The sequence below is a fragment of the Zalophus californianus genome, chromosome 12 (genome assembly GCF_009762305.2).
Source record: "Zalophus californianus isolate mZalCal1 chromosome 12, mZalCal1.pri.v2, whole genome shotgun sequence".
NCBI lineage: Eukaryota > Metazoa > Chordata > Mammalia > Carnivora > Otariidae > Zalophus > Zalophus californianus.
The window spans coordinates 72,702,381-72,955,051 of NC_045606.1; the positions used below are offsets into that span (position 1 = coordinate 72,702,381).

General features: G+C 35.4%; 1 protein-coding gene across 5 annotated transcripts; it reads right to left on the reverse strand.

The window, feature by feature from the left end:
- Positions 1-48,885: 48,885 nt before the first annotated feature.
- On the reverse strand, positions 48,886-221,578 carry TFEC (transcription factor EC). Of its 5 annotated transcripts, XM_027574808.1 has the most exons (10): positions 221,486-221,578; positions 170,810-170,857; positions 169,612-169,864; positions 87,221-87,472; positions 78,143-78,229; positions 59,851-59,965; positions 57,782-57,838; positions 54,614-54,689; positions 50,149-50,296; positions 48,886-49,269 (listed from the first exon to the last, which is right to left on the reverse strand). In XM_027574808.1, the coding sequence occupies exons 3-10, from the start codon at positions 169,807-169,809 to the stop codon at positions 48,889-48,891; spliced, it is 1,314 nt and encodes a 437-aa protein (XP_027430609.1). In that variant the 5' UTR covers positions 169,810-169,864; positions 170,810-170,857; positions 221,486-221,578; the 3' UTR covers positions 48,886-48,888. The 5 variants fall into 5 exon arrangements, with proteins under 5 accessions (XP_027430609.1, XP_027430611.1, XP_027430610.1 ...); XM_027574810.1 differs by lacking the exon at positions 78,143-78,229; XM_027574809.2 differs by lacking the exon at positions 221,486-221,578 and having other exon boundaries at positions 169,612-169,832; positions 170,810-170,852.
- Positions 221,579-252,671: the final 31,093 nt, after the last annotated feature.

Here is a 252,671-nt window from a genome sequence, read left to right on the forward strand (position 1 = left end):
CAGCTGTCATACGGGGTGGGGAGAAATATATCTATGATTCAGGAAATCCTCTAGGACACATCCTGGCGCTGCATGTCCAACTATAAAACTTAATGGAGGGCCACCTGGGTGCCTCAGTCAGTTAAGTGTCTGACTTCAGCTCAGGGTGTGATCTCAGGGTCCTGGGATCAAGCCCCATGTTGGGCTCCCCTCTCAGCAGAGAGTCTGCTTGTCCCTCTGCCCCACCCCCCATTTGTGTGCCCTCTCTCTCTTAAAAAAATAGAATCTTTTACAAGAAATCTTAATGGAATATCATGCAGGATCAGTAAAGTCTCAGAAACCTCACATGTGATGGTTTGGGTCATTCACCAGGTAAAAATCCCAGCCCATTTGGCGTGTTGCCCAAGGAGAAAAAGACCTGAGGAAGGGTTTTGGAAGGAAGTTGCAAATAATAATCACATCATGATACTCATTGTCTTCCTGTGTGTTTATATTTATAGAATTTTTATTAAGCAATTTTATATTCCTCATTTCTCCTGTCATTTTACATGAGGCATGTTGGTATTGGTTTACTTTGTAATTGAGTCCATAAGTTAAAGCATATAAAAAATGAATATCACCAACTTGTGGATGTGGTGACTAATGGAGTTTTAGACCTCCTTTTTTAGAAAGAAGTTAAAAGCATTGTCATTTGCACATTGAAAGCTGCATTATTGCAGGATGTATTTTGCTGCTCTATTGCTTGCTGTCATCTGGAAGGTTAAAGTTGGAAAGAAGGATTTGTTCAAAGTTGAGTATCCAGAGCAGTAAACTGAGGTAGATAGCGTGGCTCATTACTCAACATCTGGCAAACTTCCTCTTAAGGTAGCTTCTGATAAAGCAGATGCTAGAAAACTAAAACCACATTTTTTCTTTCCAGATCCCATTCCAGCTAAGTTTCTGGATGTGATAAGGTTCCACCCCTTATACACCCTAATGAGATTTGGAAGGCAGAAGTGAAATAAAAGAGTTCTCTATTTCTACTGGTAATCATGGTCAAAGCGGTGTGTGCTTTGGTTTTTGTTGTTGTTGTTGTTGTTTTTCTATTGTACCATTAACAGAGGTCACAGTGCCTGGTCACTGGAGTTGTGGATGTCAGAGCAGATGTGTAGCATTTATTCTGATGTACAGATTATAACATGGATAGTATTGGTTTGAAGCTGGTATCAAGGCGACTTCTTGATAGTGGTGCCTGACCGATTGACCACAGTGGCATCTGGTTTGTTGGAGTGGCAGTAATGTTCTGGAGCTGTGGCAGCCATGTTGCCCATTGGAAGAAGACAGCTTTCTGATCGAAGAATCAAAGAGGAAGTATCATCTCCCATGGTGACCAGGTTCTTCAGTGTGGCTGTAGGAGTCATTCCTGAAATCTCAACCTACAATTTGTTTCTTCAGCTATTCTGGCAATTCTGTAAGCGATGGATGCAATGCATCCATTTTGACTCAAGATAGGTAAAGTGGATTCTGTTTTCTCTGACAGAAGCCTTAACATTCAAAAGGCTTGACCAGGGAGGTGGACATGAGAAGTAAGGAGGCATAAAAATAGGCTGAAAATAGACATGTAGAGGACATTAGGATTGCAAGGTTAAAAATTTAAAATTTTCATTGATGCAGGAAAAATTAGAACAGGCACTCCAGGAAAGTGAATAGGGATGTGACAAACTTAAGAAGCCCTCCTGAAAACAGCGAAAAGACCAAGACATGAAAACAATAAAACAATGTAGTAGACATGGTTGTCAGGAGATATTAAATGCATGGATATTAGATATTACATAAAGAGAAATCATAACCAAAGAGAGGCAGTGATTATTGTTAAAGGGATGAGGGGGCAAACAAACAAAAAAGCATATTTAATTCAGAAAACTATGGACCTGGGTAGAGAGAACACCAAGTCTTTTCCAGAGGTTCAGGTAAATTTCCTGATGACAATTTTGAATTTAAAGATGAAAAAACATTATGCAAACATCCTAACTCAAACACTACCAATCTTCCAGACACAACAAAAAGGAAAAAACACTAGTTCACATAAGAAGATGGAAAAAAAGTCTTTTGCTCTAAAATATCCAGTAATAACACATGAAGAAATAATGTGTATAAAACTGATGGGAAGGTTTTTATGAGCTAAAGACTATATACCTACCTAATTTTAGTGAAGTCAATAAAAGGAGCTTGTGATATGCAAGAACGCAGGGAGTATACCACCCACAGACCCTTCCTGAAAGCAATTTTTCAATAACCAATGACAATCAACCAAGATGAGTCAAAATAAATAAATGAAGACTATGGTAGGTGTAATACAAAAAGATGGGTAGTGACCATCAAAACCCTGACTGCAAAAGATAAATTAAAGTTGTAAAGTCTTCTTGAAAGTAAAGATAAATTTTGTAAAATTATGGTTTAATTTTAATAAATTTGGCTTTTATGTGTCTGCAGAGTATTTTTTTAAATGGATTGTATAAGCATATAAAGTTTGGTTCAATATGTTCCAAAAAACAGCCTTTATTAGACCACATCGCCATAATAAAAAACTAAGTACTTTGATGTGAAAAGTGGGAAAAACACTCTTAAATAACTACTTGTACAGAGAAAAAAATTAAGACTTCAATCATATAATATTCAGGAAAAAGATGAAAACATTGCAAACTAAAACATATGTGGTCAATAACATGAATAGAGGTAAATGCATCACTTTGAAAGGTTTAATTATTTAGCAAGAAAAATAAACTAAATAAACTGAAATATTTTTCCAGAGATTTAATGAAATGTAATCAAAGCTAAAGAAAACACAAAAATTGAGTTAAAAAGCATAAAAAAACAGTTTCAAAGTCACAATGAGAAAACAGAATTGTTATCCATAAGTTGGCTCTAAAAATAATATACATACAATAAAATGTTTATTGTAATCAAATAAGATGACACAATAGAAGACTAGGAATGTGTGAATCACAGGTCTAGAGATTGGAAAAATAAAAACCTAAGATAATACAAAGTATAATCCTATTCTAACAAATGTAGAAATTTCTAAGTGAATGATTTTCAAGAAAAGAACCTCCCCCCCAAATGGACACCAAAGAATATCTGAACAAGTAAATAGTTGTGAAAGAGTAAAAAATAATTTTAAAACCTCTAGAAATGTGGACATAAATCTATATGGCTGAATTTTCCGTAATTTTCAGGGGACTGACAAAAAAATCTAAAATTGCATTAATTTAAAAAAAAAACCACTTTGAAATGGAAACATACCAATTTACTGACCAATCTAGCATACTCTTGATACCAAGACCTGAGATAGTGCATATAACAAAAACCATAGACTAACCTAATTGTGGATAGAAACATATAAATTCTAGTAGAATTAAGCAGTGCATTATCAAGCATTTCATCACTTTTATCATGTACTTATCAAATAGTATTTATTGATTCTCACTTATTATCTTTCTATATGTTTGTGTAAAATATAAATACATTCTTCTGTGAAGATTCTTCATAGAATCTTTTCTATGATCAAAATGTACAGGTTTTATTTTAAAAATAATACATTTAAAGAGCAATGTTAAAATATTTTTTATTTCATCTATTTTTTTAGAGATTTTTATTTATTTATTTGAGAGAGAGAGCAAAAGTGGGGGGAGAGGGGCAGAGGGAGAAGCAGACTCCCTATTGATCAGGGAGCCTGATGTGGGGCTCAATTGTGGAGACCGATCCCAAGACCCGGAGATCATGACCTGAGCTTAACGGATGGCAGATGTTTAATGGACTGAGCCACCCAGGTGCCCCTTATCTAATCTCTTTTAAAAAGCAATCACTAACCACCACACTAACACTAAAGTAAAATTGTGAAGATACATGAAATGTGACAAAAAATTTTTGAGCTCTAATAAATTGTATTTTAAAAGATTGTGATAAATGGAAAGATAAACCATATTTCTTGGTAGAGAGACACACAATTGGAAAAACTATAATTTAGTTAATTAATTTAGTTTAATTAAAAACAAAATATCATTTTTATGTGTATGTATATTTTCTTTCTCAAGATTGTTTTGGCTGTTTGGGGTCTTTTGTGGTTCCATTTAAATTTTAGTATTATTTATTCTACACATAACATATATTACAGGTAAAAGAAAAGCATTTTATAAAACCAAGCATTAAGTGAGTGGAGAAATAAATATTAGCATATACTGAATAGGACTGTGAACTGGTAGAACATTTTTGAGGACTATTTAGTAAAAATATTTATTTAAAAATTACATATCGTATTTATTTCAGAAATTCTATGCCGAGAAATTTTCTTAATGGAATATTTTATAATTATACCAATACATGTGATATACAAAGTTGGTCATTACTCTGTCATTAGCAATGGCAAAATTATAAGAAAATAAGTAACATAAAGTAAATATAAGTAAAATACAAGGGAAATAAATAACATAAAATAAATTTGTAGGGAACTGTTTAAAGAAATTTTAATTTATTCACACAAAGGAGTATAATATAGCCATGTAAAAAATGAAGCTGAACTATCCGTGCTAAGAAAAAATCTTTAATATATATTATGAAGTTGATAACAGCAAAGTTCAGAACAGTATTTTAGAGTGCTTCCATGTGTACATTAAAAAACAATATATATTATAACTATTATAAAGTGGCATAGGCATGAAAATGTATTAGCGTGAGACAATTCTAAGTCTTTATATTTTATACCTCTTGAGTGGGCTATAACCGAAGTTACTATCTGATATTTTCAATGTGTGTCTGTGTTGCATTTATTAAAAAGTTTTAAATAACACCTTTATGTAAATATTATGAAACTTTGATTTTCAAAATAGTGTTTTACATGTATTAAAGAAATAGAGATTAATACACATACTAGAACACGCAGACACAGATAACTTTTACTAGATCAGGTATTCTCAAATATTCTTGGTGAGAATAGCAAGGCTTTCTGGAGTGCAATTTGGCAGAATGAATCCAAAGCCTAAGAAATGTCTATACACTTTTGTCCAGTAAATTTAATACAAGAAATGAAATTTGGTAAATGATTAGATATTTGTACAATATTTGTGCGAATAAGTATTCATTTCAGTGTTACTCAAAAAAACTGAGAAATGAAAACAACTAAAATGTGCAATTAATTAAATTATGGAATATATCTATACTATTAATAATATAAGAAAACACTCCTCATATAGTATTTTTAACAGTTTTATTGACACAAAATTCACATACCATAAAATTCACTCTTTTAAAATGTTCAACGGTTTTAGTATATTCACCGAGTTGTGCAACCATCACCACAGTCTCATTTGACATTATGTCACCTCAAAAAGAAGTCTGTATCCATTAGCAATCATTCCCTACTCCAAGTCACCCATAGTACTAAAAAACCACTAAGTTACTTTGTCTCTATAGATTTGACTATTTTGGACATTTCATATTGATTAAATAATACCATTTGTGACCCTTGTGTCTGGCTTCTTTCACTTAGCATCATAGTCTCACAATTGATCCATTTTGTAGCATGTATCAGTACTTTATTCCTTTCCATCACTGAATCATCTTCCACTGTGTGGACAGACCACTTTTCATTTGCTCATTCATCCACTGATAGACATTTGGGTTTTTCTACCTTTTTGCTATTATGAATAAACCTTCGTGCACAAGTTTTTGTGTAGAAATATATTTTCACTTCTGTTGGGTTTATCCCTAGGAGCAAAATTTCTGGGTCATACGCTAACTCTGTATTCCAAGTTTTCCATATCCTTGCCAATATTTGTTTTCCTTCTCATGCTGCTCCTCCCCCTTCTTCTACCCCCCCTTCTTCCTTCTTTCTTCTTCTTCTCCTTCTCTATCATTTAGTACCCCTCCCTCTTCCTCTCCTTCTCCTTCTTTTTTTTTTTTATCATCATCCTATTGGGTGTGAAGTGAATCTCACTGTGGTTTTGATTTGCATTTCTTTAATGAACTAATGATTGTTAAGCATATTTTCATGTGGTTATTGATCATATATACGTCTTCTTTGGAGAAATGACTGTTCAGGCCCTTTGCCCATTTTTAAATTGCGTTGTCTTTTTTATTATTTAGTTTTAACAGTTTTTATACATTTTGGATATGAGCCTCCTTTCAGATATATGATTTTGCAGATATATTCTCCCATTCTGTGGACTCTTCTTACTCTCTTAATGGTATCATTTGCAGCACAGTTTTTAATTTTGATGATATCCAGTTTACTTTCCTTTGTCACTTATGCTTTAGATATCATGTCTAAGAAACCATTGCCTAATCTAAGGTCAGAAAGAGTTACTCCTACGTTTTCTTCTAGGAGTTTTATAATTTTAGCTCTTACACTTAGATCTATGATCTAGTTTAAAGAATTTGGTATATGCCTTGAAAAAGAGATTCAACTTTGTACTTTTGCGTGTGGATATCCAGATGTACTGGCACTATTTGTTGAAAAGACTTTTTTTCTCCATTTTACTGTCTTGGTATCCTTGCCAAATATCAATTAGCCATAAATATCATGGTTTATTTCTGGACCCTCAATTCTATTATGTTGATCTGTATGTCAATCCTGGGACAGGTTCCACATTGTCTTGATTTTTGTGACTTTGCAGTAAGTTTGGAAATTGGGAAGTATAAATCCTCTAACGTTATTCTTCTTCTTCATGATTTTTTTGGTCATTCTATGTCTCCTGCATTTCCATATCAATTTTAAGATTAGCTTCTGAATTTCCACCATAAAAGCCACCTAGAATTTTATAGAAATTGTGTTGAATTTGTAGACGTATTTGGAAAGCTCTTTGCCATCTTAATAATGTCAATGTTCGGTTCCATGAACATGGGGTATATTTCCATTATTTAGAGCTTTAATTTCTTCCAACAATGTTTTGAAGGTTTCTGTGTATCAGTGTTACACTATATTGTTAAATTTATTCCTAAAATTGTATTCTCATGGATATTATTATAAATGGAACTGTTTTCTTTTTTTTTTTTAAGATTTTATTTATTTGAAAGAGTGAGTGAGCAAGAAAGTACAAGCAGGGGGAGAGGCAAAAGGAAGAGGGAGAACCAGACTCCCCGCTGAGCAGGGAGCCCAATGCGGGGCTCAATCCCAGGACCCTGAGATCATGACCTGAGCCCAAGGCAGAAGCTTAACCAACTGACCCACCCAGGCGCTGCTGGAATTGTTTTTCTTAATTTCATTTTGGGGTTGTTCATTACTGATTTTTGTAACTACAATTGATTTTACAAATTAATCTTACATTCCACAAAGTTGCTCAACTTACCATTAGTTTTAATAGTTTGTGTGTGTGTGTGTGTGTGTGTGTGTGTGTGTGTGTGTGTATTCTTTAGGATTTTTAATATACAAGATCATGTCGTCAGCAAATAGAAATACTGTGACTTCTTCTTTTCCAATCTTGATGTCATTTTTAATTCTTTTTCTTGCTGAATTGTCCTGGCTAGAGCCATCAGTACAATGTGGAATAGAAGTGGGAAGAGCAGACAGCATTGTTTTTAACCATTAACTATGGGGTTTTTGTAGATGGTCTTGAGGAAGATCCCTTCCACTTCTAGTTTGTTGTGTGTTTTTATCATGAAAGGGTATTGAATTTTGTCAAATGCTCTACTCTGCACTCACTGAGTTGACCTTGTCTTTTCTCCTTTATTCTACTAAAACAGTGCATTACATAAATTGATTTCCAGATGTTAAATCAACTGGGCATTGCTTGGATAAATTCCACATAGTCAGAGTAAATAATACATTTTTGTATATTGCTGGACTCAATTTGCTAGTATGTTGTTAATTTTTTAATCCATATTCATAAGATATGTTGGTCAGTAGTTTTATTTTTGTCTTATGCCCATGTATTATTTTGGTATCAGAATAATACAATCCCTTCTGTTATATATTTTTGTAGAAGAGTTTGTGAATGATTAGAACTAATTATTTAAATATTTGGTAGAATTTTAAAGGGAAGCCCTCTGGACCTGGTCCCAATTGCTTGTTTTAAGTAATTCAGATTTTCCTATTTTTTCTTGAGTCAGTTTTGAATCAATAGTTTGTGTCTTTTTCGGAATTTATCCATTTTAGCTAATCTTCCTAATTTGGAGGACATTTGTTTATTGTATTCCCTTAATACAATTTTTTTTTTATTTCTGTAAAGTCGGTAGAGATGACTCATGCCTCTTTCACTTAAGATTTTAGTAATTTGAGTAATTCAAGTCTTCTATTGTTCTTCATCAGTCTAGTCAAGGATTTGTCAATTTTTTAAATCTTTTTTAAAGAACCAACACTTGGTTTCATTGATTTCATCTACTGTTTATCTATTTCTATTCTATATTTCATTTATATCTAATGTTTATTATTTCCTTTCTTCTATTTGCTTTGAGTTTAATTTGTTCTTTTTCTCTTTTTAAAAATAGAAAGTAAGATATATTTTTATTTGAGATCTTTCTTCTTTAATATAGGCTTTTCCAGTTTTAAAGTTCCTTCTAAGCATGGCCTTAGCTATATCCCAAATATTTTGGTAGGATATGTTTTCATTTCTTTCATCTCAATATGTTTTCAAATTTTCCTTTTGATTTCTTCTTTGATCCATCAATGATTTAGGAGCATGTTGTTTAATTTTTACATATTTGTGAAATTCTCAATTTTCCTTGTGTTATTGATTTCTGACTTAATTCCATTACTTTCTGAGAACATGCCTCTTATGAATGTCATCCTTTTAAATTTATTGAGGCTTGTGTATGACCTAACATATGGTCCACTATGGAGAATGTCCCATGTGTGCTTGAGAAGAATGTGTATTTTACTCTACTTGAATGGAGTGTTCAATAGATGTCTGTTAGGTCTAGTTGGTTGATAATGTTTTTCATGTGTACTCTATTCTTACTGATTTTCTACCTATTTGTTCCATCTGTAATTTAAAAAGGAGTACTGAAGTCTTCAACTATTACTGTTGAGTTGTCTCTTTTTCCTTTCTGTTCTGTCTGTCTTAGCTTCATGTATTTGGGGCTCTGTCATCCAGTGCATATATGTGTATAAGTCTTATGGCTTCCTGATAGATTGAGACTTTTATCACTGTGAATTACTCCTATTTCTCTCTATTAACATTAATTTTGGTTGTAAAGTCATTTTGTCTGATACTAGTGTAGCCACCTCAGCTCTGTTATGGTTGTTTTTTGTATGGTATATATGTTTTTTCGTCCTTTTACATTCACTCCACTTGTATTTTTGAAGTTAGTATGTCTCATGGAGAGAGAATGTAGTTAAATGATGTTTTTGTTTTTTAATCCACTTCTGCCTTTTGACTGGATTGTTTAATGCATTTAATGCTATTGTACTTATGAATAAGATAATTTGGAATAAAATGTGTCAAAATGTCAATCACTGTTAATAACAATCTCAAGGTCTTTTTAATCACACCTATTTTACTTTAATGTTTTTTTTCTAATTTCTATAAAATGAATATACATTATTTTATAATAAATAAGTGTGCTTTAACATACAGATTTAAGGTGGGGCATTCTTTTTCTTAAATGCCTTCTAAGTTTTCTCTGCATATTTCATTCTACTTACTTAACTTCAGGAATATTGGTAGAAGCTGCAATGTCTCTGGACCATAGCGGAATGTGCACAGGACACCACAAAAATGTCATCATTTGTAATCATCCCAGTCAAAGAATTTACTTTCCTAAAAGAGAACTGCTGCATCTTGTCAAGAAGAAAATGTTCTCCAAAGAATGTGATAATGAGAGAACAATCTCAATTGGATTAAGACACCCTCTCATAGAAGGAGAATTTTGAAAATTTTTTCTTTTCAGCCTTGAATTTTTAGTCATAAGGAGGGCTTGTTCATATAAAACAAAAATCAAAACATGTTGTGACAGTTGAGCTGGCATTCCCGTGGGTAAATGCCTAAAGTAATGCTAAGGAAACTGACCCAAACCACTTCACTGTGCCGCCCTAAGAGGCTCCCTTACTTCTCCTCCTAGGAAGACGAATAAATGCAACTGAACATCATACCCTAATAGGGGATAGAAGTATTTGAACTCCTCTATGTCCAATTTATTTTTTGAGTGACAACTTAGACCTTTACCTTTCATTCAACTTCCTTTCTTTGAGGTTCCGGTACATTTTTATCTATACTGTTTTGATGTACTCTAAGGGCTTTTAAACAGGTCTTATTTGTGGATGAAATTTAACTCATCATGTTTTCATTCATTTCTTAAATACATTGCTGTAGTTGTGCTTCAACAAAAACAGGTTAATAACAATCAACTGCTTTAGTTATATTTCTTCCCTTTCTTGGTGTTTAATATGCAAAATCAGCTAAATAATAAACTAACCACGATACTTAGACTTCAAAATGAGAGCACTGTTAAGAGAGAGGCTAATATATGGTATAGTAACAATAGGGGAACTATTTAAGATGACATAAGCATATACTCAATTTTGGGCTCTTTTTTTAAGAAAAAGGACCTTGGTAGAAAAAAAACAGAATTTCTATTCAGACCTCAAGGAAAAATAGGCACCTCTAAAAAGAGAGTAAATGGAGGAAAAGCTAAGCATTTCACTTTCCAAAATATTAATTTGGCAATAGGTAATAACTTTATTGCTCTCTGATTATTGGCAAAGGCAAGATGTACATGTTCTCCTTTTGAGCACTGTATTAATGAAATTGAAGGTTGTGTGCTTTATGCAATGTATGTTCTGCAACATTTTGAAAGCTTAGCTGGGAATCCCTGTGGTGCTGACTGAAGGAAAAAAGGAAGCAAAGTCTTCTCCAGTTTTTAAAAACCAGAAGTATTTTTCAGAAGTCGTGTATGAAATAAACTGCTTATGAGAAAATGACTGTAATGCTGCCTCAGTTTTCAGTGATAGAGGGATCTGTTTAAAACACTCTGACATAAAAAATAAATCAGCTTTAACTTCAATTATTAAGTGCTAAAGTAGCATTCTTTGATAGAAGGGGGTGGGTTTCTGGCATTTCGATGATAAATATGTATGAAAAGAGTTGTGTCACCATGGAAACCAAAACCTCGCCATATTTTTTTAGACAAGGCAAATAGTATAATAGAAACTCGGGATCTCTAAAAACAACGTTGATGACCAGTCACCATTAGGGTAATTTTTTGTATTCTAAAGTTTTAGCATTCCTTAGTTTTTAGCCCTTCTGAAGAATACTTTGAAATTTTTATCGTTTTTGAAATCTCAAGGATTTTAGTGAATACTTCTAAATAAGCACTGAGGCAACTATCTTTTTGGTTACATTATTAACTGTGTTGTACAAACTTTGAACAGCATCCCTCTGAAAGAATCAAATGTGTATTTTTTTTTTTTTTCGGAGTAACACAGCTTCTCTTCTAGGCATTTAGGCAGATGTCCTTTATTTCTCTCTCTTGTTTTTTTTTTTGTTTCTTATGAGTGAATTCTGGACTAGAAGTGATAAAGATACTATCTGAATCTAGTGGTGTTTTTCCTGTGACAAATTTTACAAATACTTTCTGGAGTTTCTGATAGAGTAGCCCCTGGCTCTTTCACTTGGGACAACCTCCTGCTAGGAGCCAATACATTTCATATTCCCTCTTTCCCTAAAAGTACAAAGTTCAATTATTTTTAATGACTTAATTTTAAGTATATATATATATTTAAATGAAGGTGATGGTAGGCAATTCAAATACACCTTCTGATGTAAAAGGCACTATTGGTGACAGAAAAGAGTACTTGTCCAAGATATCCAGATGTCTAACCCTAGTTCTATTTTTTAAATAGCAATCTAGCCTTGGAAAGGTCATTTCATCTTTCTGAGCCTCGATTTCCATGTTCATAAAATGAGACCTGTTATATATGCACACAACCATGATTATTTTGAGGATCATAGTTTTCTTGAAAAATTCTTTAGGAACCATACATTATATTTCCAACACAAGGTGAAAGTAAGTTTTATTGCACCTAAGAAAGAACCTAGGCTAAATCTTGCATAATACTAATATATGATAAACTAAGTTAAGGGTTTTTTTTTTAAAGATTTATTTATTTGAGAGAGAGAGAGCTAGCACAAGTGGGAGGGGCAGAGGGAGAGAGAGAAACTCCAGCAGACTCTGTACTGAGCACAGAACACAACGTGGGGCTTGATCTCACAACCCTGAGATTATGACCTGAGCCAAAACCAAGAGTCGGACGCTTAATGGACTGTGCCACCCAGGCACCCCCTAACTGAGGTTTATAACTCACACACTATGTCTAATCTTTGCTTAGGCTACACCAAAATATCCGACTCAAAATGAAAATTCATCTAAGCTATATTTTCAAATAAAATTTCACCTGCTTACTTGTTTTCCATATTTAATCTGTCAGCCATCAGAATTATTAGTAATTATATAGCTATCAGAGTGGTTCAGTAGACAAGTTTCAAAATTAAAATTATTGTGGTAAGCTCTTACCACAAGAGACATTGTCAGCTTTGATATGTTTACCTGCCTGGGAATGATGCTTCTTCAGTGAGCAATAAGAAATATGTGATACAGCAGGACACTGAATTTTTTAAACATATACATGAATTGCAATATCAGTGACAATGAACAACAAATATTCCAATCTTTTGCATATCACTCTCCCAATGGGTTTCTCCCAAAGAGGATCCCCCCCTTCTCCAACATTATCTTCATTCTCTGAAATCCCATAGTCCAGACTGCTGCACGCACAGGACCCCCAGAGTTGGTGCCACATAGGTGCTTCCCTGCCCAGGACTGTTTTGTAAGTTACCTGACTTCTTGTGCAAGGATGCAAAGCCTCCCCAGCTTGAGGTGAACCCTTATATTCCAGAGGCACATGTCAGGGCTTTTCACACACCCCCATGGTGTTAGGAATGCCATCAGACTTCCATTCTTAATGACACGGTGAAGGACAGCACCAGACAATACATTGTTTACCTATTATGGCAACTGATTCTTCTTTTTTTTTCTTCATGAGGAAATTTTTCCCTACATAGCATTCAAAATAATTCCCTTATTATCACAGTACTAATTCTGAGTACTTGAAAGCCTCAGTGTTAACATAGTTCAGAAAGACTAATTAGATTGGTTCACAATCTTAATGACCACTAGAAAAATACTTGTGGAACAGACTGTGACAAGGACTATGCCCATCGCCAAATGGAATAACTAATATTAGTAAAGTCATTTTTCATTTGCTCTTATTTATTGTAATGGGGAGTATATATTTAGTGATTTCCTTTTATTTGAAAGATTTATGCTTTTAAGTTCCTTACATCTTTAAATAAGTCACAAAACTTCTGGTTTCATAGATATAACATATTTTCTGGAAAATGGACATTTATTTTCAAAATAAATTTTCCTCTATGTTTCCTAGGATCAGCACCTATTATAAGCAAAGCTGTGCATTATTAGAAATACTTGAAAACAAGAACTGATATAGGAAATTTCCTATGGAACAAACACATTGAGTTTTAAAAATTTATATCTATAACTATACATTTATACCTTTAAATATTGTCCCTTATTATAAAAATTTAAATCTCAGCCATTTTTATGGCAAAAAATAAGGAGCTGTTTGAGAACATTCATCCATTTTTACTATAACAGACTGAAATATTATGGTCGATTTACAGTATACACCAAAGTAAACATTCAGATAAAATAAAACCAAATCAACATCATTTCCAAATCCAGATTATTTCCTACGTAATGCCTTACATCTTGAAATTTCTAATTATCAAGCCCCCCCTTTTTTACTGATATCATCAAGTATCATATAGATATAACAGTTTCTTAGTTATTTCCTACAAAAAGTATCACTATCCAGTACTGCTCCCCTCACTTCTATAAATTAATATCCTACTGGGCAGGAAAGAGATCTATTTCTGCTTTTCTCCCCCTATAAGTACAGATGCTAAGGCTTTCTTTAAAAAAGTTACATGAAAATCTTTGGAGTCATATTATTATGGACAAAAAAAGCACTAACATTTTAGGTTTTAACAGACTGAAATATCAGAAAGTAAGAAAGGGTTAAGAGCCAAAGTTCTTAAAGTTCACAGAAACCTATTTACTGACATTTTTTAGGTGGTAACAAGTAGTGTGGGACAGAGAAAATAGGAAGTCTTTTTTAAAGGAAAAACTGTTGGGCGCCTGGGTGGCTCAGTTGGTTAAGTGACTCCCTTCAGCTCAGGTCATGATCCTAGAGTCCCAGGATCGAGTCCCAGGATCGAGTCCCAGGATCGAGTCCCAGGATGGAGTCCCACATCAGGCTCCCTGCTCAGCAGAGAGTCTGCTTCTCCCTCTGACTCTCTTCCCTCTCATGCTCTCTCTCTCTCATTCTCTGTCTCTCAAATAAATAAAATCTTTAAAAAAAATAAAGGAAAAACTGTTTTAGGTAAGTTGTTAAACTAAAAAGAAAACCTCATATACATATGATAAAAATCCAATTAAGTATTTTACCACAAAATGCCCTGATCCCCATCTCTTCCATTTAGCTATATCTTGTGTGTGCACAATTTATCACGAGGTAAAAGATAATAAATAGTGACTCAGTGAAAATCTATCACAAGTAAAATTCTTTTCTTCTAAGAAAAAAAGATACTCAAAATATACTATAACATTTTGTAACCTAAGTATGTCAACTACCTATAATCATTAATAGAAGTAAAAGGGACTTGAATTCTATTATTACTTATTTATCAGTTATCAGCTCTTTCTCTCAAAGTTGCATTTACCATACTACTTATCATTATTGTTGATTACTTAAGAAACTTGGAATCCGATTACCCAAATAGAGGTCTAGCTTCTGTACCGTATTTATTTGAAGAAAAACCCTGCAGAGTGAAATGAAAGCCAAACTAGTGTCAGGCAAATTATCTGGGGTATGAATTTAGAAACACAAGATAGGTAAAATTTTTCTAAAGTGTCAATGATACAGCTTTGTCTCATTTTATTTAACCATTTAATAGCCATTAAAATGCTTTGAGAACAAGGTGGAAAGAGTAGCAGGTGGGGAATAATTATGTAAAGAGGGAAAGAAAACATAAGAACACTTAGGGCTTAAAGTTCAGAGGAAGGTATAGAAGAAGAATCTGAGGTCCTTGAAAATAAAGTTTTGCTCATTCCAAGGGCTTTCTAGATTTGACTGTCTCCTTCCTTCTCCTTTAAGTATCCAATTACCTGTCTTGACATTGCACATACCCGTTTACCTTCAACAAACATGGCCTATCTCAACATGCGTTGAATACACAACCACAGGCGTACTCTCTTACACGGGTCCATCGTCAACCAATCATGCTGTGGCATTCTGACTTGAAAACTGGAAAAAAGACGACTAATCAAAAAGTGACTCTCTGATGCCAGATCCACAGTGACCCAGGAAGAGAGGATCAGTATAAACAATAACACAATTTTAATGAAAACTTTTTTTATGAGAATTGAGCTATATATAGCTACCTTTGTGGTGAACATAGCACAATGTATAAACTTGTCAAATCACTGTGTTGGATACCTGAAACTAATGTAATATTGTGTATCTGGTATATTAAAAAAAAAAGGATTGAGCTATAAAACTCTCTGACTGTTTGGTAACGTCTACTGAATACCATGCTTGCGATTTTTAAAAATTATTATTTGCATATTTGAAACCAACATGTTACATTCCATTTTTTTAGTTTTTTTTTTCAGATATCTTTTTCCTCATTTATAAAACTTTCTAGGACACAAAATGCAACTTGTAAATGATTCTGGCCTGGCAAGTCCTCCTCTGCCCTCCCAGATGACATACTGTTCTGATTAGGCACCATAACATGCTACTCAGTATGTAGACGTGTTTCAACTCATGAGGGCAGCTGATACACAATCCACTGTGCTGAGTTCAATATTCATATTTATTTATGTCAAAATTTTGTTGTAAACAAAGCCAATCGAAATGATATATCAGATGGCTACTGACAAAGACGTTTTAAAAACTACTCACTTGTACTTTAAAGGAAAAACAATCACATAAATATGTCAAAGTCCTATGAAAATAAAGTAGGCCCATTTAAAAGCAAAATCAAGCCAATGACATTCCAGTAAGTGTCTCCTGTACGTTTCAGTTATCTGCCAAAACGAAAGAACTATCAACAACATGGTTTGAACATTTGCTTCAGAGAAGTAATCTTTCTCCATTAAGGAAAACTCCTTTAAAGAAAGAAAAGCCGATCGTTTTTTAAGTTCACCCAAGTCAGAGCTCAATCTGAGTGCCCTGTTGCTCTTTCAGGCACAACCTTGTGCATGATCTAATCGGTGAGCAGCCATTGCACAGGTAGGGAAATGTGCTATTTTACCTTAACAACCAGCTGTAAAACACTCCATCTAGGGAAACACTTGTTAAAAGCTTAATGGTCAGAGAAAAAAAACAACATGCAAATCTCCAAGAGGAAAACAAGAGCCTATTTCAGGGTTTGTCTCATAAATTGTGCCCACACCCTGCTTGGCCACACAGGGAGAAGGCTCAGCTTTTGCTTAGACAATAAACCCAATCTTCTCAGTGGAAGGAGAACACACTTGATCCCTATCATCTTGGCATTTTTATCTCTGACTGGGGATTACTACAATCTATAATTTAATGCTGGGAGGGGATACCTGAATAGTTTTATTCCCATGGTGGACCAAAAAAAAAAAAAAAAAAGGAAAAACTAATCTATATATATACATATGAATTAAGAAGCATATTTAAAAAAAAATCACTAAAACAAATTTACATTGTCTTCCCCAAATGGTTTTCACTGACCTCAGGAAATGCATCCAGGGTTGAAAGTGGATGTGGGAACAAAAACTAAGCAAATAACTTTCTAAAATGTCACTGGAAATAGAAAGGAGAAAAAGGGTTTTTACAAAAAGGATTAAAAGACAGAGGGAGAACTAATGAAAGGGGGAAAAATGAGAAAAACTTTTTGGGGGTTCTGGGTTGTTTCCCCCTCGTTCCAAAATATATTAAAAGTAAAGCCTTCTAGGTATTAAGACTGCACACAAGTCTGAACCAATCTGACTCAAACATATTGCATTCCTTTATAATTCCCTGGTAACTAATAGAATAAACACATTATTTTTTACCTAAAGGGTTACTAAGAAAGAAGGCGTAATGACTTTTTGAAGTATGGAAACTGTATAGAATACTTTTTTTCCAGAATATGCTCAACATCAGAATGTCAATAATTTGTCTGAATAAAGGTGATGTGATAAACACACAGAATCGTAGTTATCAACTACCCTGTTTACGTAAGTATGTAGGAAAAAGATCTCATGAAGATGCAATATTACATTTTTTTCAAGGAAAAGCCAGATTTGTTCCTTATCTCTAATTTCCCTTGTAGAGAATTTTAGTTTCTATATTTTAATGACATTTTGCCATCCTTTTTTCAAAAGTGTACTTTGAAATGCACAAGTTTGACTATGGACTAATTTCAGCAACCTACTGCCTTAGAAAGAAAGGAAGAAAAAAAACCTACCACTTAACCAAAACCTTTATTCATTGCTCTCATTTGGATGATTTTGTTGTGGCTCCAATTGGGTATGGCTGACTGGGTCAATCTACCCTCTTATTAATTAGAATATTCCAGATTAAATAAAAAATAATAAGAACTGCCTGAAACCAGAGATAATAGTTCATAACTTAGGAACAGAAACATGAAGGAAACATACCTTTAGGGGCATAGTGTCCTCTGATAGATAAAAAAAAAAACCTCCTGCACTGAATGCCTATCCTGAAAAACCATCTTTCTTAAAGATAGTGCTTATTTTACATTCCACTAAAATAAGCCAATTAATATTCAAAAAATATGGTTTTTTTCCCATAATAACACACTGTTAACGTGTCCTTAACTCTCAAAGCTGTTAAGAGTCTATATATCACTGGGGTATATTCAACTGTCTAGGATGCTACCAAGCTGCTGTTTGTTTTAAACAATTGGGTCTCTTTCTCGACCATATTCTCAAAACAACCCAGTTGTCTGGGGTCCGACGGTAGTCACTAACCTCCTTGAACAGTCTCTTCAACTGTAAAGTGAAAAAACGGGTCTCTTCGACTCCTTCCAGGACGGAAATCCCAGGAGTCTGTCAGGTCTGTGCGGTCATTCCTGCCATGTGAACAGCCCAGCCAGTTCCTGGCATGTGCTTTCTCCGCGGTGGGGGGCCCCGTTGGGGGGTGCCGGTCAATCATGCACACGGGCCCCAAAACTCTGTCAAAATGCCTGCTTCTTCTAGTCGCTCGAGTTTAAAAATGTGCCAGTCTAGTATTTAATTCCATGGCTGGGTGGTGGTGGTGGTTGTTACTTGGCCAGTAATTCAGGACAGTCGAAGCGGCTGCAGGTGGGGATTTAGCCTCTGTCACCAAATACACGGATATGGTATGTTTGAATTGGTGTCGAAAGAAAGCAGGTACCTAACTGCTTAATAAATTACGGTTGGAGGAAGAGGTATTGGGGTAAACCCTTTGGGTGGCAGACTACAATTTCAATAATGTAAATAATGCATTATCTATTTTCTGCTTCTGTTCTAGGACAGTTTCTGATTCTCAAAACTGTTGTCTGACAGGTCTGTGTTCTCCTGGCCAGGTGGTGGTACATTTTTCAGCTTGTCAAACTTCCTTGCGCCCTTTTTCATTATACAGTATTGCTCTGTGCTTAGCCACTGTATCCGTTCGTGCAGACATACTCTACCTTCAGTATAACACTAAAATTGATTTGCAAGGCGCTCCTTTGCCTCTTCACATTTCACATCTTCCCACTGAATTTTTTGTGTCAGGAGCACAGCACTGTCTTTCTACTTCCAGCCTCAGAAATCTGCACACTCTTTGGGTTTGCTGAATATTTAAATGGCTTTGTGACTGATGTCAGTGTGTTTTTTTATTCTATAGTTCTTTGTTCAATGCAATTTTCCTTGAGAGTAGTCAGTGCTTGTTTTCATTTCAGATTCCTTTCTGTTTGAACATTATTGAAACTTACTGGTCTTTTTGCATTAGTTAATGGTAGGGGACTTTTTTGGTAAAATTGTAGTTCCTAATTAGTATTTCCCCAGAAAACATCTTTTAAAAACAACAAAAACCTCCATAATATGGATTTTTTGAAGTTAATCGCTTATTTTCTGTAAAAAGAATATACAAGGAATCAGCAAAAATTAAATATCCCTACACAAATAAGAAAGCATGCTTTTTTTTTTCGTGCCGAAGTGGAAGTAATGAATGTAAAATGATTTCAGGCTTGCGATTTTATGATCTAACCTGGCACCAGATCTTACATGTTCTTAGGAGAATTCCAAACCTGACTGTTTAGTGCTCATTGATAAGGCATATTTACTGTAGCATATTGTTTTAACCGGTCAAATTTTGAGACTTCTGGAGGCATAAGTGAAAGTTCCAACTTTTTTACTAAAGTGTAGCCAATTGTGTAATAAAATACCCAAGATGATTCATTCAGTCAACCTAATATCTACCCATCAAGGAAGAGAACAAGCTAAGGAGATATTATATCTTTCTCTAGCATAACATGTTAAGTGCAGCATTCCAATCTAAAAGGTAGAATTGTTCCTTTGAGTAAAATAATGATTCCCAACACAAGGAAAGCTGTTACGAGAGAGACCTCTAGTGGAAAAAAATGCAAATGCCTTGGAGAAGGGTTTTATTGTTTTTGCTTCATCTGAAAAAAACGCGGAACTTGGATCTGCTGTTCAAGGCAGTGCCCACAAAACAGCAAACTGCTTTCCTCTTTAAGGCTTAGGATCTGCGATCTGTTCGAGCAAATAATACCTTTCAGAGTGGAGCAAGCAGTGATTGAGGGAGACTTAACTTCTTAGACCTAAGATTTTGAAAAACAACTTACAGGTATCTGCAGAAAGACAAGATTTGTGAGTGGGCAACCAGAATTTGGAGACATTGCAGAATCTAGGAACTGTGGCTTTATTTGTTTGCTTGATTCATACTTTATTTGTAAGTAATATTTTGACATATAAAAAATATCAAAGCACTTTTCTATGCATGGAGGGCGAGGCGGGGATTGGGGGATTTTCCAGTTTTTCACAAATCATAACTTTCAACAATAAATAACTGAAAGTTAGTTTTTAGGAAAAAGTCAAAGGTCAGTCATATGCAGAGTAGGGAGGCACCCAAGTGCTGGTTATTTGAAGAAAATAGTTGCCTCTAGAGTATCTCATTCAACTAATTTAATGCTCCTTACTCTTAAGATTATTTTCCTCTGTTCTCCACACAATTGCACTTAATTCACCCTCTGATGTAAAACTAATTTGACTACTTACAAAAATGTTCCATTTTAAACAATATTAATGATAAATATAAAAATTAGATTGTCTTTTCTGCTTAGAGATACAGCATTAAATTCCAGAAAAGTTTGGGTCTACTCACTGTGGTTACCAACAGGGTGGTAATAGAACTTCTAATTTAAATTGGGACATCCTCTTTAGTTCAGGGAGACACTTTGACCCAGAGCTACAGAATTTAAGAAAGTGCTCCAAGAATAAGGGAGAAAGTGAAAGAAGTTGATAATCCAATGGTGTAGTTTTAACTCAGCACTGAAATATTGTCACAGTTTTTAAAAAAAGTATTATAGCTGTGGAAACCAGTTGCATACAGTAACAATTTCTTGAAATTCTCTTCCATGGTGATAATTGTTGCATATACCTTTTAAAAAAATTAACCACAATAGAGATTTAGTTTTTATTATTGTTCAGATGTTCATCCAAATTGGTTAGGAGTATTTCATGTGTCAGCTCCTAGCTTTCCTCGCCAGCTTTAATTCTGCTTGTTGTCTTTAATAAAACCCTCTTCAATTTTTTCTCAGGACGATGAAATTTTAGAGCCTGTTTTTGAGGCAGGTAATTCACAGCCCTTATAGTCCTCATACTAACACATCTCAGTTAATATTGAAGAGGATCTATCTTCCCATTCTTACCAAAGTCTGAACATCCCATAAAACAGGACATCATAATTCCGAGGAATCGTGGGCCATGAATCTCTTCAAATTTGGGTTGGTGGCTGGCAGCCAGCTAAATGAAAATCGGTAGTGGTGTGGGATAGGGGGGGGACGAGGGAGGGTGTTGCTAGAGAGTGTCACACAAATGTTATTTCCCTGACTTTGTTTCCAGTTTAGAATGGAGCTTGAAAGAAAAATAGCATCAGAATTGGGAGGCTTTGAGTGAGATTTTTTTTTTGTTTATATTTAAAAATCATTCTAATGGCTAAAAGAAAAATTTGAAAGATAGAAAAGCATAAAGCAACATATTTATTATATGGCCTCCTTTCAGATTCTTCTTTAAAATAAAAGGAACCACATTCTTAGGTTTTCATGTCTTCTTTAAATAAAACGTGCACATTTCAGTTTGTAACTATTTCCCCTAACAATGTTGAACCCTGTCTCTAGAGGCATATGCACTTCTTAAATCGTTTCCTTGCACTCTTTCTGCTCTTCATAGGTCTCCCCATTCATGCTCTACAAAAAATTAATTTCCGTAAGCATCTTAGGATGTTTTGAGAAAGAGTTAGATGGAAACGAAAGTCTTCAGAGTGGGCCAGAATTCTCAGTGGAAAAGTCACAACTGGGTCTGACCAAAAGGCTGAAATGCAAACAGCGTCCCACTCACCACCTTGTGCACACACGCACACACACGTACACACAGCAAGAGGAAAGAACTCTGCAAATATAATTTCATTCCTATTTTAGGTATGTTGCAGACCCCTGTCTTAATTGTTGAACGTCTATACATCGACTACCACCCATTTTGCTTCTCTTTAGCATGACAATCATGGGGATAAAATAATGAGGAAATAAAGAAAGGGAAGAAGAAAGAGAATAAGTACTTTTCTGCACTAAATGTGTGCATTATTTTTAATTTCACTTCTAGTTTGGGGCTGTGTTTTTAAATACTCTTCTTTCAGGCTGCAAGAAATTAATTCAAAATTTATCATTTCCTACCATTCGGTGTCATCCTCACTCTTACTCCCATTCCAACAGCATGAACCACCAAATCGGCACAAGATGTGCTATTAGGAAAAGCATTCTGGCAAAAAACCAAACATGCACCAGTGGACCAGTGAGTGTTCTTAATTTCTGCAACACTGGATTATTGTCTCTGCTCTGCCAGTAAATAGGTCACCTTAGTAGATCCCTAACTCTGTTGTGCTTTGTTTTCTCTACCTGCAACATGTAGATATCACTATTTCCCTGTCCAAATGTTGCTATAAAGATGAAATGCTTTAAAGAAATACAAAGTAACATTATGCATAGGAAAATGAAGCCAGTATCTGTAGGATACCATTAGAAGAATTCTGCTTAACAGATTTGATGACCATACTTGAAATCCCCCTCACTTCAATCCAGCATTCATTGTTTTGAGATCTTACTATAGCCAAAAGGATGACGTAAATTATGGGTGAGTAAATTATGGGTGAGAATAAGCCCAACTTTGAATTGACCTGTGGTGTTTCCTTCCCTTTGGCAATAAAGCAGCTGTGGCCAATTAGTGTTCAACACTATCTTCCAGCCGATAAGCGATTTCAGGTTCCAGGTGCAAGTGCACCAAAGAGGGCTAGAGTGGCTAAGCCCTGGTTGTTCTAGGCTTTTCATCCTCATGGAATTTCAGAGGGGAAAAAGGGCATGTAAGGTCATCTGGTCCCATCCTTACAAACAGGAATTATTTGAGCACTTACTAAGTAAGCAGAGCTTTCTCTGGTTAGTCAACAAAAACATTTCTGGTAGGAAATATCCTTGAGATGTAAGTTATTATAACAAACATCTTAATTCAACATTTTTTCACTAGAGTGAAACATTAGGCTTACTTTCCCTTCCTCATGAGAAATCACCAAGTTCAGTCATCATGGATTTTCTGGAAGTCCACTGTTCCTACATCAAATATAGGGGAATAGGAAATGGGTGTGTTCACCTATCATCTCTAAAAGGGCATCTGTATAATTTGGGTTTATTTTCCTCATTAGGTATGTTATCTAAAGTACCTTTCCGAAATCTAAAAACTCTGGTTTTATTTTTCTTTGTTCATACAGTAAAATTCACAGGAATTTAAAAGTAGCATCTATCAGTGAGAGCTTGAATTTGTTCTTGCATATTGCTCTACAGATGTTTGCACACAAAAAGAAGGAACAGAGAAATTACCAGATCGCTGATCACCCTCATGCTGCTAAGGTTGTATGGGTATAATTTTAAATTGTGTCAGAGTATATGGCACATACATCTTTCTCCTCTCCTAAATTTTAAGTTTTCGGAGGACAGGGATTATATTAATCCTTGTAGCTCTAGTATCCTGAACCAATTCATTTGTAGATACATTCAACGTTTATTGAGCACCTGCTACGTGCCAGGACTAGTGTTCAGTATAGAAATTTTTATGAAAATGATCCTAGCACTACCACAGCTCACCTTCTAAGGGAAATAAATTATATGATTTTTAGTAACGATACAGATTGAAAAACACATCTACTTCTGTGAAATCCTTTGAACCTAACAACCACGTGAGGTTGGTATAATTAGCTTCATTTTTACAGATGAGGAAAGTGAGTTTCACAGAGGTTAATTGTGTTGCTTCAGGTCACTCAGCTAATCAATGGCCAATCATGGGCTCCAGGCTTCTTATTCCAAATCCTATGAGTGCTTGATAAATACTACTAATAATCCAACACTATAAGCTTGTATTAATTGCATTAATATCGTTGGATTACGAGTTGTCTTGCTTCTTCTGATCGAGTGAAAATATTTATAAAACATCTTCCTAAACATCTGTCTCAAATCCATTCCATAAATAAATTACATGGAATCAAAACTGAAACTCCTCATCTGACCAGATGAATTGTGAACATAGAATCCTTCAAAATAAATCAAAATATTCACATACCCTTAAAAATTTAGTACCGCAAGTCTGATTCAGTCCATTTCAATGGCCAAAAAACTGCTTTTGTGCATAAGGCATTGCATGCAATAGAAGGATACGTTCGTACTTGCCTTCACGGTTCCAGTTCAAAGAATTACGGTGCCAGGAGTTGTTTCCTCTGTTACTCTGTTATGGGTCCAGGAAAATCTGATTCTTGTTAGTATCACTTCCTATGCACAGGAAAAGTAGGAGAATACTACTTTGACTCAATCCAGTGTATACATAGCACTGTGCTTGCCAGCCTGGATTTGTATTTAAAAGAGAAAAAAGAAGAATATGTTACTCAAAAAAAAAAAAGCTTCTGTGTTGCAAACAGAGAGGTAGTGGGGTGGGGGAGGGTGGGTAGGTGATGATGGCATCCTGTGTATACTAAAGAAATGTTATAAAGAATCATTTAAGACAATCAGACCGTATGATACCCATGTTAGGGTAAACACAGATCAAACCAAATAAACGTTGCAAGAGGAATTATCAATTAGGGAATCATTTAAACAATGTTAAATATTGTAAATGTCAGTATGACACGTCTTGGGGCACTGGGGTGGCTCAGTTGGTGAAGCATCTGCCTTCAGCTCGGGGTCCTGGGATCGAGCCTCACATCGGGCTCCTTGTTCAGTGGGGAAACTGCTTCTCCCTTTCATCCCCGCCCATGGTCTCTCCTGCTATCTCTGTCTCTCTCTCTCAAATAAATAAATAAAATCTTTAAAAAAATATGACATGTCTTGATTGGTAATAGATGTAGAAAGTTCTGTGGATCTCATCTTGACTTTGGGTCTATTTTATTCTCAAGTATAACCACACAGTAAACAGGAGCTCCTCTGGCCCATGTTTGAATCATAAGCTTCCCCTTCTGCTTTTTTCTTTTAAATTTTCCCAAACCAAGATTTGGGATAAAATAGTATTTAAGATGATTGAAAACACTGTGTCATGGGAGTGTTTCAGTATCTCAGAATGAAGACTAACTAGCTGAAGATCACAAGGCAAATATAAATCTGCTGCTATGTATTCTATTCATTCATTCATCCATTCTATTTTTTTTTAATTTAACACTTACCCTGGGGTTCTAAAAATGATGAAGCCTAACTCTTTCCCTGTAGAAATACACATCTTAGTGAGGTAAGAAAGACAAATGAAATGATCTCTTTCAGTGAAAGTGTATCAGTTAATATTGAAGAGAGTCAAAATGAAGAAGGTCAAGTCACTGGAGGAGGGTACAATGCTAAGATGATTATCAGGCCTTTGACGAAGATGCTCCATGGCTCATCTTCATGCCTTGCAGTGTCTAGAAGAGTTGCTGATACATGGAAGACAATAAATGTTGAATGATAAGTGAATGAATGAATGAATGAGTGAGTGAAATAAAAATTACAGGTCAAATTCTCAAAGAATCCTAAAAAGTGAGTTTTCTTGGCTCCAGTGAATAAATAAATGTTAAGCTACTGGTGAAGGAATGATATTAATACTGCAGGTCTGATACTCGAAATATCTAGAAGAGGCCCGTTTTCTTGGCTCCATAGCTGGACCCCACAGTGCATTGCTTTTTCCACCCAACAACCTAATCATTTCATACGATGGACTGGGTGAGAAAGGAGATAAGTTGACCATGTGACAGGTTAAGGCATGCCTTGCTTTTCACAGAGGCCTAGCCTCCCCAGTACAGTCCACCTAGTGTCAAAGTAGTGTTTTGGTTTTAGGGGTCCTAGTGAGCTCTGAGGGTTTTTTTTCATCCATATACTGAAAACATCATCTGTTTTAGTGTTCTGCATATGACATCACTCTGACATACTGTAAACATGATAGCATATTTTATGGCACTGGAAAAATAAGCAAGAAAAGGAAATATCCTTTCTCCATGCTTTGGTTAAACCTATTTTATAGTTAACTAAACTTAGCACACATACGGTTTCCAGAAATGTTTAGAAATGAATTTACTTCTTTGAGTAAATTTGACTAATGAATGCAACTATTCATAGAAAAACTTAGAGATTCCTTGAAAATGTATTATTTCCTGTTTCAAAGATATATTAGCTCCTCTACAAAAATGTCTTCACTAGAATTCTAGTTCTAGGTCACTAAATACTGGAAGACTGTGGCTCACTTTCAAGCTCTCTGAATGCAAATGAAGGACTGAATTCTGAAGGTTTCAGCTGATTTTTAAGTTGTTTTTTTTTTTTTCCTCCCCTCCCCTAGCATAATCACGGCCATGGACTTTGTCTCATTTTCAATGAACAGCCATTAGGAAGAGAAGTGAGAATAGCATGGAAGGAATTAAATTCAAGTAGAGGACATATAGAGAAAAGAGGAATAAGAATCAAACAGAACCAAAACACTGAAAATGGGTCAGCTGTCAGCTTCTCTAGCAGAAGGTCAAAGGTCCTATTGGGTCCAAGCTCCTAATACTGTCCTGATGGTTTTGGAGGCAGACTTTACACTTGATATTTGAAAGTGCAGCAGGGCAGGGGGCTTATCATATAGGTTATTCAAAATTATACAGAAAAGTAGTATTTAGTCATTTCCTCAAGTATTTTTCAAAAGTCCAGATTACAACATTCGAGTTTTGCTTCAAATTATTTCCTGACTTTCAGTTTCCCTGAAAACAGGCAATTGAAAACATTCACTGATATGTGTGGCTTAAATACAGAGCCCCAACTTATCCTGTTAATGTAAGTCATCTCAACAGTAAAGATGAAGAATGAAAATTGTTTTTCATTAGGTTTTTAATTTGTGATTCATTGTAGATATGTTAAAAGGATAAGCATTTGGTTGACTTATTTTTTAAAAGTTAAGGAAAAGAGAATATATAATTAAGTTCAACTAGTCCAGTATTCCTGAAAGATTTTAAAAATCAAGGTCATATATTGACAAGTTAAAAAGTGACATAAGAGAAAAAAAATTCTACTGCCTAGGAAAGTTTTCCTTTTTGTTTTGTTTTGTTCTAGCACTGACTCAGGATGTTTAAAATAATCTTGAGCTACTTTGGCAGCTATTTATCGATGCATTTTATGCCTTTTGTTAGCTATAATCTTAGTCATTTTAGTACATGGAGCCCAATCTTCAAGTCTGTTGGTCCCATTTTGCATTACAAATCATTTGTAGTTTTATAACTGTCATTTCCAAGGACATCTGGAAAAGATGGATTTATGAAAGGTTACCATGCATTCTAAGAAGGCCGAGAATTAGCATGACTTTGTAAAGGCTCTTATAAATTGAGCAGCCCCCATCACTGGCAATAAGGTGTTTTTTTGCTTTTGTCAAGTATCTTTATTTAAATATTAAGGAAGAGGTATGACCTTTGGCCTAGGAGATCCCTGTGACAGGGCAATGGTCCAACGTATTAGCTGTCAGTGGAGTGCTGTGTCCTGACTCTCTCAAGGCCCTCTATTTGTGGACAGTGTTATAATAACCCTTCCATTAGGCATCCCCAAGGCAAATAACCTTAGCGTTAACAGAGTCAGTTTAAAATTCCTTAGAGTAACATTAAGACACTATCTGGTTTGTGTCAGTTTAAGATCAACTACTCCCTGCGTAGGTTCAATTCTGGAAATTTTAAGTAGCCACAGTTATTTAAGAACTATTTCATACATTAGACACACAGAATGTAGAAGTAACCTCATCTACTTCTTTGATTTCTTAACCAGCTTCTTCAGAGATTAACTGAATCCAAATGGGCTTGAGAATCTATTTTTTAAATGACTCTTGTTCATCTATATATGTGTCTTTTGTTGATAGAATTTCAGAGTTGCTGGTTATGGTTTAAACAGGATCTAGAGACATCAAGTCACAAATGGAAGAGACAAGATAGATTCATTTGGAAGCAGGAATACCTCCCCATATATGTGCAAGGGTAAGTAATGGTTATAGATGAAAAGTGTGTTTGTTTGGTTTTGGTTTTGGTTTCTGCCTTTTCACTTGGATTTTGTCTGCCTCTTACACTATTTTACTCCCAGGTAAATGAATATGGTTATGCTCAGATGAAATGCTTGCATTTTAATCACAAATTATTACTGTTTTTATCTCTAACTACTTATTACTAGGCTCAGATTTTGTGGGGAAATCTGAGGTCAAAAGACATCTTTTTCTGCAAAAATTCAAGGTCAAGCTACCCTAAAGTGCTTTAAAAAAACCACAGTTGTCATCATAAGTCTTAAAATAAATCAGTAAAGATGATATGAAACTTCAAGTATTTAGGCCATGAAATGAATTCAGTGTCTCTTCCGAATCCAACTTTTGTGTTTGGTATACTGTGGCTTCACTTGTTAAAAAAGATCATCTAAATTAAAAAATAAACAAACTTATTGGTGACTGTAGATGGGTTCTCAAGTGCAACTTTCATTGTTTTATATTATCAGTTACATACAAATTAATAAATTTAACTTGTAAATTTCATTTTTTTATAATTAATGGAAATGTCAACAAATGTTTGTAGAGTGGCTAACAATGTATACATAAGCATTGGGATAAGCATGCACCCCTTTCAATATTCTTTCCATTCTTAAAAATCCAGTCAATTTTTAAAATAAGAGAGTAATTTTAGGAGGATTAATTATATGGTTAGTATTTGCCTTTACTTATCGATGCCAAAGACGTTAAAGTATATATAACTGTTGGTTGAATTAGGTTTTTGTCCCACATTAGGTTAACTGCCATAGGAAAGGAAAAAAAAAAGGTGAAATGATATCATGTCTAAAACCCCAGTGCTCATAAACAACACTTAGCTTTTGATTTACAGTGAAGTCACAATTCTCCATTTCTTGTTCTCTCCGTCTCTGACATTGCATGTGAGACCATAGGGCAATACATGCCCTACGACACAATAGTTAAATTAAAGGATGTAATTTAAAGGGTTCTATTGACAGTGTAAATCACAAGTAGTTCCGCTGAAGCAGTTTATGAGTGGCAGTAAAACACTAAGACTGGATTATATCATTAGAATTATGTACCACATACAGGTATTATTATTTGTAATTGGGGATAAAGCATTACAAAACACGTATATGGAAATGTTGTTTTTCGTGGTATTTACCAGTTTCTTTTACACAAGATAAGCTTTTGGATAAAATAAAAAACCCAAAGCTGTAGAATATCTGTCATTCTGGAGAAAGCATTTGTTCACTGTCAGAGTAGGCCATAATAGTTAGAACATATTCTGACAGGTCATACATAACCCAACTGCTAGAAGCACAAAAGACCAGAAAACTTGATAAGGTTCATTAGTACACAATCAAAGAGACATAACACCACAATGACCATGACAGGGTGATGCTCCAGGAATGAAGTGAAGAGTCTAAAAGTTCTGTTAGGGCTCTCTATAAGAAAATTACAGTTATGATGGACTTATTTTTTTCATTGAACTGACTGGTTTTGGTAGACACATAGTTGTTGTCAGCCCCCAAATGATCTATATTTAAAAGTTTATTTTCTGGGAAGATAGAAGGACAATGGCATTTCTTCAAATATTCTGGGCACATTTTTTTTATAATTTAAAATACATATTCTTTTTTCTTTTTCTTTTTCCATGCAGAACGTGCCCTCTTTAATACCCATCACCAGGCTAACCCATCCCCCCACCCCCTCCCCTCTAGAACCCTCAGTTTGTTTTTCAGTGTCCATAGTCTCTCACGGTTCGTCTCCCCCTCTGATCTCCCCTGCCTTCATTCTTCCCCTCCTGCTATCTTCTTCTTCTTCTTCTTCTTTTTTTAACATATAATGTATAATTTGCTTCAAATGTACAGATCTGTGATTCAACAGTCTTGTACACTTCACAGTGCTCACCATAGCACATACCTTCCCCAATGTCTATCACCCAGCCACCCCATCCCTCCCACCCACCCCCACTTCAGCAACCCTCAGTTTGTTTCCTGAGATTAAGAATTCCTCATATCAGTGAGGTCATATGATACATGTCTTTCTCTGATTGACTTATTTTGCTCAGCATAATACCCTCCAGTTCCATCCACGTCATTGCAAATGGCAAGATTTCATTCTTTTTGATGGCTGCATAATATTCCATTTTGTGTGTGTGTGTGTGTGTGTGTGTGTGTGTGTGTGTGTGTGTGTGTGTGTACACACACACACACACACACCACATCTTCTTTATCCATTCATCTGTTGATGGACATCTTGGCTCTTTCCACAGTTTGGCTATTGTGGACATTGCTGCTATAAACATCGGGATGCACGTACCCCTTCGGATCCGTACATTTGTATCTTTGGGGTAAATACCCAGTAGTGCAATTGCTGGATCGTATGGTAGCTCTATTTTCAACTTTTTGAAGAACCTCCACACTGTTTTCCAGAGTGGCTGCACCAGCTTGCATTCTCTGGGCACATCTTTGATGATGAGGAGGAATTCCAGTCTTCTATCCTGTTTAGGTGTATCCTTCTGTTATTATGAGTAAATTGTCCTAGTGGATGTGTCTCTGTGGCTAAACCAGATGGCGTGGATGGATGCCAAACAATTCTTCCATCTGCTATTTTAATTTTTTTTCCTCAAAGAAACTAAAATAATATATAGTGGGATATCATAAGTAATTTTAGAATATTCTAGATAGGTCTTTGGGTTCTTCAGATTACTTTCCCCAAATGGGGTCAATCCGAAGCAATATTCTAAAATAGATTAAGACTCAAGTATTTCCTACCTTTCTTACCCAGGAATCGATCAGCATGGCCATCAACCCCCAAGTTTACCCCAAGTTTCCCAAGAATCAAATAGGGCACTTCTGAATTCTTCATCTGGATTATCACCTGTCAGAGTTTTGTCCCATCATTTTAGACTTGTTCCTGCCATATTTCCCTTTCCACAAAAATAAATTTATTCTAACCTTATTCCTTTAGGACAAAGTTAATAATTAATTGTCTATTGAACTATCTGCATTCATTTGTAAAGGCAGAGAATGCTGTGTATAGATTATTTTCAAGTGACTTTCTGGGACAAACTCAAGTCAATTAATCCAAGGATTAAATATAAAGGCAAGTAGAATGGGCAACTGATATTGTGGCAAGCCAGGGTTAGCACTTAATTTGAATTGGTTGGGCATTGAGGTATATTCATCCTGTGTGTGTACACACACACACACACACACACACACACACACACACATCCATACAAATACAAATAAACGTGTATATGTATATAATTTATCCACAAATCTTAATGCCACTCAGATGAAAGGATTTTCATAACCACTGCTTTGCAGAGGCATGCAACATATCAGAAGACTTAATGAAAATCCAGAACACTGTAATATGACTAAAGAGCAAGTTTTTGTGAATCAGACTACCTGGGTTCCAATCCTTACTAGCCGTATGACTTTGGTCAAGTTTCTTAGCATCTCCATGTCTAAATATCCTCATAGGGTAATTAAGAAGATTTAGTAATTTAATTTATATTAAATACCCACAGCAATGACTAACCAGTGAAAAGCATAATATATTTGTCATTAATACAGTAAATTGTTCTTGAAGAAAGGGCTTATTTAGCTACATCCTCAAATATGTACACAAATGTTTACATAGTAAATTCTGAATTATTGAAATGTTGGTTTTGATCGTTATCCATTTTTTATAAATGTATTCATTCAACAGATTTTTTAAACACCCACATGCTATGCATTAAGCTAGATGCTGTGAAATATGCAAAAAGTTTTAAAAGATTCTTTTTCTCAACAAACTTAAATTCTGTTACCCATTGAATCATAATATATACATAAGTAGTTATAATCGAAGATGGAAAGTGAGAAGTCCATAAAGAAGGTAGAGATAATGTGCTATGACACTTCAGACATGGTAAAAATAACTCCCAGCTACAGGTTCTATGGAAAGTTTCTGGGAGAAGATAAAATTTGAACTGATCCATGAAGATTAATCAGCATGCAGAGATAAAAATGATGACCATTCTGGAGGCGCTTATTCAAGGCGCAAGGGCAGGAAAGTGAGAAATTCTGAGTATATGAAAGAGACGTATGAGACAATAACTGTGGGAATGTTGGGAAATACTGAAGCATGTATACAAGAAAATAATAATTTTGAATGATAGTTTTGCAGCCAAAAATAATAAATTATTATTGTATATTTTCTAGTTGTTTTATGCATATAATTTTAATTGAGCAAGTACCATATATATGACACATATGATTACATGTTATTACATACATATATGCATGTGTGTGTATATATATCATATACATATATGATTACATATATTATTTTTAAATAATTAAATTAATATTTAAATGACTGCATGCTTTTTCAGAAGGGTGAATAATTAATCATTCAACTTCATAAGAAATATGTATGCTCCTGACACTTCGGTATTGTTAATAAGGTTAGAATAAACACACTTACATAGAAATCTTTGCCTATACTTGAAATTTTGTTCTTAAGATATATTCCTAGAAATACAATTAGTATCAAATATGTTAAGGATTTTAAGCTTTCTGATATATAATGTCATGTTGCTTGAGTATATACAATTTAAACCCTCCAAGTAGTAATAAAGTGTTATATTGATACTTATTTTTTCTTAATTTAATAGGTACAAAATTGTATTTCATTTATCCTTAAATTTGCAATTTAAGAAGCATAATGCATTATTTAACTTTATTTATGAAGTTTCGCCTTTTTATTTCCTTACACTGATCTCTCACAAGGCCATTCATTTACTTATGAGAATGTTACAATTGTTACCACAGAAATTAAAAGAGAAACAATAGTTTTTAAGTAGCTTCTAAATCCAAAATAGGATTTTTTTTTTTTGCAAAGTAAAAATATTTGGAAAATGAATTCATTTTTGAAGTAATTTCCTGCTAAATCCCAAATCTGGATTATCCCTGGACTTGCTCTTGTTAACTTAAAAACAAAAAACTGTCAAGGTGCCTGGGTGGCTAATGTTAGTTAAACATCTGCCTTTGGCTCAGGTCATGATCCCAGGGTCCTGGGGTCGAGCCCCACGGCAGGCTCTCTGCTCAGTGGGAGCCTGCTTCTCCCTCTCCCTGCTGCTCCCCCTGCTTGTACTTTCTCTCTCTCTGTCAAATAAATAAATAAAATCTTTAAAAGAAAACAAGAACAAAACAAAAAAATTGTCGTTTATCAGTATCAGTAACCTTTTCCTGCTTCTTCACATGTCTAGTGATATTATTATATTACATTCTAAGCATTGTAAAATTATAGTAAAGAAACTCTGGATTATGTTATTTTCCTCTAGAGGGTGTAAAATTTTCTTTTGGCAAAATGTTAAGTTACTGGAGGGTGCATTGCAGCTGTCAAGACTCAGTTTTAGGCTTTGTTAAAGTGAATATGATTTCTGTAAGTGTGTATCATACTCATCATAGAGTTTTGCTGTTACTCCAAGGGCAGATTCATTACTCTTAGGGCATAATCCTTATTCTAGAGCATAGACTTTCTCACCTAAAAGCCTACGATGTTTACCAAGGACTCTCCATTTTAATGGGGTCTGAATTTTAATTTCTTTATGGTGCTTTCTGCCTTCTGAAACAGATTAGAAAAAACTCATTTGCCACAGGATTTGTGTAGAGTACTTATAAGGTCTTGCCTCAGTGGGGTCTGCATCCCTGACCCACAGAAGCTATAGGATAATACATGTTATTGTTTCAAACCATTAAGTTTTGGTGTATTTTTTTTAAAAAGACCTTATTTTTATTTATTTTAGAGAGACAGAGAGAGTGCGGGGGGGGGGGGGAGGAGCAGAGGGGGAAGGAGAGAGAATCTGGAGCAGACTGTTCACTGAGCCCAGAGCCCCAGGGAGCTCGAGCACCACCACTGGGAGATCATGACCTGAGACTAAAGCAAGAGACGGATGCTTAACCAACTGGGCCACACAGGCACCCCAGTTTTGGTGTAATTTTTAATGTAGCAACAGATAACTTACAAAAGGGAACTTCTGTAACCAGATAAAGGGCATCCATTTAACACCTACAGCAAACATATTTAATGACAAAATACTGAATATTTTCTTCCAAAAGATCAGAAACCTACAGCAATGTCTGCTTGCACTACGTTTGTTCAATTTGTATCTTTGGTTCTAGCCATTGAACCAGTAAGACAAGGAAAAGAAATAAAAGGGATCCACAATGGAAAAGAATTAGTAAAACCATCTTTATTCACAGACAACATGATCATCTATGTAGAAAATCTGATGGACTCTACAGAATAAAGTACTTGGACTAATTAGTGAAACTAGCCACATTGCATAAGATAAATTTGCAAAAATTATATATCTATGTATTGGAAACAAAAAATTAGAAGTTGAAATGATAAAATACCATTCACCAACAGCATCAAAAATATGAAATACTTAGGGATAAGTATGACAAAAATGTGTAAAATTTATACATTGAAAACTACAAAACTGAGAGAAATTAAAACAGACCTAAATAAATAGAGATACCATCAACATGGGTTGGAAGGCTCAAAATTCTTAAGATGTTATTTCTCCCAAAGTTGATTTATAGATTCAAAACTCCCAATTAAAATTTCAGCGATCTATTTGCAAAAACTGACAAGCTGATCCTACATTTCATATGGAAATGTAAAGAAACCCAAAAAAGAAAAAAAAAAATCCTGAACCTACAGTATGTGCTTTCAAGTTATAAGTGTACAGTAATCCAATGTGCTATTGACATAAATTAGTCAAAGTCAATAAAACAGAATAGAGTCCAGAGATACACCTACAATTTTATGGACAACTGATTTTCAATAAAGGTGCATAGACAATTCAGTGGAAGAAGACGGTCTTTTCAATGAATGGTACTGGAAAAATTGGATATCCATCAAAATAAAATAAAATAAAAAGAAATAAAAATAAAAAGAAGAAAGAAAAAGATAAACTAAAAAAAAAAATCTAAAGACAAATATCCCCTGAGCTCCCCTCCACACAAATATGAGGAGATTGAACTTCTTTAGCCTAATAAAAAGAACTTAGTAAAAACTTACAGCAAACTTCATATTTATTGCTAAATATATATATAAACATTTTGATTGCTGAAGCATAGTTTTAAAAAGTTAAAACATAACTTTTATCCAAACACAAAGTAAACTTGTATTAAAATCAATTGTGACTATCAGACAAAACTCTTTTGTGTTGCCATGGACAGGATGATTTTGCTTTTCTCTAATACAAAAATAATTTATGCTGCAATCAATTTTCTGCAAGTTCACACCTACCCCTTCAGAGTTTTTAAATCATTTAGTAAATAAAAAGTCAAAGTCATAAGCACTGAAAAAGCACTCCATGTTCTCTTTTACATTTTTCCAATTTGAATACTTTTTCTTGAAAGGATAATTTTTATTGACACCACTGAAGTCAGGAAGCCCCTATCATTGCTAATTTAACACTGTACTAGTAGAAGTCAATGAACTAATACTTGCAAAATGAACTGAAGATATAAGCATTACTAAGGAAGAAAAATTTTTTTCAGAAACCATCTATACAGAAAACTCAAGGACATCTACAAAAGTATTATTATAACAAAAAAATCCAGCAAAAATTCCGGGTTAAATGTCAACATACAAAGAACAATAGCTTAGGCTGACCGAGAGAGAGAGAGAGAGAGAGAGAGAAGACTCAATTTTCTAAAATCAGGAATAAAAGAGAGAACTTCACCACCAATCTTACAAAAATGAAATGGCTAAGAGAATACTACGAATAACTGTGTACTAACAAATTAGAAAGTTTAGATGAAATGGACAAATTCCTAGAAACATAAAAGTCAATAGCTTTCCTACCCCAAATAAAGTACAGAAAAATTTTAATATAAAAAAATTGCATCTGTAATAGAAGAAAAATGAAAAACAGAGGTAAAAATATAATTAAAGATAGGCAAGACCTTAGAAAAAAATTACGAAACACTGTTAGGCACATAAAACTTGCCATAGAAGGAAAGATGTGACATATTAAAGATTAAATTTCCCCAAATTATTCTTTGAATGAAATGAAATTTTAAAATATATGCATGATCTATTACAAAGCTAGAAAGTATTTTTCAGATTCACATGCAGACCTGTAAAAAGCAAAGACCATTCTGAAGGAAGGGTATAGGAACATGTTCTCCTGTATGTTACTAATTACTTTAAAACAGTATTAAAGTAGTATGGAACTGATAAAATATGTCACAGAAAAGCAAAATGAAAAGAGAACACAAAAAAATACCCACATATAACACAGTATATGATAAATGTACATTTTGTAAAGGAGAGATGACTGAATAAATGATATTGGAATGTTGGAATAAAAAAAAATTTATTATTGCCTTATATAGGAGAATAAGTTCCCGAAGACTTTGATTTAAATGTGCAAAATAAAAATTTTAAACTATTATAAGGTAATATATGCAGTATCTTCAATTAACAAGGCTACAAAAAATTTTCCTAGGTAAGTATATGAAAGACAACTCAGAAAGGGTGATTGAAAAATTGACTATGTCAAAGTTTAAAATTTCCGTTTCAAAGGATAGCATCAACAGAGTCAGAATTAAAAAAGAAAAAAGCCACAGGCTAGCAAAACATATCTACAAAGGTATAAGCAACAAAGAATTGGCATCCAGAATATATTTAGAATTCTTACAATCAACTAAAAAACAGTTTCAGACAACAAACAAAACAGGAAAAGAGGCAAAGGATAGAAGAGAATACTCACACACAGAAAAACCCCAAATGGCCAAAAATGTATTTTTAAAATTTATTCTTAGTAGGAATCCGTGAAATGTAAAATAAGGTAAAACAAACATTTTATCCCATAAAATTGATAAAAATAAAATAGAAGACAAAATCAAGTGTTGTTGAGTTGTGGCCATAGGGAATGAGCAAATGCTTTAAGTAGGGATACAAAATAATACTGCTACTTTCGAAGACACTACCCCATACTCTAGTTATTAATTTTCCAGGCTGTGCCCTAGAGAAAAAGTTCTGCATGTGTACTGGGAGACACGCACATACAGATTCATGCATCTTCTGTAAAAGTGAAAGGTTGACCTCCACCAACAGGGAATGGTTAAGTCAAATCAGTTACGTCTTTGCAATGAAGCATTTATAACAATGTAGAAAATATTCCATGATGGGAAAGATATCCCTAAGAAAATAAGTCAAAAAGTAAACTCAATATGACTTTATTTTTTCAAAAACAGACCTTATACGTGTTATGTACACTGAGACACATACACACACATTCACACACATGCACAAAAATACATCAACAGGCTTGAAGAATATAAGAAAAGATCAATAGGAATCTTTACAATGTGGGAATCTGAGTGGTCATATATAAATTTTATATATTTTGGTGACTAGATCATACTTGTATGTTATTTTAGAAGTTCGGACTATTATATATAATTGTATAGTTTATCTTTTTATATATCATAATGTTTATACCATTTTATACTGTTTGGACTTTTTAGCTAGTAACTATTTCTTTACAAAAAAAATAATACTGATTTACTTTAAAAAAAACAAGAGAAATAATTTCCTTTAAAAACTTAAGAAATCTTCTTGTAGTGACTGGAATAGCAACACTCACCCCAAACTCAGGGCAGAAGCGTTTTCTCTCAGGAATCCTTTCCTGACCCCGTAAGTCTGGATGCTTGGGCCTCTTACATGATTCTGTGTTTAATCATGGGCATTCTGGTTCTTCTCCTCCACCAATGAGTTTCTTAAGGATCGGAACTCGAGAAACCTAATCTCTGTCAACCACTGACAGATGTAAAATATCGCACACCTGGTAGGAAATCAAGAAATGTTGGATGGATGGATGGGTGAAAGGAAGCAGCCACATTTTCACGGTGATCCTGTCCATTTTGCATTCAGAATTACTCGCATTTCTGTAAATACGTAGAAGCGTTTCAAACGATGTAAGTTAACTTATTTTCACCAGTAAGGGAGACTAGGTACATTACGGGGGATGCCAAAAACAATTGTGACCGAGTCCTGCTCTGTTTGAGAAGAAAAAGAGCTGTCTTTCTGACACCTAAATTTCCTCGCACACACATTTCAGGCTAGAGGAACTGAGCACATTGGATACAGGTCCCTAAACAGGACCATAGGGGGTTTCAATATGTGAACAATTCCATGCGGTCTGCAAAGAGCTCAGATGGAGGGTCTCTGTCTCCTGCTCCCGACTTAAACATCAACACATGGGAGTCGTGCTCTAATGCTCTGCAGGTGACCGTGTCTCACACACATGGCCGAGTCTGTCAGAAGATTAGGCAATGTTGTCTTAGTTCTGGTGCATCTATTAGCAGGTTTTCATTTGCCAGTAACAGAAATTCCCACCCAAACTGGCTAAAACATTAAAGGAGCTTTTTTCTTTTTTAAACCACAGAACTTAACAAGACATGTGATAGGGCAGGATTTGGGTGGGATTCAATTAGTGCTCCAGTCGTTCCTCCGGAATTCTCAAACTTCTCCCTCCCCACATGTGTCTGCTTTGAGCTCACGCTGACTTTCCTCCAGAAGACGCGATGGCTGCGGCATTAACTGGTCCCACATGCTACCCTGTTCACAAACATGGAAAGACAGCGAGCAGACCGCTTTGCAAAACCATTAAACAAAAGTTCCAAGCTTCCCAAACTTTACCACCCTTGAACCAATTATTTGCCAAAGAAAAGCCATCAACCAATAGTATGCCTGGGTTATCTGACCCAATCCCTATTGCAAAAACACACCCTTGAAACTCAGAATGGAATCAACTCTACCAAAATTACACAGCTGCTTCAAAAAAATTTTTAAAAGCTATTTAGTGAGAATATTTCCCTGTCTACTCCCTCTTTAACACAGTGTATCTGCCAACAGTTTATTTTTCCATACACAGCAAATATAAATACATATTCCTATCTTTCTCATCACCCATACATGCAACTCAGTACCATATGTTACTAATTAAAAAACTTTCCATGGAGAACTTTCCATATCAGAATGCAGAGTGATTTTTGTTGTTGTTGTTGCTCATTGCAGGGGCATAATATTCCATTACATGGACACGCTGTAATTCTCATATAGATGGGCATTTGGTATAATTCTAACACCATTTATAGAATAGTTTTGTTTCTAGTGATTTGCAATGCTTCCTTTTGTTTAATTCCAATGTATACTTAGGTTTATTTCTGTCCTTTGGACAGTCTGTTTATTCATGTCCCAGATTTTTAATTTGTGAGACTTCAGAATATGTTTCAATATCTGGTAGCCCTTGTCTTTCCTCACTGCTCTTCTTTTTCAGATATTTCCTTTTTTCTTATTTGTTTATAAAGTTTAATATCAACTTGTCTGGTTTACAAAAAAAAACCTATTGGTATTGATAACATTTGTAAATTAATTTAAGGAGAATTAAAATCTTGATTATATTGAGTTTTCCCATCCAAGGATATAGTGTGGCTTTTTACTTAGGCAGTCTTCTCTTCACACTAGGTTTCTTAAATAACATCTGTAGAATATTAATGAAGAGGGGCAAGGTGTAATTGAACACTGCTGGGCACTCACTGACAGTGTGGGAGAAGTACTTCAAGGCAGAACTCCTCCTGGAAGCTTAGGGCTTACTACAGGCTTAATACTAATAAGAAAAAAGAGCAAGCTCATCACCTGTCTTGAGAGGAGAAATGAGCAGTGGTAAAAGCCGTTTGAGAATAGGGGCGCCTGTGTAGCTCAGTTCGTTGAGGGACTGACTTGATTTTAGCTCAGGTCATGATCTCAGGGTCATGAGATCAAGCCTGGTGTGGGGCTCCATGCTCAGCGGGGAGTCTGCTTCTCTCCCTCTCTCTTTCCCTCACTCCTCCCCTTCCCCCACTCATGCTCATTCTCTCTCTCTCTCTCAAATAAATAAATAAATCTTTGGGGGAAAAAGTAATAATTTGAGAACAGTATACCTTGATTCACCCTATCAGTATACCTCCCCCTGCTCTTCCTATGTGCACGCACACACACACACACACACACACACAAACTGAAATAGGTAATATATGCTTTCCTACTCCAGGCCTAGGAGAAATAATCGTCCTCTGACCAAATACCTGAATAACCTGGATCCTGCGTGATAAATAAGAATTTAAGATTAATTACTCCAAATAAGTCTAAAACTTCTGACCCCACACAGTTACATTCCATGTCCTGAAAGCATTGATAAGCCCTCTGAATCAGTAATCATTATCTGACTGGTCACCTCTGCTTAAAGATCACTTCCCTCTGCCTTGCCTTCCCCTCTTGCACCATGTTCAGCCCCCAGTCTGCCCCTAGGTCTCCGTTTCCCTGATATTGGTACAGATGCCTTGATTTGGGCTTCCACAGCACCCTTCATTCTGCCAGCATAGCCTTTACTACCGTTTATTGAAAGATCTCAGTTACTTTCATCTTCTACATTCCCCTTAGCAACAATCATTCCTTGGGGGATGCTTATTAAAGGAACAGTGAATGACTAAATGGATGAATTCTAGAGTAGATTCCTCTAAATCCATTATTGCAACATTTGATTAGTTTCATGTCCCAAACTCATATTTTAGGTAAGCCGAAAGAAACACAAACAGTTATCTCACTGCAGTTGTAAGAATTGAACGAAGCTTGGAAGAGATTCATTCCAATGAATTGTCACAGCCTTGAGTGAGGACCATTTCATTATCTGAATTATTTGACACTGGTACACTTTCCTTACCTAAAATTAACCATCACTTTATTGATTTTTTAAGGAAATAACATGTCAAGCAAGACACTGTGTTAAGTAATGTGGGATACAGAGAAAGCTAAGGCATAATTTTTGCTTGCAATGCCCGTCCATTTTGACGAGGCAGGTAATCTATGCTTAGCTATAATAAATAGCAACACAAAGATTTTAAGTAGCAGCTAGCTGGTAAAGCCAGCAGGAACCAAGATAATAATGCTAGCTGTGGAGTGGGGTGGTGAAGAGCTTTCAAAGTAGGAAAATCCTGAAGTAGCCTTGTTAGATTATAGAACAGAAGGCTGGACTATGATGGAAGGTGCAAAGATGTCTATCTTTATTGATTTGGGGACCTGCGTAGGAAAGGTAATTCATCTACACCTCAAATATACTTCTTCTACTTACCAATGAGTAAATACAATTTTAATGCCAGAATGAATAAAGTCTCAGATAGCCCCCTCTTCCTGTTCTTCGGTATAGCAGAATGGCTTTTATAGAACTATAGACTGCTTCTAAAATTGTTGAGAGTCATTGTAAAATCTTGAAGGACTTAGAAACCTACTTGCTCCGTGTAATTATATGAAATAAGTATTTTTGAAGAGATAACCATATAACTCAAACACTATTTTTCTCCACAGATACACAGCATCACCTTTCACTTGTGTAAGCAAATAAATTACAATCTTGACTATAGTATTGTTTGCAGCAATTTAATTTTTTTCTGAACATAGCTCTTATTCTATTATAACGCTTGAATGATTCACATGCAATGTTTCCAATCCACTTTTCCTGGCTTGTGAAACTTTTTAACGAAATGTTAGCATTTGCAGGCACCAGATGTTTTGACATAAGGAGAAGCACTATGTAAATTTTAATCCATGCTAGGAACAATAGCCTGCAGGCACCTTTTTCTTATTACGTGAATCATATACTTAACTGCAATGTGGTCGGTCCTATCAAAATCATCACCATCTAGAATGTTCTACACTTGTCTTATGGTTGCCAATTAATGAAACTGATATATATTTTACATGATGGGTATCCACTACTTGGCCAATACGCCTTATTGTATTTTACCACTTAACCACCCCAAAGCTAGAACACTGCGGGTGATAATATTAGTAGTCAATAAACTCAATGCTTATATTATATCTAAATGGTTGATAGCTACATATATCACTTATTTTAACACAAATAGTAAAACCTGGTAGAGCTGTCTTCATCTACCCCACCTTTTGGACTCAATTCAGAGCAAGATGTGTGTGTGTATGTGTGTGTGTGTGTGTGTGTGTGTGTCTAATAGAACAGATTTGGGGACAACTCCAAATGTTGCCTATGTGTAGGTTCTAATAAACAATAACATAAGAATAACACATTCTTATAGTAGAGTGTTTTACTAATTTCTAATATCAAGAAATTAGAAAACTTTTTTGTAAGCTCCCACATAGGCACATATGTATCCATTCCCAAACACATCACACATGTACATATATACACGATGAACAGTCAGGTATAAAATTCATTCAGTTATCCATCTTCTCAGTCTGTATAGGACCAAAAAATCATCCTGATCTTTTGACGTATATTGGTTATTTCTTTCCACACGGAAATTATTTTTTGGCATTGATTAATGCTTTAAAGAATATTCATATGGTATAGCCTTAAAAAAAGAATGAACCTATGTTTGAACATAAAATATTGTTTTCTATAGTCAACTCAGAGCTATCCTGTTTGATTATTTTTGAAGGAGGTATGTAGATAAAAATTCATAAACATGGTATTAAATATTAGAGTGTCTTAACATTTAACTGAAATCCTGATTAATTTCATTATCAAGGGATAGGTCTAGTCAATACCAATTAGCAGCTTTAAAATCTTTTATGTATTAAAATACAGTATTCTATTTACCCTAGATTATCTGGGGACCATCTAGTATATTAAAAGATTTTGCAGCATTTCTTAGTGATTACACTGCTACAATTATGCCTGTTAGCAAATTTGCAAGAGTTTGATAAATATTTTCCATAAGTCAAAACCATAACAGCATGGAAAAGCAGATGGCAGGAGACTATAATAAAGAATGTAACTATTATTTTCACTAATAGGGAAATATTGGATCACTCTTTTCAGCATGGACTGTGTGGTGAGCAGTTGTCAGTTGTGAAGTCTTGGGGCTGTTAAGTATCCTTTCAGATGATTAACCCACATTTTGTATTTTCCAGTGCAGTCTATAGACAAAGGCAGAACAAAAAGTATATTAAAGCATTTAATAAGTCTGTGCTTTCATTTAATATATACAAAGAAAATATTGGTACTTTTTTTAAAGAATGTGCACAATTCTTTTTTAAAGAATGTGTACACACCGGTTTTCTTCATTTTCCTAGAAAATAAGACACATTACGTTGTTATATAAAAATGAAAAATAGCAATAATTACAAATTCTATGGTCTTATTAGACTAGCAATGTTTTTTTGATCTAAGCAATGTTAGACTAAAGTTATAGGAACGTTACTTTAGCTATTCATATATATAAAACACTATTAAAGTCAAAGATTTTTAACTACATTGTTATTATTAAGATTAAATAGCTGAATTAATTTTAGCCTTGTACGCCATAAGCAACTACAATGCTGTTAGATAAGATCCTTGAATTCAGTTAGCTTTTAAACTTTAGTAGTCATGTATTAAAGAATAATATAATGTGTAACCTTCCAGCAAAATGATAGTCTACCATTTCTTTTGCATTTTTTCTCATTTTTTTGTTATATATAACCACCAGGTTTTTTTTTTAAGATTTTATGTATTTATTTGACAGAGAGAGACACAGTGAGAGCAGGAACACAAGCAGGGGGAGTAGGAGAGGGAGAAGCAGGTTTCCCGCCGAGCAGGGAGCCCGATGCGCGGCTCGATCCCAGGACCCTGGGATCATGACCTGAGCCGAAGGCAGACGCTTAACTGACTGAGCCACCCAGGAGCCCCCAAAAGATTACTACTTTTTAACAAGAAATAATACTGTTCATTCAACAAATGCTTAATGAAATACTACCATGAATTGGGCACTGTGCTGATAAGTTACAGGGAATACAGCTATTTAAAGGGTTAAATATGGTCCCTGCCCTCAGGCAATTTTATTAAAATCTCCAACAATAGAACAGAACTTTTATGTCATTTATATATTTTAAGATTTTTGTTCATTTATTTGACAGAGAGAAACACAGCGAGAGAGGGAACACAAGCAGGGGGAGTGGGTGAGGGAGAAGCAGGCTTCCCACTGAGCAGGGAGCCCGATGCGGGGCTTGATCCCAGGACCCTAGGATCATGGCCTGAGCCAAAGGCAGAAACTTAATGACTGAGCCACCCAGATGCCCCTAACCACCAGCTTTAGGTAACACAGAGATAAAATTTATTTCTGTGGAAAAAGCAAAGTTGAAAATACAGAATTTTTGCAATAAAATGGTAGTGCAGGAATGGGAGAAGCAGCATTGCAAACACAAAAATCTTTAACTTTATTCTTGAAGCCTGTTGAATAAATGTAGGAAAAAGATATTTTACTAAGGGTTAAGAGAAAGAATTTGGATGTGTAGCATACCTACTAAATCCGTTCACAAGAAGAAAACAAAATGTCCCCTTTATGTATACAGCAGCAGAGTACTATTTCATCATTAAATTGGTTGAATCCAGTAAGAGGTTGCTTTTTTTATCAAAAGAACTATTTTTTGATAATCTCCTATACACTCAAATTCTCTATGAATGTCACAGAAAAAAAAGTAACACAGAAAAATTTTGAGAAAACTATTTTTATCAGTTTTTGAATAGGTTCCTTATTTATAATTGAATATTATACAAATGATAAAATGTTGGTACATACAATGAATAATGATTACAGGAAGGTCATCTGACACATTAGATCAGCAACACTCTAAATGTGTTTAGTATTTGTTAAATACATTTAATGAAATCTCTGTATATGTAACTTACACTAATTCAAGTTGACATCTTATACTTATCAACATACAGGGCACTGGAAGGGCGAATGATGTCATTCCATGTAGCATATATAGGCTCTGCCATTATCAATACTCAAGTAAAATTCAATCCTTCAGGTGTTTTCAAGAAACCCAGATGGTTGATCTAGTGCTGATAACACAGCAAGATGATTAATTGATTCCAGTTTTCATCTACATCTTAGATATTATAAGATCAGTAAATATCAGCCTAGAGATACTGTAAAAACACTGAAACACTTCTAGTTATGACATTTATTTATTTAAACATCAAAATTCCACAGTATCAGACCAGCAAAAAAATATTTTCAAGATACCATGAAGTATAAGAAAATCCAATATGCCTCAATCTATCAAAACAAAGAAAAAATACATTCTTCTTAACATTGGGAAATCTAACTTCTCCCCTGACATAAAGGTAAATGAGCATGCCAAATAAAGAAACTCGTACCTAATTTTTTTAAAGTAAGAGCCATTAAATATTTTATTTACAGTCATGTGAGTAGAAAAAAATGAGTTAAAAAAAAAAGGAGGAAGGCTATTTCTCAATGTCCCCAGCTCATCTGGGTATTTATTATTTAGAACTTTTGTACCCATGTAAAGAAGGCTATAGTCACTGATACCATGTCTGTAAACAGAGGAAACGTGTTCTGTATATATAAATTTTCCAGTTATGGAAAAGGACACTAAAAAGAAAAAAACATGAAGAGGTACTCAAAGGAGGTACTTGTTATTTCAAGATAATTTGGAATTGGAAAGGCTGCTTAATGTGAATCCACAAAAAGATAGCCAATATTTTATAATAAATAGGGGTAAAAGATTGGATGGGACATTATCTTAAAAAGATAACTAAAAGTAAAATAAAACTTTTATTTTAAACAAAGTTTATTATAATTACAATTATGCATTAATCCTTTGAATGAACAAAACTTGGTTAATTGCATATTAATAGTCCAGTGATAGCTGGTGTTTTTGTGACAAAATTGTTTGATAAACAATATACCTCTTTTACTGTTATCTCATTTCTACAAAAATATTCTAGACATTCATCAATTTCCCCAAGGATCTCTCTTGATTCTTAGATACTCACATAATTTACTTTTGAATTTACATATTTTATCTTGATATACATACGCATTATTTTAACTGTTACTGGCAGATGTTTATAATATCCAATAATCATAGAGAAACTGACCCATGAATATATAACATGAGTATATAACAGGAGGTATATAAACAACAGGGGTTGCTTGAAGGGGGACTACTTTATAAGTAAACCATTTCCTTTGTGAATAGTCTAGTGTTTGGTGTATTTTCACTTTCTTAGCAACCTCAACACTCTTAGGGTTGGGAGAGTGACATACAGATAAATAGGGCTCCCCCCTCCATCACTGTATATGACATTAACTACCCACTGAGCTCCTGATAGATACACAGCTACAGTGCTTTCCATTAGTCACAGACCTGATAGAGGAACTCTTCACCTGGCATCCAACAAGACATTTAGGAGGTCCCTAAAACTTCTTGGTCCATGAAAATTTTGGGCTGTATATACCACTCTGTATTTTTCTGAGGAGTCTCTAACTTTCCCTAGATTCTCAATACCTTAAAAAGTTAAGAACTACTGACTAAAATTAATTTTTTAATCTGTTTCAATTGACCATGACACAGCACCACTCTTTACTCTGTCTTTAAAAATCCATTACCCATTTTACAATCCCCTGATAGCTATTATAATCTGAAAGTAGCAGCAAATATTAGTAGTACCTTTCCCAGATCTCTTTTGTCCAGACTCTACCACCTGTGTCAAGCCCTTACATTAGCTAAGATTATAAGGAATGAGTTTCAGGGCTGAGTAGTAGTATTTTAACAGAATGGAAAAGAATGACAGAGTAATGACATCATCAGCGTAGGTCTTCTCAAAATATGAAGAAATGAAAATAATGGATAAAATGAAAACAGAAATCAGCCTCTGTCTAGAACGTGTTTTGCATGGATTCAAAAATATATTCATTCCCTATGATTTGTATTGTTATATTAAACTATCAACCCAGATAATGAAGTGGAATTTTATCATAAAGTTCAAAGTAAATAATGTTCTCTCGAAAATTCTTGAAGTGTATCTTATTGCTCTTTTTCACATGGCGTATTTCAGATGAATTTATCTATCTGTCTTTAATGACTATTCCTATAAATTTAGAATTATTTTTTCCATGTCAAACAATAAAAATTATTTTAACTCTCCAAACTCTGAGCTAACGCTGTAAGCTAAGCCTGAGATAATTACTAGACCATAAGAATTTAATATTTTCCCACTTTCATTAGCATTACCTCTCAAATTTTGTGATGACATATTTCCCTATGAGTAATACCTAAAGTACCCTTTCAAAAATTTATCCCAAAGTTAATATTCAAGATTACCTCTGAATTACTTTAGTAATGTACAGTAGCATTTTAATTTTTAGGCTTCTCCCTCCTAGTAAAAAAAAATTCAATTTATACCATCTCATTTCATCGTACCATTCAAGGTCTTCCACAACCTGTTGCCAATATTATTTTCCAGGACTTCAAACGTGGTATCTTCTAGGGTGGCCAGATCTTTCTAATGAATGTTCCATGAAGATACTTCCTCAACTTATTCTCACTTTTGTCATTTGGTTGATATTATTCCCTAATATGCCTTCCCTTTCACCAAATTTATGCTTTTAAAAGAAGTTACATTCTACCTTCCCGTAGACTTTTGTGATTCTCCAACCTTCTTCATTCATTTCCATTTTCTCCGACCTTCTGTATTTACAGCTTATACTGTACCATGTAGAGTTTAATTCTATGTGTCTTCTATCTTTTGTTGTTGTTTCTTACGTAGACTTGTTACTCCCTGAGGAGTAAGACCATATCTTGCTCATCTGTTCTACATTTTCACAGGATTCACTGAAGTTTGGGTATCCCTCCATAAATTCTCATTGATCAGACGATCGCTCATGGAGGTCTAGCACAAAGCAACCCGCTTGGTAAGTCAATTCCTAATCCCAAGCTTGAGCTTTCTTTCTTGAGAAAGAAATTTTGAGTAGAACATTATAGTTATAAATATTTTTAATAAATGCTAACAAAGCTAGCAAAGGTCATAGGCTACTCTAAGTACTTATGGGAATGGAGCTTTATCCTCCACTCAGAGCTCCATATAATAAGAAAGAGTTTCTGTTTCACTAATGATTTTGTCAGTTGGCAAACAAAGTTTCTATATTTTGTCAATTTGGAGCAAAACTGTATCACCTAATTAATTTACATCCATTTTTAGAGATAGTGATAAATTTTAGCTAGCTGAGAAATTGTCCTAGTAGGGTTTTTTAAATTGTATTTTATTTTTTTTTTTGAAATTGATTATCCAATATCTCTTTTGGATGAAGAAAAGAAGATTTGGAATATGATTTCTGATGCTGATTAGAAAAATCATGAAAGTGAAGGAAAGTAAAAAGGACATGTACTAGTACATTGTGTGCCTGTGTGTAAGTGTATGTTTGTGTGAAGGACTAAAATTTTAGCCCATATTCTTGAGGAAAGTATTCAATGTTTTCCTTTTTTTTGAACACAGCATGTCTCCGTAAATATGCAAAGACACTCTTAGAATTAATGTAATTGAACTGACAAAAGGGATTATGGTCTCGCTTTAGAAAGCAGAGGTTTTATAAATTTTTGGTATTTTATTGTGGAAAATTCTAATGTTTACTGTAAATTCACTTTTCAATTAGAAGTGGCAGGTACTGTATCTTTTAACTATTTCCTCTATCAAGTTTAAACTTTCAACAACATGTCTCCCAGACAGTGGAGAAAGTCAATGGACTATCACATCTGCTGATATTGATACTTGACGACTCACATAAGACTTGAATAGAAGAGTTGGAAGTGAATTAATGAAAAAAAGTTTGTGTATTTCGTAGGTTTACTCCTTGAAGTCAGCTGGTTCCAATGGTACATCACCACATCGCTACTTTTACAACATTAGTAGAGAGCTATTTCTTATGTTGTACCTCTTTCCAGGAAAACATAATTTAAGTAGATTTGGACGTCTTTGTCAAAGAGGAAAAAAATCCTTTTTAGTTCTCCGCAATTCTTCAACACCATGTTTCTTCTTCCTGTGAATTCTTCTGTCATTTCTAATCAGTTTCTCGTGAACAGTCTATTCCTTTTGGAAAAATTAAGCCAAAGCAATATATGAAACAGAACATACTTGTTTAGCACCAGCATAGAATTGCTTCCCAGTTGATGAATTGAGTCTGTTTGTTTTTATAACTCATTACCATCATCTGAGCTAAAACTACTTCTCCTACTGCTTTCTTTGGAAACTGCAGGGGAAGTGGCAGATAGCAGAGGATCTGTTCCAAATGGAGATATTGTGTCATCCAGTAGCATGTCATTCAATCTTTGTTCCTCTTTCAAAGCGGCACTAAATGATAAATCTGTGAAATGTGACAAAGGATCAGAGAAGGCCATAGCTTGATCACAGAGCTCAGGGCTGGTCCCCTGAGACAAAGTCAGTTGTTTGCAATAGTCTACTGAATTCTGCTCAAGATGGGTCTGTTGTTTGGTGACATGAACACCCAAATCAACTGTGCCAAGTGAAGCCAGGGCTGGCAGACCATGCGCACGAGCCTGTATTTCTAGTTCCTGCAATTTCGAACAAGAATAATTAAATAATGATTTTGCAAGTGGACTTAACTCTAGAAAATAAACCAGAAATAGAAACAAAATATTAACAAGCATTCAAAATGAAGAGTAATACATATTATAATATTCTTTGCAAGTAATGGAAACTAGTATAATTCTAATACCTGAAAAATAACCCTGAGAAGACTATACAGATTAAAAAAAAATTCTCTCCTCATTGCTGTTTAAAGGAATACATAACATATAATGGTTCCATAGTGGCTCGGATTACAATATAGCCATTTGGAGATAGTGGAAAATATTTCACTTATTCTTCCTGATTAATTTCTCACTATAGGACCATTACATGGAACAGAGTAGTGCTTTACCTGGCAATAAGCATGTTCACATAAAAAAAAAAATCTTGAGAGTTAGGAAAACTCATATTTTGATATTTTGTGTCACATGAACAGATGAGGAGTGACTTAGTATATACTGGCATAATATGCCTTGCAGCAATGAAATCCATAGCAATGTTACTAAAGAAATAAAAGGGAGAAGAATTTAGTGTCCAATATTACATAGAGAAACAAATGCTTTATTTATTTATTCTTTGGCTGAGATAACATTGTGTGTTTATCAAATTCGTTCTATTTTCCGCATTTTGCGGAAAAATTAGTTGTTGTCATTCATTCTATTTTTAAAGCTGCCTTGATCCTAGACTTCTGATCAAAGTCTAACTGAAACAACCCAATTTGTGAGCTTCTAAAAGGCAATAAAATTATCCTTTGGAAGGAAAATTATTGTTAATAAGAAAAAATAAATGAGACAATGAATAAAACTGATGATGGGTAAGTCATATATAAGCAATGTGGTTCATGGCAACATTTTTATAAAAACCTGAATCCGGAGGAGAAGCCGCCTGTTAGCCTGCTCTAATTTCTTCTGTCTGTGTTCTAATTCTCGAGCTCTCTGTTGTTCTTTTTGTAGCCACTTGATGTACTCCACTGATGCTTTTAGAATGGTCCCTTTGTTCCAGCGCATATCACTATAGAACGGAGAGATAACCTTTTCACAATTGTGCATGTCAGCAGAATTCATAAGAACTTACAAAATCTTTTACATTAATATGAAATAATGATTTACATGACTATTATTCACTCTTAGATATTATTGCTTCTGAATAGAAATTTTAATAGAATAGTTAAGAAGCCCTTATATAGTAAAATTAATCCCAGAATGAAAATAAGTGTCAAAAGAAAGTAATAAAGTGACTTTTTGTGGGAGAGCTAAATGCAATATCATGATTCTACCATTACAGTTTTTATATTTTTAGTGAAAATTGCTTTTATTATTAACTCTGAGATTAAAATCTATGTGCGGTATTTCTGCATTAATGAACTAGGAAATGTACATTACTGAGGACTTAAGCCTAAATTTTTTAAGATCATTTCAAATGTACCAGTCTTTTAACCTACTTTCTAATAAGGTTGCTTTTATGCTTCTAAGAAAAAAAAAATAAGGTCCCTTCTGAATGGTGATCCTGAGTGATTGTGAAACAAATCAGAGTTCGGCAACATCTACTTTAAGCAATAGAGCAAAACTTTCTAGAATCATTAGGCAAATTTTTCTGCAAAAAAGACATCAATACTTATTTTAAAAACTGGATGCCTATTTTTAAATAAGTTTAAGACAAGTAAATACGATTAAACATTACCAGATAACCTTTCTAGAGCATAGAAAAAATATTTTATTAAAACTTATTTTTAAGTCAGGAGAAATGATAAATCTGGAATTATGAAACAGGCTACCGATTGTAACATCAATGAATTTAATCCTACATGAGAATTAATAATGCATGTGGAGAATGTGGCCAAACTAATTGCTAAAAGTTAATCAGAGTTGCAGAAAACCTTGATGAATTTTCAGTTTAGTCATGAGATTTATTTTAATACAGCATACAGTAAGCATGTAGGAAATTTTTTATAAAGATTTATTAATTTTAGAGAGAGAGCATGAGCAGGGTGAGGGAGGGGCAGAGGGAGAGGGTAAGAGAGAATCTCAAGCAGACTCCCTGCTAAGCACGGAGCCCGCCTCCGGGGCTGGAGTCCAAGACCCTGAGACCATGACCTGAGTAGAAATCAAGAGTCTGACGCTGAACCAACTGAGCCACCCAGGAGCCCCAGCATGTAGGAAATCTTTTTTAAAAATTACATTTTATGTACTTTCGGTTTATATGATCTATGTGAGGTACATTGAAATTAATATTTATTTATTAAGTGGTCAGAAGTGGGAAAATAGAGCTTAGGAAAAATCTCACTTGCATGTGCCTCACTGGAAGTTCAGGTTAGATGAGACTTCCATTAGCTGTAACAAATAGAGGAAGATATATTTTCTACCGGCAGGTGAAAATGCGTACTAGGGCCTGGCTAAGCCATTTCCTACTGAAAAGCACCAACCCATTACTACAGTCTGTCTAAAGGGTGCAAATGTTTTATCAGCCCCCCTAGGGCCATCATAGCTGTAGATGTATTGAAACAGAATTGCTATTGGATGTCTGGAATGCTGTAGCCAGCGGTGAAGTATCTCTTCTGTCTGTGCTGTGTGCAGAGCCACATACAGATATCTTCGACATCTAATGAATTAATGTGTTTTCAATCAGACCCAAAGTAAATGTCATTTCCATACACAGAACATAATACAATTAAAACAAGTAATGATACCTCTTTCTGAGATCCATAAAGAAGAGAAAAACACTTAAGAATGTTTACAATAAACTTTTCCCAGTGATAGTCTCTTTTGGATATGATTCTGTGATAAATTGATTTCCTATATTCTAGATCAGGGACAGACAAACTATGACCTGTAGTCTATTTTTGTCAATAAAGTTTCAGTGGACACAGCCATGTTCATTCATGTACATATTGTCTATGTCTGCTTTCATGCTACAATAACACAGTTAGAAAATCGCCAAAATGTGGCCCACAAAGCTTGAAATATTTACTATCTGGTCCCTTACAGGAAAAGGTTGCCATTCTCCATTCCAGACAGTGAGTTAGAAGTAGAAAGGAGCCTTTTTATAACTAAAGTTTCTATAAAATATAGAATAATAATCTATATTTATCATTTATCATTTGTACAGTATTCTCATATATACTATTTGGTTTTATGTTTATAAAAACCCAACCATACAGTTGGTGCCTTATAGGCATAGTGACATCTGAACGTGGTCAGTTGGGCTTCAGAGTCCAGTCTTAAAGTTTCATCTGCCTTCTGTATATAACCGTGCCTTGGCACCATGGGTTAGCTCCACCACTTACAAGAGAACCTCTCTCTCTCTCTTTTTTTTAAAGATTTTATTTATTTGTTTGACAGAGAGAGAGAGAGAGAGAGCACAAGCCGGCCAAATGGCAGGCAAAGGGAGAGGGAGAAGCAGGTTCCCTGCTTAGCAGGGAGCCTGGTGCGGGGCTCGATCCCAGGACCCTGAGATCATGACCTGAGCCGAAGGCAGACGCTTAACCGACTGAGACATCCAGGTGCCCCAAGAGAACCTCTCTTAACTGGCCTTTATCCAATCACTTTCAAGGTTAATTAATGTTCTCCATTCCCTTTGTGACATTCACTGACTGTTGTCAGGACAAAATAGGTAATAGAGAGCAATGGGCTACCCTCTGATACATCCAAGTATTTCTGTTGTCAGTGTGGTGCCATGTACTTACTGAGAGGTTAAATTAATGCCCATTGTAATTACTGTGATGATAATATAATTAAATTATAGGTAATGAATTACCTATAATTAAATTAGCTAATGAAATATGAATGCCAAAAAAGGAAGTATTTATAAAAATAGTTAACTGTTTTTAGGAAGACTATATTAAAAGCTTTGGAAAAACTCAATTAAAATGTCAATAAAGGTGGGTTGCTAAAAAATATGCTGTCACAGGGGCACCTGGGTGGCTCAGTCAGTTAAGCATCTGCCTTTGGCTCAGGTCATGATCCCAGGGTCCTGGGATCAAGCCCCACATTGCATCAGGCTCCCTGCTCTGCAGGAAGCCTGCTTCTCCCTCTCCCTCTCCCCCTTCTTGTGTTCCCTCTCTCGCTGTGTCTCTCTCTGTCAAATAAATAAATAAAATCTTTAAAAAATATATGCTGTCAAAAATAAGGGTATAAACATTTAAAAAGTCTATATTTAGGTTGTGTAAGTTTTTGTTTTATTTTAAAGAAATTAAAATAGACTATATATTCTAGTGCAGTTTATGTAAGAAAGAAAAGTTGAAACACATATTCAAACAGAAAAGCCTTGGCTTTACATCAAATGTTTGGTGAATAAATGTGCATGTATATATGTTAAGGGCTAAAGAAAAAAGTTCCTATCGGGACAATGGGTATTCTCTTCTGCTAATGTTAAGAGTTGCATGCTTAGAGACTTTAAAAGATTTGAAGAGTTATCAAATGACAACTACACTATGACTGAGTTCTTCAGAGTCTCTATCCAGAGCTCTTTCTGCCATTCCATCTAATATGCCCATGAGGATAAATACTACCTTCCCTTCTACTACAGATTATTGAATTGTCCAAGTGAATTGGCACATTTGGATTCAGGGAGAGTATTTCTAAATTTCACTAATATCACTTTATCAAACATCGCTCTTTCTGATAATAGATGATCACTAGTATTTGGAGAGGCCAGTTCTCAGTTTGAATAAAACATTTTTCAAGTCATTATTAATGCAACAGATCTTATTTTTATGTTTTGGAGAAAAATTCAACATTCTAACTTGATGCTTTGATTAATCAATTCTTTCCTGAAATTACCACCTTAAACATCTTGTTTAACTGATTTTGAGTATGTATGACACCAAAACATGGCTGAAAATTTAATTACAATAACTGATTATTTGTTGGCATCAATCAGCATGCTTTTATAATTCCATTTTGTACTTGCATGTCTCCAGAATTTTGGGACCTCTGAAAACCCAACAATTCAATGTTCATGTACACATAAATCTCACATTGGAAGAATTGCTATAACCACAAATTTAAGTATACCAGTAAGTGTCATAGACAACATTTGATACTACCACTAAATTTGCCAATTATTGGTGCCATATAGAAAGACTTGCTATGAACTGAGAAGAAATAATTTCCTTACTTCCTATATCTCAGAAGAGCAAATGTTAGTAACAACCTTGATGCTTAATAACTATCAGTCTTGAATAGAACAATAAGACCAGCAGTTAGCTTTACCTTTACCATAAGCTACTTAATTTCTTAGCAGTTGGTTCTTCTCTCCCCCTTCCCCTCCCACCCATGTTGGAGGGTATTCAAACCATAACATTATTATAGAAATGATTGTTGAACTCACGGATCATTAGACTTTGGAATAAGAGTGCCAAGCTCCTTGATTCGGTAATTAATATTATACCTTCTTCTTCTTTCAACTATTAAAAGAGAAATATTATTGATTATTCTCATTAAAGCACAATTCACTTTTGGTCAACTGTAAACTTTCTTAATAATCTTTAAAAAACAGTGAGTGAAAAAACTTCCGTGTAACCAAAAGAGTACTCAAAAATAAAATAAAAATTCAAATATATTTCAATCTAAAAGTAAAAATGATTATATTAGAATTGTGATTCTATTATTGACAATGCTTTAAAAACATTTTCTCTCAAAACAACTTTTTTTCACTTTTTGAAATGCTATAATATTTACTCATACTGAAATACACATGTATTTATATATATTTATCCTACTGGATCAACATTTCACACATATGCATTTTGCCCATCAGGATCATAATCTTTTGAGGTCTCCACCATGCTTTACTCTTCTCATTAAAATCCCCAAAGGCCTAAGACAACGTTTGGCAGATGGCGGGTGTGTGTGCCCAACTAGACTGTGACCTCTTTGAGGGCAGGGGCCATTTATTCCTCATTTTTCTATTCTCAGAGGGCTTGGCATATAGGAGGTATTAAATAAATTTGATTAGACTATAAATATTTTTTCTAATTTAAAAATTTTCAATAATATATCGAGTAGAGGCTTTCCACCTTTGGCATACATGAGTTGGGGCCCAAGGATCTGCATTTCTGACAAATTCCCAGGTCATGTTGATGCTGTTTATTTAGAGCCTACATTTTGAGAACTACCGGTATAAATTCTTATTTAGAGACTGTTTTCTCTGTTTTCATTTCCATAAATTCATTGCTTTTGGAAATTTTATGCATCTAATAAATGTTCAATAAATGTCAGATATACAAATAAGCAGAATTTCCCATATTGACCCCTATGAGAAAACAGTCTTACGGAGTAGTGTAGTCTTACAGTCGACTCTATATTCCTAGAATCAAGAACCACAACATATGCTTCTATACAGTATTTTTTTTCAATAGGTAACATTTTTAAAGCTTTCCAGGGAAATGAAGGAAGAAAAAGGTCATGAAGAAGAAGAAAATCATATATCAAAAATATTTGAAAATACTTAATGCAAGCTAAAAATTAAGATCTGCTACCAGAAACAAGGAAAGTCATGAAAGAATAACAATTGACTCTACAAAGCAATTTACCATGAATGGATTTGACCTTCAGTAATAATATATTGGGATTATTCTAAAATTAGAATATAATTGATTCTTGAGGGAGTTTATTTTCCCTCTTTGCCAATCCTGTTTTCCCTATGCATGTAATTCAAAAAACAATGACACCACATGAAAAAACTGAAAAGAAAATAAACAAAGGTAAAGCTGATAGAAATACATACATATTTCACAGTAAGAATTATTAATAATTCTATGTTCACACATACTCACTCCTATATTATAAAACAGACTTTTAAATATAAGATGAAGAATAGTTATGAAGGATGTTCACGGTTTTACCTCAAAATAGGGAACTGGTTTAGTACTATAATATTTCTTCAAAATCTATTATTTAAATATATCTTACGTAAAATGTCAGAAGTTCCTACTCTACTCTTCTTAGATTGTGCTTGATAAATTTTTAACAGCTAATTATAATGAGAACTTTGGTTCCTCAATGTTTTCATATCCAGTACTAGTTATTTGTAAAGGAGTCAAGTTTTAAGGGAAATTACCAAGTTATTATAAGCCATGTGTGTTTCACTCTTCACAGTCTTGATATATTCATTCATTCCTGTCCTGAGATCAGGGTGAGAGAGGTCCCTATCCTAGACCTATACTTAAGAGAAGCCACTTTTGCCTTCTCTCACCAAACCCTTCCTTCCCCACTGAGCAAGTCAGTCACAGAGTCAAACTACACTCTGAGTAACTTGCACCAGGAATATCCTCCCAAATGCCCTGAGCCCACTTCCAGAGCCTGTGCAGGCCACTCCCTGGGCCCATCCATGAGGATCATGACACCAGTGTGCCCACCCCTAGGCTAAATGACCTGTTATTTAAACGGGAGATGTAGAGAAGAGAAGAGCAAGGAGAGTCATAATGAGTTAACAGGTTTAAAATGAAGAGAGAAGCCCATGGTTCCTTGCTGTATTAATCCTTTCTATCAACAACGAGCTCCCCCTACTCATGTTCTACTTGTCTCACAATCTGGACCAAAGCCAATCTGCTCTACACCTAAGGGCTCTCAGAGTGAGATCATTTCTGTCTCCACGATGACCCTGCAGATAGTTAGAACCACTTGTCAGTTCTTCCCTCGCAACCTTACAGTCAACAAACTGATCAGTCTGTGATGCAGGCAGGTGCAATATGAACGGACAGACGTGGGGTCCACAGGTCCGTGTAGAATCAATGTCAGCTAACCACATGTAAGAAAATTCCTGGTTTGTTTTAGAGCTTTAAAGTTTTTATTTATGTTTATTCTATTTTATTCTTTTCTCATTTTTTATTGGCCTTCCAAAACAGAAAGGCTTCACACTCACTTAGTCAAGCTCACTTGAGGCAGTTAAGCACTTGAGACATGACCAAACACTATCAAGCTCAACATTGCTGCTAACCTACTTCCCTCGCTTGTATTTCTCCATCTCATGTGCCCATCAGAGTCAAACTGACCCCTAGGAAGGCAACAAGGACATTTTTTGGCAGAGGTAGAATTCAGCAATCTCTTTCAGATAACTTATCATTAGGAAGGGAGGAGCAGACTGACACAGAAAGATGAGAACATGGAGTAGTTTCTTGCTTTATAAGTGGTGTACATTTTCTAAAGCCACTTTTATCTCTTTAAACCTTTGAGTCAATGAGTCACAACAGAATTCAAATATAACTAAATGCACTCATCTCTGTCACACTCAGCCTGCCTGAGAGAGACAGAGTGATCAAGGAGACAATTTGAGATGTTTTACTTCCTAAAAATATGTAGCTCTTCTGAGAGTTCACATCATTTAAATTTCCCAAAATAGCTCAACTAGTGAACATATACTATTCATTTTGGCTATTTTGGTTATGTGACCCCATAATACTTATGAAGTGATAATAAAAGACCACATATTTTAACCTCCATGTATTTCCTCCTGCATTAATTTTTTTTTTTTTAGAAAAAAGGAAAATATACTCACTGAGGTTGTGGTTGTCCTTTTTTTGTCTCTCTTTTGCCAAAGCTCGTGTATCTGTTTCTGATCAAAAGGAAGATAATTTAAATAGTACTTAGTTCTACTTTACAACCTCTCTAGGCAACATAATTCAGAAAGATTAGGTGAAAATACAATATTTTTTGCTCCAAATGGCATAATAATATTTTTATGCAAGTATTTAGAAATTTAGAGCAGAGCACACTTTAAGTAAGAGGCAATGGCACACCTTTTAGGCTTTGAATAGTAAAACCTGGATTTATATTCTAGCCTTCCATTTAATAACCATGTGATCTATTACCGAAGTTATCTGTGTCTCAGCTCCTCATCTGTAAAATTGGCATAATATAATACCTATCTGATAATCATTGTGATGATGAAAAGAGGTACAGTTCATAGCAAATATTAAACTGCTCAGTCATTATTATTATTTAAAAATTTTAAGATTATTCAAAATTATTTCAGCCTAATTTTTACAACTAACATTTTTCGTAAACAACTATGATTTCTATGTCCCTGGAGTTGGAACTAGCTACAATTCTCAAGTATTCCTATCAAACACTTCCAGGAAATGACACTTTACTCTATGTGCTACATGGTTTACAAGCATTTGTGATGGTCAGCCTCCAAAATGGCCTACCATGATTCTCATAATATTCACACCCTTGGTAGTTCCTTTGCACATTAAACAGGGACACCAACAGAATACTATGAAAACGACTAGTGTGGCTTCCAAGACTAGGTCATAAAAGACATGTACAGCTATCATTTTAGTGTCTCTTGGATCACCAGTTGTCATGTCATCATTTGATCAGCCCCATGGAGAGGTTCATGGGATAAAGAACCAAAACCTCTTGCCAACAAACAGCACTAACTTGCAAGACCTGCAACTGAACTGTTTTGGGATAACATCCTCTAGCCTGCCTTGTGTCAAATGTGTACCTCTGGACAACATCTTGACTGCAACCTTAATGAAAGACTGAGCGAGAACCAATTTTCTAAGCCATCTCTGGATATCTGACCCATAGAGATGATATGAGAGAATAAATGTTTATTATTTCAAGTTGTTAAGTTTGGGGATAATTTGTTATATAGCAATAAATAATTAATGCAGTGTTTTTTGCATTATTCTAGTTGTTAAAATAGGTAACATAGGAATATATTTATTTAAATTTGTTTATTTAAAACTATATTAATTCATTTTAGTCTAAATAATTTGTATGTATAGCTATTTTTGAGTTATTGGCTAGACTCCAAGAATGGACATATTGCACTTACAAAAATGTTAATGTCAACTGTGTAATAATTATTAAATATCAATGTTTGGGCCCCAAACTAAAAACTTGTTACAGAAATTTCAACTGAATTTTATTTTATTCTTATGGAGGAACTAACATGGGACTCTGTAAATCAGGAAATCCTTATTTTGATCCATATCTTCTTCAACTCAGCTGTACAATTGTGAAAGTAACTCCTCTGACCCTTGATTTCTTCATCTATATATTGGAGGAATTTGACAGTGCCCCTACAATTCTTTTGAGTTGTAAGAACTTTGAAATGAACAACTGAAAATTGAGGGTTCTTTTTTTTTTTAAACCTGCTTGAGAAAGTTAAATGTGAGTTTATCATGAAATTCATTAAACAAGCTAAAAGGGGGACAATCTGTTTCATATCAAATTCCACATACAGAAAAGACTACTTTTCCCTGATCAATTAATCTATTATTTTGTAACCAATTTAATAAATTGCACCAGTTCAATATCAAAATGAACCAATATTAAGTGAAAAACTTAGTCAAGTTGTCATATATATGTGTAGAGCATAAGTGTATATTTGCCCAGTTCCTAAAATAATCAATTCAGTTGAATTGTAAGTTATATTAATTTGCTGCTTGGTTGTCATAGAAAAAAAAGGGTGGATTTACGATCTACATTTCTCCCATTTTAACCGATTATCTTGATAACATTTTTTAAAATTCTATTTAGCTTGGTAATATATGTCACTCATAATTTAAGTAGTTGACTTAAAAAGGGATAAAACTATAAAAGCAACATTACCTGTAATTTCTCTTTTCATTGGCAGATTACTTGGACAGGAAGGACTTGTGAGGCCCATATTAACTGGTGAAATTCCCTGCTCACCACTATACACATCCAAAATACTTCCAGATAACTTTAGAAATAAAAAGAAGAAAAGATGAATCAAACATTCTGTAGACATTGATATATTTAGATGCATATTTTAAACTTGCCATTTTATTAATAATAATTTGTTATATACAGCATTTTAATTTTAGACAAGAGTGAGTATGCATTGACTTTTCAAAATCATTATCTGATGCTTGTGGATATGTTGAAAAAAGCTATTTATATTTAAGCAAAAAGAAATTAATTAACTCATGAAAGAAAATTCTGATTAATATTTATGAAGTTATGGAAGTTTGATCTGCACATTACCTGGTTATAAATGAGTAAGATTTAAAAAATCACTTGGACAAAATCAATATACATGTTAGCAAAGCTGGAAAGTTCATTGCATATCATAAATTAAGTATAATGGTTGAACATTTTGGAAGCCTTCTTAATACCATCAGTGCTACCAGCAACTCACAGTCAAGAGGTGTTTTACACTGTTAATTAAGTGAGAGACTTTCTTTCCTTCCTGGAAGGCATACTTTTTCTCATCGCACGCTTAATGTTCTAGATTATTATAAATATCCCAGCTGGTAACCAAAAGTAGTCTAAAACTACTTTTGCCTCTAGTGGATATAGGGTACATCTAATTATAGAAACACTGCAATTCCTAATGTACTTCTTGAGAATAATTTTTCAGAAAACTAAGATGCTTTATAACACAATTCAAAATTGTACAAATTTATTATTTAAAATATGCTTATTGATTTGACTTCCTAAGAAAATTTAATTTAAATAATATTCATAATTCAAGTTAATATTCATTATTCCAGAGCAAGCCACATTTAAAATGTAGGATTTGAACATTTAAAATATTTCCATTCTAAATATCTTTAATTCATTTCTGGGCAGTAAAATAAGAACGCAATAAGTAGTAATTTTTTCTTTTCTTAAGGACTAGAAACAATACAAATAATCAAAGTTATAACCAGATTATTACAGAGATTCTTAACTCCTTATTTCCATTTTTTATAAAACTCCAATTCAAACTGGGGGAAATTTTTGATACTTATAAAATCAGACTGAAAATAAATGTGAAGAAAAAACATTATAAGACCAAAATTAATTCTGACATAATAATCCACTAAACTACATGTAATAAATATTGTGTATTTCAGAGGAAAAAGAACTTGAAAAATACAGTGGAAATCAGGCTAATAAATGTGAATATGCATATTAATAAGGACATCATAGACTGAATATGTTATTCTGATATATTTTTATATATTGGTTCTTTTCATTATTTACTCTATTAAGACTCCTCATCTTTATTTTATATAAAGTCATTGTTTTAAAATGTATTTTTACTTCATAAATCTTGGAAGGGAACCCTTAAGTTGCGTATTTATTCCTTTTCAATTTCCTCATCTGAAAATAAGGACAAAATTGATCAAATTGGATATCAGAACAATACAATTAGGAAGAAATCCTAAAAGCAGATATTTCCCTAAAGTGTGAGTCATTTAGTCATACTGTAAAAATAACAAGTTTCCAAGACCTTTTTTGAAAATCTTGTTGGTTATGAGCTGAGGCATCACCAACCTGAATTGTACATTTCCTCTGTGCCTTTGAGAAACATAATGGATGTGTTGAACAAAAAGATAGGGAGTGAGGGGGAAGGAAGAGGGAAGGACTTAGAGAGAGGGCACTTTCCTCTGAAGAGCTTGAATTCAGATGGATTTCACTGCAGCAGTGGCAAATTGCAAAAATGTTTAAGAAGAAAAGGAGCTATATTACATATATACTGTAACAATAAAGAGATGGGTTCCTAACTATAACATTACTCTTGGTCCATATTACTTGGTCAGACCATACCTAATATAGAAATGGTGCTGGAATTCTGATAATGAATCTAATCCTGCTTAACTATAGGTATATTACCTTTTCTTCTGACCTTGATTATTGTTTAATTTATGCCCTAAAGCATAATGATTAATATCCTATTTAATTTTATGCTGTAGGTACTACTTTATTTCATGTAAATGGCTAATCACTTTTTGAATATCATTAGAAAATTGGTTTCAGTTTCAAAGTATGTACTACACTTCCTTTTATCTATAGTGCCTTTCCTCCATTAAAATATGTGAGTACAATGTTAGTGAAAATTTGAAGATTACATACACCCTTGAAAAGGCTTACAAAGCAAAATTACATCTACTCTTCTCAAAGGTATAAGCTACTTAGGTAATGTGTTTATTTTGTAGATTAGTAGGAAACTGGATAGGTATTTTATGAAGAACTATATTATTCTGGTTTTAAAAACATCACTTTTTCAATAAAGCTTTTAAAACCTTTGACATGACAATAGGGGAACCTATCAATATTAACAACAAAATCACAAATTTTAAAGACATATAATAAAGAATTTATCATAAAATCTTTTCAAAAGAAAATCTAATCAGTATGGAGGATAGAGTTATTAGAACTACAATACAGATATTAGGAGTTGCAGAGAGAAAGGGAAATAAAACTAGAAGAAAGAAAATATTTTAAGAAATAATGGAGATATATTTCTGAGAATTAACTAAATTCTATTATTTTATTTCATCTTATTTTATTATGATTTTGTTTTTATTTAAAAAAATCAAAAGGCCTATAGAATGTGAAAGAAGATGTGTAGGAAGAACCTACACACAGACATATTATAGTGAAATTTTAGAATATACAATGACAAAAAGGAAAATCTAAAAGCCTAAAGAGAAAAAGGTAAGATTATGTCCACAGGAACAAAAATCTGATTAACATAAGAGTTTTCAATAGCAAAATTGAATGAAAGAGGAAAATGAATCAGGATTTTTTAAATGTTGAAAGAAAATAACTTAAAACACAAGTTTTATATCCAGCCCAAGTGTCATTCACAAATGAGGCCACAATAAAAATATTCCTAAAGTCATAAAATACTTAAGGATGTTTACCTGGAAAAACTAATACTGAAAACAGTTTTGGATGAAGTACCTAAATAGAAGTAGATACTTAAAGGATATGCTTCAAAAATATGAAATAAAAATGATCAAATATCTCAATAAGTGGTTGTAGTTTAAAAAAGATGAGGGGAACTAAGGTAAAAAATAAAGTGAAATATATAATGATATAACTCAGTATTAATGTCTAAATAATATCAATATGATTGAGGTGGATTGAAGGAAACCAAAGGGTGTAAAAGTAGTTAAAAAGTACTAAGGAGAAAAATGGACACACTTAAATAATAAAGTAAGATGAGAGAAACAAGTGAAAACATATCAATGTAAACAGGTCAAACCTCTCAGCAAAAAGCCTGACAGTTTGGATTAGACAGCATAAGAGACACACCTACATAGTAAAAGGACATACAAAGATTGAAAATTAAAGGATGGGAAAAGATATAGCCAGCAAATGATAACCATAGAAAACTGACCTAGCTATATAAATATCAGAGAAAATAGACTTTAAAATTAGAAAATATATTAGGGATAGACAGAGTCTCTATATACTAACAAAGAGTTAAATTCTCCAAAAATGCATTATAAGCATGCATTCATGTAATAAAATAACCTCAAAATATGTGAAACAAATGTTTTGAACTATAAGGCAAAATTGATAAATCCACCAATGTAGTGGGAAATTTTAACATTTCTTCAAAATGTCAAGCAGACAACGATAATCAGTAATGTTATAGAATATTTGAATAATAAAACTAAAGCTTGGCCTAATAGACACTGTATACTTCCATATCCAAAAATTAGAGAATATACAATTTTCTCGAGAACATATGGGACTTATACAAATATTGATTATGAACTCATCAAAAAACACCTTCAATGTATTTCATTGACACTTGATTTCTAAAATGCTTGGAAATTTTTAAATAATTCAAGGGTAAAGACAACATCATGCTGGAATTTAGAAAAAAGTAAAAGATACTAAAAATACACATAAAAAAACTTCTGGGATATGCCAAAACAATGCTTTCAAGGAAATTTATACCTTTAAAAAGTAATATGAGAAAAACAGATAAAAATTGAAATTTGATAAATTAAGTATCATTCTCAAGAAGCTAGAAAAATAACCAAATAAGCCAAAGAAAGAATAGATAATAAAATAAGAGCATAAATTATGGAAAAAAATATAAAAGTAGATCCACAAAAGTTTTTTTTTAATTAACAAGAATGACATGTTTTTGGCAAGACTTAGTAAAAAGAACTAAGAATAAATAAATACTATTTCAAGTGAAAGGAAGCGTACTAAGAGTACAAGTTGAGATTTAAAAACAAGCAAGATAAGGATGTCTGCTTTCACCACTTCTATTCAACACAGTATTAGAAATTCTAGCCAGACAATTAGGCAAGAAAGAGAAACAAAAGTCATTCAAATTGGAGAAGAATAAGTAAAATGATCATGTTCATAGATGACATGATCTTATAGTTAGAAAAACCTGAAATTATACACACATACACACACACAGCTATTAGAGCCAATAAAGGAATTCAGCAAAGTTGCCAGGTATAAAATCAAAAATGCGAAAGTCAATTGCATCTTTTATACACTAACAATAAAGAATCTGAAAAGGAAATTAAGAAACCAATCCTATTCACAATAACATCAAAAAGAATAAAATATTTAGTAATACATTTACCCAAATAGCCAAAAGGCTTGTATGCTGAAAACTAAAAAATATTGCTAAAGGAAATTAAAGAAGACATGAATAAATGGAAAGACACCACATATTCATTGATCAGAAGCCTTAATATTGTTAAGATGACAACAGTAGCCAAAGTGATCTACAGATTCAATTGACTCTCAAAAGCACTTTCTGCAGTAAAAGAAAAATCCATTCCAAAATTCATATAGAATTTCGAGGGTCCCCAAATAGCAAAAACAATCTTGAAAAAGAACACAAGTGGAGGACTCACACTTCCGGATTTTAAAACTTACAACAAAGTGGCAATAATCAAAACAGTGTTTTGCATAATAGCAGACATAGACCAATGGAGTGGAATTTCTGCACTATTTCAGACATAGTGCAGAAATAAACCCTCAAATATATGGTCAAATGATTTTGACAAAGGTGCCAAGACCATTCAATAGGGAAAGGACAGTCTTTTCAAAAAAATGGTGTTAGGAAAAGTAGATTCCACATGCAAAAGAACAAAGTTAGACCCTTATCTTATATGATATACAAAAATTAACTTGAAATGGATCAAAGATCTAAACATAAGAACTAAAACTATGAAAGTTCTAGGAAAAAAGATAGGGGAAAATCTTGATAATGAGTTCAGTGATGATTTTTTTGAATATGACAATAAAATCACAGGCAACCAAAAATAATAGAATTTAGTCTCCATCAAAATTTAAAGATTTGTACATCAAAGCACACTATCAAGAGAGTGAAAAGATAATTCCTAAGCATAATACTGAAACTATTTGCAAATCATATAACTAAAAGATTAATAACCAGACTATATTTTTTTTAAACTCCAACAACTCAACAACTACAGCAACAACAAGCCACCCAATTAAAAAATGGGCAAGGGATTTGAATAGACATTTCTCCAAAGAAGATCTACAAAAGGCCAATAAGCACATGAAAAGATGTCCAACATCACTAGTCATTAGGGAAATATAAATCAAAACCACAATGTGATACCACTTCACATTCATCATGATGACTATTGTCAAGAGAAAAGAAAATAAGTGTTGGTAGGGATGCGAAAATTGGAACCTTGGTGATTGCTGCTGGGAATGTGAAGTGATGCAGTTGTTGTGGAAAACAGTATGACAGTTATTCAAAACGTTAAACATAAAACTACCATGTGGCCAGCCCTTCTACCTCTAAGTTTTTGCCAAAAAGAATTAAAAGCAGACACTTATTAATGCTGAACGAAATAAGTCAATCAGAGAAAGACAAGTATCATATGACCTCACTGATATGAGGAATTCTTAATCTCAGGAAACAAACTGAGGGTTGTTGGAGTGGTGAGGGGTGGAAGGGATGGGGTGGCTGGGTGATAGACATTGGGGAGGGTATGTGCTATGGTGAGCGCTGTGAATTGTGGAAGACTGTTGAATCACAGACCTGTACCTCTGAAACAAATAATACATTATATGTTTAAAAAAAAAAAAGAAGTAGATAGCAGGAGGGGAAGAATGAAGGGGGGAAATCAGAGGGGAGATGAACCATGAGAGACTATGGACTCTGAGAAACAAACTGAGGGTTCTAGAGGGGAGAGGGGTGGGGGGATGGATTAGCCTGGTGATGGGTATTAAAGAGGGCACGTTCTGCGTGGAGCACTGGGTGTTATAGGCAAACAATGAATCATGGAACACTACATCAAAAACTAATGATGTAATGTATGGTGATTAACATAACATAATAATAAAAAAATAAAATAAAATACAAATTAAAAAAAAAGCAGAGACTTAAACAGATATTTAAGACACTAAGGTTCATAGCAGCATTATTCATAGAAGCCAAAAGGTGGTAATGACCTAAATGACCATCAACAGATGAAGGAAAAACAAATAAAATGACCTTCAACGGATGAAGGAAAAAACAAAAATAATATACTGGAATATTATAAAGCCTTAAGAAAGAATAAAATTCTGATACATGCTACAACATGGATGAATATTAAAAATATTATGCTAAGTGAAATACGCCTGACAGAAAAGGACAAATATTGTATGATTCCACTTACAAAAAGTACTTTTTTTTTTAAGATTTTGTTTATTTATTTGACAGAGACACAATGAGAGAGGGAACACAAGCAGGGGGAGGGGGAGAGGGAGCAGGAGGCTTCCTGTGGAACAGGGAGCCCAATGCAGGGCTCGATCACAGGACCCTGAGAGCATGACCTGAGCCGAAGGCAGACGCTTAATGACTGAGCCACCCAGGCGCCCCACAAAAGGTACCTTTTAATAGTTAAATTCATACAGACAAAAAGTAGAATAGAAGTTACTAGGGGCTCAGGACAGGAGGAAACGGTTAGCAATTGTTTACTATGTGTAGAGTTTCTCTTGAAGATGATGAAAAAGCTCTGGAAATGGATAGCATGATGGCTGCACAACATTATGAATCTGCCTAATGCCACTGAATTGTACACTTAAAATGTTTACAATGGCAAATTTTATGCTACACACATTTCACCACAATAAGAAGATAATAAGCTATGTTACCCATAATAATTTTCCAATGATGTGAACACTTGGACAAAAAGCATGAATTTCTAGAAAAATATTATTTAGTAGAACTGACTGAAGAAGTAATTAATAGCTTGAACAGTCTTATGATTACTGAAGAAATAAAAACAAACTTCGAACATGTTGCACAAGAAAATATCTGGATAAAAGTGGGATGGGTAAAAGTGTTACATTTTCAAGAAATATATCGTCCTAATTTTGTACGAACATTTTCAGACATAGAAATAAGAGAGAGTATGTCCTGATTCATTGAGACTGACCATACAGAGATATTATGAGAAAGGAAAATTAAAGGCCATTTCACTCATGACTGTAACTCTGAAGCAAAATATTATTAGCTAAATGAAGGGTAGCACAGGCTTCCAGTTATAGAATGAGTAAATCATGGGGATGAAAGGCATAGCATAGAGAGTACAGTCAATGGTATTTGTAATGGTGGTAGCTACAATTGTGGTGAGCATAGCATAACATATAGAGTTGTGCCATCACTATGTTGTATACCTGAAATTAATGTAACATTGTGTGCCAACTATACCTCAATAAAAAAATAGTATTAGCAATATGAATCCAAGAGAATATAAACAAGATATTTTGCCCTAAAATGTTGGGTTTCCCATAAACATATTTTATGATGTTAAAAGAGGGGGCGCCTGGGTGGCTCAGTTGGTTAAGTGACTGCCTTCGGCTCAGGTCATGATCCTGGAGTCCCGGGATCGAGTCCCGCGTCGGGCTCCCTGCTCAGCAGTGAGTTTGCTTCTCCCTCGGACCCTCCCCCCTCTCATGCTCTCTCTATCTCATTCTCTCTCTCAAATAAATAATAAATAAAATCTTTAAAAAAAATAAAAAAAGAGAAAAAGACATCTATGATCAGATCAATAGATTCAGAAAAAGTCTGATAAAATTCAATCCCATTTATGATAAAGTTCTTAGTGTTTGAGAAAATAATAAATTTCCATAACCCTAAAAAAATATAGATTTGCCTATTGTTAAAATCATGCTGCCCTATGAGAAAATAAAATCTGGGTCCAAATATATTGTAGAAACATCTAAATACACTATGAAAATGCTCATATATCCATTTATTCTTATCAGGCTAAATATAATAAAGGACAACATTATTAATCTGACCTAAATTTCACATATGTTTTCCCGATTATTTTGGCCTCTTCCCTCTTCATATACTATGTCCAATCTATCACCCAGTATGATTTTTTTTCTTTTAAATCATGGATCAGTTTATATTTTCTTCTCTGTCCTCATATTTCAATTCTTCAGGGTTCTAAACGTAAATTATATCCCTCCATCTACTATCCCTCCATCCCTCTCAATTAATTCCCAACTGCCCTTCTCAGACCAACTCATGTTTTAAAAATACAGCTTCCTTCTGATCTCTCCCACCCCAAAAATCAAAAATCAAAAATCTCTCCCCTCCAACTCCCATATTAAGGTCAAACTCTTGTGTCTAGCTTTCAAAAATCTCATTAAATGGCCCCTCATTATCTAGTCAACATTATTTGCCACGACTCTCAAGTTATAAAAGATTTCTTGTCACCATGTTCACATATACCATGGCATGGCTTCCAAAATAGATTTCAGACTCCAATGGGAGGGAGGGAAAGAGTGTTGCCACAAGGAACATATGAGTCCATATATTGGTAATTTTTTTAAAAAATATAGTAAAATACGAATATTATCCTGACACATATACTATGTCATAGGCAGTTGAATATTTATTATGTGCCGGATATTAAGCTAGTATATTCCATAATAATAACAAATAACATTATCTCAAGTAATCTTCGTAACAACTCTATGAGGTATCATATTTCCCATTTTAAATATAAAATAATCAAAACTGAAAAATTAAGTAATTGTCTCAAGATCAAACGGTTATATAAATAGTGGGCCTGGGATTTAATCCTGGGTCTATCTGAAACAAAGGCTGGATTCCTTACTACCTACCCTATTCTGGAAAGGTCCTTGCCTTAACAGTTTTAATGGTAAGAGGTGATTTGAATATGCAAAAAGGTTGGAAGCCACTGGACTATTTTTTTTTCTCAGTTTTATTCAAGTAGCAAAATTCAACCTACTCTCTAAGGCTCAACTTAAAGTCCAAACCTTCTCCAACACTGTCTTTCATGCCAGCCCAGTTTATTTTTCTCTTCACCAAAACATATAGGACTAATAAACTCAACCATAAATTTAGTACTTTAGTTTATATATTTATTGTTTTACCCCTCTTCATTTATATTCACTCAGCAAGGAGAGTACAATAGTATATACTACTTACCATGTTCATGAAAATTAATTACTTATCTAAAACCCTGAGAATTTTCTGGAGATGTGTGTGTGTGTGTGTGTGTGTGTGTGTGTGTGTGTGTGTGTACATATATATATATGTATAATGTATGTGTATAGATGTATTATATATGTATATTGTGTATGTGTGGTCTGTGTGTGTGATATATCCCTCTTCCAGATAATCTCATTATAAATACAAAAGAGGAAAGAAAATACACATAGTCATATATTTTCAGGCAATTTTTCAGTATAAACACTAAAAGCAAAAAACTTCATATGCCCTTACATATATATGTTTATGTGTGATATCTATATATCTATATTTATATTGTATATTTAGTGTAAGTTTCATGGGAATCTGCAGGAAAACTTTGAGTTGTTTGGATCTTCTATTTTTCTTTTCTGTGAAGACGTTCACTGTGGAACTAAAATGGTAAAAGTGAGCATGAGATTATTAGAATAACTGTAGACATAAAAAGAAGAGAAACATCAGGCATAAAGGGAGAGCACTGTAGGGGAGCATATACCACACAATGTATGCATACATAAAAATCTGGCATTTAAAAGATTATTTTCTTTCCTTTGGGGTATTTGTTCATTTAAATGTAGTAAACTAGATTTTTCCAGTTTTAAGACACACACCATTGATCTCCCTCTTTATTTTATTTGCAAAAGCAGGGCTACGAGGCTTGAATGACAAACATTGAATAGGGAAGTCCCACTGAGTTATTATTATTTTTGTTCTATTATGAGTGAATAAAAATAATGTGTTGGGCGGGAGTAGAAGTTCCCTTGTCCTTGACCAGCTGGCTTATAACTTAAGTAGAAAAGATAAAACACAAAATAGAGATGGTAACTTATAAATACTTTTGCATCATACACTTTATATGCATATGATCTATTTAGTACTAAATTAATAAAAACAGCTATTGATTTAATGTAAACACTGCAATAAATAACCAGTGGAACCCTCACTTTTTGATAGAAAAGTCCCAGTAAAACATTTTTAACAATTTTTTTTACGGAGGAAACTATAACAGTATTTTTACTGTATCCAGAGCACCAAAAACTATCTTGTAAGGAAGCAAGCTTGTCAGTACAGCAGATTCTATATTATGCATTTCAAAGCTCAATTTTTACATACCTTGTTTTATTGACTATTAGTTTATAAAGTTTATATTCAGTATTTAAGATGGCTTCATATCCAAACATTGAAAGAATTCGAAAATTCCCTTGCTCACCAGTTTTAACTCTGAAGTGTCTCTAACCTTCCCGAGAGCAATGTTTTTCTCTTTCTACTTCATCATTTTCTTTTCCTTAAAAACTGGCAAACAATAGCTGAGAGGACTGGGCAGAAAACTTGGTGCCAAGGTGGACTTTGGCTCTTCCTTGGACTTTAAGACTAATCTGGTCTAGACTGTGATTGACAAAAGCTTGCTTGTTGATGTTATGCAGTCCTCTCAAGTTCCAACCAAGCGCAAGGGGCTGTTAATATTTACTCAGTCCTCATCTCTGGAACGATCTTGAACTATAACAGTTTACTGAGATTGCCAAATGCCACCAGCATTTACAGACACCTGATTGAAAAAATAGCTATCTATGATAAAAAAAAAATGAGTTATTATGCACTACCATGTCTCGGGAAGGAAGGGGTGAAACGAAGACCACCGGGTGAAAATTATAGGGACACAGATCTAAACTCACGGGCTAAGCAGTCAACCTGCACGTGTGTAGTAGGGAATCTGATCAGTCTGAGGTCCCTACAACTCTTAGGATTCTACAGTACTAGGAAACAGCTCCCTTTTGAGGCTGATGGCATGGGAGGGTGGGTAGGATTGCTGTTGCATCTGGTACCCTACAGGACTGGATTCAAACCCTCCCCTGCCATTCACTAACTACCGTAACTGGAACAAATTACTGAACTTCTCTAAGCCTCTTTCCTCATTTATAAAGTGATAACAGGTAATACTAGTCTCTCTCCCATAGGTTTGTTGTGATGATCAATGCAATTTTTCACAAAAAGCATTCTGCACAACCCTTGTCACATAGCAAGTACCCAAGGCACAGTAGCTATTACTATGGTTGTTATCCTCGTTGCTACTGCCTTTGTCTGTTAAAAAAGTTACTAAATACTACTGTATAATGGGAATAATTTTTTCAATACTATGTGTGGATTTTGAAGTATTTCACATGCATTTGCTGAACACCTATGATGTGCTAGGCGTTGTGCCAGGTGCCGAGGATAAAATAATGAACAGGTCACAGCTCTAGGTTCCAGGGATCCAGACAAAATTGTTATCTTCAAGAAGTTTACATTCGAGGGGTGGGAGCACACAATAAATAGGTAAGTAAAGTAATAATCCTAATCATAAGTGTCAGAGGTCATCAAAATAAGATAGTGATTTAGGGAGTGATGAGATGGGGTCTTTTAACTAGGCTGATTGTGGAAGGCCTCTCTGACAAGATGATATTGACTAAAGGTTGGAAACATAAAGGGGCAGCGATGCAAAGTTCTGGGACAAAAAAAGAAGTTCAATGGTCTTAAGATGATAGTATGCATGTCATGTTCAAGGAGCAGGAAGAAGGCTATTGAGACCAGAGCCTAAAGTTAAAGGGAAATGCTGACAATGGCAAAATGTCTTGATTATATTCTGAGGATTTTAGAAAGTTAACAGAATGTTAAGCAAGGGAAAACAGGATCTGATTTTTGCTTTGTGCAGATCATTGTGGCTATTGTGTGAACAGCTGTAAGGGGGCAAGAAGTGGCAGGGAAGTTAGGCTGGATTCTGTTTCTGAAGTTCAAGTGAGAGATGATGGTAGCCTGGAAAAGTGTTTTAGTAGAGGAGCTGATAAGAAGCTGTGAGTTTCGGGAAATCTTGGATGCTCGTTAGAATGTACTGATAGATGTGGAGGTGTGGGAGTAAGAGAGAGAAGAAAGATGACTCTTTTGGAGTAGGGGTTCTACATGAACCAAAAGTAGACTTGGGTAGGTGCGGGGAGACAAAAACTTTCTGTCGGTCATATTAAGTCTGAGATGTCTATTAGAAGCATAAAAGATGGGGCGCCTGAGTGGCTCAGTCATTAAGCATCTGCCTTCGGCTCAGGTCATGATCCCAGGGTCCTGGGATCAAGCCCCGCATGGGGCTCCCTGCTCAGCGGGGAGCCTGCTTCTCCCTCTCCCACTCCCTCTGCTTGTGTTCCCCCTCTCACTGTCTCTCTCTGTGTGTCAAATAAATAAATAAAAAATCTTTTTAAAAAAAGAAGTATAAAAGATGTCAAGCAGTAGGATATATGAGTCTAGCGTATAGGGAGAGGTCTAGGCTGGAGAAGGGGGAAGATCACTTGTAGGATGTATACATACATGAGAAAAGAGGGCTGAAGTCTGAGCCTTGGAACAGATGAGTATTTAGACATCTGTTAGAAGAGAAAGAACCAGGGAGGTGGGTATAAAACCAGAAAATGTGGTGCCAGAGAATCCCAAATCATACTTCAAGAAGGAAAAGCGGTCAACCATGGCAAATACCACTGAGAAGCCAAGTGAGGTGAGAATGAAGAACTTGCTACTGGCTTCTACTTTTGTTGGTTTTAAGAGCTCCTTTAGAATGGAGAGGACAACGGTTCTGTTGGAGACCTGAAAAAAGGAGGGGAGGAAATGGTGGCAGGGTGAAGATGGAAGCAAGAAGTTCTTCTGTGTGTAAGTAAGTCATGAAATAGTGTGAGAGCTGGAGAGAAAATGCGTTCAAAGAGAGTTTTGGGGGTTTGGTTTTAATTTTAGGGAGTATCATTAAATACCAGTGTAATGCTGACACGTATAATCCCATAGATCAGAATAGACTGATTAGGTAGGAGAAGGACTCATTATTTAGAGAAGGAAAGTCCTTGAGAAAGTAAGTGGGAGTGAGATCCAGGGCACAGGTGGTGGGCTGGCTTTAGATTATGAGCTGGAGCTATTATTTTGGGGAGAGATGGCAGAAGAAATGAAAACAGATGCAGGTGGTTTAGTAGAATTGGTGATGCCAAGCTAATGAATGAATTCCAATAGTGTTGCATATATTAGCTCTTTGAAATACATTGTAAAAAAGAAATTGGCTGCAAAATGAAGAATGGACAATGAACTGTGGAGTTTTGAGGAGATAAGAGAAGATATTAAAAATCAGTCTCAATTAATGAGAATTTTTACCAGGGCATAGCTGTGTATACCAGTAGAATAGGTGGTGAAAAGCCCTGCGAAATTTCAGTCATGTATTTGAGGTGAGTAGTATGAACAACGTGGTGAAATTTTATCCATTAAGCTGCTCAGGTTGAGATGTGGAGTAAGATGAGAGAAGTTTAATCAGGGTAGGGGTTTTGCCAGGGAAGTAAAATGAAGAAAAACAGGGAGATATTAGGAGTGTTTGCAAGAGAATTGGTTAGAGTGCTTGACCAAGGACTCTAGACAGGTTAAGGAAATTTTCAAAATGTTGTGAGTGCAAAGTCATAGCTATTGAAAATAGTGATAGAGTTCATTGATTTGGAGCTTGAACAATTGGTGAAATAAGAACACTACAGCAGAGGTACTGAACAAATAGAATGTCATGGTCAAAAAGTATGAAATAAAAATGTTATAGGATAGAAAAAATGGTAATAACAAGATCCAGGCTATCATCATGTGAAGGGATGGCTAAATGAGGAAGAGAAAAATACATTGACACTAAAGAGACTGAGAAACTACAGGTTAGGGTTTTGTCAAAGATATGACTGATTTGGCTGAACGTTTCTTACACTTTGGCTCTTTGCAATCTCGTTTACATAGTTGTTGCAGTAAGAAGAAGCTGACAGATAGCTAGTAGAAACTGAGATTAACTTCTCTTTAATTATTCTGACTCTAGTCACTGATCACTCAACATTCATTTCTGGGTAAGAAATACCTGGGCTAAATTGATCTGTGAAGACTTTGAACTAGTTCATTCAACCTGGATAAATGTGAAGGACCACCACAAGTGGTCCAAGATTCCCCTCAGCAGCTTCGAAGTTTCCCATCAACAGAAGTTATAACATGACTTTTAGTTAAGCCTATATGCCGTGGTCCTGAGATAAATCTTAGCTAAGTGAGATCCAAGATTTTCTGCTTACGCCACAGCCAGAGCCTGCTAAAGTGATTAACAGCACCCTCGGTCAAGGGCCCCTGAGATTCTACAGTGTTCTGAGAGAACTAGAGAAATTATATGTAAAATATGTAGAAAAATGAGTTTCAAGTAATAGGTGAGAAATTAATAATAATTATTGCTAATTGATAAATATCTCACTTTTGAAGTTTACCATAGGGACATCTGTTGGTTTAGCCTCATTAGAATTCACTGACATTTATTTTGGTAACAACTCCTGTTCTCATTCTCACTCTTAGTCTAGGTAATTTGTTGGGTGGGGCTGCTCAATCCACAGCTCGAGGGTGGGCCCAAGACCCAGAGAAATTGACTTAGGGATAGACATACGACGACATTGCTCCCATAAGAATCACCCCAGGGATTTAACTGGAACGAAGGGGAAAAGATGCTCTCCTTCCCTTAGGTTGCCAAGACTGACTGAATGTATCCGTTAGGATGAATTTGGCTATAGCAATCAGAAAATCCTAACACACTTAGCTTATAAAATAAAGGGGAAAAATTTTTACATAAGGTGAAATCCACAGGTAAAGAATTTTCCAGGAGCATATAAGCAGCATTTCTTTTGGCTTTTCTTCTCCCTTTGTTTCTTTTGGTTTTCCTTAGTTTATTTAGCTTCTGGGCAATAAAATGACTACCATCAGTCACATTGTCCTACAACATCACGGAGAGGCAAAACCCTTCTCTTTCTTGGGTCTACTTTAAAGACTTAAGAAAATTCCCAGGGAGCTGCTCAACATGTCAAAATTGCAACACAAGCCCATTCTTAAAACTGTCTCTGCCAGGGGAAGTGAGGCCACCAAGATTGGCTTAAATTAATCAGAAACTTCTCTTCCTTGTAAAGAAGTAGATGTCTGACAAAAAAAAAAAAAAAAACTGGGTCCACATGAAGGAACTATGTGCATAGCTAGGAATAGGCTATGGTAGTGTTTGCTCAACAGCTGGGAATAAAGCCAGCACAGAAGAAAACAAAGGCGAAGTGACGGAGGGCTGCCTGCATGCGATAGTACTTAGGAATTTACGCATGACATGAACCAACAAATTTCTTTCATGCTTAAGCTCCAGATGAGCCAGATTCTACCATCTGCACCAAAAGTTCACTCGCTAATGCTCTCACTCAAAGCATTCCTCTGAATCCAACAGGTCTTTATTTTTATCCACATGAACTATAAAAATCCTTCAGAGTTTCCCAGCTCTGTTCTACCAGCCATTCTTAAACATTCTCTTTTTTCTCACCTCTTGCTTTTTCTTATGTTGCTCTCTTAACTTGCTACTTTTCTGTGTTCATGGCTACCTCTTAAAATCTTAACTATCCCTCATAACTATATTTCAAACATCATCTTTTCCTAAAGCACTTCCAAAAAATCTCAATGTAATATGGTTTCCCCTTCACTTGAACCCCAGAGCAACTCTCTGACTAGTATTTCAAATGTACACATGTAGTATACTAAGATTTCATATAAAAACAACCTTGGAGATAAAAATTTTTAATTATTCTTGTAATGCAGAAGAAAGCAGAGAGGTTAAGTGACTTGCACAACATCTAGATTAGAACCTGGGTTTAACACTGAGATCCACACTCTTCCTCCCTGCCCCTCAGGAGCACCTCTGTCACTGCCCCACTATCATGTGATCTCTTGACTTGTGAATTGCATCTTACTCAACTTTAGTTTCCTATGGTACATGTATTATGCTTTGTATATAATACATATGGAATAAATATATTTGGTTAATTGAATTCTTTGGTTTTATATATAGATCTAGATTTATCAATGATTGCTGATTGGTCAACACAGATATTTCTTTGTATAAGTGCAGGTAGGCCAGTAGTATCTATCTTTTTAAAAGCACATCCTGGCTATCAAAGGCAAATTCCAGATAGTTATTGCCACCAATTTGCAGAGTAAGCCATTCTATGCAGCCTCTGCAAAACAAGTAAGATAATTTGACAAAGAGAATGTTTCAGTATTCACTTTTAATGAGTACTACATACAAAGAAAAGATTTCAGGAAATTAATATCATTTCCTCAAACCCGGAAGTTGAATACTAGTTAAGAAAATAGTAACTTCATGCTGTAAAATTAGACAGAAATTATCATTAGTCATATATTTATCTAGAGAATTAGTCAGATTTCATGTTACTATGCTGCCTGGAATCTGAAGAGAGAAGAGGTAGAAAGAATTGTCAGTCCATCTTAAAAAATAAAATAAAATAAAAATAAAACCTGCAAAAAGACTAGGTTTTAAACCTCATTTGACCTTTGTCAGATAATGCCAGTATTAGTGACCTGTTCTAGGGGGTCCTGCAAACCAGAGAAAAGGAGGAAAAAGATACTTCTCTCTAGATATTCTGTCTGGGGAAAAAAGAAAGAGAAAAGAAAAAAAGGGGTACTTTCCTCAATTTTTTTCTTAAGGTCATAAATTTAAATGTTCATCATTAACATATTCCAGCTCATTGATTTACTACACAATATATATACATTGATGTACTACACAATATAGTCAGAATTCATTTTCTTTAAATGAAATGTTTAAAAAAAATGAAATGTTTAAAATAACAACTCAATCACAGTCTTCCTTATTTTTTCTCATTTTTCTAAAAGGTCCAAAACTATAAACACACCGACCAACAATAACCCTTCAAAGTAGGTGAAAAGACCTTGCACGCCCTTTACAAATAACATTTTTAGTGATTAATAAATGAACAATGAGAAGGCAACAGCAATCAAACAAGAGATAAGATACCACCCGGTCATTGCATATCATTCCAGGAACTTGTGTTGATTGCAACATAGATGTCTGTCTACATGCCTTCAAGTAGGGTGAGGCCTGTTCTGCTTTTCTTAAGTTCATCTTTGATCTCTGGTTATTGGATCTAAAGTAAAGTCATATTTTTTGTTGTTGTAATATTTTTTCTTGTCTCTACGAGGTGTAGAGCCTCTGAATTTGATTGTTGTTAGTTGTGGTAAAATTGTCAAAACTTAGGCATTAACTTATGAGAATGTTTTGATTATATGCTGTGTTTCAGGAAATCTGAAGACTAAATCACTCACAAAAAATGCTATAGCAAATTAGATATATAATTAGATGGATGTTTATAAGGATTAGATAGATAGATAGATGGACTATCACAAGCCGTATCATCGTCCTCAATAACATTACATAATCTTTTTTCTGCACCAATAATATTTCCTAATATTCATCTGTTATCTTGTGTCTGTTTCCAAAATGTAGAAGACACCATTTACTTTTTTTTTTAAAGATTTATTTATTTGAGAGAGAGAGAATGAGAGATAGAGAGCACGAGAGGGAAGAGGGTCAGAGGGAGAAGCAGACTCCCCACTGAGCAGGGAGCCCAATGCGGGACTCGATCCCAGGATTCCAGGATCATGACCCGAGCCGAAGGCAGTCGCTTAACCAACTGAGCCACCCAGGCACCCCAAGACACCATTTACTAATCAATTAAATTTCTTTTTTTATCATCAGATGCCATTATTTATTTCAATCTCATTGACCTCCTCAGGTCTGGAAACACTTACTGTTCTTTGCATTAGCAGAGGAGAGTCTGTTCCTTCCTCTTTAAAACTTGACTCCATACCGATTATATCCTCAATTACGTCTTCCATCTAGCAAAATATAATACATTTAGAATACTGTGCATAATGATAAGAGTTGTGCTTCAGCCTGAATTCAGAGAGAAAAAATTTAGCAATCTTTAAGTTTTAAAGAATATTGAAATTAAGGTTATATGTATATCAAAACCCAGACTACTTTAGAACTTAAAATGAAGAAATCCTGCCACTCTTTGATCTGTGTTGTTTTTCCATGCATTTGCTTCCACCAGCTGGCAGGTGATGGCTGGGCAATCACCTTGGGCTAGTCCCTTGGAAATCAGTATCTATATAAATAGAGTGGTTATCATGAAGTGCCTCAAGCCAGAGCCCATGTAATTAACATGTAGAGAGATGACTTCCTACAAACTTTCCTTTCCTTTTGAAATGTTTTGATTGCATCTTACAGGTGGATATTCAAATAGCAGTGGTCAAACCAGCCAATTGGTCCACATGGATACAAACTACATGGAAACATATTATCCAGCTTTCCCTAATGGCTAATAATAATAATAGTAATATCAACAACAACAATAATCACTGACACCTTAAATAGTAACAAAAGCAAACATATAGTTGGAGCGGGGGGTGGGGGGGATATGCCAGGCACTTTCTCTGTGTTTTGCATACATCAACTCATTTAATCTCCACAACAACTATGAAGTGGATACTATCATTACCTGCATTGTACAGATGAGGAAACTGAGAGGAAAAAAAAAGTGCTCAATAACTCATTCCAGATTACAAAACTGGTGAGTGACAAAGGCAGGATTGAAATTCTGGAAATCTGGCCCTAAAGTCCTAACTTAAGTCAGCTTTTTATTCCTTTTCTCGATTCCTTTCTAAAATAGCCTTCCTTCCCTCCTGTAATTTAGCTGGAGAAGATTTTAAAAGCTTGTACTTAAAAAAAAAAAAAAAAAAGGAGGGAGACAAACCATAAGATACTTGTAACTGCCAAGAACAAACTGAGGATTGCTGGAGGTAAGTGGTTGAGAGAATGGGCTAAATGGGGGATGGGGATTAAGGAGGGCACTTGTGATGAGCACTGGGTGTTATATGTAAGTGCTGAATCACTAAATTCTATTCCTGAAATCAATAGTACACTACATGTTAACTAACTAGAATTTAAATAAAAACTTGAAACAACAAAGAAAAGTTTCTCATCAAACCAAAAATAAATAAATAAAGGCTTGTATTTTAAAAATACCATGCTTGCCCCCTCTTTCTCTCTCTGGCTCTAGCTCTCCTCTTTCCCATTATATTCTCTTTAGTGAAATTTTAAAATATGGTGTAAACTCAAAGATAACGAGAATGCTGAATTCATACAACTGTAGTACTCTGAATTTCCTATAACATATGCAGAAACAACTAGGAGTAAGCTCGAAGAGACATATGAAAATATTTTACGATTCTGTTAATGTTATCTTCTAAGCAAGATTTCTGAGAACCTTAGAGAATTAAATATTCAGACTTCTATTAAGATACTCCTAAAGTTGATATGTCAAAAAATTGGAACACTTTTCAATATTAATTTAACAAATATTTGCTGAGCAATATTTATTGCAAGACCTTGTTGTAAGTACTGGAGCTATAAAAGCAACCAGCACAAAGTCTCTGCCCTCTTGGAGTGATAACACTAATGAGGAAACACAATAAACAGCTAAAAAACAAACAGTAGTCTGAAGAAATTAAAGCAGGTAGGAAGAGAGCTTGATGGGAATGAGTGTTATTTCAGAAAATGGTCAGAGAAGGACTGACTGATATTTGAACAAAGACATGAATAACATGATGAAGAATAGTTCTTGGAAAGGTAGCAAAAATTACAAAGACTCTAAGGTAGGAAGATGAATGTTGGAGAAAGAATGTTGGTCAATGGGAATGAAGCAAGAGACAGTTTACAGATTAAGTTGAAAAGTATGCCTCTCAGTTGTAAAACCCTCTAGGCCAGTGGTGTCCAACAAAATTTTCTGCAAGCATAGAAATGTCTTATATCTGCACTGTTCAATACAGTAGCAACTAAGCACTTACGGCGACCGGGCACTTGAAGTATAGCTAGTTTAACTGAGGAATTAAATCTTTTCTTCTCAAGTTTTTATTTAAATTCCTGGGCTCCGGAATTAAATTTTTGATCTCATTGAAATTTTAAAGATTTTATTGAATTTGAATGAATTTAAAATTAAGTTTAAATAGCCGCATGTGGGCTAGTGAGTACCACCTTCAAGAGTGCAGCTCTTGACAATGGTCTGGATTTTTTAAATTAATTAATTTTAATTTTTAAATTTGAGTGTAGTTGACACACAATGTTACATTAGTTTCAGGTGTACAACGTAGTGATTTGATGAGTCTATACGTTATGCTACGCTCACCGCAAGTGTAGTTACCATCTGTCACTATACAGCACTATGACAGTACAATTGAAACCTTTCCCTATGCTGTGCCCCTTAGTTCCATGACTTAGTCACTCTATAACTGAAAGCCTATACTTTGCACTCCCCTTCATCCGTTTTGCCCATTCTCCACCCCTTATCCCTCTGTCAACCATCAGTTTGTTCTCTGTATTTATAGGTCTGATTCTGCTTTTTTGTTTGTTTGCTCATTTATTTTGTTTTTAGATTTCACATGTGGTCTGGACATTAGACATTAGTCCATGTGCATTGAGAGATCCTTAAAGGATCTAGGATAGTAAGTATGCAGATTTTATTTTCTTTTGTTTAGTACAGTCTATGAAAGTTTTAAAATATATTCTTGATTGTTACTAAACTCAAAATTTAACTTCATGATATTTTTCTCATTCATATTTATCATTCCATGGACAACAAATTTGTACTGAACAGATGTAAAGAAGACCTGAGGAAAGAAGGATGCTAAACAGAGTTTATGGTAACTGCTTTTCTTTGGAGTACCTCTAGTAGTTTCAGCAAAAATTATATATATATCATTTATCCCCTTTCTTCCTGGAAACTTGCATATAAGCGACCCACTCTCCTGCATCTTTAATTTTCTCCTGTTGTCAACAAATATGCTTAGGTTTCTCCTACTTCATTAAGAATCCTTTCTTTCCTACTTGTGAAAGCTCAGCCTCCTTGGAGGCTCTTTTCTTCTCTAACACTGCGATCCCTCATTTCTCTCATCCACCTACATGACTGTCTTTGACCCTAATTTATTGAAGACATTGGTCCCTCCATTATCCTAAATTGATTTTAAGATCTAAAATCCATTCAAAATCTTGCTTCACAGCTTCCAGGAATCTTCAAAACTAATCACCTAAGAATCCAGTTGTTATTTTTAAAAAGACAGTAACCACAATATTTTATATCAGATGAAACAGAAATAACATATTAGACAAAAGAAGAATTACAAATCAGCAGAATAAGTATCTTCAAAATGATAAATGAAGATGAAATACAAGAAAGGACAAATTATTTTGACTAAAATCAAAATGGAGATAATAGGTATGCAAAGTATGAGGTTCGAGGGCAAAGAAAGAACATTCATAAAATTTGAAAAGTTTAAAAATAAAGATCTACAAAAGACCAATCATGAAATTTTTCAACCACACACTGAGTGCAAGAAGACAATGGGATAATAATTGAAGTGTTAAAGGTAAAGAACTTTGAACTTAGACTTTTATAGCCCATAAGATATCCTTTAAGTATATGTGTGAAATAAAATTGTTCTAGGGCATAAAAACTCAGAAGTTTTAAGGCAAAAGGTCCTTTGAGAAACACTCTTCCAGGAGGTACTCCAGTTAGATGAAAAATAAAACTATGAAATCTATACAAAATATAAGAAAATGAGTAAATAGGGGCGCGTGGGCGGCTCAGTCAGTTAAGGGCCCATCTCTTAATTTCAGCTCAGGTCACAATCTCAGGGTCTTTTTTTTTAATTTTTTTTAATTTATTTGTTAGAGAGACAGAGAATGAGAGATAGAGAGCACGAGAGGGAAGAGGGTCAGAGGGAGAAGCAGACTCCCTGCTGAGCAGGGAGCCCGATGTGGGACTCGATCCCGGGACTCCAGGATCATGACCCGAGCCGAAGGCAGTTGCTCAACCAACTGAGCCACCCAGGCGCCCCATGATCTCAGGGTCTTGATATCAAGCCCCATGTGGGGCTCCCTGCTCAGCAGGGAGTCTGCTTCTCTCCTTCTCCCTCTCCCTCTGCCCCTCCCCTTGCGTGCATGCTCTCTCCCACCCTCTCGCTCTTTAAAATAAATAAATCAACCTTAAAAAAAAAAGAAAAAGAAAAATGAGTAAATAAAAGTAAAATATTTCTGGCCTAAACAAGAATATAAATAGACACAGAGAGAGAGATACTATAAATCCTAATACAGGAAGATAGGTGAGAACAAGGAGATAAGACCATACTCAGGAAGAGTTTTACTTAAGGGTATGACATAGATCTTGCTGAACAATGATATAGATATAGAAAAAGATATAACTATTGCATCTTAAAAAGTTAGAGAACAAAAAAAGAAAAGAGAGGGGCGCCTGGGTGGCTCAATTGTTAAGCGTCTGCCTTCGGCTCAGCTCATGATCCCAGGGTCCTGGGATCAAGCAAGCCCCACATCGGGCTCCCTGCTCCTCGGGAAGTCTGCTTCTCCCTCTCCCATTCCCCCTGCTTGTGTTCCTGCTCTCTCTGTGTCTCTCTCTGTCAAATAAATAAATAAAATCTTAAAAAAAGAGAGAGAGAGAGAAAAACATCCTGTTCAATGGAGGATAGAAAAAAGACAAATAATGAAACAAACTACCGTAATTTTAAAACATTAAAAAAGTAATAAATCCTAATAGTAATAAGAAGAATATAAATGAGCTAACACTCGGCTCAAGAAACTATCTCTCAAATTGGATTTTTAAAAGGTATTGTAATAGTTAAAATAAAACAAGAGAGAAAACTAAAAATAAGGTAAAAAAATGTACCACAAATATAACTAAATGGAAATCACAGTGGCAATGTTACTATTAGGCCATGTAAGATTCAAGATAAAATTTTAAAGGAAAAATAATACCAAATGATTATAAATTGATATGCACTAAAAATATCTACAGCAACACCTGTCAGAATTCTATAGAAAAGTAAATCAACAATTGTAGTTGAATATTTTAACTCATTTCTCTCAAAATCATAAATCTGAATTTAGCCTTCTCTTCACCTGTTCTTTAGGCCAGGCCTTGAGTCTTGTCATCCTCTAAACCACTCCATTTCTAAAATCTTAAATTCCATGATCTCATCAAAACACAATCTTCCTTTTAAATCCAATCTAGACCCTGTTGCAAATCAACTAAACAACTTTCAGACCCTCTGTCTTTGCCTTATTAGTTTTCGGCCCAGTCATCCCAAACATCCCAGGTTTCAACCTCTCCACCTCCTGTCAACTCTGAAATCAAGGTGGAAGAATGGTTTCTGTCAACCATCCTACTGAAATTCCTTTTGTTGTTACTTTCCTTGACTGTGTAACAGCCAAATTCAATAGATATTTATCAGTCCTTATTTTACTAGACTTTGCGGCTACACTTGAGTGTATAGTTCAGTCCCTCCTCCTTCTTTAAACTAACTCTTTGGCTTTGATGACACCACACTGGCTATCTTTTTATTTTACCTTTATAGACCCTCCTCTCTGACCACCTGCTAAATATTGCTGATAGCTCAATCCATCCTTGGTTCTCTGCTCTCCTTATTATATTCATGATCATCAGGAGCTCTCTTTCTCATGTGAACTTTTAAGTATTCCACCCCCTCCATGCTGACAATTCTCAAATCTCTTCTTCCGGTCTAGATTACTCTCCTCAAGGCAAAAATCTCTAGCTGTCACTGGCATCTCCATATGGTGGTCTCCCAGATACCTCAACTCTAGCATGTTCTAATAGAGGGTCTCATCATCTTTCACTGCATTATAGAAATAACCTCCCAACTGGCCCTCTCCCTCCAGGATTCCTCTCCTCGATAGCAGACAGAATGATATCACAGTCAAATCTGATTATGTCACTCCAGCCCTACGTTTAAACCTTTCCAGGATTTGAAATTGCTTAACATGGAGAGCCAGTCTTTCTGTGATTTGTCTATTGCCTACACCTCTGATGTCACCTTTTGTACCACCTGCCTCTCTTTTTCTGATCACTTCATTTTCTGCTGTTCCCCATCTTTATTCTCCACTCATGCTACCTCGTCTGTGTAAATGCCCCACTAGTCACTTTCTCTAAGTACTACTACTGACATTTCTGAATAAGAAGAGCACTTTCATGCTCCTGTCTATACCATTGTCCTTTCTACATAATATTATAATTATTTGCTAACTTTTGTCCTCTCCCCTTCAACTTATAGCTCCTAGGAAGCACAGCAGATAAGAAAACAAGACAATGAATAATTAAAACATAGCATGTGCTATGAAAATGCTGTAATAAATGCCATTTTTATCCACAGGATACAGGTGTTATTATGAAAAGTCAGAGAATAAGCACTCATCTACACAGGGAACCACCAATAAAATCACCTTAGGGAAGAAACCTGAAATGAATTTTGAAGAGTGAGTTAGAATTATCTCAACAAATGGTGGAGACTGAATGAGTAGATGGTAAAGAAAGGACATAAGAATAGAGAACCTGGCCACTGTGAGAACCACTAGTGAACCCACGTGGCTGAAGCACAGAGTGCCATGGGGCAACTGAATGATAAGTCTGGGTCAGGAGGCAAGGGTTAAGTATGGAAGGGTCCTGTGTGCGTGAGTACAAATTTTATCCTGGAAAGGCCCAGGCTATAAAATTATTTTGATTTTATATTTTACTGTCTCAGAGACCATTAATCACCAAGTTACTCCTGATACCAACCCCCAAATCCTGAATCTAAGGATGCTCTCACAGACTTACTCTGTAGTAGCTGTGGTATTTGAGGTCTTCTTTGAATTAATAAAATGTTCTCGGATGTCCCAGGAAGACAAGCTTAGGAGAAAGAAACACCAAAGAATGGCAAAAGCACCATCTCCTGAGCCCCCACTCTGCCTTTGTGTTAGGACCTTTAAAAATGCAAACATCAAAACAATACTTCTATTCGTAGGAATGCTGGGAAGAGAGGTTAAGGACTGAGACCACACGGCTAGTAAGTGGTGGTTCTAACCCAATGCAGTCTGACTCTGAAGACTGCACATTGCTGCTTTGTGACATGGACTCGGAGCCTGAATCAAAGAATATTAGAAAATTGCAACAACATAGGATACATCTTAGCTGTGAAAGATAACAAGACTGTGAATGGTGGCTGTATGTGAAAATGTTCACATGATAAGTGGACTTCCAAGAGAACACACACTGATTAAAAGCACAACACACTGAATAAAATTATGATTAAATAGATATTAATGATAGAAGAAACTTTATATACACAGTCGAAGGTACAATGGTTTAAAAAATAGAAAAAAAACTCTGTAGCCAATGTGCACATCGCCCCAGAGCTCTGCACCTTTTGGGCCTTTCAGCCCTTTTCTGCAACTCCCTTTGATGGGCACCACCTACAAGACCACTAAAATCACATAAATTTCCTTTATTATGTAAAAAATTATTATAAAAGAAAAGGTAAGCTGTGTGCCTAGGGAATAAAAACGTTTACTAAGAAAAACTGAGAACACTGATATATGTTACTTATCTTTTCTTATTTTTTAGAAAACATATTTCATAAGATACATAAGATCATTTTCTGGGTTTTGCCTGGAACTGACTGGCATATGCATATCCTTTGGGATTTGTTTTTTCCTTTAGAAATCAATCTTCCACACAATGAAATGAACTTTGGAAGAAGGTGGTTGTAAGATAAATTGTATTGGTTGAGTTCTAATATTTACTATCAGATGATTTTCATCCTACATATATTTTTATGCCCTTCATAGAGTGAATAGAGAAACTAGCTCTACATTCATTTTTTTAAAATTTTTATATAGTTACTACAGAGAAGTATCAGTAAATATCCACGTAGAGACTTATGCTCAGTTTTAGGTTTCAATGAGTCCTGTTTTGTGCTGTTTCATATTTTATTAAACAGTCTACCAGAAACTTACTATTTTCCCTTTTCCAGATGAACGTAAAATTTGCAAAAAACAAAATCTTCCTCTACCACTTGGAATTCACATAATGGGACACTGAGCATTACTCTTTGGTGACTGGAGGCTACAGACTTCATAGCTAAAAAGCAGCGACCTGAAATCAGTAATAATCATCAGGAATGTAGATTGGGAGATTAAATGTGGGAGATCATAGGACCATGACCCATCTAACAAATAAAATGGAAAAAAAAAGAAGAGGAAATGAATAGAAAGCTCAGCTATGAATGTTGTTTTTCTTCACTGAGATATTAAAGGAAGTCTTTTTCCCAGTTCTGGTGGTTTGCCAGTTCAATTCATTCTTCAGTACTTTTCGAAGGTTCATTCATAAGCAGGTCATGATAAACATAAACTCCATGAAGGTACACATTCTTATTCATTTTGTATCCCTGGCACCTCTTAATTCCTGTTATTTAGTAAACGGTGGACAAGTATTTGTTGAAAATAGAAATGAATGAATAAATAATTAATAGTAAGAAATCCAAATGTAATTCCATAAAACATTAAGTGCAGTAAGATTTTTAGTCTTATTTTAGAGCACATATTGACTGTTATTTAAACAACTTCTTCCTGTTTTATTTTAATGGGTATTTAAGATAATAAAACTATCGATAAATATTTTAACTAAATATACCAGAAAATCCTTACAAAGCTAAATCTTCCTAACATAAGTTACTGTTAGAGCCTATTTTGACTCACATAAATACATAACTGAAATGAAGTATTGAGAAATGAATTGTTATATTTTATTATGCATAGGAATCCATATGTGCATAAGTAACTATTATAAATGAATACATTAAAACATCCCTTTTGTTAAATGCATTTGCATTTGGAAAGTTTAGTATAAAAATGTAGACTTTAATCTCTTTAAATTTTTTTTCAAAAACTGATTATATATTTTCATAAGTAGCTATTAGACATACATGCCATTCCACATTGTCATCTTCCTTCCCAAGCGTTAGTAACTTGGTGAGTGGATTTCCAGTAAAGCCAGTGTTACTCTCGGGAGATGTGTGTCCATGCTGCACCAGAAGGGCACTGCTTGGTGTTGGAGGGTGTGACCGTTTAAGAGTCTGGTTGACAATCTGGTAGTCAAGGGTCATGAAGGGTTTTACTTGTTGTCTCTGGACTTTCTGTAGGTGGGACTTTGCAGGACTTTCCAGATGTGCTGAGACCTATGGAATAAAAACCAAATAAATACAATGTGTAGTATCATCTGGTGAATCAGAGTTCCACTTTAAACAAGTTAATTATGACAGTAGACACATTACAACATCTACTTCTCTCAAATTTATGGTTTATGCTTCTGTCATAATTTACGGATGATACTAATGGATGATAGCTTTTAAGAAGTAATTTAAACTTACTAAAATAAAATATATATTTAAAACAAATAACTGAAAACTAAGGAACATATAAAATATTTAAAACAAATACTTTAAAACATATAAAATACTAAAAACTTACTAAAAACTGAAAGAAGTAATTTAAACTTACTAAAACTAACCAAGTTTTTAAGAATAGCTCTCAGTCTGCCTTGGGCTCAGGTCATGATCCAGGGTCCTGGGATCAAGTCCCGCATTGGGCTCCTTGCTCAGTGGGGAGCCTGCTTCTCCCTCTCCCTCTACTGCTCCTCCTGCTTGCACATTCTCTCTGTCTCTCTCTGTCAAATATATACATAAATAAAATCTTAAAAAAAAAACATACCTCTCAAAAACATGTAAGTGAACCAAAATTTGGAATAAATATATAAGCAGCAATACTTTTTGAGGTTTTAGAAAAATAAACTTAAAATAATACAAGGAAAATATAGTAATTTTCATATGATATATATTTCTTGGATTTTTTTATATTACATATAAATATTCCATGGAACATAATCACAACTATTTTTTATTAGATATTTTTTTAAAAAATTATCCATGATGAGCAGAAACTAAAAATATACATACCCCAGATATTAAGTATGATATTTTATGGGTGGTGAAAAGCTAAGTAATTTTTTTCCATATTTTAAAAAAATTTCTATGCCAGACTTATTTTTATTTTTTATTTATTTTTTAAAAAGATTTATTTGAGAGAGAGAAAGAACGTGAGAGCCCACCAGTGCGGGGGGGGGGGGGGAGGTGCAGACAGAGAGGGAGAGGGAGAGACTCTCAAGCAGACTCCCTGCAGAGTGTGGAGCCCACTCTGTGCTCCATCCCACGACCCTGAGATCATGACCCGAGCCAAAATCAAGAGTCAGATGCTTAACTGACTGAGCCACCCAGGCACATCCTATTTTTATTTTTAAAAATCTTATTTTTAGGAGCCCCTGGCTTGGTCTTGATCTTGGGGTTGTGAGTTTGAGTCCCATGTTGGGTCTAGAGATTACATACATACATACATACATACATAATCTCACTTTTAAGCCTTTCCATATTCTCACTTAATAATAATTGTGTAGATTATTATGAATTGAAGGAAGCATTCAGAGAAAAATCTAACCGCCGTCGTGTGCCAACTTAAACAACTGTCCAGTATTTTGAAATCCTTTTTCAAAACATAGCCTTAAAATTCTGGTTAGTTATCACAGTTAACAATATTACATTAAGTGTGTAAGTGCAATTTTAAGCATGTATGTCAAGCTTTTCCTTTAAAAGACTTTGAAAGTAGTATTGCCTGCCAGTCCTCTTTATATTTACTATGCTGTGATGTGGCTTCTAATACATTTTCCTCAAGTGGCCTATATATAAACCTATTTAATATTTCCCTCATGTGAAACAATAGTAAAGATTGCTGTACAGTGCTTATTTTTCCCTTTATTTCAGCTACACAAACTACTCCTTAAATCCTTTAACATGCATTAGCCCAGATAAATAGCCTTTACAAAGTATTTTGCATTTAAATTAGCTGGTTTGGGGTACAATATTGTAGTAGTTACTTTAGTTTAATTCTGTTATGCTGACATTTTTAGCATTATTTTAATTGTACTACCATAAAATAATTTTTCAGTCATATAAAAAAGATGAAGATTGGTAATAAAGATTACACATATTACTAATTATATTGCTATGAGCTTTAAAGTTGTAAAATAACATTTCATTAAAATGCCAGTGATAATTTTTCTAGGGTAGCTCTTTAGATCATCTTACAGTTTTAGTTAATCCTTCTTAATCTGTACACATTTACAAAATATACATTTTAAATAACATCTTCAGATTTACAAATCACACAATGTAACTGAAGACTAAGGAACATCGTATCCCTACAAACGAAAAATACCTCTTGCTCTAAGAAAAGTATGTTGAATCAGAATTTACAACATTCATTAACTAATTCATTTTTTACTTTTCATCCATTGACTCTAAGAGCTTTCATTAGAGTACTTATTGCATTTGGTGTTACATCAAGAGACATCGTAAATGTGATCCCAGGGCTCTACAGGCTTATGATCTAGTTGGGCCGTATTAATATCAACCACACTAAAAACAATAATGATAATAATAATATGCAACAAGTACCAGGATATTTACATTCATTATTTCCTTTAATCTTTGTTACAACCTTAGGAGGGAAGTATCATTAGTATCCCCACTGAACTATGTAGATGAAGCCGCAGACACAGAGAGGTTTAATAACATGTCTCTTATCGTTCTGCTAGTAAGGGATGGAGGTGGAATACAGAGCCTGCCTTCCTAAACACTATGCAATATTGGCTCTTGAGTAAATAATTGAAATGACTGGAGTACAAAGGAAAAGCTCAGTGGTGTATACAATGAATTAAAAATGCCACAAAAAGGAGTGGATTTTTAAAACGAATTATAAGAGAAAGTGGTTATAAATCAGGTGTTGGAAAGAAATGGCCTTGCACCGGGGCAAAGGGAGGGAAATCTCAAGTGCAAAAGATCAAAGAAAACAAGAAAGAAGACAAGAATTTGGGAGTCAGGGGCCCCTGGGTGGCTCAGTTGATTAAGCTTATGCCTTGGGCTCAGGTCATGATCCTAGGGTCCTGGGATGGGGCTCTGCTCAGTGGGGAGCCTGCTTCTCCCTCTCCCTCTGCTGTTGCCCCTGCTTGTGCTTTCTCTTGCTCTCTCTCCCGCGCTCTGTCAAATACATTAATTTTTTAAAAAAAGCCTCTACATCTGCAGCCAAATAAAGAGATATTTGTTAAAAAAAAAAGTTGGGAGACAATTACTAATGTTAGTTGTGAAAAAGAACTCACATGAATATGTTTCCTTTCTCAAAACAAGACCATCTCCTCTGTAGACAATTCTATACAGAGTTGGAGTAAAATATAAAATGGAATCAACTCTAATTCTGCCTAAATTATTGAAGTTTTTTTTTTTAAAGAGAATTACAATGGGTTAGCAGGCAAAACTGAGGACCATCTGAGACCCCCATCTATAGAACATCTGTAGAGTGAGCATAAGGGACTAAAAGCTTAGTGGAGCAGGAAAGATTCAATGGAATGTGAAAAAACTACTCCCCAGAAAACCTACATTGTCTCCAATCATGAGCTGATTATCAGAACAATGAGACATCTAAGTTTTAAGCAGCAGCTAAACCATGTGCAGCCTATTTTTTAAAGATTTTATTTATTTATTTATTTGACAGAGAGAGTGCGCACAAGCAGGGGGAATGAGAGAGGGAGAAGCAGACTCCCTGCTTAGCAGGGAGCCCACAGGGCTGGATCCCAGGACCTGAGCTGAAGGCAGATGCTTAACCGACTGAGCCACCCAGGCGCCCCTTGTGCAGCCTATTTTAAAATACTTTTAAATTGCTTGGCATCTGAAGACACAGCCATAAAACTATTGGATTTCTCTTACTGAAGGTCCCAGTATTTTGTGAGATGAAGTAGATGAAATGATAGGTTGCCATTGTTCATTTATCCACTTATTCAAGAAATATTGAGTGCCAAGCGTATATGCGTCAAGTGGGACACCGAAGGTTGAAGGAAAATCAGCACAGTACCTGCCTTCATAGAGTTGTGGTCTAATCAGAGTTTGGACAGGGAAGAAAAATACGAGATCTCTAAGGGCAAGGACTGTGTTTCTCTTGCTGACCTCTTTCCTGCCATACATCCTGTTCATAACCCAGAGAATGGCACCCAGCAGGTGATTAAAAATGTGTCCACATGTGTTCAATGAATGAATGAATGAGTCATTGAAGTACAGTGTTTGAATAACTATGGTGACCACAGAGAACTTGGGGAATCTACTAGAAGAGCTGGTAAACCATAACCAGAATGTCAGTCTTCACCTAGAAAGCTGGAGCAGCTGTAGACTGTGATTTGGTTCATTGGACTGTCAAAGAGATTGAGACCACCCAAATGTAAGGAAATTTTTCTTATGAAAACAAATAAGTAAATCATATCCCCAGAATTTAGTACCATGCTTGAACATTATCACTCTGATATGCTGCTATTGCAAACTAAACATAACAATGGTCATGTTAAGTCTAATGTCTATATGCAGAAATCCGTTTTATTTCACTTAAAAGAATGTACTTATAGTTTCCCTATTTTCCAAAATGTTATAAATAAATATGAAGTGTGAATGTGGTAAGAGATATTTACACTAGGAAATGTAGGCTGAAGATTAATATTACAGTTGAGTACAAAAATTTACCCATGAGCATCCTGGCAGCCAAGGAAAAGGGAAAATTTAATATATAAGTATATATATTAAATTTATATATATACTACATATATATTATATATAAGGTGGGACCTTGTGATATTGCAGACATCTGAGTATTTTCGATCTATAAATAAGTGTTGGTTCCATATGGGTCACCCTAATATATATTTCTTATTAAGTAATTAGATCATACCAGTTCTGAGGAAAGACAAATAGTTTTACAAATATCTGAGAATTTATAAACTGGATTTTTTCATGGAGGACTTGAACAAAATATTGAACAAAATCCCAAAAGGAGTTTTTGTAAAATATGCAATGAAATCCTTCATATGCCCATATTTTTAAAAATTGTCTTAAATTGGGTTACCCAGAAAATAAACTCTGAGACGTGCCTGCAGGAGGTTTGTTGGGGGGTGATTTCAGACCTTAGCCATAGTAGGGTGATGAGAGCAGGATCACGTACGTGGAAGAGTGGCTAGTTGTGAAGGGGATCGTCTAGGCAATGCACCGTAACATCCACTATGTTTATTTCTGATCAAAGGCCCAAAGCATAATATGAATCAGCTCCAGTGAAAAGCCCAAATACATAACCTTGTACAAACCTGACTGTCTCCTTAGATAGCACTCAGCCTCCAGAGCAACTTACACTGCTGACTCCACCTTCAGATAGACTAATCCAGAGGCTCACCTGGTAAAATCATCACTCCAACAACAATTGTCTCAAACCAACCTTTAGATGGAAATTATGCTGTTAAAAAAAAAGTTCCATTATTTGGAATTTAAAAGAATGAAAAACTTAGCTTAAAACGTCTATTTTTTTTTATGTTTTAAATGTAGTTTAGATTCCCATGCTCTAATAAAGGGATGTGGTCTTTTAAGAAATTAGAAATAATGTATTAGTGAGCTATAAAAATGTTTAGATCCACTAAGAAGAGAACTAGGGCAATGTGCTTAATAGGTAAACTATTTTTAAAAAATGAGAATCACACAAACTCCTGCAAGTACAATAAGCTAAAGGGAAGGAGTTGGTCAGGAAGCAAAAAAATGCATTCTCCTGGTTGCAGGAAACAATGAATGGGGAATCATATCACAAATGCAAAATGTACGTATCTGTGTGGGTTTTTTTTCCTTTTTCTATTTGTTTGCAGACTAGAACAGATGCAGGAATCCTGAAAGAATTGATAGAGGTCCGTGAGAAAGCAGCCAAATATCATAGAAAAAAGTCAGCTATCATTCTCTAACAATAGCAGGTGAAACAAGAAGAAATTATTTAGGGTAACTGATGTCTGATAAAATTTTTGAAGTCTCAGAATTTAAATCAGGCTTGGGAGGGTTCAATTTTACACATCGGCAAAGATTTTGTAAGAAATTAATTAAGATTAACAAAATATTATTAAGTGACCCTATTTGCATTTGGGTCTAAGATCTCCTGGTAGGTAGAAGACTGTGGAGTAATGTGGGCCAGCCATGCAGTGCTGGCTAGAAGAACTCTCTATGCCCCCACGTGGAGTCATTCTTATTTTCACACAGTGGCTTTCAAATTATGCTCCTAGATACATGAGTTCATTCCTCCAATTTACTTTTCAGTGTTCTATACTGTAGTCTTTTGACCTAGTTCTTGTATGGGTTTCATATCCCATCCAGTGGATAACAACAGAGAGAACATAATGTACAAAGAAATTTTAGAAGCAAGTAGGTAGTTGCACCAAAAAAAATCTTTGAAGGACTCCAACAAACCCTGTGATTCTCTAAGATTGTCTGCTTGTATCATATCTCCTTAATAGTGCTGTACATCATAAAAAAACTTATAAACATGATTCCCACATATATATAAGCTTCTTTTAAAATGTTATCTTTTTATAGAGAAACCATAAGATGATGATAAAAGCCCTCAGCTAATTCTTTCAACATTTACTGAGAGTTTAACATTTAATGAGAGTTTGCTCTTTGTTAAAGCTAGTCCCAAGGGAAAGTCATTCCTCTCTAGAAAGCAGGTCTATGACCCACATGTCACTATCCACCTGGAGACCACTTATCTAAACTGAGGGCACAGGACCTGGGAGGAGATAAAACACCTTCTGGGTACTGGCCTTTTGAAACTCAAAACTAAAAAGTGATGGCAAACATCACACAAGCAATTATCTCAGTAACAAGACTTTTTATCACCATTAATTTGACTAGCCAAACTAATCAATCAAGCAAACATGGGCACCTACCTAATAAGCATGTTTAGACTATTTGCAAGAACAGAAACAGAAATATATTCAGCAAGAAATAGATTTATAGTAAATATAGGACCTCATGATAGTAAAGAAAAATATGTACATTGTCACCAAACACACACATACACACACATTTGCATGTATGTACACATTCACATACTCCTATCAAAAAGCAAGACAGACAATCCCATTCACTACAACATGACAGTCCTTATTTAATTTTGTTAATTTTGTACTAAACTTAAATTTAATAAATGAAGTAAAAGCTTGGACTTCACAAGTGAATAATAGGTGACTATTCATTATGTTCCTAGCATCAGAGGTATGTAAGAAGAAATCTATTTTGGGGGACTTATGAATCTACTACCTCTAGGTACTTACTCATAAAAGCCACACGACATTTGTTAATGTTATATAGTAAAGATTAATAACTCATTTCTTCAAATCTTACTTTCTTTGCAGCAGTCTTTGGATATGATATACCCATAAATCTCATCTTGACTAAACCTAAAATTATACAGTCGAGCTTGTCTGATTAAGATATAACTACTGAACAAAGTAGGGCCCGGTTCATCAAAAGTTTTACTTAGATTTTTGAATAAGTGTCAGCATATTTCAGCTGAGTATTATATAATCCAAAGCTATTTAATGGATAATAATGTAAAATGTGATTGTAACATAGTCTTTCAGTCCTAATCATTTGAATTTGGATAATTCCAATGGTATGTCTTTGAGAAGAGACCCACAATTAAGAGACTTTAAAGAGGCATGAATATTATTAAGCAGAGTTTTTTTTTAATTCAGTAGTGTTCTAGCAGTAAAAATGCTTGCACTTCATGAGCACTCATATTTACACTATGAAGGCAAAGCTTCCCTTACCACTCAGTCTAGCTCCATCTATACTTGCATTGATTTGTTTTGTTTATGTTAGCACCTCAGGAAAATTACCATATTATACCTTTAAAAGATTTAGAACAAATATCAGCAATAATAATCAGCAATAATTATTCTGATCTGTTTCTTAAGAGCATGTGTATTTGGAATTTTTGAGCCATAAATATCAATTAAGAATCACATCAGAGATGACCACCTCATGTTGGCTTTAAAAGAACACAACAGGCCATGCACACACTAAAGTCAATTGGCAATATCATCAACGACCAAAATAATATGAAACATGGAGATAACTTGAGCCATAATACTTTAAAATACATTTGACCCTGCACTCACAGGTTTAGCATTCATTGATTCTACAGATATTTTTTTGAGTGCCTACTACACATCAGATTTTATGCTACTATAGTAAGTTCTGGGGATATAATTCTGAACAAAACAGACATAACCCAGTCTTCAAAGGATTCACAGTCTATTGAGAGAGAACTAAACATGTAATTGTAACACAATTGATAAATTTTGTGGAAGTAAAAGGTATCTCAAAAACAAGCAGACAGACCTAGATAAAAGGGAAGCAAGTTATTCAAATGAATGTGTGCCTCTATACAGTAACCATTTATGTGAGTAACAGTGGTGAGCAAAGTGGAACATAGTCCCTCTCCTTATGCAGCTTATGGACAGGTGGAAGAGACAAGATTTTAGTCGATCACATGATTGACTGTAAATTCTCAAATTCTGTAAGAATAGGAAGGAGAGATACACAAGGCTATGAGCATGTGGACAGAAATTATCCAGAGAGAAGTTAGGGATGGTTTACCTAAGGAAGGGATGGTAGGGTAGGGCTGTATCTGGAAGATGAAAAGGAAGTAACTAGAGCAAGAGCATAAAGAATGCATTCCAGGGAGATGGAACAGCATGTGCAAAGACCGTGATGGGAGGAAGGAAGATGAGAAAAATGCTTGAGAGGAATGAAAGGACTGGAGCAGAGAGATTACAGTGTGATCTGGGACTGAGGAGGCCAGTTGGTCCAGTCCATGCAATGTTTTTAGGTGTAGAAAGGTGTCTTATTTTCTTTATCACAGGGAAAGGGACACTAGCAGTTCAGTTGGATGAGTCCTAGTGAGGTAAAAGGAGAGTCCAGGAAAGAAAAATGGGTTGCTTGAACTAGGGTCATGGGATAAGGGTGAGGTAATCACATGGAAGCAAGTAGCTGGATTTCAGAGATGCTTAGAAATGGCGCCTGAGTTTCTGGCCCAAGTGACTGAATGGAGAGTGAAGCCCTTCACAGAGAAGACTGGGGTTTTGGGAGGGACAGAGAATCATAAGTTTGGCATTGAACACTCTGAGTTTGTGATGTTTTGAAGGTGTGAAGTAGGCAGCCAGATACATGGGTCTGGAACTCAGAAGTATGGACTGTGGATAAAATTAGCTTGACATTTACACTTAGATGGTAACTGATGAGATGATTTGGGGAGGATGCACAGAATTACAAGATGCGAGGGCCTAGAACTGAACATGGTGGATGCCCAAGCTCTAATTACACATCAATCAATTCTGATTCTAAATTCTAGTTTTTCCCCAGATCCCATTGATTTTTTTAAATTTTATTATGTTATGTTAATCACCATACATTACATCATTAGTTTTTTATGTAGTGTTCCATGATTCATTGTTTGAGCATAACACCCAGTGCTCCACGCAGAACGTGCCCTCCTTAATACCCATCACCAGGCTAACCCATCCCCCCACCCCCTCCCCTCTAGAACCCTCAGTTTGTTTCTCAGAGTCCATCGTCTCTCATGGTTCGTCTCCCCCTCCGATTTCCCCCCCTTCATTTTTCCCTTCCTACTACGTTCTCTTTTTTTAACATATAATGTATTATTTGTTTAGAGGTACAGGTCTGTGATTCAACAGTCTTACACTTTTCACACATTTTGCAAAGTGTTCACTTGAAGTTTGTATGTGTTATACAGTGGAATAAATCGTCCTTAATTAAATAATTTAGTTTTTCCTATTTCCAAAGTTATATATTCAACCCTTTGATATAGATGTAGAATTATTTTCCTAATCCAAGGGCATTACAACTCTCATTATCAGTCCTCAACCTTTTAACTGTAATTCCAGAATCCAAAAACTCTGAAAATCAGAAGTTTGTTTTTGCTTTTGTTTTAAGTTTGGTGCAAATTTATTTGGTGGCAAAATCAGATCTGAAATAAAGTAAGGCTATTTATAATCTTTCTTTATCTCACTTATAGTAGATATTCATAGGCTTTGCTGCAGATACATTAATGTGTTTGAGTATGGCATGCTGTCTTAGGCCTCTCTGTATGTACTACATTATCTTTCAATATCTGAAATACTGAGAATTCTAAAACACATCTAGCCCTAGGTTTTTGGATAATAGATTTTGTATTCTTTTTGTTTATTGAGTGAACAGCCTGAAGAAAGTACTATGCTGTATGTTTTACATAAATAATATTATTTAATCTTACAATATCATAAATAAAAGAACTTGAATGGGCCTTCACAATTATTTTTCAAAACTTCAGCACAATATTTAACTTCATTTTCAGAAACTATAATGTATTAAAGTCAAAATTCATATTGAGCAATATGTTATCTCTTGGGGAAGTAATGACATGAGGAAATGTCCTTTCTGATTCAACAGACCAACTGAATGAATGCAAGATGTGTTTTTCTTTTAATAAGAAGAAATGATTCAGTTGTAACATATTTTGATATTAGACATATTTGTATGTAGTGCTTTTAGCTGTATTTAAATGAGTTAATACTCTTCTCCAAAGCTTTCAGAAGTTTCTCATACAATTAAATTGTCTTCTGTAATGTGGAAATATACAAGTTAGTTGTTTTAGCTAGATTCAGTAAAATGTCTCAAATTTCTTTTTTAAAAAGTTTAACTGACTACATTAAAGCTTAAACATTAATATTTATTAAAAGGACTTTTACAAGTCCTCTTTGCTTCAGAAATCAACAATTGTGTTTAGATGATACTTTATACTTCACAGTTACTTTCAACTTAAAACAAAGCTCTCATGTAATGGTTAAACATACTTTTTCTCATCCTCAGTCTAGTGACCTTAAATCATTTTCATTATGAAGTTGTAAATGTTCTTTCAAGGACTCAGAGAATAAAGGAGAAACAAGACTGACTTCTTTAAGAGGTCTTGTTTCAAATATCTTGGAAAGTCATCAGTGCATTTATTTCTAATTTTACATGTTCTAAAATAGATCCAAAACCATCAATAAGAACACCTGGGACAAAATCCAAACCTCCTTATAATACTTGCCATCATTTGCATCATTCTGTTACAAGGGCATTGTATTTTTCATTCTTAATATATCTTAATGGTTAGATTTGGAATAATATCAATATATTGTCAATTTATACAGACCTTGTTGTAAAAGAAACTCACAGGCCACTTAAGGTAGTTGAATTTATAACAAAGAAATTCATACATTTTTTTTGTGAGAATATAAGGATTGCAGAGGTTTATTCCTGAAAAAAATTCTAAACAATTCAAATGGTTTTATACTATCTTAGGCTTGAAAACTTTTTATGCCCCTTATCTACTTTATGAGTTGATATATGATCATCAATTAATGAAGTCATTTTTATGATAATAAAATGTCATCATTAGAACTGTGGTATTCTAGTCTAACCATTTTCTAAAGAATATGATTGGGGCATTTTAGGTAGTTAAATATTAAAATAATCTAATTGAAAATGAGACTTTGAAATTATTCATTTTGATTGACAAACTGCAGAAAATGGCTTTGTATCATAAGTACATTTCTATCACTCAATTTTTATAGTTATTACTAGTATTTCTAGAAAAAAAGGGTAAAATCTACATTGTCTTTTACTTAACTAGTAAATAGGATGATGTCTGGCTGTCTGTGTTTCAAATGCATCTGTTATTACTTAATCTACATTAATCAAATTCCTCCAATCATTGTGCCTTCATGTAGGAAAGGCCTTCAGTTACAGAGTTGTTGCACACAGTTTCACCTTCCCCTTGTCACTGAAGAACAATGTTCCTTTTGAATCGAAGAAACATACTTCTGTTGCAAATTTTTTATAGTTACAGAAAGTACATAGCCATGAAACATTAATTTATCAAGAAGACTGATCATAGGATCCCATGGACTAATTGAAAGCCCCAGAATACCACATAATGGTAGCCACCGTCACACGTGGAATCCAACATTCCAATGGTTTGAGGAAGGACTTTTGTCTACATTCCACTGCTGAAGACACTGAAGCTCAAACAGGTTACCGGACTTGCTCACAATCACACAGGCGAAAAAGTGAACTCCACTTTTTGTCTTTTGATTGCAAGTAGGGCATTCTTTCAACTACAAGGTATTTATTACCAGCCCGCGAAGATAATAAAAATTAACTCCAGCCTCCATTATTAGAAAAAGCTGTGTCCTGTATCTGTGTACAAGTATCCACCAGCTGACTCCACCCTGGTGGAAAAACCTTTGGGGTTGCTTCCCCATGATTAGTTAAGTTTGACTTGGCTACTCATGATTTTGTTTTTGTGTTTCACTTTGTCTGTCTTATAACTATCACATGGTGCAAGATCCGGCTTCTCCATACAGTATGGGACAACACTACAGTTGAAATCTACCACCAAGGAATATTAACTTTAGATGAATGCTTCCTTGTTTTTAAAAGATGTTTTGTTCCACTTTTGTCTTTAGATCTGTGTATTAAATGTGCACTGCTCTGAAGAGTCCTTGTCCTCCCCAGAAAGTTTCCTTTTATCATCTTTACTGTTACTTAAATGTTTCTTTCCTGAAAACCTCTAACTTCTTTTCATGATAGAGAACAGTTGGATGGGGAGGGAGGAGGTGAGGAAGGCAGAAAATATTATTTTCAGCTTGGCTCATTCTAAATAAGTATCATGACTATTCTACTTAATCTCTTTAAACTTCTTGCTCTGAGGGATAAATTTAAGAAATAAACAAATGCACATAAAAAGTTGGCAAGAGTTGAAATAACAGAAAACTTCTTTGTAAGACCTTTTTTGTGTGTCACTTGCTTTTGAGAAATAACAAAAAAACTCAAAATGCTAGTTAATATTGTAGCTTTGAAATATGTGGAAAATATTTACCATAATTTTAGAGATGAAGATCCAGGATTCTATTTCCATTCTAATTTGAGCAGACAAATCAATTAAAAATAAAACTTTTTCATTGAAATTTAAAAAGAAAAAATATATATGATTAGAAAATGTATTGCTTTAGTCTTTTTAAGCTTTTACCAATTATTTTCAATTATTCCGTGGTAGGTAAAATAATGCTTCCCGCACCAAAGGCGTCCATATCCCAATCCACAGAACCTGTGCATATGTAACCTTACATTACAAAGGGATTTTGAAGGTGTGATAAAATTAAGGATTAAGGTGCAGCTGAGAGGCTGAGCTGGTCAAGGATGGTCCATAATAACAGGACAATAGGGCAAGAAGTGCTACCAGTGAGAATTGACTGAAATTAGAGTAAAGGCTGAACAGGAAGGAAACAAAGGCCCAAAGGTGAGAAGATGGAGTAGTCAGCGGATTAAGACTCAATCAGACCACTGGGTATTTACCCCAAAGATACAAATGTAGTGATCCGAAGGGGTACATGCACTCCAATGTTTATAGCAGCAATGTCCACAATAGCCAAACTATGGAAAGAGCCGAGGCCAAGATGTCCATCAACAGATGAATGGATAAAGAAGATGTGGAACATCTTCACACACAATGGAATATTATGCAGCCATCAAAAAATAATGAAATCTTGCCATTTGCAACAACATGGATGGAAATAGAGGGTATTATGCTAAGCAAAATAAGTCAGTCAGAGAAAGACATGTATCATATGATCTCACTGATATGAGGAATTCTTAATCTCAGGAAACAAACTGAGGGTTGCTGGAATGGCGGGGGGTGGGAGGGATGGGGTGGCTGGGTGATGGACATTGGGGAGGGTATGTGCTACGGTGAGCACTGTGAATTGTGGAAGACTGATGAATCACAGATCTGTACTTCTGAAACAAATAAAACATTTTATGTTAAAAAAAAATAGAGGAAGGGAAAAATGAAGGGGCGGAAATCGGAAGGGGAGATGAACCATGAGAAACTATGGACTCTGAGAAACAAACTGAGGGTTCTAGAGGGGAGGGGGATGGGGGGATGGGTTAGCCTGGTGATGGGTATTAAGGAGGGCACGTACTACATGGAGCACTGGGTGTTATACTCAAACAATGAATCAAGGAACACTACATCAAAAACTAATGATGTAATGTATGGTGATTAACATAACATAATAAAATAAAATTTAAAAAAAGACTCAATCAGACCAAAGAGAAAGTATAAAGAGTAAGAGAGCAAGAAAGCTGGAAGGTGGAGACCCCAGTTTTGGACACTGGATCATCCTCTGAAATCCCCTGAAACAAGGTACTCCATAATCTGCCTCTGTCAACTTTCACATTTTCATTTTTCCTGTCAGTTACTCACTACCTCTCTGCTTAAGGAAACCACCTGACATCCCCATAAATGTCCCTGCTCTTAACACAGATCACCTGCTTGTTGGTGGCAAAAATTCTACCATAAAAGATATATTGGTAAAGTATACTATCAACCATGCTTCCTCTTCTCAATGGGAAATTATCTCCAAAATTGCAGCATCAAACATGGTCTTAATTTTCTTCCTTAATGCTTGTAGAATATCTTACAATGTCAAAATGGTGGACATTTGTTAACTTTGAATATGTTTCCATGAGAGTAAACAAAAAAACAGTGATATATCGCATAGATAATTTGGTTTCTAAGTATTTCCACCATTTACTAACTCACCATCATTGTCACAGTTTATGTGAGTCTTCTCTGTCATTGAAACTGAATTTTTAAGTATGCAGCCACAAGATTACAGGGTAAGCAGACAACTGCCATGGAATCCAAAGACAATCATAAATAGAATGAATAGGACACAGTGTACTGTATTTTATACAGTATTTTATTATTAATAGAGCACATCCTTATCCAGTGATCCCTTTTATGATCTCATATTTGGTCCCTTATGATTCTAATCCCTTATTTTATGCATGTTACTGATGAACTAAGGCTCAGAGAGGTTAACCAAGTTATAGAAGTGGCACAGTTAAAAAATTAATCCACATATGCCTACATCGTACTCTCTTCAAAGTTAAAAATTATACTAATAATCACAATGACAATAATGGCATAAATTGGTAATAAGTATAGTGAGTAAGTATTGCTTTGTGTCAGGAGCAGAGCTTTGATTGCCTTGTCTCAGGTAATCCTCATAGCAAGCCACTGAGGTGAGCAGCCTAATTCTCTCCATGGGAGAACGTGAAGATAGAGGCTAGGTTAAGGAACTTTGAAGTAAAGCAAAGCAAAAGTTCAAATCCTCACTGGTCTCACTACTGAGTCTCTGTTCCTCATAAGAAGTAATTATTAAAACAAAGCTTTTTGCCTTTCAACTTAACAAATATGTCTTAAATCTTAATACCTAGTGCTGAGGAGGGAACAATGCAACAGGTACCCACATGACTTACTACCAAGGAAGTAAATGTGTGCAATACATTTGCATTGCCTAAGGAAATAATCCTAAATGTGTAAAAACTCTGAAGCATCAAGATGATCATTGAACCATAATTAATAATGATTCTATAATGTAGAGAACATATAAAATCTAAATATATATCCCAGTGGCCTCTCTATAGCATTCTTTAAACTGTGAGATTTGATCTTGTTCTTTTACTCAGATCAAAGTGCTTTAATGCTAAAAACATTTAATCATAAAATGACTAGAAAGTATGAACTTTGAAAGCAAAACTAAAGTAAGCTTCCTTTCCGTCCATTAATCACAAAATTTTAAAAAATAGAATGATACACCACATGACTCTAACACAAGGGAAAATATGACTATTAAGCAAGCTATTTTAGGAAAAGTGTCATAACTTTAAAGTCTTTACTAACACTGTAGCCCTAACTTCTATCTAATCTTATTATTAAATATATTTAATAGAAGTACTTGAGGTAGCATCAAAGTCCTGAATATTTACTAAACATTTCCATGTCCATGAGTAAAGCTAGAATTTTAGGAGTATTAAAGAGCAGCCCATGAAAAAGTCTTTCAAACAATAACAGGATATTTCAAATTCCTAATGTAAACACATTAGGATACTCAACCAACATAAACCAGACCATATAAAAATATGCTTACAGCAGACAATAACCTTGATGTGTTCTCCCCAGAAAATCCAACACTACCATGTGAGAATAAATTATTCTTTCCATCCTTAAGGTATTGTCTTGCTCAAACCTGGGAGCTCATTTCAAAGTAAATTTCCAAAAGGAACACAAGTATAGATATATAAAGGGGCTTGCTTTCAAAAAGCAGCTCGAGTAATAACGTCAACCAGATTCTCTTGCATCTCACCAAGGGTTTTGTTTGGTGTTTTATTCTCATTTTTTTTCTTTCTCTTATAAATTCTTCTTCTTAGAAAAACTACTATTAGTGGCAAGGTCAACTTGGCCCTTACCACAAGTCACCGATGAATGAATTGGTATCCTGATATCTGAGAAGTCATTTGCTGTCACATATCTATCATCAACCCTTCAGAAGAGTAAGAGAGTATGATGCCTTATTAAGACTTGACCAAGTTAGGGTCGAGTTTCAATCCTCTTGAATTCTATATGTGCATAGGGAAAAATGTCATTGTTTTGTAGCCTATAAATATATTGCCAGCTCTAGCAAGCGACAAGACATCTCACTCTAGAAGGTCAAGGGCTGCAATGTGTCACTTTCAAACTTCTCTTGCTGGTCCCAGGAAAATAGGTACAGATATCAAATAAAGTTATTTAAAGTAGATTCTGGTATATAGACACCCACGTCCTCCAGAGTTAAATTTCCCAGTTAGACTGTCTCCAGTCAATCTGACCACTTCAACCTGACAGGCAAGCCAGTCAAATAAGCAGTCACAGCGGGCCAAAATATCTGTCAGAATGGTTTGCTTCACTAGTGATTACTTTTTGACTGACTTGAGCAGTCAAGTTAATCAAAACAGTCAAACCAGGTTTCCCATGTATACATAGTCTTAGCTCTTCTTGTGTTAGTAGGTAGGCCTTGTTTATATATCTTAAAGGAGTTTTATTAGGTTACACTGTTTAAGAGAAACAAGTCAAAAATGTTGTGAGCAACTAGTTTGACAATTAGGGCTCTCTTCAGAGTTGGTCTTCAGCTTCGGCACCAGGGAGAAAAGTCTCATTGGGCCTGCCGGAGAGCTACAGAAGGGGACAGGAGGAAAGGCAGACGAGAGAAAAGCACCATGAAAGCAGGAAGGACCCACAGGCCCAGCTCCCAATATTTTTTGGTTAGAGGACTGAGACACGTGTCCTGACAAGGGACTGGGCTAGTTATACTTTTTGAGATTAAATTAAAACACTCAGAAACCAAAGTAGGGTTAGTGACATAGATGTCACTGTTGACTGGTTTTCCATTTTAGCGTGAATAGCCACTTTTGTCAGAAGAAGGATAAGCTTTAAGAATCCCCTTAATTAATTTAAAAATGGAGGTGAAGGCAATTTAATTTCTCAGCTTGCACAAATGACAACTATAACTGCAGTCATGTTTCAAAAGCACTTTTAGAGCAGCAGTTGAAATTACAGGTTTTGGAATCAGCCCACCTGACTTCAAGCCTGGGCTCCCCACTGACAAGCCGTGTGCCTTTGGGCCACTCAGGGTCTTCCCAGCATGTAAATACCCTTATCTGTACAGTGGGTACAATAATACAATACTACTACTCAATTCCCAGAATTGTTCTGATTATGAAATGGCAATGGGAACAAAGAACTTTCAATAGGATAGAGTAAGGAAGACTTGCCATGGACAGGCAACAAACCAGAGGAAGAAGGTCCAGCTCAAGTTCACCATAACTGTGAGAGCATCTTATTCAAATAAAGTATATCCATAGAGTACTAGACTTCTTTTACACCAGCATCTTATGTTTTTTAAGTCTTGCCCCAATTAATAGTTGTATCACTTAATATCTTTATAATTTCTAATAACAACACTAATAAGCACATGACTGAGGTCTCTAGGTCCTCATTCCATGCTAGCATTAAGCAAGGTGCTTTACTACCACTTTCTCATTTATAACCTTGAAACCCAATGAGATATATCAGGTTTCCACATGAAGAAACTGAGTCTCAATCAAATTACATGACCTGTCTGGGATCAAACAACCGGTTATGACAGAGCCAGTTTTGAAACCCAACCATCTTTAAAACCTCTGCTCATTCTAAAATGTCATGTTTCTAAGTGACCTATAGTGTAATAACTATCTAATTAAGAACAACATATTTCTGGTTCTTCCAGCAAAGAAGAGTAGTTGATATTGAAGATTTGGGACTTCCTAAAGGGAAACATTTGTCTATTGGGCCTCTAAGGGGAGTACAAGTAAACACTGACTTATCGTATCCAGAGCTCATGTTCTTTCCCCTTTCCATATTGCCACTTTGGGTTTCAGAACAATAAAACAAAATGTCTGGAATACAAAATTCACCTATTCCAGAGGACTTAGAGCTGGGCAGGATTTCAAAGACTGGTTGAGTCATCAAATACAAAGTAGAATGTCTTGTTAATTGAAAATGGCTGTAGAGCCAATTAATAAGCTGAATAAGCTAAGCAATAATTGTGACATCAAGACTATTTCATGTTGTTTTCTTAGGTGATTTTTCTGTCATTGATAGAGGTAGTAATCTCAGATGATAATGTGCACAAAAGTCTTCAGACTCTGAAGAAGCATGAATGAATGATACTTCTGGGAAGAGCCCAGGCTTCTAGCTAAAACTCAACATAGGAGGGTGCAATCCAACATACAGGATTAACATCTCAGGAGACTTGCCCAAGGTCAGTTCATCTCTCTGTGAAGCCTTATCCTCTAGATGGAAATAAAAACAGTGAACTCTCTTAAATGTGCCCTATGGTCTGATTAAAGATTGAAAAGGTCTCTAAAAATCCACAGCGCTCCTAGAGAAAAATGCTAAGTATCATTATAATTATTACACCAAATGCCATAATTTGGTCTCCTTAGATTCCCTTTTTATGTAGATTCCATCACACTCTGACTTTTGACTTTTTGCCTCTCTGACCAAATCTCCAATGACAAAGCAAAGGGAAATGTTGAGGCAATTAGTGAGAAATGGAAGCAATTAATTCCCTTTTTTAGTAGAGACCTGGCCTCTGTGAACCAGTTTAACCAAAAATAATCAATGACCTTTCTCTGACCAAACTGAAGGAAATCTACTTGATATTTGTCACTGGTTATCCATCTACTGCTTCAACATTAATGAGTCTTTTCACTTTGCCTCTTTCTTTTATGAAATAGAGCCATCTATTCTGGTCCCTTGTTACCTCTGCAACTGCTATTTTTGCAAATCTAATACAGTCAAAGACCTCGTTATCCATGTGTAATCCTGGAAACCATTTTTAGCATAGCATGGTTTCTGATTTCCCCCAACTTTCTCCCTTGAACTGTTTCCCCTTCTCCGTAATAAAGGTGGGATCTTGTTCAAAATGAATGAAATAGAACAACAAAGATAAAGTTTAAATCTAAAAGCAACAACAACAAAAAAGATTATATAGTTTACCTAGGTCTAAGCACCATGCAGATCTAGAACCAAGTCACTGCCCCATCACTTATTCACTGGTTACCTTGGGAACTTTACCTATCTTCCAAAAAATTTCACTTTTCTCTTCTGAACAATGGAGATAAGAGCACTTGCCTCAAGGGTATTTTCAGGTTCAAATGAATTGATACGTGGCAAAGCCTTTTGTACCTGATGAGAGTCCAATCAGTGCTAACTTTTATCAACTGGAGAAGAGAAGACTTTAGGTAATATAGCTGCTTTTGATATGCATGAAAACTCTTCTAAGATGACTGCTACTCAAGCAGGAATAGTTAACAGTCACTGTCTCCTTTTTATCCCCAAGTAGAGAATTTATTCTCTATTTTATTTATTTCTCTATTTTAGTTTATGCATTTATGTTACAAATTCTTTCCTTCTAGCGTATTCTGGAATATCTTTGCTTGCTATTTTGTTGTTGTTTGTTTTGTCTTTAGACAAATACATCTTAAGCAAATGCTCAAAAGTTTAGTCATACATTTTACTGGGTGTGCTCAGTAACGCTGAATATAAATGAATTTAGATACTACTTAGTACAACCAGTATTTCACGTTGAAACAAATAGAAATGTGAATGAATTGGTACTACATCCTCAGAAAATATGGAAAAGTAGAGATGACCTGTGAAGAAAGGCAAATTAAAATTTACCTCCCGAATTATGCAGAGTTGCTTCATTCTCTACTTCATTTTGCTCTGAGAGCTCTGTCCTAAAGGCAGAGTCCTCTGAGCCTGTATTTAGGAAAGGATATTGAGGGGGGGAAAAGGCCAGATATATGAGATAGTAGCCCATGGTTATGTTTCATGCTCTGAAAATCTGCCAGAAATGTGAGATCAAGGATCCCAAAGGGGGAAGGAGAGAGGTCCTCCCTTTGGGCTCTGACCTAGATTTCTAATCTTAGAGTTCCCACATCCAATCTAAGTTTGCTATCCCAGGAGTGGATTCAGAACTACTCTTCAGGCACAGGAGACCTAAACTTTAACACCACCGGACCCCTTGTCCTTCACACTCAGTCCCAGCCCTAGCCCTTCATTCTCCACACCAGATATTAAATCAGCTCAGAATATTCAGCAAACACACACACACACACACACACACACACACACACACACACACACACACACGGACTATTCAAAGTCACATGGCAAGTTAGTAGCGGGCTGAAAATGCTGAACTCTGACTTCCCATTTCAGTGTGTTCTATCAGCACTAAACCAAGCAACCACAAAGAAATCACTGAATCACTTGCAAATATTTGCTTGGCCCACTGGTTTGGGAGCTAATCCGTGTTCAATTTCAGTGGTTATTTCTACAGTGGAAAATGACACAGTCCACCACCTTTGATTTTCTTATGAAGTAGGTTCTATCATATTTTTAGCAAAGCACTTGCCTTCTATTCTTGCCAGAGGTGCAACCACTTTGCAAAGTATTACGCAGAGGCACATACTTGTCCTTGTTCTCTTAAAGCAGATACAGGGGCACTGTATAAACAAAATCTAAAACTAATGGCTCTAATCTTTTATCCCCCCAAACTGTGTTCCAAATGGCCAGAGATATTCAGCTAAAACACAATCAGATCAAGCTACTCCTCTTGTTAAAATCCTAAAACCCTTAAAAGCATAGTTATGGTCTGCCCCCATCTTAACTCTCCAGCCCTACTTTATGTTATTCCCCACAATGATCGCAAGCTCTAATCAAAGACCCCTGGATGTGCCATGCTTTTCACAACTCTACACATGCTAGTCTTTTTGTCTGATGCCTTTCTCCTATCCTTTGCCTGCCTAAAGAATAGCTAATTATTTTTCAAGGGTTCTTTGAACCCTTCCCAAACCCCCAGATTCAGGGAATTCATATACACCTTTAAAATTTGTCAGTGTGATTAATTGTTGAGATACCTCAAGTGCTCATTGGCAGGTACCCTATCTTAGGCATCTTAGCATCCTTAGAAACTAGTGTTGCACCTGGCACACCCCTCTACTTATACACATTCAACCTAATCAACTTACATAGATATTAACTTAGTTATTGCTCAAGACAAAAGTGTACATTCCGTACCTTCTCCAGAAGACGGTGTCATCAGTCATCTCACTGGGCAGACTCACCCACTGGTTTGTTCCTACTCTAAGAGTGAATATGCTCAGAATTTTCCAAACACTATATCCCTACATGTCCACAACATGTCAAAAGCCTTTTAAGAGAAAAAATGTTTGTTTGCAATAAAAACAATAATAGATGTTTTACAATTTGAGAGCAGAGATAAAGAAGGTTGAATATACTTATGGGAAAAATCTTGAATGGTAGATATAATTCTGATGGAAAGAACAAATCATCCATCATGTAAAAAGAGCCTTGCATATGTGAAGGACAATCATAAGCTATAGAAGTGAAAAGGCAATTGTCTAAATAGAGAAACATTTGCGAGTATGACTAAATGATCAATGCCCTTTAGGCCTAAGATTAATTAAGAGGAAGTCTAAAAGTTTACCAGAACTTAAAGTCTGATGGTAAAAAATGCTGCTGACAAAATTTCTATTGCAGACCTCAGATTGTTCAGTAGGTTCAAATCCTTTCGAGTCTGCACAGATCAAAGGAAGCAGAGATTATAAACAGCTGCTGAGATATTCCTTGCAGACACTAGCTGAGCTCATTTACCTGTCTATAGACAGATTTTCAAAGTAGTAGGTATGGTCTAGATTTTGGGGGGAGTGGGGAAAGATGGTGGATAGAATGAGTTTTTGGCAAAGGGATAAAAGGACACAGCAAAATATCCGATTGAAGAGATAGAGAGACCTGGCTCAAATTCTTATTTGGATGGAAATACATCTAAGCAAGCTGAATATCTTTCAGAACTTAATTTGTTCATGTGCATATGAACTTCTGTATTGGAAACATGTTCACAAAATAAGAAATAAAGAAAGGAACAAAAGGGAGGAATAGAAGGATTCTCTGGCCTGTCAGAAAAACCCAGAAAGTGACTCACATTGTGTTCTAGTATGCAGGTGGAGGAGGAGTCTTTCAGGAAAGGCAAGGAATGATTTGTAGATACTCTTCCATGGTAACTCTTAGGAATGAACATCAGGGAGCATGGGAATCCTTATTAAAACTCAATCTCTACTTCCTAGATTCATTCCCTTCAATTGCTTTTTTTAGTTCTATTTTTGAAATCTCACTTATTCTTTCAAACCTAAAGAGATAAAAAGAAAAACAGCAACCTAATGGATATTTAAGATCATTAGGCCCAACCTCCCATGGTATCCTGAGAGCAATTACAACATCGGTAATAAGGGCTTTCTCTCCTTGACCAATCTAGTCTTTAAACTGGTCACCTGAGGAAATTCTACAACTTATCGTACTATTTCACTTTTCAATAATACAGATTCCCCCAATTTTTCTGATTTTTAACATAAACTACCCGTAACACATTCTCATACCATTCTTCTACTTTTTTTTTTTTTTTTTTTTGCTGATGAGTAAGCGGCCAGACTTCCCATGCTCCAGTGAATACAATTTAATGGAATCACATAATTATGTATCCACTAAGCTCTCACAGGCAAAGTGATGTCTGCCAAATCTTTGATATGTCTCCAAACACTTGCACCCCAACCTAGAGACTCCTTAACTGGCTGGCAATTCACAACTCTATAAAACAAGGTATATTTTTATACATTAGTTTCTTGCTACTCATTTTTTCTATAAGACTATTGTTAAGCTCTCTCCTCATAGCTTATGTTTTTGAGGACACTTGTGGTTCTTCATGCTTTCCTCATATATCCTCAGCTCTATGCTTCAGACTCTTCTTCCTGATCTTAGTACTAACACAATCAGTAAAACCTGAGAGGGAACTATATGTTGCACTCTACATTTGTTTGGTTTGCCAAATAGCATAAAATTTGCAATCTGCTATTAGTAAACATCACCTCTTTAGATCTGCTATCACTCCACTGTTTAAATCCAGTATTTCTTACTAAAAGAGTTAAATTTATCTCCATAAGAATCTGACATGTCTAACTGACTTCAGATAATTTGATTTGTACATTGATTTCCAAAGAGTTGAATGATTGCATTTCCACACGTATAATTATGATTATTATTTTATCAATAGCCATCATTATCCCCTTTGAATCATATTTCATTAGTTTATTTGAAACAATTGTGTAAGAGTATTTCATTTCTTTCAGTTTCTCCTTTCCTATTTCTCCTTTTTGACTATTCAAACCACTGTTTTCAAAATTGTTTTCTACTTCCACTGTGTTAATTACTACGGTTTCTGAAAATTTCACTTATGCTAGTTATTTGCATCATATTTAAATGTCTCATAATTATTTTGGTTACCTAGAACTTATTACAAACCTTGTGCCACAGTCATTAAAATTAAGCTGACGCTTAAGAAACATTTTTCAGCTTGTTTCACTTTTGACATCAGCTCCAAGTTTCAGTTCAACAAAATATACTCTACTCATGCATTTAACTGTTCTACTGCTTTGTAATGAAACTGAAAAATTAAAAAATAATATTAATAATCAAAACAAAAAAATAGGCAACATGGAAATTATATATATTCCATTTGTTTTGATAGCGAAAAAAGACCTTTTATTCCCAAAATGGAGATCACGACGTTGGTCTATTCAAGGCAGTTTCCACCAAAAAGGTGGAAGATTTAGTATTCATTCAAAATTGACTTGAAGATGTGAAGCTATGCTTAGATTCATCTAAAATAGAAGTGAAGCAGAATGGTCTGAATTATTTTGATAAGAAACTCCCATTCTGTTTTACTCTGCTTTGTTGACACAGTCTCTGAATAGGGAAGAATTGTGAAGGTTATTTTAGTGTCAATGTTAAATGAAGTTTCCAGTAAATGAATTACTAATTAAGCTGCCTGAAATGAATTAAAGATTACTTCAGGTTTATTTTTTTCTCAAAATGTCTATTCCCAATGAAACATTTTAAGGCAATATTGAAAGTATGGGACTGTAATTCACAGAAACAAATATGTAAGAAATAGATGTGTATGTGTGTGTGTATGTATACAGACATATACATAATCTTCAAGCCCCTGCCACAGCTCTACTAATTACAACAACTGAAAACTATTACTATAAAGAGTTATTGCTTTGGATAGTTGACATCTCCTACACAAACTTTTCAGATCCAAACCTTCATTTAAAAAACCAGAATAATTTTTAACCCTGGAAAAATAACATACACTAAAGTACTATGTGGTGTTAATTCAGCTATGAACAGAACTCATGTTTTCTTACCGTTAAAAGCCAATAAAATATGTATTGCTAAAATGTAAACAGAAATTAACATTTACTCATAGAATAACATATAAGATACAATAAAATGTTAAATCGGTACAATTTAGTAAATATCCAAGAATATTAAACCGGAAGAAGAAATTGCTTTGGTTATCATGAACTAAAACAGTGATTTCTACATCTTGATTAAAAGTAAAACATTAATAAAGTTTCAGATATATTTTACCTAAATTATAGCAAATCACAGCTCAACTACTCTAATATCATCATACCTAATGATAATGCAAGATGAAACCATAATTACAAGCAAGCCACACATATCAAAGTAAAATAAGTATTGATTAGACTTGTTTTCATAGTTTGTTTAAAGTACAGAAAATTAACCTGCCAGTTTAGTTACCTACCAGCAATGATTGGATTCTATCAGTGTTATCACCTCTACAAACAGCACCAAATTATAATCCCTCTTCCCATAACATAAGCACCATGCCAAAAAAGACAACCAGAGTAAATGATCTGATCATGAATAATGAATAGTTAGGGCTGGTTGGAATCCACTTAGTTGAGGAAAGAGAAAAGAGAAGTGGCTCATTAGGGCATTTCCTGAAACTTGGTTGGAATTTCAGTTAAGGAAGAAGAAATGACACAGCAGTTTCAAGTAGGGGGGACTTCCCTTCTTTATCTGAAATATGCTACCAATTTGAGAAACAGCACTCCAACAAAACTATTCCACAGTAATGTGGCCACAGTAAAAGCTCTCGTTGATTCCATTATTGCCCCATAATTAACATTTCTCCCCAGAATATACACAAGCAGTACATGGTTGTTATCAAAATGGACTAAGATCCCACATCTATTGCAACATGTTAAATCTCACATTTAACAGTTGTTCAGCAAACTGCCCTGCACCAATTTTCAGGTTTAAGAATTGCAGTGTTGTTTAGAGTATTAATAGATTTTGAGGTTTTGCTTAAGGCCATCAAATTTCCCATATTTCATATAGTCACATTTACCTCACATATGATTTTGCACTCAAAGTGACTCCAGGATAATTTTCATCTTGTCCAAGAATATTTTATCTTTCTATGTAGATGGAAGATCTATAATTCAGCTTATAAGATTTCTAGTAGTTTTTTTTTCATATTCTAGTGTGATCCGTATTTTTAAGGGACATGAGCACTGGTTACTTACTGCTTTTACAAATGAAACTTTTTAAAAGGTTTCATTTTATGTATTAGTTATCTGAGTGAACTTAAAAATCTAAAGATTCAACTTTGTTTCCACAATATAATTTGTACTGAGAAAATCTACATTTATTCTATAACACTAACACCATCTGCTTACTTTATCTAAATCTATATTTTAAAACAATATGTGAAGCAAAGCATTCCCACTAATTACTGAAGCTTAATGAAAAGGTTACATTCAAATTTCTCTTGTCTTTCTGCTTTGAAAATTCATGCAATTAAATTGACATTTATGTTTTTCAAGGAGTGGAAGTTATGTGAGAATATCTCAGCACTTTGTATCTTGCTTGAAGAACCATAAAATTACTAAGAAAAAGTTCTCTCATTGTCAGTAGCAAAGTTTTGAGTCACCTTACATTTTCCAATGATGTTATCATACATTTAAATCTCTGAGGTGATAGGAAGGAGTAAATATTTAATTTAGAGTAAAACTCACTTAGATTAATATTAGAAATTAAAAAAATAAGATTGATAAGAAACACTGTTAAGAAAGAGAAACACTTAGGACTTTAACTCATATTAGAAACTAGTTTAGATTGAATTACAGTTTAAAATACATTTTTGTGATTCAGAAGGTAAGATTTGAAGCTGTATTACTATATGGGCATACATTTTGGTTTTGAAAAGTTGTAAACGCACAAATGGCTATATACACCTGAAGAAATAGGCACCTATGTGTTAACAGTGTTTATCTGTTTAAGTGGTCCAACAGAATAGTTACATTAAAAAAATTTTTTTTACCTATAGTTTCTATACTTTATATAATAAACATGTATGTTTTTGGACTAAAATATAGTGTTGATGTAAAATACAGGTTATACATCAAAACACTTAGGTATAGTATACTATTTGTGTGATATTGTATTATAAGAAGTACATGGGGGCGCCTGGGTGGCTCAGTGGTTAAGCCTCCAAGTCTTGATTTCGGCTCAGGTCATAATCTCGGTTATGCAATAGAGCCCTGAGCCCCTCCTAGGGCTCTGTTGCTGTGCTCAGCATAGAGCCTGCTTGTCCCTCTCCCTCTGCTCCTCCCCCTGCTCTCATTCTCTCTCTCTCTCATGAATAAATAAGATTCTTAAAAAAAAAAATACATGTTTGGTCTTCATCCCTGATTCCTAATAACAGTGAGAGGAGCATCTTTTTAAATTCATAGTAAGTCCCTTTCAAACATATAGGGCTTTATGGTAATGAGGTAACTTACTGGGCCCCTAAATAGCTTCAGGATGGGGGCTGGTTGCCAGAGGAACCAACCATGTGATTAGGGAGTTATCTTTCTAAGTCACAGATTTGATCATTTTATTCTCTTTACTTATACCCATCAGAAACTTCCTACTGCCTAAACTTTGAATCCAAATTCTCTAAAATAGCTTATAAAAGTCTTCACAACCAAATCTGAGTCCGGACTTCGAGCTTTATTAGAAACACCGACTTTCCCTTCTGCTTAAAATGTCTTGCTTCAAGAATCTCCTTTTTTTAAAGTATAGATCATATCTGAACTTCTGTCTATAGTATCCTGTTAAAAGGAAGGAAGGAAGGAAGGAAAGAAAAAGAAAGAAAGAAAGAGAGAGAGAGAAAGAGAAAGAAAGAAAGAAAGAAAGAAAGAAAGAAAGAAAGAAAGAAAGAAAGAAAGAAAGAAAGAAAGAAAGAAAGAAAGAAAGAAAGAAAGAAAGAAAGAAAGAGGAAGAAAGAAAGAAAGAAAAAGAAAGAGAAAGAAAATGTACTTGTGTGTATGTGTAAACAGATGGAAGTTTACACATATTTCTGTGGTGTTATGTCAATATATTTTAATACCAAATATATTTATAAATTCAATATAGTATCCATCAAAATTCTAGTTGCTTTCTATGGGTATTTTTATTATTATTTACTAAGGATAATAAATGAAAAACATAGGCAAAATATTTTTAAAAAATAGTGAGAAAGTACTTGAAAAATAAGATATTGAACATATTATAAAACTACACTAACTAAAACAGTTTACTGCTGGTATATAATAGAAAACTCAAGTCTTCTGCATTTTTGGAAATTTAGTATATATTGAAGGTGGTATGTTATATTAGTAGGAATTTGATACATTCCTCAATAAATATTCTAAGGGTGACTAACAATTTGTTGAGAAAAAAGAAGGAAAAAGAAGTAGAGAGAGAGAGACCCATACCTCTAATACACCAAAAATCTAATTTTAAAATCTTAAATATTTAAATATAAAAATTTCAAAACATCATTTAGAAAAATGTGAGTGATTATTTTATAACCCACAGAGTAATATGTCAACAAAGAAATCTCCAACATATTTGATTACATAAATATTAAAACCTCTCTAAGAAAAATTTTTTTTATAATTTGACAAAAGCTGGGAAAATGCCTTTTTGTCTGTAGCTACAAAACATATAATATGTAGTTAATTGTCACCACTGCATTATAAATGTTTGATTATTTTCTTTTTTTGTCTTCTTACCTGAAAATGTGTTTACTGCCAGATTGGATTATAACTTTTTCTTCTTTTATTAGTAGTGATTCTGTCTTAGTTTTATGACACTGAAAATTATGTAAACTACATATCTCCGACTTATCTTAGGCAGGGAGTAAAGAATCTAGGATAGTTATCCCCCCAAAATCTATCAATCACTGTTTTCAGGCTGCCTCCAAGGAAAATTAATTCCCAGACACAAGACACATCCTGCCCAAGTTACACTAGCAAGCAAAGTGGATTCTGTCACAATGAGGGCAGCACTCTGACAAAACTCCAATTGCAGGCTGGTGGAAAACAAGCTGTCATTCACTGAAACAGTAAGGGGTATGTGGCAGTATAGACAGAACACCAACAGTCTCTGCTCCAAGTATTTAGAAGTGGTGCTGTCCACAGTAGACAGTCCTTATTAAATACTAAGCCTTCACATTCTTTACATTAACCTTCCCATCAAAACGAATACCACATTTGTTTATTTATTCATTTATTAATAAGTTTCTATTGAATGCCTACCATTTATCGGGGACTCAGATACAAAGAGAAACACGGTTCTTACCCTCAAGGAAATTAAAATCAAATAGAATTTGAAAGATAAATCACCCATGGTTTAACATAGTTAAAAGACAGAAAAATAGTAATTTAATGGGGTAAGATTTAAAATAACAAAAAAATGATATAAGGAATGAAGGATTGTTTTCTTATATCTGATTTTCGTAGGAAAGAGGATATTGAAATAAGAAATGTGATGAAAGTAGAGGATGTGGGTTTCTAAAGTCAAACATACTTGGCAGCATTAAGGTTATCAATAATGTATAATGTCTAAGTTAAATAATGTTTGCATTAAAAGTACTAACAGATCATATAGAAAAAAATTACTGCTTGCCAAATGGCAGCTAACACACCTTTGGAAAGGGACTTAGAGAGTAGCTCTACAGGTTGGTAAGAAGCAGAGGAGAAGGGAGCATATTAGCCCTTCAAAAAGGACAAACAATACATCTGTTGTTAATTCAGATTGCTTTCATAGAAGTCTCAAAGATAAAAGGTAAACACCTTTTTATTTATTTATTTATTTATTTATTTATTTAAAGATTTTATTTATTTATTTGACAGACAGAGACACAGCGAGAGAGGGGACACAAGCAGGGGGAGTGGGAGAGGGACAAGCAGGCTTCCCGCTGAGCAGGGAACCCGATGCGGGGCTTGATCCCAGGAGCCCCATGCGGGGCTTGATCCCAGGACCCCAGGATCATGACCTGAGCTGAAGGCAGACGCTTAACGACTGAGCCACCCAGGTGCCCAGTAAAAATCTTTTTAATGGAAATTGATTTTATAACTATACACCTGGGATGTTGAAGATATTGATGCTCATAAATATGACTTTTTCTTCCCAACAAGTAGCTTAGTTAAAGATAATCATTATAGAAAATTTCCAATTTGATAAACACTGAAGAAATCTAGCTTCTCTCTTAAAAAGGAATCAAATAAATCAAAGGAAATGATATATCTCCCCCAAGAAGTTTGGAAAGAAAGTCCAAGATCAATATTACCGTAGAAAACAAACAAAATCAGTTGTGAGTATGTAGAAATGAAATTTATATGTCACCCATAAATAAGAATCATGCTTTTGGAGAGATTAATATTATAATTCAGTCACTTGGCAAATAATTGGCATTGGTTATTTAAAATTCTGATTTCATTATCTAGTTTGGGGAAGTGCAAAAGTTAGAAAGTTAGTATTCCATGTTTTTAGGTCATAACTCCAGATTTTGCCTGAATAGCACTTTAACAAACAACAAATGATCTTGAATTCTGATATTATTTAAGAACTACAGACCATTTAACAGACAGGAGTCAATCCGACTAAAATACTAACATTGAAACTTATCTAGATTTCTACTATTTTATTAGCATACTAGCAAGTATAATATTTGTAAACCTCCAAAACATAAAATTGCACTTAAGTTTTATCCTGTCAGAGTTATTCTGTCCTTAACAATGAACCAGGCGCAAAGGCTGTGGGACAGCAGTAAAATATGCATATCATTATACAATTGCAGTAGTAGTTATTTTTTACTTTTAAAATACTCTTCGTCTACCTCAGTGAACTTCAGAAACATCATCTCATCAATCCACCAGTATCAGCAGAAGTGCATGGATTTAATCATTGTTCCATGATAAATGGGTAAATCCTATCAAGACAATCAAATTACTTTTCCAAGTTTTTCTGTCCCCAACAACTCAGTTTTGAAGAACAAGAAGTCTCTGGAAACCTTTAAGGCATTAATATAATTTAATTCTTCTATGATGCCAAAGGCTTTAAGATTTCCCTAGAGTTGATGTTTGATCTTGATCTTGGCATACACTAGGGTATTAAACAAGAGCCAGCCCTTCTGAAAATTATGTAGTAGGCAACATTTGTCTTTAACATGAAATCTCTATGTCTTTTTCCCTTTTGCCAGATAGGTACTATAATTCCTTATCATCTGTCCATCTTGCTGCTATCTAAAACTATTTTTAGAGGACTCTTTAATTAATTCATTATACATTTTATTCACTAAGGTATAAATGACTGATAAGACTTAAAATATTCTCCCTCCCCAAAGCATTTACATTTGGAAGGTAACAAATCTTTTTGGTAAAGAGGGAAGATATATTTAAATTTGTGAAGGAATTATTATATATAAAATTCCAGAAATCAAAAATATTTCATGGAGGCTGCCATCTAATCTGAACACTGTTATACTCAGACTAGATAATGTATTATCTATAAAATAAATAAAAGCATAAAGCTTCTTCCTTTGTAACATTAGGATGTTTCAAATGAGATGGCATGTCCCATGATTGACATTGCAGCTCCCTAGAGATTGGAAAAATGACAAGTCCTCTACAGTCTGCCAAAATTGTACAGTTGCTCTCTATCAGACAGGGAAGGATAGGATATGTTGTTGAAACAAGCAACTCCAAAAAAACCAGAATGTTAAAAACAAAATGCTCTTTCATACTCTACATGTCCAGTGTGGAATAATGGAGAGCTCTGTGCCACAGTTACTAAAAGACCCAGCATAATGGGGACCCCAAGTCCATATATGCTTTCAATACCACCGAGGCAGAGAAACAAGATGTGGAGAACCATATACAGGTTCTTAAAGTTTCTGCAGGAAATGACTCACTTCTGTTTATCATTCATTGGCTGAAGCTATCAAGGGCCATGCTTAGTTCAAAGGAAATTAACCTAGAATCCTCCCAGGTGTTGATAAGAGATAACAGGGATATTTGTTATTAAGGCCAATGACTATAACATTCTCCTAATAGCCTTTAATATATCAACTTTTCCCAGGGAATTACTCTTCAGTGAAGGTGTGTTTTTCCATAATGTCCCCTAAGAAGTTCAGTCCACCCAATAAGAAGCTGTGAGATTTATTCTGAGCCATTACACTAAAAATACCATTAAGAAGAGAGACTCAGTACAGGAAGAGGAGGGGAAACAGAGAGATAGCTGAAGATGATAGTTTTGATCATCATGCCTGGGAGAGATAAGAACTAAAATAAAAACAAACTCTATGTATAAGCGTATGTATGTCAGTATTACGATATTTGTTCTCAAGATCTCTGCCAAAACACCCTCCAGGATCTATCTACATGGGGGAAATTGTCATCTTTCAGGGAAGCATAAAAATATGAGAGAGATATTTCACAAATACATATTTTGCTACAAGCAAACATGAAGTTTTCCTGAAGAATCTATAATAATTGTAATAATACACTTATGTTTAAAGGAAGAAAATCTGGAAAGGGTAATGAAAGCAGAGATTTGGAAGAAGAAAATGTAGAAATATTTTTCTGTGTTTCCATTTTGAGGTATTTTTTTAAATTCCTTTAGAGTTTTAAAAAAATGCTCATGCACACAGAAGAATCATCAATGCACATCTCTTGTTTTAATTTATAATTTTCATTGACATTTTTATCTATAATAGAGCTATATTCTGACAAAGTAAAATAAGAAGAAATGGAAGGGGGGAGAGATCTAGATGTGAACTGAACAAAAAGAGTAGAATAAAGCAAGGTATAAGTGTTCTGTCAGAAATAACTCCTACTCTTGGTAACCAGAAATGTCAATGGTATCTAAATTCACTTTGGTAGTAGGTGCTTCATGGTATGGGAATAAAACAAAGAAAAACGAGGCTCGTGAGACTTCAATAAGGGTGTCAACAACTCCCAAGGAAAATGATTGCATTGGCAGGAATAGTGTTTTGATTTTTTTAGATAGATAGTATCTTAGGAAGTAGCCAACATGATTTGTTATTTCCTAATTTAAAAAATAAAAAATACTTATATATTTTTCATATGGGTTCAGAAGAGAGACACCAAAATAAATACTCAAAACAGCTTTGGAAATATCTTTTCCCTTAAATTTTTACAAGGATATATAAATCAAAAATTATAAATGGGAAGACTAATATTTTAGTATTACTTTTGTTTTACAATTGCATTTCAAGCATTCCATTTTTATTTAGTTTCTCACCCCAGATTAAAAATCGATTATAATGCTGAAATTGCACAGTGTTGTGGTGGTCAGCTTTGAGTGCCTGGGTCAACGACACTGAACCCAGCAAGTACAAACATGGAGTCACACATTCACAACGTCTAGCCACTAATATCACGATCAATGAAAACCATCCTACATGTTTCAAACCACCTTCCCAACAGCACCCTTGCCATTTGGAACACATGCAATATGACTTAACCCAGATTTGCCATACTCCATGTTTGCGAGAATATTATCATGCCAAATGGTTAGAGAATTAACTTTGGATCATTCACTTTTATTTTGACAGAGAGATAGATTAGATATACTGCTCTGGCTTAGGAAATTTAGAATGGAATATGTTCTTATTATGTAGAGGTTTCCCTCAAGGGAAGGTTAATACTTAATTTCCCAAGATACTTAGTTCATATAGCTTGAGTATCTATTTCCTGTTGTGAGATTTAAACAAGAAGGATCTGTTAAATCTGCTAAATGAAATATTTCTCAAACTGCAAATAACTGGGTGTGTCTAGACTAGCATGTAAACACGCCAATTGCACTGGGTGTGAGCTCTGTGAATTGCCTGATCTTTCCATAGAACATTTCTATGGGTTACATTCCCCATATGATAATGCTTCCTTTCATTTTTTGATAATCTAACGAAGAAAAAGGAGGAAGATATAAAAAGAAAAAAAGAAATGAAAATATAACCAACTTTTAAAATGCTAGTGAAGGTGGTTAACTATCATTAAATATAAGCCAAACACTCTTCAAATATCAGTTCTATATTCAAATAATTTGGGCATATGGACCGAGTGCCAGGACTTGTGCTAGGTGCTATCGCTTGCATATATCGTGGAATGCCATGATTTTTTTTTTAAAGGTAACACACTTCAGAAATTATAAAGTTAGGAGACTATAAAATTCAATGCCTTGAGAACTTTCTATGTTAAGTAAGAGAAAAAGAGAGCTGGTAAGTGTCAGTAACCATGTTGGTATATCTGAAACGTATGACAAGTAATGGTGTGCTCAGAAGTAATTCTTTTCTCCTGTGTGTAGATCTTGCTAATCACGTAGAAAACTGTACTCCATTGTCTGGTTTCAGTTCAAAGTAGGCAAAGCTGTGTTTCTAACAACCCAGGGATTTCACAGGTTTTGTGTTCTCTCTTATGCTCCCCTGTTTTGTATAACAGCTCTGAAACAAAGAGAACACACACACACACACACGCACACACGCGCGCGCACACGCACACACACGCACACACACACACACACAAGTAATACGGCTGTTGGTGACTCTCCTACAAGATAGAGATTCATGATCAGACATTTCAAAAAACAAGGGGCAAGAGCTGTATCTCTGACACAATACATAGACCTACAACTGTTCACCTTCAGCTGGCAATCTGATATGAAGCTCTAAATCAGGTATTAGAGAGACACAATAGGGTGACTAGAAGGAACAATAGTGAAAGTGGTGCCTAGTAACCTTAATTTTAAAGAAAAGAGAAAACAGGTAAAAGTGTCAGGCACAATAGTTAGGTTTTAGATGTCTATATTATCAATTCACAGAGTATAGGTAGCAAAGTGAAAATGACATTTTAGCACAATGAGATAAATGCAATCCCACAGGTACCACTGAGAGTTGGTAGAATGGCATTCTTTTCTAGAATAGAGCCACAGACGAACATGCTTGGTTACAAAAAATATATATAATACAGCATAAGCACTAGAAGGATTGCAATGCATCTGAAGAAGGAACAACTAAAGGGGTTACATGGGCTCAGGAAAACATTCATAATGTAGACAACTTGACCAGATGTTGATAAAAAGAAGTGATATGAGATGGACACCACTTGATATCAAAAGTAAATTTGGAGTTCTTTAATTAATATTATTTAATTCTGATTAGGTGTTTTTTATTTTTTCCAGCTTTATTGAGGAATAATAGAATATAATTGTATATATTTAAAATGTACAATGTAATGATTTGATATATTTATATAGTGAAATAATTACCACGATCAAGATAGTTAACACATCCATCACCTCACATAGTCAACTCTCTTTTATAGTGAAAACACTTAAGACATAACCTCAGCAAATTTTAAGTATACAATACCGTATTATTAACTATAGTCTAATTGAAAGCAGAACTTCATAATTAAATGGACAAAGCTAAGTTCATTATTAATTTGCTAATAGTTCATCTCTATAGGAATATAAAACCTAACTAGGGACATAATGGCTTTTTTTGTTAAAGGTAATTACCACAAACTGGTTTGGATTTGGAAGCTAGAACTAAACATTTAAAAAAAAAAATCCATCCATTCCTGGATCCAACAGAATTCAGGAACCATTCAGAAGTCAGGCAGGGATGATGGAAGAAATGAGGAAGAGTAGGTCATCATCTAGGTCAATATGACTCTTCTCCCTCTAAATTTTATTAATAACTCTCATTAATTCAATGGGGAAAAGGCTGAATAGACTTCAAAACTATAAACTTGAATAACTTATTTGGGCTTCTTTGAAAGATAATGGTTATATTTTCCAGGAATCCAAAATAAACTTCCCTTACGTTGAAAGAGAGGGCCATAACGTGTGAGAGAACTGATCACAAATATATGTACATTTGTTGCTAAAACTTGAATCTCTTTACTTGTTAACTCAAACTGCCTTGACTTCTCATGTTTATGCAAAACAGATTTTTTTGGAGAAAAAAAGAAAGGTACTGTAACATCAGAGGAAATCATCAAAGAACTAGTGGCAACATCTTAAGGCTTTTATCAAAGTAGTGAGGGAATGCATTAAAGCAACAATATCTGAAGCTTACATGTGATGGGACTACTAAATTTAATAGTGTATCTTATGAACATATGTGTATATAATGTTTTTCCTGTAAGAATACCTCATTCTGAAAGACTTTTTTTCCTGAGTAATGGAACATTATTCTCTCAAGACAATTCAGAAAAAAAATCTACCAATATTTTATTAATAATAGATGCCTCAAACTCTACAAACAGAGGACCAAAGTTTTTGAAAAACTATATGCACTGTAAGTGAAGGTTATACAAAGGGGAATAAGCTTATGAATGGAAAAGTCATTTAAAAAAATCCCTCATTGAATCCTTAGGAGAAAATGGTAAGCTAAAACATGAATTGTTAAAAATGAGTCACAGTACAGGAGGATTTAAGTAAAAATAGGCAGTTCTCATCTAGCAAATCTGTCCAAGCAAGCTATGGTCAAATTTGAGATATCTATTTACATTTATAAAAATGTGTTAAGAATAAAACATTCCTTATTTTCAAAGAAAAAAGTATTAAAAACAACAAACCTGCAAGTAATAGTTAAGTAGAAAAAGGAAAGGAAACCCATATAAAAATACATGTCTAAGTATTTGAAACTGTGACCATTTGAGATGCTGCTACTGAGAAATGTCATGGGAGGACACCAGTGGGTTTACTCATACCGTAACAAATCCAAGGTCAACTTCTCATGCATATTTGGTCTACTTGGGGTTCGTGAAAATAAACCAAACCCTACTGAACTCATTGATTACTGAAGGAGAAGGTATGGGTATGGGTGGGATTCCTAATGCTATTAAGGAACACTTCTGGCTGCTATATGGGGTGTTCCTGTGAATGTGAACTACAAAGCCACTACTATCCAATTTCTGGGACTCTCAGCTGCTAGATAATGCATAATTATTTGCTCAAAAATAAAAAATTAATCTATAATCTCTAAGATTCGATCATTTAAATTTCTGGCAGAATTAGCACCTAAGTCTTCCAGTAGGAACAATGTAAAGTTTTTCTCAGAAGTTGAGAACTCGGCCCTCTGAATATTAAACATAGTAGTGAGTTGCCCTAAAGAAGACAAGAGTGGGATTTATTTAATATTCTAAAGTTTTTCTATGTATATTCTCCATCATGACTAGAGCAAGTCTTATGGGCTACCCCACAGGCCAATAATGTTTTACCCCTTCCTAACTGATATTTTAAGGTATTTGTACAAAATCTATTTAATGAAAATAAACATTTGCTCTTAATTAGTACTAATATTATGCCTCTTTATATGCAAAATAAGAGATTTATTATATGTTCCAAATATAAAATCAATTTTTTTGGAATATTTTTTCCTTTCATGGTGCTATAGTCACTAAGAATAGGTGTAACTAACCTACACTTATTTTATTACAAAATCTTATCAGAATCTAACTTTATTTTCTTCTGGCTACCATATCAACAAAATGTTCTTCAATTTCTTTAGTTCTGATGTTTTCCTCAGTTTTTTGAACAACAACCATTTGGGAAGCATATTTAAAGTTAGATTATAAAGTGAATGACTGGTTCCTGGTAAACAGCCAGGTGCTGAGTGTCATTCTCTCCTTCCGCATTTTGACCGCCTCCACCTGGTGGCTTCAGGTATCTGACAGCCGACTGGTCTCAGGCTTCCAGGCATAATCTGTAGTTCCACTTGGAACCTGACTATGGAAGGTGCAAAATACCCAACTGGGACAGGCCAGCATCCGGGAAGGGTTTCTCTTTTTCAAATTTATTTCCACTGAGCAGCAGTGTCTACTTCAGTGGAAAGGAGACCAAATTCAATTTTCTCAGTTACACAAGGAATTGCATGGAGGAAACCTGAGCAAATTAGCACCCGATAGCCCCTGTATCCCAGCGTTGTTGCTGTGCTGCCTAAAACCTGGCACCATCTAATGCTGTGAAGTCGGCTGGATCCTTAATCTAACACAGGTATCCAAAAGAAAATGAATAGTTGGGCTTCTAGTAATTTATGTGAAAAAGATCTCTTCCTTGCTTCATGAGTTCAAAGAGAATAGAAAAAATTTTAGCTTACTCACCACTGAACCCCACCACAAAACTTAGTGCACAACATATAATTAGTGCTTAATAGCTCTCTAATGAATAAATGAAATTGACAAATATATTGATATTTCCTGCACTTTAAGTGCAACTCAAATCATCCTGTCTCATTCCAGAAAGATGTAAATACAAAAAAACAAACAAACAAACAAAACAAAACGGTAAAGGACCTGGGGCAAAGAAATCACACAATGATTTACATTTCTGAAGTTGTAAAAAACTTTTTCCATATGCATAGACCATAACACCTACAAGGGAGATGAGCTATTATGCAATCTTTTGAATTTATGCCTTGGAACCTTATGGAGAAGAACCACTTCATTATAATAAAAACAAGAGTGAACACTTACAAAGTGTTATTAATATCTCAGTAATCGTACTAAAAACTACACAAATATGGAAAAATTGAATAATCCTATGAGGAGGTACTAATAATTCCCATATTATAGATGAGAAAACTGAGACATAGAGTTCAAGTAAGACACAAATTCATATTGGAGGCAAAATTCAAGCTCAGGAGGTCTGGCTCCAGTTGAATTTTTTTTAAGTTTATTGATTGATTTTAGTAATCTCTATACCCAGTGTGGGGCTGGAACTTATGACCCCCAAATCAAGAGTCATGCGCTCCTCCAACCGAACCAGCCAGATGCCCCTCAAGTTGAATTCTTAATGTCATAAAACATGATTTCTAGTGATGAGATTCTTTAGGTACCTCTCAAGTTAAACTCATAGAGTAGTCCAAAAGGAATTGCTCTTCTACAGAACTGGAGCAAATAGTATTATTGTGTGTGAATACACATCTGATAACATTTATGCCCACGGTATCTTATATTCAGGTACATGTGTATGTATATTTATCCACATTAATACACTCTGGAGGAGGAGGAGGAGGAACAGAAAAAGGAATAGTATTCATAGTCAAAAGAGCTGCAAACATTTATTGAATATTTACTACACACCGTGGTCAGCACTTTTCTTGCATTATTCGTTTAATTCTTCCAAAAAATTTTTGATAGGTGCTACTATTTATCATCTACTTAGTCCATATTGTCAAACTAAAGACTAGCTAAATTAACTTTTTGGTATGTCAGGTGCTCTCCGGAGCCTCATGCAAAGGATTTGTGCTGTGAGAAGAGAGAACACAAATGCTGTGTCCTGAGGGACTGTTCTGAGGATGGGGTTGCTGGAGAAATTAGCAGGGTGGGTTACAACATGTTAACTTTGAGATGCCTATTAGATAACAAAATGCAAACATACAGGAGTGCACAAATGGGGAGATTGGCCCAGGTGGGTGGTGGTCAAGGTGGGGAGATTGGTCAAGGTGATGGTCAAGAGTCCATTCAGAGTGAAAGGAAGGAAACTGGGGAGTGTGGACAGACTCAGAAAGCTGGGAAATGTGAACTGTGGGGCTGAGAGTTTTTGGAAGTTCTCTGCTGATGGCTCCCATTTCCTAGGTGAAGAAGAATGTAAGAGCAGGGAGAGGTATTCAAGGTTGGTGAGAAAGAGATTTGAAAGAGATGGAATGCATTTGGACATGTGATTGGATTTCTGGGCAACAGTAAAAGCCAATTTGAAATTCATAGTTATTAATTTAAAGTGAAACCAAACAGACTGTTTGTTTTGGGTTTTCTCCCCTATACTTTGTGTGGGCATGACCAGAGTACAGTTGGATTTAAATAGGATTGAGGTTTTGGTAGACAAGAAAGGTGAAGGAAGAGATGGACCAAGAATTTGAGTGTGAACAAAGGCATTTTGACGTTTCCAGCGGTGATAATGTTAATACTGAGGACAATAATAGCAAAAGCTAACCCGATAGTGTATACTATGTGCCAAGAAGGAACTGTTCTGAGCACATTATATAAATTATTTTTTCTTCACAATAATCTTACGTGGCATGTGTAACTGTTATCATTTCCATTTTATAGATTAGTAAACTGAAGCAGAAAGATTAAGTAAATTATTGAAGGATATAGCTAGTAAATGTTGAAGGCAAGGTTTAAGCCTTTTTATTCCAGGCAGTCTGGCTGCATCTAACAGTAATTCTATACTGCCTTGAAGAACTGTGGAAACTATTGAATAAGGAGAGAATTGTGATCATGAAGGATAAAGGTAATGAAATGGTGGAAAGATCAATGAGTTGTAGGTCCCGATGGAGTAAAAAAAAATTAATGCTGCAGTTGTGGGTCTTCAATGATATGAAATAAAAAATAAGATGTGTTAGTTGGTGATGAAATTCACAGAATTAAAAATTATGAAAGATGTGCCTATATCTGGAATGATGAGGTCTAGAATAAAATCATGTAAAAGGATGGTTAACGTAATAGAGTCCAAAATCCCTAGGAGGAAAAAAGATCAAGGGATTAAAAGACCAAAGTATTAAAGATATTATCTATAGAGGTATTCAAATGACCAAGACAAAACCAGTTTTAGAGAGAATGACACAGATCCAGATGCAGAGAATGAAGAAGATCAATACTCAGATGATGATGATGGATGGATGGGGCTGCCTGATTTAGCAAATAAAAATAAAGGATGCCCAGATACATTTTAATTTCAGATAAAACCGATTATTTTAGTGAGAGTATGTCCCAAATATTGTGTGGGTGATACATATACCAAAAAAAAAAAAAATATATATATATATATAGTGTTTTATATATATAGTGTTCATCTGACACTCAGATATAGCTGGGCATCATCTGTTTTAGCTGGCAAGCCTACTAATAAAGCCAGCATCTGAATTCAGATTTGGCTTACTCACAGATTAAGTTCCTAAATTGATATATCTTTATCATTAGTATCAATTTAAGCAAATTAATAAGTTTTACTGTCAGAATTATACTACTAGTCTGCTAAATTAGAGTAAATTTCATTCTATGATCTTACAATATTATATTCATATGAATATATAAAGGTATATGGCATTTTATAAAAGCAAAAGTATTTTAAAAGCACAAACTGCGATCTAAAATTTTTATCACTAGTTATATGTGTAATTAGATATCAATGGGCAGGCTCCCTGATCATCTATGTTGTTAATTCAGTTTAGCGAGTAAGTCCAATTATGATGACAGGAAAATAGCTATGCATTATCACAAATCATCTTTCATCTCTGACATAAATGGGAAAAGATCCCTCTCAGTAATTCCATAGTTATATTTAAAACAAATTTAGCATTGTGTTTGAAGTTATGCTTTTAAAAGCAATAGGCCCTACAGTTTGGAATCAATGCTATAGTAATGTCTGTCATTTAAATATGGCTTTTCTTCTTTTTCCAATGCTATTTCATCCTATTTCATCTTTAATTTAATCCTTATTGAATTATGTAGACAATCAAAAAAGAAATATATGTGTATAAAAAAGATTAGAAATCTAAATAATTCCAAATGAATTAAACATACAAATATTTTGTAATATTTGTCATATGGTGATTTCATAGTCTATTTGGACTTTGTACTATTTTCCTATTATGGGCTTTCCCAACAAATTATATAAGCAACATAAGAAATATACATGGATTATATATTGAAAAAAGATTTGTAATAAATATTTTATAAAATTAAAATGTAAAACTTTTAAACAGATCTTGTACATAAGATGTCCATTTTTCAAAGTAATATATACACATCATCCCAATGATTTCACAATTCTGTGAAGAATATAGTATAGCTGTAGAATATCTGTTTTGCAAATAAGAAAATCAAGAATAAACAGAAAGCTTAAAATATGACAAACTAATCAATTGCAAGTTTCATTCAAGGACCAGATATTCCTATTATGTTTCTATGATCTTTTCACTACAATAAGCTACATTCCTAGGTGCCCCTATTTGGTACATACTGTACCATATTGTTTCTGTTTTCATTGATATTATAATTAACAGCTATTAAAGATTACTTTATAACTATTGTTAGCATATTGTTAAATCTCACTAAAACAGTAGTAAAAATATTATTAAGAAAGCATAAACTGAATGTGACTACAGCTGACAAAGACTAGCAGGGACCGGACTTACCCTCCTAAAAGAAACAACTAAAAAATGAGAAAAAAATTGAAAAAACAACTTTCAAGAAACTGGACATGAGTCAATAAGAGAATGATCCCTGAGAGACAGGAGACATTCAAGAAAAAAGTAAGTTCAGTGATTTCCCTAGTTTACTGCCATGAAAGTTTGCAGTCTGTGTTACAGAGACGGTCAACCCAGGCAGAAGCTGGCAGATTCTACCAGTGGGGAAAGCAGAAATGAAAATATAGGGAGACTAAGGGGGCTAGAGTTCTCAAGACAGTATACTGGGGAGAAAAGAGCTGCACAGAGAAAGAACTCCAGGTATCTGCAGGTAGCCCTCTGAAAGTATTCAGCTACATACTGAACTGTGCATTTATGGAGAAAAATAACCCAAACCAAAAAAAGGACAACTGAAATGATTAGAGACAGCAGACGTTCTGGAAAGCATGATTCACAGGCATTGCGTAGAGAACTGAGAAGGAGCTTGTCTCAATTATAAGGATACTTACCCCTAGATCTGCACTGCTCTGCTCCTAGCTACAAAACAAAACAAAACAAAACAAAACAAAACAAAAACCTTAAAAACATGACCCCAGATTTTCAAATTCTTTCCAAGTCACTAAACTGTGTCACAGAACAAAGTTCAAAAATATTTATAAGAGGGACGCCTGGGTGGCTCAGTCATTAAGCGTCTACCTTTGGCTCAGGTCATGATCCCAGGGTCCTAGGATCGAGTCCCGCATCAGGCTCCCTGCTCCACGGGAAGCCTGATTCTCCCTCTCCCACTCCCTCTGCTTGTGTTCCCTCTCTTGCTGTGTCTCTCTCTGTCAAATAAAAAAATAAAATCTCTTAAAAAAATTTACAGGAACACAAAAATATTCAGCATCCAATAAGGTAAAATTTACAATGTCTAGCATCTGTTAAAAAAAAAAATCATCGAAGATGCAAAGAAACAGAAAACAGAAGCCAAAATGAGGAGAAAAATCAATCAAGAAAAAATCAATCTTGGGGTGCCTGGGTGGCTCAGTCGGTTAATAGTCTGCCTTCAGCGCAGGTCATGCATGGTCCCAGGACTCCGGGATCAAGCCCCACATCGGTGTTTCCTGTTGGGCGAGGAGTCCGCTTCTCCCTCTCCCTCTCCCATTCTCCCTGCCTGTGCTCTCCTGCTCTCTCTGTGTGTCAAATAAATAAATAAAATCCTTAAAAAAAAGGAAAGAAAGAAAAATCAATCTTTAAGATAAGCAGAGGGGTGCCTGGCTGGCTCAGTCGTTAAGCGTCTGCCTTCAGCTCAGCTCATGGTCCCAGGGTCCTGGGATCGAGCGAGCCCCGCATCGGGCTCCCTGCTCAGTGGGAAACCTGCTTCTCCCTCTCCCACTCCCCCTGCTTGTGTTCCTTCTCTCGCTGTGTCTGTCTCTGTCAAATAAATAAAATCTTTAAAAAAAAAAAAGAATAAGCAGAAAGTGTCATTAAAACACTATGATAACTGTACTGTGTGTTTGAGAAATTTTGGAGAATTATATAAGACATAAAAAAAACTCAAAATAAACTTCCAGAGATGAAAACAACAATCTGTGAGATGCAAAGTAGGTTAGATTGGAATAACAGCAGATTAGATACTGCTGAGAAAAAAAGGTCAGGAAACTTAAAGTCATAACAAAATAAAGAATCCCAAAAGAAACACAGAGTAAACCAGAATGACAACAATAAAAATGAACACAATGTCAGTTAGCTGTGGGACAACTTCAAGTAGCCTATAATAAGTTCAGTTGTAGTCCCCAGAATTAGGAAGAGAGAGAGAGAGCAGAAAAAAATATTGGGAGAAATAATGGCCAAAAACTTTTCAAGTATGATAAAAACCATAAACCCATACATCCGAGAAGCTCAATTAACCCCAAGCCCTAAACATCATAGCCTATATTACTAAATTGTTCAAAGCCAGCGATAAAGACAAAATCTTAAAAGTAGCCGGGGGGGGGAGGGGAGGGGATGTTATGTATGGAGGAACAAAGATAAAGATGACAGATTTCTGTCACTGAAGTCAGTGAAAGAGCATCATTAAGGTACTAAAAGGTAAAAATGATAAACCTAGATTTCTAAACTCAACAAAAATATCTTTTGAAAGTGAAGGTGAAATACTTTTCCAGATATACAAAATCTGAAAGAATTCATCACCAGAAAATCCATACTATTAGTGTTAAAGGAAGAAAGGGACTACAAATAGTAATTTATGGGCAAATATATAAGATTTTATTCTATTTAAATTTCTCTAAAAGATAAATGACTACAAAAATTATAACAAAGGCAATGTGAGGTTTATAATATCTGTAAAAGTAAAATTAATGAAAAATAGCACAAGAATTGGGAGAGGAGAAATGGAAGTCTATTATAAGATTCTAATAGTATACATTAAAAGGTATAGTATCAACTGAAAGTAACATGTGATAAATCAAAGATATAAATTATAAACCCTAAAGTAACGATTGAAAGAACTAAACAGAATTATAATGAATAAACCACCAAAGGAGATAAAATGGAATCAAAAACTATATTTGCTTAATTTGACTAATCTAAAAACAGTCAGAAAAAGAGGAAAAGGAGAATAAAAAAATGGATGGAAAAATAAAAAACAAATATTAAGATGATAGATTTAAATGACCCAAATTAAAGAGGGCATGTTCTCCGTGGAGCACTGGGTGTTATGCACAAACAATGAATCATGGAACACTACATAAAAAACTAATGATATAATGTATGGTGATTAACAAAATAATAAAAAATTTAAAGAAAAAAATTAATAATCTACATTAAATGTAAATGGTCTTATTACCTGAATTCAAAGGCAAAGATTATAAAATTGCATTTTTTAAAAAAAGTAATACCCAACTGTATGGTCCCTAAAAGAAATACATTTTAAATATAAAGTAATAAATACTTTAAAAATGAAAGAATGGAAAAAGCTATGTTATACTAACACCAGTCAAAAGAACATTAATATCAGTTGAAGTTGGTTTCTGAGCAAAGAATATTAGCAGCGATAAAGTCTTTCATAATAATGAAAGTGTCAAGGACATAATGATTTTACACAGTCATGCAACTAATGACAGAAATTCAAAATATATGAAGCAAAAACTGATTGAACTCAAATAAGAACTAGAAAATCTCAGGTACCTGGGTGGCTCAGTTGGTTAAGCGACTGCCTTCAGCTCAGGCCATGATCCTGGAGTCCCGGGATCGAGTCCTGCATCAGGCTACCTGCTCAGCGGGGAGTCTGCTTCTCCCTCTGACCCTCGCCCCTCTCATGCTCTCTCTCTATCTCATTCTCCCTCTCAAATAAATAAATAAAATCTTTAAAAAAAAAGAAATAGAAAATCTTGAAATTTTAGGGATTTTTAGAAAATATTTTATTAATTTAGAGAGAGAGCACCCACACGTGTGTGCACTGGAGCGGGGATGCAGGTAAGGGCACAGGAAGAGAGAGAGAGAGAATCTCCGGCAGACTCCATGCTGAGCACAAGCCAGATGCAGGGCTCAAACCCAGGACCCTGAGATCATGAGCTGAGCCAAAATCAATGAGTTGGATGCTCAACCAACTGAGCCACCCAGGTGCCCTTAAAATCTTAGGGATTCCACCCAACCACAACAAATTCACATTGTTTTCATGTGTAGATGAAAAATTTACCAAGACAGAACATAGTATTGGCAAAAAAACAAATATCGAAACATTTTAAAAAATCATGTCATACCAAGTATGTTCTCTATAATCAAAGCAGAATCAAAACAGAAAGATCTCTTGAAAATCACCAGACATTTGGAACATAATAATATACTTCTAAACAACCTATGGTCAAAAAAGAAATCAAAAGAGAAATTGGATATTTTGAACTGAATGAAAATAAAACAGCTAAATTTATGAGATGCTGGTAAAGCAGTGCTTAGGGAAGAATTTTTACCAGCACATTCCTATATTAAAAAGGAGAAATGCCTCATATCAGAGACCTCAGATTCCACCTTTAGAAACTAAAGAAGACTGATTAAACCCAAAGTAAAAGAAAGAAAATATTAAAGATCAGAGTGAAAATTAATGAGATAGAAACAATTAATGAAACCAAAAACTGGTTTTTGAGAAAATCAATAAAACTGGCAAAATTCTAGCTAGTCAGAACAGAAAATAGAGAAAGAAAATAAAAACCACCCAGTAAGAAATGAAAGAGGTGGCATCACTATATACACTAAAAATAGTAAAATGATGATCAGTGCATATTACGAACAACTTTATGCCAAAAAAAAATTTAAAACTTTAACAAAATTAAATGGACAAAACTTTTAAAAGACAGAAGCAAGATTTTAAGAAGAAACAGATGACCTGAATAGCCTATATCTATTAAAGAAAAAGAAGTTAAAATTTTTCCCAAAAAGGAAATTCCAACCTCAGATGGCTTCACTGATAAGGATAAAATACTAGTTCTACACAAACTCTTCCAGAAAATTGAAAAGGAGGGAATCTTTTCCCATTTGTTCTAGAAAGTCAGTATTACCCTGAACCAAAACCAGATTTTACAAAATGAGGAAACTATATATCCACATTTTTATGAACATAAATGTAAGAATATTAAAGAAAAATTTTGCAAATTGAATCCAGGACTATATCACATGAAAAAAATAACATGACTTATTGGAGTTCATCCTACAAATACATTATTTAGAGACTTGACTAGTACCAAACAAATGAGCTAAAGTCAAGAATGGAGATGCTTCTGGGACAGAGAAAAGGGAGGGAAGGGGCAGGGGGTAGAATACTGATTTTTATAAGAGCCGTGTTGAACTCTTTGACTATGTATAACACTGATAAAAATGGACACCAACAAAAGGATTTATATTCAGTACAGATTATAGCACATTAACTATGGCATGAATATTAAATTGATTGTAAATTGATTCTTAAAGCAAAGAATATTTCACCATTTGAACTTGCGACAGTCTTCATCACCTATTGTATGGTGGTAGCTAATATATAGGTGTCTAAATATATGTGCACATTTATGTATGAATTTGATGTGGATGATGTTCTCCTAGGAATATCAGAAGGCCTTCTGCAGCAGAATTGAGACATAACATCACACTCAAGTTACATAGCCTCATCCTAAAGTGAGAAAAGGGCTTCCCAGTCAGTTAAAAAATTGAATGCAATCTGATTGAGGTTATTATCTTACCTCAAGGAAGAATACATCAAACAGAAGGAGCCTTGGTCAGCAAAGTAAACAAAGTAAAATTTGAATCTTCCTAGTAAATGCTGGCAAGAAGGTGCCCTGCTTACATAACATAGCCCGATGGCCCCAGTGGCTTTTCTGTCCCTAATGAAGAAATAAATTCACTCAACTTTCATTACTTGCTGCCATTAAATGTTTGAGTCACTTAACCAATTCTCCTTTATTCTGATTCCAGGCCCATCACAAAGCTATAAAGATCCAATACAATCATCAGAGGACACAAATATGTAGCAACCTTGGTAGCTGCATTTCTCGTTGGAAATTATTATAATATATGTTTATTTTCATCTAGTTTAAAGTGGGTTGCTATCTAAGATATTAATCAACATTTAATATGCTGGAAAATATTTTTTTTTAGTTTGTAATTCTGAGTTAGTGGAAATTAAATAGAGGATAATACTTTTAAAACCATCAGGGACTATGTGTTTGAGATAAAGCTGAAGAGCAACATATATTCTAATTTTAAAATACCGAATTACATTTGGGAATAAGAATTTTCTTTCTCTGAGTTGTAATAACCCTGGGAAACATTTAAAAGGCTTGAGAGCTTTTGAACTTAACAGGTGAAGTGTTAAACTAGTTCAGATAAAGCAGTTTAGCCAAATTGTAATTGTTTTGTGTGATGTTTAAAAAAATTCACTTACAAATAAAAAAAAAAATCTCTGGAGCTTAATATATATCATAGGTTATGTCTACTGTATAAATTGTATCTTCAGTAGCTCAATAGTACCCTAGTAGTCTTGAGAAGATAATGCAATTTACAATTTACTAAATTATTCCCTAGGCAGTTTACACAGTAGGAGTATATGATCTATTAAAGTCAAAGTACAATTTATGTAAAGGCTATAATTCCTCTGGGTCAAGAGGTGACTTCAAGCTAAATATTGGAAATTCAATCATTCTCTCACCTAAGATTTACTTGTATTTAAAAAAAATACAGTGAAAAATTTTTAAAAATGGTATCATGATCTTTGAGATCAGTTTGTATAAATTGTAAAGCACATTTTAAATTAATATTTAAATTCTGATTTTTCTACTAAAATTTCTTAGACTCGATTTACTGCATATGACATTTTATAAAGGGAAGAGTTAGAAGGATCCTTGGAACAACCCCACTAGCCCAGAAGGATAAGGCCATAAAACATGAGACAGGAGCTAGGAAATACTCTTTTTTTTTCATAGCTTATACTAAGGATTCCCTGATTTTCCACAAACTTTGATTTACTTATTTCAGATACTTAGGGAAGACTTATTATTCATGGATGTTTCATGTATAGGACAGAAATGAATCAATAATTTTCAAGTGCTAATCTGAGAACGTCTACAATGCATCTGATTTCAGCAAAAACAAAATGGCACCTCCAGTGAGATGTTGATCATTCTTGGCTCTGAATCATGGAATAGAAAGTGAAACAAGAAATGAAGACAAGAGAAATATGGAGAATCCTGTAGGCAACTGACCAAGAATTTTGGATATCCATTTTCTATAAGTACTCAACCTGACTGATTTTCACTTTGTTTTGCTTAGACCAGGTGCACAGTGCAATTGATGGCATGTCATCCCATCTCAATTGCTTTGAATGTTGACACCTACTTCTACTCTTTTTGATTATGCATTTATTTGTGAATTTAGCAAGTATTTATTAATATCCGTGTGCTAATTGTAGCTATTACTCCCCAAAATCACTTTTAAATAATCCATCTTTAGTCAAAATGGACTGTGTCCTTAACTGAAGTCTTTCTTCCACTTACTCTACATTCCTTCTCTATCTAGTAATGTGTTTGGCCATTAACCTGCAGCATTCAGTGCTGTCAAGCTGCTCTTCAGTAAATCAAATTCCCTGAGGAAGGAGGGAAAAGGAGGAGCTTTTGTCTCATATCTAACCAAAAGTACAGTATGTCACCAAAGCCTGTCCTTCACTGAAAATTTTGAAAATCTTCTCACCATTTTCTCCTCAAAAGTTCCACTCTAACTCTCCAATTTATCTAAGATATTTTAAAAAGAACAAATCCATATAAATGTTCATCATTTGAGGATTTTTTTTCCTTGTTTGTTTTGAAAGGGAATAGTCAGTATCTCAAGTGAATGTTTAATAGGTAGAATTTCAGGGAGTGTTGCAAAATAAAATGAAGCAATTTCTTTTTTATATTTTTGAGGAAGTTGAGGAGATCTGGAGGTCCCTGTTTCCCTTACATTGTATGACAGGATGATTACCTATTTTTCTATAAGCCTGGCCCTGATCTCCCTGAACCTGGGCAAATAACTATTTCAATTTTGCTAAGCCTAGAAATAGTTTAAGTATTACACTAAGTGCAACTTGAAAACAAGCATTCAGAGAACCTGACTTTAAAAACCTAAGAGGAGAGGAGAGTAAATTGTGGGTGGACAGAGTTAGATTTGTGGGAGTTAAGTAAACAGGAAAGCAAAAAGCTGAAAAATATATATCTATGTCTGAAAAATAATTAAACTGAGTTCCTGACATTAAAAAGTTCTAATAGTCCAAACAATATGTACAAAACATTTTAGTTATAATTCTTTGAATAATTTGACTGGAGATTTTTGAAATAATTAACCAAGTGGGAGGAAAGTTGACTTGTGTATAAACAGTTTATCTATGAAATAAAATTTTAATGATTTTTAACACTACCAAAAAAGAATGCTTTGCCTTCACAAGTCTTAATAATAAATAATAAATCTAAAAGTAAAAGACAAAAAATATATCCCAAAGTCATAAAGCAACTGCAGAAAATCTATCTAATTCTTCAGTGTATATACAGGCTATTTTACAAAGATCCACACTCTCATTTTTACTATAACATTTATATTTTCCAAGGATATTCCCAAGAATGGAATGGACTGAACTTGAAAACATTGAAATAATAAAAATGAATGCAAATGCTGAACACAAAGAAATAACAAATAAGAACACAACTTGTAGAAATAGAAAAAATAGATAACTGTAGTTTGTTAAGATGTGTTAAATTTGGGATTTGTCAACATTACATTTCTCCACACTTGATTCTTGGCTAACATGCTGAGCTCGCATACATAGAAAGAGTCATTATTCTTCAAGTTTAATGAAATAGAAACCAGAGTACTCTAGAGAAGATCAACAAAGCAGAAGCTGGTTCGTTGAGGATAAAAAGCCTAACAAAACAGATAAATCTCTGGGAAAATTGATCAAAAAATAGAGAAGACATAAACAATATAATAAAAGAAATAAAGAAGAGACTAAAATGATAAGAGAATATAATCAATAGCTATATGGCAATGATTTTGAAAGCAAAATTTACAATTGCCAATAAAAATACATCTCATCAGAACTGACTCAGTAAGAAACAAAGATCTTGAGTGATCCTAAACACATATTTGATACGTATTCCCTCTTCATGCTATTAATAAAAATGTTGAAGAGGAAAAGTTCAAATAAAGTATTCTCTGAAATGCTGCTAGAAACTTACCTTCAGGTTAAGAGACCACTATTAATCAACAATGTAATAGATGTCTGTCATTCTTAGCTATAATTTTAGATTGACATGATTTATTCATGTAGGTTTTTAGTGAGCACTGCTTCCTTTTCCAAAGAGGTCATAATCAATGATTAATCCTATACCACTAATGTGTTAATCAGTAGTTAAAAAGTCTCCCCACCTTTTTCCTTCTCACTGCCCCTGCCTTAGTTGATAGGTTCATGATTTCTTGTATCAAAAATCCTAAAAGCTTCCAAAATGTTTTGGGTTTTTTTTCTTCCAATAATAATTAATTAATCTTTCTACTAATCAAATTTAAAATATTTTTAGATGGGGCACCTGGGTGGCTCAGTGGGTTGAGCATCTGACTCTTGGTTTTGGCTCAGGTTGTGATCTCAGGGTCATGGATCAAGCTCCTCATCTAGTTCTATCCTCAGTGGAGAGTCTGCTTGGGATTCTCTCTTTCTCCCTTTCCCCCTGCCCCTCTCCCCACTCATGCTCTCTCTCTAAAATAAATCAATAAATCTTCAAATAAATAAATAAATATATTTAGAAATTTACCTCAAATTAATGGTCAAGTAATTTTAATCTTTCAAGATATTTGACCCATTTTTAGCCTCCAGTGATGATATATACTCTGATTCTCTCAGATCTGCTTCTTTTAAAATAATATAAATAAATATATGTATATAAACATATAATATTAAAACAATATAAATATATTTATTTTGCATATACATAAAATATGCATCTATAAGTGATATAAATATGTGTGTGTGAGTATACAGCTGTTCCCAAAATCCCCAAAGAAATCCAACTTTGTAAATTCTTAGCAAAATCTATAAAATTCAATACAGTTTCTTATATTAAAATGTCAGGTATATTCACTTATTATTTCTCTGTCACCAAACAAAGCAAGAGATCAAATTAATCCCTAATGCAAACAAATGGATCATTTTGGCTTATTTATACAAAAATACCTACCATGTCTTTATCTGAAAAAATAAGATTATTTATAAATCTAATATTTATGAATAAATATTGAACTAATAAATTCTCTCAGATCACGTAATGCAAAACTATAGTGTTAGGTATTTTAGTATTTTGGTACTTAGGAATCTACTATCATACCCTTAGAAAGGTGTATCATTGAATTATATGATAAGTCTGAAGAAAATATAAATATAAACACATCAGAAGTGGAAAAAAACACATTCGGTGTACACATTCTTTTTGGCAGTTGATTAGAACGTCATCTTTTAATACATATCACAATAAATACCAGGGCCTATTAGATCTAAATTGAAGTTTCAATGACAAAATTTAGTTTTAAAATAATAAGGTTCCTCTATGACCAAGTTATGGAACACTCTTAGATATCTTTATCACGTAGTTAAAGTCAAATTTAATAATGTAACTGCCAATATTACTGTTATCATAGAAGCATGAAAAAAAATTTTTTTCAGAAATGTATTTGAAGAAATAGTCCCCAGAGAAGAGGAGGACAGAACAAAAAAGTAAGGGCACAAACCCCAAAATAACATAAATACACACATACTCAGGTAGTGCACAATGAAATTGACTTAAAATTTCCTCTGAGCGGAGACCTGAGCATGATCTCAATTCTCTATGCAGAATGTTAAAAGAAAAAAAAGGCAAGGATTCAAATGACAAAATACATTCACACACATTTTTAAGCTACTCTATTTTATTATTATATAAGAAAGGGAATTTTTAAAGTAAAATTTTTTTCTGATCAAAAAGTTAACATTTTTTACTGCATTTAGATGATGCTAAAATAGTCAACTTAATGAAAAGAAAGACTCCCAACACAAAAAAAAGTTTTAAATATTACTTTCAGAGTTTAGAGATTTTCAGAAATTTAAGCTTCTCAACAGCTGTGACATAATGATATTCTATATATCAAATGAAATTAATACAAGATGAGATGACTCTTTCATCACAGCAGGCAGACTAAAGTTTAAAAAAAACTGAATATGAATCAAGTTATTAGGCATTTAAAGGGCAACTCAGGTATGCAGGAATACAGAAATATTTATCTTGAACTGAGATTTTAATATACTATATAATCAAAGGTATTTTTAAGAAATGATATTATTTTAAGAATAACTGCTAAATTTGAAAAATATCCCTCTTTCCTTTTCCTAAAAAGTCTATTTAACTAGATATAAAGAGATTTCTTTAGTCTCTTTATATTGATTGCTATATTTATGTAAGGGATACAGTGAGAGAAATTCTGCAGTTGCCACATAATACATAAATCTTACTTTAAATAATTCTCTTATGAATGCTAATAACTTCCTATTCTGATCTAAACATCTGCTTATGATTCCTTACTGTCTATGATAATGTGCTTGGATTTTCTCAAGCTTTAATATCACATATCAAATGAGAAATCCATTTTTTTCTGTATGTCACAATTTTAAGTAAAATATATAGTATTACTTCAACTAGAAAAATGTGTATTTCTCATAATAGAAATATATACATTCTAAAAAGTGAATTTATTCATTGTTTATTTCTTTCTCAAAGATTAGCCCCTATTCTCGTCTTTTTTGAAAATGCATAAAAATATAGCTGGGGCTGCATACTTGTGTGTGTTTATGAAATAATTTCAGATATTTTTATTTTATAGACAGAATATATTTAAAATCTTACACATAAAAAATATATTCAGTATGGGATACTGAAGTATAGGATACACAGATCATGCTTTTATAGTTGGGCCTAAAGTCTTTCTTAAAGAAATATTTTTTAAAATAAGATTTGTTACAAAAATGTTTAAGCAGACTTATAAATGTTGTATTGGTATATATCCATGGACTTTTAAATTTAAAATTTAAAATTCCATTTCATCAAACCACATGATCATCTCAATAAATGTAGGGAAAGCATCTGACAAAATCCAACACATTTTCATAATAAAAAAAAACATCAACAAACTGGGAATAGAAGGGCACTTCCTCAACTTGATAAAGGGTATCTTTGAAAAAAAAAACACAAACAAGTTGATACTTGGTGAAGAACAGCTGAATATTTTCCCCTTAAGATTGGGAACAAGACAAGGATGTCTAGTCTTACCACCTCTATTCACCATTGTCCTAGAGAGTCCAGTCAAGACAATTAGGCAAAAAAAATAAATAAAAGGCATCCAAATTGGAAAGAAAAACTATATTTGCAAAGGACACAATCTTGTACATAGAACGTTCTAAGAAATCCACTGAAAAACTATTAAAATGAATGAATGAATTCAGCAAGATTGCAGAATACTGATAAACAAAAATTTGTATTTCCATAAACTAAAATGAACAATCCAAAAAATCCAAAATTAAGAAAACCACTCTATTTACAACTCCATCAAAAAGAAGAAAATTCTTAGGAATAAATTTAACAAAATACAAGATATTTATCCTAAACTATAAAATATCATTGAAAGAAAATAATGATCTAAATATCTGATGAGCTATGCCATGTTTATGGATAGGAATATTCAATTGTGTTAAGACTGCAATACAGATTCAATAAAATTGAATTGATCTGCAGATAACTTATCTACAGAGTCAATGAAATCCCTATCAAAATCCCAGCAGGCTGAAATTGAGAAGTCGATCCTTAAATTCATATGGAAATTCAGTAGATCCATAATAACCAAAACAAGTCTTAAAAAAAAAAAGTTAAGTTGGAAGACTTAAAATTAACAATTTCAAAACTTATTTAAAAAGTACAATAATCAATACAGGTGGCACTGGCCAAGGATAGACATAGATTAATTATTTATTATTAATGAAAGTCCAGAAATAAACCCTTACCTTTATGGTCAATGGATTTTCAACAAGGGTGTTCAGACAATAAAACAGGAAAGAAAATCTTTTCAACAAATGGTGCTGAGACAACTGGATATCCACACACAGAAGAATGAAGTTGAACCCCTTCCTCACACCAAACACAAAGTTGGCCTAAAATGGATCATAGACCTAAACATAAGAGTTAAAAGGATAAAATTCCCAGAAGAAAACACAGGAGGAAATATTTGTGTCTTTGGGTTAGGCAATGGTTTCTTGGAAATGACTGTGAAAGCTCAAGGGATGAAAGAAAAATATATATTTTTTATATATATATTTTCAAAATTAAAAATGTTTGTCCTTCAGAGGACACCATCAAGAGTGTGAAAAGATAACCCACATAATGGGAGAAAATACTTGCAAACCATGTACTTGATAAAGAATTTTTATCTAAAATAAAAGAAATTCTTATAACTCAAAAATAAAAAACATAAAGAATTCCATTTAAAAATAAGCAAAGGATATGAATAGATATTTCTCTAAAAAAGATATAAAAATAGCCAATTCGCACATGAAAAGACGCTAAGCATCATTATTCATTAGGGAAATATAAATCAAAACCACAATGACTTCAGCCATACTTGGATGACCATAACAAAATAATGACAAGTGTTGGTAAGGATGTGAAGAAATTGGAACCTTCACATATTTCTGGTGGTAAGTGAAAATTGTGCCGCTACTTTGGAAAATAAGTTGGCAGTTCCTTAAAATGTTAAACACAGAATTACTGTATGACCAAGTAATTTCACACCTAGGTATACACACCCAAGTGAAATGAAATCTTACATCTATATAAAATCTTATACATGTAAATTATAGCAACATTATTTATAATAGCCAAAAAGTAAAAGCAACTCAAATGTCCAATTAATTAATGGATGAATAAAATGTAATATATCCATACAATGAAATATTATTTACCAAAAAAATGATTGAAGAATGAAGTTCTTATACATGCAACAATATGGATGGACCTTGAAAATGTTACACTAAGCAAAAGAAGCCAGCCACAAAAAACTGTATATTGTACAATTCCATTTATATGAAATGGTCAGAATAGGCAAAAATAGAAAGCATAGTAGTGATTGCCCAGAGTTGAGAAAATGTGAATAAGAGGGAGTCACGGCTAATAGGTGTGATTTTTTTTCCAGGGGAATAATGAAAACATTCTAATATTAGATTGTGGTGATGTTTGCACAACTCTGTGAATATGCTAAAAACCATTGAATTCTACATCTTAAGTGAGTGAACTAAATGGTATATAAATTATATATCAATTATGCTATTTTTTAATGTTAATCTGATTATCTTCTTAAAAAAGAAACAATACATTTATATTGTCCCAAACACCAAAAAAAATTAAATTGGGGGAATTTCCCTCAACTGCACCAACTTCTTTACTTGGCAGTATCAAATCCTGTGGAATCTATCTCAGCAATCTTTAAATCAGTTCTATTCTCTTTACGCTCACTTGCCCTTGCTTCAGTTGAGTATGTCATTGTTTACAATCTAAATAATCACAGCATCTTGCCAAAAAATTCTTGCTGCAAGCCACCAGTCTACTCTCTCCAGACCAGCTACTCACTGACTACATATTTGACTTCCTAAAGTACATGTTCTTATAGAAATTCCAAGTTCCCCCATAGCTCTCAAAATTAAGTCCAAAACCTTTAGCATAGATACAAGGTACTTTTCAGCCTGACCCCACACAAAAAAATTAACCAAATACCCTGCAACTTTCCAACAAGTACTCAAGACTCAAGATAATCTTCCAAGCAACTTAACTTGCTGCTTTTTCAACACATATGTGTTAAGCCTCGGTACTTTCATATAATACATCCCCTCCACCTTTCACCTTTCCTGACTGATTAATGTTTATCAATTAAGGCCCAAGTTTAAATGCTACCTTTTCTATGAAGTCAGTTAGGAGACCCCTCAGGCATATTTAGTGACTCCTTTCTTCTTTGGAAAGAATTGCATTCATATCCTCATTATGGTATTGAACACTATTGTGTTGTTATTATTTGTTTACACATCTGTCTCCTCCAAGAGACTGTGAGATTAGTGATACTTTTATTCATCCTTGATATTCCAATGCTTCTATTGCAATGCTTGTTATACTAGGAAATGCTTCATTAATATTTATTAATGCATGGAATGTATACAGAAATAATAAATATGTACACATACCCATTTGCTTCAGGGTAAGTGGAGAGGCAAATCCTCTAAAAGCCCTACTCTTAAATTTACTACTTCACCCAGACTTTGGCATAGGATATTAGAGCTAGGAGGACCCTTTGCTAATTTAACTTGGTAAACTAAAGTCAAAAGATGTTCTCTAAGTATTCTTAAATCTCTAAAATTATAAATCCAGAAAAATTTTAACTCACCGCAGAAAATATTTGGCTAATGTTGTGTATTAACAAATCATTTATTAACCAAAATAAAAAAGTGCTTTTTGTTACTGATGAGGAAAAAAAATTAAAATCTAATATATCATATGATCTAAAACAAAAGAAAATATGCTGAGTTAAAAACTGCCCACCAGGAAATGTAAAAGCTAAATTTGTAGATTCATGGATTAATTATAGTGAATCATAATAATTTTCCAACAATATGCTCTTATTAATTAGTGATGATGTCATAAATAAATTTTTTGTTGGCAGATACATCCTAGGTAATTAGTACAGATTTCATTATTGTGAGATAATGAAATTATGTTTCTAGTCAGCCTCATATCCATCAATCCATCAATGCATTTCCAGTACATTTTAATAGATGTTAAATTAATGGAAATCACAAAACTAAATATCTAACTCAACCTCATATTTGGTATTTGACTTCCATTTGTCTCTGAAGTTTGAGATAAATTTGAAACATTATCAACAAAAATATGGTGTATTTACCAATATACAGTATGCTTTTTTATAATATAATAAATAGCTAAAAAACATAGAAGCTTTTAATAAAATTCTAGTTTAAAATGCTTTTAGATGAAATGATAATATTAAGTACTATGAAAATATATGACATTTTAAATAATCATATGCATTAATTAGTTTTAGACTGATATTTGCAATTATAATATTTCAATTACATCATGATACCTAATTTCCAAAATTGAAATTAGTTGTACTAACATGATAAGGTATACTAAAAGCTACAGTGCTAACATCCTCTAGAAACTTAGGAGTGATTAGCAAAGAAAGATATTTTTCAAGTATCCACATGCAAAAACTAAAATTTACCTTGCCTTACATAATGAACACACAAAATTAAATAACAAAGGATAAATCTTAAAAACGTTTGCACATCTTGTGCACAAAAATATAAGTTGTTATTAAAACATATCCATATATGAAATAAATTTAGCATACTAAATTAGAAGAATTCAGAACACTTGTCTTAGGAATTTCTTGGGAAACTTTCCATTTTTTCCCCTCATTATGATCTAAAGTAAACAAAAGGAATCAAAACTTCTGCCAGCTATATAATTCAAAAATATAAGAAAGAATCTACAGTTACATGCTTGGAGAGACAAAATCCTTAGTGTCTTTTTGTGTCATATGCCAATAATTTAGTTTCATTTAAAATAATGCAGGGAATATAAACCTTTCACCCCAGCTTCATACATCATTCAAATGGAAATATACATACCTGCCCACACCAACCATATTCCAACATTGTAGTGTTGAGAAATATAAGGCTTTCAAGATTCTGAATATGTGTGTAAATGCTGTTGATCCATTCAGAAAGAATCTGCTATTTTCCCTCTGCAAGGAGTGGTTACCAACTACAACTTCTTACGTGGCCATCAACACTGCCACAATCCAAGCTTTGTTGTAATGTTGTAGTCTTATAGCTAAAAACCTGTTGATAATGAACCTGAACCCATTATTTTGAGTCAATGAATTGAAAGAAATAGGGCAAAGAATGAAAGCCACAGGGCCAATTACGAGCATTCTTTGATGTATTACTTGCTAGCACCCACCATATCACTTTGTGTCTTTGTCTTGATCCCCTCTGTTACTCATTAATTATTCTCGAAGGGTTAAAGTTCAGAGAGCTAATTGCACAAACCGTCTTTCTTGGTAGGGATTCTCCCTACTTTGACACTTTCCCCAACTGTGCCCAGCCACCTTGTATTATGCCAATTAACCCAATTCTTGGCATTTTTGCTTGTCCTTCCAGCATCTTTTCAAGTTTTGCCTAAAATATTTTCACTGGGTTGCCTACAAAATAAACCAAGACAACTTTAAGATGTGATTAAAACTTTACTCATGATATAATCTTTCCTAAACTTCTAATGATGGTACAGCAGTTAAATTTTCTTCTGTACTAATTATGCCATAAAATATTATTTATAACAAATAAAATTATTTTAACTAATTGTTGAACATTTTGTAATATTAAATTGTTCCTCTACCCTTCTGATTCACAACCCATTTTAATAAAAATGACTTTTTTTGCCCATTTGTCAGCCAAGATCTGAAATTATATGATTCAGTTTTTATTATGGCATGTTGGTGAGGTTTCCATAATATATGACCTAAGTAGTATTTCTAAAGTATCAGGATATTCAATGGAATCAACTGGTGAGTCTACAGACTTTATGGAAATTTTCCATATTTGACTTTTGTTATAATTCTGAAATATAATTCCAAAAATAATCATGCCTTACAGTGTGCTTCCTGGGATGTATAATGTATATCATGCCTCATACTTCTTTATATTTTTCAAAATCTTCAAGAATCCATGGCTTTCAATATAATGCAGTTTTAATAAGTATCTGACAATTGTTTGAAAGCCCCTATATCAGAGCTTTGCAATAATTAAGTACTTGATTTCTTTTCAATTAATGCAGTTGTGTTTTCATTGATTAGTAATTATTGAGCAGCTACTAAATAACAAGCATTTTCTAGCTGCTGTGGATAAAGGGTGAATTAATCATACAGGGTCTCTGCCCTCACAGAAGTTTAGTCTAATGGTGTTGTCAAAAGATCAACAGATAAACATTAGTATAAATACTAATTAACAGAGGCTAACTAGAAGAAGGAGGAGACTCATTAACAAACAGGACCATTAACTTAAAGAATAAAAAAGAGGCAGGCATACAAAGAGTAAGGCAGAAGGAACAGCATATGCAAAAGTTCCTCATTAGAAGTAAGCTTGTAGAATTTGAGGAACTAACTTAAGGCCAGTTTGTATAAGGAGAAAAGAATGGCTTTGAACTAGATTAGGAAGATAGGTAACAATCAGATCACACAGGGTGTTTTAGATTGTGACAAGAAGTTACATTTTATTTAAGGAACAATGCATATAATGTGGTTGATTTTTCTACTGCTGAGAAGAATACAACAAAGAGTTTTTAAACTAAGAGAGAAGTAAAACAGAGGATCCACTTCTAAGTAGAAATTTCATAAATCTTATTATTTCTGTGGTAGAGAGGGTTTTTTTGCATATACTGATAAAACTTTACTTAAAAGTCTAATTTATAGAACTAGTTTGATCACGTGGATTGCATTTATTAATCTCCATTAGGCAGATGATAGAATGCTATGCTCGACAAAGTATGTCAAAAGAACAGGCCAATAACTTCTTGGTTTAAATAAAAATATGTTTAAAAGCCCAAAGCATGTAATTGTTGAATAAGATTTTTTAAAAGTTTGTTTATAGATTTCATTAAATGTCACAAGCATAAAATAAGCCCAAGATGAAGTTAAAATGAAATTATTAGCTCCAGTGAGGTTAGACCAATCATTCATTCAAAGTTACATAGATATCACCTTTAGCTGGAGCTATGTATTAAATGTATTTGGTTAGTTCATTCACAGTGTTATCGATGACAGAACTTTCCAGATTGACCTTTTGATAAAGCTAACACAAAAATAACCAACCATGATCCAAAGTTATTAAATGTATCCTTTTAACCTCTCTTTCATAAGATGCTCTAACATTAACATTTGGATGGCAAAAAATAGTTCCATGACTTAATTGACTCTTACATAACATCTGCAAAAATACATCTTTCAGAGCCTGTAGCTTGCCTATTCCTCATTTTTAGAATGCCAATTATTCTTTTAAATTTAACTTCTTTCACACATGATTTATTAAGATATTAAGCTATTTTCCTTAATAAAAATTAATGGTAAATGATAGTTTTAAAAAGTAGTTTGATTCTAATGATTTTCCTCTCTTAACTCAAAGTTCCATACTCAAAGAGAGGTGCTCTGAATTGATGTTAACCCCTGCCCCAGAATTCAAAGGACTTATTTGCTTTATTACAATCCCCTTCATTCCCCCAGCCCAGTTTTTTTCAAAATAATATTTATGTCTCTATTTCTGGCTATCAGATAATGGGCACTTTCCTAAAATAATGACACCATATTAAGGACCAGAGAATTAGAGAAGGGCCAACTCCAAATTACCATTCAATTGTTCTTGTACTCATTTTTTAGAATCTTGAATATTTCTTTACCATTACCGTCCCCACTGTTTCCGAAATGACAATGCTGTAAGACACTGCATTTCTCCCAATGAATTGTTTGTTTGCACCAAATGCAAAGTGACAATATACATACTTTGAGAAAGTTGGATCTTACTTTTAGGAATGAGATCCTAGAAGAATGGTTACTTGACATTAAACAGGAAAGAGAGAAAGTAGAATGTTCTGTCGAGTCATGATTTTAAACTTCCATCCCCTATTTGTGCTACTAGTAAACTGCTTGCATAAAAACAAAATGGAAATTATAAAATTATATAATTTCTGCTCCCACAGTTGTTTCCTCATGTCTCACACGATTATTCTTCCAATATATTCCCTTCTGGATCTATAGGTGAGATAGTTCTGAATCTGCCAAATGCCAAATGAATCTGCCAAAAGTAGCGAAGTCACATCCTTAGAGCAGCAACAGTAATAAGTGAGCAATTTTCCTTTGGTAAATTTATTCACTCTCTGAATTAATCTGCCACTATTAGGACCATAACATGAAATTTTATGGCAAAACTCTTTGGTACATGAACCACAATCAGTTAGAGGTCAAGGAAGAAAAGATATTTCAGCCAATGTTAAAAACTTCCAACTAAGCCTAGATGACACCAATTCACAACCTTGGGTCCAGAATTTTATTCCAACGAAACTCTGCTTAGAATATATTTATTTGGAATAAATGATATTTAAAATGGTGTTAAATATTTTACTACACCATTTCATAAATTCAACAAAATTATTTATCTTTTAAGAAAGTGTTTCAGGTGAAAATTAAAAAATAAAAATTGCTGTATTTAATATTTGGGCTCTCCAAAATACGTAACCTACCAAAACAGAAGGTCTAGGGTACTAAGAAATATTGACTGGGAGAGATCTATCCGACTTTCCATATATAAATTGAAAATGTATATAATAAAAGACCAACATTCTATATTCCTTTACTATTTTTCCAAAGTACATAGGGTGTTGACTCAAGAACTATAAGACTGCTCACAAATTGAACTACAAATATTATCAAATATACCTCCTTTTCTACAAATTCTGTACTCAGCAAATTGGAATGCTACATTCCATTGTTTATCTTAACATCACCCTTTACAATCTAGTTATGATTTCAGGGGTAGGTGAGGTAGAAAGTATCTTTGAGAACAATTTAACTTCCTTCCCAACGAAAGAAAAAGAGCCTTTCAGTATTAATGAAAAAAGATCTTTCAACCTGTAATTAAATGCCTCCAGTAACAGGAATTTCAAACCTATTCTGCTGTTGGATCAATCTACTACATTAAGTGTTTATTTTTTATCTTAAACTGTAAATCACTGCATTCTAACTCCTACATGATAATTTCTGTAGGCCATTTTTCCTACCGGAATAATGTGGACTAAGATTATTTTCTCCATATAACAATCCTTCAGAAAACACTTGCTATCACAATTCCCTTAAATCCAATTTCTGAGATAAATATGTAACATATTTCTTTATCCTTTTTTGTATGACTTTGTTGTCAAGTTCTTCACCATCTCTCACATTTCAGAGTTCTTGCACCTGCTGTTCCTTGTGCTTGGACCACTATTTCCTGGCCCCTTACTGATCCAGACTACCTGTTTCTCGTTCATCAGATCTTAACCTAGGAACGAATTTCTTTGGGGAACTTTCTCTAATGCTCCCAAAGATTGGCTTAACCACTCCCACCTCCACCCTTAGTGTTGCTGTAGAAATGTGTACTGACCCATTATGGGACTTTTCATAATGTAATTCTGTTTTTTTTTTCCCTCCATGTTTCCAATTAGACTTCCAGCTCTCTTTCAACAGAACTTCCTTACTTAACATCTCCAAAACTGAGCACATGGTAGATGCAGCTAAATGTTTGTGAAATACTTGGAAAACCAAAGAATGTGGCAGGATGATGAACATCTGTGTTCCTCAGTTTCTTTATATATAAAATGGAAATGAGAACAGTATCTTGCAGTTACTGTAAATATTGAGTCAATATATATGAAAATCTAAGAAAAGTCCCTAGTACATAGGAAGGTCTCAATAAATCTTGGTCATTATTTTTCTGTGGCCAACTAAAACCCTTCCTTTTTTACATAAGCTAATGCTAAACTATGTCTACACAATTTTGTACTTACAGTGTTGATTTTTTAAATATAAAGGAAGAGCTTATCATTTATATTTGTTACTTTTCATCTTAGCCAATTGTTCCAGATAACTGAAATACAAATACATTTAACATCATCACTGAAGATATTAATAATAGATACACACATAAACTATATATATGAAGTATATATTTATATTTATATAAATATTATACACATAAATACACAGAAACAAAGACAGAGAAACAGAGATGGGGTGGGAAAAGAGGGACAAAATGGGATATATAGAGAGGGAAATTTATTAATTAAGTACAAGGACTTTGGACACAATCTTGGGTCTAAGTCTTGCACCTGATGATTGCACAAATTTGAAAAAGTTGTTTACTCTTCTATTATTAATCTCTTTATGTATACTTACATGTGGAATCTAAAAAACAAAACAAAACAAAAAAATAAAAAACAAAACAAACAGACTCTTACATACAGAGAACTGGTGGTTGCTAGTGGGGAGATGAGTAAGAGGATGGGTGAAATAGATAAAGGGGATGGAAAGGTGCAAACTTCCAGTTATAAAATAAATAAGTCACAGAGATGAAAAGTACAGCATAGGAAATATAGTCAATAATATAGTAACACTGTATGGTGACTACACTTATTATCGTGAGAACTGAGCAATGTATAGGACTGTTGAATCAATATGGTGAATACATGAAAGTAATATAACATTGTATATTTTGAAAAAAATCTCTTCATGTATAAATATTCAGCCAGCTATAAATTCACCACAGCGCATTATCACTAGATCGATATTTCATTATGACTTTGGCATGTATCTGCTTAAATCTATAGTAAGTGGAAACAATATCTACCCTGTGATGTATAATTACTCCACAGTATTTATCACGAGAAGCATGGACCATATTTGATGAATAGTAAGCGTAATGCCTGGAACTGAAAATATGGTACATAAAAAGTAGCAAAGAACTAACAATGAAAAAGCGGAAATGGGCCAGATCATTTAAGGCCTTGAATACAAGGATGAAGAGTATACACTTAATTGGAAAAGTAGCCAATGAAAGCTTTTTACTGAAAGAATGACACAAGTGGAGCTCTACTTCAGGAACGTAATGTGTTAGAATATGCAAAATGATGGGAAGGGGTTGACCCTTAGCAAGGAGACCATTTAAAAGGTTTTATTGTGGCCTGAACAAGAGGTTAGCCAAAAGCCTTTACTGAATGACCATCATGCACAAATCACAGCCACTGACATTGATTGCCACTACTGCTCCCTTACCCTTTTTTTTAAATGTAGAATGACAGAAATACATTATTAGCCTTATATATAAGGCTCAAAAAACATAAATAAGTGCATTAAAAAATATAAATATATATTTTAAACTCTGATAAAGGCAGCTACAGCTACTCTTAAAATTAAATTTGAATAATGATTTAGAAGAAAAGATACTAATTCCCACTGAGGTGGAAGAGACTAAGGGAAGGATCTCTGAAGAGGGATCACTGAAGTTGGGCCTTGAAAACAGGTAGATGTCAACCATTAGCTATGGGAGAAAAATGCACACAAAGAGGATAATATGAAGAAGCTGATTTTAAAACAAAGAGATTAAGCTCTGTCCTAGCCAGTATCCCAGGAACTTCTCTTCTGTCCAGAGACCTACGGTATCAGAATTTGGGAAGAGGTCCCTAACCACAGAAGTCCAGTATGACTTCTTTCAGATGTGTCAAACCATCACACAGACTGGCAGCTGATATCTAGGACGCTGGTCTTCAAAGTGAGGTCTCGTCACTGAGGTGAAAGTAGGAAATACTAGACTTTTATAATTGTTTATTCTTTTTTCTCAAAGATAAAACTATTTTTTATCTAGAAAATGTATTAGTAATATGAGTATCAATATCTAAATGTAATAGACATACATAATTTGCAGGTGCTCAAAAATGTTTTATCTATAGAATCATGCAATGTTAAAAGGTTGGAGAAGCTGTTCTGGAGATCTAAACTGGCATCAAGAGTGGCACCTGGGTGGCTCAGTCGTTAAGCGTCTGCCTTCGGCTCAGGTCATGATCCCAGGGTCCTGGGATCGAGCCCCGCATCGGGCTCCCTGCTCCGCGGGAAGCCTGCTTCTCCCTCTCCCGCTCCCCCTGCTTGTGTTCCCTCTCTCACTGTGTCTCTCTCTGTCAAATAAATAAATAAAATCTTAAAAAAAAAAAAAGAGTGATCTCTTCCCTGAAATCTCATGGTTAGACTATATAAAACTTTCCAATTGTTGAAAACATTATTAAATACTGTAAGATCCTAAATAAAAGCAAATACTGTGTAAATGGTGAAATAAGTTATTGGCCCTGTCTTTCACATAAAAATTTAAGGTTGTATTTTCCCCCGTTTGTTTTTCCCTGAGTTAGGGCATCACAAATAGGAGATTTCTAATATAAGCAATTCATGAACATTTATAATGTCACTACCATTACAAAATCATCATTCTTTAGTTATAAAATCTTTCTATGGGAGAATAAGAACAAAGACTCAAGACCCTACATAAACAAAGATATTTGGCTTTCAGTGGATATCAAAATTATGTTGCACTCTAAATGGAGAAAAATTTTCAACATGAAATTTTGAAATAATAATAAACAAGAACTATAATCACTTAACCCAATTTACAAAATCATCCAAAATTGAAAATGTGCCAAGTTCCAAACTGCTCTTTTTATAAACATGTGCCTGTTTTAGTTGCATAGAGAAAAAATTGTCCAGTTGCAAATACAATTGAAAAAAGAATTTCATAACTACACTAAAAAAAAAAAAAGGAAATTGGACACTTATATTCATCCCCTTAACCTCTAAGCTCAACTGGCCCAAATGAATTTCTAAAACAAAATACCTTCTAGGCTAGAATTTTGAGACCAACTTTAGCCTGGAGCAAATTTTTACATTGATGGTGTTTGCTCTGGAAAGTGGTGTTTTAATGGAAACACTGTCAGTCCTTTATCTTTAATAGAGCTACTAGATCCCCCATAAAGACATAATTTAAACTTCCAAACACAGGGGCCCTTTTTTTTTTTAACCTACTAATTGTCCTTTCAGAGACCAGATCTCATCTCAATGTCTCCAATGAATTGCCCTGTGAACTCAAAAAACATTCTTTCACATTGCCCTAAGGTTCAAGTGGAAAGAATAAATGGCAGAAGTTAGACATTACTGTTTGGTTCCTATATTTTTCTTTCCTTAATAGTAGTTAAACTTGAACTTCACCTAACTGACAAAGCCTGTAGACGCCATTCAATTAGCTTTAATGGGATTAAAACACTGCCTTGGAACTGCAGATTTAAATAGACAAAAATCTTGGCAAATACATCTTTCATGTATTCCATCAATTCTAAAATAAATATGTTACCTGAAGCAAAATAAGCATAATCAGATATTTTAGCATTTTATTTTTCAACTAAAGATTTTTTCCCATTTTGGTGAAGTTTTAAAGCCCAAAGTTTAAAAAGAAAGATTGATATGTGTGTGTATAAATTAAAGTTTTACTCAATATACATTCTTCCTTGGTAGTATTCGTCTCACTGACTTAAAATCAGGGCCATGGCTAAAGGAGAGACCCACCCCATTAATAAATTTAATTAATTTAAGTTGGACAATCTCCACCAAATAAATAAGATTGCCACTATTGCTCCCTTATCCCCCTTTTTTTTTAATGTAGAAAATGTAGGTCACCTCAGGAGTCAGTGAGTAATTGCTAGATTGGATCTTTAATCTTGTGTCTGAAAAGTATACTACAGAAGTGAATATGATCATTACCAGAAAACTAGCCATGTCTTTAAGCTCTACAACAACGAAAACAAGTTAAATTAATAAACAGCTCCAGTGAATGCCCTTACAGCCATTTGAACCAGTCCTAAAAAAGAATAGATTAACCATTCTTAACAAAGGTAAAAGAATTTGCATTCCTTTCATTGGCTCCTATATTCAACCAATTAACATTTACTGAGTACCTATTGAGTTAACACTTCAGCAGACAGAATACTTTGAAGTTTCAAAGAAAGCAGTAAGTAGTCTTGGGCCTTGTCCTCAAGGGAAAGTTTCCTAGTAAGAGGAAAGACGTGACATCCATGAAACCATAGTAAGACACATGAACTCTGCAGTGTCGTCTATAGCATATTATATGCTTGAAAAATGGAAACTAAAAGAAGAACCTACAGGTACAGTTCATAGAAAAGGCCATCATTTTTGTGTTTTAAAGCAAAAGAAAATTTCTCAGGGACACACATGTGAGGAAAAGAGATTATAAAGGCACAAAGCAACAAGATGGGCAGAAAGAGTTTTAGGAAGAAAAATAAAAAATGCAGAATTTGAGGTTTTCAATTCTGAAGATTAAATTTACCTAATTTACAGTATAATAAATGACTTACCCTGTTAGGTGGTTTTAGAGTGGATTTGCTTTTGTTTTGCCCTTTTTTTTTTTTTGCTTAATTTTATTGCTCTGTCATTGTGCTCTTACCAAATGCATATTCTCTTTGTAACTTCATGTCCCATAGTCTTTTTGTCACATCTGTTTATGGCTAAAATAATCTCATGCTTTTTATAGAAATATCCCTGCTTCTTTTCCAACTATATGAGTTCATTGATTTCTGATGCCCTGAAAAAAGATCTAAGTGGATTGTTAGGAAAATATATTCACAGGTGATATACCTTAGAGGAAATGCAAGCTTTAAAAGTTTGTATAGGTATAACCCCGCCCAGAAAAAGTCAGTATCAGAAATTTGCTTTTTTTTTCACTTTTCTTGTCTTCCTGAGATACCAACTTTTCAAAAGCAGTTTGCAAAACTTTTATACACAGGGTTTTGCTGTTGTTTTGTTTTGTTTTTCATTTTTCCCCAGGCTGTACAAATTGATAGACCTTACTATAAAAGTCAGATGAGTTTATAAAAACAAACACCACAAGAATAATTTAAAAGCATCAGGGACAAATATAGAAACCACTATAGACAGGTTGAAAACCAACAAAGAAATATATGAGGTAGTTTTAAGTACATTAAGAAGGTAGAAAAGGACATAAATAATCTTGATTCCTGAGTGTGAAATCATAAACACTACAAAGAATTTGCCCCCAGCATCTGGTAACCTGAAAAGTTTTATAAAAATCAGAACTGGTTTGAAGTCAGATGGGTAAGACCAACTGCTGTTAATGTGATTACTTTTTCTCATTATGTCTAGGTTTAGACTAGACTTCAGGTTTTAGCTTCCCATAAGCACTACCATGTAATGACAAATGTACTTAAAAATTAAAAATAAGAGTACGTTTTTTTATTGGGATATAGTACCTTTACAGATCACCAAACTTGTGGATGGTTTTCCTCTACTCTTATTTTTTAATTCTGTGGTCAGTTTACCGTTCATTATTATAATAGCACCAGGATTATACACCTAACCTTTATGCTGTAAATTGAAGTTAAATTGCTAACTCCCATCAGATGCTAATTAAACTATCACTGATTTTATGTAGCACAGTGTGCTTTAAATATATATGCCTGAGATACCCAGCAGATGAATTGCTACTTATAGATACTAATAATGAGGATGTTGGTTATTTTTTCAACTTTAATTAACAGGTGTAATACCCACTTGCAAAGATATCATTAAAATGGTATCCAAGATTTACAGAATTTATAATACAGAGTTGGTTACTTAATATTCCTTTTAGAGTTTGACCTTTTCAAAATGCAGTCTAATATTTGGCCATAAAACCACTGAATTTTCAAAACTTTGTTGCCTTAGCTCACCTTAAAATCTATTTTCTCAGTGAAGTGTTGCTGTTTTATTGAAAATGGAAAACATTTCACTCATGCTACTACACCAGCTACAAAAATAAAACAAAAGTAAGTGTGTGACTTCTAGTTTCTGGTCCAAAATGTAAGGAGCTTAAAAGTAGCCACCCCATCCTACACCTAAATTAAAAACTGAACAAACTGAAAAATCAACGACTCTTCTTAGATCTGTCAGAATAGTGAGGTCACAGGGCAAACCATTGCCCCCTCCCAAACTGGAGAGACAGACAAGTAGGTATAGAGAATCACAACTTACCCAAGCAGAAATCCAAAAGCAGGAAACTTCTTGGGAACCCGGAGCATGGTAGGAAAACCTAAACTGTAATGATAAATTGCTGGAGGCCCAGTGAGGGCAAGACTAAAAGTTAAGAGATCTAGAAATACCCAGACATATGAGGCCTCCCATTTTTATCAGTTTTATCTCCAGGAGCTCTATCAGGTTCTCACAATGAATAATCAGAGAAAAATTCCCCTCTATTTCCGACAAAAGGTAGGGGAAAATAACCATTTTTTTAAATACACCAGAGCACTGTTTTCTTAATAAGACCTTCCCTCAGGAGAAACTATTTTACCAGATCCTAACCTACCTGGGAGAAGGAACTACTCAATGTCAGCCCCATCTAGACATCTTGTCCCACTTAAGGTATGTGGAAGTGGGAGTTGAGAAGGTGTGAAGTTCACAGTCCAGAAGTATGGGTTCACCAAAAGACTGGGACCTAATCACAGGATTATAGAATGTTTCTCTTCCCCCTATAACTTACCACTATATTACTAAAGGCCTATTTATAGCAGATTCTTTCATCCAACACATCATGTCCACTTTTCAACAAAAAGATTACAAGGCTTACTAAAAGGTAATAAAACATAGTTTGAGGAGACTGAAGCATAAGACCAGAGTCAGATATGGCAGGGATGTTGGAACTCTAAGACCAGGAATTTTAAAAATATGTAACCTATGATTAATATGCTAAGGGCCTTAGTAGAAAAAGTACACAACATGCAAGAACAGATGGCTAATATAAGCAGAGAGATGGAAACCCTAAAATGGAATTAAAAAGAAATGCTAGAGACCCAAAACATTATAATAGTAGTGAAGAATGTTTTTGATAGGCTCATTGGTAGACTGGATGTGACTGAGGAAAGAAATTCTGAGTTTAATGATACGACAATAGAAACTTCCAAAGCTGAAAAGGAAAGAGAAAAAAGACTGAAAAAAGCAGAACAGAATATTCAAGAACTGTGGAACAGCCACGTGAGGTATAACATACACGTAATGGGAATATCAGAAGAAGGAAGAGAGAGAGGAACAGAAAAAATATTTGAAGCAATAGTAACTGAGAATTTCCCCAAATTAATGTCAGACATCAAACCATAGATCCAGGAAGCTTAAAGAACACCAAGCAGGAAAAATGCCTAAAGGATTACACTGAACTATATTATATTCAAACTTAAAAAAAATCCAAGATAAAGAAAAAATGCTGAAAGATGCCAGAGGGAGAAAAAAAAAAAACACCTTATCTATCTAGGGGCAAAAGCAAACATGCAAGCAAAAAGAGAGTGGAATGAAATATTTAAAGTGTTGAGAAGAAATCAAACAAACAAACATCAATCTAGAACCCTGCAAAATTACCCTTGAAAAGTGAGGAGAAATAAAGACTTTCTCAGACAAGCAAAAATTAAGGGAATTTGTTGCCAGCAGACCTGTCTTGAAGGGATTGTTAAAACAATTTCTTGGGTACCTGGGTGGCTCAGTCATTTAAGCATCTGCCTTTGGCTCAGGTCATGATCCTGGGATCTAGCCCCTTGGGCTTCCTGCTTAGCGGGGAGTCTCCTTCTCCCTCTCCTTCTGCCCCTCCCCCCTGCTTGTGCTTTTTCTCTCTCTCCCTCAAATAAATAAATAAAGTCTTTAAAAACAGTTCTTTAGAGAGAAGGAAAATGATATAGGTGAAACTTGGATCTACATAATTTTATTTTATTATGTTATGTTAATCACCATACATCATTCGGTTTTTTTAAAATTTTTTATTGTTATGTTAATCACCATACATTACATCATTAGTTTTTGATGTAGTGCTCCATGATTCATTGTTTGCAAATAACACCCAGTGTTCTATTCAATACATGCCCTCTTTAGTACTCATCACCAGGCTAACCCATCCCCCCCCCACCCGTCTCCCCTCTAGAACCCTCAGTTTGTTTCTCAGAGTCCATAGTCTCTCATGGTCCGTCTTCCCCTCCGATTTCACCCCCCTTCATTGACATATGATATTGAACATCTTTCCATACACTTAATTGACATCTGTATATCTTCTTTAGTGAGGTATCTGCTCAGATCTTTTGCCCAATTTTTAACTGGGTCATTTTTTAATTGTTTTCTGAGTTTTTGAGTTTTTAAAGTTGTTTGTTAGTTGAAGCAAAAATTATAATACCACCTGATGTGAGCTCAAAGTACATAGAAAAAAAATTAAGAAAATTATATTTTAAAAGTTGGCAGGGTAAAAGGACGAAAATGGAAGTCAACTTTACAGTTGTAAAGTTGCTGCTTTGAATAAAGTACACACTTCACTCAAAGCAATAAAATGCCAATTCTAGCAGATTGTGACACATGTAGATTGTGACAGTAAATATATGTATACTGTAATACTTAGAGCAATCACTAAAAATGATATATTGACATAAACTCAAAAACACTGTAAACAAGTCAAATGGAACTCTAAAAAAAAAACCTCTCAGTAATCCAAAGGAAGGAAAGGAAAACAGATGAATAAGAAACAGAGGGAACAAATAGAACAGAAATAAAATACAAGACTTATCTACCAACTTACTAATAATTGCATTAATTTTAACTGTTTCAGCTATATCAATTAAAAGAAAAACAGGATGGGTAAAAAACATGATCAAATTATATGTTATTTATAAGAAACATTTTTTATTTCAAAAAAATGATATAAACAGATTGAAAGGATTATAAAAGATAAACCATGCAAACCTTAATTTAAAGAAAAAAGCTCTTTAAGTATCATGTAAGATAAACTTCCGAGAAGAAACTTACCAGCAAGAAAGAATATTACATAATAATAAAAGGGTTAGTCTACCAAGAAGACATAATGATCCTACATGTGTATACACAAAGCAACAGAGCATCAAAATACATGAAACAAGAACTGATAGAACTGAAAGGAAACATAGACAAACCCACAGTTTTAACTGGGATTTCAACACTCCAGAACCGTTAAATTAAATTTGTAACTTAAAATTTACAAAAAAGAAATCTCTAGGCCCAGATGTTTTCAATGATGGAATCTGCCAAACATTAAATAAGAACTGACATCAACTCTACATAATCTTTTCCAGAAAATAGGAGAGGAACTAACATTTTCCAACTCATTGATGAGGTCAGTGTTATCCTAATATCAAAGTCACATAAAAGCAATACAAAAAAAGGAAAAAAAGAAAACTACAGGCCAATATCTTTCATGGGCTTAAATGTAAAAATCCTCAACAACGTATTAGCAAATTGAATAAACAGAGTATATACAACAATATATAAACAGAGTTCTTAAACATGACGTGAAAACACAACCCATAAAAGAAATAATTAATAAATTGGATGCTATCCAAATTAAAAATATTTGCTCTTATGAAAATGAAAGGTCTTATTAAAAAGATAAAAAGATAAACTATAGGCTGGGAGAAAATATTTGCAAACTACATACTTGACAAAGGACTTGTATCTAAAATATATATAGAAAGAGGAATTAGTTTTACTGATCTTTACCCTATTTACACATTTCTCTTATAGATTTACAGAATTTAGCACAATATTCCAGTAATGGCAGTACCGTAAGTTCCTGCCAGCAATATAGCAACAAGATGTCATAGATTATTATAGTTAAAGCACCCACAAAAATCATACCTTTCTGTATCTGCTCTATTTTATAGTCTTCTCCCACATTGACTCTGGGCTTAGCATGAGTCTGGCCCAATGGGACAGCATGCAAGCAGAAGTACAAAATAATTTCCACATTAAGGCCAGTCCTTTTCTTCTTGCTTTTAGAACTCTGCAACATAGGAAGAAGCCAACTTATCCTACTAGAGATAAATGGTCCAGCAGACGGCCAACACCAAAACCAGACTTTTGAATAAGTCTGTGTTACACCATCAATCCCCAGATAGTATGCCAATGGAACAGCAAAAATAAGAGAACCGCTAAAATGAACCCAGCCCATATTGCTAGCCTAGAGAATCATAAAGAGGTAAAAGTTGTTTTAAGTCACTAATTCTCATGTTAGTAGGTATTTCAAAATACAACTCATACCAAGTGTTTAAATCTTACTCAAACATAAACTTAAGTAAATGGGTTGTTGATTCAATTATGTAATTGAGTAGTTTAATTTTAATTCTAATTTTATAAACCTTTCACAATTATACCATTCTAACTGTTTTCAGTCTGAGGTTGTTCATGGTGTTCTGAGGATCACTAAAGAGGGTAACACCACCAATGTAGATGGTTTGGGGAAACTGAATTAGGTATGAATTTATTCGGAACCTACCTTGCGTATTGTATTTTTAATTTGCCAATAATGATTTTGGCTCTAAATTCTGCTTGCCTTTTTAATATCAAATGGCTAAAAATCAACAAATTCAGAGTTTACTCAGAACGAATACTTATATTCAAAGATTCAAATCTTGAATGATTATGGACTGTGAACCATTTTTCTTATCATCTGTTGGAAATAGTTTAAAGAAGAAGAAACAATTGACAAACGTGGGGATCAGCACTCTTAAAAGATTAAAATGTTCATCTGACATTGTAATTTTGCCAAATAATAAGTTATTAAGAGTAATTTGTGGAATTTACTATTCAAGCTATTTATTTAGGTCAATCTGGTAAGCACATTAATATGAAAAACATTGCTTTTTTCAACATCTTAGCTACAATAAACTTAAAATATGCCAATCTTCATGCTTTAGGGCATAATTTGGTTACCAGCTGGGGTCAGGAAGAAATTTTCCCCATAGTGTAGTATTGCCAATTACCACAGGTGTAGAGAGAACAAGAGAAAGAGTCAGGGGGTTACAGGGCCCTCTAAAGCATCTGGTATTGGATGCTCTCTGAGTGAGAATTCAAGATAAGATGAAACATTCAATTGTTCCTGTATGTCAATTTTGATATTCCTATGAGCTGCCAATATGACACTGCAGCCCCAAGGGAAGGATTTCCTACAGAACAGATGTCACTTACAGTATTATGTGGGCTATCTATCTCAACAAATAATTGCTTGGCACTTCTGCCCTATGGCAAGGGTCTGAAAATATGTTAGGGTGGGAACACACCATACAAGCAGATGGGCATAGATAAAAGAAAGAGCAAGAGCATACTGAGTCTGAAATGCCTGTGTAAAAGCCAGATGGGGTACTGAAGCAGATGTCTTCCCTTATCTTCAGTGACGATGGCCCGAGATCAGAATTTTCCAATTATTAGTTACTTGGAGGTCCTATTCTAAAATTTCTTTAGATGAGTATGTGTTACACAAGGCTCTAATTTATTAAAACAAAGAAACCTTACCTTTCTTTATGTAAAATGTGATTTCCATTTGAAATGAATTCATTTTGCTTAAGGCCTGAAACGGATGTGAGACTCTCAACACCAATGCCCCCTACTTCCACCTCTGCCCCCCTCCTCCCCCAAAAAAAGAAAAAGAAAAAGAAGAAAAGTAGGCTGGGATAAGAGCATGGACACAAAGACTGACAGTGAATGACAAAGTACAACTGAGATGGGACTTGCCCGAGAGACAGCAAGAGAGGGAAAAAATTTCTTTTAAAATATCAGTAAGAGAATCAAAGAAAGCAAGATCCTTTTTCTGATGAAAGGGGAGAAGTTAATAACAGTGAAAGGAGGCAATTGCAATCTGCTCCAACTGTAATGGAAGAAAAGAAGATGAAGGTAGAATTAGAAAGTAACCATTTTAAGTAAGTTTAACATATATGGACCTTTCACACTTTACACAATTCAAGGATTAAAGTTCTTAAAATATTTAAACTATTTGCCCCAATGGCAGACCTGATTGACTACATAAATAATTGGCTGAAGAAAGAGGAGGAGTGTTTTTGTTCACAAGAACCAGCAAAGGAATTTTTACTTTTAAAATAGCATTGATTGCAGAAAAAAGCTTGGGGGGTGGAGATGGGGGACAATAATGAATATATTGTAAATTATTAAAAGGCATTAGATGATATCCCGGGATTAGAAAATGCTTGAGGGTGTTATTGATACATTTCTATGGCTATAATTGGACACAAGTATTAAGTGCTTTGAAAATTTTCTAGACCAAAATAATTTGGCCATTCAGCTATGTCTGAAAACTGTGATTGAATGGAACATTTGTTCATGCATTGGAGTAGATCCAAAGATGATCCTTAAGGAAAATTCTAAGCTTTGGGGCTAGTAACCCTTTTTGTGTATTTTAAATCTTAAGAAATGCATTTTTTATCATAAAATGTTAAACTTACCACATTCCTCTGTTTTCAAAGTTTAATATTCCCTTCTCAACTGTTAATATGGAAAAACAGGATACAGGGTACTTATTGGAGACTATAATCTCAAATTTGCTTCTAGCTATAGTCCAGCTGAGACAAGTATAATGTAGGGGAAATTGCCTAAAGATCAATCATTCACTCTTATGAGTACTCAAACCAAGAAAGGTAAGAGGAGTAAGGATACATCCCCGCTCTAAGCAACTTAAGGAGGTTGAACTTTATCTGAAAGGGAATGGAAAGCCACTGAAGAGCTTTTGTTGGTGAGTTTGCTCATTTGGGAAAAGGGTATTACAGTCATATTTACTTGGTGAAAGATCCTTGGGGATACATGGTGGCAAAAGTTTGGATGGGAACCAGACAGAAAGCAAGGACATCAATAGGGAGCATTGTAGTTAAATACATGAGAAATGGTAATAACCTTGACTAGGGTAATGGCAACAGTAGCAGAGGAAGGTGGGTAGATTTGAGAACTATTTATGAGGCAGATTCAAGAGGATGAGAGAGAGTCAAAAAGAATTTGCAATAACAGAGAGAAGATGAAAAGATGAGCCCAGTTTTAAGGCTTGAGCAAATGCATAAATAAGTATTCCAGGTATGAAGTCCAAAACACTGAATGATGAGCAGGGTCTCTGTTTTGTTTCATTTGAGAAGGCACCAGGAGACACCAGATTACTAATCTAGCTTGGGCCATACTGAATTTGAAAAGGCCTGTAGGTAGAAGCAGCTGGATATTTGGATGTCAGTTCAGAGGAGGTCAGTGCTAACCGTTGTAGGTTAGAGCATTTACATTTATTGCAGCCATGATAATGTATTAATTTGCCTGCAGATAGTGTGAGAAGCCATTCCCTCAAAAAAAAGTATCCCCAAATTAGAGTTTTAAGGAAAATCCTTTATTAAACAAATACTTTGTAAGTACCTACTCTATTCTAGTCCTCAGAGCCGCATCTACAAGACAGACAAGATCCATTCTCCTATGCAGCTTACGTTCTCACATGGTTGAGCCTAGCAATCAGTAAACATATAAACAAAGCCAAGAGCCCCAAAATGATATGATTCATTATTTTCAGATACTTTGAAAAGCTGTGTAGAAAATAGAACAGCATATGGTGAGAACAAGTGCCTAGAATGTGGTGGAACACTTTTAAGGGAGGGTGACAAGATGGAGCATGTGTAGGAAAGCAGGAGGGAATGTCTGGAGCCCCAAGGGTATAGAAGGTCTCTGATGGACAAAGGAAAAGTGTTGTAACTAGGAGCCAAACAAGGACAGGAAAATGGAAAGCTAGTTTTCTGTCCGCTAGCAAGTGAAAAGTGGATCTGCCGAAACCGCTGCTTACACAGTGTGTGATCAGACTGGAGAGGTCTCAGAGAAGTTGTAGACAGGCAATCCCTTGAACCTAAACAGGAGAAAGTTGAAAGGAAAGCCAGAGAGATTGGGAACCGTTGCATCGAGGGAGCTAAAATAATTCACAGAACACCAAGACACCTCCTTAAATCTTGAACTGAATCTCTTCACTTGTATAGGTATAGATAATTATTAAAAATGTAATTTGGAGTTGAAATATATACTATTTCTGCTTTTCTCAGTTATTTGTGTTTGAGATTTCACCCACAGGGTCAGGTAGCACAGACAGATACCATTATTCATCTACTGGAAGCTAACAAATAATTAGTATGTATATATCTGGACTTACATATTTTAAAAATAATTGAAAATGAAGATAGTAGTGTTGTCACTAAAAATTCAAAAAACAAAGTTGTATGTTGAGTACATATTATTTTAAAACTTTAATGAATTTCTTTTTGGTCATTCCCCATGATGCAGTTTCAAGTAACCATGAGAAATTTGAAGAGGTGACTGTTAGTCAAAATAATTTAATAAAAGCCTCAAAAAAAGAGACATACAAGGAAAAACTGAAAATGAACAATAGTCTTCACATTTATGGAGGAAGATTATAAAGTTAAAGGTGACCAGTTTTCTATGTTTCAAGATAAGTAAAAGGAAATTATGCTAAAATTATAAGCCAATCATAGTGAAGAAGAATATTAATATTATAACATCTTTGGATGCCACAATATATTACCCAAAAGGTTGTATAATTCTCTCTGCTTCATTACCTAAAATCAAGACAGCTCCTGAAAAGCAGGTATTGATTAATATGAATCACAGTGCCGGACTGTCTTATACTTGAAGACTGTAGGAAACAGATGACTCCCACTCTTGTACCCCTTGGCTTCAGCGAGCCATTTTCCCCCATTAGTAAACTCTTGGGCTATAAAGCTATTTCACAGGGTATTAGATGCTATGAGTCTCAGATGCATAATAATGAATAATGTATTATTCAGAAAACACAATGGGGATTAGGTGACTTCTTTAGGCTTCTTGATTATGAAGATGATCATAACTTGGATGAACTTAGCCCAAGCCGCTGCTACCATTTCAGTTCATCCATCACTTGGTATCAGATAGTAGCAGCTACATTTGCTCATGTCTGAACCACACATTCCTCATATTTAGAACAAATGGAACTTTGGGGGGGGAATCTTTATTATGATTAAAAAAAACTTTTTATAGACAATGTGTGGTTGTCATTTTATGTTTTTTAGCTCTATAGTCTCTGTACTTTCCCTTTATCAACACTAGAGGCAGAGGGATTTTTAAAGTATGTAAGTGGTAATATACAGGATGCTTGACATAATTTCTTTTTTAAGTCTCAGTTTAATTTTTTTTTAAAGCAAGGGTTGTTAAAAGGTCTTTGAAATAGATAACTTCAAAAGGTTTTTCAGCGTAAATGGAAATGAGATTTATCTGGAGGAGATAACCAAATTCTGAAGGTTATTTGACAAATTTAGAACATCCAAAGTACAACTAGAAAATTGGAAGCATGGAATATTTAGCAGTTGATTCTGTGATTGGGTTTTTTTTTTTTAATTGCCTTTCTTGTTCTGTAAGTTTTACCCCAATATTAGGATTAATATCCTTGATACACACCTCTTGTATATTGTCCTTTCTGTATTCCAACTCCCTGCCCTTTTGCTCGTGGCCCTAGAGAAAAAGGTGGATGTCAACACTGGAAAAAGGAAATGTAGGAAGTTCCTAACAGGCCAAGGAGAAGAAATAGTTTCCTCCGGGGGAAAAAATTTGTAGAAAGAAGACAAAGGGAAACAACAAGACAGACATGAGGGTCCTAATTCCCTGTTCTGGAGGAAAGTCATTAGTGTGTATGCACTGGGGAGTTTGGAAAAGGACAGAAACCCCAGCAGGGAGAAGACAAAACATGAACAAGAGGAGCCTTTGGTATGTTTTCCGTTTAGAGCTCTGATAGTGTTGAGTGACCTCAGCATATCAGAAATGGTGACTTGACAAATATTCCTTCAGGCCTCTAGTGGTTAAGGGGTGGCATGAGGAGGTCCAGCCTGGGCTGTGTGGTGGTTGAGGCTCAGGGTCTACCGGCTCATGATGCTGCCTCAGCCAGGAGGACAGGCCATGAATCCCGTTCACCACAGACCTAGCAGTGGAAGCCAACAGGAAGCCTGGTCAGAGGACACATAGACACATAAGCTCTACCTCATACCCATGACAGACAGCATTTGCCAAAAAGAGACAGATTTAACCTGAAAGCAAACACTTTAAACTGAAAGGTTTGAAATACATTTAACTAGAAAGTTAAATTTTTATCCCATTATCCTCTCCCCAATTAGCCATCTCCTCTTTCCCATCTCTTATCCCCTGCCATCCCCCGGTAAGATATGAGTATTGGAAGGGCAGTGGGGAATTCAAGAAAAGTGTGAAATTATTATAGAAAACAAAGAGACTACATTTTTCTAATGATTTTTATCCCCTCTACATGTTATCAACAAAATGAAATTGGATACTTCCAGAGGGTAGAGCTTCCCACATAGAGTCCGTCCATTAACATTCTAACACAGGGGTGGCACATGATTATGCTCAGAAAGAAATGTTCCATTTTAAAGAAGATGCCTATTTTACATACTCTAAAACAGCCAAATTTCATTCTTCAAAATAAATTAATAAATATTTATTGAAACTTACATTACAACGTGTTAAGAAATTTCATAATACATTAGGGCACCTGGGTGGCACAATCAGTTGAGCTTCTGACTTTTGGTTTCAGCTCCAGAGGGGATCTTGAGGTTATGAGATTGAACCTCAAGTGGGGCTCCGTTCTCAGCATGGAGTCCGCTTAAGACTTCCTCTCCCACTACCCTTCCCCCCCCTAAAAAATGTTCATAACAAACTTGACATACTTTAGCTTAATGGGTAAAATTAGAGAACACCTTTCCATCGTGCAGATATAATTTAATAGATCTAATGAGTTAGGGGTGTTACTGGTAGAAAATTAACCAAGGCAATGAGAACAGGTATCATAATGGCCTGTGTTGAGAGCCACAAATTGGGACTACTGCCTAATAGTTTCCTGGAGGGCATGTCTGTAGAGTACCCCCCACCCAATTCAAATAATACACTATTGCTTCCATCTGTACCTGCGGTCGCAGAAGTAAACACCTGACCAATAAAAACCGAGCACAGCACTCATCATCACCTTAATGACCAGACCAAAGGATGGAACTGTGATCCCGGGCAAGTCTTCATCTGAATTTTTCACTGGACCTAGGTAAACACAAGCCGGCATTTTCCTAGGTGGCAAGTTGCGAGAATGTGAGCCTGGAGGGAATGAAGCTGACATGGTTTGCTACTAGGAGGAGCCGGTCTGAGAACAAAGACAGTATGCAGGGAAAAGCACAGTTGGGAAATAAACACGTTCTTAACATATCTGAAGTCCTGGTTCCAGTCACCCCTGGTATCAGCTGTCCTTCCTAGGAATAGAAACCAACAAATTGTCTTGGTGGCTCACTCTGCTTCCAGATGGGTTATTCGTACTGGAAATCATCTGAGTTCTCACTCATAAACCTAGTAAGAAAGTGATAAACTCCAACTAGGTAGACAAATATTAAGTGCCCAACATCGCCATTTTTGCTCATCATATAATTCGGAGCTAATTTCTTAAAATCTCTGAGCCTCAGCTCAGTGTCTGCAAAATGGGGCTTACAACTACTCTCCTAAATTATTAAGAAATTAGGAATAATGTACACGAATTGCTCAGCATGATGGCTCTCCCACAGCACTTGCTTAAAAAGTGCTAAAATGTTATTGTTTTGATAATGAGCATGTGAGGAGGAGGAGGAGGACCCTAAGAAGACAAAGGTTATAGCACTCCATCTTAGGTGATTTTTTCAGGAAAAGCACGCCTACTTAGGAAGACAGAGGGGTGGCGGTGGGGGCTTGGGCAAAATGAGTAAAGATAAGTAGAAAATAGTCTTCCGGTTATGGAATGAGTAAGTCACAGGGATAAAAGTTACAGCAGAGGGAACCTAGTCAATGGTGTGATAATAGCGTTGAATGGTGACAGGTGGCAACTACACTTGTGGGGAGCACAGCATAACATACAGACGTGGTGAATCACCATGCTGTACACCTGAAACTAATTTAACACTGTGTGGCAACTATATTTCAATTAAAAAGATTAAAGATTAAAAACATTTTTAAAAAGCATTCCTGCCTAAACAACATTTTAGTAATTAAAGTTAGAAGGACTTAAAAAACATGTAATGAAGTCAGAAATAATTACAAACAAAAGATACACATGACCTTAAGGAGCAATGATTTTTGAAAGCTTAATTTACAATAAATAAGCAATTGTGGTTGAAAGTTTGCAAGAGGTTAATGGAATGGTCTTCTTTTTAAGAATAGGCTTAATACAAAAGCTAAAGCAAATACGATTGATATAGCTATTCCCTGAAAACAGATGTAGCAATACTTTTAGGGCCAACTCAAATGCCTCACAATAATAAAGCCTTCCATGACATCACCGAACCCTTGTACAATTACTGTGTACCATACGTATGGTACAGGCTTTCTTTTAATGCATTTATTTATCCTTCTACATTACAAAATCTTCATAGTAAGGTCTCTCTTTTTCACATTTATATCTTACAATTATAGATTGAGAACTTGGTCAAAGGCTCAAAATACAGTGTTGAAATTAAACTGAATTCTAGATGTACTCTGGGAGGCAGAAAAAAAATGGATTCTAATCTTGCCTCTGTCATCTACTAGGTGTGTTCCCCTGAATAGGTCCCTAGCCTTAGGATCATATACTCATTGTGCTGGTCTTCAAAGTTATGTTCTCTAACCTACTCCCCTGCAAAAATCCCATCTAAAATACATTCGCTACCTTTACACACCAAAACGGACCGTCTACAAAAGGAAATCTTCAATCAAACTCCATAACCACTTTTGGCATAATTATTATCTCTCAAACTGAACAGTTCAACAAAGCGATGTTTTAAAAGGCCCGGTATCATAGAATCAGCAATGCAGACTCAGAATTCTAACTCAAAGATGTCACGCTTTCTATATACCACACCACTTACTTGTGTTCTAGAAGTCTCGGAATGCTTTTAAAAGGCTTTTCACTCTTAATATTTTTTCTGTTCATAAGGCACACCTCACTGACTGGTTTGGGTAGTCAAATGAGATGATATGAAACTCCTTTGTAATTTATAAAAGTCTCCAAAATATCAACTGGTGTTATTATCATGATGATGATGTTGATAATGATGATGATATGGAAGAGAAAACTGTGTACTTTGGATGTCTTGTCGCTCTGATACTTACATCCTTTTAAATGAGCCACTTCCTGGGAGCTGGGAGAAGGCTCTGGATTTTTATTATTTGCTCTTCAACTTTTGAGTAAAATTAAAATGTATGGATTTCAGTGGTGATTACCTACTATGTTTACTTAGAAATTATGGCTATATATATATACACACACACACACACACACACACACACACATATACAGATATATACCTTAGAAAAGGATGGTAATTGACTTGAAGAAATTTCTGGTCTTACTGGGAAAAGTCTCTGAAACATTGGTTTGTATGAAAATTGCATGTGGAACTGTGTATGCTGGGCCCTGGCTTCCTGGCTGAGATGAAGTCTCCTCTCCTTTTCTCCTAATTGTTCTTTCTGTTGAAACCGGAGTCCGGTGAGAGCTTGTAACATATCTGTGTCTTCTTTTCTTCTCACTATTAATGGATTTGAAAAAAAAAAAGGAGCTCTGCAAAAAACATGCAAAAATTATTTTCTTTTATCACCAAAGATTACATATTGTGAAATAAATCTAGTGAATGATAGGGGAAGCATCTGAAATAGAAAAACAAACTCATCCTTTAATGGTTATGGTTCTCCCATAAAGATACAATTCTTAATGCTCAAGTCTAAAAAAAATAAAAGATGAGAAGAAACAGTTGGCATTCAGCTAACAATTGTGTTTGGAGATTTGTGCCTGACTTTGTTATTCTGAGCAAAGCCAGGTACCAGCCTCTTGGGATTATGTACAAAGGCAAGAAAAAAAGTGGACATGTACAAACCTCAAAGGTGACTGCTGGGTTAATAAAACAGTCTGTTTTCTGTTCACCCACTCTTGCTCTCAGTGTGCAAGTATATTAAAATATGTCAAAAGGAAAACCATTCGCTGTGCAAAAAATAATTCAGGTACAAGTCACAATTTCCAACTGATGGAGTGCCTTAGTGCATTTAAGTGCATTAACAAGTGATCCATACATCTCCCTAGATGAAAGTTGTATCCTCGTTAAAAGAGAAACAAACACAAAATAGGAACAACCGTCACAGAGAAAAACAGACCACAGTGGATATCGCATTTGCCCCGCTCGGTTTCCGACTTGAGCTATTGCAGACTGAAGAGCAGTGCTGTCCTAGAAGTAACCTCTTAAAAAGCCATGAAAGTAAAACGAGGAAGCTGCTAGAGGAACTGAATGTGTAGGTAATGGCCATCCATATTACTGTCCAATGTATCTGGAAAAATATCTTTTTCTTTCTAGTCTCTATAAAATCTCCCACCACAGAAGACATTGTAATAATGTGAAGTGTCTGGATTAAACAAATGTGCCCCAGGGAATTTAGAATTAATGCTCTAACATATCTTTAAATAACTTCTCTTAGATAAACTCTGGTTTAAGCGTTTGTAAGATAGCATACCAACCTTTGCTTTTCTGATTTTTTTCTAGAGAACTATATCATTGATACGAATCTGCAAAAAAAAAGAAGAGGTTAATGTTATTAACTTTAATAATACTGTTTTTATTTGATTAATATGTTGAACATTATTATAAGGCAAAAAAATACTTGGCTGCAGAATGAGGGAGCTCCCGTCCAAGGCACCACCGGATCTATAAAAGGAGCATTGTGTCTTCAAAAAGTAGATATTAAGATAGAATAATAAAGGAACAACATATGGAAAAACGTAGCTAATTACAAAAGTGTGGTACTAGCAATTATTTCAAAGGTGGATAAGGTATTCCTCTTGCACAAGGACATCTTTTCACAATCATTTTCAGAGCAGTTACCATATACTATTGCAATTACCTGCTTACTCTGTTGTGTTCCACATACTAGAATACAAGCTCTTCAAGGGCAAGATTTCTTATGTGTTATTTCTTATATTGTGAGAACCCACCCCCCCGCCCATCTCACACAGCCCTTGCTCATAATAGGAATCCAATAACTATCAATTGGTTGGTTAACTGATTGAATTCGGCTGAGCCCTACTTTGAACTACCAACCCTTAGGGGAAGGCAAAAGAACTGTGAAGGGAAGGAGGATGTAGGAAGAGACCAGTGATTTTTACGACAAATCACAGCGCAGGAACAATGGATATGCACATGGAAAAGCAGAACTCATTATGCTTTAAACTAGAATATATAGAATAATCATTAAAATGAAACTGAAGCCCAATATAGGAGTATAGGTGATAAGGACTCAGCAAACCAATCTAAATAAATTGTCTAGAGCAATTATGTGAGCTTGGAAACAAAAAAAGTACTTGAGGAACCTGAGTTAATGGTATGAACAACTTAATAAAAATGGGAAATAATAGATTTGAACACCAAGAATTAGTGATTTATTTTTAGCACCCATGAAATTCTACAGCACATTTTTAAGTAGCTAGTCTATGAAGATGCAGAAAATACAGTGGAATTCACTAGGACACAGGGAACTGGAAACAAGGGAGTATTGTATGATGACAAAAGTATTGGGTTCATATTCTGTATGCATTCCCTAGTCACTTCAGTGATTTCTCCTTTTCTCTATTTGTTGTGAGTTGAATTGTGTCCTTCCCTGCCCCCCAAAAAATGTTGAAGTCCAAACCCCTAGTACCTATAGATATGACCTAATTTGGAAATAGGGTCTTTGCAGATGTACATAAATTGCACATTAAGATGAGGTCATCTAGGAGTAGGGTGAGGCCTTAATCCATAAGTCTGGACTCCTTATAGAAAGAGGGAAAGGGACACCAACAAGACAGACACAGAGGGAAGAATTTCATGTGATGACAGAGGCAGAGAAGGAGTTGTGCCGGGAGAAAATCACAGAAATCTCTCTCTGAGTCCCCCAGAAGGGACCACTCCTGTTGATACCTCGATTTTGGACTTCTGGCCTCCGGAACTTGATAGAATAAATTTCTGTAGTTTTAAGCCACCCAGTTTGTGGCTTATAAGCCCTAGGAAACTAATACAGTGCTCTATAAAATAAAATTAGTGATGTATCTTCCTAAGATGATTGTCAGGAAGACTATAATATAATATCAGTTCTTAATTTCAGCAAAGCATCTTACAAAGTCTTTTATAATGTGTTCACTGATAAAATAAATCTACACGAGCTCAGTTATTAGTGAGGCAAAGTTGTTAAAACTATCAATCCCAAAGAGAGATGATTAATATTTCAACATGAGCCTAATTTTTCCCAAAATTTTCACTTACTGATATATTAAAAATAGGTCTCAGTCCTCAGATATCTGTATTTTAGGGCCCTTTGAAGACAAATGCACAGAAGTTTGGGAAACTGATCTTGAGTAACATTTGTAATGGTGGACACAGAATCTTTCTCTTTTAAAGATTTTTAATTTATTTATTTGAGAGACAGTAAGCAAGAGAGAGGGTGTGTGCATGAGTGGGGGGGGGAGGGGCAGAGAGAGAGAGAGGGAGAAGCCGACTCCCTGCTGAGCAGGGAGTCCAACTTGGGATGGGGGTGGGGGCTCAATTCCTGGGACTCCAGGATCACACCTGAGCTGAAGGCAGACGCTTAGCCCACTGAGCCACCCAGGTGCCCCAACACAGAACTTTTCATTTCTGCATTGCTATTTAACATATTTAACAGGATTCATAGTATGGATGAAATACATAGTATGGATGCTGCTCAAATATGAGGGAAAAATACTAACCTGGGAGAAATAACATGGACTGAATGGCAAAATCAGCATTTAAAAATAAAGTTCTTCTTTTTATCTTGATTATTGTAACAACATGATCTAGTAATAATTATTAATAGCAATTTAATACTTTAAACCCCTAATAGTACTGGATACATAATACACAATAAATTATTATTATTATTATTATTATTATTAGTGTGATAGCCTAAAATAGTGGCCAAACCCACTTCCATAGAAAATACACAATATTTCATTTGGGTTCAAAATTTAAATAGGTGTAAATTGGGAAATATCCAGGTTCCCCATCAATTTATACAGGATAGATTTGAGATTTCAGTTGACCAAAGACTCAGTGTGTGCGAACAGTATTTTTTGTGGCCTTTAAAACAAAAACAAAACAAAACAAACAACAAAGGTGAGGACTTGGGATGAATTAATTAAGTTAAGACTGAAGTGAAAAGAATGACCACAGACATTCGAGGGGCTAAAAGAAAGATACCACCTAGAAAGGGCAACTCACTCCCAAAGATGCAAAGGAGTCCCTAAATGAAAGGGGGGAGGGAGGACATTTGACAGAGGATAAAACAAAAGCACCAATGAGATAAATTTACCCCACACCGATTGTCACAAGCATGGCTAATAACCAAGGAAAGGGGGAAAGTGGGGCAGACTTAATGTTGTTAGTGTGGCTTTTGCTAATTAAACTTCTCTCTCAAGGCTATTAGGAATATCACATACAATTCCATACAAGGAATTTCTAGATGTAAAATATATTTTCCTGGATGTTGATTAGGACACAATGCCTATGATACTCATCTCAGATGTAACTCAAGTTCTTTATACTTGAGATCTTTCTAATGCAAGATATCAGACAACTGGGGACACTTACTGTGTTAGTTTCCTGTGGATGCTGTAAAAAAATATCAAAAATTTGGTGGCTTAACACAAATTTTTTATCTTATAGGACAAATGTCTGAAATCCATTTCCCTGGGCTAAAGTCAAGGTGTTGTCAGGGCTGGTTCCTTCTGGAGGCAATAGGGGAGAATCCATTTCCTTGCCTTTTCATATTCTAGAAATTGTCTATATTTCTTGGTTTGTGGTTCTTTCCTCCATCTTCAGAGTACATCATTCTTATCTTTGCTTCCACGGTCACATGGTTTTCTCCCTGACTCTAACGTCTGCATCCCTTTTATAAGGACTATTACGTTTACATTGGGTCTACCTGGAAAATCTACCTGTTTCAAGATCCTTAATCACATCTGCAAGGTTCCTTTTGCTGTATACGGTAATAACTACAGGTTCTGGGAATTAAGACAGGGATATACTTGGGGGACCTTGATGAAACATACCAAACCCACTTAAAAAAAATTATAGGGTACGGTATAGTGTGGAAGCATAAACTAGGTTTGCTTGTTTCACAAACACTTACAGTGCTTTTTATTGGCCAGATGCTTTTTTAAGTGCTTTACAAATATGAATTCTATCTTCATGAGAGCTCTAGGAGGTAGGGATGATTATAATCCCCATTTCACTGATGAGAAAACGGAGGCAAAGAAAGGCTCAGATACTTGCACATGATTTGGTGGTTATCTACAGTCAGTATGAATCCAAGTCATGTCTCTTAGCTGGATGGCCCGGACACAGTGTTTTCACTGGGAAAAACCGACTTTATGTGGTTGGTGTGGGAATTAAATAAAAAATAAAAATAAAATAGCTATTGCAGTTGCTGATTCAAAAAGTAGTCATTATACAGAAGATGATAAAATAAATAAATATATTAGAAGCATTGACCAAAAAAAAAACAGGGACAAGAAGAATAGGGGTGGTTAGGGAACTAGAAACACTATCAACTGAAAAATGGTAGTTTAGTTTGGAGAAGAAAAGAATTATGAGACATGTTGCTGTCTTGGAAATATGTGATGAACTTTCACGTAAAAGGGGAAGTAGATTTATTTTAATGTTCTCCCATAAAACCAAACTAAAACCTAAGGGTGGAAATTACATGGTGATAAAATCTGTCTAAAAAAAAAAGGAAAGAAAGAGAAAGATCTAATAATTAGAGTGATCCACCAATGAAAAGGGCTGCCTCTGAATTTTGTAAGCTTTTAGTTCATTGGAATGTTCAAGCACAAGCTAAATGACTCTCTGTAGTATATAAAAAATGGAAAAGGTTTCAACAATGAGAGGGACATTAAAATACATTCATGCATTTATTGAGCAAATATTGACTGACCACCTTCTGTGTGCAATGCTTGTAAGGCCCCTTACAACTCTAAAAATAATAGAATCTACTATTCTATGAATGAGCAAATAAGAACACATGTCACATAAATGGACATAATTTCAGGCTGATTCTCATTGGAAAGGCCTACTAATTCTTTAACTCCAAGACTATCTGGCTGGTCTAGAGTAATCTGCAATAAGCCTCTATTTTCACAATCATTTATCACCAGTCACAGGAAGATTTTTCCAACAGGAAAGCGTCAGTTTTTAATAGGAAAAAAAAAAATCAACCAGTTTTACATTCTAAGAGGAAGGGTTTTCTTAAAAGAAGAGAAACGAGTTCTACCCCCACAAGCTTAGGTATTTTTCTTTTTGGCCTATGCAAACAAATACAATAACAATCAACATCTTTTAACCAAGAGAAAGAGAAAAGATGGAACTCTTGTTATTTAATCTGGACCATGTGCCACTTTGGGCAGAGTCTGTGCTTTGCCATTGTCTCCAGCAAAGGTATTCAGAAACTTTACCCATTCCTTTGAGCTCACAAATTAATTGTGGTAGAAATCTATCAACCCTGGTTTGTCCTAGGAATTATTAAGATGCCATCTACCTACCTCTTTACCAAATCCCCCTGGCTATGGGAGATTATTTTTAGAGAATTTTCTGAATTACACAGGTAATCCAAGAAAGTCTCCAACGACTGGGTGGAATGTGTCCGGTATCTATACCACCCAAGCGACACATCACCACGCACTTATTACACAGCTGTTAGTATGTGTCAGAAGTAACCAGATAATTGGATAGTCTTCTAATTTTGCTGTTTTCAATATTTCCTCTACAGAAGATACAGAGCAGGGATAAGAATAACCCTAATTGACTTTTAACAAGCTCTTGCTATGTGATGGTTACATCATATGAACCATCCTGAGCAATCTTTACAATACCTGGCTGGACAGCTACCACTGTTACCTTCTCTAAATAATGGAATGGGGTCCAAGATTAAAAACCAAGGGACATGGAGCTCCTGAGCTCCCACTGACTGACACAAATTGCCACCACAACCTTCTTAACAGAGACATATAAGTTAGAAGAAATAGTGGAAAGTAATTATAAGTCTATATTTAGGTATCTTTTATAGGAAGTAAACAGTGAGCCAAAGATGGGCTTAGAACACAGTTTGCCAGATAACCTGTGTTCCAAATGGTTATGATTAATTTAAATATAAAAACACTGCAAACCCCTGAGGGCTAGCCACATCACTGAGTTATTAAATATCATGCGAGAGCCTATATAGGTGAGAACGTTTTTTAAAATATGGTAAATTTTCTTCTCTTCCCCTTCAAAAATGCCCCCAGGCACTCGTATACATTATGGACACCACTGGCCTAAAAATTCTCAGTTGAGGGAAAAAGAAATCCAAAACCCTTGAATTATAAGAGCACTAAAAGCATCTAAAATGATAACTATTTTGCCCCTTTAACACCAAAAGATCAACTGATTTTTATTTTTTACTTGGAGTTGACCTTTATTTAACCCATGGCATGCCAAAGTAATGGCCTGAAGCGATTTTTTCAGTGAGTGCCTTGACTTGGGACAAGAATAGACATTTCACTCACCCTGTCTCTAAATCATTTCATACCACTGCTGATGGTCAGTCTCATAAATAAAAAACATTTCTCAGCGCTTACAAAACACTAAAACTTTCTATTCAATTATTTATCTCCTCCATTTCAAATACATTCACAACTGTAAAATGCTTGCAAGTTCCAAAATAATCTGCCTTATTATTCAGAGTTACTATTAAGCTCTTCACTAAAATGTTTGTGCCCAATTATATATTAAAAATAACCAGCTGATTGTGTCTGCATTACAAGTTTAAACAGTTTCTTTTGATCAATTGACTGCTTGCTGGAATCTTTTCCTAATGGGGAGATTAACTTTAAGGCATTCTGGTGCCTCTTTTGCCCCCTAGATAAGTCCTGCACCTATATACAATTGTTCAGGGCTATCCCATTATTTTTGAATATAATAAATGAGGTATATTTAAAGGATTTAGACATGATTAGTATAGTCTAACAGTCTTTCTCTAGCAAAAACAAACTCAACAGCTGCATGTTATGAAAGATTACTATACTAAAGAGAAAAGTCCAAAAGTACAGTAGGAAGTATCTAATTTGGAGATTAAGAATTTATGGCTTTAGGGCTGTGAGGCACCTCTGTGAGTTATCCAAGGGAGAATGCAGATTCTCTGGAGATTTTTAATGATATAAACAGCTATATTTCTGAGCTGGCATAAATGGGACCCTTGTTACAGGTAGGCAGTATAATAAAATAAAATAACTATATGTAGAAAAGGCAGAGATAGTCTGGTTCAAGGGTGTCTAGAAGATATTGTTCAACAATAACTATATTTATATGAACATAGTTTAATAGTAGCACTAGTCTTCTTTTGTGTATTATTGTCACATGGTTTTATTTCCTGTGCAGCATTGATCTTTAGAAATTCATGAAAAAGGAATCAATATCACCATATATGAAACACTTGGTTAAGCACCTTATATCTGTTATCTCCTTCAACATTTTCAATAAGCCTATTTATGAATGCTCCTTATTGTTATCAAATGGAGAAATTGAAACTCAGCAATCACAAGTAATTTGCCCCACACTAGGCATTTAAAAAGTGGAATATTAAATCCAGATCAGTATGACTTTCCAAATTCCTATGTTATAGAGCAAAACAGTCTTATCAGTAATTGAGAAAAGCATGGATACAGCCAATGAAATAGGTCAGGAAAGAGAAGGGAGTTAAAACTAAATAGAAATAATACATGATTGTATCATATGACCTCACTGATATGAGGAATTCTTAATCTCAGGAAACAAACTGAGTGTTACTGGAGTGGTTGGGGGTGGGAGGGATGGGGTGGCTGGGTGATAGACATTGGGGAGGGTATGTGCTACGGTGAGCGCTGTGAATTGTGCAAGACTGTTGAATCACAGATCTGTACTTCTGAAACAAATAACGCAACATATTTTAAGAAAAAAGAAAAAGAAGAAGATAGCAGGAGGGGAAGAATGAAGGGGAGTAAGTCAGAGGCGGAGACGAACCATGAGAGACGATGGACTCTGAAAAACAAACTGAGGGTTCTAGAAGGGAGGAGGGTGGGGGGATGGGTTAGCCTGGTGATGGGTATTAAAGAGGGCACATTCTGCGTGGAGCACTGGGTGTTATGAACAAACAATGAATCATGGAACACTACATCAAAAACTAATGATGTAATATATGGTGATTAACATAACAATAAAAAAATTTAAAAAAAAAGAAAGAATACATGATTATTATTTGTAATGATCCAAATAACTATATAGAAAACCTAAGAGAAACAACAACAAAAAGCAATTGTAAATAACAAGACTTTAAACATAATACATTTAACAAAATTTTTTAAATTACATGCACAAGGGGCACCTGGGTGGCTCAGTCGGTTAAGCATCTGACTTGTGATTTCAGCTCAGGTCATGACTCAGGGTCTTGAGATCAAGCCCTGTGTTGGACTCCACGCTCAGCAGGGAGTCTGCTTGAGATTCTCTCTCCCACCCCCTCTGCCTCTCCCACCCTTGCTCGCATGTGTGCGCACTCTCTCTCAAATAAATAAATCTTAAAAATAAAATAAAATAAAATAAAATAAAATTACATGCACAAATTTATGAATATATATTTAAAAAACCACTGAATTGTATACTTTAAGAGAATGAGTTTTATGATATATAAATTATATCTCAATAAAAAGCAAAAGAAATGATTATTCTGTCAGTTAATATGGGGGAAAAGGAGATGAAATAAGGACTCTTTGCTGATAGTATGAATATGAATTAGAACATTTTTTCTGGAGGGCAATTAAGCTTTGTTTATCAAAAGTCCAGTTATTACATTTTTAAAAATTTGTTCTAAGAAACTAATTGGAGATACACCTTGGATTTATGTGCAATAATATTTATCATAGTCTTGTTTATAATAGTCCCCCCCAAAAGAATTAAAACCAACAAAAACTACAAAACTCCAGGAACTCCTAAATATACCTTGATATATCCATGTAAAATCATGTTTCAGAATAGTTTATCTCATTGGACATGCTCACAATGTTAAATGAAAAGGGCAAGATACAAAAAAGAAAAAGAAAAAAGAAATCAAAGTTAGAAGGAAATTAGAGCTGCAGTAAGTGGTATGTGAGAAGAAGATATTTTTGCAAAAATAGATTGGACAAGATAAAGGAAGCTGATTCAAAAGTGCGCTTGGATCTAAGAATGAATTCATTCGTTGGTTGTTGGGGAAGAGGCTGTAACTGGTGTAAGGGGTCAAGGAGTTCTGGCTTGTTCTGTTTGTCGAACCAACCATGTGTCAGGGAGGGACTGCTACTCTACAGCGCTTTTCCTCAGATACGCCAAGCCTACTCCCTCAATGGAGCCTTTGCAAAAGCTGCTTCCTCTCCCTGGAATTTTCTCTCCCACATTTTGACTAAGTTGGCTCTTGATGCATACTCCATATTTATGTCCCTGCTGAAAAGTCATTAAACACTAAGGCCTTCTCTGCCTGGCCCATAGCAGCATGGACAATCAACTGGGAATATGTTGGAAAGACAGAATCTCACGCTTCACCCAAGATCCACTGAATTCAAATCTGTAGTTCAACAATATCCCAAGGTGTTCTCAAGCACCCTAAAATTTGAGAAGCACTAATTTTATAGTCTAGGATAGAAACTTCATACCAATTCCCTACATAATTGTCTTCATAGCTCTTATCCATATCTAAAATTCTCTCTCCCTTCTTACATTCTTACATCCCTGTTCCATGAGGGTAAAAATCTTTTTGTCTTTTTGTCTGTATCCCAAGTTCCTAAAATCATTCTTGATGCACGCTTGGGATACACGCTTCGTCTGTATCCCAAGTTCCTAAAATCATTCTTGATGCACACAGTGAATGTTTATTGAATGAAAGCACGGATGGGGAGAGGGATGCCTCAGTGATTTTGACTGAACACATACCATTTCATGTTTCCTTAACTCAAAGTTACTCTGTCTTTGAAGTTTTACTACTGAATATGGAGACAAGAATTAGTAGATAAACAGATTAATATTACAGCCCAAGACATCATGTGTAAATAATATCTGTGGTTGCAATAATAAATCCTAACCTTCTGAAGAAAACCAATATGGCATATATAAAAATAAAAGTATGTTCCTAAAAAAGTTAAGCATATAATTACCATATGATCCAGTCATTCCACTCCTAGGTATATACTCAAGAGAACTGAAAACAGGTGTTCAAACAAAAATCCGGACATGAATATTAATAGCAGCATTGTTCATTATAGCCCATAAAGTGGAAATAGCCCAGATGGATAAACAAATGTGTTGCATACATACAATGGAATACTATTCAGCCATAAAAAGGAATGCAGTAATGATACATATTATGACATGGATAAACCTCGAAAATATGTTAATTAAAAGAAGCCAGACACAAAAAAAGCCACATACTGCTTAATTCCGTTTATGTGAAATGTCCAGAATAGGCAAATCCATACAGAGAAAAAGCAGATTAGTGGTGGTCAGGGGCTAGAGGGAAGGAGGAATGGGGAGTGCCTGCTTAATGGGTATGGGTTTATTTTAGGGGTGATGAAAATGTTCCAGAATTAGATAGTGGTAATGGCTGCACATTACTGTAAATGTACTGGAAGTCACTGAATTGTACACTTCAAAGCGGTTAAAATGGTGAATTTTATGCTATGTGAATTTCACCTCAAAAAGTAAATAAAAAGTAAATGACTATTTTAAAATGCAGCATCATTTAAATATATGGACTTGCTATCAAGAAATTTTGTGTTACAGATTCACTATTCCTGAGTCAGAGTTCTAAATCATTAATACTACGTGGTGATTATCTCTGTCAGACAGAGATAAGGCAGGGAAATCAGGTATAAGAAATGAGTCTGGGATTTGCCTAAGCCAGGACCCAGATTTCTTTGATTCTTGGCTAAAAGCCCTGATTGGCCCAAAAGGTCAAATGGAAAGGAAAAAGCAGTCAAGACTAGATCAGTGAAATAAAAAATTCATTAAAATTTAGCTATTGGGAGGAAAGAAAATAACCTTCCTTTCTTCCACCACAGATAAAATTAACAACCTAATTTTCAGAACAGGTAACAGATGTACAGCTGTAACTAGGTGCCCAGAATTTCTTCTCTACAGGGAGATGTTGGAAATAAATTTAGGAAGAGCCTTCAGACTTACTGAAGCCATTGAAGTTGTAATTGTTGTTACATTTGCAAGGGTTTATTAAAGACCATCAGGAAACTTGGCATTAAAAAAGTGTTTGCACTTTAAGTCTTTACTGTTAATTACATGTTGCTGTGACTAAGCACTTCAAAAGTGACTTTTATGAACTGTACTATTATTTAATTTAATAAGAACTTCTTATAAAGTCACAGGTTAACAAAAGTTCATTAGTAAGTTAAATGTTTGGAACTCAGGAAGCATTTACCCACAGAACAATGCTAACCATAGAGGTCGGGCTCTATATGATGGGCCAGGTAATCCGTAACACCGACACCAGTAGTACTAAAGAGCACAACACATATGTAAAAAGATTTCCGTGGAAACATTCGTTTCAGCATTCTGGGACCACTGCTTCCCTCCACTGTATCACTGATGCTCATTCATTCCTTCCTCATTTGATCCCTCATTCAACAAGTACTGGCAGTGCCTGCTACATGCCAGGCCCTTGGACAAGTTCTCTTCCTTTCCACCTGCCAGGTAGCAGGCTCTCTGCAACTTGGCATAAGTACCTGGTGGGTTAGCTTATAAACTCCGTCATGGTGGGGCCTCTATAGGGGCAGAAGATGGGGTTCTATGGAAAGTAAACATAATGAGGGTTGGGGACCAGTAAACAGGTGATGGCGCGGGAATTATGTGTCAGGCAAACCACCTAGCCACCTCTCCCCATTCGCCACACCATAGCCAACACTGGCTTTACCCTAGAGAACCCCCGGCAGAGGATCCCGATAAGGCCAACAAGATAAATGATGCCTTTTCCTGCTCCCCTGTTCCCTAGGGCAGTGACCAGGATCGGGAAATGCCACGAATAATGTTAAAACCAAACAGGTATGAGGACCTAGATCTCATATTTACTTCCTTCCCATCTCCCTTATCTTACCTGACAGCACAGACTAAAAAGAATAAAGGAGGAGGAAAAACGTTTATGGATGTATATCCATAGGTGTGAATGCTATATATCAGGAATTGTATGAAACAAAAACATGGGTTTTCTTGCAACTGCTGAGCTCTTTAAAGAATAATGTTAGCGACTAACAAAGATCACCACCTAGTGGCCCCAGCAGGATAATTGCACTTGAATAAAGTGCAGGGAAATTCAAAAATACTGGGGTTTGTTACAAGAACGTAGGGAAACCTTGAAGCTTCTCTTTTCGCCCCTTGGATTTCAACCTCCCATTTTCCTTTCATTCTGGCCTCAGTTCCTCCTAGTTTATAATTCAAAATTGTCTCTAAAATATTTTATTTACAGTTACCATTTTAATCTTTACAATGAGCTGTCTACTTTGTCACATTTTGAGTTCCTCACCTTTCATTAAATGCCATAAGCCCCTATGCATCTTAACTGAAGCCAATCTCTCTAAACATCATTTTTGTCATCCCACTTCCCTATTACAAGCTTGAATTCTTAAGTGGACCCTGATGTGATCTTTCACAAGCCTGGTCTAACCTGCATAACCCCACACTCCACCCAGCATACATATTCCCTGTGCATTAGGCTACTTTCCTCACTGTTGCTTCGCCACTTCCAGATCTCAAACACCACCACCCGTTAACCCACCTCCGAGTCCTCTGAGCCAATCCAAATTCCACTACTCCTGCCAAGCTCACTTCTTTTTTCTCTACTTTCTGACATTCATGGCCATTGCCATGGAGTTTACTATTTTAATTGTTTTCTAATCGTTTTACGTGTATTATTCTGCAAAGGAAGTTTCATGGCTTCAATACCCCTCCCACAATTCTTAGCGTGGTATTAAACATAATATGAGAGTGCAAAAAATTGAATGGCTGACTTAGAAAGGGACAGTGGCCTGGCAGTGGGGGACAAGGGAAGAAAAGGGAATGTAGAATGGGGTAAGATTGCTGGAATCATATTCTATGAATGGAAAAAATTAATTCTATCCACGATTATCATGTAAAATAGCAGTGACAAATTAGATAGAAAAGTACCACCCCCCCAAACGCGAGGTTACATTTAAATATATTTCAAAATACGTAGTACAATTTAATCAGAAAAGTTTGCTGCAGAATATAGTTGGTTTGGGTGCAGACAGTAAGAGAAGCTCACTTCACAGTTGAAAAGCAGGGAAGCACAGGGGGAAAAGGAAGTTGTTGTGAAGCAGGTAAGGAAATGTTAACTTGCATTCTTGTGTAACACAAAGTTTTGCTTCTCAGACAGCGGCAGCAAACTCGCTCCGGGGATAAGAATTCCAGACACACGAGACAGCGGCACACTTGGAAATGACAGGACCAAGTGAAAGTTCTCTGCACTCAAACTCCGGCAGACAATTCAACCAACTCCGAACGGAAATATTTTACCCCCAAAATGTGAATAATAAAACAAATAAAATATTAAACAATCTACTCAAATGAAGAAGTCTGCAGAATAAGTAATGTGAACTTGAAAAATCTCATTAAGTGACACCAGAATTCTATTTCTAGTGCAACTGCAAGTAGTTTTATAACTAGGCCTCCAGTAAAATAATTAGACTATTTTAAGGGGCAGCAGCTGATTCTATCTTGAGGAGAGAAAAAAAAATGCTTCTCCTATGTAAATTTCCCCCCCAATTCCTCAAACTGACATTTCAAAGGCATCACAGAAGGACAATTACTTATATGCTGTATATATTGCTATTTTACCACAGAGGAGGAACATATATGCAAGGCATCACGCAAGACACAGTAGAGGGAAACAAAGAATAAAATGCCAGAGACCCTGTCCTCAAGTGTCTTCCTGGGATAAGAAGGCCAACATATATTCAATAGATAGTAAATAATTTCATGGTAGCTTTTAAGTATGTATACCACATATTATGCATAAAGTCTATTTTCATGCCTCAACAGATACTAACGGTCTACAGTTGACAAGATGCTATGCTAGGCATTTGGGGAGTAAAAAGCAAAAGAGCTCCTCAATTGACCCTCAAGAGCAGTATGTCTAATAAGAAATGTATGGGAGGTCCAGGAAAATAAAGACAAGAGATTACTTGATAGAAGAAGTAGACTTAATGATCGGTCTTAACGCACATGTATAGTTCAAATATGCAGGGTTGAGGGATATTAAAGAAAGCATTTCAGGCAGAGGTTTTATCAGGTGCAAAGGCCCAGAGCTGGTAATGGATATGAGAGCTAGGATGGATATGAGAACATTAATTTCTTTTACTGGGATATATAGAAAATGTGACATTAAACAATGAGAAATGAAATTGGAAAGCTAGATAAGAACTAGAATATGGAAGCCACTCAATTCTAGGCTGAGGAATTTGGCTTTAATCTAGCCAAAAAGAAGTCATTGAAATTTTGAGCAGCTGAATGACATAATCACTGTTGTGCTTTGGGGCAATTAACAAGATGACAATGCATGGAATGGCCTTGAATGGGGAAGTACGGGGGATCCATTTAGAGGCTATACTACATTAGCTCAGGGAAAAAGTAAAGCTAGTGGTATGTACTGTAGTGACCAGGACAAAATGGAAAAGAATAATTCCAAGAGATCCTACAGACACAAAATTGACTGAGATTTGGTTGAATCCATTAAATATGAAGGGTAACTGAGGGAATGGACTCAAAGATGATGCCACTTAGAGAAACTAAGAATAAAAGAGGAGTAAGGCTGATATCTATGGAGAGTTGATTATTTCATTAAGATATTTTTCAGCTTGAAATGCCTTTCAAAAGGAAATATCTGGTTGTGAATTACAATATAGGAAAATTGAGATCAGAGCTAAAGTTGTAGATTTGGAAACCATCTAGACTGAGTGTATAAGAACTGAGCAAACTGAAATCTCAAAAAACTTGTACAGATTGGCAGCAAGGGAAACCAGTTTGATGACTTAGGAGCAGTTAGCTCTCCATGTCCTCACCCTACATTTAGTCCTCTTCCAACATGTTGGAAGGTGGGAGATTTATACATTAGAGAAATTAAAACAAGCAGTACAAAAAAATTCCCCAAAAAGATCATTATAGGAAAGAAACTTAAAGAAAAATGAGACAATGAGGGGCACCTGGGCAGCTCAGTCAGTTAAACATCTGCCTTCAGCTCAAGTCATGATCTCAGGGTTCTGGGATCAAGCCCCACATTGGGCTCCCTACTCAGCAGGCAGTCTGCTTGTCCCTCTCCCTCTGCCCCTCGCCCCCACTCGTGCTCTCTCTTGCTCTGCTCTCTCTCTCAAATAAATAAACAAATCTTTTTTAAAAAAATGAGACAATGAGAAAAAATGAAGCTTAAAGTTAATAGTCTCAGAATGACAAGAGAATGTATCTTATGAAATAAAAATCGGGATGTACTAAAAATGGAAAAAATAAATTTTGATTAACTAAATAAACATAAGAGACTATCCAAAGATGCAGAAACAAAAACATGATGGAAATAGATAGGACAAAAATAGGAAATAAGTAATTAAGTGAACAACCAAGAGATCCATAAAGAAAAAAAAGAGGGGGGAATGAAATGATCAAAGAATTAATAAATGGATAAATAAAATTTCCTAGATCATTAATTTCCAGATTGAAAAGGCCATTAAGCAACTAGCCTAAGGAATGACAAAAATCACACTATCAAGAAATTTTAGTGAGAAAGTAACCTAGAGTCAGAACTTGAGATGGAATTGACCTCAGTAATGGGGAAGTTAGAACACAATGGAGATAAGCCTTCAAAATCTGAGGGAAAATGATTTTTGGTCTAGAATTCTTTACCAACCTAATTATTAGGCAGGTGTGAGGGTGCGGGGAAAAAAAATCTCACAAACATGTGAATCTTGAAATTTCATTTCCCTTGCGTATTCATTTGATCCACTACTGAAAAATGTATGTTAGTCATTTGTGAAAGTAAACAAAAAAAAAAAAAAAAGAGAGTGGAATTCAAAAAACTAAAAACTGGGACTCTAACAGAGAAGAAGATAAAGGACACCTAAAGGATCACTATGTCCTGGGTCTACACAGCAACCAGTCCAGAGTGGAGCAAGAGAACAGAGGAGTCCTGAAAGGAGAACTCTTGAGACAGTGGGGAAGCAGGAGAGTTTCTCTGTAAAGAAATGGTAATTTTAGGAGTTTGGAACAGGTCAGATGGAAAGTTTTATCTGTTTCAAATATTGCTACAGATTTTTTTATGTTAGGTTCCTGGTTTATGGTTCTTTGTTTTAATGTCAACCTTTCTGAGAGGTTTTGTTTTAGATGGAGCTCTTAAAAGTGGTTCATGTCTGTACTTTGTTCTTTTTATCCAATGTAATAATCTCTGCTTTTAGTAGGTGAGAGTAATCTTCCCAATCGATAAGTATGTTGAGGCACAAATGTCTAAAAAAATTTCAAGCAATTATTCTCAATTCTTGTACTTACTGTAGATCAATGACAAGTAATTCATGCACAAGCACAGATCTGATAACCATACTTTGAGTGGTACTGGCCTATAGTTTTAGTTTAGCTTTGATTTATAAAAATAAAAATTAGGGGGGTGCCTGGGTGACACAGTCAGTTGAGCAACAGACTTTTGGTTTTGACTCAGGCTGTGATCTCAGGGTTGTGAGGTGGAGCCCCACATCAGGCTCTGTGCTCAGCACAAAGTCTGCTTGAAACTCTCTCTCCCTCTCCCTTTGCCCCTCCTCCCACTCACTCGCTCCCTCCCTTTCTCTGTCTCTAAAATAAATAAATAAATAAAAATAAAAATTAGTTGTTTCATACAGGCAATAGTTAAATAGATATATTGACATTTTTTACCATTTCTCTGCTCATCATTGTTTCCTGTAATGGCACCAGTTTTACTCTTGGCACTAGTTTTACTCTTGATGAATAGTTCTTTTCTAAAAATAATTATATTTCTGAAAATAGACTTATTTTGCCCTGACCCTAGAGTAATAGTTTAGCTAGGTATAAAATTTTAGATTATAATTATTTCCCTTCACCAGTCCATTATCTTCTGGCCTCTGTTGTTGCTGATGAGAAATTTTCAATTAACAAATTCTCACCCCTTTTAAGATAATCATTCTTTTCTCTCTACTAGCTTTAAAAATTCCTGCTTCATATATGATGTTCTGTTTGATATGGATTTAAATTGGTTTATCTTTCTAGATATGAAGAGTGTAACTTCAAACTAGTATGCTCACAGTTTCAGTTCTATTGACTGTTTTGAATTTTATTTCAGAGTATGTTTAGTTTGTGCTTTAGAGAAGGTATATATCCTTTGGCTTACTTCTTTTTTAGTAGTTCATCTATTGTTCTTTTTTGAGGAGTTTTCTGGCTTTGGTTTTAAATTTAGAAAAGGCCTTATAGACCCAAAGACTATACGAATATTCAGATCGGTAAAAAAAAAAAAATACAAAGTAACTTGACAAAGTGTTATTTAAAGGCAAGTAGGTGAAGAGTATTATGGCAGCCATGTGTGAGTGTGACTGAGCTAGAGAAGGCAACGTAGATAAGCCACAATATGATAAGGATGTATAATGTAAAGGAAGAATTGTTATTGAGAGACAAAGGGAAACACAAATTTGTATTTTCTTTTTCATATGTTGCTTTACATTGGCACACCATATTTCAATAAGCATATGAAAACATTAAACATCACTTGTGTATTAAAGGTAATATGATTGATTTCTAAGACTCACCAACAAAGTGTAAAAGAACAAGATCTAGAATAGTAACCTTTTTATATGGTGTTTCTCTTGTTATCTTTCTGGTTCCTAATATTCTTACATTTTAATAATTTCTAAAGCTAGTTCTTAGCCAAATTGTGAAGGAGAAGCTATTGTCATTCCTGCAGATGTCTTTCCCTGTTGCACTTTTTCCTCTGATGGTGGTTCTCTGCCAACTTCAACACACAGTGCTCTCCTTGGTCTCACACTATAATGTTAACGATTCAATATTTTTTGTCTGCATTCTTGTCTATATTACCATATTCCTGCCACCATAAATGCAAGAACACACATACATGAGCACATGCACACACACACACACACACACACACACACACACATTTGCTTGGCAAACTCCTTTCTGTTCACTTACAAATCTGAAGCCCTATTCACTAGAAATCTCCTCAGACTAATCAAGTGCAGGTTAGGTGTATTGTTTTCTTTTGTTAGTTCACTACGTTTTCACTACCATTGCTCTTATCACAGAGTGCTAGCAGTTTGTTTTCTGATCCATTCACGAGCTAGACTATGAAGTCCATGAAAGCTAACTAATCTGTCTTTTTCACTGTTGCCAATCTAGGACAGCATGACAAATATGTAAGTAAATGAAAGGAATTCTATCAAATGCAGAGAGAAGGGAATGAAAGTGATAATATGGTGACCCGTAAGAAAAACTGATACTATACGTTTAAGATTTGGAGAAAGTCCAGTGAAGAGACTGACAAGGCACATGTTGCCTGAATACTGAGTTTAAAAGATATGTAAACTTCCAGGTAACTGTTCTAAATTTATCTCATATTATTATTTAATTTCCTAAGATACTAAATGATAAAAAAGAAACTAAGAAGTGATAAATCCCCAAATATAGGAGACTAGGACAGGAAACATTAGTTGGTAGAGCTTTTATCAAACTTGTACAAGATAGAAGCAAATAGAAGGATTGTAAAAATCTTTGCTATGAAAAGTGTGTATACTCTATATTTTAATTCACAGAAAAACACACTAATTTAGAAGAAAGAAATGGAAAACCATGCAGAAGTAATAAGACATTTGACTCCCAGAACAGAATCATGAATTTTTATGTTATCCATCCAATATTCTGTATGTTAGAAAGGACCTTTGTCGTCCATCTCATGATTCATACAATAAAAAATTTCCCCCAAATGCTTGAAAACTGTCAGCACTGGGCAACCTTACCTAGTCTCACACAGCTCTCAGACCAATCAAGTCTCTTCACAATTCTTCATAATCTTCATAATTCTTCACAATTCTTCATAATCATAAAACAATCACCCAGTCTTCTCTAAGTCTTCATTTCTTCATGCAAAGTGTACTCGAATTCCACTACATAAGAATTATTCAAGTGCCAGAAATGGAATATAATACCCCAGACATAAGATGACCAATCTAATTGTGGAGGAAATGGACCTCTCCTCATTCTGTGTACCACATCTATTAATATAACCACTATTAGTGTTTTGTCATTACTCTCTCTCCCCCTCTCTTTCTCTTTTTCTTGCTCTCCCCTGTCTCTCTCTTCTGTGACATGACATGGTTGATCTATACTGAGTTCTATTTAGAAAAGAAAAGATCAAAGACTTGAGATTTAAAACAAATAACAAACCAGGTTTAAGTATGAACTCTACTACTTACTAGCTTAGGTTAGTCAATCTGTCTTTAAATTTTTTTTTTCTCATCCTAGAATGGAAGTTTCTCGAAGGCAGGGATTTTTGCATGTTTGTTAATGTTACATCCCACTACTTAAAAATAGTTATTGGCAGAGGTAGGCACTTAATAAATATTAGTTGCATAAATCAGTGAGTGAATGTTTATAAAATGAGAATGGTAAATGAGTCACAAGTTTGCTGTGAATGTCAAATGAAGTAATATATGCAATTTATAGTTTTAATACCAGTGATAACTATGACTCCATTAAGCCATATTTCCAACCAACTCATGGGCAGCTCCACCTATGAGTCACAGACACATCAGGCTTAACCTTTGTGAAACTGTTCATTGAGAGCTAACCTCCAGTCCAGTCCTGCTGTTTCTCATTATTTCTCAAAGATGTCCTTTCATCTTCTTTTCTTTTGCCAAGACTCTGCCTAAATGAAAATTTCCCAAAGTGTAGTATAAACACTAATTTAACTATATGACATGATTATATCGTTGAATTTTCCTTTTACATTAATAAAATTTATATTAATGTGGATTAATAAAAAATTGTATCCAGGAAATTAAGAGCCACAATCTCATTTATGGCACTGCTTATGTGCAGCAGATTTTTAAAATAAGTTTATTTATAAGTAGGTTTACTTATTAAATATACAATATCAATGGTAAATAGATATGGCCATGGTTTTATACCATCTGAAATTGGGTCAATATGCTATCAGTAAGTCTTCTGCATCCTCATGCAAATAATTAATAAATATCTTGGGCAGGATAAAAACAAAAAAAAGGCACAAAGATCAGCCAATATAGACTTCCTTCTGGGGTAATATGGACCCACTAATCAAGACTGGTCTGCTAATCAGTTATAACTAATTAATTATATTATCATCCAGAACACAGATCTTTCCTGCGGTCACAAAAATATCATGAAAATATGTATCTAGAATAGATTCCTCACTTGCCAGTCTAGTAACTTTATACTTATCGTAAAAACAAGTGTAATCATATTATTTTATATTATTCTTACTAATTGCAGACAAAACACTGCCTCATAGAAAGAGTCTTCAAAAATAAATGGGGGGAAAAGGAAAGATTTTAATTAGCAATGATTATTTTTTGATGTTTAAGCGTATTTTTCTAGAGTACATGAGAGTACTTTAAAAAATTGTTTCCTTAAATATCTTGTTTCCTCTACCTTTTATATCATTTCCACCATCCATAAAGAAAGAATTTGCTAAAGAAGATGTGGTCCATATATACAATGGAATATTACTCAGCCATCAGAAAGGATGAATACCCAACTTTTACATCAACATGGATGGGACTGGAGGAGATTATGCTAAGTGAAATAAGTCAAGCAGAGAAAGGCAATTATCATATGGTTTCACTTATTTGTGGAACATAAGGAACAGCATGGAGGACGTTAGGAGAAGGAAGGGAAAATGAGGGGGGGAGAATCGGAGGGGGAGACAAACCATGAGAGACGATGGACTCTGAGAAACAAACTGAGGGTTCTAGAGGGGAGGGGGGGGATGGGTTAGCCTGGTGATGGGTATTAAAGAGGGCACGTTCTGCGTGGAGCACTGGGTGTTATACGCAAACAATGAATCATGGATCACTACATCAAAAACTAATGATGTAATGTATGGTGACTAACATCACATAATAAAATAAAATTAAAAAAGTAAAAAAAAACTATTTTGAAATGTTTACTGGGAAAAAAAAAAGAGCTTGCTAAACAAGGGTAAAAATTAAGAGGAGACTCTGCTCCAGAAGGACCCACAGCAAATGATGATTTACAGTATTTAGTACCCTTGAGATGTTAACACATATTGAATGTAAAGTGACTTCAGAAGAGCTTTCTCTACATAGCAATAAATGGTAGATTCCAGGTACTTCATTATTGTTGCCTGTAATCATATTAGGTTATTATACTTCAGTTTATGCTCCAAAGTAGAGATTATTTGATAGAAAGATGGGAATGATTGTTTTTTTTTTTAATCAGAAAATAGTGCTGTTCCCTCTGGATCTGCATGATGTTCCATCTCCACATGCATACCAGGTGATGAGATGTACCACGAGCAGTTGGCAGCATTGTTTGGAAAAGTTAGTGCCTACAGTTGACCTATGAGTCCCCAAAAATGTACATAATCAAAACTACTCATGGAAATCCCTTCAATCAACCATAAGCTGTATCCTTTAGTGTTGTTCACACAACACTGTTTAAAAATACCATTTCTTCATGTTTTCTTAAGGATTTGAACAAATTGCTGCTTCTTTGGTTGTGTATCAGATGAAGTGCTTGATTTAGGTATACACTGAATAAAAAATACAAATGCAAAAAAGATCAAAGCTCCATATTCAGGAGATGATTAGAATATCAGCAATTAAGTACAGCTTTTGAAAAACTGAATGTGCTTATGGGTCAAAATTTAATAAGTTAATATTTACTGCCTAATCCAGGCTATTCTTAAGTAAAACTGGCATCTTTTGTCTCTACCCATGGGTACATGGTCGAAAAGAACACACCAAGTACTACGAGCAGTTTGGTGCTACCGTCCTGAGGCACTGAGGCATGAAAAGGCACCAGGAATTTTACTCACCATTGTTTTTGCACCATCGGTACAAATATCAAAACTGTGAAAATGGCAAACAACATCTCACAGTTAATCTGAAAGTAATTTTGACGTTGCGGGCCTCCTGAAAGGGACTTGGAGATGCCCTGGGGATTGTGGAATACTCTGAGAACTGTAACATTTAGTCAACATTTAAACAGACTGTAGAATATTAGTAGCCGAAAAAAAGATGAGAGTTCTTTTCTCAAAATGGCAAAATATCTCTAAATTTTACTGAGAATATTTATATAATGAATATTTATATCAAAATTTAACCAACGTAATATGTGCCAATTTTAAATCATTTTTATTTTTGCCTTTTATCTCATTCCTTATTCGTCCCTCTTCCAGAACAATGTCAACTTTATAGCTTTGCCCGGTTACTTTTTAAATTTTTCTCCACAATAACTTTCTCCTAGATTAGAAGATAAAGAAATCCATTAACACAGTATCTTAAAGAGAAATAAATTTATGCAATAATAGTTATCATAAACTTTTAAGGACTTATAGTCTTTTCAAGTTTTTGTTGATTTTCAAAAATTATACAGTGATTTATATAGTGATTAATAGTGATATAATTTTTGTTTATGTCACAATGTCTTATGTTTAGATTTCTGCTAACAAAAAGTACAAACATATCTTATTTAGCAAGAAAAAAAAAATCCTTCCTTTATCAGAAAATTTCCTTTGCTAAAAAATGTTTTGTGGGAAATATAACATACTTTAATTACTTAAAGATTTTCATGCCATTCTTTTTGATGTCCCCAAAATTCACCTTTTTCTTTCCTGACTGAATTATACTTTGAAGTAATTGGGAGATAATTGTAGATTTTTATCTATTTCTCATTTTTTTGTGTTATTTTCCAGGGTTTCCCCTAAGCTACCATAATAAATGCTCACTAAAACTTCATGAACAGCAGCTTATTAGATGCCTAATAAGATTTAAGATTTAAAAACAATGTTTATGAAGTAGAATATTGTTGAATTCATAATGCAGATAAAGCAGAATAGGTCCAGAAAGCTAATAATGCAAAAAATAACGAAAAAATAGATTGACACGAGCTCCTAATGTGTAAATCATTGACAGGAAAAGCCTACAAATCAACCAAAAGCGAGCAGGCCAGACAAACCAGACTGAGAGCTTAGGCTAAAAATAACTACCATACTAGATCTCTGTAGAAAATTCTACATGCTAAGGATGTCAACGTAAGTGTGTCTGGTTTATGAATAAGAACATTTGAGAACAAAGGCTGCATACATTAAAAGAAATAAAATTAATATAAAAGACTAAGTCCAGTAAATGATCTTTGTAAGTTAAGAAACTTTTCGATGAAATAGTTGAAAAGCTATAAAGCTAGAATGACAGTTTTATTCTTTATCATATGTAAAACAGAGAGTCTACGTTTGACTTCTGTTCTGTGCTGAAAATGAAAAAGAAAATAATATAAAAAAGGAAGAGGGAAGGAAAAAATGCTACCTCCAAATCAATTAATTGAACACGAATTGAATCACCTCTTACAAGTTAATCAGAAACATTGCTATGTGCAGAAATGATCTGTCTTCCATCTCAAGTTCAAAACTGTTCCCTGTAGGTCTGACATTATTTTCCGCATTTGACAATTAATTTTACACATCAAGAGGAAATGTGATTATTTGTGAATCCCTTATTTTGGAAGAAAAAAATATTATGAGAACACTTGGAGATTAATAAGATTGTGAGCATTACCACATAAAAGATTAGTCATCTTTTTTGGTCTCATACTTTTGATAACTACATTGAATATATGGACATAAATATTTTCTTTATCTATACACAGCTTACAAATGTGCTCATGTCCATGGAAAACAAAAGGAAGGTTGTAGCTTCATGATGGAGTGGCAAAATGCACCAACCCATACTTGAAGTATTAAATAATATTATAATACTGGTCTTTGAAACCAAAATAAATGTCTTATTTATTAAGCGTCAGGAAAACCTCTTCAGCTTCTGTTCAAATACGTTACACATTTGAATAATGCCAGTCTCTGTAGGATTGATATTGCACTATGAATATTTGACCTAGAATGTCATTAACAACTTATACATTTTAAAATCACGTTTTGAAATGCGGCAAAACTAAGATTGTAGTGAATTTAATTTCAAAGTCATACTATCCCTCCTTTTATGCTGTATGTGGTAATCCTTGATTTTTTGCACTGATGCTAAATGTTAATGAACAGAGCCACCGTGTACCATTTCACCTGGAGCAATGAAAACATTAAAATCTCTTTAGAAGCCTGAATAAAACTTTATTTTATAAATATAATCCATGTTAAAGCTCCACCGTTTCACTGTACTTTTGAAATAAGGGCACATGGAAAATATGGAAGCGTTTCCTTTGAGATGGCTAACTAAAGCTACAAAATGAGCACTGTACGGCATTTCCAAGGAACACGGTTCAAAAGTTGTACGATTACTACTAAGGTTGTTTTATTCTCTACCACATTTGGAACAGGAAGTCTGTGTTGTTCTTGAAGAATTCTGAAAAGCAATGTCACAGTCTGATGACCTCTTCTCCTCATTAAAACGTTCCCAAAGACAGCGCTCTGCATGATGTTTTGTAGCTTCAGCAGCCATGAACTAATTTGTACCTCTTATTTTGATCATGCACTGGTGAAAGCACCAAACAATATTTTTCTTTAAACACAGAGAGGTCTTTCAACAGCTCAGCATGCACTTCTACCCTCTTTTTAATCTTGGAGCACCTATTTATTTGCTCTTTTCACCACTAAATCTTCTTTGCTCCTTTCTGCCCCCTGCAAAGCGGCTAGTTAAAAATCTTCAGTGTTTTTTCTTCATAGGCTTAAACCATTAAAAGGGTATTACCATAAAAACAGAGATGAGGGCTTATAGATATAGTACAAGGAGAATTTGCATTTCTAATTTTTAATCCAATTAAACTAAAATAATATTTATTTAGTTACTACCTTTCTATAACGTGTACGATCACTAAAACTAACATGAAAAAATTGCTTTAGAAAATTAGTTTTTAGGGTTCTCTGCAAGGACTGATTGGTTCCTCACAGTAAATAAAAGAGGGCTTTACTTAAAGGTTATTAGTATGTATGTGACTTGTTTGTTTATTTTGCATACCCGTACACTTTTTTTGGTTAGTTACACCAATTTTCTGTATGTTTCTCTATATATACCGATAAGGTGTTGCAATTACTGTATGCATCGTATAGGAAATTGGTTTTAAGCTGTGCTTTTAATTTACTCAGGAAAAAAAAGCAGGGGTAGGGGGACCAAAATTAAATGATATTGTTAATGGATACAAATTTGTAAGCAGTAATACTTTGAGCTTTATTAATGAAAACAAGTCCAGATACCTTAGTAATTCAAAGCATTGTTTTAAAAGTATATTAACTTGAGTTACATAAAACTCAAATATGGATAAATGCTAACAACTGAATAAATTATGGCAGAGTTCATCAAGCCAGTGGTTTCACTGTAAATAGGGCATGCTGCTAGGATTACAGATCTAGTTGAGGCAAAATCTACAAGTACATACTAATAAATGGATTCTTTTTTCATCATGAAAGATTTATTCTGTTAAAACGTAATTACTGAACACACTGGATTTCTCTTAAACATATCAAAGATAATGTAAACGTTTCACCATTAATGAATCATAGCATATTTCCAAACTCAATAGAAATTTGAATATTAAGTTATTTAAAATGTTGACCCATTGACTTTTCATGTTTTCAAATATCAATTTATTCCTGAGTACTGTTTTACGTAACTATGCAATTCATCCAAACAGGTTTTCAAATTGTTTCTAAAACTAAACATTTTTATGAAAATAAATGAAATATTAAAAAAGTGTTGTTTCTAATGATACAGTCAGCATTTAATTTTAGTGACATTTTAAAAATAATTTTCTCCAACTAAAATTAATCAGATTAATGTTATCAGAATAAATTATGTGAGTTTTTAAGTCACCACATCTAATTAATTGATCCCTCTCTCTATTCCAAAAAACTTCTTAATGAATATTTTCCAATGCATTATCCATACCAACGGCAAACTAGAATGTGTGAATTGTTAATTCCATGTACTATTTCTCCAAATTTAGTCAATTTTGCTGTTTAGAATTATTCCATACTTTTGTTTTTGGCTAATTTAATCTTAAAACTTACATGTCCTATTGTATCTCTGCTGTGTCTTAAACATTTTTTCATAAATATATAACTCATAGTGACCAGCAATTGTCATACATTTTTTTGATGATCTTCTCCCCCCAAGATAAAAGACTCACCAAGTTGTTTTAATTTGTCTTTTAAAATAATTTTTAAGAGATCTTCTGAGATATTCAATGTATAGTTGTATTTATGTTTCCGGGTTTTTATGTTTAAGAGGTCCAGTTTGAGAATTTGGGAACACCTACCCACAGGCTTCTCAATACTCAGGGGAAATAAACACACAGAGTACCAGCTTTCAGGGGTTCCCTTGGTTGGTCAAGGGATGCTCTTCAGCTTTGTGTAATAAAGCCAGAGACCTGAGTATCCACATAGGTCCTGGCACAGACCCTCTGGTGAGCTTGAGTCTTGTTTGAGTCTTAACTTTCTCAACTTTAAATTGGGTTTAATAATCCTTTTCTGCAGGGTTACTAAGATGATTAGAAATAATGTATGACATGACAACCGTAGATGCTAGCTGGTGGTTACTAGCTGTTGACAGTTAGGCTGAGTTCCCCCAAACATTAAGAAATTTACTCAAACTGCATCAACAGTGGGATCTACTAGGAGTGTGTCAGAATGAATGTCAAGGAACTTAGACTCTTTCTTCAGGTCATAAGTCCCCTCACCTTCCTGAGCATCACTGAACAAACTTTGAATTAAATAGCTAGGACATTTTATTAAGAGTCAGTTTACATGATAGTTGTGAAAACCCTCTCAAAAGTGTCAAAGAGTATAAAAAACAAAAATAATGTTATACGAATAGGATTTTAGATTTCCAAACCAGAAAAATCATTTGTTTAACCCCACATTTTATATGTGAAAGAAGAGGTTCACACAGGTTTTCCCAAGATTACACAACTAGCCAAATACAACATTCCTTTGTTCCATGTAAATCTACTTCTCCAAGGTTGGTAGTGAGATATGTCCCTCTCCGTACTGGATATATTAAATTAAAATCTGACACTGCCACAGATAACTGTACCAAGTTAAGCAAGATAGGACATCATATTCATAACGAATTCAAAACAACAAAGCTAAAATCAGATTTAAAACATACAGGACAATTTATTTTCAGAGAAAGTATACTGATTTTCTTACAGGAGGGAAATACCTTCTGCTTTTTTTAAAGCCTCATGTTATCTCAAAGTTAGGATCCTGCCTGGGTGCAGTTTTATGTTCCATTCTGACTTTTGTCCACTAGATGTCTCCAGTACGTCATACAGAAGCTCTGATCTCAGATGGGGCCTTGTTAGAATCTGCATCTACTGTTTCTTTTTGAAGTGAGTTCCTGAGATACCTGGTCAAATGATTTTTATTCCTGCGTTCATTTCATCATCAAAATTAACAAGCTACTAATCTACAGAGAAATGCAATCATTTAAAGTTTTTTGTCTGAGACAGAATATAACTTTGCCAATTTAAGAAGCAATTAAAGAACATGTATATCTTCTTTCTGAAATGCGTTTAAGAAATCAAAGACCTGAAACAAGTTCAAAATCCTTAGAGAAAAAGTTCACAGCCTTGACAATGAGGATTCTTAACATAACTTTTAATTGTATTGATTTCAAAGAGTGAATAACATTTACACAAAATAGTTCAGAAAACTTTGGTAACAGCAGGAACCTTGTTTAATTTGAACTTTAATAAATTAAAGAAAAAAAGTAAAAGCCTGAACGGTCACCCAAAGCGTCCCCTCCTAACTCACACAAAAACCTCCGTAACAAAGGCTACGAGACTGAAATACAATAATAATTGCAACGTGGGGATGTTCAATTAGAACTAGGCTTGCAAAATGCTCTTTTTTCCCCCAAAAGCCCAGTGAGCCCATATTACAGGAGGCTTCTGCCTCTGACTGAAACATAACACCCTCTGGGGTTGCTGTGGCAGATTGTTGCACTAGAGGGCTGAGAATCTACTCTTCTAAAGCAATTCAATAAGGATTCCTACAAGGTGTCTCAAAATGGAAGCACTCAGGCAGCGTGTTTCTGCCTCGCAGGGCAAGAGGTAAAAAGTTCAGCCTGTGAAGTAGAGCAGTTTCTGCCCCGGAGCAAGAGAGAAAAAAAAGTACAAGAGCGTTCTGATGAATTATCTCTTACTCAGAGCTAACACGGGCTTCCCAGGAACAATGGCCAAGTATAACCAGAGTTGACAGCCTCCATTCTCTGCCCAGCACTACATCCTGCACCGCGTCGGAACAATGGGCCATTCTCACTGCTTCCCAACCCGTCCCCAGCCTTTCAACAAACCTTCTCCATTCAAGAGCCACTTCTTGATCGTGATTTCTTTGATTAAAGCTCACCTTTCATTTCTTTAGTATTTTATTGTTATTATTTATGGAGTATGCCAAGAATGGAGGTAATGTCAAAAAAAGTTAAAACCATCGAGACTTGAATTTATTTAGTTTATGATCAAGGTTAGGAAAGTCAACCAAATCATAAGAAACAACTGGAAAACAACTTAGTGATAAACTATGGGATCCTGGGAAGAATTACTATGGTAGTTCACAGAAGATTATATTTGTGTCCTGGAAAAAGTTTTATAGAGGAGTGGGAGCTTGAACTAAAGCTGAAGAATTCAAGGAACTGGGAGAAAGAAGGGAAGAAAAGGAGAGAACAGAGGAGAAATCACCAAGGGGAAGAACACAGATACAAAAAAGCCCATCACATAAGCAGAAAACAGAGAAGCCAGGTAGACTGGGCACCCAGAGACACTTGAACAGAAATAGACATAATGTCCAGTAGGCTGGATTGTAGAGGTTCAAGAGAGACAGGTCCACAGGTTTAAAAAGCAAAGGGGACCCATTATAGTGTCTTATTCTGGGACATGAGGCAATAGAAGGAATGTTCTAGAAATACAGTCAGCAGATTAGATTGTTAAGACAGGAGTGGAAAAGCTTACCAAGAGAGGTGAAGGACTGTCAGGAAACACATTAAAACAATCTGGACTTTTGGTAATAAGGGCCAAGACCAAGGGATGGGTTGTTGAATATAGAAAAAAAAAAAGGCAAATCTGAGAAATAAAGCTTGGTGAAAAATGAGATAAATGATAGGTAGGAAAAAACCTACTCTTTGTTTAAATCCTACAATTTAACATTCTTCACCAAAGAGTTGAGCCAAATGAATCTGTATCTTCTGTTTAGTAATGCAGAAAATGAATAACATATTTCAATATATGTGCCTTTTTTTAGTAATTAAAATCCCATAAGGACACATTTTATGTCCCAAAACACTATGTCAGCATCTTTGAGAGAGGCTAGAATAAGTAGTAGATCCTCCAAAATAACCTGAATTTCTGTAGAAGACAACTTTTATAAAATTTCAAGGTATTATATCATTTAAAAAATAACAAAAGAATATATATACAATATAAATGAAAGCAATGATATGTTGACAGTGTTCTATGGCAGCATACAACATATGAATATCAATTACTATTTTATTTTATTTTATTTTTGTCAGTTACTATTTTAAATATATTGACTAAAGGGATATGGTAGTCCACAGACCCAGGCTGAGAGGCAAAATGATATTTCAGGTGAAAGCCATCTTCAATTTCTCTCTTCCCACTTGTGACCTTCACCAGACTCTCTACACTCTAGAGGCCATAGCATTACAGTCTTTTCATCTTTCAACAAATATTTATAGGACACCCATAATGTGCTAGCACTATACTATCAACTAGAGACATAATGTTGAATATGACACAATCTATGTCCTCAAAGTACTTGAATCTAGTGTCCTTTCTGGGCTGTCACCAAATTTCCCCCACCACCCAGGTATCAGCCACTTATTTATAAAACAATTACTCTGAATAAAGTACCAAGTCCTCTTGGACACTTGGAAAAAACAAGCAAACACCTCCATTACATGGTCAATACCCTCTGGAAATTTATAATCAATAAATTACAGACATACCTTAAGAGAAGCATTTATATTACATGTTAATTAAGGAAGTGCTTGTAGGAGTTGTTCAGGAGTTCACCGGAAGGATATGTTGATTAGGCAGGAGGTGACCAAAAAAGTAAAAATTAAAAGGCTAATTGCCATTTCCAAACTTAAATCATTTGAGTAGTTTTAAATATCCGGAATTGTGAAAAGCAGCTGGAGCAGTTCAAACTACTCTATTTTCATCCTTATGTTAATGTAATGAATAATAAATAAACTTTCATAGGGATTTTTCCATATTTTAGTAAGTTTTAAGAGCTAAGTTAAAAAAAATTAGTTTCTATAACAACATTCCCTTGCAACAAGCTATTGAGCTCCTTAAGTTATAACAAGTATCTTTTCATCATCTTCTAAATGAACCAGTTCACTAGCCTAAAAACATGCTCAGTACAACTGGACAAAAGATACAAGGGACAAAGTCCCTGTGTGTATGCACATGTGTATTTAGAGTGTTTTGTTTTGTCAGTTTTGCTTTGTTTTTCTTTCAGTCAGATCCCTCAGAGAAGTACCATCATCCAAGGACTATAGATGCACCATGGAAGTCAAACAAAGTTGGGTTGATTACTTGCCACAGCCAGGGAGACCATATCCCATGAGGAACTACAGAGCACCTCAGTTCAAGGGTGCTGCAGAGAGCCGGATATAGGAGTTGGGCTTCTATTGGTGAATTTTAGGGAGGGTACAAAGAACCAGCCCAGCACTAGATTGGATATTATCAGAAAGTACAGGTAATTCAGTAGTTGGGTATCGATTTTCTTGGCATCAGGAAAAACACAATGAGGCTAAAGCTGTAACTGGTAAACAGGCAGCAGTCACTCAAGTTAGCCAGGAGAGGAAGGTGCTCAGTCATTTGTGTGGTTTGTGCAGGGTTTTGTCCTTGTCTTTCTATTGTGATCAGAGGTGACCTCATGAGATGCTGGTGCTATTTAGGAAAAGCAGAACACCATGCCTTAGTTGTCAGCGTCCGGCCAGCTACCAGCTACCAGCTGTCCGAGTTGCTCTTTCTCTCTCTCAAGTACAATCTTCTGTGACGAAGATTGTCCATACTGTAGGAAAAATGTAAATCTTCAGAAGGAATTCTTCACAACTCAAAATCAATGGGAATCTGCTATGAATTCTGTTGGTCTCTAGGAATGTTTGCTCCAGCAGTAAATTGGAAAAGCTGGACACAAAGGTAGGATCATATCTGAAGTGGTGGATTTCTAAGAATACAGAGGAGATTAGAGGTAGTGACACCTTGTAGGGAACCCCTCCCATTTTTCTGAATGCACTCCCACACACTGTTGGGCCCTACCAGCTATAATTACACTACCTGGCCATGTGCCACAAGTAAGTGGACAAAAGTAGACACTTGATCCTAGCTGGACCAGTCAGATCTCCCCACCCAGAAACTTGGAATTGGGATTCAGAGAAGCCAAGCAAATTCTGCATGCAGCTTGAATTGTCTCAGGTTAGTTCAGGAGCTCTATAGATGATGTTTTTCTTAGGTGGCTTGGATCGCAGAAAGCCAGGCAATGGAGAGAGAATGAATCAGAACTGCAGAGAGAAGCAGAAATGCAAACAGAAGGAGGGTGCTCAGAATTTTCAGTTCCTGTTTCTAGTCTCTTCCTGAGGTCCAGCTGCATTCCCACCCTCAAGTTCCCTGTGTCTTTATAATGCATTCTCTATTTTCATTAAAGTCAGTTCAGAGATGTCTATTATTTATATTAACAAAACCAAAAACCCCTCTTAACTAAGAATAGCAAACAATTTAATGCCAAGTGTAAGTGTAGCACACACCACTAATTGCCACCCAGTGTTTGTTCTTCTCCTCTTTTTTCTTTTATAAAACCCTTTGGGTTTTAGCTGGGTACATGGCTATCGAGCTAAAAACTAAATTTCCCAGCTTCCTTTGCAGCTAGCTGTAGCCATAGGACTGAGTTCAGCCAAACGGGAGATGAGTGAATGTGATGCATGCCACTTTATGGCTCTCTCTTTTAGATGAGCAGCCTGCACTGAACTGGCTTCTTTTCTCACTGGTTGGAATATGGTGACCACTGGAACAACTGCCTTGGACCAGAAACAGAAATAAATTTCTGATGACAAAGCCAACCCACCAACCAAGTTACCTCGTTGACCTTTAGGAGGAAACATTCTACCATTATCTTCCAACGACCTGCCTAACTAACTTTGGACTTCTATCTCATTTATATCTCTGTCTCATAAGCTCTTTTAGCTACAGAAGACCAGATGAATACAGAGAGGTTGCCATAACAGACCTTCAGAGAAAATGCAGAGCTAGCTGAGTAGAAGATATACGGGGTAGTAATTCTCATTTCAGAATGAAAAGCTGACTGTCCATGTTATGTGATACTGAAGCCTTTGTTGGTTACATTCCCACCTGTAGTCTCTGGGAATTCAAATGACATTCTCACCAAAGGTGATGATCTTTTAGGAGAATTCTTTGTTGAGTGTGAGAATTTCAAAACCCAAAGGCTACTCTTTATGATAATCAATGAAGTACAACATGAAAAACATCAGTCTAGAGTTTCCCAGTTGGAAGCAGACACAGAAAACATGTTTAATGAACTGAAATCACTGAAGTCTAAATCAAGAAATGATTTGATGTCTTGCCAAATTGAATCGTGTACATCACCCCTTGCTGTGTATGTTATTGACATTTTTGTTAGGGAGCTGTGCAATCTTGACCATTGAAATGAGATCTGGGAGTAGTTAGAGAAGTGGGGAAACCCACCTTCCACATTCTTCCAACATATTATCTCTGTCTCTCCCTTTTCTACAAACATACTGCAATGCCTCTAATTATAAACTTTAGCACAGGATTATGGAAAAGGAAGAGGCCCAGAGAAAACTGGAGATGAAGGACTCTGAGACACTCTTCCTTAGCCTGGGTATTTTGCAAACATTTCCTGATTCACTGATAAAGTCGGCACCTCAGCACAAAAACTTCATGAAGATCACTCATGTGGGTATCTGGGTTACTAAATTTGGGTATACAAAAGGCATGATGCAAAAATTATGAGGCATTAGCAAATGTAATCATGTTAAATGAAATTGGCAGGCAGTCCACTAAAATTTTATAGGATTGTGTGATGATTAATTTTTGTGTCAAGTTGGCTAGGCCATGCTGCTCAGTCATTTGGTCAAACACTAGTCTAGATGTTGCTATGAAGGTATATTTTAGATGTGATTAGTATTTAAATCAGTAGACTTTGAGTAAAGCAGATTGCCACCATAATGTAGGTGGGCCTCGTCTAGTCAGTTAAAGCCCTAAAGAGAAAAGATAGGCTTCCCTAAAGAAGATTCAATTCTGTCTCAAAATTACAACATAGGAACCCTGCCTGAGTTTCCCATCTGGTGGCCTACTCTGCAGAATTTAGACTCAGGACTGTAACATCAACTCTTAACTTAATGTCCAGCCTGCTAGCACACCCTACTGATTTCAGACTTGCCCGCCACCACAGTCATGTAAGCCAATTGTTTAAAAATCAATCTCCTCTCTTTCTCTGGAGAAATCTGACTAATAGAGATTGTATGCAATCTTGGCTAACTGTAGCAAAAAAGTAAAAATAAATACAAATAAAACTGTATTCTAATAATAATCACCCCGGGAGCACCTGGGTGGCTCAGTCAGTTAAGCATCCAACTCTTGGTTTTGGCTCAGGCCATGATCTCAGAGTCATGAGATTTTTGCCCCACATCAGACTCCACCCCTCAGCGGGGAGTCTGCTTGGGATTCTTCCTCTCTCTCTCTCTTTCGGCCCTCCCCCAACTTGTGCTCGCTTTCTCTCTCTCAAATATATATATTAATCTTAAAAATAATAATAACCACCCCAACTTTTTTCCCCTGATCTTAGGAAAGTCTTGATGCTTATTCTTTCACAACAGTAAATTGTCCAAATAACTTCACACTGATTCCTCTTCTTTCCTTGGAAATTTATCAGTCCTAAATGTCTTCTCTCTAGGCTCTTAATCTTCCAAAATGACATTCATCTTCTCTTATAATCAAATCTATACTAAGGAGAAAGCAGTCAGAGAAGTAGGGTATCTATAAGTCCTACTCTTCCCCTGAGCTATCTGAAAACTGACTCCTGGTTTTGCTGTCTGATTATGAAATGGCTAAAACAGTCATCTCTGAGCCACAGCTAAAGAGAGGAGGAAATCATTTGGTCAAATGGGGCTTGGCAGCACCCATCAAATCACACCACAGAGGCCACTTCCTTTTCTGCACCCATGTAGAGGATCAGAATTACTAGACTTACATCCAGCAAACGCCCTGAGCTCAAGGAAATACAGGCAATTCTTAGAAACCAAAATATTTCCAATCAGAGATACCAAGATTCAGAATCCAAAAATAAATTTTTTATTTGTTAAAGGACCCAGGAGCTCTAATTAAGTATTATATGGTTTCAGTTCCATCTGCTGGCCTATATTGTTTCAAGAAACAAAGTTACTTTGGATTAATTTAGATCCAGATGATAGGTTGAATCCATACCCAAATAATGAAGGATAGTCAGAAAAAAAGGCAGGCAGACAGAAGCCCCCTCCCCCTTCCCCTCTTCCCCCCCACTCTAAAAGGAAATTACCCTAAAAGGATTTTTAACCACCCTAGAAGGAATCTTCCACCCTTTCCCACCTTTTAGGTAGATGAGAACGTGAACAAAAACCTGATTGGGTGATAGGCTCACGGAGGGTTAATCAGATTAAAATAGCCAGCCAACAGTCTCAAAAAAACCTCTAGACTTAGAAATTCCTGCAGCAACCCTCACTGGTCCCCTCCCTCTTCATGAGCTTTATACTATTGCTCAATAAACTTAATTATCATTCAATAAACTTTGCTTTGCTGCCCACTACTCTTCATCTGGTCTACCTCTTCATTCTTTGAAGCAGCATGACCAAGAACTGTGGACACATTAGGAAAAGAAATCCTGAAACACAAATAGACCTGAATTCCTTATTCACATTGTCTCAGAAATACCCATGACAACTTACTAAAACAAGGTAATACTAGAGCAGGCAGAATTTCTCAGGTCGTTTACAAATTAAAATGTAGATTAAAGTGATCCAAAGTTGGATCTGACAAGTTTCTGACAAAAGTGAGACAAATTCATCTTAACATATTCCTCAAAAAAGTATCAGTTAATGCTTCAAAACCGACTCACAATGAAAAATCACCAAACACTGAAGGATTAAGCAACTAGAGATGAGAGTCAAGATATAAATCAGGAAACTGCCAAGTAACATTTTAAGATGGTCACTCTTTTAATAATTACAAGAAGCCTGCAAAATGAGTTTCCTTGATAGATTTAAATAACTGAAAAAGACTATTGTGAAGTACAATGGTGGAAAAAGAGATTATGGAAAATGACCAGAGAGATTTGAAAAAGAAAAAATTAAAAATTTTTAAAATGAAGGAATATAGTAACTAGAATTAAGGATGCAAAGTTTGGATTAAACAACAGATAAGACAAAAGTGAAGAGAAACTTGTGAATTCTGAGACATATATGGATAAATTACTCAAAACGGAGCTCAGAGAACCAAGAGTGAAAATCGTTAGTTAAGAGACATGAAAATAGAGAGTCTAACATATGTCTATTAATTGGAGTTCCAGAAATGAATGAGAGAAAGGATGTAGAAGAAATATTTGATGTGACAATGGTTGTGCTCTTTCCTGATATGATGAGACACAGAGCTTCGAATTGAGGAACATCAAGTCTCAATCAGAATTAATGAAAAAATCCATATTCAGACTTATCATAATGAAACTGCAAAACATCCGAGAGAAAAAGGTTCTTAAAACATCCAGAGGAAAAAGACGGATTTGCTAAAAGGAACAATCTGCCTGGTGGCTAATTTCTTAATGACAATAATGGAAGCCAAAAGATTGGTAAATGGTAACTCCAAAGTACTGAGAAAAAATAGCTGTCAATGTAGAATTCTATACCCCATGAAATTATGTCCTAGTCAATCATTCATTCAACAAAAATGTATTGTGCATATACTGTGTTAGAGAGTGATTAGAATCAATCAGTGAATAAAATGGAAAAAAGAATTCTAATTTCTTGGAATTTATATTCCAACGGAGAGAAACAGTCGAAAAATAACCATAATAAATAAGAAAAGTATGCTGTGAAAACAGTGGACCAGGGTAAGGTGATTGGGACTAAAAAGGCAGAGGTTTATAAATTCAAATGGGTGGTCAGAATAGAATTCAATAAAAAGGTGAGATTTAAGCAGACTTGAAGGAGGTAAGGGATTTTTGGCAGGAGAGAGTTTCAGAGAAAGAGAACAGACTGTATAAAATCCTATGCTAGGAGAATCCAGAAATAGGAAGCCAATGTGGTTGGAACCCAGTGAGTGAGGGACACCTTAAGAACTTTGATTTTCTGGGAATGCAAGCTGGTGCAGCCATTTTGGAAAACAGTATGGAAGTTCCTCAAAAAGTTGAAAATAGAGCTACCCTACAACCCAGCAATTGCACTACTGGGTATTAACCCCAAAGATACAAATGTAGTGATCCAAAGGGGCACGTGCACCCCAATGTTTATAGCAGCAATGTCTACAACAGCCAAACTATGGAAAGAGCTCAGATGTCCATCAAAGGTGAATGGATAAAGGAGATGTGGTGTGTGTATATATATATATATATATATATATATATATATATATATATATATATATATATATATATACAATGGAATATTATGCAGCCATCAGAAAAATGAAATCTTGCCATTTGCAAAGATGTGGATAGAACTACAGGGTCTTACAGTAAGCGAAATAAATCAGAGAAGTCTTTCTTTGATTATCATATGATCTCCCTGATATGTGAAATTAAAGAAAAAAGGCAGAAGACCATAGGGGAAGAGAGGAAAAAAATTAAACAAGATGAAACCAGAGAGGGAGACAAACCATAAGAGACTCTTAATCTTAGGAAACAAACTGAGGGTTGCTGGAGGGGAGAGGGGTGGGGGGATAAAGTAAATGGGTGATAGGCATTGGGGAGGGTATGTGTTGTAATGAGCACTGGGTATTATATAAGACTGATGAGTCACAAACCTGTACCCCTGAAACAAATAATACATTATATGTTAATTTAAAAAAAGAACTTTGATTTTTACTCAGTGAAATAGGGAATGGAGGTCAAGGAATGTGTGAAGAGTGACATGCAGGATTTTTTTAATGGGATCACACTGACTACTGACTACTATGTGAGAATATACTGTGGTGGAAGTTGCGGATGGGGTGGGGGTGGTGGCAAAGGAGAAAATCAGTTAGGAGACTTTGAAGTAATCCAGGCTCAAGATAAAGATGATTCAGACTAAAGTAAGAGCAGGTGAGTGGTAAGAAGTGGTTAGACTCTGGATTTATTGTGACTATAGAATCAACAGAATTTCCTGATGGATTGGGTAAGAGGAATCAAGATGACCAAAACATTCTATCTGAGCTACTAAAAAAAGGGGGGGTCATGAACCTGCATTGTGGCTATGGTTGAGGTAGCTTGACAGAAAGAGGGAGGATATTGGAAATTAGGTTTGGACATGTTGAGTTCAAAACATCTATTAATATCAATGTGGAGCTGTTGAATAGGAAGTTAGATAATTTCATCCAGAGTTCAGGAGAAAGGTCTTCACTAGAGATGCAAACTTGGGAGTCATTGGCATATGCGTGGCAATTAAAGGCAAAACACTAGACGAGATGACCAAGACATGGAGTGTGAATATAAAAAAGAAATGGACTAAGGGTTGACCAGGGAAATTCCAACTGGTTAGGGAAATGAGGGAAAATGGGCACAAAATACCGAGAAAGAGTAATCCGATCCATGTGAGAAGGAAAACCAAAAGAGGTATTGTATGCTTAGGTCAAGAAAATATATTAAAGGAGTGATTGTGTCCAATGCTGCTGATAGTGGAGTGTGATGGAAACTAAGAATTCAGCGTTTGATTTAGCCACTGAACCTTGAAAAAAGTGATTTGGTGGATTGGTGGTACACAAACCTAATTTGATAGTTTAATAGAATAATTGAGAGAAGTGGAAATGGGCTCTAAGTAATAATTATTTCAAGGAGGTTTGCTGCAAACGAAAGCAGAGAAATACTGTGGTAGCTGACCATGCAAATACGGGCAAAAACTTTTTAGAAATACATGTGAGAAAAAAGAAGATGCTCTATGCTGATGAGAATGTCCACTAAAAGAGAAACAGTGATTGTGCAGAGGAGAGAGGAGAGAATTGCTGGAGGAGATGACAAAAGGTATGGGGACCAGCACATACTGGAAAACTTGATTTTAGGTGGGACATGGAGAGTTCATCTCAAGTTTCAGTCAGGACAGCAGAGTGTAGATGCAGATGATGCTGGGTAGGTAGGGTGGGTGCTGGGAGTGTCTGCATGTTCTCTTCTAATGACTTCAATTTTTTCATTGGAATAGAAAGCAAGATCATCAGCTGAGAGTTAAACTGGAAAAGAGAGTGTAGGAGGTTGGAAAAGAGAAGGCCAAAAAAATGCTTTCGAGCATTTTTCCAGAATGAGGATGAAATAAACATATTTTTCAGACAAACACATAAAATTGAAAGTTTGCTATCAACATACTCTCACTAAAGGGATTAGGAAGAAAATGATCTGAGAAGCAAGGTCTGAAGGGCTAAAAATGAATGGTGAGCACAGAAGTAGTTAACAAGCAGTTAAATCTAAACAAGCATCTAAAGAAATCAAAAACAATAGTTCTAATTTGGGGGATTACAAATAATGTCTAAATATAATCCTGTGTAAGATTAGCATACAAGGGAGGAATGGGTATTTGTTTGTGTGTGTGTGTATTAAAAGTCTGAGCATCATTTCTCAAACTGCAGTGGTCAACATAGACTTTTAGAATTATTCCTAAAGAACATTTCATTTGATGTAATATTTGGTGATACCTTCAAATTTCAACAGAAAAAATGCACTTTTTTCTCTAATGATCCCAATCCTTGCATACTATATCCAACTAAATGAAACAATAATTCAGACAACTTTTCAACTTGTAGACAATAGAGAATTCCAAGAAACATTACCGAGCTTGGCAATTCATCAATACCTCCTCCAGCATTTTGCCTTGCCTCTAGGTAATGGGCATCCATACTGTAATCTCCTTTACAACAGCCCATGTGCAACCAAACAGAAATCAGACCAAACTGAAAAACTTCCTCCTCCCTATCTTGATTCCCCATCAGGTAAATTAATTCTGGAAAGTAGAAGTCTGTTTCTTTTGGCTTTTAAAATCTAACTTATTAAACATTTCAACACACCAAAACATTTTTCACGCTTAATCTACAATTTCTTTTTTGTTATACTTTGTTTACTTTTATAGTTTTACTACTGGTCTTCTGTCTGTTACTTAAAATTGCTTAATGTTTTTAATCAGAAGACCTTACTTCTGGGGGCACCTGGGTGGCTCAGTTGGTTAAGCAGCTGCCTTCAGCTCAGGTCATGATCCCAGGGTCCTGGGATCAAGCCCCACATCGGGCTCCTTGCTCAGCAGGGAGCCTGCTTCTCCCCTGTCTGCCATTCCCCCTGCTTGTGCTTGCTCTCTCCCTCTATCTCTCTCTGTCAAATGAATAAAAAAATCTTAAAAAAAAAAAACCTTACTTCTGTTAAAGGTCCTCTTCCTTGTAGAGGAACTATGACTAGCCATTCTCAATTTCGCTCTATTTTCAAGATTTTCAATAATATGCATGAATTATTTTTATAAAAAAAAGTATTAAACCTGTTTTAAATTAAAAGTCAGGGAATAAATTGTATTATACCTTCTGGGATGTCTAATATAATATTGAATACATGTAATGATTCCAGGCCTGCTTGTCTTTCAACTTTATTTTGGAGTGACGAGAATTAGATTCAGTGGCCTTAAAGCAAAAAAAAAAAAAAAAAAATCCACAGCCCATTTTCTTGCTCAACAATGAAACCATCACAATCACATGGTAATATATGACATGGTTAAGGATATTAAATAAAACCACTACAACCACAACAACAACAACTCTCGCATCTATATGTTTATAGAATATGTTTGCATTTCTATTGTAATAGTGCTTCTTTGTAGAGCGTATAGTTAGGGGAATACTATTTTAATACTTTGTTAAGTGGAAGTGAAACCAACATTTAAAAATTCATGAGAAGAGTTTTTGTGTTCTTATATTAGCATTCAGAGGTAAGGTAAGGGTGATTGGAAGACATGTGAGTGTGACTCAAACTCAAATTATATTTGTTCATACAGAAATAAAGCCCTTGTGATATATGGCTTTATTTTGACTCAAAACTTAATTTGTTAAACATTCATTTTGATATGCACCACTTTTAGATGAGTATAATTAACAATACAAAATCAAAATTTGAGGTTTTAAAATTATAAATTCTAAATATAATTTTATTCATACTGTAATATTTTCATTAATTGCCTTTGAAAATAGTGCAGTGGACTGCATTATCTGAGCAAGTTGCAGGTAGCATTTCATAATATTCCATCAGTAGCATATGAAAATGAATAAATGTGTGAGAAAGTCTGAATTTCTTTGAAAGGTTGTTTGATCAGTCTTAGTTAAATTCAAAATAGATTTCTCTAACATTAATCTGAAGAGAGAATATTCTCCTTTGAAATTTTTATTCTCCAATTAAATTTTTCTGATCTTAATAGTGGTTTTTTTTTCTGAGATGAAAACTTGTCACAATGGCATTTTCTTTCATTCAGCAGGACAAATATACTTATCTCTAATATCATTATATAACTTTTCATAATTGGAAGATTTGCCTTTTTAATGGATGAAATAGTGAATGGACACCACTAGTGTGAGAGACAATGAAATGGCCAATTTAATTGGTTCATAAGATAATAACAAAATCTGAATTGATTTGTTTCACTGGATTTTAAAATTTTTGTTCACTGAGACATCCATGCTAATTTGGTAAGCACCTTGGACTTAAACAAAGATTAAATTCCTGAAATTTTTTTCACTCTTTCCCAATGTAGGAAGTAGAATAATTCAAACATAAATATAGCTCTCTCTATGGTCATATTCTGAAAAACATTTATTAAAACCTTTCTAAATGATGGTACAGAGTAATATTCAGATCTCCAAGTGTACCTAGATTAAATTTTGAATTTAAAAGATGACATTTAGGGACTGCCTGGGTGGGTCAGTGGTTGAGTGTCCAACTCTTGGTTTCGGCTCAGGTCATGATCTCAGTATCATGAGATTGAGCCCCACAACAGGCTCCCTGCTCAGTGGGAAGTCTGCTTGAGATTCTCTCCCTCTCCTTGTCCTTCTGCCCTCCCCCTGCTGCTTGTGTGCATGCTCTTTCTCTAAGATAAATAAATAAATCTTTTTTTAAAAAGGCATTTAGGAACAATGTGTGCAGGAGCTTTAGTTTGGTAAAAAATGTCAGGAAATTCCATCGCCAGCCAAGATAGAGGACCAAGAACCAGATTTAAACTCATACCTTAGCTAAAAATTCAAACAAAATATTTTCAAACATTGAACAACCGGCAGCAGAGAGCAATGCTTCCTGAGAGAAGGGAGATAAATGAGGTTAAGTTCTATGATTGCTTCAGTTTACTACCTGGAAAGAATTTCCAAACTTTAGGCACAGGGAGAGGGAATCCAAACAGAACCCAGAGTTCTCTCTGAATTGAAGAGACAGAGATGAAGATTTGGGGAGGCCAAGGCAGTTGGAATTTGCAGGACAGAGAATTAGAGCAGAGAAAGCCATAAAGAGAGGGAGCTCCTAAAATCTGCAGAGGGTTCCCCCAGAGTCCTCAACTGAATGCTGATCAGAGCATGAGTATAAGCTAACTACCTTTTGGCTGAGCAATAAACTACTGGAAAGGAGTAGGAGGAACAATTTCCAGCAATCACACAAAGTTGGGAATGTTCACATTTCTAAGAACCTGAGATGAGAAACATCATAATGCATAGGAGATGCATCGAGTATAGTACTCCAAGGGTATTGTCTGACTTACAGGGACCTAGTAGCCTTAGACTCAAGACTATTCTAATTCCATTTGGCAGAGATTAAAGCTAGTTGTGAAAGAATCAAAATGTTTCGGAGTAACTTAAATGCATCTCAAAGCAAAGCTCAAAAATGTTTTTAAAATTACTAAGAGTGCCAACACTCATGATGCTTGGTATCTAATCAAAAATCACCAGGCATACAAAGAAGTAGGAAAATATGACCAATAACATGGAAAAAAAAATCATGCAATAAGAACTGACCAACAAATGCCACAAATGACAGCAACAGGAAAAAGCACAATAAAACAGTGGCTATGGGGCGCCTGGGTGGCTCAGTCAGTTAAGTGTCTGCCTTCAGCTCAGGTCATGATCCTGGAGTCCTGGGATCGAGTCCTGCATCAGGCTCCCTGCTCAGTGGGGAGTTGGCTTCTCCCTCTCCCTCTGTCCCTCCCCCCTTGCTCGTGCATGCTCTCTCTCAAATGAATAAATAAAAAATTCTTTAACAACAACAAAAAAAAACAGCTGCTATAACCATACACTGCATGTTCAAGAAGGTAGAGAAAAGCATAAACCTATTAAGGAGAGACATGAAAGATATTTTAAAAGACCTAAATCTAAATTCTAGAAAAGGAAAATACAAAATCTAAAATGAAAGTTTCACTGGATAATATAAATCCTTGCCGGGGAATTGCAGAAGCTTTCAAACCAGTAAACACCAACAGGTTGGAAAAATAGCGTGGATATTCCTTATCGTTCAAGTAAACAATGATGATGATCTGGTTATTTTCTTTCTTTGATGTCTCAGTTGTGGTTACTCGTTTTGTGTTTTGCATTCTTACTCTGATCATTTGCTTTGCCAGTAATGATTAGTAATAATTGGGCAAAGAAAAAACCAAAGCCCTCTGTTTCTTTACTGTTTCAGCAAACCAAACAAAACTTATAATGAAGGGGGAAAAAATGCACTAGACAGGATTAACAGCAGAATCAACACTACATAAGAAATGATTAGTGAATTTAAAGATACAACAGTAGAAAAGATTCAAAATTAAACTAATGAAAAAAGTATAAAAAAATTAAGAGAACACCAATGAGCTGTGAGACAACTTCAAGTGAATTAATATATATGTAATTGGAGTCACAGAAGGAGAGGGGAAACAGGTTTTAAAATCTTGGATTGGTGTCCCATTCCTTGAAGCAGAGAATTAGATGAAACCATAAGGAGAGAAGAATGGTAAAGAACACAGTGCCTACTAAACATTGCCTTGTCCTCGGATCTAGTCCCGCATCGGGCTCCCTGCTCCGCGGGAGCCTGCTTCTCCCTCTGCCTCTCTCTCTCTCTCACGAATAAGTAAATAAAATCTTTAAAAAATAAAATAAAATAAAATAAAATAAAATAAAATAAAATAAAATAAAATAAAATAAACATTGCCTTGAAACAGACATTAGAAAGATTGTCCTTTATTCTTAGTTATGAGTATTGACCTACAGTGGCCATTTTTCATATAATGCCTGTATTTCCACTTCTGAAAAAATCTTCCTAAGTTAATATATATACTAGAGTGTCCTATGAGGTATAAGAGCTAGATGGATAAAGCAGTTAAGACTCAGGCAGAACAAAATTTTCTAAGCTCTAAAACCATCATGAACACATTTCCTTTCCTTCCTCTCTCTCATCTCTATCCTCCACTTTTTTTAGATAGAGGGCTTATTTCTTTTGGTAAATCATGGAGTGCCTATTCACACTATTATTGGAAGGAGCACATAACTAACTCTTGGTGGAAATCATGACTCTTGAAAGTATAATGGAAATGACAATATTGATTCATATATTTTTTCATTCATTCAAAATCTTCAATGGGCCAGGCACTATGAAATGTGTTGGGAATATATTAGTTAATAAGGCAGCCACAACCCTGACACACAGAAGTTATACTGCCTAGAAAGATTAGCATTACCCTGATAACAGCATTAATTAATATATAATTATTTAGTATATTAACATTGTTTGCCTGAGTTCCATGCCTTTCTTCTATATTCTTTGCTGTCTCATAGGTGTCCAGGGACCTCTATAAACTATATTACCCAGAATCCCTTGTCAATTGACCTCCAGTTAGTTTTGGCCAATGAGAAGCATTAATGCAATACCGAAAGGTGGTAGGAGAGGAGAAGTCATGGTTCTTCCTCTTGGATATTTGTTCCTCTTTCTTTGCCTTGTGGTGGTGTCTCTCAAAGTGGCTGTGACCCTTCAGGGGTCCCATCTTTGGCCCTGATTTCCCCACTTCAGCTATACTAGACCATGCCACATTGTCCTCTTCGGCAGTTCTGGCACCCTGCTAGGCACTCTGAGGACTCAGAAACACATTCCCCGTCTGGGTTACCTCACCCCGCTTTTACATTTCCAGAGGGTAGTTCACAAATCTGACATCTCCAATATCAATGTTAATAGGCCCTTGTTCAATAGAAAAAGACGTCGGGTGTGGAATCAACCCTTTCACCATTTGTATAACTAATTTCTTCTATTAAATTCACTCTTTTTGAAAGACCTAGTATGATTTCTCTTTGACTGATATGCTTACCATTTTGATTAATGCTAAATATGTGGTAGAATGAACATATATAATTGGAGATCTAATCTATACTGAATCAGACAGTTTCCTTGAGGAATTAATATTTAAATTAAGAACTGGAGTATGAATAGAAGTTAACCAAGTGAAGGGAAGCGGCCATAGCCATGGTCAAACATCACATTATTTAAGGTATCGAAGAAGGACTATATTCTACAAAATGCAATCTCTTGCTCTATGGCTGACATATTTCCATGTTGTACTTCTTACTGTGTCACTGAACCTACAGTAAGCCTGCCAGGGTCTACCTCACAGGACTAGTTCAAAGATTTGCTTTATTTTATTCTTTATTGTGATTCTATTAAACTCAGCAATATTTTTGCTTTCTACCAACTCTAATGTCTTCACAGGATTGGAAAAACTTTTCTGATGAGAAATGTCCAGCTTTTGAAAACTTCTCATCTGCCATTCCCAGCATCTCCCAAGCATGTTCCCCACCTCGCCACCCTCAGGCCACACATTTAATCGGGAGTCTTAACATGTCAAAAAGATTAGGTTGGCTGACTGAATAAATACTTCTGTCTTTCCACCCTTTTTATAACATTCCTTGTGATGTGGCTGCCTAATTAAAATGTAGCTTACCAGTAAAATAAAACTCCCTGTTCTCCCCAACTCTTAGATCAGTATTATTGGTTTTTTTTCTTTTGCCTCAGGCTCTGATATGGCCTGGCACCACGCCGTTACTGATTCTGTCATACTTTGTTCATTATGAGTTTTTTGGTATTAAAAGATTTCAGTTTTTAAAAAATACTGCATTAAAATATTATTTGTCTGGATTGCTGAAGTGTTTGGTGCCCCCTTAAATTTTGCACCTGAGGCAAGTGCCTCCATCTCCTCACCTAGTCCAGACCCTCCCTATAGCTCTTGTGGCTCCCTGAAGGAATTTCAGCCAATGCTGGAGGCAGAGTGGGACAGCTCTGTCTACATGGCCCCAGAAGCTCCCCTTCAGTGGAATGACAAGAACTGCCAAGAGGAGAGAGAGAATTAATTCTCTTATAGCACAACCACAGGCCATTGCCCACATTTGCATTAACAGGTTTGAATATTAGATACTATCATTTCTGAAACTCATTATTTATTTATAAAAACTGGTTACTAGGGCACCTGGGTGGCTCAGTCAGTTAAGCATCTAACTCTTGATTTCGGCTTAAGTCATGATCTCAGGATCATGAGATCGAATTCTACGTTGGGCTCCGTCCTGGGGGTGGAGCCTGCTTAAGATTCTCTCTCTCTCTCTTTCTCTCTCTCTCTCTCTTCCTCTCCTTCTGCCCCTCCCAATTCTCTCTCTTTCTAATATAAACAAATAAATCTTTTTTAAAAATGAGTATCTGATAGATACATTTCAAGAGGAAGAATCTGTTTTAAAAATTACTTCAACTTTTTATCAGTCCTAAGATTGCACTTCTAAGATTACAATCAACCCACAATTAGCAGAAGACATTTAAAAGATAGAAAATGAGATATTACAAGCCAGAGAAATATTTAATGTCATGTGTGCTTCCCCACAACTGCACCCACCCTCAGCTTTGAATCTTCGAAATAGTTTGGCCCACATAGAAATGGGTCACATGTTTTTGTAGCTCTCGCTTTACTGTGATTCTCTAGAATTTCTGCTTGACTTCTCAAGTGCTTAATTTTACGTCTCCTGAGTGTAGCCCACAAATCTGACATCTTCTGTATCTATGTTAATAGGCTTTAGTTTACTAGGAAAGGAATCCAGGATATAGAATCTAGTCAGGTCTCCTAACATCTCCTTGTTTGTTTTTGGAAAAGGCATTTGGTCTCCATCTCCTCATCTCCAAAATGAAGGTTTGAGACTAGTCATTAACACATTTTGCCATTTTCACATTCTGTGATCAAGTAATTCTCTTCTATATGCACACGTTAGACAATATGGAAACCCTGGCTTCCGTTGGCCTTAGTGGCCTTCTCTTTTCATCTCCACATTTGTGTGTAATACCAAATTTTATTCTGAAATATCTTGAACCAACATAGCTCACTTAGAAAATAATTTGGGGATTTCCAATCAAAGAATGAGTTTTGATTTCATATATTAGGCCTCCACCATGTCTCTGATGACTTTTCCTATACTTTCTCATGTCTTATTTTTAACCATCTGAGTCACCCAGGCGCCCATCTCATGTCTTATTTTTAAATTGTATTCTTCTTTTGTCATATTCCCTAAAATTTCCTATCTTGGAATGCTTTCCTTTCACATGCACAAGATTCACAAGCAGGTGGAAAGAGCTACCATCGAGCTGCCCACATTTGTTAACAAACATTCCTTTTTCTCTCTACTCTATTTTTTTCTATTTTCTCCTTTTTTCTTCCTTAGCTCACTTTCCCCCATTTTCTCCTCTTTCTTCTCTCATTAATTTCCCTAATGACAGTTGAGAAGATCCTAGATGTTCAGAAGAAGAGACAAGGAAATACAAGTAACATTACATATTGAATTTTGTTCAATAGTACACATATATACTTACTATAATCAGTGCATGTGGAATAGCACAGTAGGGAAAACATATTCCATAACTCAGATGGGTTAGTGACAATATGTAGCGATAAAATATGTTTAGTAGGGATTGGCCAGTGGTTTGTTTTGTTTTGTTTTGTTTTGTTTTGGTGGGGGAGAGGAAATCAGGATACATTAGGATACAGAGGGAAAACAAGAAAGAAGATGGTAAATGTGGGGCCGGGAGTGACTGGGAGATGACAAATGCAAGAATACTCAAAATAGCTCTCCCCGCCTCTCCCCTCTTTTTGAAAGTTTGGCTCCTCCCAACTGTCAAGACTGTTGCTTCTTCCTAGAAACCTTACCTGAGCACCCCATATTGAATTGTCCGTTCCCTCCTGTGTTCTCACTTAGATTCTAATATAATTTCACACTAACTTCGATCACACTGAAAGGCATTAATTCATTTGCAGATCTGTTGTCCCCCTTCTCACTAAATACCAGTCTCCTTGAGGACATGTCTGTATTATCGAACTCTGAATTCTTTGGCACATATCAGGGACCTAGTTTTAAATTCTATGTCCCCTGTTTGTTCACATCAACACATACAAGTTTTTAAAAATTTTTTCCTGAGCCACAACCTCCTCATTTATAAAATTAGGAAAATACTACCTCAGGATTAAAATGAAATAGCTAAGGTTGAACTTTCTTTAAGCACTGGAAAGTTAACAGAAGTTTTGTTTTTAAAGCCTCAAGTTTTAAAAGATATTAAAGTGGATTCTGTAAGAAGGAAAAGCCTCTGCATGTTGATGAAAAAGCAAACGGCCTGATCCCTGGCAGCTGGATTCTTGAAGTTTGGTGAGACAAGAGGGCAGCAAGTTGTACAGTGTAAGAGACTGAATCTCAGAGGCGGCAGGCCTCCCACAGGGACCGGAAACAGCTGAGCACTGAGAGCAACTTCCTTCAAATGGACCACTGCAGACTAACAAAGTCCCCACAATGTTGTCCCCAAACTGTGCAAATCTAAAAACAGCCCAAGGAATGATGAAGGAACCACAAAACAACTGATACTAGATTTGGTGAGTGGGGATCTAAATTTAGTTTCATTTTTCCCCTGCAGAGAAATAAGACAGCTTTTGTGTTTCCTGCATTTTCAAGCAAATCATATGGTCTCACACAATCTCATCATTACCTGGGGTTTCTGGGCAGCGTGAGCTGCCACACCACAGGACAGACAGTGGGGGCTGGTTGGGGGAAGCCGCGCAGGAGGGGCTTTTTCCAAAGAGCAGCCCGTTCGCACTGGAAAAATAGCTCTGTGATTTCTATTCTGAGCTGGGGAAGAATACACTAATCTCACCAGAAGACTGTTGGGGGAGGATTTTAGTCAACAGCTAACATTTTGGAAATTATTTCCAAAGTTTTTAAAAACATATTCTCTAGAAGTAGCACTGTCTGTGTTAAACTACCCATGGCAGATCTCAGAAAACCTTTAACATTCAGATACTTAAGTGGTTTCAGTATATTCCCTTCCTATGGTTTTCCACACATTTAAAATCCTTCTCCGTTTTCCACATTCATATTTATCTTTCTAATAATGAGTGTGGCTCACACTCATTACCATTTCCCCCCGTTATGTGTTATAACATTCTTCCAAGAAATAACAACAGTGCCATTGGAATTTCGGGGTTTGACTATAAATACAAAAAAGAAAATTCTAAGAAGTCTATGAATGGGTAAAGGTCATAAGCAAATCAACAGAAAAATATTTCTAAAATTCAATCCCATATTTGTCACCTGAACTTCTCCAATATAATGCTATGAAAAGATATTTCTGGGGGCGCCTGGGTGGCTTAGTAGGTTAAGTGTCTGACGTTGGCTCAGGTCATGAACTCAGGGTCCTCAGTGGGGAGTCCACTTGTTCCTCTTCCTCTGCCCCTCCCCCACTCCTGTGCATGCTCTCTCTCTCATAAATAAATAAATAAAATTTTAAAAAAGAAAAAGACCTATTTCACAACCTACAGAGTATTTTTTGAACAATTATTTCTTTACTTGTTCCATATTTTCAACAAGAAATATCAGCTAAAACTCTGTAGCTTTACATGAGCATTATGGGTAAGAAAAAAAATAATCTAAAGTGAGTAAGTCAAATTATTTAGTTGTATGAAAAATTATGCAAACCTCTGAAGTATGCAGCCATTCTTCTTGTTGGTCTCATGTAATTCAAGCAACTATATCTCTAGCCCAGTTTAACAAATTCACATCCTAATAATGATCTCTAAGCAATCTATTTTCTATTTTTTCAAATTCTGACACAATTCCCCCCCAAAAGCAAAAGGTATGTTAAAGGAAATTTTAATGATATCCAAAGGGAAAAAATTTCAAGTTCTGAACTATAAAAATATTTTGTGAAGTTCTATGCTATCTTTGTTTAAAATAGGCAATAATGGATAAGCAGTTATATTTTTTCCTTCTTTTGTGATAGCATAAACCTATAAAAGTATATTAATGTCATACTATAACAACATAAATTCTATTTTATAGTGTTTCACAAATCCCTATTAATATTATGTGAGTTGAAGAAGGTCTTTGCTTAATTGTACTTGCTTTTATTTTTGATATTTGCTCATATTAAAAATATGAAGTAGCAAAAACTTATAATCCAATATTCTTTCATTTTTGCCCTTAGAACATTATAAAATGTTGTGCTAATTTATTTTATTATTTATCATGCCTTAACAAAAATGAAAGTCAACCTTACAAATATGATTTTGAATAATCTGTATATGATATCATTCATATCTAATTCAAGTGATTTATTTTAACAGTTTTCTTTTTTTTTTAAGATTTTATTTATTTATCCATGAGAGACAGGGGCGGGGGGAGAGAGAGAGAGAGAGAGAGAGAGAGAGAGAGAGAGAGAAGCAGAGGGAGAAGCAGGCTCCCAATGCGGGACTCAATCCCAGGACCCTGGGATCATGACCTGAGCCGAAGGCAGACGCCCAACCATCTGAGCCACCCAGGCGCCCAACAGTTTTCATTTTTAAACAACTCATTTCTCTCCATGTAAGGGATACCTGAATGCTATTCAAAGTGATAAGTGAAATGAGCACTAAATTGCAAGTATATTTACTGCAGGGGATAATGAGAAATAAATGCCTCACATTAAATTATAAAATTCCAATCTATGCCTCACTTTACGGAAATATAATTTTCAAAAATTCAAATTTATAATGCATACATTTTTATCAAAAATATATCAATAAAATAACTTCCTTATCTGTGCTTTTTAAAAAATTAGACGATTGATAGAAGATAGACATAAAACATTTCTTACATTATATATATATAACAATCATGTCTTCAACCAATACTTTGTAACACATATATTTTATAAAATGAGAAAACATATTCATGCCAGTTCTCTATGAATTTTGGCAAAATTTGAAACCATTTCTGCAGTCAAAAAACAATAATGTTTAGAAGTCACATATCAGTTCTTCAATTCCCCATTTCCTTTTTCTTCTATCAAATTCATACTGAATGAAGCCTTATAATAAAATGTGACTAATAATTTTAAAAAGAGCATTAAAAATTTTATTTCTAACTTATAGAACAAAATGTAAGTTAAAGTTTAAATGTTTATAATACTTAAACATGTAAAATTAAATTGAAATTTATAGTTATGTGCTTTCAAGCCCTGGATATAAGTAATTTTATATTGTATTATTCTAATTAAGTAATGTAGAGAAAAAAATTACCTTTGGTAATGGCTCGGGAACATAATCTGTAAGAGTCAATCTCTCCATTTGCTTTTTATGTACTATAAGCATTACTGTTCTGTGTACTCCGACTTCTCTATGTGTTCTCCTTCTAAGTGAGGCCAAGCTACATAAACCATGATTTAGTTCCTCTTTTTGGCATTACATTCACTTCTCATATTCCTAACTATAATGTTAAAGAGAATGAGTAATATTTAACAGATCACAATTTGAACAATTTGCAGTTACAAAAAAACAGTCCAATTCTTTTTTCCCCTTCTTTCAAATACTTTATTATTTTATCAACAACTATCTGTATAGAAATAAAAATTAGAAGTGATCAGTTTAAAAAGTGAGAAGCAAGCACAAATTTCAATGTGTAATAAGAGGACGAAATTGCTACTGATGGGTAAAGGCTAAATGGTAGAGGGTAAGATAAATGGTTTCTCTGTCATCATTGTCTGGGTTCAGTTTCCCTGGATTTTACAGGCCCCTTCCAGAGAAGTCAACAAGTAAACACAAGTAGGAAACACCAGTCTCACCACAAAGATTTGGGAGGACAAGTGAGGAATTTTCCCATTAAAAAAAAAGTAACATACCAAGCCTCTATGTGGTCTGTGTCTGTGTGTGTCAGTGGGTGGGTGTGATAATCATTACCAACGTTCACCATTTTTGCCCATATTCCGTTCTCCTACACTTCTGGCTCACCTGAAGTTCAGAGTGGCCATGGACTACTTCTGGTCAGCAAAATGGGAGGATTTGAAATATCTACTTACTGGTGCCCAGCTCTACAGCCCTCCTTTCCATCTGCCTTCGTGATCATGGAAGCAGGTGTCCAAACAGAGCTTCCGTCAACCCAGGGTCGCAAGTGACTTTAATGAACAAAACCTACATTGAGCTTATAGCATAAATGAAAAATAAACAATTTTAGTAACTACTTAGATCTGGAAGTTATGTGTTTAACCTAGCCAATGCTTACTGGCTCAGGGGATGACCTTATAGTTGTATTTTCAGAAGTGTACCATTAACTCTCCATATCTAGAAGAATAAATCTCTCCTCACTCCTGTGAGCCCTCTTGCCTCTATAGTGGATGTGCAGAAGAGCAGTGTGGTAGAGTGGAAAGAAGACAAGGTTTGGAACTCTGAACAGTTGTCCAAGTAATGCAAACTAGTTAGTAGCAAAGCTTGGACCTCTCACTAACTTCTATTACTTCAGGGAAGTCACTTAAGCACTCTACATTTAAGTTACCTATTTGTAAAATGGAGACAATAATAGCTTATCTGTCTCTATAACAATGTTGAGTTTCAAATAAAATAATACACAAGTTTTATGTGTTGCCCTTCCTAGAGGACAGAAATATATTCTATTCTACTTTAAATCCCCAATCACTTAGTAAAGAACCTTATGTCACAATGGGTACTAAACAAATGTTTAGTCATTGAAGGCAAATTCTTTTCCAACAATTATTTAAGCCTTTAATTAATGTCTAACTCTGGTTTGTAGACTAAGTAAGAACACGTCTTTCAGGAAATACTTCGCTAGTCTTCAATTATTTTTAATGTGTTAAATATCTATTAATCATTAACCACATGTCAGGTACTGGTCTAGGCACTAGTAGAGTAGATAATTGAGCAAATTAGATAAATTCTCTGCTGTAATGGAGAGAAAGAGTGACAACCAAAGGCTGTGTGTGGGAGGAGAAGGAAAGAAGGGGGACTTCAATAAGTGGTCAGGAAAGCCCTCCTTGTATAGGCTTCCTTGTTAAGACATTTAAGGAGGGGCACCTGGATGGCCCAGTCGATTAAGCCTCCGACTCTTTCTTGGTTTCAGCTCAGGTCATGATCTCAGTGTTATGAGATCGAGCCCCATGTTGGGCTCCATGCATTTACATGCGTGCTTTCTCTCTCTCTCTCTCTCTCACTCTCTCTCTCTCTCTCTCTCAAATAAAAGGTTAAATAAAATCTTCAAAGAAAAGCTTAAAAAAAAGATATTTAAGCAGAGAATTCAGTGAAGGAATATAAACCATGTAGATTATTGAAGGACTAGCATTCCAGGAAGTGAGCACAGCATGGGTAAGGAGGGCCCTCAAGCAGAAGTGTTCTTAGTGTGTTTGAAGAATAATAGGAAAGCTGGTTAGAAGCAACAGTAGAAACTGGCAACTACTGAGTATTTTGCAAAATCACATGTTACAGTAATCCCACGATGTTTCAGTTTGTTTTCCACCTGTTGGTTATAAGCCTTACAGAGGATTTGATTGATTTACAAGCTCATCTTACACTTCTAGGCTGATGCATTGCTCTTCCAGGCTTAGAAGATTTTGAGCAGAGGAGAAACATGATGTGACTTACATTTCCAAAGGATTACCCAGGCTACTGTATGGAGAATAGATTGTAGAAGAGCCAACTGTGGATGCAGGAAGATAAATTGGAAGTTTATTGAAATAGTCCAGGTGAGACAATTGGTTCCAAGTAGTTTGATATATATAATTTTTATATTTACATAATTACGTATATTTATCTCATTTGCATATATAATTGCAGATATATCTATCTATCTAGATAGATAGATATATCAGAGTTTCCTTCTGTATCCATTCTCAGAGATACCATGACAAGAGTCAAACTGGAGAGCCAGGGAATTTTTTCTTAATTCCAGTAAAGTTAACATACAGCATATTAGTTTCAGGTGTACAATATAGTGATTCAGCAATTCCATGCATCACCCAGTGCTCATCACATCAAGTGAAGACAGGGAATTTGTTGCATATGCAGGTTATATGCCAGGACCAAAGCCTGGAAGGGTAGACATGAGGAATTCTTCCCCAGGAGGGAAGAAAGGAGGAATCTGCCTTAAGAGATGCACAAGAACATCTGTAGAAAAAGAAGAAAAAGAAGGTCAAGGAGGAGGAAAGATTTCACTTGCTAAAGGTTGATTATTTTCAAAAAGCTATCTTTGAGAGGAAGTTTGGGAATCAAGACAATCTAGATAGAAAACAATGGGTCATGGAGGCAGCCCATATGACTAAAAACAAAGAAATACACAAACACACAAAAAAACCCTGCAGACCTATTTCTGGAGAGATCAGAAGAGCTATTTGGAAAGAACAGCCAGGAAGAGGTATTTGAAGGTATTTAGAAGTACAAAAAGTACATCAGCCTAGAAGTGTAAGATGAGCTTGTAAATCAATCAAATCCTCCGTAAGACTTAAAACTAACAGGTAGAAAACAAACTGAAACATGGTGGGATTCCTGTGACATGTCATTTTGCAAAATACTCAATAGTTGCCGGTTTCTACTGTTGCAAGAAAATTTCCTTTTGGTGCACGTGATCAGCAGGACTACTACCAGGATCTGGGTTTACAAATCTCAAACTTTCTACAGAAGGCATTTCCCTAAATTTCAGTGAAATTTGAACTGATCAAAAAGTGACCCCCCTAAATATAGCCTAATATTTAATGCCAGAGAAAACAGACAAGGACCTCCACTCCCAGGCAGTTCCCAAGGACAGTTACAAAGTCAGCAGTTCGAGTCGCTTAGGGAATCATGCACCAGGTAAACAGGAAGATGGCAGAGATAGGTGGCCCATGCCAAAGCCACAGGCAAAGTCCAGGACTAAAGAAGGGAGATGTTAATACTGCTGTCAGTCTACACCTTTTTTTTTTTTAAAGATTTTATTTATTTATTTGACAGAGAGAGAGGCAGCGAGAGCAGGAACACAAGCAGGGGGTGTGGGAGAGGGAGAAGCAGGCTTCCCGCGGAGCAGGGAGCCTGATGCGGGGCTTGATCCCAGGACACCGGTATCATGCCCTGAGCCGAAGGCAGATGCTTAACCATCCGAGCCACCCAGGCAGCCCTCAGTCTACATCTTGAAGTCACAGCAACGGGCAGCCACATTTGCTCCAGTAGCTGCTGAGACCTGAGACAGTTAAGATTGGCATGGCTCAGACCTAGAAACCGCTGCTCAGTAAAAACCTCTGGACTCTTTAGAGAGATCTCTGACCTTTCGGACTGCCATCACTGGCTGTCAGGAGTGGTCAAGACCCCACAACAATGTTTCTCTAGAAACTGCCTACTTTTTCTCTGGGCTAGTGCTGTGTTCCTCTGATGGGTTGAATGAATAAGGCATAGGCTAAGCTTCTACAACAGAGACCTAAAATACGGTGGCTTAAATGAGGGTGTTTATCTTGTGCTCGTAGAGTCGTACAGAGGGAAGAGGCCTCAGAACCTGTGTGAGCTATCAGCCACTTTCAAAAGAGGGCTTCCACCTCTGGGCCAGTGTACCCGTCCCTGTCCCAGTTCAGTCAGATTCGGGTGGCACACATCTCTTTCTTTCCCATCCTTTTCTTCAGAATGAAGTCTGATAAGGAACCTGGGAAAAAATGGCTGGCCAGGCAACCATGCAGCCTGCTGAAACTCAGAAGTCCTTTTTTTTTTTTTTAAAGATTTTATTTATTTATTTGACAGAGAGAGACAGCGAGAGAGGGAACACAAGCAGGGGGAGTGGGAGAGGGAGAAGCAGGCTTCCCGCTGAGCAGGGAGCCCGATGCAGGGCTTGATCCCAGGACCCTGGAATCGTGACCTGGGCCGAAGGCAGACGCGTTAACGACTGAACCACACAGATGCCCCACTCAGGAGTCCTTTCAATAAAAGAGGAAAGAATTGATCTCGGTGACATCCAGGAGACTCTGCTATAGGGAACTTCACAAAGTATTATAAACGTGGAACCTGAGAGGAAGAGATTTATGCCCCCTCCATTTTATAGATGAAGAAACTAATATAGATTTATGACATTTTCTAACTTATTCAGAAAAATCTGGAAAATCAGTGAGTGACTTTCCTTGCTATCATTCGCTATAATGATTCTATATTCATATACTTGTTTCCCTTAAGTATTTATACTCTTTGTATTTACACCAAATATTGCTGGATATAGTTTTATTCTTCCACATAGTACTTTAAAATGATCAGTGGTCCAGGAGTTAGAAGACTAAGAATTACAGAATATGCCATGTAAAATGTAGCTATAATTGAGCCCTTTTTTTCTTCTTCTCCTTTAACACGTTTTAACAGCTGCAGATCATATCCTCAAAGGAAAACCCCTTTTACTGAGAAAGATTGAGAAAGATGTATGTTGTCTATTTCACCCTAAATATCATCTCCGTTAACAAACAAATGCATATAATTCCCCAGCCAGAAGTTAGTTTTAAATCCTAATTCTAACTTATTTTTTTAATTATTTTTAAGATGTTATTTATTTATTTATTTGTTTGTTTGTTTGTTTGTTTGTCAGAGAGAGAGAAAGAGCACAAGCAGGGGAGTGGGAGAGGGAGAAGCAGGCCTCCTGCCGAGCAGGGAGCCCAATGTGGGGCTTGATCCCAGCACCCTGGGATCATAACCTGAGCCAAAGGCACATGCTTAATTGACTGAACCACCCACGCATCCCCCTAATTCTTATTTAAAAGTAAATATGTGAGAAAAGAGTTACACAAAGTAATTATGAATTTCAATGCAAAATGTAATATTTTCATACTGCACCATAATTGCCTGCAGTAGCAATAGGCATTTTACACACATTACCACTAATTGTTACAGCACTTTAAGGAAGATAATATGATCCCCATTTTAAATTTTAGAAAATAGAGGCTTAAGGAATTTGAGTATCTTACCCAAGTTCACACAGCCATTAAGTGACAGAGTCATAAGGCCAATCAGGTCTTTCAGTATTTAAGATTTGCATAGGACATGTTAAAGAAGCATTTTATGTTGGTGCTGCTGTTGAATCAAAGATTAAATTGTGCTCCATGGACGAGATTAAGTCCAGCAATGAACTTCTGGAAAGTTCCAGCCCTTCAAATAAACCTCACTTTTATTTTAAGTTCCCTTTCCCTGAGTTTCTTTTGATTTTTACTCCATTGCTAACCATTTCCTTTCATATTTGTTTAGGAATCTGGAGAGAAAGATCTAAGAAATGTTCTATACAAAATTAGAAATTTCTCTTTTTTAAGATATTAATATCAAGTGAAGATACTGGTTGATAGATTATAAGAAACAGAACCCATACTGTGAATTTAGAAATGACCCATACCTAAATTCATTATCAGTATTTGTGATTTGCCCATTCAATGGACCTAAACTGAGAAAGAACATTAGCCAGAATGTCCATCATTAGATTGTGTATGCTAACATCTTCAATCTATCAGTATGATTAATTCTCTTACTTTTTCTGTTTTCAGTGCAACTCCCATTGGAAAGTTGGTACAGTTCTGGCAATTAGGAAGTTCATTTGACTTATAGAGATAAAACAAATAAAGCAAGAAAATACCCTGAAAACAGAACTTTCTTCAGGAAGTAGATCTATTTTCACAGAGTAAATTCTACAGTGGAGTTTACTCCTTTTTTTTTTTTTAAACTACCAAGATATGGGCAATTGGTATTCTTCACTTCTCTATTCTTATTCATGTAGTTCCTTTTTATTCTACTTGGGTAATAATACAACTAATAACAGTCCTAGGTCTCGTTAGAAAGTCCCTTGGTAGTGGTGGGGCAGATATTGGAATTGAACTGCTGACATGCTGTCATATGACTACACCGTAAAGTCCTAGAACTGAGGGGGTCTAGAAAGAAAATTCTGTGTCAAATTCACTACATAGTCACAAGAAAAAAAAAGGAAATTTAGAATTGAATAGACCATGGCTAGATGGGATTTCCATTGGCGACACAATAAGCCTGAACTTCTGATTGTAAAGTCTAAGGTTCAGTGGCACCTTCTCTGGATTATTGAGTGGACAACGTACTACAGGTCATCTGAGGGGAGGACTGGAGAGAAAGGTGTCATTAAAATCTACACTGCCATCAAAGGCAAAAGAATAGTATGGAGCAGGAGAGCACCGAGCCCAACAGCATTACCACACATTTGCCTAAATGCAGGAAGAAGAAAAAATGGGTGAAGCCCAAGCTCTATGAGGGCATGGTAAAAGTCCATTTCACAGGGCTCTTGACCCTCTCTCATGCTATCCTCCTGAACAAAATGATCAAATATTAGGTATTGAAGAAGACTGATACCACCCTGAAGTACAAGCGCTGGTGGAATGCCAGCAGATTACAAACATGTCAAACTTTTAACCAGCTATTTGGAGGAACTTATAAGGCATGCTGTTCTGATTCTTGCCCATTTGCCCCACCCCCACCCCAGGTCATTCTCTGGCCTGCTTTGCCCTTCTCTGTGTTCAGGAGCAGAGACTGGCTTACTTGGAAGCTAATGAAGCTTCAGCTTCACGGACACTCAGTGGTTGCCCCTTTAAAACCTTGTGCCTAAGTCAATTTTGAATTCTTTTTCCTACAGAGGGCCTTCTACCTGTATAAATTTTATCTCCCCATAATCTGGATCCAACCCTGCCCAGGAGGCTGAATCCTACTGACTGTCCACTGATTTGATAGACAAAAGAATGGCCCCTCCCAATGATGTCCACATCCTAACCTCTGGATCCAGTGAGTATGTTGCCTTAGAGAGCAAAAGAGGTCAGAGTGATGCTCTGTGAGCACTCAATCTGTCATTGCAGGCTTTGAAGTTGGAGGAAGGGAGCTATGAACAAAGGAATGTAAATGGCATCTAGAAGCTGGAAAGGGCCAGGGAGTGGATTCTCCCCTAGCACCTCCAGAAAGAAATGATCCCTGCTGACACCCTGATTTTAACCCAGTGAGCCGTCTGTAGAACTTCTGACCTATAGAACTGTAAGATAGTAAGTCTGAATTATTTTAAGCCACCAAGTTTGTATCATTTTTACAGCAATAATAGGAAACTAATACACCTGGCTTCTGGTTGGATGTGGCTAATGGGAATCATTTGAAGGAGAGGGGAGACTGAAAGAAGTAAGTGGTTACAGTGTTTCCTTACTGCTCTCTACCTGTTCTGAGCCCAGAGTCCTAACAGGGGCTGCATTCCTCTATAGCTAGAATTCCCACAATGGTCCCCTTCTTCACTGTTGCTGTTCACTGAGGTCCTGGGACACAATTTTTTTTAAAGATTTTATTTATTTATTTGAGAGAGAGAATGAGAGATAGAGAGCACGAGAGGGAAGAGGGTCAGAGGGAGAAGCAGACTCCCTGCTGAGCAGGGAGCCCGATGTGGGACTCGATCCCGGGACTCCAGGATCATGACCTGAGCCAAAGGCAGTCGCTTAACCAACTGAGCCACCCAGGCGCCCTACAATTTTCTCTTCTTGTCCCTTCAAGCCTAGGACTGGTAAGGACTTCTCATTCCTGGGTCTTTCCTTATTCCACTCACAATTTTGTAAGTGGTACCAGTAATGGGTCAAACAGTGTTGCCCAAAAATTCATGTTCACCCAGCACCTCAGAATGTGACCTTATTTGGAAATAGGATCTTTGCAGATGTAATTAATTAAAGATCCGGAGATGAAATCATCCTGGATTTAGGGTGAGCCTTGAGCCCAATTACTGATGTCCTTATAAGAAGAGGAAAGGACACAGAAAGATACACAAAGATTATGTGAAGATGCCTTTATAAACCAATGAGTGCCAAGAACTGCTGGCAAACACTAGAAGCTAGGAGAGAAGCATGGACAGTTTTTCCTGCAGAGCCTCTAGAAGGAACCAACTCTTGAATTTGGACTTCTGGCATCCTTAACTGGGAAGGAATAAATTTCTTTTGTTTTAAACCACTGAGTTTGTGGTAATTTGCTATAGTAGCCCTGGAAAACCAATACAATACCTTTGTTAAAGTCTTTTGAACCATCTGAGTTGGCTTCTGTTCTTTGCCAGGACCCTGGCTGACAGAGGCCTATGCTTTATACTGTTGTAAATGATAGGAAAATGGGACGGATAGTTAAAACTGGATCACAGAGTCAAAATTAAAATTATCCTATATTCTCATGTAAATGGACATACTTGAAAAATATGGTATTTAACAGCTTTACACTTAGGTTCAAAAATTCAGTTGCCATTATTGCCCATGTGTCCTAAACAAATCACTTAGTATTCCTGACTCCAAGTTTCATCATGTGTCAAATAGAATTAATAGACCTTGCTCTTCCTACCTCACAGTATTCTAAGAGTGAGAAGAAATAATAGAATACAAGGAAATGAGTATAGATTTAGGAACCATAAGATCTGGGTCTAGACCTGACTTTATCACCAAAAAGCTATGTAGTCTTATTTAAATAAATTAATTTCTGTGATTTCTAGTTCCCTCATCTCTAAAATGAGGAGCTTGGGCTAATCTACAAGCTAACTTTCCATAGTTCAGTTGATTAGGACAGAGAAGACATGTAAAAACAGCCATGCTCATGAAAAAGACCAAGGGGATTTTTGACAGTTGATCACAAGCTCAAAAGTAAAACCAAATTTTATCATGTGATGGCTAAAAATTAATTATTTAATTAAAAAGAAAGAAAAAACAATATATAGTCTATATTAGAAATATCTACTTAAAGAGAAATAAGAGTTCTGTTGAGCTGTGTTATGTGGTCAGTTACAAATATTAAATTCATAAAGGAACAGTAACAATGAAGAATATTGTCAAAGCAGGTTGTCAGGGTGATTTGGCCTCTGGAAAAGGTCATATATATATATTGACTTAATGAGCAAAGAACACATATCCTGAAGAAGAGAAGATTTAAGTTGATAGTAAACAAGGAGAACTGGGACAGTGAGTTAAAGTGGAGCAAAGGTAATTTTAGAAGCAAGATCAGGAAAAGAATTACAATAATTAGAACTGTCAAATAGTGGAATGGTAATGCTGGACACTAAAAATATTCAGAGCTAAGGCTGGGTAGCATTTTAGGGTTGCGATCAACCTACCAATGGTTTGTTAAACTGACTTGTACCAGCTCACAAGACATAATTGTTAGCGTCCCTTCCAAACTCTATGTTTGCTGACACCATTTCAGTAGGTTGAAACTGGCCATCATGGGAGCATTTCCACCATAAAAATCAGCAAACACTGAAAACAAGGGCCTTTGTTGTCCACTGAGAACTGGTGGTTAAATATTTACCATTAACCACTGGGTGTTATAGAATTCCAGCGCTGAAGAGTTCTATATTTGCCATTTTTCTCCCAATTCTAAGATTCTATTTGACTTTTTTTGACTTGTCCTAATGGAGGGGAAAGTCATGAGAAATAACACTAGGTGCAGTTATAATACCTTCAAAGTAGAACTTCTGGACTCAGCTTCATGGTTCTGCAACCTCCTGTTATTCTTCTTCTTTTGATGATGATTCTTTCACCCATATTGGATATCCCCTCCCTACTAGATTTCTTTATTTCCTTTCTTTCTTTTCAAAACTAAGATAGATATGGCAACCAGAGAAGATGGAGACACATAATAAGAACCTTCAAATAGGTAAAGGATTGTCATGTAGAAAAGAGATAAGGCTATTATGATTATTATATCATTTATTAGAATTATTATGGGATGATTTAAACAATAACAGCAACAACTGCATATAGATTAAAACCATTCATGAGCTGACACTGATTAGTAACACGTGTGAGAAAGGCACTTAACTCCCTCTGGATTCTGTTTCTCATCTGTGAAATGACTTATCATTCTGAACTCAAAAGGTTTTGAAGCTTCTGTAGGATATAATGAAATGAAAATATTTTGTCAACTACTATACAAAGAAAAATTGTTATTGTTAATATATTATCACTAAATTTTATTTATATTTTGATTCAAAATTGTGTTTATTTTATGATTATAACAGAAACTGTATATAAAATATACAGATATGATATAAACAGAATTAGCTATACCTCCGTACTCTTATACACCTCATCCATATCTTCTATCTGAATGTGATTCAAGAACAAAACAGTGCAATCCAGGCCTTGCCATGCTCCATGTAACAGCAGTAGCAACCACTGCAAACAGATTCTTTTTCTGTGAGTTTTGCCCATCTCTTCAGCATATTACTAGCGACCTAGTCTATCAAGGGCTCCCCAAAGCCTTGGTAATGTGGAACATATCTTTCCTCAATATGGTTTCTTCTGTGCCCTAAGAAATACATAAATAAAAGTTTGAAAATGAAAACATTTTGAAATACCTCACATCATATTTCTCCCTTGTATTAATCTATTTTTCTCCTTTCTTGAAAGACCATTCTTTCCACCACTAAGGCTAAGGCATAAGGGTCAATGTCCTAAAAAAAAGAGAGTGGTAAGAGCTTAGAGGAAAGAGGTCATTGTTTCTTTCTAAAGCTCAAAGTTTAAATTTTTGAGTCCACAGCAAGAAAATAACCTTGTAAGTCAGGTTTTGTTGCAAGAGTAAAGAATATTCTAAAATCTAAAGTCTGCCTATGCTTATCAAGCTCAGAGGTCTAAATATGAAAATTTCCTATAAGACACAGGCAGAGAAGTATTAGTTTATCACATAATATCCTTAAGCTATATGGACCTATTGGTTTTGAATAGATGATAGGGAAGGAGAGTGTTGGGGATGGGGGTGGGGAGGTGAGAGGGGAGATGGAGGGGAAAAAAAGAGAAATTTAGATAAGACAAGTCCAAGATAAGAAAGCTGTAGGTACCTGAAAAGGCCTCAATCCAGTGACTGACAAGAATTCTGAAACTCCAAATAAGTTGAGAAAAACTAAGTACTCTGTTTCACACCTTGGGGAACGATAGAGCATCAAAGGCAGAGAAAGGGATCTAGATATGTGGGACAGGGTGTTTCCACATCTCCCTTTTGTTTTCTGATTAACAGAGAAGAATCCAGTCGTTCCCGTGTGTGGTAGAAAGTACATGAAGTGAGCTTACCGGAGGGGTTTGGATGAGTAGGAAATTAACTTATAGTGCAGAGCTTTGAGGTCAATGTCCCATGTTAAGAGATGAATTGGAATCATAGCTGGACCTTAGGGGATACATATAGCCAGAAAGAGTCAAGACAGGACCTGGCCAGATGGAAGAGATGACCAGGTTCACAAGGAGCAATCTCCATACCATGTCAATACCAAGAGAACAAAACACAAGTTACAACACCTGAGGACACATTAGAAGTGGCAGCAGTGGACATGGAGTCCTCAAGAAAGGTCCTAGTGAACTGCAAGTTACGTGTCATCAAAAGACGATGTGGTTAAAGTTATGAGAGTGGAGTTTGATGTTTAAAGAACCCAACCCAAGGTCCACGGGAACCACAGATGAGGGGAAAGTGCAAAGCTGATGTTCCTGCTTTACCCTAAGGTTAAGTTTTGTAAAAGGAAGAAGAGAATATATGAAAGACTGAGATTAAATGTAGGAGATGCTAAATTTAACCCAAAGAGACCATTTTAAGACAGAAGAGTATGAGCTACTTATAAATGATGTTTATGCCCATCCCTCAAATTTCCGTGTACAAAAATAGCAGGTGTGTAGAAATATATCAAAATAAAGAAAATTTTCTTGCACTGCTGAATGGTAAAGCCTATATTTTAACCCCCCAATAACCACTCCTAGCTATTTGCTTTAGCAAAAGATACTTTGGATAATAACCCCACTAATAAAGAGGGCTGCAGACCCACAGTTCTTGCTATGAAAAGATTAAAAAGGAAAGTCTAATAGATGGACATGTACTCATTGTCTCTTATGAGACTGAGCAGTAATGAATGTCAATGTCCATTAGACTGAAGCCCAGGTTATCAGATTCAGGTGGATCCAGGCACTGAGAGCCCTTTCCTGTGGGAAGTGGTAGAGTTTTCCCAAGAGAATGTAGTAGAGTTTCGAATGGGAAGTGTTGAGGAAAGGAGTGCAGATTGGGAGAGGAGACATGACTGGCCTGGTATCTTTAGAAGGCCCATCCCAGGGAAGCCCTAAGTATTTAGGTTCTGCAACACGTGGGAATCAAGAGAAATGTGAAGTAAACTAGAACTTCAGTTTGGTCCTTTGACCTTATAACTCCTTTGCAAAATTGCCCTCAACCTAAAGCAAAGAAGTCACATACCTGAAACTAATACAATGTTAAATGTCAATTACATATCAATAAAAAAAGTCTTGTTATATGGAAATCAGAATTTTCAAAATAGGTAATGCTCATACATATGTGACATTCTTAGTTTTGTACCAATATCTAAAGCTAATGTATTTTTGACATAAAAATGTAACTCCTGAGACATACCCCATGCTTTCCTCCTTTTAGTTTAATTTGAAACAAATAAAGGATGCATTTTTTTTTTAAAAAGTGTGAATTTCCAGGGACAGTGGCAGACTGAAAACTAAAAACTAGGGTAACCTTCCTAATCAATGTCTTTCAGGAATCATACTTCAGCATCTGTCTCTTCAAAATGAGAAGGAAAGGTATTTTTTCAAAGTTATGTATTTTTTGAAAATCGGGTATGATGGTTTTGTGGAAGATAAAGGAATAGGGTGGCCAGGAGTTTCTATGGGTCCCCTGGAAAAAGGGTGCTGATATATTGGGCAACTATATTCTAGAGAGTGGACAGAAATACTAGAGCCCAAAGGGAAACTGGGAATGGGAGAAAATCCTTAGGATTTGAGGAATATTCCAGAATGATATGTAGATGAGATATTCTGCAACTAAACCTTTGCAACCCTCATAGGTTAAGGTTGTGGTGATTTGTTTTTCTTTCCTCTATTTTCTAGAATTTATGTAATCACATAAATATAACTCATCCAACAAACATTTATTAACATTTAGAATGCACCAAGCATTCATCAGTGAACTAAAGAGGCAAAAAGCAATTCCTGCATGTATTTTAAATAAGTACAATGTAAAAGTAGATTATAAGAAGAAAAAAGCAACTTTGAATATTTTTAGCTCACTGGGTAAATCTATCCCTCTATCTATCCATATATATGTTTTTTCCTGTTTATTTCCCCTAGCATCCTTTCATATTATGGATAATAATTCTTTTCATTCATAGGATTATCCAAATTGCCTAAATTCATTGAGCATAAAAACTCAATATTTACAACCCATCTATTATATCCTTAAACCTTTGGCAAATTTCACTTAAATAAAACCTTTGGCAAATTTCACTTAAAATTTTATAAAGTGAATCATGGGGGCGCCTGGGTGGCTCAACTTAAGCAACTACCTTCAGCTCAGGTCATGATCCCAGGGTCCTGGGATCGAGCCCACATCAGCCTCCTTGCTTAGTGGGGAACCTGCTTCTCCCTCTCCCTCTGTCACTCCCCCTGCCTGTGCTCTCCTGCTCTCTCTCTGTCAAATAAATACACAAAATCTTTAAAAAAAAAAAAAAAAAAGGAAAGAAAGAAAATGAATTTTATATTCTATCATACCCCCTGCATTACCACCACAACACACATACACAGCACGCACACTCCAATAACATTAAAATCAATAGAAATGAAAAAGAAATTCCAACTGAAGTATATTTGATAAAATAATGAATACAGCTTTATATGAATATTCAACGAGGTAAAAAGAAAATTGTCCATTGCAAAATAATGAAAAATATGATACCTTTCCATTAGGTGGCAGCAAAACTCTTTCATACTGTTAAAGTTACAGTCTTTGTCTTTAGTACCTCATGCCAGGTTTGACAGGTTATACTACACGCACAGAATTAAACTGTTCAATTGTTACCGCTCAGAGAAAGGGGCTCCATAAACATCAAGATACATGGTGTATCGAATTTAAAGGTTTACTTGTTAGAGTAAATTATCTTTGACTTTAAAAAAAGCAAACAATTATTTTATTTTATACTTCAAAGAATTAGTGTCAAATATATGTTCCAATAAAACTCTAGGAGTTTTCTTTTTCTTTCTATGAAGTTGGGTCCAATGAATAGAGTTCGACATGGAATCAATAAACACCAGCAACATCAAAAACATCAGGTTGTCACCTTCACCTCCTCCTTCACTGGTCTCCTGTCACCTGGGTAAAAGCTCCCCCTTTCAAAAAAGTTACTTCTTGGGGTCCCTGGGCTGCTCAGTCAGTTAAGCAAGCATCTGACTCTTGATTTCAGCTCGGGTCATGATCTGAGGGTGGTGAGATTGAGCCCCACCTTAGGCTCCATGCTGGGCTGAGCATAGAGCCTGCTTAAGATTTTCTCTCTCTCCCTCTACTTCTACCCCTCCTCCCCTAACCCCTCTCTCTCTAAAAAAAAAAAAAAAAAAAAAAAAAAAAATACTTCTTGACTAGAAATTCACGCATCATCAAAATTACCCTAGTCGTCGGGGCGCCTGGGTAGCTCAGTCGTTAAGCGTCTGCCTTCGGCTCAGGTCATGATCCCAGGGTCCTGGGATTGAGCCCTGCATCGGGCTCCCTGCTAGGTGGGGGGCCAGCTTCTCCCTCTCCCTCTCCCTCTCCCCCTGCTTGTGTTCCCTCTCTCGCTGTCTCTCTCTGTCAAATAAATAAAATCGTTCAAAAATTACCATAGTTGTCTAAAATTTCCTAAATAAAGCAAGAATATTGACTTCCTTAATCCCCAAATTCAGCTGTTCTAGAGGTCCCACACCCATCCTCGAAGTTCAGCTTGCCCTACCTTCATCAGTATCCTGGACTGTAGCAGCGAAAGGTCCAAACAGGGGCAGAATTAGACCAAGTGCAAGGATTCAAAGTACCTATGGAGTGATTGTTGCCTGTGTAGTGGGAGAGATCCTCAAACACAGGCAGTGTGATGAGCTCCCACCCACAGTGGCTGGACTCAATGAATAAAGCAGATAAGAACTGTTGACCAGAGGAGCAGGCTGCCCTGTTCTGCACTGATTGAGGTGGGTCATGAACAAAGATAGCTCCTAGCCACTTAAATGGTGTCCTTCCCAAATGCTCTGTCAGTTCAATAGCAAGAACCATGGAGGATGCTCAGGCATCTAAATTCTGTATCCAAGCCCTTCCTCTTCACCACCCCACTCCTACCCTGATTCTCCCTCTTGGCTTTAAAATACCAAAACAAACAAAAACCAACCCTGATATTTGCACACAGTAAATGGAATGACTAGTATATAAAGTGAAACTCAAATGTTTCCCACCTAACCCTGCTTCCCAAATCCCACTCATCAGAGGTAGCATGTTTTAGTATCTCTGAGTTTTATTTTTCCTAATGTCACCATAATAATGCATTGTGTGCTTATTTTATTTCCTTTTGATTTATTTTATCCAAGTTACTGAAATAGAATTTTCATCTGATAAAATGCACTGATTTTAAGTGTACAGCTTGATGAATTTTTGACCAATGTGTACATCCATGTATACACCATTCTTATTCAAGATATAAGACATTCCATCTCCTGAGGTTTAGTGCAAAGCAATTAGAACAGGTAATGCATTTGTCCTTGGAGAAAGAAGTTTTGTTATCATGAAACATAAGGCAAAAATGGATTAAACGTTCCTGTGGAATTGTCTGATGAAATGTAGCTTCCCGAGATTGAAGAAAATTTGCCTAAAGCCTGTCTCAAGTGTTTCTTTGATTCATTTGTTTGTTTTCTTAATAATTTACTGAAGTGAAATTCATGTAACATAAAATTAACTCTTTGAAGGTTCATTCACATTGTTGAGCAACCACCACTTCATCAAGTTCCAAACATTTCCGTCACTTCAAAGTAACATACCCATTAAGTAATTTCTCCCTGTTTCCCCCTTTCACCAGCCTCTGGAAATCTGCATTCTGTCTCTATGGATTTGTCCATTCTGGATATTTCATATAAATGGAATCACACAATATGTAACTTTTGGTATCTAGCTTCTTTCACTTAGCATAATGTTATCAAGTTTCATCACTCTGTAGCATGTATCAGTATTTCCTTCCTTTTTATGGTTGAACAACATTCTATTGTGTGTGTGTGGGGGTGTAATTTCTTTATCCATTTATCTGCTGATGGACATTTGTGCTGTTTCCACCTTTTGGCTATTTACAAATAATACTGCTGTGAACATGTGTGTGCAAGTGTTTCTTTGACTACTTCTTTTCTGTTTTGAGGGCTTCTTGGGCTCTTAATTAGTTCTTTTTGCAAGACAGTGCAGAAAGATCTGCAACTCTAAAAGAGAAATATTAGTCAAAAGGATTAATTTGGATTTTTTGTCAATAAAGTTCCATTTATTTTCTACTTTGATGGCGAGGATCTCTTTGTTTCAATTATGAAAAGTAAAAAGCACCCCACCTTCCTTACCACTGGCCTTAGGAGAGGCAGATGGAGAGACAGAGTTTCATCCATTATATCAGAGAGGCAACCATGAATCATTTCTACCACATAGAACATGATTCAAAGATCGGATAAGACATCCCTTAATTTTGTTTCCATCTGTCATTGGAGCTTAGATAAATTATTTTTGGTGACTCGAATTGTCCAGGTATTGCAGATCTACATTTTAGGAAAACTATTGATACCGGGATTTTTTTTTTCCTTCTGGGAGTCCCTGGACCTCCTGGAATGTGTGTAGGTATGGGTCATTTTTTCTTACATCCTCTTTTGAACTCTATGTATTCTTTACATCTTAATTCTTGTGTCTCTTCTTCTAATTTAAGATGTTTTCTTCTATTATGTCTGATAGTTTTCTTCCTAACATTCGGTTTTTTTTTTTTTTTGAACTTCTAACTTGCTGTATTTACCCTATCTGTTTTTTTTCCTCTGATTTTTTACATAAATATCTAAAGAATCCACCCCATGTCTCTTCAGTAATAGGTGGCCCTGTTTACCCTGCACATTTCTCTAAGGCCCTGGGAAATCTCATTGTCAGCTGTCCTGTGGACACTCTCTGGTACTGCCTCGTGCCTACTGGGATCCTGGAGTCTTTGTCCCAACAGGCTGAAACTCTTTCTACCTTGGATCCTAAGAGAGCATTCCCTTCATCTTCCATAAGAATTCACACCACTCCAGCCAAACATCAATGTCTTTCTTTACTGATAGATCAGAGCAGTCTCACAAACAAATTAGGTTTAATTAACCTAATTAATTAAGTTAAATTATAACAGCTTCCCTTGAATGGCACGAAGGAAGGAATTCAAATAGGTCTTTATAAGGAAGGGGTTCCTGTGGGTACCCCCAACTCCAACACCTAACCAAGGTTACCTACCCTTCTGTTGGTATTTGTTGGGGGTGGAGGAAATGCATCAGAAAACACGCTCCAAAAAACTGACAGTTCTGTGTTATGATGATAGAAAAATGAGCAATTTTATTTACTTTTTCCTATTTTCCAGTATTTAAGTAATGTATTTAATTTTAAAATAAATAAAAAATTCAAAGTGAATTTTAAAATAAAATTTTAAAGAATATTAATGTTCATGGCTTGACAGCCAAATATTCAAGACTTTGGATGTCCTTGTTTTTTAATGGATCAACTTCTCTTTCTGTGTCATATTCCCTATTTTAAATGGGAATCATCATTGCAAAGCACCCCAAACATGTAGGATATTAATGTTTTATGGCATTCCTCAGCTCCTGTGGTTTTCCAGCTTTTGATCCAGGAAGCTTATGAAGCCCAACTGTACCTTTTTACCTAGGGGCCCATGATATTCCCCGTAATCTCTATCAATTTCTCGTGTTTAGAGCAAACTAGCTTCTAGGTTTCAGTTGTTTGGAATAAAAAAGTTCCCTGAGAAAGACATAGAAAAAAAAAATCTCTAGTGGTTACAAACCATCAAACTGCTAATATGAAGGCTTTAAAAGACATAGTAGAGACTTGCCATGTCCTAAAGGGGTAGTAAAGGGGCAGTTTGCCATTGCCAAAAAGCCATTGCACTGCCCTTGGTTTGAGTTATAGGAAGAGAAATCACTTTGCAGTAATTTTAGTTATGAAGACAGCTAACTCTGGAAGTCTGTTACCAAGAACTTCACACCCCTTTCCCCCATAAATAGCACCTTCCTTTAAAGGAAAACACATGCCTTCGGGTCAGAGTGGTAAGTTGTACTCTTCAAGTACAGCAGTTAGTCAAAAACAGTTCAGGCCTCGAATGCTTGTATTTTTCAAATAGGCATTTTCAAAGTATTTTTCAAATACTCTTATTTTACAGGTGAGGAAACTGAAGCTCAGAGAGTTATCTATTTGGCTTGAGATCTCAAACCTAATAGTTGTGCAATAAGTTACCAATAAAACCCTAATAAGCTAGCAATAAAACCCTGGGCTTTTGGTTCTAAGTCTAGTGGTTTTCCCATCCTTCCAGAACCACCATTTTTAAGATAAGACTATACAGCACGTTGATCTCAGTGGAGACCAGCCTCGGGAACACAAGCAGCTAAAGAATGTATTGAAAACTCTAAGTAAAATTCCCTTTTCCAAAACATTTTCCCCACTACCTAATATATTTCCTCATCCTTGTACTCAGGTCGGAGGGATTTAACTGAGATGAAAGGAATAACAACTTCTGCCTTCATCAGTTATCAGGGCATACCAAGGTCATATTGGAAGCTTTTTCACTGTACTTAGGCCCAGATCATTCCATCCCCCTTCTCCCAAATCCAGACTTGGTGTTGGGAGAAATTAGCACATGTACGTATTGGAAAAGTTCCCTGGGGGATTCTGAGGTACTGCTCTAATTCAAAAACAACTGTCTCATCAGGATTGTTGATCGATGGCTAAGAGCAAATTGTATTTTTCCCCCAAAATACATTTATCGTCAATTATGTATCAGGCACTCTGTCAGCCACCGCCTTCATGGAACTTATACCTTATTTTACTATAGCATAACAATTCTGTTCTATCCATGGGAAAGTAAAGAATTAAAAGGTAATAGGGAGATTGCAGATAGAACAACAAAAATAAATTGCCACCCATGCCTTAGCTATCAGGAAAATTAACCTTAATTAAAAAGAAGCAAAATAAATACTGACTTGAGAAGTAGAGATACTAACTTTAAAAAGTAATAATATTCCAGCTAAATCCAGTGTTTACAAGCACCAACACAACAGACTTGCTATAACAAATTCCAGATATTTTTTTAAAGATTTATTTATTTTAGAGAGAGAGAGAGCACCTGTGTGCATGAGTGGAGGGAAGGGAAGAGAGAGAGAGAGAGAGAATCTCAAGTGGACTCTGCACTGAGCATGGAGCCCGATGCAGGGCTCAGTCTCACGACCCTGAGATCAGTATCTGAACCAAAACCAAGTCAGACGCTTAACCAACTGAGCTACCCAGGCACCCCCAAATTCCAGATATTGTTAAAACATAAACGCTGGAGAGAATAAATCATTGAATCTTGGAATGAAGGAGTGGAGGAAAGATTATTGACATAAAATTCAGTAAAGAAATATTTAGATTGTTCTGGGGGGACAAAAATCTTGTGAGAGAAAAGGATCAATGTAGTTCTTAAAAATATTTCTCTGTCTAGTGGACATCATGAAATAATAGTTATTAACATGGAAAACTGGATTAGACGAAGCCCTAAGAGTTGTACACCAATGATTAACTTTGATTTGAGGGAGCTGACTACAATATGAGATCTCTTCTAATGCTACTTCCCTTAATTCCATAATGTCTTCACCCCAATTTCCACTATTTAATTTAGCACACAAGCTCTTCTCATAAGCTGGCCTCTTCCTGTCTCTCTCACCTCATTCCTCAAAATTCCTCATGTCTCTTCCCCACAGCATGCCCAGTAATCTGGTCCTACTGAACTACTTACAGTTTCCCAACTAAGCTATGATCTTTCATTGTTAGTTGTTTTGCACATTTTCTTCCTTCTACTTAGAAAGGTCTTAGCTTGATCCTGAATATATGTTTGCTAGAGCTGCCGTAACGATGTACTACAGACTGGGTAGATTAAACAACACCAATGTATGGCCTTACAGTTCTGGAGGCTGGAAATCCATGATCCAGGTGCTGACAGGGTTGATGGCTTGTAGAGCACTGTCTTCTTCCCGTGTCTTCACATCATCTCCCCTCTGTATCCATCTGTGTCCAAATTTCCTCTTCTTACAAGGACACCAGTCATACTGGATTAGGGCAGGCCCAAATGACCACATCTTAACTTACTTAGGTTTTTAAAGACCATCTCCAAATACAGTCACATTCTGAAGTACTGGTTGGATTTCAACTTATGCGTGTTGGTGGGGACACAATTCAACTCGTACAGACAAATTCTTAGCGCTTATAATACATAGTTTGATAGTAATTTCTTCTATAAATTCTTCATCTTGAATCTTTCCCACTCAGGAGGGGTTACATCTCGTTCCTCAAAACTCCCAAAGCAGAATATACATTCCTCTGTCACATTAAAGGGCCTGTTTTGGGGGTGCCTGGGTGGCTCAGTCTGTTAAGCGTCTGCCTTCCGCTCAGGGTCCTGAAATAGAGCCCCGCGTGGAGCTCCCCAGGTGGAGCAGTTTCCTCCCTGCTCAGCGGGGAGTCTGCTTCTCCCTCACCTTCTGCTCCTCCCCCCACTCGTGCTCTCTCTCTCTCTCAAATAAATAAAATCTTTAAAAAAAATAAAGGGTCTGTTTTCCTCGCTCTATTCTAAGATGTGTCTTTATACTCCTTATGCCAGCACCTATCTCTGTTCCTGGTACATGCTAAGTGTGCAAGACTCTTTGTACCTCTATACTTTATTGAATTATAAGTCCTTTGGCTTGGCTGTATCGTGACATCACTTCCTAAGATAAGAAATACAGGATTAACTGATTTTGACAATAATTCTTTTCACAGGTTGAGTTTAAGAGCAATCTTAATGGAAATAGCTAGCAGGGAGTTAGAAATATGAGCACGGGCTCCATAGAGAAAACCATGTTAAAAGTATGATTTGGTGAATGGATGTGGTCATTTAGGGAAAACATGTAAATGAAAAGGTAGCATGGAAAAATCTTTAAGGAATGACAATGTTTTTAAAGACCAGGAAAAAGAAAAATGAAGTGGAAAGGTCAGAGAAATAAAGGGATTCAGAGAGGATGGCTTTAGTTTCTTTTTGGTAGTTGTTGCTAAGTTATATTCCAGTTAGTTAACACAGTGCTATATTAGTTTCAGGTGTATAATATTGTGATTCAGCACAAGGGCCCTCCTTAATCCCCATCACCTGTTTCATCCATCCCCCCCCCCACCTCCCCTCTGGTAACCATTAGTTTGTTCTCTATAGCTAAGAGTCTGTTTCTTGATTTGTCTCTCCCCTGCCCCTCTCTCTCTCTTATTTTTTCCCTTTGCTTGTGTGTTTTGTTTCTTAAATTCCACATATGAATGAAATCATATGATATTTGTCTTTCCCTGACTTATTTCGTTTAGCATTATACTCTCTAGTTCCATCCGCGTTGTTGCAAATGGCAAGATTTCATTCTTTTTTATGGCTGTTTCCATTTACTCTGTTTTACATTCTAGGAGACTGGAATTTTGTGGTGAGCTGTTTTTCCTTTATGTTGCCACCAGGGGTCTCCAGTATCTTCTGCAATGTTTGTCAAGGCAGTGCCTTCAACAAGTATCTTTTAGCCGCCATTACAAGAGTTTTTCCACCAGTGATATCCATTGAGCAAGAAGACCAGATGCCTCATGACAGCAGTCGTTTATTGGATGCCTGACACTCTTGATTGAGTTGAAGTTCAGACTTGTCCTTCAGTCCATAACTCTGGTCTGTGGTTTATTGACCTCTGTGTAGTCTCTTGTATTGGCAACATTGTCACATGGATATGTGAATGACACATATTCCATATTTCAAGAATTAGAACTGGGAATCTGCCTAGGACACACTAGAGCCCTATATATAGATCGTATAAAGTTTACTAAGCCCCTCAAGCAGACTGGAAAGAGCTGAATATTCTTTCTTTTTCTAAAGATTTTTATTTATTTACTTGAGAGAGAGAGCAAGAGAACAAGCACAAGCAGGGGGGACAGTAGAGGGAGAGGGAGAAGCAGGCTCCCTGGGAGCCTGATGCAGGGCTCGATCCCAGGATCCTGGGATCATGACCGAGCCTAAGACAGAAGTTTAACTGAATGAGCCACCCAGGCTCCTGAAGAACCGAATATTCTTTAAAAAAATTCCGTCATGTTATTCTGACTCTAGAAATTATCTTTCTTCTAAAAAAAAGGAGAGAGAGAGAAAATAAATCTGTCCCCTAGAATGAGAAAAGATGAAACTAAATAAAGCTGAAAAAAAAAGTCTATTTCTTAAACTTTTGCCTTTTTCTAATTATTTCTGCAGATATTCTTTCTGTAATGACTTCATTATCTCCAACATGTTCTATTGCAATTAAGTTATGTGTATATATAATTTTATATTGGATTTTCAAAATTTTACTAACATGAAAATGTTCATAATACAGAAAAGGAGAGATAGCACAATATCACCCACAGACCCCCTACATAATTAACATTTTGCCATAGTTGTTTCTCCAATATATGTTTTTCCTGAGCCATTTTAAAATAACTAGTAAACATTATTTGCTTCAACCCAGCTACTTTAGCCTGCATTTCCAGAAAATAAGAGCATCTCCCACCTGTTGACAGTAGTTAATACATCCAACAAATTTAGAAAACTTCTCAATGTCATCTATTTCCCAATCTATATTTAAATATTGTTACTTGTCTCCAAAACATATCTTATTGTGATATATATATATATATATTAAGATTTTATTTATTCATTTGTGAGAGAGAGAGAGAGAGCACAAGCAGGGGGAGTGGCAGGCAGAGGGAGAGGGAGAAGCAGGCTCCCCATTGAGCAAGGAGCCTGATGCGTGGCTCGATCCCAGGATGCTAGGATCACGACCTGAGCCAAAGGCAGATGCTTAACCCACTGAGCCACCCAGGCGCTCCTGTTTTTATATTTCAAACCAAGATCTAATCAAGGACTATGCCTTGTTTTTGGTCGTCAGGTCCCCCTTAATCTGAAGCAATTCCCACTCTCTCTTCATGTTTCCTCTCTGATATAGATGTTGTCAAAGAGACAATGTCAATAGAATGAAGTTACAAAATAACAAAAACAGAAGGAAAGTTGGGAAATTCATAAATATGTAGAAATTAAACAACACCCTCCCAAAGTAATCAAAAATATACCTGGCTGGGCAGCTGCAATGGGCCGTGTAAGTCCTGGAGCTGATTGTTAGTGATGAGTCTCAAGGCTAGAGTCAACATTTGGCAGGGCCTAAAAAGTGCTACTGTGTTCAACTGTCAAATATTTCTTGGATCTGTCTTTGTAAACCAACAAACACACATTTGATGGTTTCTCAGATAAACTCTCAATCCCATTATAATCAGATTTTATGAATCTATTGGTCTATTCCTCATCAAGGCCCAATCCCACTGCCCAGCTAGGTTGATCCCTCAAAGTCTTGTGTGACCTCTCACTCTCTGTGCCTTGGCTCTGCTATTTTCCTCATTTTGGATGCCTGCTCTCATCTCTCTCTGCCTATCCAGATTCAGTATGATATCATGTATAGGCAACATTCTGTAAGCTATAAAACAATACGTCAGTGTGAACTACATGTACTGGAATCCACACCCTCAAGAATCAGTTTAAGTCCCCCTCCTTCCAGGAAGGCTTACTGAATTCCTGTAGACTTCACTGATTTCTTTTTTCTTTTTCTTTTTTGTATTTTTGCCTGCTTGCCTCCCTCCCTCCCAACCTCCCACCCCCCCTTCCTTCCTTCCTTCTAAAGTTGCATCTGCCTTGCTCTATACCTTCATTCCCCATTACAAATACAAAATGATTTGTATTAATCATTTCCTGGTTTGTTTCACAGTATTTATCACCATGTATATAACCTAAAATAATAACTATTATATTTTGTCTTTTTCTAAACTTTGCATAAAAGCAATCACACTGTATTTGTTCTTCTGTACTTTGTTCCTTCTTATTTTCATGGGTCTGTTAGTTAATTTGAGTAGGTATTATGTACATGGTTCCAAAATCAAAACAATACAACAGTATAATACAATATACTGTTGTATATTCTTACTTCTTCCCCTATTGTAACCACCCTGTGTCCCCCTGTACCTTCTTCCTATGGGTAATCACTCATTAGTTTCTTTTGGATCTTTCCAATATAAGCAAACACAACTGTATTATGTATTCTTATTCCCCTCCCCCCTTTTCATTCAAAAAATACCTAATATCACATCTTTCTGTGTCTGTACAGAGAGCACATCCTCATTCTTTTTGAAAACTGCATTTAACATTCCCCGGTGTACATCTACCATAGTTTCTATAACCAGTCCTCTATTAATGGACAATGGGTTATTCTCTTATCTTTTACAAATATAATGTTGCAGATAATAACATGTCATTTTTCTGTGTGCATGTATTCCTGCAGGACAAATTCCTATGAGTGGGACTTCTGGGTTAAAGGGGAAATATGATTGTAATTTTGATGGGCATTACCAAACTGCCCTTCAGAAATGATGCACTATTTTATATTCATACCAATGATATATAAATTCCTGTTTCCCATCTCATTACACTTAGATTCTTGCTACTCTAATTGGTGAAAATTGTATATCATTGTAGCTTCATTTGAAACTGTCTCATTGAGTGAAGTTAATTAAAGTTACAAAAGTACTTTCCTAATCCAATTTTATAAAGAAATTCTTCTATGTTTTCTTCCAGTACTCAAATGATTTCGTTTAAATCTTTGAGTTTATATCAGTGTATGGTATGACTAGACCAAACTGTATCTTTTTTTAAATGCAGCTACCTAATTGTTCCAACCCAACATTATATATAAGATCCATCATTGTTGATGCATCTAGCTATATAGTCCATTCCTCTTAAATGTTGCATTCTATTGTGTGAATATAAACAATCTTCTTCAATGAAAATGAGCATTTTGGTTATTTCCAGTGTTTTGCAGTTATGAAGAGAGCTATTGTAAACATGTTTATACACGTCTTATTTTTAAAGTCTATAGCACTTACTGTCTATCATTTATAACTCACATTAATTGAATAAATAAATTGTTATTTTAACTATTTCCTACTACTTACTCTTTTCACAATAGGACCTGAGAGAAAGAAGATAATTTTACATCCTTGGGCTCTATACAATATTGACTAAGAGAGAAATGAGCTCTCAGTATAAAATAAATTAAATTGAGTTGAATTAAATTGAATGGAGTTAGTAGTCTGCTGTGGGCAGTGAAATGTAACATGAAATACACAGTTTATTTCCTGTTAATTCACCAGACGCAGAAGGACCAGGATAAAATTAACTGTATACATATTTTGGATATGTATAGGTCTTTACTTTTTAAGGCTATAGAGAAATTAAATCTTAAGAAGTGTACAAGTCAATTCATTCATTCACCTTTGCTATTCTTGGAATTTCACATATGCATATGAATACTGTTACAACTTCTGTGACCTATCAAAGACAGATAAAATATGATGGAAATTTTATTGCACAATTTACTTTTCACATATCCAAAAAGAACATGTTGGCCTTATTTGGAGAATGTCTCACATCATTATTTTGACTAATCCATTTGTTTAAATGATAGGTGCCTAGAGTTACTACATCCTCTTATGGTAGAAGCAAATGCCTTTCAGAGGAATTCCAGGCTAGGTTTTTATCCAGGGATTAAAAGCCTGAGTTTTAAGTGAACAAAATCTACATCTCTTTCAAAACTATAATTGATTTTCCCCTTTACCCAGCTACTATAGTGAGCACTACACTAAAATAGTCACCAAAAGACTGGTGCCATCCCTTTTTAGGACTGATTCAACTTATGAAAAATAAATTAGCAGCTTTTGTCCACACTGAGACTTACCAGAGACTCATATTTATATTACAGTTAAGAGGCAATCTTAAAAGTACAACATTTCCATTAGCAGTAACATATTAGGCTCTCAGGAAATGGTATACCCAAGAAAAAGTAGTTTAAAAAATGAGATCTTATTTAATTGTTGAAGTAAGAAAATGTATTAAATGACAATATAATGGATAGAAGAACGTTTTACTGTAAAGTAAAATCACACTTTCACTATTAAGTAGTAATTAAAGCAAGGTGCTCTGTTATAATTAACGTGGAATGAAAATGTCTATGAGCTTTGAGGGTTTTTTTTTTAAGATTTTATTTATTTATTTGACAGAGAGCGGCACAGCGAGAGAGGGAACACAAGCGGGGAGAGTGGGAGAGGGAGAAACAGGCTTCCCACTGAGCAGGGAGCCCGATGTGGGGCTCAATCCCAGGACCCTGGGATCATGACCTGAGCCGAAGGCAGACGCTTAACGACTGAGCCACCCAGGCTCCCTGAGCTTTGAGTTTGTAGGAACTATACATAGCACTCTGTCTCACATACAAGCCAACTTCTCTTTTTCTGTACTGTAACACTGTACCGACTACTTACTGGAAAACCATATTTATGTTGTTTAGAAAACAAGTTGCTACAGTAGCTAAAAGAATGTAAGATAGTGACATTTGCTTCAACTTTGCGGTGCTTATCTTAGTCCTTTCCAGCTGCTGTAACAAAAATACCATAGACTAGGTGGCTTAAACAGCAATTTATTTCTCACGGTTCTGGATACTGGGAAGTCTAAGATCAAGACATTGGCAGATTAGGTGTCTGGTGAGAACCTGCTTTCTGGTTTATAGTTGACAGTTTTTTTCTTGTGTCCTCCTTACACGAAGGGAACTCTCTGGGATCTCTTTTATAAGGACACTAATCCCATTCATGAGGGCTCTGTCCTCAGGACCTACCCACCTCCCAAAGGCCCACCCCCTAATACTACCACACTGAGGATTGGGTTTCAACATCTGACTTTTAGGGGGACACAAACATGCACTCTATAGCAGTGCTCATGGTCCTTTATCCACAGAATGTTTCCATAGCTGTTTTGATTACTGAGCAAAACCAAAAAAGCCCTAACTGCTTATTCCTAAAAGATATCCTTCTACCCAGGGAGCATGTTGCATAGACATAATTCCACAAATATCACTCAACACTCCCTGCATTTGCTCACAAGAAAATATTTGTTTTAGAAATGATGTGAAATTCTCCATTCCAAGACACACAGTGATTCCTAGCCAATTACCTCAATAAACTGCAATGCTATAATGTCTCATACTTTTATTTTACGATCCTATCTTTTACATCACATTTTCCTTGTTTGCCTAGGAAAGTAGTGAGCATATACTTAACACTATTGTTAACATTTCACAGTAACTTGTGCGAGAAACGGACAGTATCTTTTCTTTCTGCTGTTTACGTCATTTCTAAATTCATCCAGCAATTCAAAAGGGATTATTCAGTGCTCTAGGTTTAGGTTAAAAATAAATCTAACTACATTTTGGTGCAGTATTATGGCGTTTTCTCAATCAAAATAAAAAAACAACAAAAGTATTGTTCCTAGAATATAAAAATGAGTATTTTGTGCCAGTATTTGCCTTAAGATTATAAGGGACAGAAATAAATAAGGATACCTTATGTCTCCTCATTTTAGTAAAAAGAGAAAATTCGATTGATCATAGATCACTCCCAGGGTTTTTCAAACTTGAACTTGTAAAGAAGAACCTTCATTTATTTGGTTATGAAAAATGTGACCTGGAACTCTCTGTAGGCAAGTCCTCCATGATATGGAGAAACTGAGAGAATCAATCTGAAGTGCTACCAGAAAGAGAGAGAGAGGGAGGGAAAGAGGAAAGAAGAGGAGAGGGAGAAGAGAGAATTCTAATAGAGTCAATAACCCAACAGGTTTGAACTAGTTCAGACTGTGTTTCTGTCATATTCAACTAGATAATGACAAGACACTGAGAAGTTACTATCTGGAAGTGTGTGTTGCAAAGGAAAGACCTTAGAATGTGATTCTGTTGGTTGAGGGAGTCTACGATGAGAAAGCAATCATTTGAAAATGTTATTAGGAGACTTGGTTGAATTTCTTTCCAGTTTTCTGTTAGGACACAGCCCATGTACAACAAAGCTATAACTTAGGAAGGTTCCACAGCAAATGCCAGGGTGTTGGAGGTGTTGGTGACTTCTTACAGCCTCCAATAAATTATAAGAGAGAGTGAGAAAAAGCCTAGGATCCAAGCTGGCTAATCTGAGAGGAAAAGGGTCCATTGGGATCAATCAACAGTTTTGTTAAGAGAAGCCCTTTCCACCAGTAGCCAGAAATACAAAGTAGTAGAAGGTCTGCTGGTTACGAAGAATGAACACTTTGTCTTTTACTAAATGTAGTATGTTGGCTTGGACTGGTGCTTTCCGAAGGAGTCAGAGAAATGGGGAAGGTATAATCTCCTGTGATTCACCAAATTATCTGCTGTGTACTCCCTGCCTGACCGCCTCTCCAAACCCCTCATTTCAAAATACAGTAACCTGGGATCAGCTCAATGGCAGGGTGAAGGTCTTACTATCCCTGGCTATTTTAGGACAGTGGCCTACAGCAGGCAATTAAATTGAGGATGGATAAGGTAAAGACCCAACTGGTTGCTATGGATTAAAATTTATGCCTATGGTAGATTGTATTTCCTAAAGATGGCCACAAAAATATCTTCCATACCACATTCTTACTATGTGATATTGATGTTTTTCCTATTGCATAGTGAGGTCTATGTCACCTTGGACCTCTGTGACTACCTTAACTGACAGAATTTGGTGATAGTTATGCCATGAGACTTAGGAGGCTAGTTCAGAAAATGCCATTCACTGGGGGCCTGGGTGGCTCAGTTGGTTGAGCGTCTGCCTTCGGCTCAGGTCATGATCCCAGCATCCTGGGATCGAGCCCCACATCGGGCTCTGTGCTCAGTGGGGAGCCTGCTTCTCCCTCTCCCTCTACCTGCCTGTCTGCCTACTTGAAATCTCCCTCTCCCTCTGTCAAATAAATAAATAAAATCTTTAAAGAAAAAAAAAAGAAAATGCCATTCACTTCCACCTTGCTCTCTTGGGATACTTGTTCTTGGAACCCAGCTACTGTATGTGAAGCAGTTCAAGCTAACCCATGCTGAAAGAATACATGGAGAAGCCGTTTGTAGATGTTCTTGCTGGCAGTCCTGATTAACAGCCATCACCAACCAGACATATGAAGGTAACTTCAGATGATTTTAGCTCCCAACCATTGAGCCACCTCTAGGTTTCAGGTCTTCTAGCAAAAGCTCCAGACACAAGGGAGTAGATTTATGAAGCATAATCTTAAGATCCTTAGGGGCCTTCTGTCTGTAAAAAATTATATATGAGTTATTCCTCTAGCTCTTTCTGAAATCTCAACAAAGGCTCCTACACATCACTCTAGATTTGATCTTTTTCTAGTAGTCTTCTTTTAATTCTTAATTTAAAAGTCATTTGCCGGGCGCCTGGGTGGCTCAGTTGGTTAAGCGACTGCCTTCGGCTCAGGTCATGATCCTGGAGTCCCGGGATCGGGTCCCGCATCGGGCTCCCTGCTCGGCAGGGAGTCTGCTTCTCCCTCTGACCCTCTCCCCTCTCATGCTCTCTCTCTATCTCATTCTCTCTCTCAAATAAATAAATAAAAATCTTAAAAAAAAAAAGTCATTTGCCTTATGGAAATGCTGGGTACAAGAAACAGTTTTACTTTTCAACCCAGAAAGTACCAGTCCTTTTTAATGTAACAGTGTCAGAATTCTTTAGTTCATCTCTCCTCTCACATTTTATCATAGGCAGTAGAAAGAAGCCAGGGGGAATTTTCGATATTCTGCAGTCTTCAAGTTCTAAGGATTTTGTATTTTCCACCTCACTTCAGACAAGTCTTGGCAACATATCTGCTACTACTTAGCAGTTGCTTCTTCTTCTCAAGCTTCTAGTAACATGTGTATACTTTTCTTTGAGCCCTTCTGATAACTTCCTCAAAGTCGTTCAATTTCAGCTGTCTCCTAGAAGCCCTTTAGATTTTCAACAGTATCCTCAAGTCCCTTTGAGTTTCTTCTCACTTCTGCCCAAAGCCAATGCCACGTTTTAGATTTTTGTTGTTGTTTTTGTTTGGCAGCACCCTACTTAAAAGCTGTTGTAGTATTTATTGTTTTATAACAAACCACCCTGAAGCTAGTTGCATAAAACAGTCATTTTAGTAGACTTAGAAATTGTGTGGACCAGGAATTTGGACAGTTCATAGTGGGAGAGTCCTGTTCCATGACACTGGGGCTTTAGCTGGAAGTCTTGAAGGTTGGGGATTACAAAGTGGCTTGTGTTCAAAATCCTCTGGAAGTGTCTTCACCATGTCTGGTTGGGGATAGCTGTTGACCAGGACTATCAGCAAGAACATCTAAATATATCCTCTCCATGTGTTTTTTTCTGCATGGGCCAGTTTGAACTTCCTCATAGCATGGCAGCTGAGTTCCAAGATTGCAGAGAGCAAGGCGGAAATGCATGACATCTTACTGAACTACTGAACTTCTGCTCAGTAGAGGGATAAACCAGCAGA

Coding starts and splice junctions, on each gene's coding strand:
- TFEC (XM_027574808.1), bottom strand. CDS start 169,809: ATGTTACAAGCTCTCACCGGACTCCGGTTTCAACAGAAAGAACAATTA. Junction 59,966..78,142: donor CTCTGCTAATGCAAAGAACA/GTAAGTGTTTCC, acceptor TTATTTCTAAAG/TTATCTGGAAGTATTTTGGA. Junction 57,839..59,850: donor AATGAAAAGAGAAATTACAG/GTAATGTTGCTT, acceptor CCTTTTGATCAG/AAACAGATACACGAGCTTTG.